This window comes from Pygocentrus nattereri, chromosome 21 (assembly GCF_015220715.1).
Source record: "Pygocentrus nattereri isolate fPygNat1 chromosome 21, fPygNat1.pri, whole genome shotgun sequence".
NCBI lineage: Eukaryota > Metazoa > Chordata > Actinopteri > Characiformes > Serrasalmidae > Pygocentrus > Pygocentrus nattereri.
In genome coordinates this window covers 6,541,896-6,785,688 of record NC_051231.1, presented here as the reverse complement: position 1 = coordinate 6,785,688, position 243,793 = coordinate 6,541,896, and the positions used below count along the sequence as shown (strand labels likewise).

The 243,793-nt window shown below is 39.5% G+C and overlaps 14 protein-coding genes and 7 pseudogenes across 16 annotated transcripts in view; 6 read left to right on the top strand and 15 right to left on the bottom strand.

Annotated features, from left to right (window-relative positions):
- The first annotated feature begins 3,723 nt into the window (after positions 1-3,723).
- LOC108431620 lies at positions 3,724-5,260 on the top strand (annotated as a pseudogene).
- A 2,487-nt stretch (positions 5,261-7,747) lies between these two features.
- LOC108431575 (transcription factor HES-5-like) lies at positions 7,748-8,223 on the bottom strand. Its single transcript, XM_037532479.1, has 3 exons — positions 8,161-8,223; positions 7,890-8,056; positions 7,748-7,790 (listed from the first exon to the last, which is right to left on the bottom strand). Exons 1-3 carry the CDS (start codon positions 8,221-8,223, stop codon positions 7,748-7,750), a joined length of 273 nt encoding a protein of 90 aa, XP_037388376.1.
- Positions 8,224-14,647: 6,424 nt separating this feature from the next.
- On the bottom strand, positions 14,648-15,841 carry LOC108431619 (annotated as a pseudogene).
- Positions 15,842-20,421: 4,580 nt separating this feature from the next.
- LOC108431576 lies at positions 20,422-21,057 on the bottom strand (annotated as a pseudogene).
- A 3,391-nt stretch (positions 21,058-24,448) lies between these two features.
- LOC108431577 lies at positions 24,449-25,044 on the bottom strand (annotated as a pseudogene).
- A 3,950-nt stretch (positions 25,045-28,994) lies between these two features.
- On the bottom strand, positions 28,995-30,688 carry LOC119261923 (annotated as a pseudogene).
- Positions 30,689-34,890: 4,202 nt separating this feature from the next.
- On the bottom strand, positions 34,891-35,488 carry LOC108431621 (annotated as a pseudogene).
- Positions 35,489-44,265: 8,777 nt separating this feature from the next.
- Positions 44,266-45,337, bottom strand: LOC108431616 (transcription factor HES-5-like). The gene is made up of 2 exons (XM_017704886.2): positions 45,234-45,337; positions 44,266-45,117 (listed from the first exon to the last, which is right to left on the bottom strand). Exons 1-2 carry the CDS (start codon positions 45,294-45,296, stop codon positions 44,689-44,691), a joined length of 492 nt encoding a protein of 163 aa, XP_017560375.1. The 5' UTR covers positions 45,297-45,337; the 3' UTR covers positions 44,266-44,688.
- A 4,099-nt stretch (positions 45,338-49,436) lies between these two features.
- On the bottom strand, positions 49,437-50,912 carry LOC108431618 (transcription factor HES-5-like). Its single transcript, XM_017704889.2, has 2 exons — positions 50,811-50,912; positions 49,437-50,702 (listed from the first exon to the last, which is right to left on the bottom strand). Exons 1-2 carry the CDS (start codon positions 50,871-50,873, stop codon positions 50,277-50,279), a joined length of 489 nt encoding a protein of 162 aa, XP_017560378.1. The 5' UTR covers positions 50,874-50,912; the 3' UTR covers positions 49,437-50,276.
- A 6,670-nt stretch (positions 50,913-57,582) lies between these two features.
- Positions 57,583-58,657, top strand: LOC108431617 (transcription factor HES-5-like). The gene is made up of 2 exons (XM_017704888.2): positions 57,583-57,684; positions 57,800-58,657. The coding sequence occupies exons 1-2, from the start codon at positions 57,622-57,624 to the stop codon at positions 58,226-58,228; spliced, it is 492 nt and encodes a 163-aa protein (XP_017560377.1). The 5' UTR covers positions 57,583-57,621; the 3' UTR covers positions 58,229-58,657.
- A 1,927-nt stretch (positions 58,658-60,584) lies between these two features.
- On the bottom strand, positions 60,585-61,386 carry LOC108431589 (transcription factor HES-5-like). The gene is made up of 2 exons (XM_017704838.1): positions 61,278-61,386; positions 60,585-61,033 (listed from the first exon to the last, which is right to left on the bottom strand). Exons 1-2 carry the CDS (start codon positions 61,323-61,325, stop codon positions 60,626-60,628), a joined length of 456 nt encoding a protein of 151 aa, XP_017560327.1. The 5' UTR covers positions 61,326-61,386; the 3' UTR covers positions 60,585-60,625.
- A 1,721-nt stretch (positions 61,387-63,107) lies between these two features.
- On the top strand, positions 63,108-64,171 carry LOC108431591 (annotated as a pseudogene).
- A 4,763-nt stretch (positions 64,172-68,934) lies between these two features.
- On the bottom strand, positions 68,935-70,004 carry LOC108431592 (transcription factor HES-5-like). The gene is made up of 2 exons (XM_017704840.2): positions 69,875-70,004; positions 68,935-69,761 (listed from the first exon to the last, which is right to left on the bottom strand). The coding sequence occupies exons 1-2, from the start codon at positions 69,935-69,937 to the stop codon at positions 69,354-69,356; spliced, it is 471 nt and encodes a 156-aa protein (XP_017560329.1). The 5' UTR covers positions 69,938-70,004; the 3' UTR covers positions 68,935-69,353.
- A 7,230-nt stretch (positions 70,005-77,234) lies between these two features.
- her2 (hairy-related 2) lies at positions 77,235-78,314 on the top strand. Its single transcript, XM_017704841.1, has 2 exons — positions 77,235-77,337; positions 77,543-78,314. The coding sequence occupies exons 1-2, from the start codon at positions 77,296-77,298 to the stop codon at positions 77,933-77,935; spliced, it is 435 nt and encodes a 144-aa protein (XP_017560330.1). The 5' UTR covers positions 77,235-77,295; the 3' UTR covers positions 77,936-78,314.
- A 3,511-nt stretch (positions 78,315-81,825) lies between these two features.
- aldh4a1 (aldehyde dehydrogenase 4 family, member A1) lies at positions 81,826-96,985 on the bottom strand. The gene is made up of 15 exons (XM_017704891.2): positions 96,792-96,985; positions 93,265-93,358; positions 93,023-93,115; positions 92,766-92,813; positions 91,553-91,708; positions 90,964-91,113; positions 89,576-89,650; positions 88,952-89,139; positions 88,687-88,760; positions 85,510-85,706; positions 85,336-85,383; positions 85,086-85,238; positions 83,513-83,634; positions 83,254-83,372; positions 81,826-82,903 (listed from the first exon to the last, which is right to left on the bottom strand). The coding sequence occupies exons 1-15, from the start codon at positions 96,830-96,832 to the stop codon at positions 82,791-82,793; spliced, it is 1,671 nt and encodes a 556-aa protein (XP_017560380.2). The 5' UTR covers positions 96,833-96,985; the 3' UTR covers positions 81,826-82,790.
- A 3,663-nt stretch (positions 96,986-100,648) lies between these two features.
- On the bottom strand, positions 100,649-156,633 carry iffo2b (intermediate filament family orphan 2b). Of its 2 annotated transcripts, none has more exons than XM_017704893.2 (9): positions 155,660-156,633; positions 118,849-118,909; positions 112,849-112,944; positions 111,030-111,194; positions 109,731-109,876; positions 109,189-109,378; positions 107,924-108,022; positions 107,453-107,577; positions 100,649-106,191 (listed from the first exon to the last, which is right to left on the bottom strand). In XM_017704893.2, exons 1-9 carry the CDS (start codon positions 156,163-156,165, stop codon positions 106,086-106,088), a joined length of 1,494 nt encoding a protein of 497 aa, XP_017560382.1. In that variant the 5' UTR covers positions 156,166-156,633; the 3' UTR covers positions 100,649-106,085. The 2 variants fall into 2 exon arrangements, with proteins under 2 accessions (XP_017560382.1, XP_017560383.1); XM_017704894.2 differs by having other exon boundaries at positions 106,086-106,191; positions 109,189-109,348; positions 155,660-156,165.
- Positions 156,634-161,793: 5,160 nt separating this feature from the next.
- Positions 161,794-168,636, top strand: mrto4 (MRT4 homolog, ribosome maturation factor). Its single transcript, XM_017704897.2, has 8 exons — positions 161,794-161,855; positions 162,291-162,349; positions 163,870-163,973; positions 164,285-164,366; positions 164,445-164,512; positions 165,579-165,730; positions 166,500-166,576; positions 168,044-168,636. Exons 1-8 carry the CDS (start codon positions 161,828-161,830, stop codon positions 168,188-168,190), a joined length of 717 nt encoding a protein of 238 aa, XP_017560386.1. The 5' UTR covers positions 161,794-161,827; the 3' UTR covers positions 168,191-168,636.
- Positions 168,567-173,297, bottom strand: LOC108431624 (aflatoxin B1 aldehyde reductase member 4-like). The gene is made up of 7 exons (XM_017704895.2): positions 172,988-173,297; positions 171,706-171,893; positions 171,170-171,274; positions 170,405-170,501; positions 170,225-170,324; positions 169,422-169,551; positions 168,567-168,891 (listed from the first exon to the last, which is right to left on the bottom strand). Exons 1-7 carry the CDS (start codon positions 173,280-173,282, stop codon positions 168,730-168,732), a joined length of 1,077 nt encoding a protein of 358 aa, XP_017560384.1. The 5' UTR covers positions 173,283-173,297; the 3' UTR covers positions 168,567-168,729.
- Positions 173,298-175,128: 1,831 nt separating this feature from the next.
- Positions 175,129-182,837, bottom strand: LOC108431625 (aflatoxin B1 aldehyde reductase member 2-like). Its single transcript, XM_017704896.2, has 7 exons — positions 182,399-182,837; positions 178,464-178,651; positions 177,783-177,887; positions 177,589-177,685; positions 177,409-177,508; positions 176,535-176,664; positions 175,129-175,568 (listed from the first exon to the last, which is right to left on the bottom strand). Exons 1-7 carry the CDS (start codon positions 182,601-182,603, stop codon positions 175,407-175,409), a joined length of 987 nt encoding a protein of 328 aa, XP_017560385.2. The 5' UTR covers positions 182,604-182,837; the 3' UTR covers positions 175,129-175,406.
- A 3,123-nt stretch (positions 182,838-185,960) lies between these two features.
- Positions 185,961-190,167, bottom strand: LOC108431578 (aflatoxin B1 aldehyde reductase member 3-like). The gene is made up of 6 exons (XM_017704827.1): positions 189,978-190,167; positions 189,261-189,448; positions 187,598-187,702; positions 187,404-187,500; positions 187,224-187,323; positions 185,961-186,189 (listed from the first exon to the last, which is right to left on the bottom strand). Exons 1-6 carry the CDS (start codon positions 190,165-190,167, stop codon positions 185,961-185,963), a joined length of 909 nt encoding a protein of 302 aa, XP_017560316.1.
- A 5,550-nt stretch (positions 190,168-195,717) lies between these two features.
- megf6b (multiple EGF-like-domains 6b) overlaps positions 195,718-243,793 on the top strand; it is a 113,343-nt gene continuing 65,267 nt past the window's right edge. Inside the window, exons 1-4 of one of the 2 annotated variants that reach the window (XR_005129283.1) lie at positions 195,718-196,054; positions 197,818-197,952; positions 199,813-199,922; positions 216,634-216,738. Coding sequence is in view for 1 of the 2 variants with exons in the window: in XM_017704899.2 (XP_017560388.1) it covers positions 195,918-196,054; positions 197,818-197,952; positions 199,813-199,922; positions 216,634-216,738 (487 nt within the window). In the remaining variant the exon portion in view is untranslated. The remainder of the gene's footprint in view (positions 196,055-197,817; positions 197,953-199,812; positions 199,923-216,633; positions 216,739-243,793) is intronic. The other variant, XM_017704899.2, reaches the window with a different exon arrangement.

Here is a 243,793-nt window from a genome sequence, read left to right as displayed (position 1 = left end):
GTCTTGTTAGTCAGTGTTCCTCTATGAAGAATTAACATATGAATAGACACACTTCTGTTATTTGGGGCTCCCTGAATGGGTAATGTGTTGAAAGCTCTGACCAGAGGAAACCAGTTACCTTCACAGCTTAATGTGCTGTCTGATTAGAAGAGCTTCAAAGATCAGCTCAGATAATGCACATTTACACTGTTCAGCGCTTCACAATCAGACCAGCGCTGACTGTCGCAGGTAGAAATACACTGCTATAATATGATTACATCAAACATAGAACATTCCCATAATTCCAAATGCAAAAAATTCTGAATGATACAATGTGACACTAAGGTGAGATTTAAATGAGCCCTCAGTGCAACTTTAAACTTTAATACTAAAACTTTAATACTGTGTTTGAAAACTTCCAGTAAAATTACAAACATCTATAATAATCTAAGATGGATTAAAACTAAAACAAGTTCATTTTAAAACCAATCAGACTTTAAACATGAAATTGGAGAAACAACAATAAAGCAAATGTGTTTCTTAAAGTGTGCAAACATATTTTAACACACATGCGTCTCTATGTAAGAGTGAAGTGAGGGTCTTTCCCTCCAGATGGTGGGTGACGTCAGACTCCGTCTACAATACAGCTCACAGTCTTTAACCAGCACTAATGATCCATTCAGCTCTCTGCAGCTTTTGTGCTCCATGTGGGAAAGAGTTTGCTACATCTGGATCCCCATCACTGACAGAACAGAGAGCACATCAATATATCTGTTATTAGTTCACAAAGGAAGGTTAGCCAATGAGATTAACAACAAGAACAAAACAAGCAACAAAAACAACAACAACAAACAAACAAACACAATGATGCACCACAAAGTATCTACTGAATGGTTTTTCTATACAAACACTATGACAGCAGAATAAAGAGCATTTGTTTGTGTATCATGTGTTTTGTTTGTCAATATTAATTAAGTGCAGTGCTATCTCTGATTTTAAAGGATCCCAGTTGAAGATAAAAAGCATTAAAAAACGATTATGGTTAACGTTCGACTCTATTTGTCATTTCAATTGCAAAACATTTTTAGCATGCACAGTTTTAAAGGTATTTTCTTCACAGGAATTTAATGACCGACAGTGAATATGAAGCTGAAAGCACAGACGTCAGAATTAATCACAATCATGCCAAATGATTATTTTATTTATTTTAAGTTAGTTATTGTCACAGTTCTGGTAAAGTGATGAATTTGAGCTTCTATAAGGATGAGATGTCCTTCACAAAAAGTGACTATTCTCAAATGATTTTTCAAGTGTATAGTAAATAGTAGTTACAAAGTACTTATTGGTGCTAAATAGAACCTTCAAAGAAGTTCTATCCATCCATCCATCCATCCATTTTCCAAGCCGCTTCTCCGTCAGGGTCACGGGTGGGGGTGCTGGAGCCTATCCCAGGAGTCATAGGGGCAGAAGGCAGGATATACCCTGGAGAGGTCGCCAGTCCATCACAGGGCAGACAGACAGACACAGACAGTCACTCGAAGAAGTTCTAAATAGAACTAAATATAATTTTCAAAGAGGTTCTGTATAGAACCATATACAACACATTCTTTATCAAACTGAAGAACAATTTTACCATCCAAAGAATCATGAAAGCATGAAATGGTTCTAAATAGAACTTATGATTCTAAATAGAACCTTTGCGTTTCCTTTAAGAGCCCTTGAAGAGCCTTTTTCTTTAAGTGTGTGGTAAAAGATAGTAATGAAGTAAGTGCTACAAAATTTTGTATGGTTTTTAATCTCCTGGTCAAACAACCCCTTTCAAAAGTGGCCTAACGAAGCTGATTTTGCAAGGCATCTTTGTAATTTAAGCACAACTTGAGCATTTTTTACCAAAGGTCAGTGGGTGGACAGCTTTCAGAAAAAAATGAGCCTGTGAATGGGCTTTCCTCAAGACCTGTTTCAGAGATTAGAGATTAGCATGTGAATAGACACACGTCCATTGTTCTCAGCCCTCTCTTTCAATGGTCAGAGTGTGGGAAAGCTCTGGAGGGAGGAATCACAGTCAAAGGTCATTAATGTCCTAAACTCCACCAGCCAATAAATATTATAGGCCCACACAGGGGAGTAGACACACTTATGGATATTAGGAGGAAATTTACTAAACAGGTTTGCTGATGTCATTAGTGTAATCACTAAATACACCTTCATTGATAATAAGGCACTGCAACATCAGTTTAAGTACAGAGTATGTTAACAAAAGCGCACTGCAATGTCGTTTGTCATTTGTTTAACCTCTTTTGCTCGTGGGTATATTTTGGTTTGACCATCTGAGTTTATACGCCCAAATTGTAAGGCAAATTATTCAGTCACTGCATGAAATGAATATAAATTTTTATTTATTTTTTTATTTTTTTTAAAGTTCCCCTCAGATTAACAGTAAATGTGTTTTATGATCACACATATTGCTATATGCTTACAATTTACTGCCGACAGCCAGGAATCTTAGATGCTCTTTGTGTTATTTTATGAAAATAGTTTTTACAGAGCAGATCACTGAAGAGACGCCGCCTGTTTATAGTTTATAATTCAGATTTGGGGAAAAATGGGTGGACTTTCAGTAGAAAAATAAAACTGCGGGTTCATCTTCTTTTAATATAAGGGTTTAAAATGACATCACCATCTATTTGACTGGAAAGAAAAGTTACAGCCTCATATGACACCCACTTTCTGAATGTAGCTCATGAAATATGAAAGTTATGAAGAATATGGAACCACCGGTGGTCTCAAGGAGTTTAAGAGATTAACCTTTTGTTGTAAATGAGATGTTTCACTGGCGTTAGAGCATGTAATATTTCACCTGATTGCTGATTGAGTAAACAGTACACTCCCATTGACAGTGTGATATCGGTAGATAAAGATATTGTACATTAAAGGGGAATTTAGAAGATTTTTTTTTTTACATTTTCTAATTAAATGTAAACAGTCATTCGAAGTGATTTGATCTGAAGTGCTTCATTCTAGAGTTAAATGCCTCTAAAAGCTACATCAGAGAAAGTTGTTCAGTGAAGTGATTACGAATACGATGCCTGAAATACTATTTTACAATAGTTTTGAGATAATGTTGAAACACATTTTTAAAAAAATCATGCAAGCATTGTAAGGCAAAATAATTAAAGTAAATATCTTATTCCTGTCAGTGCCACTGTAAAGGAAAACGTGTTGGTGACCTGAATAATTTTTTTTTTCTTGAAAACATTTTTCTGTTGCACTATATACATTGGTAACAGTTGATATGATGGTGTGTCACAATGGTTGTTAGATTAATGCAGAGTACTGCAATGATTTAATGGGCCTTTTACTTTGGGATGAATATTATTTTGTGTATAATCATTAAAATGTCCAAAAGGAATCTAAATCAATAATATATCTCATTCAAATAAAAATAATTAATTGGAATTTAATAAGCCAGTGTTAATTCCACACGTGTACTTCAATGACATATTGTTTCAGTGACATTTGGCGCCAGGAGCGCCTCTCCATCACCACCACCTGCTCCATTGAGACAAGGACTTTGTTCCCAGCTAGAAGGTCACTGAGCATGTGGCAGTTCCACACTCCTCATTGTCCATTTAAGCTCTGCCATTGGCTACAAACTGTGAGAACCTCCAACAAGCCCAAGACCCACACATTCATATGGAGATTTGGGAGTATAAATAGAGGAGACTCAGCCAGTGTAGATCAGACTCGCTCTACACAGAGAGATCTACAGCACTGAGATACAGCCATGACTCCTGCAGTAGCTTCAGCTATGACCATCTCAAAGGAGCACCTGCCTCTCAACAACAAGGTAAACTGAGAACCTGCTAAAATTAAAAAGTCACTATTGCTGTTTTACTTTATAAATGATCAGCAGTGTTTTTGGTCCAGTTCACTAACCATTGTTCTCCTTTTGTATCTGCAGCTGAGAAAGCCAGTGGTGGAGATGTGCAGAGATCGTATCAACAACAGCATCAAGAAGCTCAAGACTCTCCTGACTCCAGAGTTCCTTAACCAGCAGCCCAACTCCAAGTTGGATCTTGGAGATGAAGGTCAGCTTCCTGAGATGACAGCAGCAGAAACAGCCTGCTTTCTGCACCTGTTCAACAGCTGTCCGTCAAGGCTTCTCCAGATGTGTCCATGAGGTTCTGCATTTCCTGTCCAAAGATGAGATGAAGACACCGTCTCAGAGAAAACTGCTGAACCACTTCCAGAACCTGCAGCCATTAACAGAAGAGAAATGGAGGGAAAGTGATCTCCCTCTGCTGAGCTCCACAGACCAACTGACCAGCAGCAAAGAGAAGAGTTCAGTTCAGAGCGCCCTCTGGAGGCCCTGGTAGATGCCTTCATAATGAAAAAGACTGCAAAACAAATTATAAGTGAGCACAGAAGTCTATATTAGACTTTTGAAACACAGTTTTGTGTTTTTCTTTTTACAAAAGACTTTAAATCTTATTTCCTTTGTGTGGAAATTTTTGTACTTCAAAAAAGCTCCATTGAGTTTTCATCTTCTATGAGGATTTCATGTGAATCACATGACCTACTGAACTTTATAAGAAATAGTATCTGATGACAGATGTCTATATTAGACTGTTTATAGGATTAGGACTTTTATATTTGTATATTACATTTGTGATTTATTTTGGTGTTTTAGCCATTTTACTTCCCCTGTGGAGAGACTTTTGTTGAGACATGTAGATCTTCTATAAGGATTTTATATGAATCCCTTGAACTTCTGATGTTGACTTCAAAAAGATCTACCTTTGCCTTCTAGGAAGGAGAGATAATAATAGAGCTCCAAAATGAAGCATGCTTGATTGTAAACGTTTGATATCAGACGTCTTTCAGATTGAAAATGTGTTTACTTGCTTTAAAAAAGCAGAATGTTTTGTCTTTGTTCATACGTTTATTATTTGATGACAGTTCATGATGAATAGTTTGATATTTATGAATGTATCTGCTATTGTTTTAGTAGCACAATCCTCATTCCTCTGATTTTCTTACATTGATAAAGTTTTTCATTTTCAGAGTTTCGTTTTTTGTAAAGATGACTTCAACTTGTTAAACCTGTTTTGTCTTAGTACAATTGCTGTTCCTCTGAATGTTCTCATGTTGAGAAATTGTCTTTTGTAAAGACTAATTTATCCTGTTAACCTGTCTGTATTTTACAGAATTCTTGAGCAAATCATGTCATATTGACATAAGGCACTAAAATCTATGGAAATAAAATCTTGATTTTACTAAATTTCACAGACTTTGCATGTTTTTCTAGTTAGCATATACAAAAACGTGCTAATGTTTTGATGTATTTTATTTTTAATTATGGGTGATCTGGAAAACTAAACTTATATGTAAAATAAAAAAGTAGATCAAATTACGCAACACACAATTTCAAAGTTATGCAATAGATGTAACAGTGACCAATTCATCAAATTATCCTTGGTGAACTACAGTCCCAGTAGAATTATCAGGACTTAAAAACAGCCTGTTTGTTTTGACCCCACGTTTTACCTGAGTGCTGTAGGATCAGTAATGTGTCATTAAAACACTGAACTGGTGAGCATGAGGAACCGACACAGAACTTAAAGCCTGTTCTATTATAACCAATCACTAAAAATGCTGTGCTATGATACTTACTGCCACGCAGGAAGAACCAAACTAAATATGTCCCAGACTTTGTCATTTTTGTAATCATATGTTTTGATGTACATGTTGCTCATAGGTAGGTGATTTGGGACGTTGCGTTTTATAGGTTTTAGGGTTCCCTTCAGGATCTGCACGAATTAATTTACCCAAATGAAGTTGTTTAACTAGCCTTGGAGATGCAAATAGCCTGCCACATTATTAATCATTACGTCTTCTGTTCTTACGATGCCAAGCCCGTAACAGTCGACAAACCCTTTTTGGCGCTACGCAGAGCCATATTCAAAACATTTTGTTTAAAACCATACACAACGCATTTTCCATCAGTCTGAAGAATCATTTCACCATGCAGAGAACCGCTTAAGCATGAAATGGTTCGATGTAGAGCACATGGTTCTGAATAGAGCCATTACTTTTACTAAAGAACCCTTGAAGAAGCATCTGTAGGGTCTATTCTGTCTGGTTCCCTAGGTCAGAGGGTGGGCACTGACCCGTGTACTTTGTTTGTTGGCCAGGGACGTGTAGTGCAGTTTGTTTTTGTTTAATTTTGCAGTGTAGCTGAGTACTTTTTGTTTCAGAGTAGGTTTTGTGTGGGTGTTTTGCTCTTTTCTTTGGTGCCATCCACAGTTTGATTCTTCCAAGCATCATAGCACAGCATTTTTAGTGGTTGGTATTAATAAAATGGCTTTAAAGCTCTGTGTTTTTACACCTTTATCACCAGTTCAGTGTTTTGTTGCTGTGATCCCACAGCACCAAAATGTGTGGTTGTAACAGACATAATGTTTTTATTATTTGAATTGTGTTTTGTCAGAAATCCTGATAATTCAACTGGGATGATTGTTCACCGATAATGATTTAATGAGCCAGTCACTGTTACATCTATTATATGTTGTTTAAATTGCATGTTGCTTATTTTGATCAAATTTTTTATTTTGCAAGTTAGGTTTTCCATATCAGCCATAACCATGAGCAAAATGCATCAAAATATTTTCTCATAGTTTTTATATGCAAACTAGAAAAATATGCAAAGTCTGTGAAATTTAGTAAAATCAAGATTTTATTTCTTTGTGCCAATATATGACACTATTTGAACACAGGTTAACAGGATAAATTAGTCTTTATAAAAGACAATTTCTCAATATGAGAACATTCAGAGGAATGACAATTGTACTAAGACAAAACAGGTTTAAGTTGAAGTCGTCTTTACAAAAGACAAAATTCTGAAAATGACAGAAATCTTTATCAATGTAAGAAAATCAGAGGAATGAGGATTGTGCTACTAAAACAATAGCAAAAACATTCATTAATATTAAAATATTCATTATGAACTTTCATCAAATAATAAACATATCCACAAAGAGGATGTGTGAACTGTCTAATACAGACAAAACATTCTGCTTTTCAACAACAACAAAATGTTTGGCTAAAGTAATTTTCAATCTGAAAGGCTGATTTCACAGTCATACATGCTTCATTTTGAAGTTCTGTTGTTATGTCAGACCATCACTCTCTATCTTAGAAGGAAAAGGATCCTTTTGAAGCCAGCGGTTATCATTCATGGGATTGACATGAAATGCCCAAATAAGTAAAACTGTAAAACTTTTTTTCACAAAAAAAAATTAATACAGAGTCTAATATAGACTTTTGTGATCAGACATATTTTGTCTTTTAATCATTTTCATTCTGAAGGCATCTACCAGGGCCTCCAGAGATTGCACATGACTGAACTGAATGAAGAGTGACATTTTCATTGTCATCCATGCTTCATTGTAAAGGCCTGATATCATCTCAGACAGTGTCATCACTCGCCTTCTTAGAAGGAACGTTTGGATTCCTCTGAAGTGGACAGTTTTCAGTAATTCATGTGATTCACATGAAGATGGATACTCAGTGGAGTATTTTGAAGTACAGATTTTCCCCAACAAGGGAAATAAGCTCTAAAGTATTGTATAAAACATAATTTCAAATGTTTAATATAGTCTGATATAAACTTTCATGATTAGACAAATTTTGTTTAATGGCTATTTTCAGGGTCTGTGGACCTCAGCAGAGGGAGATCACTTTCCCTCCATTTCTCTTCTGTTGATGGCTACAGGTTCTGGAAGTGGTTCAGCATTTTTCGCTGAGACTGTGTCTTCACCTCTTCTTTTGATAGGAAGTGCAGAACCTCATGGACACATCTGGAGAAGCCTTGACTGACAGCTGTTGAACTGGTGGAGAAAGCAGGCTATTTCTGCTGCTGTTGTCTCAAGAAGCTGACCGTCATCTCCAGGATGTCTGCTTTCTCCAGTTTGGAGTTGGGCTGCTGGTTGAGGAACTCTGGAGTCAGGAGTGTCTTGAGCTGCTCGATGCTGCTGTTGATACGATCTCTGTGCATCTTCTCCACCACTGGCTTTTTCTGTCACTGTGAATCAAAGATAAAATACAATTTAATTTTCTTGAACAACAAAGAGATGTTAGGTAGAAAAAGAAGTGAATGGTTTTAGCAGGTTCTGAATTTACCTTGTTGTTGAGATGCAGGTGCTCCTTTGCGATGGCCATAGCTGAAATGACTGCAGACGTCATGGCTGTATCTCAGTGCTGTAGATCTCTCTGTGTAGAGCGAGTCTGATCTACACTGGCTGAGTCTCCTCTATTTATACTCCCAAATCTCCATATGAATGTGTGGGTCTTGGGTTTGTTGGAGGTTCTCACAGTTTGTAGCCAATGGTAGAACTTGATCAGACAATGAGGAGCTCTGTGACCTTCTAGCTGTGGACAATGTCCATATCTCAGGGGAGCAAGCAGGTTATGATGATGGAGAGTGACTGTGTGAATCTGGGAAAGTGGTGACCCTTTCAAGGGAGCAGATCTGCTGCCTGATGCTGAGATCAATGACATTAAGAAAACACCACAGTTCACACACGTGTGGAACTGATGCTGACTTATTAAATACAAATTAATCACTTTTATTGAGCAATATGTGCATAACAGTTGTGATTTTAGGTTTCTTGGGATAGCAAATATCTAAAATGACTATTCAAAATAAATCTTTTCAGATTGAAAAGTATTTAGCTAGGAAAAACTCAGCAATCTGTTTGTAGCCACTCTCATGCACAGATATAACGAGGGCTACCTCTGTATATAATACATATGACTACAAATATTCAGGACAAACTGCTTTTAGTCATTATAAAGGACAATTATAGTTCAGGCCTGTTTTCTTGTTTATTGAAAAAGTAGCAAAGACTGCTCTGATGTTGTAGATGCTTCATGTCTTGCTTCAGTCCAGTTCTCAAAGATGTGGCTTGTGTCTTAGTGTTATTAGTGAGTTCTAAGCATGCTATTAGTTAGTTGTCCACACTTTGTCCCCTTAGTGTTAAAATCTGTGGCCCAAGGTGAAGTAGGTTTGGTTAGAACATTAGATGAGACTCCACAATTGTTGTGAATGCTTCAAGATGTTGAGCATGCATGTATGTACTACTTACATAACATATGCTAAATGTAACTAAAAGAAAAATCCAGGAAATTACTTCAAGCATAATTCTTCTTCTATACGTCTACCAAGTTGGTACAAAAGAGTGGTGTAGCTAGAATTTCATTTCATTGGGGTCTGGTCACAGGTTGAGTGAAGAGAGTAACTACCAGCCAGCTTACTACCTTGCTTCACTGTTCTCTTGCAGCATCATGCAGAGACATCTAGGGTGAAGGTATGAAGACTGCAATGTTTCTGTGGTCGTTTGCATTACTGAGCTTTATTTTTTAATCATGGTCAGCTGTGCTGATTAAGTAGCTCTGTAGTCAGGTAAGTAGCTAGTAGCCTACACTAAAGCACAGCTCAGTTCCCACAACCTACAGAAACAGTTGTGCAGATAAAGGCTGTATTCACATGTTTTATATGGTGGGGAAAAAAGCATTAGGAGGCAAAACCTCAGCACCTTTGGGTTCATCTTGAGTTAATGCAAGACAAATTGAAATTTTTTTGAGGGGTTTAGAAGGTTGGCTAGGGGGCCTTCCTTCTTCTTTGTAAAAATGGTATACAAGATGGTGTAATGAATGATTATGCTAATGAGCAAAGCTGTTTAGTAAAGTTCCTCCTAATATCCATAAGTGTGTCTACTCCCCTGTGTGGGCCTGTAATATTTATTGGCTGTAGGGGTTTAGGACATTAATGACCTTTGACTGTGATTCCTCCTTCCAGAGCTTTCCCACACTCTGACCATTGTGAGAGAGGATGAAGAACAGCGGACGTGTGTCTTTTCACGTGCTAATGTGTCTTTGAAACAGATCTTTAGAAGAAACCCACTCAATGATTCATTTGTATGGACGGTCGTTTATGGGACTTTAACAAAAGACACTAAACATTATGATATCATAAAATTATTGATATACTTGGTTTAAAATTGTTCTGTAGAACCTTGTTGGTGATCTGACAAGTTTAATTTAAGTTTAATCAATTTAGATACAAATAGGTTTTGTTCTACCAGTATTGTTGGACAACCATGCCAAATATTTGGAGTACTTCAGCATTTCAGCATTTAGAGTGTAATTTAGGGGCTTCTGAGGTTCATTCCTTTTGGGCGTTGTGATGAAGGATTCTTTGCATGGTGAAATGGTTCTTAGATTGATGGAGAATGTCTTGTACATAGTTTTATATAGAACCCTTTTTGAAAATGGTCCTATGTAGCACCAAAAAGGGTTTTGCTATTTTTATGATGTCAAGCTTGTTGCAATACAAAACCTCTTGGTACTATAGAGAACCATTTTCTACAGTGGTAGACAGAAATGAAGTAAATGTACTTTGTTACTGTACTTAAGTAGTTTTTTGTGTATGTGTACTGAAGTTTTTCCATTTTGGGCAACTTTTTACTTTTCACTCCATTACATTTCAAAATCTAATATCTGACTTTTTACTCCGCTACATTTTGAGAAATCTGTCATTCCTTCTGGTTTCTGTGTGTATAAAAACGTAACATGTCAAACAAACGAAGCATGAAGCAAGAACACCAATCAGGACACAGTGGTCACTTTGTTTTGAGCTTGTTTTCACCTGTTAGACACACATCAGTGCAGCAGCGTAAAGAGTGTTTATTCCAACATAAATGATGAACTAACCTAACTTTGTGTAAATAGAGCACAATATAGAAATATGTCCACATATGCAGTCGAGACTGACGCGGCTTTTTTCTGAATTTCTACAAACACCATTTCATTTTATAGTAAATGAGTTTGGGCTGGTTTATGTTTATGAACAGACGCCTACAGATCAACATAGTAAAGGAGCTCATCTGTGATCCTGAGTTTAAAGCCAGTTTTTATTCAACTTAAACTTGGAACTAAGTTGTAAATAAATCTGAAACTGAAACTTTGCTTGTGTGTAAAAAGTGATTTCAGAGCCACTCGGTTCTCCCTGATGGAAACTGTTTACCTTCAGTGTTTTGTGCTTATGATCATTTTAATAGACGTCAGTGTCACTAATTAATGACGTTCTATTAAAAGACTGGTTTACCAAGAGAGACGCTGGAGGACTTTCACCTGAAATGAGTTCATGAAGCCAGTCTGGTTATAAAAATGATAACAGGATATCAGAGCCAGAATGACTCTTTTAGTACTTTTACTTTATACTTAAGTACATTTGAAGGTAAATACTTTAGTACTTTTTCTCAAGTTGAGGTCTAAAGGGAGGAACTTCTACTTTTACTGGAGTGATATTTTACCTTGGGTATCTCTACTTTAACTCAGGTACATGATTTGTGTTCTTCGTCCACCACTGATTTTCTAAAAGGTTTCATATGCAACACATTCTCCATCTGAAGAAGAACTTCACCATGCAAGAACCATTTTAGGATGTATAGAACTATATATAGTTCTCATGGTTTTAAATAAAACCATTGCCTTTACAAAATGAACCCCTGAAGAGTGTAGCTGTTATAAAAAAAATAGAAAAAAATCACAGGTCTATATGTTGTTGTCAGTGGAGCAATTTTTTATTTTTAAATTATTTTTTTATTTATTTATTTTATGTGCTAACTAACAAAAGATATATTGATGTGCTCTCTGTTCTGTCAGTGATGGGGCTCCAGATGCAGCAAACTCTTACCCACACTGAGTATCAGTGGAGCACAAAAGCTGCAGAGAGCTGAATGGATCATTAGTGCTGGTTAAAGACTGTGAGCTGTATTGTAGACGGAATCTGACGTAACCCACCATCTGGAGGGAAAGACCCTCGCTGGCTGAGATGTGATGTCACTTCTCACAGTACGTTTACTCTTACTTAGAGACATACAGCAAAGTCAAAGACCACCTTTTTGCTTATTTAACCTCTGGTCAAAGTGGTCAATTTTCAGTCAGAACAAAACAAGAGAAGGATATTTAACAGAAAATTACACCAAAGCCTCAGACACTAAGTATGACATCAAATCTATCAGTGGTCCACTAGATTATAGAAGTGCGCCTATACAAATGATAATTATCTCATTAGCAACTCCAATGAGTCCCTTGGGTGATTCTTCAGTTAGAGAAACATTTTATTTTAGGAAAAAGAACATTTATTTTATTGTACTTTATTCATGACATTTTCTTGATTCATGATATATGTCTCATGATATATATCGCTGCTGTTGGAGCAAAACCTTGTATCTCCATTTTTGTAGTTTTTCAGTTTTTGTCATAATTTGAAAATGCCTCATGCCCTTTACATTGTTAGTAAATTTCACGATGAATGGACCAATAGAAATGACTTTAAATTACCTGAAAAATGGTCTGGTTCCACTGACTTACATTGAAAGTAAGATAAGTTTTTTCCTTCTCCTGTAAAGTTGTTATTTTGGAGAAACTAAGTTTTGATCCGATACCTGCAAGATATACTGTATATATGCATTTGCTTTCTTGTTGTTCAATTTTTCTTTTTTGAAGCTGATGTAAAAAAAAATTGATACATTTTTGGACAGTTTGTTGGAAAATATTAAGCACAATATTTACATTTCATAGTAAAACTACAAAGTAATGGTGTTGCAGAAAAAGCACTACACTGTTGATACAGTTGTGCTATGCCGGTATAATTCTACCTGCGACAGTCAGCGCTGGTCTGATTGTGAAGCGCTGAACAGTGTAAATGTACATTATCTGAGCTCATCTTTGAAGCTCTTCTAATCAGACAGCACATTAAGCTGTGAAGGTAACTAGTTTCCTCCGGTCAGAGCTTTCAACACATTACCCATTCAGGGAGCCCCAAATAACAGAAGTGTGTATATTCAAATGTTAATTCTTTGTAGAGGAACACTGACTAACAAGACTCTGTTTTTTTTTCATGTTATTTTTCAGCATTAAAGCTATAGAAACAAAAGTGCTCTAGTTTCACTCTTCTTAAAGTTTAGAGTAGGCTTTACATCCGAGAAATGATTGAAAGTATTTGGTAAAATGTTTGCTAATATATATATATATATATATATATATATATATATATATATATATATATATATATATATATATATATATTCAGAAATTACAAATTATATATCTATATATCTATATCTATATATATATATATCTATATATATATATATATATATATATATATATATATATATATATATATATGAATCATTTGTAATTTCTGAATTCCTCAACTTGTGATGTTATTGTGTGATCTCTTTCTGTTGCCAAAAAAGACAAACAGCTTCAACTGACTCAAAATGCAGCTGCCAGAGTTCAGACTAGGAGTAAAAGAAGGGAACACATGACCCCCCATTCTTAAATCCTTACACTGGCTACCAGTCTGTTACAGGACAGACTTTACTCTGTAAATGGCTTAATCGTGCAGGCGCAGTGTATTTATCTGACATGCTGCACTGATATGAGCCCAGCAGAACTCTCAGATCATTAGGAACTAGACAGTCCTGCCTGAAGGAGAAGCAACGTTTGGCTACTATGCTGATGAAACCAGTTGACAGAGAGCTGTGGAAGCTTTGGACACTTTAAAATCCAGGCAGAAAGCAGCCTCCGCTCAGTTTAAAACACTGGAGTGCAGTCACCAATATCTTACTACGCTTGTTCTTAAATGTGTTCTTAAGAAAGGTCCTAAGAAAAAGTTTACGTCAGATTCATGACGTGCTTTTAAATCGCAGAATTGTTTGCACCTTTGTGCAAAAGAGTGTGTGTAGACTCTGTTCTTATCTACGAACAAATCCCAAATAAGAAAGCAGTGGTGAAAGTCAGAGTCTTCGTGAGAAAGGATTTAAGGGGTTTTAAGAAGACATTTCTGTTTAACAGTTGGTGAAAGAGGCCCAGTGTTATTTCCACCGCACTTTTGTCTTGTAATGGCACTTTAATATTCTAACTTTATTTTTAAATCATGTTTTAATGAAGTTTTTCATTTCTATTCTTCTCCATATTTTTTTTATTAAAATGAGTTCCCCCCGCGACCCTGAGGGAGAAGCAGCTTAGAAAATGGATGGATGGATGGATGGATGGATGGATGGATGATTTTCCATTTGTAAAGCACTTTGACTGACTGCAGTGGTTGAAACGTTTTTACCTAGATTGTTAAACATGTAATCACAACTAAAGAGCAAATTCATTCATTCTGACTGAACAATTTTATTTATAAATTTTTAATCTTTTTCTTTTTCGGACATTTTAAGCATTAATTGCCCCCAGATCCCCTAGTAAAGGCTTAGCCCACACATAAAGTGAGAACACTTGTATTCACCAAATGATCCCAGAATTCTGGTGACTGTATAGGGAGAGTTGTTTTTCTACATGTGTTTCCACAATAAATGACTCTTTTTATCACTTAAATGATGATGGAAAGTTACCATCTATTTACATTGGCTTCACTGACTTGACTGAAATGTCCCAAATCAGTCAGCTACTCTATGAGCTCTACTTATACATTTAGAAGCTAAATGAAATCAAAGTTTAAAGCATGTGAAATTGAATAAAATTAGAATTTATTTTCATAGTTTTAAATGATGTGATAATATATCACAACATTTGAATTCTGCAACATACAGAGCATAGTTTAACAATGTCATCTTCACAAAAGACGTCAGTTTACAAAAGAATAAAATCAGTGAAAACATCACATTTGAATTCTGCAAAAAAAAAAAACAGAACAGAGTATAACAAGATTTAATAAAACCATCTTTATGAAAGACATTAAAATGTAAAAGGTAATTAAATCAGTGCAGAATTAAATCTACAGAAAACTTTCTCAGTGTGAGAATATCTAGAGGAATGTTGTGCTGTGACAACAGAAGCTGAATCATTTCCATTGGAAACGTTCAAATATTCATTATTAATTATAAGCATTCAGTAATGAATGTGTTCACATAGGCAATGTGTAAAATGTCTAAAACAGACAAAAAAATTCAGACTGACTATTTTCCAGCTAAACTGAAAAGGAATGTCGGTGTTTCAGTTTCACCGTCATTTATGCTTCATTCCGAAGCTTTGACAAGCATTCTGAAGTACAAAAATTTCCCTGCAAGGAAAACAAGCTTCAAAACAGTGAATATAAAACTTTACTCCAACAGTCTAATATAGTCTAATATAGACTTCTGTGCTCACTTATGATTTGTTTTGCAGTCTTTTTCATTCTGAAGGCATCTACCAGAGCCTCCAGAGGGCGCTCTGGACTGAACTCTTCTCTTTGCTGATGGTCAGTTGGTCTGTGGAGCTCAGCAGAGGGAGATCACTTTCCCTCCATTTCTCTTCTGTTGATGGCTGCAGGTTCTGGAAGTGGTTCATCAGTTTTTTCTGAGACTGTGTCTTCACTTCTTCTTTGGACAGGAAGTGCAGAACCTCATGGACACAATTGGAGAAGCCTCGACTGACAGCTATTGAACAGGTGGAGAAAGCAGGCTGTTTCTGCTGCTGTCGTCTCAGGAAGCTGATCATCATCTCCAAGATCTAACTTGGAGTCGGGCTGCTGGTTGAGGAACTCTGGAGTCAGGAGAGTCTTGAGCTTCTTGATGCTGCTGTCGACATTATCTCTGTGCATCTTCTCCACCACTGGCTTTCTCAGCTGCAGATATAAAAGGAGAACAATGGTTAGTGAACTGGACCAAAAACACTGCTGACCATTTAAAAAGTAAAACAACATTAGTGATTTTTTAATTTTAGCAGGTTCTCAGTTTACCTTGTTGTTGAGAGGCAGGTGCTCCTTTGAGATGGTCATAGCTGAAGTGACTGCAGGAGTCATGGCTGTATCTCAGTGCTGTAGATCTCTCTGTGTAGAGCGAGTCTGATCTACACTGGCTGAGTCTCCTCTATTTATACTCCCAAATCTCCATATGAATGTGTGGGTCTTGGGCTTGTTGGAGGTTCTCACAGTTTGTAGCCAATGGCAGAGCTTGATCAGACAATGAGGAACGTCCAGCTGCCATATGCAGGGTGATCTTGTAGCAGGGGATAATGTCCATGTCTCAGGGGAGCAGTGGAGGGACTGTGTGAATCTGGGAAAGTGGTGACCCTTTCAAGAGAACAGATCTGCTGCCTGATGCTGAGATCAGCATTGTTGACAGACCACACGCCATCATCATGGTGCACACGTGGAGCTGATAGTGCTCACTTACATTCCACTATATTACTTTATTCTTATGGGTCAACATGAAAGCTATCTCATATTTTTGTCATGTTCCAGGCATATTCTACCTAGCGTTGTGTGCAAAGTTTTGTGCACCCTGGTCAAATTCCATGTTTTGTTGATTTTTCTAAGTGAGTTAATACGTAGGATTCAATGCACAACTATGAAAAATGCCATATTTAACTTTGTTCCCTGAGGTGGATGTCTGGACTTATTTTCACTTACAAAATCAATCTAATTTGATGGTGCTCAAGCTTTAAAACACTGTGTACAGTTTTGGTTCAAATGTAGCCAGTCACTCCATCAGATCTGCTTGGTGAAGTTCTCCACATGGTAAGTGTGTCCATTCTCTTGTGTATTGTCCAAATATTGAGGGTTCAGGATATTAAAGACCACAGACTGTGATTCTTCCCTCCAGAGCTTTCCCACACTCTGACCACTGAAAGAGAGGATAGTGAACAATAGAAGTGTGTCTATTCACAAGCTAATTCACCTTCAGAAGATCAGTTTTAGCCACTGAGAATGAGGGTCACGGTTGAGGAAACACTGACCTTTAATGGAAATTACTGAGCCACTGAACATTCTCAGCTTTTCTAAAATGACTAACTGATTGTGAATTTTGTTTCTCAGTTTTAACTTCTTCACTTTTTCACTGGTGTTTTTGACTGTAAGCTCATTTTGATTATCTTATAGATCTGAATACCTAAACGGTTCTTTGCATGTTGAACTGTTACATCATTCCTCTCAGTGATTAAAAACCTGAGGTACAACACTGATTCTTAAAGTTGGGACACTGTGCAAAATGGAGTGCAATGATGTGCAAATCAGTTAAATCATACATCAAATTGAAAATAGTACAAACACAACACATCATATGTTGACACTGAGAAATAGTGTTGCTTTCTGAAAAATATTTGCTCATTTTAAATTTGAGGGCAGCAACACACTTCAGAAAAGTTGGGCCAGGAGCATGTTCACCAGTGCGTTTGTAGTTTGTAACAAGTTTGTTGGACAGTTTGTTGGTGAATCAGTTGTTTGTTTACTAACTCTGTGAAACTGTGTTTTGGTGTTGTTTGAGCGCTGGAGCTCCAGAGTGAGCAGATGTTTTGTAGCTGCTGGTCAGTGTGAGTAGAGAACAGGTCTGAGTTTCCCAGGCTGAGACTTCTGTTCTGAGATCAGTGGAGTACAAAAGCTGCAGAGAGCTGAATGGATCATTAGTGCTGGTTAAAGACTGTGAGCTGTATTGTAGACGGAGTCTGACGTCACCCACCATCTGGAGGGAAAGAACCCTCACTGGCTGAGCTGTGATGTCACTGCACACTGTGTCTTCACTCTTAAATAGCACCGAGCAAAAGTCAAAGACAACCTTTTGCTTATTTAATGTTCAGTGAAAACAGCTGATTTTCAGTTTGAAAAAAAAAAAAACAGGAAATGATGTTTAACAGAAAATTACATCAAAGCCTCAGACACTAAGTATGATATCAAATCTATCAGTATTCCCCTATATTATAGAAGTGTGCCTATACAAATGATAATCATCTCATTCCATTGAGTTCCATGGGTGACTATTATTATTTTAGGAAAATAATTATTATATTTTCACAGCTAAGCTAATAATATGTGTAAATATTTTTCATTGTACTTCATTAATGACATTTTCTTACTTTTATGAGTGTACAAAAAACATCGCTCTGCTAAAGCCTGAGTAGACTGATAAATCAATGTGATGATCAGTTATTAATCTCAGTGTTACTGAGCTCTGCTAAAGCCTGAGTAGACTGATAAATCAATGTGATCAGTTATTAATCTCAGTGTTACTGAGCTCCGCTAAAGCCTGAGTAGACTAATAAATCAATATGATCAGTTATTAATCTCAGAGTTATTGAGCTCTTTTGAAGTGATGGAACTAAATAATCTCCTTAACAGTGATCGTGTTCACGGTGATAAACTTGGCATTGGTTTTGTACTGACTTATGCATGTTTTACATGGCCGTGTACATGCCATGATCACATAGCTTCCCACTTTACAGTCAAATTTGCAAGATGTTGTTATTGGCATATGGTAAATTGTTTGCATAGTTCATGCAACAACAGTGGGATTATGAGAGTAGAATCTGACTGAAGCAGGTGTTGAGAGGCAAAATAATGCTTTGGAACTGCATTTAAATACATGCTTTAAAAAAATAAACATACTAACAGCAGAGTTTTATGTGCTTTAAAAATATGTATTGTAATTATGTTCTGAATATGTTACTTTTTGTGCTTTATTGTAGTACATTACTAAAAATATGTAGGACAGTGTACTCAGTATTTATCCATTACTATTTTTTCTAAATATTCTGCCCAGCTTTTGCTACATCTGCTGTAAACATAATTACCTTCATTTAACAGCCGCTGTGGTCTCTAAATTGAGATTTTCTTGATTTCAAAACTAGGAAATCACCCTTCTGATGATGTACCATGAAGGTTGGCAAAACTTTAGCAAAACCTCAACTACTTTTAGGTGGAAAATTAGGGGGATGTTGAATAAAACATTTCAATCATCTATCAAACCAACAGGGCTGAAAGATACAATTTTGCATTACAGAATACTATATACACAACAAATAACATATTAAACTCAACATTAAGACCAGAACACTCCGGAAAATTTATAACTCAATATGTGAGATTATTTTTAGTAAGGAAGACTCGTTTTATTACTGTGTTGAGCTGCACCAGAGTAAACCAGAGTAAACCAGAGTAAAGCTGAAACAGGTGCTTCTGTTTCTAAATCAAAGTCACTGCAAGAGTCTAGAATGAAATGTTGACTCTGATTATAATAGCTGGAAAAACATTTTAGATTTCCTGGAATTTCTCCATTCCTACTCAATAATTTCATTGTGCAATCTGGCTCACTTTATTGGAATATTCTTCTCATTTCCAGATAAATAATTGCATTATTACATTATTGTATAACCACGTATTCTTTGTTTACAAATCAAAAATGATAAAAACTAATCATGGCTGTGATTTCACAGAGTCAAAGCCCCACTTCTATGAGGTAAGTGTTTATATTTAAACATAGTGATTTCCTTTCCTGGCCAGAAACATAAAGGAAAAGGGTCAACGCATGTGAAAATTAAGAAAATCAGATCACAACATTTGCTTGGAGAATTCTTCAACATAGAGAACATAGTGTAACAACTATGAAGAGTCTTTACAAAAGACTTAAAGAGTTAAAGCAGTGAAACTGAGTGAAATGACTTTTATTTACAGAGATTTTTTTGGTGTGTAATAATATATACCAACATTTGAATTCTGCAAAATGCAGTTTAACATGGCTTAACAAGGTAATCTTCACAAAAGAATAGTACTGATTTACACAATTAATTAGTGAAACGTTACAGATATCTAGAGGAATGTTGTGCAGGGACAACAGAAACTAAACCATTTCCATTGGAAATGTTCACATATTCAGTAATGAACTGCAACCATTCAGTAATGAAAGAACCCACAGAGGATGTGTAAAATATCAAATACAGAAAACAAATATTTCTATCCTGAGGAGATTCCAGCTAAACTGAAAAATCTGTAAAATTTTGCATATAAATTTCGATTATGTATGATAATATATCACTACATTTTAATTCTGTAAGACACAACAGAATTTAACAAGGTTCAACAAAGTCGCCTTTACAAAAGACCAATTCAGATTTATGAAATAATTAAATCAGTAAAAATCTACAGAAATCTTTCTCAATGTGAGAATATCTAGAGGATTGTTGTGCTGTGACAACAAAAGCTGAATCATTTCCATTGGAAATGTTCAAATATTCAGTATGAATTGTGAACAATCAGTAATGAACGTATTCACACAGAGAATGTGTAAAATATCTAATACAGATAATTATTTTTCAGAGTCATTTACAGATAAACTGAAAACTAGATCAGTGCCTCAGTCTGAAAAAGGAGTAAGTCCATGATTAACTCTGAAGGTCTGCTATCATCTCAGACGATGTCCTCACTCTCCTTCTTAGAAGGAAAATCTGGATTCTTATAAAGTTCGATAGGTCATGTGATTCACATGAAATCCTCATAGAAGATGAAAACTCAGTGGAGCATTGTGATAAACAGACATTTCCCCAAAAGGGAAAAAAGCTTTAAAAGTGATTATAAAACTTCACTCAAACAGTCTAATATAGTCTAATATAGACTTCTGTGCTCACTTATGATTTGTTTTGCAGTCTTTTTCATTCTGAAGGCATCTACCAGAGCCTCCAGAGGGCGCTCTGGACTGAACTCTTCTCTTTGCTGATGGTCAGTTGGTCTGTGGAGCTCAGCAGAGGGAGATCACTTTCCCTCCATTTCTCTTCTGTTGATGGCTGCAGGTTCTGGAAGTGGTTCATCAGTTTTTTCTAAGACTGTGTCTTCATCTCTTCTTTGGACAGGAAGTGCAGAATCTGGACCCATCTGGAGAAGCTTCGACTGACAGCTGTTGAACTGGTCGAGAAAGCAGGCTGTTTCTGCTGCTGTCGTTTCAGGAGGCTGAGTGTCATCTCCAGGATGTCTGCTTTCTCCAGCTTGGAGTCGGGCTGCTGGTTCAGGAAAGTCAAGCTGCTCGATGCTACTGTTGATATGATCTCTGCGCATCTTCTCCACCGCTGGCTTTCTCAGCTGCAGATACAAAAAGAGAACATATTTAGTGAACTGGACTAAAAACACTGCTGATCATTTATAAAGTAAAACAACAATAGTGATTTTTTCATTTTAGGAGGGTGTCAGTTTACCTTGTTGTTGAGAGGCAGGTGCTCCTTTGAGATGGTCATAGCTGAGGCTGCTGCAGGAGTCATGGCTGTATCTTAGTGCTGTAGATCTCTCTGTGTAGAGCAAGTCTGATCTACACTGGCTGAGTCTCCTCTATATATACTCCCAAATCTCCATATGAATGTGTGGGTCTTGGGCTTGTTGGAGGTTCTCACAGTTTGTAGCCAATGGTAGAGCTTGATCAGACAATGAGGAACGTCCAGCTGCCATATGCAGGGTGATCTTGTAGCAGGGGGTAATACTCATGTCTCAGGGGAGCAGGTGGAGGGACTGTGTGAAATAGGGGGAAATTGTTGACCCTTTCAAAAAAACAGATCTGCTACCTGATGCTGAGATTGGCGTCACTGACAGACCACACGCCATCATAGTCATCGTGTGGCACTGATAGTGCTCACATATATTCCACTATATCGCTTCATTCTTATGCGTTATCAAGACATTTAATAGATGAGCTTTTCTTATTTACTTATAGTCACAGCTCTGTCATGGTCCAGACAAACATGCAAAGGTTTGGGGACGCTGGTCAAATTCCATGTTTTGGTGACTGTCAAAGTGACATGTCATCTACAGAGAAAAGTTTAGTGCAGAAATGACTGTTTATTAGCTGATTGTAGCATGTTAGAGAAAATAGATCAATAGATAGAAAGACCTCACATCTAATTTGACTGAGGGTGTTCAAACCTTTTCATAGCACTTTATGTATTTTTGGTCCTAATGTAGCCAGTTACTCCATCAGATCTGCTTGGTGAGGTCCTCCACATGGTAAGTGTGTCCATTCTCTTGTGTATTGTCCAAATATTGAGGGTTCAGGATATTAAAGACCACAGACTGTGATTCTTCCCTCCAGAGCTTTCCCACACTCTGACCACTGAAAGAGAGGATAGTGAACAATAGAAGTGTGTCTATTCACAAGCTAATTCACCTTCAGAAGATCAGTTTTAGCCACTGAGAATGAGGGTCACGGTTGAGGAAACACTGACCTTTAATGGAAATTACTGAGCCACTGAACATTCTCAGCTTTTCTGAAATGACTAACTGATTGTGAATTTTGTTTCTCAGTTTTAACTTCTTCACTTTTTCTCTGGTGTTTTTGACCATAAGCTCATTTTGATTATCTTATAGATCTGAATACCTAAACGGTTCTTTGCATGTTGAACTGTTACATTATTCCTCTCAGTGATTAAAAACCTGAGGTACAACACTGATTCTTAAAGTTGGGACACTGTGCAAAATGGAGTGCAATGATGTGCAAATCAGTTAAATCATACATTAAATTGAAAATAGTACAAACACAACACTTGATATGTTGACACTGAGAAATAGTGTTGCTTTCTGAAAAATATTTGCTCATTTTAAATTTGAGGGCAGCAACACACTTCAGAAAAGTTGGGCCAGGAGCATGTTCACCAGTGCGTTTGTAGTTTGTAACAAGCTTGTTGGACAGTTTGTTGGTGAATCAGTTGTTTGTTTACTAACTCGGTGAAACTGTGTGTTGATGTTGTTTGAACGCTGGAGCTCCAGAGTGAGCAGATGTTTTGTAGCTGTTGGTCAGTGTGAGTAGAGAGCAGGTCTGAGTTTCCCAGGCTGAGACTTCTGTTCTGAGATCAGTGGAGTACAAAAGCTGCAGAGAGCTGAATGGATCATTAGTGCTGGTTAAAGACTGTGAGCTGTATTGTAGATGGAGTCTGACGTCCCCCACCATCTGGAGGGAAAGACCCTCACTTCACTCTTACATAGAGACGCATGTGTGTTAAAATATGTTTGCACACTTTAAGAAACACATTTGCTTTATTGTTGTTTCCCCAATTTCATGTTTAAAGTCTGATTGGTTTTAAAATGGACTTGTTTTACTTTTAATCCATCTTAGATTATTATAGATGTTTGTAATTTTACTGGAAGTTTTCAAACACAATATTAAAGTTTTAGTATTAAAGTTTCAAGTTGCACTGAGGGCTCATTTAAATCTCACCTTAGAGTCACATTGTATCATTCAGAATTTTTTGCATTTGGAATTATGGGAATGTTCTATGTTTGATGTAATCATATTATAGCAGTGTATTTCTACCTGCGACAGTCAGCGCTGGTCTGATTGTGAAGCGCTGAACAGTGTAAATGTGCATTATCTGAGCTGATCTTTGAAGCTCTTCTAATCAGACAGCACATTAAGCTGTGAAGGTAACTGGTTTCCTCTGGTCAGAGCTTTCAACACATTACCCATTCAGGGAGCCCCAAATAACAGAAGTGTGTCTATTCATATGTTAATTCTTCATAGAGGAACACTGACTAACAAGACTCTGGTTTGTTTAAGTTTGTCATTCAACTTCTTTACTGCAAAGGTGATATATATATCTCCCTGTAGAAGTATGTCCAGACCCTTCTAGTGAAGGATTAGCCTCCCATCCACAGACCCCAAGTCGCACTCCTGGCATCCACCAAATGACCCCAGAATCCTGGTGACCATAAGAGCACATTTAATTAATAATGATGGAAAGTTCATTGACTTTACTGACTAAATCAGCAGAACTACTGTATGAACTGTATTTATACTTTTAAAGGCTAAGCGAAATGAAACTTCAATGCATTTGACATTTCATAAAATAAGTTTTTTATTTTTATAAATTTCTTTAATTTGTGATAACATATCACAACGTTTGAGTTCTGCAGGACAGAGCATAGTTTAACATGGTTTAACAATGTCGTCTTCACAAAAGACAAATACATCAATTTACTAAATAATAAAAGAAGTGAGAATATCAGTGAATATATCACAACACTTGGATTCTGCAAGACGCAGATCATAGTTTAGCAGGATTTAACAAAGACGTCTTTGCAAAAGACAAATACATCAATTTCTAGAAGAATTAAATTAGTGTAGAAATAAAGCTACAGAAATCTTTCTCAATATGAGAAAATCTACAGGAAGTACAACAAATGACAGTTATTTCTACTGGAAATATTCAAATATTCAGTATGAACTGGAGCCATCCAGTAAAGAATGTATCCACACAGATGATGTGTAAAACCTATAATATCGACAAATATTTTTCAGACTGAGTCGTTTCCAGCTAAACTGAGAACCATGTCGATGTTTCAGTCAGAAAGAAGAGAAACAGAGTTTCACAGTCATCCATGTTTCACTATAAAGGTCTGATATCATCTTAGACGATGTCATCACTCTTCTTCTTAGAAGGAAAACCTGGATTCTTATAAAGTTCAGTAGGTCATGTGATTCACATGAAATCTTCATAGAAGATGAAAACTCAGTGGAGCATTTCAGATTACAAAAATCATCTGCAAGGGAAATAAACTTTAAACAGTCTTTTGGCAGAAGTAACCTACAAAACTGTGCTTCAAAAGTCTAATATAGACTTCTGTGCTCACTTATGATTTGTTTTGCAGTCTTTTTCATTCTGAAGGCATCTACCAGGGCCTCCAGAGGGCGCTTTGGACTGAACTCTTCTCTTTGCTGATGGTCAGGTGGTCTGTGGAGCTCAGCAGAGGGAGATCACTTTCCCTCCATTTCTCTTCTGTTGATGGCTGCAGGTTCTGGAAGTGGTTCGGCAGTTTTCTCTGAGACTGTGTCTTCATCTCTTCTTTGCACAGGAAGTGCAGAACCTCATGGACACATCTCGAGAAGCCTTGACTGACAGCTTTTGAACTGGTGGAGAAAGCAAGCTGTTTCTGCTGCTGTCATCTCAGGAAGCTGACCTTCATCTCCAGGATGTCTGCTGGTCGGGCTGCTGGTTGAGGAAGTCTGGAGTCAGGAGAATCTTGAGCTGCTCGATGCTGCTGTTGATACGATCTCTGCACATCTTCTCCACCACTGGCTTTCTCAGCTGCAGATACAAAAGGAGAACAATGGTTAGTGAACTGGACCAAAAACACTGCTGATCATTTATAAAGTAAAACAGCAATAGTGACTTTTTAATTTTAGCAGGTTCTCAGTTTACCTTGTTGTTGAGAGGCAGGTGCTCCTTTGAGATGGTCATAGCTGAAGGTACTGCAGGAGTCATGGCTGTATCTCAGTGCTGTAGATCTCTCTGTGTACAGCAAGTCTGATCTACACTGGCGGAGTCTCCTCTATTTATACTCCCAAATCTCCATTTGAATGTGTGGGTCTTGGGCTTGTTGGATGTTCTCACAGTTTGTAGCCAATGGTAGAGCTTGGTCAGACAATGAGGAACGTCCAGCTGTCCAGCTGCCATATGCAGGGTGATCTTGCAGCAGGGGAGCAGGTGAAGGGGTGGGAGTGACGGAGAGGGACTGTGTGAATCTGGGAAAGTGGTGACCCTTTAAAGAGAGCAGATCTGCGTCCTGATGCTGAGATCACTGTCACTGACAGAGCACACGCCATCATCATGGTGCACACGTGTGGCGCTGATGGTGCTCACTTACATTCCACCACATCACTTTATTCTCATGCATCATTGACACCTTTGCTATATCAGCTTTTCTTGTTTTGTTATCTCACAGTTCTGTCAAAAGTTTGGGCACCCTGGTCAAATCCCACGGTTCAGTGTTTTCTAAGTAATAATTAATGAACACCCTTTACAGAGAATAATTTAGTTTTTAGTGTAAAATTTTGCAACAGAATCAGAAGAAAAACTCCAGATTTGAGTTCGTTCTCTAAGGATGTTGTGTTTACTTTTTTTCACATACAAAATCAACCTCACATCTAATTTGACTGAGGGTGCTCAAACTTTTTCATAGCACTTTATGTATTTTTGGTCCAAATGTAGCCAGTTACTCCTTCAGATCTGCTTGGTGAGGTTCTCCACATGGTAAGTGTGTCCATTCTCTTGTGTATTGTCCAAATATTGAGGGTTCAGGATATTAAAGACCACAGACTGTGATTCTTCCCTCCAGAGCTTTCCCACACTCTGACCACTGAAAGAGAGGATAGTGAACAATAGAAGTGTGTCTATTCACAAGCTAATTCACCTTCAGAAGATCAGTTTTAGCCACTGAGAATGAGGGTCACGGTTGAGGAAACACTGACCTTTAATGGAAATTACTGAGCCACTGAACATTCTCAGCTTTTCTGAAATGACTAACTGATTGTGAATTTTTTGCTCTGTACGAATATTTTTACTTTTTACTATGACTTTTTATATCTTTTGTCTTTATCTCATATAGATAAGCTTATATGGATCTGAATACCGAAACAGTTCTTTGCTTTTTCCATGGTAAATTGTCCTTCTCAACCAAAAAACATTGCAAAATCTGTTTATCAATCAACCGATCAATCCAACAGCCAATCAATGAATCAATTTATCAAATTTTACTACTACTACTGCTACTAGCGCTTAGAAAATGAGTGTGTGTGTGTGTGAGTGTTTGTGTGAGTGTTTGTGTACTACTACTACTACTACTACTACTACTACTACTACTACTACTAATAATAATAATAATAATAATAATGATAATAATTACCAATTGTAAATCAAACAACTGCAAACACCTTTTTCTTTTTATTATTAATAATGAAATGAAGTTCCTCATTCATGTGTTTCAGCTTTCTCCACCAATATCATGTTATGTGAAATGCATTTGAAGCCTGTTCTCATGTTAGTTTTGCGTGTTTGTCTCAGATGGTTTGTTGATAAATGAGTTGTTTGTTTACTAACTTGGTGAAACTGTGTGTTGATGTTGTTTGAGCGCTGGAGCTCCAGAGTGAGCAGATGTTTTGTAGCTGTTGGTCAGTGTGAGTAGAGAGCAGGTCTGAGTTTCCCAGGCTGAGATTTCTGTTCTGAGATCAGTGGAGTACAAAAGCTGCAGAGAGCTGAATGGATCATTAGTGCTGGTTAAAGACTGTGAGCTGTATTGTAGACGGAGTCTGACGTCACCCACCATCTGGAGGGAAAGACCCTCACTGGCTGAGCTGTGATGTCACTGCTAACAGTATGTTCACTCGTAAACGCACGGGGAATGTCAAAGAACAGTTTTTTTGTTTATTTCATTTCCTGCCAAAACGGCAAAGTACAAGAAAACAGCAAAGTAGGGCATCAATTATCCAAAGTCTAATATTGAGTCTATCAATATTAAGTTGGTCCACTCTCCGCAGCACATATTCTCACCAGAATAAAGTGGCGTAGCTCAACTCAGGTTTCTTTGGAAATTTCATTTCAGTCATTCATTTCCTTTAATTGGAGTTTTAAACTTTAACTGACAGCCAGATCATGATTTACTTGTGAGAGCTCTTTCGCAACACAGCTGTGTACTTTTTTTTTGACAACTGTTGCAAGACCCCCGACATTTTGTCCCATCATTTTTTAAATGTTACCCCTTTAACCCCAACGTCATCCCCAGCACCAATGCTTGGGTAGATTTTTACTTTTAAAAATATTTTACAAAAATATAAATTTTTTAGAAACAAAATAATAAAAATAATACAATTAAAAAAACATTTCAATTTTAAAATCTCTGCTTCAGAATTTCTTATAAAAACTTCAAAAAATGCATTTCAAGTTCATATCATTTATATATAATACTGCCCAAAAGCTTTAGACAGTCTGGACTGGTTGGTCTTACAGGGACTCCCAATAGCTGAGTGCTGTAACAGGGACATCACTAGAGATTTATGGACAGGTGGGCTAAGCCTTTACTAAGGGGGTCTGGGGGCACGCTCTTCCAGGAAGATGTTTTGATGGCCTTAAAATGTCTGTTCAGTAAGAACTTTTAGAGCAGCAACAGGAGGAAAGATGAGCAGCAAAAGTCGAGTGAAAGTAAAAAGTCGCCCCAAAATGGAAATACTTCAGTACATAGTCACAAAAAGCCACTTAAGTACAGTAACAAATTACATTTACTTCATTGCTGTCCACCACTGCAAGTAGTGTACAACCAATGTACCCTAGCGAATGTGGGATAACCATAATGCACTGCGTTGGTTGGTTTGTAGATTCATGAGCAACTTCTCTGAAGAGGATTACAGCTACAACGGCAGTGTCTCCACAGTTGTCTCTTCAGACCTGTTACAGATGTAAGTGAGCTTTTCTGATGTGTACAGTCAGACTCAGTGGTTATAGCTGACTGGAGGAATAACATTTATAGTGTTTATGCAATAAACAATGATCTTAATGATGTCAGCAAGAGTCAATCTCAGTCAGGCTGAAGGCCTCAAAGGCTCCAAAGTGGTCACCTTTCAGCCCATTCTACAATGATGGACATGCTCAGTTATTAAACTGCATTATTCATGAGTCTAATGATTAGAAAGCTAGTCAGACAGCACTGTGGAGGTAAACTAAAACACATGCATGTATTTAACTGTAAAAAGTTGTTAGCGTTATAAATGAGCATGGCTGAATCATTTTCTATAGTTAATTCATCTTATTATTGCAAAGCCTATTCCATAATGTAGCTAATATAGCTGGTGATGACTGACTCTCAGTTTCACTGAGTGAGTTGGCCAGAAATGTGGCCGAGCTTCATTCTAGGATGGCGCTGGCTACCACTGGAGACCCTTTGGTCAAAGCCCCACATCCAAGAGGTTAATATGTTTATCTGAATGTACTTGTCTTGCATCCCTGGCCAGAAAGTGAGGAGTAAAGAAAAGGTCAGTGCAAGAAAAAATGAAGAAAACTGGATTTTTATTTTCATATTTCTCGTTTAATTTGTGGTAATATATCACAACACTTGCTTGAAGAATTCTGCAAGACAAAGTTTAACATCTGTAAGTTGTCTTTACAAAAGACAAATTTTTATATATTCAAAAGAATGAAAACGTGATATTTCACTCGGATTAATGATAACATATCACAATGTTTGAATTCTGTGAGATACAGAACAGAGTTTAACATGGTCGTCTTTAAAAGAGACAAATTCAGATTTACAAAAGAATTCAGAGAAAAACTACAGAAATATTTCTCAATATGAGAATATCTAGAGGAATGTTGTGCTGTGACAACATAATCACAGTTATTTCCATTGGAAATGTTCAGATATTCAGTATGAACTGCTACCATTCAATAAAGGATGTGTCCACACAGAGGATGTGTAAAACATCTAATACAGATAATTATTTTTCAGACTGTCGTTTCCAGCTAAACTGAAAACCCATTGTTTCTAAAAAAAACAGTGTGACAGCTTCATAATCAGCCACGCTTCATTGTGAAGGTCTTATAACATCTCACTGTCATCACTCTCCTTCATAGAAGGACAATTTGGATACTTATAAAGTCGGCACTTTTCAGTAGGTCATGTGATTCACATGAAATCCTCATAGAAAATGAAAACTCAATGGAGCTTTTTGAAGTACAAAAAATTTCCACACAAGGGAAATAAGATTTAAAGTCTTTTGTAAAAAGAAAAACACAAAACAGTGCTTTAAAAGTCTAATATAGACTTCTGTGCTCACTTATAATTTGTTTTGCAGTCTTTTTCATTCTGAAGGCATCTACCAGGGCCTCCAGAGGGCGCTCTGGACTGAACTCTTCTCTTTGCTGCTGGTCAGTTGGTCTGTGGAGCTCAGCAGAGGGAGATCACTTTCCCTCCATTTCTCTTCTGTTGATGGCTGCAGGTTCTGGAAGTGGTTCGGCAGTTTTCTCTGAGACTGTGTCTTCATCTCTTCTTTGCACAGGAAGTGCAGAACCTCATGGACACATCTCAAGAAGCCTTGACTGACAGCTTTTGAACTGGTGGAGATAGCAGGCTGTTTCTGCTGCTGTCGTCTCAGGAAGTTGACCGTCATCTCCACGATGTCTGCTTTCTCCAACTTGGAGTCGGGATGCTGGTTGAGGAACTCTGGAGTCAGGAGAATCTTGAGCTGCTCGATGCTGCTGTTGATACGGTCTCAGCACATCTTCTCCACCACTGGCTTTCTCAGCTGCAGATACAAAAAGAGAACAATGGTTAGTGAACTGGACCAAAAAAACTGCTGATCATTTATAAAGTAAAACAACATTAGTGATTTTTTAATTTTTGCAGGTTCTCAGTTTACCTTGTTGTTGAGAGGCAGGTGCTCCTTTGAGATGGTCATAGCTGAAGGTACTGCAGGAGTCATGGCTGTATCTCAGTGCTGTAGATCTCTCTGTGTAGAGTGAGTCTGATCTACACTGGCTGAGTCTCCTCTATTTATACTCCCAAATCTCCATATGAATGTGTGGGTCTTGGGCTTGTTGGAGGTTCTCACAGTTTGTAGCCAATGGTAGAGCTTGATCAGACAATGAGGAACGTCCAGCTGCCATATGCAGGGTGATCTTGCAGCAGGGTAGCAGGTGGAGGGGTGGGAGTGATGGAGAGGGACTGTGTGAATCTGGGAAAGTGGTGACCCTTTAAAGAGAGCAGATCTGCGTCCTGATGCTGAGATGTCTGTCACTGACAGAGCACACGCCATCATCATGGTGCACACGTGTGGCGCTGATGGTGCTCACTTACATTCCACCACATCACTTTATTCTCATGCATCATTGACACCTTTGCTATATCAGCTTTTCTTGTTTTGTTATCTCACAGTTCTGTCAAAAGTTTGGGCACCCTGGTCAAATCCCACGGTTCAGTGTTTTCTAAGTAATAATTAATGAACACCCTTTACAGAGAATAATTTAGTTTTTAGTGTAAAATTTTGCAACAGAATCAGAAGAAAAACTCCAGATTTGAGTTCGTTCTCTAAGGATGTTGTGTTTACTTTTTTTCACATACAAAATCAACCTCACATCTAATTTGACTGAGGGTGCTCAAACTTTTTCATAGCACTTTATGTATTTTTGGTCCAAATGTAGCCAGTTACTCCTTCAGATCTGCTTGGTGAGGTTCTCCACATGGTAAGTGTGTCCATTCTCTTGTGTATTGTCCAAATATTGAGGGTTCAGGATATTAAAGACCACAGACTGTGATTCTTCCCTCCAGAGCTTTCCCACACTCTGACCACTGAAAGAGAGGATAGTGAACAATAGAAGTGTGTCTATTCACAAGCTAATTCACCTTCAGAAGATCAGTTTTAGCCACTGAGAATGAGGGTCACGGTTGAGGAAACACTGACCTTTAATGGAAATTACTGAGTCACTGAACATTCTCAGCTTTTCTGAAATGACTAACTGATTGTGAATTTTTTGCTCTGTAAAAAATGTATTTTGTATGGCATCATACAGGGTTCTACTACTGTCTTAGACCCTTTCCAGGTACAGATTAGACCCCTTTTTAATAAGGTTCTTACTATTTTATCAGTCTTTGTCAATCAATCAGTCTATCAAACAAATGTGCTACTACTACTAATAATAATAATTACTATTTATAAATTATATTTTTCATATGTTAGTTTTGCGCATTTGTCTCAGATGGTTTGTTGATAAATGAGTTGTTTGTTTACTAACTTGGTGAAACTGTGTGTTGATGTTGTTTGAGCGCTGGAGCTCCAGAGTGAGCAGATGTTTTGTAGCTGTTGGTCAGTGTGAGTAGAGAGCAGGTCTGAGTTTCCCAGGCTGAGATTTCTGTTCTGAGATCAGTGGAGTACAAAAGCTGCAGAGAGCTGAATGGATCATTAGTGCTGGTTAAAGACTGTGAGCTGTATTGTAGACGGAGTCTGATGTCACCCACCATCTGGAGGGAAAGACCCTCACTGGCTGAGCTGTGATGTCACTGCTAACAGTATGTTCACTCGTAAACACACAGGGAATGTCAAAGAACAGTTTTTTTGTTTATTTCATTTCCTGCCAAAACAGCAAAGTAGGGCATCAACATTATGCCTCGGTGTCTATCAATATTAAGTTGGTCCACTCTCCGCAGCACATATTCTCACCAGAATAAAGTGGCGTAGTGGACATGACCAGCTCAACTTGGGATTCTTTGGAAAAGTGAAAGCGATCATAGCTTTAGCTCTTCATTTGAGTCATTAATTTTCTTTAATTGGAGTTTTAAACTTTAACTGACAGCCAGATCATGATTTAGTTGTGAGAGCTCTTTTGCAACACAGCTGTGTACTTTTTTGCCAACTGTTGCAAGAACATAGTTGTTTAAGCTTAGCTGATAGAAACTAAATAATTAAAATAATAAAAAAAAACATTTCAATTTTAAAATCTCTGCTTCAGAATTTCTTATAAAAACTTCAAAAAATGCACTTCAAGTTCATATCATTTATATATAATACTGCCCAAAAGCTTTAGACAGTCTGGACTGGTTGGTCTTACAGGGACTCCCAATAGCTGAGTGCTGTAACAGGGACATCACTAGAGATTTATGGACAGGTGGGCTAAGCCTTTACTAAGGGGGTCTGGGGGCACGCTCTTCCAGGAAGATGTTTTGATGGCTTCAAAATGTCAGTTCAGTAAGATCTTTTAGAGCAGCAACAGGAGGAAAAATGATCAACAAATGGTCATTTGGTCATGTTGGCACACAGAGCACCTGTCTCTTCATAGTGCATTAAGCAGAGACCTTTGATGAAGGTCTCTTAAAAGCTTCATTTGTCCACCTACTCAGATCAAACATGTTTTAAACTCAAGTAATGTTATCTCCTCTCTCTAAGATCAGCTGCACCTCCTAAATATGTTATTCAAATGCACAGGTCATAGATTGGTACAGTCTCTGTTTGTGCAGTCAGAGAGTGTGATTATGTTCTGACGTTGTTCTTACGTGTTACTTAGTCTAAATGGTTGTAGGGACATTTAACAGCACAAAAGTTACATTTTCTCAGTCATTTTTTCTTATTTAGTCTCACAAATGAGGTTATATTAAGGGAATAACATCTACAAATTCATCCATTTTAACTAATTTTAACTAAAACTTAAACAACACTGACACATTCAGCTTCTTCCTCTCCTTCTTCTTGTCTGTGTTTAATAACATGTTGTTTTTATTAAACTGCCATCTCTCAACTACCATCTACAGAGATATTAAACTGTGTTATGATCAACATAACGCCACTATTAGCTGTATGTAGTAAAGCAGCTTATATCTAATACTAATGTGACTGTTTGAAATTCTTTATAGAAATATGGAAATAAATAATCTATGAAGTGTTGGGTGAATTTACCATGACAAAGCTACTATGATGCAGACTGAACACAGTGTGATTGGTGAGATTCGGAAACTGAGCCCTATTCACTACATAGTGCACTGTTTTGGGGTTCTACCATTTTGTAGTGGTGTCTAAAAACATAGTGCAGAAGATTCAGTGCACTCAGACAATCCCACCATGAACCACAACAAGTAGTGTACACCCAATGTACACCAGCAAATATGGAATACCCATAATGCACTGTGTTGGTTAGTTTGGAGATTTATGAGCAACTTCTCTGAAGATGATTGCAGCTACAATGGCAGTGTCTCCACAGTCGACTCTTCAGACCTGTTACAGATGTAAGGAAGCTCTTGTGGTGTGTAAAATCAGGGGACCATTTCAGACCTGGCATCCGTCCTCAAAGACCGTGTCCCTTGTGCATCTTGGTGACATCAGCAAGAGTCAATCTCAGTCAGGCTGAAAGCCTCAAAGGTTCCTGAATGGCCACCTTTCAGCCCATTCTACAATGATGGACATGCTCAGTTATTAAACTGCATTATTCATGAGTCTAATGATTAGAAAGCTAGTCAGACAGCACTGTGGAGGTAAACTAAAACACATGCATGTATTTAAGATAAGATAATCCTTTATTAGTCCCACAGCGGGGAAATTCACAGTTTTACAGCAGCAGAGTAATAGAAGTAAAGCACCCAGTAATAGAAATGGGGAACAGCATAAACATTGCAAACATTATAAATAATAAAAGTTAAAGTTAAATCTCTAGACAATTTACAACAAAATAAGAATAGAAAGTTGTTAGCGTTATAAATGAGCATGGCTGAATCATTTTCTATATTTAATTAATCTTATTATTGCAAAGCCTATTCCATAATGTAGCTAATATAGCTGGTGATGACTGACTCTCAGTTTCACTGAGTGAGTTGGCCAGAAATGTGGCCGAGCTTCATTCTAGGATGGCGCTGGCTACCACTGGAGACCCTTTGGTCAAAGCCCCACATCCAAGAGGTTAATATGTTTATCTGAATGTACTTGTCTTGCATCCCTGGCCAGAAAGTGAGGAGTAAAGAAAAGGTCAGTGCAAGAAAAAATGAAGAAAACTGGATTTTTATTTTCATATTTCTCGTTTAATTTGTGGTAATATATCACAACACTTGCTTGAAGAATTCTGCAAGACAAAGTTTAACATCTGTAAGTTGTCTTTACAAAAGACAAATTTTTATATATTCAAAAGAATGAAAACGTGATATTTCACTCGGATTAATGATAACATATCACAATGTTTGAATTCTGTGAGATACAGAACAGAGTTTAACATGGTCGTCTTTAAAAGAGACAAATTCAGATTTACAAAAGAATTAAATCAGAGAAAAACTACAGAAATATTTCTCAATATAAGAATATCTAGAGGAATGTTGTGCTGTGACAACATAATCACAGTTATTTCCATTGGAAATGTTCAGATATTCAGTATGAACTGCTACCATTCAATAAAGGATGTGTCCACACAGATGTGTAAAACATCTAATACAGACAATTATTTTTCAGACTGTCATTTCCAGCTAAACTTAAAACCCATTGTTTCTAAAAAAAACAGTGTGACAGCTTCATAGTCATCCACGCTTCATTGTGAAGGTCTTATAACATCTCAATGTCATCACTCTCCTTCATAGAAGGACAATTTGGATACTTATAAATAAGCACTTTTCAGTAGGTCATGTGATTCACATGAAATCCTCATAGAAGATAAAAACTCAATGGAGCTTTTTGAAGTACAAAAAATTTCCACACAAGGGAAATAAGATTTAAAGTCTTTTGTAAAAAGAAAAACACAAAACAGTGCTTCAAAAGTCTAATATAGACTTCTGTGCTCACTTAATTTGTTTTGCAGTCTTTTTCATTCTGAAGGCATCTACCAGGGCCTCCTGAGGGCGCTCTGGACTGAACTCTTCTCTTTCCTGATGGTCAGTTGGTCTGTGGAGCTCAGCAGAGGGAGATCACTTTCCCTGCGTTTCTCTTCTGTTGATGGCTGCAGGTTCTGGAAGTGGTTCAGCAGTTTTCTCTGAGACTGTGTCTTCACCTCTTCTTTGGACAGGAATTGCAGAACCTCATGGACACATCTGGAGAAGCTTTGACTGACAGCTGTTGAATTGGTGGAGATAGCAGGCTGTTTCTGCTGCTGTCATCTCAGGAAGCTGATCGTCATCTCCACGATGTCTGCTTTCTCCAACTTGGAGTCGGGCTGCTGGTTGAGGAACTCTGGAGTCAGGGGAGTCTTGAGCTGCTCAATGCTGCTGTTTATACGATCTCTGCGCATCTTCTCCACCACTGGCTTTCTCAGCTGCAGATACAAAAGGAGAACAATGGTTAGTGAACTGGACTCAGAACATTGCTGATCATTAAAACAACAATAGTGATTTTTTAATTTTAGCAGGTTCTCAGTTTACCTTGTTGTTGAGAGGCAGGTGCTCCTTTGAGATGGCCATAGCTGAGGCTACTGCAGGAGTCATGGCTGTATCTCAGTGCTGTAGATCTCTCTGTGTAGATCGAGTCTGATCTACACTGGCTGAGTCTCCTCTATTTATACTCCCAAATCTCCATATGAATGTGTGGGTCTTGGGCTTGTTGGAGGTTCTCACAGTTTGTAGCCAATGGTAGAGCTTGATCAGACAATGAGGAATGTGGGGCTGCCATATGTTGGGTAATTTTCTCGCTGGGGGACAATGTTCATGTCTGAGGGGAGCAGGTGGAGGGATGGGAGTGATGGAGAGGGACTGTGTGAATCTGGGAAAGCAGTGACCCTTTAAAGAGAGCAGATCTGCTTCCTGATCAATGTCATTGACAAAGCACATCATCTTAAATCAACTCAAATCATATATTTTCCCTGCTCTATCGTACCTGCTCAGGTGATGAACAAGCTCTTCCTGAGATGATTTGTGGTATTTCAGAACTATGGTTGGAAAACAGCTGGCTGGACCAGTGATTTTTAACCCCTGAGTCATGGTGGCAATGTTATTAGTCAGTTCTATTAACTGCAAAACTTACTTATAATATTATATAATGTATATACTCAAAAACGATGGCTCTTGAAGGGTTTACTAAAGACAGTGGTTGTATATAGAACCATAAACACATTATTACCAACATAAGACACAAAGCAAGCTGTGAATTTTTCCTGTGATTACCGTATGTGCAAAAAGTTTCAGAACTCTTGGAATTTTCTGGAGTTCTGCATGAACTGCCTCTAAAATATGAAATATTTTCATATAATGTATTTTTATGTCACAATAATAAACAAAGAGCTTTTTAATGTAACTCATACACTCTGATTTACATTACTACATTTAAAGTGAAATTATTTAACCAACCAAGTCATTGAACAGAACACCTCGTATCTCCAAAACATTACAGGAGAAGGGAAAAACATACTTTACTTTTAATGTAAGTCAATGGAAGCAGACTTTTATCTAAATCATTTTGGGCTTCTTGTTGTGCTTGTTTCACATTATGTCATATATTATTATATTGCGTGTATAACATACATTTTCTACATTAGCCCTGGATTGTAGACAGAAATAACACTTCTATGTTGAGAAATTGTCTTTATTAAAGAAGAACCTTATTTTTTAGAAGAACCATAGGAGAACCATCTTTTTAAGAAGAGTAGAACTTTAAAAACTTGTATGTTCTCAGTGTGACTGTCTTCTGTGCTGAGATCAGTGGAGTATGAAGCTGCAGAGAGCTGAATTAATCATTGCATTTTAGAGTCTGACATTGCTCACCATCTGGAGGGAAAGGTCCTCACTGGCTGATGTGATGTCACTGCTCACAATATTTAACTCTGATGAGGGTTATAGTGTTGCACTACAGCAGGGGTATCCAACGCTGGACATCATGCACCTTAATATGGAGTTCCAACCATGACAAGGAACTATATATATATATATATATATATATATATATATATATATATATATATATATATATATATATATATATATATCGCTGCTGGTGGAACAAAACCTTGTATCTCCATTTGTGTCTTTTTTTTTGTTTTTGACATAGTTTGAAAATGTCTGTTGGCCTTTACACTGTGTGAAATTTTTATGATGGATGGACAAAAAGAAACAGATCAAAATGACTTAGAAACAAGTCTGGTTCCACTGACTTACATTAAAAGTATGTTTTTGCACCTCCTGTAAATTTACAAGGTTTTGCTCCGACAGCAACAATATATATCTCTCGGAAGAAAGCCTTGTATCTCTATTTTTGTCATTTTTTCATAATTTCAAAGGACCTGTTGTTCTTTACATTGTCTGTAAATTTCATGATGAATGGACCAAAAGAAACGGCCCAAAATGACTTGGAAATCAGTCTGGTTCCATTAATTTACATTAAAACTACAGTAGGTTTTTTTTCCTTCTCCTGTAAAGTTACCATTTTGGAGATACAAGGTTTTCACCCGACAACAGTGACATATACTGTATATATATATATGTCACCCGACAACAGTGACATATATATATATATATATATATATATATATATATATATATATATATATATATATATATATATATATATATATATATATATATATAAATTCATCATTCATTATTCATTATGTGAGAATTATCAGTTGAATAGTGTTAAGTTTTGAGGAGAAGAATCAGATGTTCACAGGTTAAACCTCCTGAATGTCCAAATGCCTAAATGTTCTATGAAGGAAAAACACAGAAAGGAAAACACTTGTCCTGAATTAAGAAATGGCACATTCCTGCAGTTATACAGGAAATTAAATACTCTCACATGAGCATGTATTAATCATCAATGGGCATGATGATCATGTCATGTCATGCGTTTAAATCTACTTTCCTTTAGCTTAGCATTATGTACAACTAAACAAGACCTTAAACATAAGGTCACATTTTACACAGTGAAGAAAAGACTTTGTGGTAATTGTTACTTGATAGAAAAGTTCTTGTGGTCTTGTGGAAATCAGAACATGGAGCATTCTTAGAACATTATAGGAACTGTTTATAGTTACTGGCAACATGTGCTGAGCAAAGCTTACTTTCTTAGAACAACAGAAAGTAACTGACTGTTGCATGTGATGTTTTTTGGATTCGTTCTCAACTGTTTTGTCTTTTGCGTTAGTGTAAGTGAGGCCCTTTGTGGTTCTGCTGGTTTGAAACTTAAGAAAGCTGTCATTCAGGGATGTGCTTTGGTCTGTGCCAGTGCAGAGGAGATCAGCTGAGACTCCACCGGTTGTGACGTCTACGTCCACAATTTTAGACAGCTCCTCGGTTTTCTCCTCAGAATTCTCCAGACTGTGTGCTTTCAGTTTTACCCTGTGAAACTAATTCCCTCTGATAATTCCACAACCTCTGGAGCTGAATTAGCCCTCATTTACAGTGTAGCCAAGCCAATACTGAAATCAGGGGCTGAAGAAGTAGGAGTGGTGGACAAATCTGACTGTAAACATACCAAAGCAAAACAAAATCATTGGAATCAGAAAGAACTATGGAGCCCCGCTGGTGACATCCTGTATAAATGAAAATAATGCATGGCCACAACTTAGTAAGGTGTGGGAATGAGATGATTAATTTGTGGCCACGACTTAGCAAGGCATGGGAATGAGATAATTAAGTCGTGGCCATGACTTAGTAAAGCGTGGGAGCGAGATCCTAATGCGTGGCCACAACTTAGTAAGCTGTGTTCTCATTCCCACAACTTAATAAGTTGTGGCCACGCATTAAGATCTTGTTCCCATGCGTTAATAAGGTATGGCCATGCATTATTTTTTGTTTATATGTGATGTCACCAGCAGGGCTCTGAAAAGAACTGATAAAATTGTAAAAAAAAAAAAAAAGAAAGAAAGAAAAAAAAGCACAATAAATAATAATAAAAAAAACAGTACAATAAGACAAACTTTGGTTCTAATAAAGTATATTATAATAATAAATTTGAAAAAAATAAAATGGCAAATTGGTAAAAAATAAACTAAAAACAGATCAAAAACTAGGATGAAATAAAACTGCTGCAGACTAAATGTTCAGGTGACTGCCTTCACATCCGTGTTGCAGGTGAATTCCATCTTGTTGGTGAGACATTTTGCAGTTGCTGTTGTGTCAGATGTGGGAAACATTGTCACTCCAGCTAAAGTGAACGTTAATAGTTTGTGGTAATTATAGTTCCTTCCAGTCAGTCTCATCACTGAGAAGAGCACTTTCAGACAAACCAACCACTGAGTGGCTTTTCAAGAGCTGCTTCAAAGACACATTAGCATGTGAATAGACACACGTCCACTGTTCTTCATCCTCTCTCACAATGGTCAGAGTGTGGGAAAGTTCTGGAGGGAGGAATTACCGTCAAAGGTCATTAATGTCCTAAACCCCACCAGCCAATAAATAGTATGGGCCCACTCAGGGGAGTAGACACACTTATGGATATTAGGAGGAAAGTGCTTTTTTCCTGCTGTCATTTGCTCATTCATACTGCTGTGGGCAAGAAGAAGGTTCACAAGGGAATAGGCACACTTCTGGATGTTTAGGTGCGGGACATAAGGGTGGAGCATTGACAAAAGTTTGTCCCATATGAGGATCATCATGAACGGTGCAGAGGGATCAGTGAACAGTCTTGGGAAGATCAAAGGAGTGACTGGAGTAAAAGAGTTACTCAATATTGTTGGATATTGGAATTAAACATGATTGATTAATACACTACTGGCCATTCAAAGTGTTTCCATCACTTTACTGCTTATTTTAGGCCACACCTACATTAAAATGCTACCCTGTATTCTGGGTTATTCCAATTATTATAGACTGTTGTTGTTGTTGTTGTTGTTGTTGTTTACCCATTGTGTTGAGAATTTCCCCATTGTGGGACTAATAAAGGACTATCTTATTATTATTATTATTATTATTATTATTATTATGCTCTTTCAAATGTATGTTGTTTCAGACGTCTGTTGTATTTGATTCAAATTCTTTCATGTTTTTCAAATATTTTTATTTTTTGTAGATTCAGTACAGATACAAATAAAAAGAAAAATGCAAAAAAAAAATGCTGTCGCTGTGTTGGAACCTTTATTTATAGAGCATAAATGTATCCAAGGGCCCATACCCCATTCCCCCATCCAAACAGCCCACAGTCAGAAACTAAGCTGTGGAAAATGCTCAGGTAACGATGAATTATGAGTTTTAGATACATAAAGTTATAATTTGTATTTAGTGGGAAAAAAAAGTTAAATGCTAGAAGGATGAGGGATATTGGCCCTTTAAAGTTGTGTGGACTCCAGGCTTTATATTTTTACCTTTTCTGGTAAATAATTAACTTGAATAAATTCAACTTTTTTAATTTTTAAAAAATGTACATATTTGCCTTAACATATAGACTTTAAAACTCATTAAAGGTAAACAAATGCACAAATTCTGCATCTTTAACGGTGTATTTACATTGTTTGCATCTTAAAGGGCTAAAGTGTACTCGGACCATATCTTCTTTCTGGCAGTGTGTAATCCTGGGGGGGAAGAAGGCAGGATTTCACAGTGAAGGATCATTTCTCCTGTTGAATGGACTTGACTTTGTATGTTGTCAGATTAACCAGTTCCTCCTTTATAAAATAAACTTTTAACTTAACATAAACCCATTTACACAAGTCAAGAGCGCCCTCTAGAGGCCCTGGACAAATCCAGCAGAATCTGGCAGACTGGCCAACAGAAGTCTAACTCCAGCATGTTATAGTGAGAACTGCATCTTTCCATCCTTTCACCTCTCAAGGGATTTGTCTGGTCTGAGCATCATGAACAGCAGAAAGCCAATTTTATTTAATGCACTGTGTTACAGGTTATAAGCCAAGCTGGCCTAAGTTTTTGAAGTTCACCTTTATAATGGACCTGTGTTATATGAGTATATAAACAGCACTGAGACTTATACTTGTCTTGTCAGTGAATATATTAAAATATTTAAAATGTATACTTTGAGTTATATTGAAAGTAAATCGAGGAAAACAACTGTCTCAAAAGTTTAATTCACTTGAGCGGTAATTAAGTTCTGAAAGGGATGCTCTTCCATCACTTCAGTTTACAGTAAGTTTTGTTTGTTTTGTCATTGCCACCACATCCAAATTTCTCTGCACGTTAAGTAATATGGTCACCACATATCTGTAAATATAGATATGCTATTTTTTACATCAAAAATATATACAATGATGGACAGTTCGTCAACTTTAAATGTCTTTTTTTTTGTTACTAAGATAAAACATTCTGCATTGCACAGAACTCTAAGCACTGAGAAAGGACAAAAACATTTGCAGTTGTGTGCCAAAGTTTTGTTTATTTGTTGATTTTCCAAGTAAAAACAAGTTAATGCGCCCTCCACACAGACTGTGGAAAAGCTATGACCATTTAACATTGTGTGATTTCTTTTTTCTAACATGTTCAACTTGGCAAATAAATTAGAAAATGTGCACTAATTTTCATGTTCTTCCCCTGTAGAGTTCAGCTGAACAGAACCAGATATTAAATGATAATTACTTCAGTAAATTCTGTTGTTGATTATACTTTGCCCTGCGATGGACTGGTGACCTGTCCAGGGTGTATCCTGCCTTCCGCCCGAAGACTGCTGGGATAGGATCCGGCATCCCCCCGCAACCCTGACGGAGAAGCGGCTTAGAAAATGAATGAATGAATGAATGAATGAATGAATGAATTATACTTTGAAGCATTGAAATGGGAAATGTATAATCTACATATGTGTGTGTGTGTGTGTGATGTGTGATGTGTGATGTGTGTGATGTGTGTCTGTGTGTGTAACTGTGTGTAAGTGTTTGTGTGTGTGTGTATGTCTGTGTGTAACTGTGTGTGTGTGTGTGTGTGTGTGTGTGTGTGTGTGTGTGTAACTGTGTGGTTAATGGTAGTTAGCAGTCAACATGGGCACCCTGTCATGCTAATCACTCCTAAATGCTGCTTATTTTATTTTCACTTTATAAAGATGCATTTATTTTAAACACTAATAAAATAAAAATGGCTTCAAACTGAAGTTTTAATGAAAACATTTCGATTTAAACAATCACTGAGCTTTCCCTCGGCTCTATATTGTATAAATTGATATGTTTTTACTGCATTAATATCAGCTTAATGGGGAATATGATCACTGTGCTTCCCACTTCAGCCCTGTAACAAAGTCATTTTTGGAGATTATAGTCTTAAAACGTTTAATTTAGTAGGTTATGTTAGCCAAAGTGCCAATTTGGTGATGAGATCCATTACTTAAAATGAAATTACGAAAAAAGATTGAACAGTTATTTGGTTTAGACAGAAAAAACCTCTCAAGGCTTTGAAGTACCATATATATATATATATATATATATATATATATATATATGTATAAGAATGAAAAGTTCAAAAAGTGTTTCATGAATTCAGTTCAGGCTTTTTAATGCCATGAATCTCCCCTCAGAATTGGCAATGGCACTGTAAAAAAGTGCTGTGTACTTCAGAAATAACCATCCCATAAAAAGATGTTTTATCAAGGGTTCTTTAATAAAGACAATGGCTCCATATAGAACAATGAACACTCAAAAAAAACCACGTTTGAATGCTTACATTTTTTTTTTCATGATAAAATGGTTCTTCAGATTGATGGAGAATGTCTGTTTTGATGTAGAACACTCAAAGAACTTTTTGTGTGATTAAATGGTTCTTTACATGATGAAACAGTTCTTTAGATTGATGGAGAAGTTGTAAATGGTTCTATATGGCACCAATGGTTCTTCTATTGTTACAAGCCTGACATCATAATATATCATGTTATAGAGAATCATTTACAACTTCTCCATCACTCTAAAGAACTGTTTCATCATGTAAAGAATCATTTAATCATGCAAAAAGTTCTTTGAGTGTTCATGGTTCTATAGGGAACCATTGTCTTTACTAAAGCCCTTGAAGAACCATGTTTTTAAGAGACTGATTTGACTTCATGCTCTGAAGGTTAAGAACTTCAATACATGGTCAAAAACACCCAAGAAAAAAGCACATTTGAACTAGTTTTGAGGCCTAAACTCAACTCTAAAACTGAACTAAACTGACAGTGCTGTGTATTTCAGTGGAGCGCTGGCAGATCTGAGTCGCACTGCTGCTTTCACTCTTTGTGTTTTCTCTCTTCATTAGACGACAAATATTGCCCAGATTGCCCCAGGGAGTGATTGGCTCCCCAGGGACCATTAGCATCTGAATGGACACACTTTTATTGTTTGTTCCAAATTCTCTGAATGCAAAGGAGTGTGGGAAACCTCTGGAAACAGGAATCGCAGCCGAGCATCATTAGCATTATAAAAACACCATCCAGCCTCAGAACCGGAGTATTTGGGCACCAAGGGATGTGGAGGAATATAAATATTTGTGGATTTAATAATAAACTGCATACATACTGTACCAAATACAAAGTGGAAAAGCTATAGATTCAGTCTTAAGCCTAAGAACTGAATGGCATTTCATTCTACAGTTGTGTGCAAAAGTTTAGGCGCCCCTGGCCAAATGATGCAAAAGTAAGTGAACGCATCCTCTACACACTCCTGCACCTTTGAATGCGCTATTAATGTTTATTTGTTAAATTTAACATAATGGGGGGAGGGCGGCACGGTGGCGTGGTGGGTAGCGCTGTCGCCTCACAGCGAGGAGGGCCTGGGTTCGATTCCCTGGCCGGGCGACCGGGGTCCTCTCTGTGTGGAGTTTGCATGTTCTCCCTGTGTCTGCGTGGGTTTCCTCCGGGTTCTCCGGTTTCCTCCCACAGTCCAAAGACATGCAGTCAGGCCAATTGGACGTGCTAAATTGCCCCTAGGTGTGAGTGTGTGAGTGACTGTCTGTGTCTGTCTGTCTGCCCTGCGATGGACTGGCGACCCATCCAGGGTGTATCCTGCCTTCCGCCCGAAGACTGCTGGGATAGGCTCCAGCATCCACCCACGACCCTGACGGAGAAGCGGCTTAGAAAATGGATGGATGGATGGATGGATGGATGGATGTATAATGGGGGGAAAAAATAAACAAAACATAAAATGTGGCCTGTGCGAAGGTTTCAGCACATTTTATATTTTACTCTTTTTAATGGTCCCTGTATTGTATGTATGTGTTATTTTCACATTCAAATTAACCTACATCAACAAAACATGTCATTTGACCAGAGGTATTCATTTGCATAAGTAGATAAATCATTTTCAAGAATGAGACCATGGCCAGCATTGGCCTTCTCTAAATGTGCTTTCTAGTAAGGGACTGACAATGAGACAGACATTTCATTGATTGTTTTATTTCGCCATGTCGTGATTACAATACATTCAATGAATATTTTTGTTTCATCACTAAAACACTCAATGCCTTCACAGAAGGACGCATTATTATTCACTATAAAGTGAAGCGGGCATCAGAACGTCAGTATGACATTAATAGTCACAAATAAACACAAGCCTTTATGAAAGGTAAATGTTAATTTCTTCTCTGAAGAAGTGAGCATGTTTTCACAAAACAGGTAGTACGGTTCTGCATTTGTGGTAGAAACAATGTGAAGCACATAATAGATCAGAACAACTTATCATAAGTTAAGGACATGAGTAAACTTTACCCAACAAAAAAAACTATTCATAATTATCAACTCTCACATGAGACCAATGTGGTCAACAGTGTTCAATAGAGATAAGGTCCAGACTGTAGGACTACCAGGGCCTCCAGAGGCTGCTCTTCACTGGATTCTCTTTTGTGCTCATGGTCTGCTGATCTGGGCACCTCGTTTGCGGTAGGACAAGTTTTCTATTGCTCTTGTCTGTTGATGGCTGCAGGTTCTGGAAGTGGTTCAGCAGTTTTCTCTGAGACTGTGTCTTCACCTCATCTTTGGACAGGAAGTTCACAATCTCATGGATACATCTGGAGAAGCCTTGACTGACAGCTGTTGAACTGGTGGAGAAAGCAGGCTGTTTCTGCTGCTGTCTTCTCAGGAAGCTGACCGTCATCTCCAGGATGTCTGCTTTCTCCAACTTGGAGTCGGGCTGCTGGTTGAGGAACTCTGGAGTCAGGAGTGTCTTGAGCTGCTCGATGCTGCTGTTGATACGATCTCTGCGCATCTTCTCCACCACTGGCTTTCTCAGCTGCAGATACAAAAAGGAGAACAATGGTTAGTGAACTGGACCAAAAGCATAACTCATCATTCATAAAGTAGGTAAAAATGGTCATTTGTTTTCATTTTAATTGTCTCCCAATTTACCTTGTTGTTAAGAGCCAGGTGCTCCTTTGAGATGGTCATAGCTGAAGCTACTGCAGGAGTCATGGCTGTATCTCAGTGCTGTAGATCTCTCTGTGTAGAGCGAGTCTGATCTACACTGGCTGAGTCTCCTCTATTTATACTCCCAAATCTCCATATGAATGTGTGGGTCTTGGGCTTGTTGGAGGTTCTCACAGTTTGTAGCCAATGGGAGAGCTCAAATAGACAATGAGGAATGTGAGGCTGCCACATGCTCAGTGATCTTCTAGCTGAGGACAATGTCCATGTCTCAGGGGAGCAGGTGGAGGGGTGGGGGTGATGGAGAGGGACTGTGTGAATCTGGGAAAGTGGTGACCCTTTAAAGAGAGCAGATCTGTACCTTGATGCTGAAATCAGTGTCATTGACAGAGCACACGTCTATCATCGCGGTGCACACGTGTGGAGCACACCTAAATTCTTGAATTATGTTGTCAATTTCAATTAGGGAATCATTTTTGAGCCAATAATAAAGGCTTATTTCACAAAATGAGTTTGGAAAGTTTATTTATTTAATGCATAAACACTGAGCACACTTCTAAAGACAATCTGTAACTCGTATTATATATAACAGAAATTTGACCCTAATATAACAGTTTCCAACTGTTGCGATCCAGTGTTTCAATTATGTGAAACATTTTATTATTGTTTATAGTATTACTCTCATTTGAGCTGATATTTATGTAGTGACAAATGGACCAATACATTTTTATTGAAGAGATATTGTTACATTAATGTACATTAATAGTACAGATTGCATATCGGTATCAATAACAAAAATGCTAGATTGGACATTGGAGGGAATTCAAACCACTCTACTTTTAGATGTTTATTATCTTTTAAAAAAATTTACAGGCTCATTTTAAATGGTTAATGGTTAATCGTTTCAGTATCAGTATCAGTAGTGGAAAATAAAATGTGGTATCATGCCATCTCTACCACAAAATTAAGAATGTTCTTGCTTTGTCTTGGAAAGCGACTGTTTTGAAGATCTAAGTTTCCACCAGTGATTCATCTAAGTCACATACTGTACACGTCTCAGTTTCATAGTGTATCCCAAAGGTAGCAGGTCCTAAAGCAGCAGTCCAGATGTAACAGATGTGTCTTGTGTCTTGTCTTTGTCGGTCAGTGTGAGTAGAGAGCGTGCCTGAGTTTCCCACACTGAGTCCTCTGTGCTGAGATCAATAGAGGACAAAAGCTCCAGAGTGCTGAATAGACTGTTAGAGATGTCTAAAGACTGTGTTGCATTGTTGACAGAGCCTGACATCACTAACCATCTGGAGGGAAAACGGCTTAACTTGTTGCTAGAATTACACCAGTGTTATTTCACCCCTTTGAAATGGTGCAGTTTCCTGTTTCGACCATATGTGAACATTATTTTCATTAATCTTACCACTTTGATTTAAAAAGACATAGGATACCATGTTTACCACAAAGTACCAGCGCTGCATTTGGGATGAATTCACCTTTATCTTCATACGATAAATATGAGCTCATCAGATTCGTGTATTTGGATGTCTTAGGTGGCACGTCATGACGAGACATGCCAGCCAAAGAACGGTCTGCCTTTTTGTGTTTCTGTCTCTTACTCAAACGCCTGGGGGGCTGGTGGAGCTTAGGATGCTAATGACATTAAGAACTGTGATTCTGCTCTCCCGAGCTTTCCCACACTCTGGCCATTGAGAGCGAGCGCTTGACAAAAGAAGTGTGCCCATTCAAATGTTAATTATTCTGTGGGCGAGCAGTTCCCAACAAGCTTGTTGAAAAGTTGCTGGTTATGCATGGGGTAAACACTGAAAATGAGGCAATGTTTGAAGAATTCTCGTAGATTTTTGTTAAAGGATTTTCTCACAGACCTCCAACTGAAGGCTTAATTCATTACTACACCTCTAAAAACAATCTACATTCTTAATAATCGTTATACACCAGATTTTTCTTTTTCAATCAAAGTGTGAAGTACAGTAAGTTAACCATAATTTCATCCAATATTCAAAGACTTACATTTTCAATGAGGAAATTGGCCACAGATTTTTTCTGGTTTGACAAAAATAGCTTAAATTGGTGTCAGGCCATGATGAGGCACTGCCTAGTCAAATAATATTTGAAATTTTTAATAACCCTTATGTTTCCTGTCTTTGACATGAATCAAATTTGGAATTTTAAAAAACAGGCAAAAATTCTGAAATTCTGATTTCTCTAAAAAAAAAAGTACAAGTTACTCATATTATTGTAATTTGACTAGTTTTCAATTTGGTCAACTCTCATGAAGCGATAAAAGTTCAATAAGAACATTGGATACAGTAGCCAAACAGTTTGACCAAAAATTTGTTTTCAGATTTGTGCTCAGTGAAGCTGCAGCCCTTCAAATCCCACTTATATTACATACTAAGGCTCATTATTCACTCACTACAGGGACTTCAGTACAAACTGGCTGAGCCTTTCTTAGGTTATAGAAGTGTGTAATAAAACTTTGGGCCTGCCGGTGGGACCTGGCCATTTAAAGAGTTAAGAACCGCTGTGGTGAAGCAAATTTAAAAGTTCTAGCAGGAGCATAAATGTGTTAATGATACAGTATATAGGATATTTAGTATCACTTCACAAGGCTACGTCACACTTACATAAGCCCTTCATTGCCACTAATAAAGACCTACATAAGCATTTTTAAACATGTATTCCAATAAGCATGATCTGTCATAAATGTTGCATTTATCAGCTTTGTGTCAAGTGGACATAATATGTATCTCAGGCAACACAGATATTTCTCTTTCTGACCTTAAGTTGTCGTAACTCTTGGGCAAAATGACATTGATGTTGTAACTTGATGTATGGCACAGTGAAATAGCGCTGATAAAATGACATAGCCTGCCAAGTCAAGACAAAACTGAGATTTTTCTGTTTAGGTACAGTGATCATTTTACCATTTATATAAGATTTAAGCCATGCCACATCATCAGCATTATGTCACTGTGTGAGATTCAAGGTCAGTTGTTATAACATGCTATGTCCATCCATCCATCCATTTTCTAAGCCGCTTCTCCGTCAGGGTCATTTCACCCAAAAAAGTCTCATGACAACCCAATGTGAGAAAAAAGCGCCACCTGACCCAGATGTTTTGTCAACGTGACATCAAAGTTGCTCAAAAGAGGCTTTATGACAGACGATGCTTATTGGAAGAAGCCTTTATAAATGTTTGTGTAGGTCTGTGTCAGTGGTCATGAAGAGCCTATCTATGTGAACACTGCCCTACAGGAATGCGTTACCATCATTTCTCATTGCAATGGTAATGTGTGGTACTGAATTTTGGATTAGAGACTGTGCCCCTCCTCCTGACCCCTGGTCACTAAACTCCATTGTCCTTGAGGGCTCTGTGAGTTTCCCACAAACTCTTCATTCACCGCCTTCAATTAAACAACAACACAAGTGTGTCTGGTTTGCTTATGGCTTCTAGTTCCACTGTTCTCCATTCAGATCAGGGAAGGCTTTTGGTCACTTTAAGTGATCATTAATAATTGAAAGGTATACTTTATAAGAACATTGATCAAATTATACATTAATACCTGGTTACAGCCAATAAAAGGTAAACACCCACAAATTTGTATTCAAAATTTTATTTAGTTGTTTTTGGGATCCAGTTCTTGTTTTGCTATTTCCAAAGTGATTCAATGTATGGAATTGATACATGCTCTGCTTTACGACTATATGGTGAAAATAGTAGGAAGCAATAAATCAGTACACGCAGTTGTATGCAAAAGTTTGAACACCCTTTGTCAAATGACATTTTTTTATTTTAAAATTATTTTTATTTATAAGCTTAACATATTGGAAGAAATAAAATATAAAATGTGTCATTAATTTTGCACCCCCACCCCCCACCCCCAATACGTTAAATTCAGCAACTGATCAGTAATAGTGTATTAAGGTGTGGAGAATTGTGTTCTCTGTAGAGGATGTGTTAACTTGATTTTATGCATAAGTATACAAAACTATACTTTTGCCCATTATATCAGATTTTTAGACCTTTTTATTACCTTAAACAGTATTCATGATTTTTCATAAAGCTTTTAATGCTAGAGCACTACTATTGTTTGTATCAGAAATCATTTTTCTACCTTCCACAGTAAGTCTGTGTTTTGGTTCCATGACATAACAAAGTTCACAAGACAATAGAGATTCTTTTCATATGTTTTATTCTGTTGTTACCAGAGGCAACAAAGCGATTGAGTGATAACATATCACAACAGTTGCTTGAAGGATTCTTCAAGACATGTGGCACTTATAACAGAGCAGAGTTTCAACAGCTTTAACAGTCTTTACAAAAGACACAAGTCCACCAGGTGAAATCTGCCAAATGCAGATACAGCATTTCTCGAAAGAAAACAGCAAGTGATTACAAAACATCTAAACAGATACTGTTAATGCCAGAATGTGTTACACAAACAACAATAAAATATACATAAAAATAAACCTTCATTAAGGTATAAATTTGTAATTATAATCCAACAGATGCACTTATAAAGCACAAACATTAATTCCACTCACAAGTCTCAAAAATAAATGAGAAAGAATAAATCAACAGTGTTTATCGTGTCAATAAACTGTCAATGGTCAAAAATGACATTTCAAAGAAACTGAAATGTGGGAGATAAGGATCAATGATCCTCTCTTAATGAGACAACTTTCATAGAAGGCATTAAATTAGCATACTTCAAACATTATGTAATACGTTTCTAAACGCAGTCCTTAAAATTGGACCAAACCTGGGCAAAACATGCTCAAATATTTTGTAAAATCAGGCTGATTCAGAAGTAAAGTCTAACACAGACTTGACACTTGAGACCTAAGAAGTTAAAGGGTCTTCCAAAGTATTTTACAATACAATCAAAGTTTCCTAAAATGGAAAACAGCACCTACAAGTTCAACTTCATGAAAAAAAATCATGTGTTGATCATGTCTAATATAGACTTTGGAGGGTTGGGAAGTGTAGGTCTTTCACTTTCTGGTTTCCAGACACTACCAGGGCCTCCAGAGGGCACTCTTGGCTGAACACTTCCCACTCATGGTCAGTTGATCTGTGGAGCTCAGCAGAGGGAGATCACTTTCCCTCCGTTTCTCTTCTGTTGATGGCTGCAGGTTCTGGAAGTGGTTCAGCAGTTTTCTCTGAGACTGTGTCTTCACCTCATCTTTGGACAGGAAGTGCACAACCTCACTGATACATCTGGAGAAGCCTTGACTGACAGCTGTTGAAATGGTGGAGATAGCAGGCTGTTTCTGCTGCTGTCTTCTCAGGAAGCTGATCGTCATCTCCAGGATGTCTGCTTTCTCCAGCTTGGAGTCGGGCTGCTGGTTGAGGAACTCTGGAGTCAGGAGAGTCTTGAGCTGCTCGATGCTGCTGTTGATACGATCTCTGCGCATCTTCTCCACCACTGGCTTTCTCAGCTGCAGATACAGAAGGAGAACAGTGGTTAGTGAACTGGACCAAAAGCATCATTCATAAAGTAGGTAAAAATGGTCATTTGTTTTCATTTTAATTGTCTCCCAATTTACCTTGTTGTTGAGAGGCAGGTGCTCCTTTGAGATGGTCATAGCTGAGGCTACTGCAGGAGTCATGGCTGTATCTCAGTGCTGTAGATCTCGCTGTAGAGCGAGTCTGATCTACACTGGCTGAGTCTCCTCTATTTATACTCCCAAATCTCCATATGAATGTGTGGGTCTTGGGCTTGTTGGAGGTTCTCACAGTTTGTAGCCAATGGGAGAGCTTGTTCAGACAATGAGGAATGCGGGGCTGCCACATGCTTAGTGATCTTCTTGCTCAAGACAATGTCTGTGTCTCAGGGGAGCAGGTGGTGGGGTTGGGGGTGATGATGAAGGGCTCAGAACGATGCGTGGATCTGGGAAAGTGGTGACCCTTTAAGGAGAGCAGATCTGCTGACTGATCAATGTTACTAACAGAGCACATGCCCATAATATCACTGCACACATGTGAGGGATGTATCAAATAACAGTGTAGAATCCTTAGGTTATCATGGCTTTTGGCCTTAGAGTTCATCTGAAACCAGAACCATCCAGGATTTATATTCATAAAAGTTTACATGAAACATTACTAAGTATATTTATGAAATGAATATTTCAGAATAAATAAAAATAAAATAACTATGAAATAATTATAATTGAGAAATGTTAATATAATGTATAACATATGATATGATATAAACGTTGTCCATGTAATTCTGTGTTAATTGCTGTGTCTTGTTAGCTTTAAAGTGATTTATTTAAGCAGGTTACTCAACAAGTTTGGAAACACGCAGCCTTAATTCAGAGTTAATACTCTCAAGTGCAGCAGAATTGATGGTGTTTTGTAGCTGTTGGTCAGTGTGAGTAGAGAGTGTGTCTGAGTTTCCCACACTGAGTCCTCTGTTCTGAGATCAGTGGAGTATAAAAGCTGCAGAGAGCTGAATGGATCATTAGTGCTGGCTCAGGAGTTGTATTGTTAACAACTTCACATCACTCACGATTTGGAGGGAAAGATACTTATTGGCTGAAGCTCTACCAGTTCAGACAGTGGGGTCCAAAAGCCTGGACACATTAGTTTGTGCAGACACCTCTAAAGAGTTGATCAAATTTACCTGCAAGCCATTCGAACATGAGCTCTAGTGGAAGAGATAAAACTGAAAATCAAGCTGACCTTTTTGATATAAAGGCCTTGATATGTTCAGCTTGAATTTGAATAGTGACCTCGAAATAATAGAGAATCCTAAATATTTGTTATGGTCTTTTTTCCAAATTCTAAAACATATAGTTTATTTCCAGGTTTAAATGAAGAAAATTAAGAATTCAATGTGGTCTCAGACCTTTGCACCTCACTATATGTCTACGTTATTTTTATTTCTCTGTTTGTATTCATTCATACCATCCCAGAGTTTATAACTGTCATTTTAATCATTACTTTAGATACACTTAAGCTCACATTGTAGCTCTAAACATCAGAATCTAACCACCAAAACTTAATTTTAGATGTTTTATTTAAACATTCCAAAATATTCTGGAAACAACAAGAAATGATAAATAATATAATACACAACTTTTGTAACATGAAGCAATTTTAGAAATTCTTTTAATAATTTTTTTATTATTTTCAATATGTGCAAAATATAGTCTTTAACAAATTGTTTACATCACAACACTGACATAATGAGCAGTAAAGCTGTGACTCTGCTGTCCTAAGCTTTCCCACACTCTGCCCACTGAAAAGGCTTTGACTGATCAATGGAAGTGTGCCTTCTTAAATGCTAATCACCTCTACACACAGCTGGTCAACACACCCTCTGGGGTGAAAGCTTTTCAGATAACCATCGCTGACCTGCTTCAACAGTCTCATGCATACAGCCTTTCCCAGCTAACGTTAACCTGGGTGCACTAACAAGTCAGTCAGCGTTTATCACATTAGTCAGCTTCCATTAGTAAGAACGTATAGTTTAAGAAGAGGTACAACACACTGTGTAGAGAACTAATTAAACACCTTCAATGAACTTCAATATGCTAATTCATCAACTAAAGAAAGAATTCAGTCAATTAAAATAAACTGCTGAATTGCTGATGAAATACTGATGTGTGTGGTTTCAGATTCATGGAAGACTGGAATAACTGTTACATTATAGATGCAGTGTAGAATTATAAATTGTAATATATATATATATATATATATATATATATATATATATATATATTGTAATATAAGAGTTTTTTCCTCAAATGTTTAGATTTTGGAATATATTCACAATATTACAATATATTCCAATTTCCTATATTACTTCCCAATTGTACTATCTTGCATTAGACTGAATAATGTAAACAGCAATCTGTAAATAAAGCTCAAGTTCATTTGTAGTATTTTATTTGTGGTAAATAAAAAACTTTTATTTACTATCCTAAATGGACCTAAACGTGTCATGTGACTGTTTTTATGCTATCTTGATAATGGTACCATGGTTGTAAGTCTGAAAAAATGAAATATATTGTCTTCAGGTACTTTTCCACCAAGCATAAGCTTTAAAAATGGTTTTGGGCCAAAACCCTATTTATCTTAAAACTGTGTCTCAGGCATCAGCAATTATAACAATTTAATATAATGACTTTCTGTGAATCCTTAGAGGCAAAACGTAGGACGTCTGGTTCCTATCACCACCACTGTAAACAATTCTGACTCAGAATTTCTGTACCTTTGGAAGAATTTCTCACCAAACCTGGAATTTTGCAGAATTTTTTGATACATTGATGGAATCCCTATTTAAGATGATGATGCCTGAGGGAGGACTTAAGGTCTTCAATGCTAACAAGGCTGGATTTTTAAGTACAGCTGTTATCCTGACTCATATTTTCTCACCAAAACCAGATATCAACACTATTTCTCAGGACTCATAAGACATGTTTCCTCAGATGGCTAAGCAAGAGCACTGCTTTCCAGAATTGATGGTACAACTGGTTTAGAAAAAGTCCTCATCCTTTGAAAAGATTTCTCTTGATAACCAACAAAGTATTTTTTTCATTCTTTGCTTTATCACTTTAAGGGTGCCAATAATTCTGGAAGACGGTGTGCATGTGTGAATATTCACCTGCAGTGCATCTGTAGCTGACAAGACAAGACAAGATGGACATTTCGTGTGAATAGATGTGAAATAATGTTTATTTCATAAGGGAAAATGTATACATTACACATTAAACTGATTCAAAACAAAAATCAGCAAGTCAAGTCTCAATAAAATGATACATTGTATCTTTAAGGATTAATCAAACATTTTATAGGGTGAGCCATCACGTCCTCCAGCAGACGTCATGCTCATTGTTTCATTATTTCAACGATATCTGTAACAATAGCATCTCTCAATGAGAGGAAAACAGAGATCTACATTTTTAAAGTAAATGCATAAATTGCATCAAGTTCACTGCAATGCTTCCACAAGACTGCGTACCCTCATGGAGCACATTTGCATTCAATCATCTCCAAAACCTGCAGCGTCCATCGTGAAAGTGCCAGAAAGGTGCCATCCAAGGCAGAGGTAGTTCAGAGGTAGCTTTCTCAAGAGCACGCAAGAGAACTTCCTCATCACAGCTCTCACTTTAAATGCTCACTGTTGGCAACACAGTGGTGCCACGTCTTCTGTTGGGGATGGAAAGAGTCGTAGAATATCACGGGCGCACCTCGAGTAACCGCTGGGAAAGACCACAGTTTTTTTCATGGTGAAGAAGGAAACTGTCTTCTCCAGAAGATCTGAAGTGGGGATCCCGTTATGGAGATGTTCTTCAAGGGTTGACTTCAGTTTCTCCACTTTGCTGAAGCACTTCCTCTCCAAGCTGTGGAGTTTACACCTGGAGGAAGAGAAGAATATACATCAGTGTCCTGCACACAAACATACAATGCAAAATTTCTTATTTCCCAGATGTAAAGATGGTATCTATTTTAAAGTACCTGGCATACTGGATGTTGTCCTGAGGAGCAAGGTCCATATAGGCAGGCATGTTTGATGCTGTTTGCTTTTGCTTTCAAGTGAAAAAAGACAAGATGCTTCCTCCTGAGGCCTTGAAGCTGAGTTCGGTTGTTCTTGCTCCTCTTTTGTTGGGTTAAATTTGAATCTGGCTAATATCTTCTCAACCAGCCCATATTTATATCAAGCTCCATCCAAGCTCAGCCAATCAGAGACAGAGCGCACAAAACAATAGTCTGGTCATAGTTCTCCAGTCACTGGGACTCTAACGGGACACTTCACTGGGCAGGTGGGATGTTCTCTTCCCTGCCATCTGGCAATGGGGTCAGCCGTTCCACTGTGGGAAAATGACTGGGGGCATGAACATTCAGGATTTACCAGGTTCCCACACTATGATCAATAATGAGAGTTCAGAGTTTGATATATATATATATATATATATATATATATATATATATATGCACTAGGAGGTAATGCGAAAACAATTAAAATTTATTTTATTTTAAAACTGTAAATAACTAACAAATTTTAAATTTAAATCTGACCAACTATGTTATGGAAGAACCAAAATGAATTTGAAATATTTTCATAAAATTAACGTCCAAAATGCCTTGTATTTCAACAGTGGTGATTAAATTAAAAATAAAGGCAGAAATCAAAATATAAGTACGTAAATATGTAGCTGCTATAATTTAAAAACCTATTGTTGTTCCACACATACCTGAGATATTGAATACAGCATGTTAAAATACTTTTTGGTATTGAGTTTATAGTATTTAAATCTATACCACAGAACTTAGTATTGTATACAAAAGCACAAGTGATTCAAAGCTCTTAGCAAAAAGGGTTCTATACAGTACCAAAGTCTTTGACTTGTAACAACAGGGGAATTTTTGGTGTGACATTTTAAAAAAAGTTTCTTTACTCATATACAACAGGTTTTCCATCATGGAGAAGAACCATTTAACAATGCGGACCATTATATGACCTTTGCCTTTACTAAAGAACCTTTGAAGAACCATATTTTAATTTGTTGTAAGTAATAAGGGCTTAGGATAGGCCCAGCGCTAATACTAAAAAACAGCCTTTTACTATCCATGTTTCATTCAATGAGGAAAACATTTCTTATGCTCCATGTGCTTCATATGGTCATGTTTTCTCTGCTGTTTTCATTGTAAAATGATTTCATTTTTTTAGGAAAAGAAGGTGGCACAGGTTCTTTAAGCGACCCTGTAAGGGAGTTAATTTTGAAAAGAAAGACTTGAGCATAAATAATCTTTTGAAAATCTTAACCTCTTATTCTCCAGGGCATATTTTGGTTTGTCCATCTGAATTTACATGACCAAATCATAAGGCAAATTATTCAGTGACTGCATGAAATAGATGTAAATTTTTATTATTATTATTATTTTTTCTGTCAAATTAACTGAAAATATGCTTTATGATCTACATGTTGCTATATGCAATTTACTGCTGAAAGACAAAAATCTCAGATGCTCTTTGTATTATTTCATAAAAATAATTTTTACAGAGGACAAGGAACACTGAAGAGACGCCATCTGTTTATAGTTTACAGCCCAGATTTGTTGAAAAACGGGTCGACTTTCAGTAGAAAAATAAAACTGCGAGTTCAGCTTCTTTTATTATAAGGGTTTAAATTGACATCACCATCTATTTGACTGGAAAGAAGCCTCATACGACGCCCACCTTCTGAATGTAGCTCATGAAATATGAAAGTTATGAAAAACATGACGAAATATGTTTTGGAACTACAAGTGGTCCCAAGGAGAGCCTTCCCATTGCAAAAAAGGTTCTATATCACAATCTTTTAAAATATGGTTCTTTAATGGTTCTTCACTAAAAATGTTTGGTTTTTCCATGGCTTCGTACAGTAAACCCTTTCTGGCACAGTCATTTTTAAGGCCATGTTTAAAAATCATCAAATCAGAGAATCTCTGTTGGAGTAGATGAGCAGTAATAACAGTTTGTTTGAGGCAAGTCCTTCACTGCGGTAGCTGGACATTCCTGTGAGAGCAGACACACTTCTATTGTTTGGCTGAATTAATGTGATGAATACAGAAGTGTGGGAAGCCGTGTGTCTCTGTGGCTCCCAGCTCTAGGCAGAGGGGTGGGTGATGGGGGCATTCTCAGCTTACCACTGGTGGACAGCTGTGCCTGTGTTCATGCATGCATGCCAGAAATCTAAGCCTGGGAACAGAACAGGTAACATATGGCGACCTCTGGACTAGATAATATTATTTATAGTGTGGTCTTTGGAAGCGTTTTCTTTGTATGTTGCGTTCTCCTTAAATGAATTCAATTACTTCATAATCTAAAATAAAGAGTATGACATGACGATAGCTTATGTAAGAGAATTCGGCTTTGTTGTTTCAGTTATATCCGTTCATTTTACCTGAATGTTAATTATCATACACAGATAAAGAAATCTTCAATTCTCTGCTTTTATAGCAATTCGAAACAGGTGATAAGCGTCACAGCTGGAGCTTACTCATAAAATCTAGAACTTGGTGGCACGTGCATACAGTTATCACGATCGTTTGATCAACCATTAACCTTGAACATTAGGCAGGTCACCACTTTCCCAGATTCACCCAGTCCCTCTCCATCACCCCACCCCTCCACCTGCTCCCCTGAGACACAGACATTGTCCCTGGTTAAAAGATCTGAGCATGTGGCAGCTCCACACTCCTCATTGTCTATTCGAGCTCTCCCATTGGCTACAAACTGTGAGAACCTCTAACAAACCCAAGACCCACACATTCATATGGAGATTTGGGAGTATAAATAGAGGAGACTCAGCCAGTGTAGATCAGACTCGCTCTACACAGAGAGATCTACAGCACTGAGATACAGCCATGACTCCTGCAGTAGCCTCAGCAATGACCATCTCAAAGGAGCACCTGCCTCTCAACAATAAGGTAAATTGGGAGACAATTAAAATGAAAACAAATGACCATTTTTACCTACTTTATGAATGATGAGTTATGCTTTTGGTCCAGTTCACTAACCATTGTTCTCTTTTTGTATCTGCAGCTGAGAAAGCCAGTGGTGGAGAAGATGCGCAGAGATCGTATCAACAGCAGCATCGAGCAGCTCAAGACTCTCCTGACTCCAGAGTTCCTCAACCAGCAGCCCGACTCCAAGCTGGAGAAAGCAGACATCCTGGAGATGACGGTCAGCTTCCTGAGAAGACAGCAGCAGAAACAGCCTGCTATCTCCACCAGTTCAACAGCTGTCAGTCAAGGCTTCTCCAGATGTGTCCATGAGGTTGTGCACTTCCTGTCCAAAGATGAGATGAAGACACAGTCTCAGAGAAAACTGCTGAACCACTTCCAGAACCTGCAGCCATCAACAGAAGAGAAATGGAGGGAAAGTGATCTCCCTCTGCTGAGCTCCACAGACCAACAGGCCATCAGGAAAGAGAAGAGTTCAGTTCAGAGCGCCCTCTGGAGGCCCTGGTAGAAGTGTAGAAGTAGAGAGACCATGTATGGACTTTGCTTCAAGTTCTGCATGAGCAGAACTATAACTCAGTTACTGAATGTTTTATTATTGTGTTATGGCAATAAGCTTACACCTTTCAGTTTTGAGAAAGCTCACGAAAATTTTAAGGCGTTTTCTTTTTTAAAGATTTTCTAATGAAAAATATAAATGCTTTATTGTTTGAAAGCAATTTACATTTCTGTTTTAGGAAATTATGCCATCCCTCTCATTTCTGGGAATCCCATTTATGTTCAAAAAGTACTTGTACTTTATGCTGGAATCATTTACTCTAGGAGTCAAGATTCTTTTAATTGACCTTCAGTATGAAGATGCTTATAATGTCTTCCACTATGTGGTTCTTCTTTTTGATGCCCATTCACAATGAATAATCTGTAAAGAGGAAATATGTGATTTTCTATGAAATTATATATATATATATATATATATATATATATATATATATATATATATATATATATATATATATATATATATATATATATATATATATATATGGGAAAGACACAAATGAAATCAATTGACTTCAAATGTTATAGACGACATTGCATCAGTGTCTATGTGTACTGCATTGTTTTGCACTGCTGCTCAGTTTATATAAACTCAAATTGAGTTTTCAAATACTAGATGATATTGTGTCAGTGTCCTGGTGTGTGCTGCATTGTTTGCACTGATGTTCTGTAAAACAATGCTTAATGTCTCACATTTGAGACACAATAAATCATTTATCTCGACTCTTTTGTAAAGCCTTTCACTGGACTCTGCATTGCAATAACACCAATTAGATCAGGCATCCAAACATAATATCAACATTGTGAACCGAGAAATAGTGCCATGTTGTCATGTAGATAAGACTAAGATAAATTAAAACATCTTAAGGCAAATTTTAGACATAAATACAGGAAATGTTTAATAAGTGACATCAGTTGCAACAGAGCACAGATAAAGATAAATGCTTGAATTCAATGGGGTTTGCACTATACACACACCTTTACAAAAGGCAGCTACTAGAAAAGGAGCATCACTTCACAATTTGCCATACATTGTGCACACCACATAAACTGGATCAAATCCAGTACACATGCAAATGACAAAAAATGACAGAGCAGGAAACCATGAAAAAGAAACCGTTAATGAGGAATTCCACCAATTTTGCAACATTACTGCACAATTCAATAATTCAGCCACTGAGTAGTTGAGTTTGGTGTGAAATGGTTTACTGTACTTGAAAAACTTATCGATTTTCTTTAAAATGTTTGTGATAGGAACCAGGAGTGGCGATATCTACAACACAAATACAGCCATTTTATTCACTATCCAAAATGATCAACTCATCTACATATCACTGTTTGAAAAAAACATTGTATCTCCAAATCAGTAACTTTACAGGAGTCAATGGAACCAGAACCGTGTTAGAACATGTGCATACACCCCTCCACCACAGTTGCATTTAGAAAAAACTACACTTTCAGCCTCCTCAAAATGATCATAAAACAATGCCTCAGGCATCAGACAACGCAATCGCAAGCTTTTAGGGGTACTGGTTAAGGGGGTCCTGATTTTTTACATTTTCTGCTAAATTCAGTCATTGAGGTGTAAACGGTCATTCATTTTGAGTGGTTTGATATGAAATGTTTCACTGCAGAGAAACTACAATGGCAGCTTACTACTTTCTATTGGTAGTGATAGCAACCAGGAGTCGCAACAACTGCCATTTAACTACTATCCAGAACCAAAATAAAATAAAACTACTATCCAGAATCAAAGTAAAATAGCAGTAAATATAGAAAAATACATTTTCTTTGGGGACTATGTTGCCTCACAATGCATATACACCTAAAAGTACCACCCCGCCATGTAAAAATGTATGTTTTAGGCCAAATACTTACACAAAGCTTTAGTCAAACAACGTCTCTGACACCAGGGAACATATTCATAACCATATAATGTAGTATCCTTCTGTGAAGGAGGTTTTGGAGGCATTATACGCATCGGTCGTCTGGTTCCCATCACCACCACTGTGAATAATTTCATAAGTTTCTACATAACAGAGCATTTTGCACCAAATCACTCTGAACGTCTTTTACATCTTAACCATTAATTATTATATTTAATAACTTTGAAAAATCTGTGGAATCTCCCTTTAATCCTTCAGACCTCTGGTTCCCATCAGCACTACTGTAATCAATTCTATCTCAGTTAGTTTTTCTAAAACCCCTTTAAATAATTTTAAAGTCTTAATGCTTGGCTAATGCAGAAATTTGGTGCTGGGGGGGGGGGGGGGGGGGGGGGGGTAAACGTGGAATTCCCCTTTAAAAGACATAGTTTGATAAATACCCAGATAAGTCCCAGAATACAGCCTCAGTTGTTTGTCCAGGGTCTCCACAGCGCAGCTGTGGGCCTCGAGGCGGCCGGTTTTGTTGACCTGTGGTTCAGCTGACCGCGCCGCGCTGTCAGTCTTGACCTCTGGCGGACGTAGAAACGCTGGACGGCCTCCGTGGCTTTGGGCTGAAGGCGCGCGTGCAGAGTCACGTGGCGCAGGGTTTCTTGTAAACAGTGGGAGAAGCCGCGCGCGTAGTTTGAATTTGCGCGGGAAAACGCTTTGTGCCTCAGAAAGCTCACCGCGATCTCTAAAACGGCGGCTTTGTCGAGTCTGAAATCGCCGTTTTCCTCACGCGTTTGCGTGGCTGGGTGGAAAAGAGCCCTCATCTGCTCGATGCTGCCGTTAATCCGGTCTCTCCGGCTTTTCTCCACGAGGACTTTGCGAAACTGAGAGCAAAAATAAGAGAAATGTCGTTATATTGATGTAAAGTTGCACTATATTGAGTTAAAATGCGAAGCTGAAGTCAGCGTCTTACTAGTCTCGAAATTGTCCCGTTCCACCTTAAAGCGCCAGAATGTAACTGCTGAACTGCACCGTTTAAGGTGGAACGGGACAATTTCAAGAAGCGTAGGAAGCCAACCTTAACCTCGTAGCCAAAATGAGCAAAGAAACTGCTGTTACTGTACTCACTCTTCTGTTTTCCGTGGTTAAGCTCACGTTTTCTCCGCCTGGAGCCATTTCGCTCTGCTTTTTAACATGTACGAACGAAACTAAATTCCTTGTTACCAAAACAACGATGTGAACGATGCAACGATAGCCGCTAGGCTATTTATACCTGAGGTAACAGCTACAAACAGACGACTCCGGGCCCTTTTCCCACGCTGACTGACGGATGGGGCTAATTAAAGGGGGAACAAAAACAGCGCTCTGCACTTCAGTTTGTCTTCAAACATGGGGCTACTTCCTCTCCCACTGTGGGAAAACAGGGCCACGGGCCACTAAAAGTGTGCCCAACACCTGCTCAGACGTCCTGTTGTGCTGACAAGACTGTCAAGTTTGTGGGAGGCCATAAAGCCCAGTAGCCACGCTTCAGAGACGCTCTTTGATCCTAGAGAAAGCTGTAATGCTGTGGCCGAGGCTTTGAAAACTGACCTGCGCTCTTTCCCAGACTCAAGTGTCTCCCTCAGTCTGTCGTGGGTTTTACGACCACTGAAGTCCAGCACGGTACATGCCGTGTCCTAATGGTATTTGGGTATCTAACACACTTCAAAAGGATTGTTCTTCAAGGGTTCTTTAGCACAGACAACGGTTCTATGTGGAACCACGATTTCTGCATATCAGTTCAGGCTTAAATATCTCTCTGCGTGGAGAAATCATGAATTCAGATACGTGGAGAATATCACGTTAATGGTACTAAATGGTTCGGTTTACCACAACACATTCATCCATCAATCCGAAGAACCGTTCACTCTTAAAAATATGGTTCTTCAAGGGTTGTTTAGTGAAGACTGGTTCTGTGTAGGAACCATGAACGCTCAAAGAACTGTGTGCATGCTTAAAGCGTTCTATGCATCCTAAAATGGTACTTCAGATTAATGGCACCATAAGAGGTTCTACGGTTACAATGTAAAGCTTGTACTTTTTTGGTGCTGTAAACCTAAACAAAACATTCTCCATCAGTCTGAAGAAACATCTTACACATAAGCGTGCAATGGTTCTTTGAGCATACATTGTTCTATAAACAACTCTATAAAGAACCGTCCTTTTTAAGAGGGTTTCACCATGCGAAGAACCGTGTAAGCCAGCACATGGCTCTAAATAACAGTCATCATTCTCAGAAGAACCATTGCTTTTATTAAAAACCCTTTAAGAACACTCTTAAGTGTGTATCTTACACTCTTACGCAATGTTAACTTAGATGACTCTTCTTTACATGATAGGACAGTTGAGTGTGTCGTTGTTCTGTGAAGGTAGTCCATTACTGAATTGATAAAGTTGATGAATGATAAAGATTAAGATTAAGATGTCAGTAATCTAACATTGGAAGTGGTTTTCCTCTCTTCAGCCATCTGAATTTTAGAAGCTGTATATATCTCTTATCAATCAATATGTACTGAGTTGCTCAAAGTATACCGAAGATATTATTCTGTTAATACATGGCAGTAGATATTTTTCTAAAATGAGCCCAAATAAATAATTGCCTTTAAAAAATTCTCAAAGACTTTTTGCCAGGCTTTTGTCATTGGTCTTTCTAGTGAACAAAAGTAATAGTGATAAAAAAAAAACAACAACAAAAAAAAGTCTTTTTCCTGCTTAAGTCTATAAATTAAAAGCACATCTTTATTAAACTCAAAAAATTGATAGACGCTGACGCACATGATCTGACAGATAACTGATCGGCCTGGCGCCACAGAAATAACCAAGTATTGAATTTCTAGCAGAAAGGTGAATGGTGATTTGTGGAGGACGCCTCACCCCCCTGGCCCCGGAGTGTGGGAAACCTAATCCTGCCTGGGACTCATGCCTTTTGTGATGATAATGAGCTCCTATAAATACTGGAGAGGGCTCCTCACTCTAGACCACATCTGACTGACTCTCCTCGGTGAAGCACAGCCTCTCTCTCCTGAAAGAATGGCTCCTACTTACCTATCAACTTCTGACTACTCAAATCTTTCCAACAAGGAAAAGCATAGAGTAAGTATCTGCTTCATATATCAATGCTGTATATCACTGTCTATCACATATAGTAGCATTTCATGCGTGATGAATCTGGACGAATGTTAAGAGAACGTCTCTTTTATTCAACAGCTAAGGAAACCAGTTGTGGAGAAAATGCGTCGGGATCGCATCAACAACTGCATCGAGCAGCTCAAGGTGATGCTGGAGAAACAATTCCACCAGCAAGACCCCAATACCAAGCTGGAGAAAGCTGACATTCTGGAGATGACCGTGGTGTTCCTGAAGCAGCAGCTGCAGCCCCAGATCTCAGCACCTCTGAAAGCCCACCATGACGGCTACTCTCAATACTGGAGCGAGACCGTGAACTTCCTTTCAGCCAACTCCAAGCTGGACGTGACACCTCAGCATTTCAACCGCGGCCAAGAAGCCCAGAGAGCGGCGAAGGATCTCCACGTGTCTCCGGTCGCCTTCCAGCCCAGCCAAGTTTCAGTCAAGCAAGAAACCAGCACCAACAGAGCTGTGTGGAGGCCTTGGTAGAGATCCTGAACCTAGAGACTTTCTCATGTTCCCCAGATGGTAGTTGTGCCATCACTGAGTAGGAAGCACATTTTCCATTCCAATTGTTCTGATTTTTTCTCATGTTGAGTTTCAGAATCAGAATCAGTGTTGTACTGTGTGCCCTATGGGCAAAGTTTATCAACTAAGAGCTTGAAATCTTCTTCAGTGTGAAGAGCTAAAGGTCTCGTGATCTGTTATTGAACTCTAGTAGAGTTTATGGTGAAACAGTTTAGTTTTATTTCTTTATTTAATATAAGCTTATGTGTTACCTTTTATAAAGGATTGTATTGTGATTTTCTTATATTATTAACTCCTGAATATAAATAAATACTATGGATTTAAATATACTCACTGTGCTGCATTGATCTCATTCTGAATCTGCACTGACTTTTATTGTACTTTGATGGTTGTTTCATAGTGGTTCTTACATGCAACACATGCAGTTAAAAGCAGTCAGGTTGTTCATGTTTGTAGTGAATGGAAAATCATGTACAATCATATTTGTAGGTTTTTCATGGTGAAATTCTTGCCACATTCCAGACAAGATTAACACATTAAATTAATCCGATTACATCACTGTTTTCATGGCAAATTTCAATGTCAGCTACACCCTTAAAAAGAGGTTCTTCATAGGTTCTGTAGTAAAGGTAACAGTTATATATAGAATCATAAAACATTTGAACATTTAAATGATTCCCTATTAAAATGTTTCCACTATTGTAACAAGACAACCTTTTTGGTGCTGTATAGAACGCTTCTTTCTAAGTGTGTATGGCCAATGACTGCTCCCTCTTCTAAAGAACACTTAAGGCTTTAAAAAAAGGGTAATTTAGGAGTGATGCCGTGGAAGAATCACTTGATTCCCTGAAGAACAGTTCAACAGATGGTTCTTTAAAGAATCATTTGTGTCAATGACATGCATGACTCTCTATTTAAAGTTTAACAAACCCCTACATAATGCAGGTTCTGTGTCTTTACCATAAAGGAAATGTTCTATTTATACATTAAAAAATACTAGAACCATAAACCCAAGCCAGGAACCATTCAGTAACCTTATTTTTAAGAGTGTGTTGAAGGGTGCATATTTTACAGGGCCATGTTGCAAAAAAGGATGCATTTATTTGATCATTTACTTATTTATCTAACAACTAATGCCATCTTGTTCCATTTTCTTTCTGGCAGGAGTTCACAGATCCCAAAATAAAAGTAGTAAAATAAGTGAATCAAAAAAAACTCCACCCCCTGGTTTCTGTCCTCCCTACACAAATTCATACGTGTGCTTCTGTTTGTCACCTCACGAGACCAAAGGACACACGTGAAGGAAGCATGAGCCCGCGTGAGAAAGTGTGTGGAGTTGGGGGGGTGGGGGGTCAGGGGGAGGGGGTTAATGTCCCTGTTTGTACGCCAAACCCCTGATAATAGGCACTGTGTGCTGTCAGCTCTAGTTTCATCAGACAGCTGGTGAGCTGGATGGAAGCAGGGCCGTGCTGTGGGTCCAGCTTCTCGCAGGATTTCCCACACTCCTCACCGAGTCTCCCCTTTCAGCGCACACACAAAGGAAGTGTGCCGCGCTAAATTATCCATTAGGCATGGGGGTGTGAATTCTGACCCTTCTCCTCCACTGCCCCGCACCCATGGCTGTCCCCCAGGAGCGAGCTATGTGCTTGTTTTTAAGATTAAGTGACCCTTATTAGTCCCATAACTGGGAAATTTCACCTCTGTATTGAACCCATCCATGCAGTGAAACTTGCACACACACACACACACACACACACACACACACTAGGGGGCAGTAAGCACACTTGCCCAGAGCGTTGGGCAGCCCTGTCCGCAGAGCCCGCAGAGTGCCCCCAAAATCAACTTGTTGAAGACCTGTGTTTATGTGGATGGAGTTTATGAGTAGTGTGGTCAGGTCTGGGTCCACTGAAACTGTTTTGGCAATGTGAGAGTGAAAGAATATTGCACAGTTTCAAGGATTCTGCATGTGTAACAAGTGTATTACTATTGTCAGAAGAAAACCTCGCATCTCCAAAATGGTCACTTTACAGAAGAAGGAAAAACATACTTTACCTTTAATGTAAGTCAATGGAACCAGACTTTTTTGGGTCATTCTTTTAGCCCATTCACAAAATTTACATACCATGTAACAACAGATAGTTTCAAATTATGTTATGTTATAAACAATAAAAGTGCGAAGTGCAGTAGACCGTCGTAAGTTTGAACACTACAGGTCCTGCCGTTTTTGATGATTTTCTAAGTGGAAATCAGTTACCCCATCCTCTACAGAGGACACACTTCTATGTATTTGCTGTGTTTTACATATTGTGAAAAAACTTAAACATAAAATCTAAAACTTTTGCGCAGGCCACATGTTATTTATTTTCCAGCACATAAACAGTAATTGTGCATTAAAATGTGTAGTACCCTGTTTTATATACATAATGATAAATGTATCGATATAAATGATTCAAAATTGCATGGAGATATTGTTATAGTAATGTACAGTAAAGTTAAGAATGACAGGGTGGAAGGTTTTATTAGGACAGCGATGTTATACTGGACAATATTAGGCGCATTAAGAACAATATTGGAGTAGGCAGAGTTTGTAGTACTTATAAATGTCTTCATTCTCCACTATCATGGCTATATGTGTTTTATGTTCATGCTCTATAGTGAAACGCTTGCAGAATGGAAATCTGCTGGTGTCATACTTCAGTATCTGTTGATGTGATAGGTGGTAAATGGTGTGAGGCTGAGAGCACCGGCACACTTTTCACACCGTCACACATCTGTGGGTGTTTTACAACAGTCAGTCTTTGGTCTCACAGGACGTCAGCCAGCAGGATTAGAGCGTAGACACCAACCACACAGCTAGAAAGGGTGAGTTTAGTGATTCTATAGTTCTATTTATAGATTCAATAGTGACATCATTTGGTACAGAGTAAAGTAGAAATAAGGTAATGAGTAATGAGTTTACTTTTTTTCAGGAAGTAACAAATAAATAAATACGTTTTTTTTAAGTATATACATTTCGTATTAAGTGATTTAACATCCTCATGTACAGTACATCTAATCTATATTTTTATGTGAGCTCTAGGCAGCTGCCTAGCTTTGTCTAGTTTGTTATGTTTTTTTCCCCAATAAATTATAAACAAGTTATGTCAGGAAAGAAGCAGAAAGCACACATTTTAGAGAATCTAAATCTAAAAGATCTTTTTTACCCTTTATTTTAGGAGACTCACTTTTAGTTTTTTAAAGAAACCAGGGATATTTTCCCACACCTCCAAAGTTCAGTCTTAGGTGTTGGTTGTATTGTCTACTCCTCACAATCCAACTAATCCCAAACACATTCAGTGATGTTGAGGTCTGGACTGTGGGGTGGTCAGTCCATTGTTCTGAGAACACCAGCAGCTTCTTTGCTTGATTTGCAAATGGTTTTCTTTGGGTTTTTTTCTTTTCTCATCAACAGCTTTCAATCATTTTTTAAACTGGATTATCTTTTTTATTAATCACCTTACAAATATCCCAAGAAAAATGAACAACTTGTGCAATATGGTAATTCTCAACTATACATACGTAAATATATATATATATATGTGTGTGTGTGTGTGTGTATATATCGCTGCTGTCAGAACAAAACCTCATATCTCCAAAATGACAGCTTTACAGGAGAAGGAAAAAGCATACTTTACTTTTAATGTAAGTCAATGGAACCAGAATTTTTTCCAAGTAATTTTGGGCTGTTTCTTTTTTAATCCATTCATCTTATATATATATATACACTGTTGTCAGAAGAAAACCTTGTATCTCCATTTTTGACATTTTTCAGACCTGATACCATTTACATTGTGTGTAAATTTCATGATGAATGAACTAAAAGAAATCACCTGGAAAAAGTCTGGCTCCGCTGACTTACATTAAAAGTAAAGTAGGTTTTTTCCTTCTCCTGTAAAGTTACCATGTTGGACATAAGAGGCTTTCTTCCAACAACAGTGATAGCAGAAACAACAAGAACAAAACAAAGGCTTGCAGCCCCATTATAAGCAACGTAGCTTTCCCACATACGTCCTCTCTCAAGTCACTGACACACTTTTCTCACTGTCACACATGTAGGAGTGAACAGTTTTACACAACCGCATTTACAGTATACGGCATGTGCCTGTGCTGTATTTACTATTGTGGGAAGCCTTTGGTCTCACTGGGTGTCAGGCTGTCAGGTAGTTGCAGTAGGAGATGGCACACCTCTCTCTCTCTCTCTCTCTCTCTCTCTCTCTCTCTCCCCCACACACACCCTCCCACCGACCCCCACTGGGAGACACACTCCCCTTCCTGGAATCCCCCTCCTCCTCTCCTCCAGCTCAGGTTTGCCCCCAGGCTCCATCCATTGATGTTATCAAGTGTTACAGGCAGGCCTGTCATTGGATGAGGAGTGTGGGAAAGCAGCGAGTGCCTCAGCCCCATGCTGTTAGAAGCAGTCAAATGCATTGTAAACGGAGCATCGTCTGGGTGCGCAATCAGTCTTTATTGTCAAAAGATGTTTACAGGTACAGGGCTTATAGCTTAGCCCTAAATAACAGGTGTCTATATTAATGCGAGACTGGATAGGGGCACAGCCCACACATGCAATTTAATTACATCAAACATGAGATTAAGCATTACTGTAATTAGGTGGCCAAACTGGTGGTGGAACTTTAAAACACCAAATTAATAAAATATCAGTGCTCAGCACTGGCGCATCATTTGGTCAGATATCTGTCTTAAAAACAAATAATGAGCATTTTTTATGCAGTTTTGTGACCCATTCTTGTTTGTTACTGTATGTCTAGCTTTTGGTTTAAAAATATGTTGTTTTATTGGGAAGAAGCTCCCCGAACTACTTTGAAAGATAGACTGAATTCATCTTAAGTTATGGTATTATAAGTTAATATCAATCTCAGCAACTGAATGTTCTCATGCAAGCCATGTAATTGCATAATATGAAAGTTTATGTGTGTGTTTATGCAAGAGAGTCTCTATATCTGAAGATCTGAAACGTGCATTCTGGAGATGGTGGTGGAAAGCATTGCTTATTATGCGATACTTGTGATAGATTGAAGAGAGAAGTCATTCATTCATTTCACAAGCAGTGATCTTTATTCATCAACAATGACAGACACACAGTGTCCACTATACATTTTGTTCCACAAACATATCAAGATGAGAACATGTCTCAAATGCCAAAATCAGTGATTTCTATAACATAATCCTTCAATCAGCTTCAAAATGCTTAGATTCTAAGCAGAATCAGAACCGAGGTTCTATAAAGCAAACCTTACTTGACACAGCAAGCAATCTTTGAGCTAACGTAAACTTTTATCTTCTAATTCTTCTTCAATATGAAGAATCTGAAGATTAGGAGCTTCATAAATAAAAGCATAGTTCTTTCACATTCCATATCGAAAGTCTTTGGAAATAATACATTTCCTACACCATAAGAGATGGCACAACTACCATCTGGTAAACATGAGAAAGTCTCTGGGTTCAGGGTCTCTACCAAGGCCTCCACACAGCTCTGTTGGTGCTGGTTTCTTGCTTGACTGAAACCTGGCTGGGCTGGAAGGCGACCGGAGACACGTGGAGATCTTTTGCCGCTCTCTGGGCTTCTTGGCCGTGGTTGAGATGCTGAAGCGCCACATCCAGCTTGGAGTTGGCTGAAAGGAAGTTCATGGTCTCCTGCCAGCACTGAGAGTAGCCGTCATGGTGGGCTTTCAGAGGTGCTGAGATCTGGGGCTGCAGCTGCTGCTTCAGGAAGACCACGGTCATCTCCAGAATGTCAGCTTTTTCCAGCTTGGTGTTGGGGTCTTGCTGATGGAATTGTTTCTCCAGCATCACCTTGAGCTGCTCGATGCAGTTGTTGATGCGATCCCGACGCATTTTCTCCACAACTGGTTTCCTTAGCTGTTGAATAAAAGAGAAAGTCTGTTAGCAATGCCTTTAGCTTGATCATGCTATTTTAAAGAAGCAAAGCAATGATAAAAAAAAGTTGAATATGAAGCTGTAGAGATACGTACTTTATGTTTTTCCTTGTTGGAAAGCTTAGAGTAGTCAGAAGCAGGCAGGTAAGTAGGAGCCATTCTTTCAGAAGAGAGAGGCTGTGCTTCACCGATGAGAGTCAGTCAGATGTGGTCTAGAGTGAGGAGCCCTCTCCAGTATTTATAGGAGCTCATTTGCATTACAAAAGGCATGAGTCCCAGGCAGGATTAGGTTTCCCACACTCGGGGGCCAGGGGGGTGAGGCGTCCTCTACAATAGAAGAAGCATCAATTATTTCATGGTTAACTGGCCTCATGGCCCCAGAAGAGGGAATGGTCTTCCAGCTATCAATGCCACTGGCTGAACACAGGGCAGGTTGTTAGACTTTTATTACCTGGGAACCTTGCCGCTGGCTGATAAACCGTCTGCAGATGGGGACCATGAGGGTTTGATCATTTCCCTAAAGCCCACTGACATAAAGATAAAACAGTACGTCCCTTATCTGGTACAAACACATTTTCAAATTTCACAGCTGTCTTAGTTAGGTGATTGATAATTATTGGCTTTAAATGATAAGCAACACCTTTTTGTTTTATTATGCATGAGGACAACCAACAAATTCAACTATATTCAAAAGCTGCTGTGGTGAGAAGGCCATGTCTCCAAAATCATAAATGTATGTCAATGTAAACAGATTTCCCAAGTAATTTCAGACAATTTCCTTTAGTGCATTTGTCACAAAATGTTAACACAACATAAAGAACTGGCAGTTTCAAATGTAAAAAAGTAAAAATGCATAAATTGACAACAAAAACTACTCATCCGGAGGAATGCGTTCACTGTGAATGTCAATTAAGCACAATTATCCCGTGCCCTCGAGGACGGCACACTTCTATTGTTCTGGGCAGCCTCCCTCCGCCAGGGAATTTTGGGTTATAAATGGACAGATAGTGTGGGAAAGCCAGGCAGGATCCTGCTCACACGTCCTCGAGTCAATAGAGCCGAGCCCCTCCTCTGTTCCCTCTACAAACACCCTTTGAACCCGCTGCTCAGATCAGAGGCACCGCTGGGCCGTGGGACGCGTGCACGTTCTCACCGGACTTCTCCCACATCACCTGCTCCCTGCCGCCAAATCCACTAACCCCCATCAACCCCCCCTCCACTTATTCCACTAAGCAGACATGTGCTCCAACATCTGCAGTGCTGACGAGGTGAACGTGAACTTCTTTTCGGTGTCAAAGTTGCAGGTTCTCATAGTTACCAAAGGTTCTCCATATGTTAAGGCATAACTTCATTGAACTATCACGATGAAGACACCTATTAAGCACAGGTTGTTCATTTTTAATTCACAAAATAGCTTCCAATAGTGAATGACATCAATTTTTTCAAGAATAAGTGTGTACACATAGATTTGCTTTCTGTATACATCATAAATACACACTCCAGATTAATAACTAATTCATTCTGCAGTTTAAAGGGTTAAGTTTATTTGTAATTAATACCTTACAGTTACTCCCTTATTGTCATCTAAGACATCTAAATGCATGACATTGTGCTAAACAACGCTGACCAATGGTCAGGAGGCTAAGAAAAGCATATTTAGCATATTGTTAGCATGCCGAAGCCCATAAACACCATATGTTCCATATGTTCGGTGTCATTTTGGAGGGAAAACTTGGCCACTTTCTTTGGCTCTTCTCAAGCAAGACATTTCTAAGCGGTGAGTCACAAATGACAGACGACGCTGGTAAAAGAATGAGTGCATTCCACTGCAGACCTTCTCTCCATTCAGAAAAGAAAAGAAAAGCCAAGGCCTCATAATACACCAGGCATGCACAGATATGTAGTGTCTCCATGGCTGTGTGCCCAGCTGCCCGAGTATCTAAGCATGGCCAAAGCGGCCCTCTCCAGCGAGGAATGTGTGAGAGTTTCGTCCTCAGTGTGTTTCCCACACTTCGGCCCCATTCAGCGGCCGGCCCCACCCTGCTGCCACTGATCCAGCGGGGCCTCATTATGCCTTGGCCTCAATAGACCATCTGGACCTCTAGTTGAACACAAAAAAAGCCTCACTCTCTCCCACACACCTTAGGGGGGCTACAGGTAGACTCCTGTTGACAGAACCCACCATCCAGGTGCAGGAACGCATGACCACACACATAAACACCTGGAGGCATGTGTACCGGCCAGCCTTACTGCACCTGCCAATGCAAATGACCATACAGGTAACTAAATGAGCTACAGGCCTGTAATTCACCTGCTGTATGTTAGATTAAGTGTAAGACAGCTGTTTACAACTCTATATAAAACAGTAGCATATTGAAAATGTGTAGGTTCTGCTTATGTTTAGACACACACTCACCGGCCACTTTATTAGGTACAAAGTAGTAAAAGGTTGGACCTTCTTTTGCCTTCAGAACTGTCTTAATTCTTCATGGCAGACTTTCAACAAGGTGTTGGAAACACTCCTCAGAGATTTTGGTTGGTTATTTGAGTTCCTGTTGCCTTTCTATCATCTCAAACCAGTCTGCCCATTCTCTTCTGACCTCTCACATCAACAAGGCATTTTCATCCACACAACTGACCGCTCACTGGATATTTCCTCTTTTTCGGACCGTTCTCTGTAAACCCTAGAGATGGTTATGCGTGAAAATCCCAGCAGATCAGCAGTTTCTGAAATACTCAGACCAGCCCGTCTGGCACCAACAACCACGCCACGTTCAAAGTCATTTAAATCCCCTTTTCTTCCCCATTCTGATGCTCGGTCTGCACTTCAGCAAGTTGTCTTGACCACCTCTACGTGCCTAAATGCATTGAGTTGTGGCCGTGTGATTGGCTGATTAGCTTCTTGTGTTAACAAGCAACTGAACAGGTGTACCTAATAAAGTGGCCAGTGAGTGTATACTGACAATATACGACAATAAAGTTCACTTTCATAGGGAATAACAATATATTTCACTCTAAAAGCCAAGATGTGATGTTGGTGGTTCAGCATGTACTTCTAACAGATTTTTTTTGTTTTATTTATCTAAATAAATCTATAAAAAAGGCCGCACAAGAATATGTATAATTCAGATTATACATACATCAAATGAGCTAAGAATATATTTCACATTCATAGAGAACAGCAAATTGAGGTAATGTAAAGGGTCTCAAGGATACAGTTATCATTATACACCTGGTTCTACATAGATTTTCTCTGTAAATCTGCAAGTCACCCTTCATGTTTAACGTGGAACGTTAGGGGAACTCCACTGATTTTTCAAAAATTCTACGTATTTAAATGGTTGAGATGTAAACAAAGTCATTTGAGCGGTTTGGTGTGACAGGCTCTGTTGTAAAAAAACCTGCTGAGTCAAAATTGTTCACTGTGGTGCTGATAGGAATCTATCTATCTATCTATCTATCTATCTATCTATCTATCTATCTATCTATCTATCTATCTATCTATCTATCTATCTATTTATCTATCTATCTATCTATCTATCTATCTATCTACCGATCTAATCTACATCCACCTCTAAATGCTCTCTCACATAAAGTTATGACATGAAATGTTTAGGTGTATGCTTCTTCATGTCTGATACATTGTTTTAGGATAGTTTTATGATAAATTGTTGGTTTAAAATGTATTTTGATCCAGTTATTTTAACCGATTTGTGGCAGAGGCATTTGTGCAGGGCACAGTGAGACAAAATAGTCCCCAAAGAAGACTTTTTTTGCCATCATCAACATTATATATAAAAATTCAGATGGCAGGTTTTGACATACAGCTTTTTTGACACACTGCCACACACCTGCAGCTGACATAATTATTGACATAATTTGAATATACCTGTTAGCCTTTACATTGTGTGTGAATTTCATGATGAATGGACCAAAAAAAAAAAGTCCAATATGACCTGGAAAAACGTCTGGTTCCATTGACCTCCATTCAAAGTAAAGTCGGTTTTTTCCTTCTCCTGTAAAGTTCCCGTTTTGGAGATACAAGGTTTTTTTCCATCAACAGCCATGTATTTTATAAAATACACACAACATATAACAATCTTTTAAAATGTGAAAACTCATCATGCGTAGCTTGTGGATAGTCAGTATAACGGACACTGCCCAAAGTACTCTTTCATTCAGACTCGTCTCTCTTTTCTTTCTTTTTGTAGGACCTGTAACACACATTTTCAATGTCACATCAAGTTGTAAAAACAGCTTTAGACCTTATATCTGTCGTAATGTGAAGCCCTAAGACGTGTCTTGTAGGTAGAGTTAGCATAATGTAGATTTATTTCAACAGATTCTTTTTTCTGGGCTTTTCTTTCAGGTCTTCGGGCCTTTTTCCCTCCTGTCAATGGCCACCAACGTGCTGGCAAGTGCCGACGCACAGGGGGCGGGTCTCTAATGGGGCAGGAGGTATGCAACAATGCCACAGTTTCGTGCTCTAAGTGGCTTTTCATGGCTCGCCTGAATGCCGGGTCATGTGGTCCAGGAATGCCATTGAGGGTCCCCTCAGATTCCCCTCCAGCAGCAGGAGGTCAGGGGTTTCCCAGGTCCACTGCTGATGGAGTGTGCAGGGCCAGTTCACACTGAGCATAACGCCCAGCATCTGCCCCTCTCTCTCTGCCCCTCTCTCTCTGTGTGGGTGAGAGAGCGTGAGGCCAGTAAAAGTCTGTTTTGCAGTGAGGCAGCAGTGCATTGTGCCTTTACAACTTACTTTTGGCGGGAGCTGGAAGTAAGTGTGGGAAAGGATTTGGGGTTAAACCCCTCCAAACCTACCCGCTCACACACACACACACACACACGTGCTGTGTAGTGTTTCATTAAAATGATCCAACAACAAATTTGTGAAGTTTTTTTTCTGACTCTAGTTAATCAATTCTAAATATCAGGTTCGTCAGTTGTTGCCTTCACAGTTTGAATGATGACTGGTGATGTATTCCTTTCAAATGGAACCAGAAATCATTGTTTCAATTGGCTGCTTTTAGAGAAAACGCATTAAATGTAAAGCTATTTTGCTAAGAGTCTATTAGGCTGCTCATAAGCCTAAAGATGAAGATAAATAGGTTGTTTTTATCTTCAACAGTCTATATAAATAAGACCAAAACTTAAATAACAGACAGATAGGATATATTATGATGCTGGAAGATATATCGTCTATTCTCATATGCCATAACACTGACAGTGTGATGTTCCCCAGGTTAGATTTGACATAAACGCTTATACTGGCAACATATTTGATAGATAACCAGCATTATATCTGAAATATAATGCCCATAAGATAGCATAATGCCATTTTAACAGATTTTTATCTATATTTGTAGACTTTTACTGGGTGCTTCGAGAAAATGAATACACGTTCAGGCGTTTTCTGTGTGATTAGCATTTCCCAAATTGTATATTGTTCCTTTTTGTGTCAAAACAAGTAACAGGCTTGTAGTTTTGGTACTGAGTAGTATGGAGCCCTGCTGGTGACATCCTGTATAAATAAAAATAATGTGTGACCACGACTTAGTAAGGTGTGGGAACGAGCTAATTATGCCGTGGCCATGCCTTAGTAAAGCGTCAGAACAAGATCCTATTGCATGGCCACGACTCAGTAAGCCGTGATCTAGTTCCCACGCCCACGAATTAATCATCTCATTCCAAGCCTCACTAAGTCGTGGCCATGCATTAAGATCTTGTGGGCACGCCTTATTTTTATTTATACAGGATGTCACCAGCAGGGCTCTGTACAGTAGTGACATTCAGGTATGGGTTCATCAGCTTTGTTAATGCTGACTTGTGTCATCTTAAAATGACATTTCTATGTTTCTTTTGTATAATAATATACTCAAAAATCGTTTAACTTAATGACGTTATGTCATATGAATGTTACATGAGTTGTAAAGAAGCTATAGAACGTCACAAAATGATCACAAATATTAAACGACAGTACAGTCTATTTACTTCTGTTGTCGGAAAAAAACTTTTTTTGATGCTTTTCAGTTTTTGACATAATTTTGAAAATACGTGTTACCCTTTACATCGTGTGTGAATTTCATGATGAAAGGACTAAAAGAAAAAAAGAAAGGAAAGTCGAAAATGACTTGGAAAAGCGTCTGGTTCCATTGACCTCCATTCAAAGTAAAGTCGGTTTTTTCCTTCTCCTGTAAAGTCGCCATAAGAACTTAATCCAACGCACATTTCCCTTCAGTCACACTGAGGACAGTCGGGGCTCAACTGTTGATGGAATAAACTAACATTTCAGTACAATCTCTTCGCATTTCTATTTCAATCAGCTGAAATGTCCTTTTATTGATTTTTGTCCATCTTACATGACCTAAAGGCAGCACGGTCCACTTATTCATAGTCAACATGTTTTCAATTAGTCAAACAGCCCCGTTGGTTCATTCTTTGACGGTATATTCTCTTTAATTTCTATGTTTTTAGTTTGTAATCGCAAAAATGAAAACGCCCCCCCCCCCCCCCCCCCCCCCCCCCCCCCGCCCTCTGTCCTTTTCGCTGATCTGCTGACAGCAGTTTTCCCGCGCACAGGAGCCAGCTGTGCTTTTGAGCTGTGGTTCATCGTCTTCAAACACAAAAACACAAAGCCTGGAGTCTGTGTTTCGCCAACTTTCCCACCGCAGCACTTCAATAGAAGGCCAATAGAAGCGTGCCGCTCTCATTACCACATTAGTGCCGTCCACTTCCCCTCAGGGCCCATTCAATAATGATTAACAGCATGATTCGCCCAGAGGGCTGTGCTGCCCTGCCCCTACATCTCTCACACATCTGCTACTGTACGGATTACAAGGACTCACAGTGTGACAGCATCATGTACAGTCTGATAAAATGCATTGAAACGCCTGCAAGCGCCACACAACGGTACCGTACTAATCATCACAATATCTGTGACCATAGATTGACCACATACCAGTCAAACAGTAAAAACATAACCATTCAGTCTTAGACTGTGTAGCCTATTAGACCAATGCTCGCTTAAACTATTATATAATAAATAGGCTAAACAGACATCCTTAGGTTTCGTTGAGTGATCTTTATATCATACCGAAACACACTACAGATCAACTTTCCCGCCGTTTTCGGAAGACAAAATGCCTTGAAATGATGTCGCGGGTCATAATGCAGTCAGTTATTTCACGGGTTTGTCTTCATTTGTCCAAAACAGAGGTCGCGCTCCAATGTGCGCACTTGTGTTCTACCTAGAACGCGTAGCTAGGGCGTAGAACAGGGGCCGCCGCGCACTAGCTAGGCATCCTAGTTAGGACACAAGCATACAAATTGGAACGAAGCCAGTGACGAAGCGCTGCCCAATCGAAGCGCTGTATTGTCGCCGCGGCGTCCCTGATTGGTTGCCGGGTGAGAGAAAGTCACGCGCAAAGCAGCAGTCCCGCGAAAACGGGCTGTTTAAAAGGGAGAAGTTGAGCGCGTGAAGCACAACAAGCAGACGAGAAACGTCAACGGTCGCAGAAATGGCTTCCAGCGAGTTTCAGCGGAGGACCGACAAAGTCAAAGTGAGTATTTCGGTTGTTGAAAACGTTTCTGTCTGTACGAGGCTGAACTCAGTTTCTTGTTCGAGTTGCGAACAAGAACTGCTTGTTCGGAAATTCGAGCGAGAAGCTAATTTCAGCCGCGTTTTGAACATCGTTAGCCTTCAGTTTCATCGCTGTTTTTGGCGTTGTCTGACCCAAGTGTCATCTTTTGCTGTTTTTCCTTCAGTTGAGGAAACCAGCGGTGGAGAAAAAGCGCAGGGACCGCATCAACAGCAGCATCGAGCAGCTCAAGATGCTTCTGAAAGACGAGCTGAAGGCCAGGCAGCCAAGCTCCAAGCTCGAAAAGGCTGATGTCCTGGAGATGGCCGTGGCCTACCTGAAAAGCAAGACCGCTGAACAGAGCTACGCCGACGGCTTCGCCCGCTGCTTGGAGGAGACCGCCCGGTTCCTCTCGGCTCATAACCAGCTCACAACAGACAAACCGGCTGTAAAGAAACCTGTTGATCCACCACAGAAGCCCCAAGCAAGAGTAAAGAGTGTCTCTGGTGGTAAGAAGTCCATCTCCAGTGTACCCAAATGCCCAGGGACCACCAGCACACAGCTTTGGAGACCCTGGTGATGCTCCTCACCTTTTGGAGAGTCCTGTTTTAAAGACTTCTCTTATTTACACAAGAGAGAACTTGGTGGCTCCTTAGCCGTGGTGGTGCTCTCTTGTGCAGTAGAGCGGTTATGTTTCTTAATGTGACGTATAAACGCAGACAGCAGCTGTTTTCCATAAAGAATGGACGACCCCGTATCTGGACCCCAACGCACATATGATTACCACACTTCACCTGAGTGACGTGTTTCTTTACATATGGTGAAAATGAGGCGTGTGGCCTCCTGTCTATATTTCTATGAAACGTCTTTGTAACCTTCGGAGGAATTTGATCCATCATGTTGATGGGATGGTTGAAGTATGTCTTTTGTTAGACAAATAAAAGTAATGTACACTTTTACTGATGACTTTTTTTTTTTTTTTTTTTTTTTTTTATCCATCATATTAGCCTAACTATATGAGTATGAGGGATGTGATGACTCTTGGTCAACCAAGATATTTCATAAATTGGCCATCTCGGCATGATCAATTTAATGAGGCAAAAACTGGCACTTATTTACAGTCTAAACCTCCGGTTATCCTACATGTGTTGTTGTTAACAGTATAAACAGTGGTAAGTCTGGAAAACGTGATTTCTCTGGGGCCAATGTTGCCCCACAATGCCATACATGGACCAGCCCACCATGAATGGCTTTTAAAAAAACACATTTTAGGCCAAATCTTTGCTGCAAAACATTCGTAAAACAATGTCTTGGATGTCATTCAGCAGATTCATGGTCATATAATGTAGCAACTTTCTGCTAAGGCGCTTTTAGAGGCATTAAACTCTTCAGATGTCTGGTTCCTATCACCACCACTGTAAGCAGTTCTGACTTTCACACCAAACCGCTTTGAATGACTTTGTTTACATTTTAAACATTAATTATACAGAGATTTAGAAAAATTAACGGAAATTCCCTTTAAGTCTTTCCATTCTGAATATTTTCCGTAGCACATTCCGATGCTCGAAGCCATGACCTCACATTTCTCACATACCTCAGTTGCTCTATAGCGTGAGTGTGAATTATTCACGCTTTGATTGTTTTCAGTTATGGCTGGTCTTGCACTGAGGCCCTATTGAGAGGCCTGTGTTCCCACAGTGACGCACCGAACAGCTGATCCAGTCCCCCCCACAGTGTGCTTTCCCAGGCCAGCACAAAGAGCAATGCTGTCTGGGTTTACAGCGTGTTAAAGAGTGTCCCAGAAGCATGAGGGGTGTCACTCGCCTGCACTGTGGGGACTTCAATCGTAGTCATTTTGAGACACTCAAAAGTGGCTGAGAGCTCAGGTGACCGTCTGCTGTGTACTGGCAGAGTGATGGTGTGATGTCACAACTGAAATAAGCCAGGCTGCATAATAAAAACAGGCTTTCCATGCACGTTTTAAAGCACAACGTATGTTCATTTTCTGAAAAAAATAAAGTGGCCTGTGCAAAAGTTATGGCACATTTTATATTCACCTTTATATTTTACAGGATTTCAAACCCTGACGAAAAGTAATTGTGCGCTAAAATTTGCAGAAAAATTGTGTTCTCTGTAGAGGATGCGCTCACTCATCTTCACTTAGAAAATATCCAAACTATTGCATACGACTGCTTAAATAACTCAGACAGAAAACTGCCGGTGCTGGTGGGAACGCGTCTGCTCCGCTTAAGCGTAGGTTAATGATGGGCCGTAAGCTGTTAGGATGGCCATGACAAAGGAGACGAGGTTTAAGTTTGCTCTCAGGGCCACTTCAGAGTGAGAGGAAGTGTGTCTGCAAACAACGACACTAAAGTGCTGAGAAAGTGTGCTACCACTTCTGATCTGACTCCAGCCAGTGAACTGTGACGTGAGCAGGATGGACAGCAATGACCAGCAGGTGGTGGATCACCATCTGTCTAATCGGAACTGTCACCTGTAATTAGAAATTTACATTTATGGCATTTGGCTGACGCTCTTGTCCAGAGCAACTTACAATTTGATCATTTTACACAGGTAGGCCAAGGTGGTGTTAGGAGTCTTGCCCAAGGACTCTTTGGTGTAGTGTAGTGTGTTTGCCCAGGTGGGGACTGAACCCCAGTCTACAGTGTGGAAGGCAGAGGTGTTACCCACTCCACTAACCAACCACACAGAAATGCTGTCTAACTGTTACTAGCCTGTCAATACTAATACTAATACTACAACTAATAATAATAATAACCATAATAATGATAACATACAAAAAAGTGCAGCTCAAAGTGTTTCACAATGAAATAAAACAGCAAAATAATGTACCTAAAAGAGTAAATAGCAAATAAAAACAATTTAAAGGAGTGTTTCATAAAATTGGTCATAGTAAACAAATATAAATACGAGCAACTCAACTTTGAAATATAAAGAAATTGGAAATGAACTAATGAGTGAAAAATCTGAAGAATATAATGAATATTATTTAAAATAAAAACACAAAGCTAATGCTAAGCTAAGCAGAAACATTTTCCTATTTTCAATATTTAATAAAGCAGCACTTTAGGAACACAAACTAATTAACGAATTAATATGTACAGCTCATTAACGAGCTGCACATGAGACTAAGCAGGCCTCCGTGATCTGACTGGACCAGAATCCAGCAGTGTTTCATGTCATGGTCAGTGCGGATGTGCTATCACATGATGTGCTGTTATGAGGGGCTAATATACAACAGCATGCCTCGAGTGGTGACCGCTGGGAAAGTGTGCCCTTATCCTAATAGACCAGATGTCTCCGGTGGGCAAGTGTCTGCACTACATTGTGTCCAAAAGTTTATGGACACCTGCTCGTCCAATGTTTCTCCTGAAATCGGGTGCGTTAATAGGGAGTTTGCCCTGCTTTGCTGCAGTGACAGTGTCTTCTGTGAAGACTTTACACTGGATGTTGAAGCTGTGAGGATTTGATTGCATTCAGCCCCAAGAGCATTAGTGAGGTTAGTTACTGATGTTGAATGATGAACTCTGGATCACTCCAACTCATCCCAAAGGTACTGGATGGAGCCACAGTAGCCACTGCTCCACAGCCTAATGCTGGGGATGACCATAGGCTCACGTGCTCCATAGCATCCTATTCAATTAGCAATGCTTTTCTATTGATATATATTTTTTAATACCACTGTATTACTATACATATTATTATAACTGTACATGTAAGTTTCTCACTGTCATAACTATAAAGCTTATAAAATGGTGTCATAGTAGATCCTGGGTAATTTATATTAGGTGCTGAATAGAAATCCTTACTTGCCTTTATTGGAAATCACCTCAGCCTAATGCTTGCTGCAAAGACTGTAGGCCTTTGAGGCCAAGAAGCAGCAAAGCAACCCCCTAAAAGACTGTGGACATGATGGTGGGCTTCAGACACATTTCCTCTCCTCCCTATCACCAGCCAGAACATCAATGGCTCTGTACCTTCCACTGTGGAGACACTCATGTTCCTGGTCATCACCATCTCTATGGGCCCGAAGGGGGAGAAGAACCCAGTCTCCATGGTCAAGAGAGTGCAGCAAACTACCGTCTTATTCTTCCTAACATTTTTATTTTATATGTCCCTTATTTTATCTTTAACCCTACAGTCCATATAGTAGAGCCAGCAGTTTAGATATTAAACCTGTTATGCACTTGTGTGTCCACCAGGTGGCAGCATCTGACATGTAAAGTGGCACCTGAAGTGCCTGAAATGCACATTTTTGTCATGCACTGTAAAAAGTGGTTCATCAGATCAAAAAGTTTTATTCAACCCAAATACATACTTTAAATGAATGATTCTTTCAATGTAGTTTTTTTAAGATTAATAAAACGCATTATTTCCACATTAAGTAATTCTTTGGTAGGTCGAAAGAGCCCATTTTTACAGTGTGTGTAATTAATGTCAAAGACAAACTACCGTTTAACCCCATCCCTTTATTCAGGCACAACAGAAGTCCACACTGCACTGTTTTTAAGGTTTTTGCACTTATAACCTTACGGTTGATACTGCATTGAGATTTGTGCATCAGCACTGAGCTGGAAAAAGTTCATTCAGAAAATCATGAAAATGATGTCATTTCAAGCTACTTGTCATATACTTGAGACTCCATTATTGCCAGTCTGTGCATCAGCAGGAGAGTGAATTACAGTGAATTAACCGGGTCAACCAAGCCAAACAATATGAACTAAACATAAGCTAAACATTAAGAACATCAAAAACAAGTGCTGTTGTTTACTGTTTTTGACATTGATATTTATATATATTTTTATTGATATTTTTAGTTAGTATTTATTTATCTATTGTTGAGCGCAGCAGGTAAATCAGACCAAACCTGAGGTAAAAATCTAAACCATTTCATAATGTAATAAATGGAAATATATTACTACCACTGTAACGAATACACTGATAGATACTGTTTGTCAAATAGGCAGAAAACACCTCCAGAAAGAAAGCTCATTTGAAAGATTGCTACCATTGATCTGATAAAAGACACAAGACAGAAATATTCAGTGCAATTCCAATCCTCAGTCTTCCTCTTGATAGTCCTCCTGGACAGTCTGGTCAACCACTGGCTGTAATGAAAGTCTGCTAAAACATTCACATATTGAAGAGCTGTAGTCATGTAGTAGATGTCGGTAATTTTTCCAGGAACAGTAGCTTTCCATGCTTGCCTAGTCAGCCTCAGGTATCGCCACAAGGCAGCACTGTTTCACCAGCCATGGTTTTATGAACATTCCAGGAGACATCATGATAGTTTTCTTTAGAAGACCACTGAAGATAAACGTTAAATCAAGCAGGAACAATAACAATTCTGGATTTCAGTCATTATTAGTACATAGAAGAGGATTCAGGGCTGTGCTGTGGACGTAAGAGTTCTCTCAACCCATGTAGGGATATTTCCACTCTGTGAGTGGGACATGGGTCTCCTTGACGACCTGTGGTGATGTCCACCTGAGGATGTAGTGTGGTCCTCCAGGCTTGTCATTGGTACCTGAACAGATATCAGAAATATTGATACAAAGCGATGGTGCAAGCAACAAACAAATGCACACAAATGTAAACCAGTCAGCATCGTGTAAGCTGCAAGTTGGAAACCACTTAACCAAGGCTTTTCATATTACTCAGTGGCTCTACGCAGTTTGGGCCAAGTCTGTGATTAAGGCATGCAGTTTGCATGATGCTAATTGGAGTCCATAGACTTCCATTACATGATAGCTACATTAACCATTCAGCTATACTGTACAAGAGCAAACAAAAATCTTTGACCTCATTTGGGTCAAAATGTTGCTTTAACACTAAGGAAATATCAAATGTGTTAAGGTCATCGTTAGAAATACTCACCTGATGCTCTGGAACCCCCAAACGGCTGCTGGGCCACAACGGAGCCTGTCGATTTGTCATTGACATAATAATTTCCTGCTGCATTTCTCAACAATTTTGCAGCCTCAGCCACGACGGCCCTGAAACAAGTCAATCCAGTAATTGGCAACTAATACAAAGATTCAATTAGCATACAATTACATACAATTAGCAAAGGTAACACTTTGGCAGTAAAGGGGGGCCAACATGAAGTTTTTAAAGTTAGAAAGTGTTCACTCACTTATCTTGAGAAAAGACAGCCCCAGTCAGAGCATATGGAGATGTGCTGTCAATTAACTCCAGTACTTTCTTGTAGTCATTCTCAGGATATACATAAACTGTCAGAACGGGTCCAAAGATCTCCTAAAAAAAGGACACAAAACATGACCACTTACCACAGGAATGAAGCCCTGTTGGAGCTGGACTGGTTTTAACTGAGAACATTTAAGTCATTACTGATTCTGTGGCTTTAATCATGTCCACAACACGGCTCATGCCAAAACAATGAATGTACAATGGTTACCAACTATAAAAAAACAAAAAAATAAATAAACAGAACACTGAGAAAATATTCAGAAATATATCAGCAGTATTTACTCAAAATTAATATGATAAGTTACCAGAAAATGTCTAAAATGTTGATTTTGCGTTGATGTTTGATTGATTCACATGGGATAAGAAATCTCTGCAGAAATTCCATAGATGGGAATGTCTACTCGATTCATACATCGTCATTGCACCAAAAAACGAATAGCCTTAGCTACTCACAAGTAGAAAAACGTATTAATACTCAATATAATTTCTCTTTTCCTAACCATCTACCTCACTAGCTGTCTTAGCGAATGCAATGTGTCATCCATGCGGCCACTAACTGGGAAGTTTACAGCCCACCATCAAAATAATCATGTTTTGTTGATTATTTTTCCCATAATATTCTGAATTTGAATGTTTGGCATCATACGGTCTTGACACATCCTGAGGTAGATCAATAATTATCGTCTTGAATTAAGACCAAGGAAATACAAGTAAATGCTTCTTTGGGTGATTGAAGGTTAATTTCCACAAAATTTAAGCTTTGATATGTGCACAAAATCATTCAGAGTGGTTTGAGGGGAAATCCGCTGCTCCAAAGAGATTTACCAAGTCAAAATTATTTACAACAGTGAATAGAAGTACATGTCACATGTAACAGAGGCACATGAAGGGTGTAGTAAGAAAAAGTAGCACCCAAAAAGAACATATTTCATCACTATTTTATCACTACCAACTTCAAGGCAAGCTTAGGTTCACTGATTGGTCTGGACAGTAAATATGATGGACATATTTTGGTTAAAGATATTACAAACTCCGGATCCCACCACGGTAAAGAAATTAAAGTGTCTCTACAATGCATCAATTCACATCAAACCACTCTGAATAAAATAGTTCACATCACAAAAATTCAATTATGTGGACACAAGTGCACCTTAATCTCTGACTAATGTCTGTCCTGTACAGCTGACAGAGGGAAATGGGGATGAACAGAGATCATGGAGTTGTGATTCAAGTGTTAAATGCAGTTAAATAGCTGAGATTGGCTTGTACTAACAAACCAAAGTCCATCATACGCTCGTCTGTTAATGTTTGTGTGTGCACTCAGTGAAAAATTTTAAGACCCCTGAACTCTATTTAGTTGTCTTAAGAGTTACTATTCATCAACTACCATAAAACTAATATGCTGAAGTAGGGGCCCACTTGCAGTTACAGAAGTTAAAATAAAACGAACAGTACCGTTACAGCATAGTTCAATACAGCATAATCACCACAAACTTTACCTCATTCATTATTTTATCCTGTGGATCTTTGGTTTCAATAATCGTGGGCTCCACATAGTATCCCTTTTTATCGTCACAATTTCCGCCAGCGATCACAGTCAGACTGGGGGAAGCCTTGGCGTGGCTAAGCCAGCCCTTTATCCTGGCAAAGGACTTAGAGAACAGAAGCAACAACAAAATTAGTCCAACTTCATGAAAGGGACCAGTAATCAGAGCAAATATTGAAGCATTATCAGAAGCCTTTTCTCACCTTGTCATCAATAACTGCGGAGAAGAACGTCCCAAAATCCTCAACCGGCTGCAAGATGAAAGACAAATGTTGCGCTTGCTTGTACTAAATAGTCATTATAGAACATCTGGCCCTGGTCTGCTGTATCACTAGGCAGAAGAAAACAAGTAACAAAAGGAAAGCAGCTTCACTCACGTCTCCCAGTTTAATCTGTTTGTGTATGGCCAGGAGGTCCTGTTTGATCTGAGGCCAGAGTGAGTCCGGGACGTACATCCTGGAGCAGGCCGAGCACTTCTGCCCACCGTACTCAAATGCCGAGCGGATCGTGCCCGTCACCACACTGTGAACGTCTGCAGACTTATGCACAAAATGGAAGTTCTTGCCACCGCATTCTGAAAAGGGTACACAATTAAAAACGGGTTAACCTTCTAAACTGCCAAGGCCTGCATGCATCTAATTCCTCTCTTACTTACACATGCGCTTCATAGTAGTTACTACGTCATTTATGTTTGGGTTTCCCTGGTGAAATGATGAGCTTTATTGCTTTTCTACGTGAAAATAACAACACATCCTCTACAGAGAATACACTTCTGCTCATTTTAAAGGACTGAGATTGCTGTTTATTCATTGAACTTGAACTCAACATAACGGGGGAAAGTATGTTCACATTTATTTTTATATTGTACATTTTATTTTTTTCCAATATAAAACTAAGCAAATAAATAAAAGCATTTATTTAAATTTGTTCCCTGTACAGAATGTGTTCTCTTATTATTATTTTCTCTTAAAAAAAAAAAAAAAAAAAAAAACACAACAAAACATGTCATTTGACCATAGCTATTCAACATTCCCATACAACTGTATACTATACTAAAGAACCCTTTTTGAGGTTGACAGTTACTGAATGCCAAGTCTTAAAATGAACCTTAATCCTACAGTTCAACCCCTAAAATTCCCCTAAAAAAATAAGTTATTTTTATCAGGGATGCAAGATCGGTAATTGTGCAATTAATTACTTTCATTTGGTGAAATCTGTGCTGTAATTTTAAGATGTGAATACTGTGAGGCAGGTAAGTGCACTCATACTGTACTGCACATTGCTCTAAAATGTCACAGCACAATTAGATGCATGCAATTATAGCCATATAAAAGTATATATGGCATATTTATAATGACTCTTTGTGCTAATAGCCAGTTGCTTCCTACTTTTGATGCATTGCTTTATTTGATAATGTATATTAAAAAGGTAACAAATGTTCTGTTTAATGATTTAAAATGCCAATGTGACCCAACACAGAGCATATAATGTTATTTACGTTGAAACTTTGTTAGAAATCAGATTTGGAAATCAGCCATAAAAAATAATAAGAAAAATAACACAAACAGGCGGAGATGTTCTTAAATTATAGTACTGTGTAATAAAAAAGGGGTTTAAATGTTTCAAAAATATCCATTTGAGCTCAGAAACACAGTATAACATAACCAATTTATGATGAGCAGAAATTTAGACTGTATACAGTGCTGTGAAAAAGTATTTGCCCCTTCCCAATTTCTTCTATTTTTGCTTGTCACACCTGAATGTTTCATATCATCAAACTACTTTTTATATTAGAAGTTATTTATTTTTATATTAGAAGTTATTACTTATTACAAGTAAACAAAACATGCCGTTTTTAAACAGTGATTTCACTTTTTGAAGGAAAAATGTTGTTCAGACCTGCCTGCCCTTATGTGAAAAAGTAACCATTAGCCCCCTTAGCTACTTAATCAACCAGTTAACCAAATTCAATTGACTGTTGGGCTTAATTTCATAAGCCACACTCAGGCATGATTGCTGCCAGACCTGCTGAATCTAAACATCACTTAAACAGAACCTGTCTGGCAATGTGAAGCAGACTAAACGGTCTCAAAAAGCAGCTCATGATGGCATGTTCAAAAGAGATTCAAATACAAATGCAAAACAAAGTCGTTACATCTACCAGTCTGGAAAGTTACAAAGCCATTGCTAAGGTTCTGGGACTCCAGTGGACCACAGTGAGAGCCATTATCTACAAACGGAGAAAACTTTGAACAGTGGTGAGCCTTCCCAGCAGTGGTTGGCCTACCCGAAATTCACCAAGAGCGCATCGATGACTCATCCAGGAGGTTGCAAAAGTACCCAGATGAACATCAGATAGGTACTTTTGTACCCAGATGTTTGGTATAGTGTAGTACCCAGATGGTTGGTATAGTGTAGTGGGTAACATCTCTGCCTTCTACACTGTAGACTGGGGTTCAATTCCCACCTTGGCAAACACCCTACACTATACCAATAAGAGTCCTTGGGCAAGATTCCTAACACCACCTCTGCCTAAATAATCAAATCGTAAGTCGCTCTAGATAAGAGAGTCAGCCAAATGCCTTACATGTAAATGTAAATGTAAAGAACTTCAGGACTCAACTGCCTGATTCCACAATAAGAAAAACAGTGGACAAAAATGGCACCCATGAGAGAGCTGCAAGGCGCAAACCGCTCCTGACCAAAATTAAACACAAAGCTTTGTCCAGCATTTGCCCTAAAATATCTAAGTGACCGTTAAAGTCTTTTGGGATAATATTCCATGGACTGATGAGACTGATGAGCTTTTTGGAAGGCATGTTTCCCATTACATCTGGCATAAAGCTCATACTGCTTTCCACCATAAGAACATCATACCAACAGTCAAACATGTTGGTTGTAGTGTGATGGTCTGGGGTTATTTTGCTTCTGCATGATTTGGATGACTTGTCATAAGTAATGGAAACATGAGCTGTGCTGTCTATCAGAAAATGAATGAAAATGTCCATCAGAGAAAGTCTGCTCATCAGTTTGTGGAATAAAGCTTGAGCGCAGCTGGGTTATGCAGCAGGACAATGATCCAAAGCACACAAGTAAATCCACCTCTGAATGGCTCAAAAGAAACAAAATGAAGGTTTTGGAGTGGATGAGTCAAAGTCCTTACTTGAACTACATTGTGATGCTGTGGCAAGACCTTAAAATGCTTGAAAACCTTCCAAGGAGCCAAATTAAAACAATTCTGCAAAGAAGAGTCGGGTAAAAAAAAAAACTCCACAGTGATTTAAAAGACTCATCGCAAGTTATCACAATTGTTTGATTGCAGTTGTTACTACTAAGGGTGCCACAACCAGTTATTAGGTTTATGGGGAGTGATTTTGGTTTTGACCAAATCTTTATCTTCAACAAATGGAATAAACATTTAAAACTGCATTTTATGCTCATTTCTGTTGTCTTTATATTATATTAAAATTAGTTGGATGATCTGAAACTGGTGAGGGGCAAATACACCGATAGCACTGTAGGTGGGTGTGTGCAGACAAAGTGAAATCACTGACCTCCTGCCACACGAGGGAAGTTTCTGTAGATATCAAGATTCTGTGCCACCTGTTTCCACAGACGCTTAAATGTTCTGTGGATAAGATACACAAAGCCATAATAAATTACAGCTTTAACATCACACCTCCCAGCTGTCAACACTGTCTCCACATGCACAGACTGGAGAAAACCTCAGTGTCAGCTAACGCAACATCTTAAACCGAATTTAATGGTTGTAGAGGTCTAAGGGACTTAGACTTCAACAGAAAAAAAGAGGGGTCATACGGGACACTGCCGGTGAAGTTGATTCCAGCCAAATGCTCAGAGGAGGTGACAGTGTCTCCAAAAACTGGACCATCAGCTGGAACAAACTGGATGATGTTGGGCGGTAGGCCAGACTCACGCAGGATCTTGTAGACTGCATAGCTAGCAGACATGGCAGTGTCACTGGGTTTCCACAGCACCACGTTACCCTGATAACACACATTTATTCATTTTTAATTTAAAAACTAAACAATAATTTCTGACTTCATTATTGACACAACATAATGCACTGAATGTAGTGATACAAACGCATATAGTCTAGAATGTTAGAACAGATGATAATTCATCTCAGGCTATTATATATACAGAAAATCCTGTTTTACTGATCCTGTTTTATTTATTTATTTTTAAAAAAAGGCAAAGCATGTGCTGCACAAGTCAGTGTGTATTATTTTTCCATATTCCACTATTGTGTGAATTGTTCCTACAAAACAGTTCAAATTTACTAAGAATTTTAAACCGTGACAAAATAATTTAATCCCTTCCAATCCTAGTGAAAATTAAGATTTCATGATGCACTAAATTCCTAAAGAATCATTATTGGCACCTTGGTCTTAAGATAAAGATATAATCACAGCAACTCACCATTAGTGTTGGCGTGCCAGCCAGGTTTCCACCAATAGCAGTGAAGTTGAACGGCGCAACAGCAGCTACAAAGCCCTACAAGGGAATAAGATAAACATGGAGATAAAGCAGACAATACAGCTAGATAAATGCAGCTTAACATGCTATAGCTACAGCAGGCCTCCATTCACACACATGGAGCTGCTGGCTTTTCAGCTGTAACTTAAACCCCCTTAGTCAGAAGGCCCCCCCACCTCTCACTTAGCTGTTATGAATTTTCCGGAGTGCTATAGACACTAAAATAGCACTGCACCGATTTGTGTGTCTAATGGAGCAGTTTCAGTGATCTGAGCCTAAAGAAATGACCCTTTCCTTTGCATATAATGCCGTGTAGCTGCTTGTGTAAAGGTCATACAAAAGGAACAGAAAGAAAAATAAGTCTAATTTACAGTTTTACCCTTGTCTTAAAAGTAGTCACTGGGCAAAGAAATGTTTGATGTTCAAAGTCTGCTTCTTTAATTTTGCACTGGAGCTACAAAGCTAGCACAGCCAACAAGTAATCAAAGGTCAAATCCCAAAAGCCAACCAATTAGCACCGTGCAACTACATTTCGTAATAACTAAATACCTGCTTCAAACTGTGCCAAGTTATATAATCTCTGATGGTCTGCTTGTGCGTTCTTAGCCTCATGGGGCCACATGTGATCTTAAGAGAACTTGTTAAACTTTGGTACCTCTGAATTCCTCTAGTACAATTTTGACAACAATGATTAACCAAATGAACTTTTTTTCTCTTGCAATATAAAACACATACAATATTTCCTCAGCATGTTACACACATCTGCAAGCTCAAAGCGAATTTTTGGGGGAACCTTTCAGCCACACTAACTGGCTCGTTGACACTGTTGACATAAGTATAACATCCCTCCCTACTTTGAGCTCAGTTAGCATTGGATCATTTTAAAAATTTCACATTCAGTTTGTTCCCACCAAAACACATCTGCATACCCATCCACAAATAGCTCAGAATTTGTTCTGAGATCATTCTGGCCCATCTTGTAGCTTAAATTTAGCTTTTTATAGAAGTCAGCATGTCTTAAAAATATCAGAAACCACTTCTATTCTATTTGAGATTACTTAACAAATCACTGCGATTCAAGGTATGATGACTTAGGTGTGCAGTCTACACAATGCTAAACGGCTAGAAAAAGCTCCCATTACTTGTTAGCTACATTAGCTGTGCACCACCAATAGAAAACTAATAAAGCAAACTTTAGACACAAAATATGTCTTGGCTAATCCGCTTTGTTGTACAGCTTGTTAAGGTCACTTCTGCTGCGTCCTATTCCATTAATTTAACACCCTACACCCAAGAGCACATCACCGCAGGACCACAAGGAGGGAGCGCACCTCCAGCCCACGGTACAGCATTGTGTTGGTGCTGCCATCGCTGTCCAGCGGCTGCTGCTGCTCCAGCTCAATCGCATGCTTCGCATTGAACCTGAAGAAGTCAATGAGCTCTGCTGCAGCATCAATCTCAGCCTGCACCACAGTTTTACCCTGAGGGAGACGGCACGTGAATAAACATTACAAATGAAAACACAGGCAGCAATTTCATTCAATGCAAATCACATGATCATGTCAAAAGCTCGGGAACATCTTTCATACTTCTTACATTTTTATGTTTTATTTTTACTGTTTTTTAAAGTGATGTAAGAGAAATGCTTGAGAGGTTTTGCCAACATAAAACAGCTGTTTGCTAATCCTCAAAAAACTCTGCACTGAGCATTTCCCTTACCATTTTATTTAAAGGCTTTGCTGATTACATTTATTATGGTTTAGATTACAATTTTCTGGGTTTTAAATGAGATACAGTCCCCAAATACTAAACAGAGAAACAAATATCAATGTAACAAATGAATGCTTGAGTATTTAAACTACTCGGGCTGGCCTTAGCTTAACGGCTGTGTGATTTTTACAGTGCAGCGTAAAGCACTACCTGGCCGATCATCGTCTTTGCCAGAACTTCTGCTCTCTTCGGTCCACTGATTGCATCAGCAGCCTTGAAGAGGATCTGGGCTCTATCTGCCACAGGTTTCAGGTCCCATTCTCTCCTCGCTGCTACAGAGGCCAGAATGGCTTTGTTTAGAAGCTCCTGTGAACAGACAAACAGAGCAAACTGTCCAACGCCTGGCAGCATTTTAAAACAAATGGAACGTAGGATACAGCGTCATTTCTATAAGTGGTGAGGTTAAAGCACATAACATCATTCTGGATATTTAAGGTAGGGGTGAGGGATACGACAATATCGTTATCATGATAAATCGTGTCACAATAAGCTTTTGTGCTGTTATCAACAGGTCAAGTGTGAATCCGGTGGTTGGGGTCCCTGAAAGAATAACTGGTCCTGCTTAACTGGATGTGGCACAACGCAGTACATCTAACTCTGTAAATGTATGTAGCTTTTTTTTAAAAAATAAAACATTTTTCACACCAAGTTAAACTAATAAGGACAAAAAAAAGTGAAATGAGCACATGCATTTTAGTGCCGTCTTTCATATCAAGTAAAGTCAGAGCTTCATTGTCATGGTTGCAGTTGAAGCAAATGTGCAATATGAGAAGCAACATTAAAAAAAAAAAAAAACATTTTTATAGTTAAGAAAAAAGGTTTAAGAAATGTGGCACACCATAGCTGAAAGGATGGGGAATGGTGGCAAGTACCTTATTACAACATAACAATGGTTTAGAGCTTTTTTTTTCTGTTTATCTAGATGTATCATGGTGTTTTCATACGAAAACCTCATCTGAAAACTATCATAAAACAATGTTTCATTTACAACCGTTTCAAGTAATAACTTTCTGAGAGCTTCTAGAGGCCTTAAACTCTTGAGAGGTCTGGTTCCCATCACCACCACCGTGAACACGTCAGTTAATACTCTAGAATGAAGCATTTCGATTCAAATCACTACTTTGTTTACTTGTTAACAGTATAATTATGCACAATTTAAGAAGGGGTGGAATTCTGTTGCACTGTGTTTTGGTCCAACTTATCATATCTCACAAAAACAAAACATTGTCATATGTCCATATTTTAACATAGTTATATGTGTCGTGAAAATGTGTTAAAAGTACTGATATTTTCATTTTTGCCATTTCGTCCACTCCTACCTTAAGGTCATTCATTCAGTACAGGTTTAAAAGAGTTTCCTTACCTTATCAGCATAACAGAACTTGGCCACTTTGTGTGAGTGGTTGAAGGGCTGTAAATAAGAGAGGCATAACAGTTGTGTTATCACTGTCCTGATAATGCACTGTTAGGGGCTACTGTTCTAACACTGCAGGTCCTTTTCATTACACAGAGAACACAATATGTATTTCACACTATTTCAACTAATTCAGTGCTTTAATAATGAACTATGCACTGGGCAATGGTTTCATTCCTTCTTCAGATAAGTAGGCGGGAACTCACAGACAGCTGGTATCTGATATCTTTGGTCCATACTTGTTCGTCTCCGATCACACATGGAATCTCCTCTGTCTTTCCTTTTAGGTCTTGGAGGGCCTGGAAAACCAGTGCAAACCTTTATTATAATGCATTACAGTGTCTTTAGCCATGAGAATCTGCAAAGGTATTTACTTTCTTGTACAAACAGACCAAATAAGTAAATACATATTGGATCTGTATGCGTTTTGTGTGAAGATAATGGTCACCTTCTCCAGCTCTGCTCGCTCTTTACTCCCCTCTTTGAACCCCAAGATGGGCTCATTCTTAACCTCCACAGCTGCATAAGGGAAGGTTTTGAACCTGTGGAGCGAATCAGCACTGTTTATTTTGCTATTGAATCCTCTCACATTTCCAAGTTTCTTCAAGGATGATTCAGAATGAGGAAACAAAAAAAGTACTCAAGCACATTATAGATTACTGTGGCTATGATATTTTCAATTAATTTTTTGGATTTCACTCTTTTCACCATGAAAAGATCTTTCTCTTAGTGGGTGGAATGGCATTTCTGGGTTTATCGTAGGCCAACCTGCAGTGAAGAAACTTTGCACAATCCAATGGATCAAAGGCCACAGGTCCAATAACCTACATTTCTTTTTGGGGGTGGACCAGGGGTGGGTGACGGGGTGGACCAGGGGTGGGTGACGGGGTGGACCAGGGGAGGGTGGGGGGTGGACCAGGGGTGGGTGACGGGGTGGACCAGGGGAGGGTGGGGAGGGGGTGGACCAAGGGAGGGTGAGGGGTGGGGGGTATAGGTGCGGTAATGCCACAGTAATACTTTTCATTCCACCCAGTCCAATTCAAGGTCACTTCTGTTTACAGATTACCCAGCTCTCCTACTATCCAGCAGAGAGACACTCCAAATCAGTGTACTAAATATCAAAAACTAAGGGTGGGCAAAATGCTGAAAATATTATATTACAGTACTTTAAGATGATTTTACAATACATATCACAATATTTTGACACACTGAAACAACGCACTACTAAAATCTGCCGTCCAAAATAACTACAATATTTTATTCAAGTCCAATTAAACAGGCCTAATTATGTTTTCTTTACAATGAAACATCTAACTAGTCAGAGTTTATTAAGCACTAACAATGTCCACAATATACTCAAAGAATAACAGCGTTTATAACAATAATCAAATTTATCACAATAACGTTAAAGTATTATTATGTTGTCCACCTCTAATGATGATCATACATTTATAAATCTGAAACATATCTAGGTTAATCATAAGATAAAAAATTATCTTTATAGCAGACTCCGGCCACTGGACCATTTTTATTAGCGTTATTATCTTTGTCATGTTCATAACATTATTTGATCTTTAATGAGAATTTTTTAAACACAAAATCAGTTACCTATTTAAAAAACATCAATTAGATAAAATGCTTGATCAAAAGTAAGAGGGTACCAACTATTTTGCACAATGAGTCATGTATCACTATGCTACGGTAGTTTGGCACCAGTGTAGCCAGAGTACAGACTGCAGATGCCACTTCTAGAGCAAAAATCTGCCAATACCAAACTTGGCCAATTCCAATCATGTATCCATTGAATAACCTATACGTGGGCAGGAGCTACTTACACCAAGCGGCATCATTTACATTTTACATTTATGGCATTTGGCGCTCTTATGCAGAATGACTTACAGCTTGATCATTTTACACAGGTAGGTGAAGGCAGTGTTAGGAGTCTTGCCCAAGGACTCTTATTGGTTTAGTGTAGGGTGCTGACCCAGATGGGGATTGAACCCCAGTCTACAGCATAGAAGGCAGAGGTGATACTCACTACACTAACCAACCACACAGACTTCTTTAGTTTAAGGCCCTCACTGAGGATAGTGATGTTACATATACGGACTGTACAGACTGAGGAGTGAATGGTACAATTTTGAAACCTGCTTAGTGTTTCCATGATAGACCTTCCTAGTACTTCTTAGCTCATGCAGCATCTGTCTGCAGAGGAAGTGAGGTTTGCACTGTTTTGCCCCAGACGCCCTCAGTTTAAGAACTGCTTACTTACACTACTTATCACTGATGAAATGCTTTCAAGTAGATATAAAGGAACCTATGCCTGGTTCCATTTTATTCTCTCTCTCTCACACACACACACACACACACACACACACACACACACACACACACACACACACACACACACACACATTCTTCTCCTTCTGGGTTTCAGGGGATGCTGGAGCCTATCCTACTGGTCATCGGGTGGAAGGCAGGACCATTTTAGTCATTGACAGTTAATTGCTTTTTAAAAATATTTCAGCAGGGGACAGATATTTCAATGCGATTATTGATAATGTTTTTATTTTACTATGGAAGAACAGAATATGTAGGTGTAGAAGTTGAATATCTGCATCAGCCGACAATTCCCATTTTAATGCATCCCTAGTTTTACAGTCTGTAACAGTTTCTGAAAAACCAAATTCCCCCACTTTTTTGGAATGAAAGAATTAGACATAGTTTGTAAATTGTTAAAGTCTCAAAATATACAGTTCACTCTCCAGTTCATATATGGAAACTAAGCTGCAAAAAGTGCCCATTTTAAATTCACTACTTTTGTGAGGTCATGAAAAACCAAAGCATTTACATCCATCCACCTACTCAGTCTACTGTACTTTAGCTCCACCCATTCATGAATTATGCATTACACAGAGCAGCTAATCAAAACAGAGATCATTTGCATATATCAGTCTTAAAGGTACAACAGCAAACAGCATGTTTAATTCTTAGGGATAAAGAGAGGTTGGAAAAAGGCCAAAATGTAACAAATGGAGCCTTTAAGTCTGGGCCCTGGTCCATTTTAGTCAAGTTGGGTGTTGATTTTAACTTACTTTTACTTCTACTAGAGTCATTATCTCAGTGATAATGTGAGTAACTATAGCTTTACTTCTATTAGAGTCATTATCTCAGTGATAATGTAACTACACATTTACTTCACAGTGGTTATAGACTACCCTCTCTGACAGTAATATTTCACATTTCTAAGACTTGTAGCCTAATTTTTGACTTCTATCCTCATTTTTAAGACTTGTAAAAGGGCACAGCAGGTCTAGTAGTTCTGTGACTCTAACGTGACATTAGCCAGCACTTGTAGCTTCGGGAGCACTGAATGAATGGAAAGGAACGGCGTGCTTGAAGAAGGCGGCAACAGTTTCTAGTAATTTCCGCGAACCTCTTCTTGCGTATCGGCTCGTGAAACGAACTAAGAGGCAGATGCGCCGTATAAACAGCAAACAGCTGTCACAGTTTCTGTTTCTGGAACTAGCTATCAAACTAGCTGAGGTGTGGAAGGTCGACTTCTTTAAATTACCGTTATATAACTCAGCAGAGACGACGCTTAAGCTGGCTTCCTATTCACCAGCTTCTTGTTGAAAATTTCCCGTTCCACCTTAAACGGTGCAGTTGTTTCATTCACGTACTAAAGCGGCAGAATGTAACTGCTGCTCCATTTAAGGTGGAACGGGGAAATTCGAACAAGAAGCTTCAGTTCCGCAGAGCAGAACTCTTCAAACGCCCAGTTATCCGCTTGTGTGGTTCCGAAGTGGTCTGAACGTTTGCGAAACTGCACAGGAGATCGCTAGCAAGCGTTTTCACTTCATTGTTGACTCCAAAAGCCGAGTATCGTCGTTACAACGGCACTCTGCACTGACAGAAGCTACAAGGAGAGAAGTCGTGTGCGCGTCCATGTGAAACTACATTAGTGTTACATACCCCCTCCAAGACTGACCCAGCGCCGCCCTCACTCGCAGCATGTCTCGACAGGCAACAGAAAGGTGGGAAACTAACTCAACAAACGTATGTCAGCAAAACAAAAGACCCGTTTGATGCGAAACGACCAACTATAAACTTACACAGGAGCCTCCGTATGTGAAGCAAACCCACTAACAGCAACTGCCTGATAGAGATACCATCCACGGCATTCAAATGTCTGAACCATTACGTTTTGAACGGGGGTGGACTGCGTTAGTGAAGATGTTCTTCTTCACTGTTTAATGCCATGTTATTACATAAACGTTTGTTAGGGATATTATACTCATAAATATACAGTATTTGGTATTAAAACGCGTACACTTAGCGTGCAGTGGATATATTCGCTGAAATAAAATGTTGTCCCAACCTTGCCGTAGCTGAGTAGATCGTTCCAGAAGGCGAGTCTCTGACTGGCCAATCAGCGTGGAAGGCGTTTTTGCTTAGCCAATCACACGGCCGTAATTTCTGACACGAAAAGTCTATTTATACAGCGTGAAGTGATCCGTCATCGTGGTCTATTTACTAAAACGCTGGACGACTGGGGTTCATTTCTTTTAATATTTCATTTGCTTTATAAAGTTATAAAGAGCCATTCTCATGATAAACAGCGCTGGTTGTTTCTTCAAATCGACACGTAGGCACAGCCACCTGTGACAGACGGTGGAGAACAGCCAAAATCTACCATCAAGGGTTGTTGCGTAATTGACGTAATGACTCAAGTAAAGGCAGCATAGCAAATAAACTACTTTAAAAGAAAGTATCAGGTTAAACACTATTCAAGTAGAGAGATGCATGTATAAATGTAATGGAACTTTTATTATATACACTATAATGTAATACAATGTATGTAAGTATCTAGACACCCCTTGCAATGAGTGAATTCAGCTGTTTTAAGGTGCACACACTGCTGACACAGGTTCAACTGTGAGCACTGTGTGTATAATCTCCATAGGTTAAAGTCAAGTATTGTGAAAACAAATGAAAGCTCTGGAGAAGCTGCACATGAACCCTAAGATCACTTTACTCAATGCCAAGCATTGCCCAAAGCAGTGGAACTGCATTTTATGGAGTGATGCAGCTCCATCGAACATCTATGACATGAGCTGGAGTGATCCAGAACTAAACAACCGACATCAGTACCTGACCTCACTAATGCTCTTGTGGCTGGATGCAATCAAATCCTTGCAGCAATGTTCCAACATCTAGTGTAAAGCCTTTACAGAAGAGCAGAGGCAGTTAGTGCAGCGAACTGGGGACAAACCCCTGTTAAGACCTTTGATTTAAGAAGAGACACTGGATGAGCAGGTGTCTACAAACCTTTGGACATATAGAGTGTGTTAAGTATCTGTCACCATAGAATCAAGTTCAAGTTCAAGTTCAAAGTGTTTATTGTCATTTGCACAGAGGAAACAGGTTTCCTTATATACAATGAAAAGCTTACTATGCTCCTCGCTAAGAATGCCAAATATAACATTAAAAATACAAAAGAGTATATATACAAGCATATATATTGATCAAGAAATAACGCAATGTATAAATTACAGTGGTATGGATGGATAGTGCTGTGCCTTGCCGGGAACATGATTATCTGCAGCAGAAATGAGTGGTAAAGTGCAATAGTGCAATAGTAAACGTGCTACAGTAAAGTGACAGTAGGTGCAGGTTATTCCTGAGGAAAGAGTTCTTTACCAGTGGGAAACACATCACACGTCTGACCCTAAGTCTGGCAGACCGAAGTGTGAATAGTTATTTCTGGTTCAGAACTCTGATTGCGGTGGGGAAGAAGGAGTTCTTTAGTCTGGAGGTCTTGTACATCATGCTCCTATACCTCCAGCCTGAGGGCAGAGGTTTGAACAGTCTGTGCTGGGGGTGGGTGGGGTCTTTGATGATGGAGGCAGCCTTCCTTTGGGATGACCGTATTGAAGGCTGAGCTGTAGCCAACAAAGAGTATCCTGATGTAGGAGTCTTTGTTTTCCAGGTGGGAGAGGGAGTAGTGAAGGGCAGCAGCGACTGCGTCCGAGGTGGATCTGTTGTGACGGTAGGCGTTCTGCAGGGGGTCCAGCGTGTCCGGTATGCTGTCTTGGATGTGGGCCAGCACCACTCTCTCAAAGCACTTCATAATGATTGGAGTGAGTGCTACTGGTCTGTAGCCATTCAGGCTGGTGGGGGGAGGGCTCTTCTTAGGAATGGGGACAATGACTGTCCTTTTGTAGCAGGTGGGAACAATGCTCTGGCTGAGAGAGAGACTTGTAGAATCTGAAGTTTGTTAGGTGCTGGTCATGTAGTCACAGGCTACAAGTAGAGAAAAGTGATGTGAACAACAGCAAAGCAGTTTTAAAAAGGAGCTACTAAATGTGAACAACTGAAATAAAACAGTGAAAAGATTCCTTTCCACATATACTCCATTATAAGTATATAACGAATACTATTTTAAAAAATCAAAATTGAATTTAAGTGCATGTTACTGAGCAAAAGTAAAAAGTATTCTAAAAAATATTCTAGTTGTACTTTTATTTTATTGTTACATTTTGTTCTTTTTGATTAGAAACAAAACCTAAATTTTGAATTGGAAAATTGTCCAATCAGGATTTTTCTTTCTGTGGTATCTGGGTAGACACAGCTAAGCGAGCTCTCCCAGTGGTTAGGCCTTCAGGAACTGGACAGAAGGCCTTTAGCTTAAATGCCAACATAATTAGGAAGTGACATAAAATACATACTGATTCAAGTAGAATAGCCTAGCAAATAAACTATTTTAAAAAATAATCCAATCAAACATTCTTTAAGTACTGAGTTGCATGTATAAATGCAATGGAACTTCTTAGTATATACACTTTGTGTACAAAAGTATCTAGACACTTCTTTTAATTAATGAATTCGTCCATCCATCCATTTTCTAAGCCGCTTCTCTGTCAGGGGGTGCTGGAGCCTATCCCAGCGGTCATCGGGCAGAAGGCAGGATACACCCCGGACAGGTCGCCAGTCCATTGCAGGGCAGACAGACAGTCACTCACACATTCACACCCAGGGGCAATTTAGCATGTCCACTTGGTCTGACTGTATGTCTTTGGACTGTGGGAGGAAACCTACGCAGACAACATGCAAACTCCACACAGAGAGGACCCCAGTCACCCGGCCGGGGACTCGAACCCAGGCCCTCCTCGCTGTGAGGTGACGGTGCTACCCACCACACCACCGTTACATTGTTTCTTAGAAACAAAATCAAAATCTTGAAAAGGAAAATTGTCCAATCAGGATTTTTCTTTCTGTGGTATCTGGGTAGACACAGCTAAGCGAGCTCTCCCAGTGGTTAGGCCTTCAGGAACTGGACAGAAGGCCTTACACTTACCAACGTAGTTCAACTACCAACATAATTAGCAAGTGAAAGTGGAATCAACTAATCACGTTTCCAATAAAAGGGACCGATTTTATGGAAAAAAAAGATCATTTTAGTCCTTCTCGAAGTCCCATATATGTCATTGACTGTGAATATAAGTGGTAGCCTAGCCAGGTTTCAGCCAGATGTTAGCAATGGAAAACAATTGCGGCAGCTCTATTACAGGACTTTCTAAATTACAAGTGTCTGTAATTAATCTAGGATGAATTAAAAAATATTACTATACACTACCATTACTCTGGGGCTAACATTCTACTAGAAATCAAGTTGGGCTGTTAGTAGAAATTAGCATTGTCATAGAGGCAATTTCTTGTTTTTGACTGTGTCTTGACATTTATGGTCAGAATGGAAGATTAGCTTTAGTCACAGTGTTTCACTGTTTACAAGCAATAAGAAATCCCCTTTAACAAAACAAAACAAGATAGAAATTAATAATTTTTTATTATTTTTTTTTACCCCAGCACCAATCACATTCATCATTTTGAAACATCTGTACATACAACCCGCACGCCAAAAGTATCTGAATCTTTAACAAATATTTTGACAATGGCCAAAAAAGAGCACATTTTCAAATATACATGTGCATTTCAAGACACTAAAAAAGAAAGAAAATCATTATGAGCATTTAGAACATCATTTACACTGGAAGACATTCTACCAAAGAAGCTTATGGCTGTGCTGCAAATGTTGAAATTAATGTAATGAAATGTTAAACATAATTCCCATTACTGGAAAAGTATGCAAAACAAATCCCTGTTTGCATGAACAGTATTTCTATTATTACACTAACAGGGTCTGCCAGACTAGGCCCAATCAGAGCTCTATCCAGATTGTTTAATGCTTGATGCATAATGACTTCTGACTTAGTATTTGTTCTAAACAGTCCACAAACAAAAGGTCATACATACCAGAAGACATGTTATGCAGTGCAGTGAGGCAATAATAGACTGTAAAGTTTGTTCTGTAAAGCAATGACAAAAACACAGTCTAACAGAATGAAGGAAAGCTCAAACAAAGATCCGTTAGATGGCTGGATTACATACATAAAGAAAAGGGTATTTGTAGGTGAGGCTCTGCATGACCATTATACTGAGTGAGTGAGGTATCATGATAGGGCCTAAGTTTTAAATGGTAGAGTATGTGATGTTAAGGAGTAAAAGTAAAGATCTCGTGAAAATATTACAGATAGTTTGATTAGGGGTGCACCAATATGGGGATTTTGGGCCGATGCCGATACCTGATGTCTTCCACGTATGTATCTGTTGATGATGCTAAAATATACTGCTGTAGTCAGAAGAAAAATATCTCCAAAATAGTAACTTTACACGAGAAGGAAAAAAACCTACTTTGCTTTTAATGTAAGTCAATGGAACCAGACTTTTTTTCCAAGTCATTTTGGGCCGTTTCTTTTAGTCTATTCATCATGACATTTACACACAATGTAAAGCGCGACAGTTTTTTTCATATTATGCCAAAAACTGAAAAAAGTCAAAAATGGAGGTACAAGGTTTTCTTCTGACACCAACGATATGCATTTGTAAAATGTGGTAAATGTGACTAAATCCTATATCTGCTTGGATCTGCAATGCAGAGAAATGTGAAATTTATTTGTAGAGTGCAGTAAAATGCAATGAAGCGAACAAAACCCTCTAATTTTAGTGCAGTAATCTGAATAATCTCAATAAAAGCTTCATCAAATATTAGTTCAAATCAAAGCATCAATCCAATATGATTCTGATATCATCGTGCACCTCTAATCTGATCCTTTCCTAGACTTTCATGTTCTGTACAAGTAACTTTTATTAGCCATCCCTTTACATTTATAGTCCGTACATTCCAATCCCAGTTATAGTACATCCATATAAATACATATAGACTCAACTAGTGAGTCCCATCCAAAGAACACATATAACTCAATCTCCACAATAAAAAGCATTCCAAACCTGTGCTCTGAGGTCCAGTGCTAACATCTTCATAATCTTTCCTAAATGCTTTTAAAGTATTTATGACCACCCAGGGGTCTTACGGAGTCTAACGGGTAGTTAGACTGGACAAACTTGCTGGCGGCTCTTTCACATTTCACTTTCACTGCAATGATTAAATACATCCATTATGCTGCAACCCACAGCTCACGCTACCTTGTGCTGAGTCATTACATGAAAAGATCTTTAATAAGTACAAAGTCTCTCTAATAGATCTTAAAACAACTCAGAAACAAAATACAGACAGTCTGATTTGTGTGATTGGGTCTGTTTCAAATGAAACACTGTCAGTGTTTTAGGCTAAAAGGCAATTCTGTTAGTGCATGTTTCATTTTCCAGAGAAAAGCATCACAATCAAAACCTGCTTACCCTGAACGTTATAAAAAAGGGAACTTTACAAAATTCTCAAGCAGGTCATCGATCTCGGATACACCGGGAAAGCCCATATAGATCTTTATACAGCATTATAATCAAAGTGGATTCGTTTTGAAGGGGTTACAGGTTTGAAGAGTCACTGATTGTGAATGTATGCAGCTGTTTTGTGCAACTTTTTTCAAACCAGTTTAGTTATTTAAGAGGAATTCACCAGATTTTTTAAAAATTTTGCCTAAATAATGAATTAAAATGTAAATATGGTCATTCAGAGTGGTTTAATGTGAAATTTTCTGCTCTGGAGAAACTTACCAAATCAGAATTTTTCACAGTGGAAATGATGGGAACCAGACATTTGAAGAGTTTAATGCCTCTAAAAGCTTCCTTAATGACAGCTTCAAGATACAGTTTTGGCCTAAAATGTAAAGGCCATTTATGGAAGAACATGCAGGGCAATTTAAGGCAAAATCACCAAAAACCCCCAGATATTTTTGGTTAACCACTGTTTTACATATAAAACTGTTCATTCTGGATAGGAAATATAATGATTACATCTGTGCTGTAGACATCAATGGAAATTGATCATTTTCACATCAAACCACTCTGAATGACTGTTTACATCCCAACCAGTAAATCATGCAAAAATTCTGAAAAAAGGGAATTCCCTTTTAAGGTTACATGGACTCATCATCTATAACATGTTCAAAGTCATTAAAAAAACAAAAAACAAAATCAAAAACAAGATTTATATGAGTAAATACAAAATAAGAAACAAATAAACAGCATAACAATTCCCAAAATACAAAGCAAGAGGAATTACAAACAGCAAGATAAACAGAAAGGCCACTCAGGTGTGACAAGAAAAATTATAACGGCTATTTTAAGCCAAGTCACATAGTTGGAACAGTGAATCTTTATGGAGCAGTGACCCCTGCTGGCCAAATGAGAGCTGTGGTAAGATCATGTTGGCGTATGCTGTGTTGTAGTTTTGCTGTAGATTTGCTGGTCTGATGACGAATGAAACCAAAGAAATCATGATGAATATATCTGCAGTCATGTATACTGGCAATCCATAACAACGACTGTAACCCATGTCCATTTTACAATCAAAATTCCTACCTGAAATCATTTACAGCTGCTCAAAACACAACAAGGGCAGCTTCGTTATTGTAGAAGTCCTCAAAAACAATACGACAAAAACAAAAATAACTGAGAAAAAATGATCAGCGCTTTCACGTAGAGTGCAGTTTTCTAAAAAGCAATGCGAATACAATAAGGCCATCAAAAAAAGTCCCGTCAGAAGTTCAGGCACATAGCTCTGTGGAATTTGTAATTTCGATTTAAAATACTGGATGTGGAAACCGGAACGGTCTGAACGTGTTAGCAGAGTGCTCTTGAAAAAAGGCGGGAATCCATCGCTCCACAACTTCCCCTTTTGGGCTTGTAAACACAGCAGGCCTTGCCGTTTTCTGTCCACAGCGGAACAGGTACGACAGTGAGCAACACCGTATGACAGAGAGAGACAAGTCTGCCCAGCAAACAAAGGCAAATAACGATACAGACAACAAACATCGGTCCTGAAATAAGGCTACCCGATTGCATAGAACTGAGATATAGCATGAGCTGTGCTACGTTCCACGCACGCCACTGGGCTTCCATCAGTGATGACAGGCTGCAGGAGGACAATAAAGCTGTCACACAACCCCTCCGAGTATTATTCGCACTGTGCAATTATTGCTTATTACAACACACAAAGGGTGGGAAAAGGGAAATTATGGTGTACCTCCTCATTAAGTTATTGTGAATACAAGTACATTTAAGTACAAATAAAAAATACAAAAATGTCATAAAATAACTGGCAAACTTTTGGTAACTTTACCAAGTTAGTTCTCAAGCCATATCAGTCTTACTGGTATTTAAACTCTGGCTTGTGTTCACACTTAACCCTTTCCTGTCTTGAGATCTGGGAAAATTGTAGTGTGTATTCAACTCCCAACAATTCCCATCATGTGGGACCAAAACTGTCAAAAAGTGGTTGCTATAGTGTGCTGTTGTCTGCTTGCCGTGCTGTGTAGACTGGAGTTCAATCACCTGTCTGGGCAAGAACCCGACGCTATGTCAATAACAGTCCTTGGACAAGACTTTTAACACTTTCTTCGACTGTTCCTCGGACTGTCTTTCAAATACCATAAAGCTAAGTTTGTGGAATCTCTTGGCCCATCATATCACCAACCAGCACATTAACTGATATCATGGGGAAACAGTACAGCAAGCAAGCAATAGTGGTAAATATATCAGTGACACTTCAGTCACTGTATCACAACGCCAATATCTAAACAAAATCTAATGTAAAATGAAGTAATTTTCCAAGTCATTTTGAGCCGTTTCAGTTGGTCCGGTAAAGTTGTGAAATTTGTGAAACACAATGCAAAGGGCAACTAGACTTCTCAAACAGAAAGAAAAGAAAAAACGACAAAAGTGGAGATGCAACTTTTTTGCATGATCATCAACATTATGCTGCTTTTAAGGGCTCTTTGTTTTACACTAGGAGGCGCCACTTTGAAGTCAGATGATTCAGTTTGTTATGCAGTTATTTTTGACGCAACACAAACTGGCAGAGTTCGGATGTCAGCACCATTTTCATCATGACCAAGAAGAGAAACGAACAGTCTGCCATGGAAAGCAATCTAATACCACTGTACAAATACAGTAGATGGTAATATTAAAGTAAATTTCAACCCAGTTAATTTCTGTTGACTGCTAGCTAATATTAACAACATGAACATGCAACAGAGAACAGGTTCCTCTTCAAAGACAACTACTACCCAATTTGTTTTTGATAGCAGCAATAATGTCTGTAAATGACATTATCTTAAAGCCTTCCTCTAATTATAGGCAGAGCCTGAATGCACAATAATTAGCCTTTTCCCACCCTGGATGTGAAGTAATGATCAAAATAAACACCATATGAAAAAAGGTGAATTGTACAAAATGCAGAAAATACAGCCTGGCATCTTTTCCTAATGAATATTCAAACACATGCTGGATATTCAGACGAATGGCTCTTTATGTGTTATATTCCCTGTAAAATGCTGTCGTTTCTTGCTACAGATATTGATCGTCTCTTAGTGAATTTGGCTTGATATATTTTTGGCTAGTCTATGGTGACACTGCTGTGAATGATGATTGTGATTGGTTAGGTTGGTTTGATTGATGGGTACCCTATGAGGTAAGCGTGGAGCCTCAGCAGACGGAGGAAGAAAGCACAGCCGTGACGCTGCGTGACCCTTTCAAAAAATACGCTAAATGAGCACAGGAACAGCCCTCTTCACGTTTCATCCCCCCAAAGAAATGGAGACTTTTTTAAAGCACCTACAGTATTCTCAGAAATGGGATCTGTCCCACAGTGCTCCTTTGGACTGCTCAGAATCACTGGCCGAATGCTGAGTGGCCCTGGAGCTGACTGGAGCTCAGTGAGGGGAGGGGTGGGGCCAAGCTCGGCCGATATCAGCTGATTGGCCCCTCTGTGTCTCCGTCCTTGTCCGACTCATCCTGAATCTCATCAGTGTTCCCTGAGTCACTGCTCGCCACTGAGCTGAAGGACGGAGAGTTCCTGTGATGAAAGAAAATAAAAACAGTGTGTGGTCAGTATGAGGATGAACCAACTACAGCTACAGCATTGTTTTAGGGAATGCTCACCCCCCCCCCCCCCCCCCCCCCCCCCCCCCCCCCCCCACACACACACACACACACACACACACACACACACACACACACACACACACACACACACACACTAACAGCAGGCCATGTAGGATGAGAACAGAGTGATGGGACACAGCACCCCATGGGTTCAGCCCAACACCACATGTGTGAAGTCACTGCAAATGTGTTATTTTATGTTCTTTACAGAAAATGATCAAAGGCCAAGGAATCTGAAGTTGAAATAATAACAAATTGCATTAATTCTTCTCTTAGTAAACATTGAAAATGGGTTCCACAGACCACAACACCACACAAGGGTTAAAGGGGCAATCTCACCAAACATCTGCTGTAACAAGCCTATTTGCATTCAACAGAGGTGCTGTAGTAATCTCTAGAGAAAGATTGAATGATGAAAAACTTGGACATTGGGAACTTGGGAATTTTGAAGGTAAGAGGAACTTTTGGAAAACTACAATTGCTTTTGGGCTGATACTTGAGGGTGGGCTGTATTTGAAGGGTTTCGTTGCAATAAACATTACAGACTATTGCAAGATTTCTTTTAATAATATACATTGCTGGGAGTGGGTTTTATGCACACATGAAGCATAAATGTTCTACTATGATTTATACTAAATTTGTTAGAGAAACAAAAAATGTTAAATGCTGTTATTCTCATCAAAAAAGTTATTAATGGATACACAGTTTTTGGAATAAAATACTTCATTTATTATCGGTGGCTAGCAGTCAGAATTTACTTATTGCAGTGGGGTGGTTGCCAAAGGTTGTATGACATATTTGCATCATGCATGCTGGGTATTGTAGTGAGAGACCATTAAATGGAAGCACAAAAAGGACACAATATCATGAACTCTGTCAAACTGATGAGGCTGAGAGATGCAACGCTAAGCTACAGAATGTAGCATAGCATGACCAAAAAACATAATAACTTTGGTCTGAGGTCAGAAAGCCCCTTTAACAGAACACAAACCCTAATGTGGCTAACAGTGAATAAAAGCTGATAGGAGTCAGGATTTTTTCAGAATTTGATCCATTTTGGAGTAAGGAGATTGTTTTTTTCACCAAACTACTAATTTAATAGCCATATTACTCCTCATCAACAGACTGCATAGAAGACATGTTCATAATGTCATGCAGGAGTGGGTCAGTACCTGCCCCCCTTGATCATTCTCCTGCATGTCTCCATCTGCACGTCCAGCCCTCTCTTCATACTGCACATCTCCATGTACTCATGCAGATGCCTGTTCATATCACTCTTAGCTGTAGCCAGCTCCATCTGCAGGGAGAAGAAAGGTAAGCAGGGCATGAAAGAGCTAATAAAATAGGATACCAGAGGCAGGTGCCAGCTGTTGAAAGTACAACAAACCAACCAGACACATTCATCTGCCTCACAAATCAAAGTCGTACGCCAGGAAAGACAAATTTTATTTCCTCCCCTAGGCGTATATGAAAGATGTTTGGCAGATGTTCCCAACCGTTTCAGATAAAATAGTAATTAATTTCCAAGAAAAGCAACAGCTAAACCTCCAGGGATACAGAAAAAAATACATTTACAGTGTGCCTTCATAAGACTTTTTAAGAAAGCGCTAGACAGACAGATAAAAAAAGGCAGACTTATTAACCTCAATCTGGCCAATAGTTGCCTGATACTCCTGCTCTCTGGCCTTGAAAAGAGACTCAGTCTCGTCGATAAGGCTGCCCAGACTGCCTTCCTGTGAAACCTGGAAAAACATAGACAGTGAGTTTGAGTGAACCCGGTAAATACATAGAAGCTGTGCACTAAAATTTGAAGAAAAACTGCATATTTAAGTGTGTCTGAAATGACTGAAATGAATATGTACAGTGATCTCAGTGTCATATTGGTACTGTCCTTATGGAAGAAAAATATATATGCTCATATACACTCATCAGCCACTTTATTAGGTAATAAAAGGTTGGACCCCCTTTTGCCTTCAGAACTGCCTTAATTCTTCGTGGCAGACTTTCAACAAGGTGTTGGAAACGTTCCTCAGAGGTTTTGGTAGGTTATTTGAGTTACTATTGCCTTTCTATCATCTGGAACCAGTCTGCCCTTTCTCCTCTGACCTCTCACATGAACAAGGCATTTTCGTCCACACAACTGGCGCTCACTGGATACTTTCGCTTTTTTGGACCGGTTTCTGTAAATCCTAGAGATGGTTGTGTGTGTACCTAATAAAGTGGCCGGTGAGTGTATTTGCTCATATTAAAAAGGTAAAAAAAAAAAGAAACATATTAAAATATACATGCTAAATATATTTAACTGTGCCCATTCTGAAATAAATACATACAAATACATGTACATATAGAAGAAATAAGTCTTTAAAGTTTACATATATGTCAAATATGGAAACTTATTGCAGGCTTGACATGTATGTTGAAAAAAACACAGAAATATACTTCATTTGCACATGGCTGGCACATAATTGCTCAAAAATGGACAGCATTGGACAGATTTTATTTTTTTTTTCAATCATTATTTGATGATGTTATTGTATTCCAGAGGAGCAAAACTTTTAGGATGTTGGGATAGGAATTTATTGCATTTTTAACCCTAAATACATCAATACGTCAATATGACATATATGACATACGTCAATTTAGGCAGACGTAGGCATAATTTCTATATTTTTCATATATGTTTATGTATCCGCATCGGTATCAGCAGATATGTACATGAAAAATATCAGAAACTGGCTTTGAACCAAACTATAGAAACAAACTCTGGATACCAAACATGTCTTGGCTGATCGGCTACAGTTGGGGTAAGGAGAAAAATTGTGTAATGTTTTTTTTCCTCAGATAATACTTTAAAAACAAGCATTAAGTCCTTTAATAGTCCTGTGATGGTTCTGGGATGCAAACTGACCGCTTCCTGGCTGCCTCCGTTGCAGTCTGGGCCATTGGCTGTGTTGTTGATGGAGAAGGGCACGTTGTAGTTGGTGAAGTCTTCCCATAGCAGCAACGTTTCTTCGTTCTCTTCCCATGTCAAACTGTCGCAGTCGTCGTCTATGTCAAAAGTCTCCCGCCTGGCAACAAATGAGTTATCTGAGCAATGTCTGCAATGTGGGGAAGAGAAGGAAAAGGAGGAAAGAAGAGCAGGACGTGAAGACACACAGCGAAGACTGCCACAGAATAGAGAAAAGATGTGGAAGAATTCAAGCAAGAGGACAAAGACATGCACATGCACAGACTGCAGGATTTAATCCAGAGACATAGTTCTGCTGCGAGTTTTACCTTAACACAGGCAAAAAACAGCATGTCAGCCCGCACCTGCAAGCTTCCAGCACTTAATAATTCCACTTTTCACCACTTGGTGGGGTCAGAGGACATACTATAAGCCACACTGTAATTCTGTCCCTAAGCTGTTAGCTCATGGACACTGCGCTTTGTGACGCACTTGCCACTTACAGTTGATTGAGCATCCTCTTCATCTCGTCTGTAATGTTGAGAGATCCAGGCACTTCTTCCTCTGAGGTGCTGGGATCTGCATCCATTTCGGAGCTTTCCTCATCTGACACAACCTTCTTCTCCTTCCTCCTGCAGGCCACAGCCCCCTGGGAGCACACACGTGCAGAAAAGGCCAGCATCAGGCATTGGGCAAAAACAACAGGGACACATGGAAAAATTAAAATTCAGAACCACAATCACAGCTCTGTTATACATCTCCAATATCATTAACACATTAAACTCCTATGACCAGGCCGAGACTCCTATTGCAGTTATAAAATAACTACAGTTTGGGAAAAGGACTATACTTGAAGCTCCTCCCCTTTCCAATGTAACACCCTACACATTTTAATCTATGCCTTCAAACTAACATCAGACTGGACTAAGGTCACGGAAATATAACAGTAAAATGTACATGACCCCACCTTTTCATGTCCCATCACCATTCATTTCTTGCAGTACTAAATGCCATTATTGGATGCCCTAACCACTTTATGAAAAGCCCCTGTAGGTTAGATTTATTGGTGTATTTCAGCCTCACACACGCAATGTGAAAACCTTGTGTGGAAAGTGGGAATAGTGCTGTTTCAGCAGCTCTCTCCCTCCCTGTGTGTTCTCTCTGTGTTATGCGTCAGTTTATATTTTAATGTCAAAGCTGGGCTGGGTTCTTGTTGTGCTGCTTCTGTGTGTTCTTGCATACTTCTCGACTACAATATATATCCAAAAGTATCCAGATAGTGAACCCAGCTATTTTTCACACATTGCTGACACAGGTGTTCAACTGCACACACAGCTTGTAAAATCTCCATAAAAAAGCACTGCAGAAAAGTGCTAGAATGGGACACTGGTGCAGCTGCACATGAGCCGAAGGTCACCATGTCCATGTGCCAAGCGTTGGCTAAAGGCGTAGAAAGCATCACTGGGTTGGACAGTGGAGAGTCAGAACTGCATTGGGATGGAACACCACCCAAAACCTTTGCTATGAGTTGGAGTGGTGTTCCAAAACTAATCATCCAACATCAGTACCTGACCTCACTAATGCATTTGTTGCTCAGTCAAATACTAGTCAAATCCAACATCTAGTGTAAAGTCTTTCCAGAAGAACAGAGGGTGTTACTGCAGCAAAGGATGACAAATCTTCCATTAATATCTATCTTAGTACCTGCTATAAATTTCAAGAGAAACGTTTGTGGTCAGGCGTGTACAAACTTTAGGAGATCTAGAGTATTTGATGCGTGTGAGCTTGTGTGTGACACGTACCGCTGGGGCCCTGGATGGACTGACGTTGAACATTTTAGACATGTCTTCTGAGTTTCTCTGCTGTGCCACGTCACAGAGTTTTGCTGTGATGTCGATCCTCCTGCAGATGTCCATGTCTACTTTCATGGCTTTCTCCTGGATCTTGGAGTCCAGTTCAGACATTTGCTACAAAATGAATCAAGGTGCCTCAGCATCAAAAAAGGTGGTCTATCCATACTGCCTACACTGGACAAGCAGCAGAGCAAGAAATGCAGTATTTTCAGAGAGCTACAAATAGAAGCTGTGTTTACTATATTTTATATTTTTACTCCATGCAAGTGAGTAAAGGTTGCAAACAGATGGTTCCAGTTCTCACTCACATGCCTGGAAGCCATCCATTCATTTTTCTTGACCAAAACAACGACATATAAGACAACGCTCAACCAGAACGAATTCTGTTAGGTTTCCACCTTTTTACTTCACATCACCACATTAAAATAAACAAACTAAACTGGCAATTTTTCTCTCACAGACATTCCGTATGGGTTCCACACCAGGCAGGTTAGTCTGGGAAGAAAGAGCAGCCATACTGTCTCTTACTTTCAGGTCGAGGAACTTCCTCTGGTTTTCTGTGGTTTTAGAGCGAGAACTGAGACGCCAGCCACCCTTTTGATAAAAATTGTTAACGACTTAGAATAAGATCTCATAATCCTCTTAAGTCTTATGATTACAAATGACCTGGAGATACATGTAAAAAGTATGAAAAATAATTGTTAAATGTTATCATTTGTCTTATTACAAAGAACAGCACAACCTATCACTCTCCTCCTAGGCAACAAATCAGATCACAATTATTGAGGGTGGGCCGACATCATATTAAACCCTATGGATTAAGTAAGGGATGTTACTCAAGTTCATATGCGTGTGAAGGCAGGCGAGCTAATACTTTTGGCAACATAGTGTATCTAAGTTGTAAATATGTAATAGTTTTTTAAATAGTTTTTCACTGTGGGACTGCAGTTGGAACAAATTTGGTAGAACGGCCTCAGTTGTCTATAAAGCAATGTAAAGGCTTTGTATAATGCTAGGAAGGCAATTGGCTATCTAGCTAGCAATATAATGCAAATGGGGCAAGAGGCCCAGTGGCTTCATGGTTAAAATGTTTGCCTCTTGGTGTCATGGCTGAGGATTCAAGCCTGTCTGAGCTCTGCTGACCACAACAAACTATGGGAGGGTGTAGAAGTACATGGGCCAAGGCGAGTAGCAGGTTCAAGGAGTCAACAAATCTTTCTAGCTTCACCTTGTAACTGCTAGAGCTCCAGTTTACCAGTTGGCTCTTTAAATGCAACATATGTAGGCCATGTAATGTAACAGTGATTAAGTTTCATTCACTGTTGAACAAGTTAAAGAAGGTTCCTGAACAACCACAGTGCAAGACGAGTCAATGGAAATCCACAGGAAACTTGGATAAACTGTTTACTCATTCCTTAACAACCAGGTCAGTAGTGATGCAGTGCAGAGGTCTTTCAGGATATGATCTTTGAGATGAATGCAATGAATAGTTAGTACTGGCACATGGCTTCTCTGTTTTATAGTGCTGGTGGCGAAAAGCGCTGAAATAAAGAAGGCTCTACAACCTAGAAATGTTTTGCTGTTGGATAAGGTGGCTGATTACATAAATGTTTGTAAATGTAGCTGAAATCACTTGTGCAACATTCTGGGTTCACTAGCGCATCTGATCCACAGTCCACGTCTTGGACCGGTTAGACCTTTCAGACTTGTGCTGTAACACAAGTACAGGTAATATGACCAGAGGGAGTAATGTAGAATATGCACTCACATCACTCATGAGGCTCTTGAAGACGACCAGCTCTGCCTTTAATCTCTCCACTTTGTTCTTCAGCTCTTCCTGAACAGCCTCTGACTCCTGCACAGTCTGAGAACACAAAACACAAGCTTGATAAGACACGGCTGCCTCACAGCATTCAAAAGATAGATCTGAGAAGAAGATCAGCTGATGCTTTTAGGCAGAGACAAAACAATTCTGCCTCTGATGTAATTATGTCTTTAATTAATGTCTTCACAAACCTCAAAGGAAAAGAACATGATCAAATAGGGGTGGGCGATTCAGCCAAAATATCACAGCATCACAATACTTCAAGACACGATAGTTTATCTGAGGTTTGATAAGTTGGAACAGACAAAAAGCTCTAGTATTTGCCACATTTAAAAGAATGTTATAAACAATTATGAATACAGTGACTTTTATTCAACATTTCACATACTGTACTGCACTGAATCCAATCAAACATCTAATTATGATCTCCTTTCAATTAAGTGTGTGTATATACAGTACTGTCCGAAGGTCTTAGGCACCCAAGACACATTTTCAAAATCTATTTATTTGTGTAGTTTGTGTTTAATTGCTGAGAAAAGTGTTAATATCTTAATAAACAAAATTTATAGAATATTAATTGTGATTAAAAAAAAAAAAAAAAAAAAAAAAAATATATATATATATATATATATATATATATATATATATATATATATATATATATATATACATATGTGTGTGTGTGTGTGTGTATAATAAATAGTGATTTTACGGATGTTAGTGTGTTTGTTTAACCACTTTCAAACCTGTGCTCGAGGAAGCCCAGTATTATATGTAGCAACTCCTGGTCTGACCAATCAGTGCTTCAGTAAATTGAGCTCATGATGTAATTGATGATATTAACAAGATTCTGTTGCAGCTGTGAAGGTGTCAAGGAAAAATATGAACCCAATAAATTCTTTTTACTTTTTATTGTTTCTATGTTTATTTGAATTATGAATATGACTTTATTCTAATGTATATTTTGATAAGCTCACTGCTGTGGTAAATTGTTTAAAATTTTTCTTAGATGTGTGTATTAGGTTTAGATATTCCTGATATGCTCAGAAAAGCGTATTGTCACATAATGTATCGCAGGTACAATACATATCGCCCAGCCCTTCTAACAAAACTAAAAAACTTGTTGATTTGTGTCACAAATTGCTATTTTAAGCAAGCAAATGTTTGGCCAGAGTAAGAATACAAGGTAACATTTCTCAAATAAACATTTCCAATATAAAAAGGAACTATTTAAGTTTAAAGACACATTTGAACACATTTGTTCAGAAACTGCCACTCTATCCAAGAACCACATCAGCAGATCAGGACAAAATCATGCACAGTTCTGAAGTTCTGAATGTGGATATATTTTACTATGCCAGACGTGGCTTTAGTATCGCTATTTCCTTTACAAACATTGGATGAGTTACCCGATTTAACATGCAAGCATCTGTAACACTAAACCACATTATGTACAGGTTATGCATGTACAGGTTCATGGAAACTAACACAGAATACACATTTATTTTTATTGCGTACTACCACAACTATGGCTCTTTACATTTTTGGATAACAGACAGTTGAACCACGTTGCCTTCATAACACTGATGAATCTAAGGTGTCGGCCCATGATCTCAGTATGTAGTCCATAACAGTCAAAAGAGGAGTGGATGCAGGTTAGTGTGGCTCAGAGCAGAGTGTAAAAGGCTCTGTGGAGTTTAGGGCTCTTCTGGGAACGGCCTCCGCTCTGCTTTTTTGCTGATCCATAATCCCGTACAAACAGAGACGCAGCTGCTTATTGATTTTCAGCCGCATCGCAGTAGACTGCAAGCACTGGCTCTTAACACCTGCAGGCTTTCTGTGAGATGATGCTGAGCTTTGACCTCACACATGTACAGTATCAGTCTGGACACACCGACCGATGAAGGGGTTTCCTTTATATTTTTAGGGATGCATAATATACCGGTGTGCAACATATTATTTGCTGATAAAAGTAAAAACCTAATTATCACTATCAGCTCAATACTGTAATTCTGGCTGATAAACACAACTGATTACTTGGCATCCCTTTCTATGCACTGAAGAATGTGCTCACTGGCTCATTTCCATTGTTCTAGACCCCACAGTGGCCTCTGCTGGCTACTCAGACTTTCACTGTAATGGCCATGCAATGTGAGGATCTTTTTTGGGGGGGTATTAGGGCTTTAATCAACATATTTCAATTGTGGATTTGCTACAAGTAGTGCTACACATTTATACACCCCTTTAACAATGAATGCTCCAAAAAAGGCCAAAAATGTGCATATTCAAAAATAACTACTGTAGTTTATTTTAGACATGGAGTCAGATGCTGACCTAGATAGCAGTGATGACATGATGATAAGTGTAATACACATTTTGTTTTTTTTTTATCTTTGTTTAAATATCTGTTTTTATAGTTATTTGTAATTGTTTTCTTTAATGCAAAGCTAATTTCATGTTCTTGCTAACAAAGCTCATACAGAGCGACAGAAAGCTCAAAGCTCTTTTATTATCTGCGATGTTTATTATCTGCGATGGACTGGCGGCCTGTCCAGGGGGTATACTGTCTTCCGCCCAATGACCGCTGGGATAGGCTCCAGCACCCCCGCGACCCTGAGGGAGAAGTGGCTTAGAAAATGATTGTGTGTATGTGTGTGTGTGTATGTGTGTGTGTGTATGTGTGTGTGTGTGGTTTATTATCAAAGCAAAAACCAAAATGATTACTGGATGCTCAGTCTTTTTAAGCTGGTTGTTTGCTTGTTTTACTGCCTTATCTGTGTTTATGTTTCATGGCTTTAGTTGAATGTGTTTTGTGACTAAGCACTTTTCAGTGTTGGCTTATGATTTTTGTTTTTGCCTATGTGAGAAGCACTGTCTATTTTATTATTAAAGTCAACCTGCCCAGGGACTGCAGATGAAAAGTAGCCTTTTGGTTGAATCTGGCACAGTCAGATGGTGAAATAATGACCACTGACATATGCTGCCCCTGAGCTGCCCCATGATATATACAGTAAACATAACTTCAATAAACTAACATAAATCTTGTTCAGGACTGTTGGCTCAGCGAGGTGTTCCAGTGTTTGTTACGAAACTAAAGAAGTGACTGAGAATGCTTTTGGCTTCTCTTTAAATATCGCTCATTTCATCACTTACTGTTGTGAAGATAAGAGGTCTGCTAAAAAATGTAAAACAGCTGTGTACAAAAATAAACACCCCTGGTCAATTTACATTTTTGGTTGATTTTCTAGGTGAAACTAAGTTAACACATCCTCTACAGAAAACAGAAAAAAATAGTGCAGTGTTGAACGTTTTAGAGAGTAATAAAACCTAAAATACAAATTGTGCCATTACTTTTACCCAGGCCACATTTTATGTTCTAATTTTTCCCCAATATACTGAATTCTATAGAACATATGTAGAAACTTATTTTCATGTAGAAAATCAGCAAAACAAGTCATTTGACCAGGGGTGCCCAAACTTTTGCATGAGCATGTTAATAAAGTAACATAGGGCATAAGACAATATATACCACTAAGATAATTAATGTAAATGATAAGTTTATGATGTTGTTGTCAGCTACAATTAGGTGTTTATTATTGGTATCTGCACAGAAATTCCACATTGGTGCATCTATTATTTTTAGTTTTTTTTTTTAACATTTTACAATGTTTTTAACATTTTTAACAGTGAACACATTTTGAACATTTTGAAAACAAGAGTTAAACAAATCCAGATCTTGAAGCCAGCAGTCCTCTGCTTTAATGCGACTTTGCTCACTCTTGGCATTCTCTCAAGCAGCTTCAAGAGGAGCCACAAGAGATGTTCTTTTTACAGTGTTGAAGAAGATAATCATATGCTGAGACCTTGTTGGTTGCTGATAACTACTTGTTGGGGGCATTTAAAAAATCCCATATAAAAGCTTTGTTTTGAAAGTAAATTCACACATATGCACCAAATTTACTGCTTAAATTTATCTTGGAAAACATGTACTCAGTTTATATACTGTGTAATTAGACCTCATATCTGTGGCCTCAGCATTAATAAACAACTCTGGGGGTGTTAGTGCTATGGTCAGTTCGTTTATATGATGGGTCAAGCGTAGAAAGAACGAATGCTGCAGCTGGGGCACTGATGTTCATCCTCTATTTAAGTAACCCAGGTCAGCGATATGTTTGCCACAGTTGGATACGAAGCTTGGAAGCTTTGGTCCAGGCTGTCTGTATGTACACAGAATTAGATTTCAGAATGTTTGGGATGTTTTTTGGGCAATAGCTTGGAATAAGACTGATCCTGTGATGGATAAAGTGCTTTTCATCTACTTAAAGTGATACGTTGGCCTAAAAATCTCATTCAATTCCAAATGTAGCCAATCAGCTAAAATGTATTTGGTGCTTGTTTGCTTGTTTGGCTGCCACGAGGCCAATGTAGCTAAGAAGCAATAGAAGCTGATAGGACCAGTTAGCACTGTGCAAACACTACCTACTATACCTACTACTATAACATACTATTATCAATAAAAGTGGACAAAGGTATGTTACATAGCTAAAAACAGTTTTAGGAAGCAGCAATTTAAGCCTAAAAAGCAAGTCTACTGGAGATTATTAACTACAACCAGCTATAAGCTTCCATTACTTGTTAGCTACATTATCCTCGTCGCTCCAGCGTAAACTATAGCAAACACCAACATGTCTTAAGCATACAGGGAAAATTGCACACATTGTATATTTATAACTGTAGAATTCTGAGACATTTCTGTAGACACTATTATTAAAGCACATCTATGTTTTCTTTAGTTTATAACTGGTTTAATTCAATCCATTATGATCAAGGAAACACACAGTCATTTAATTTCCAATCAAAATAGCCATTAAAAACAAGTTTTCTGTGTCAAAGGAAAAAAACTGGATAATTTAACAGGAAGTTACACAAAGGTCCTCCAACACTAAGTATATCCAATCTGTTCATATTTAATTTGTCCACTCTTTACTTTTGTGCACCCACTGCCACTTCATGACTCACTGACTTCATGTCCCCTTTCCCAGAGACACTAACATTCACATTAACAACTACTCAAACACATCTTAGCTGCCTCACACATTTCTGTCTCATTTGCATCTAAAACAGCTTCAGAAGAGATTTATGAGGAGAGTAGATATAGGACACTCCACCTGCATAAGGAAGGACAAAATCAAAGAAAAACAGGAGCATTCCTAAAACATACAGAAATTGGAATTATATCAACCGGGCAAGGCCTGGTAGACACCAACACCGTCCCCATCAGATAAACATGACTCAAGCTCCACTCTTGCTTCAGATCTAAAACCTTCCTCAGGTGTTTCTGTCCATCCTTCGACTGTGAGAGGACTCAACTCAACACTATGGGGCTGAAAGGACATGCAGCTGTCAAGAAGGTCTTACTAAGAAAAGGTCACAGACAAAAAAAGACAATTTACACTAGAACACAAAGATATCTGAGATGTGGGATAAGGTTTCATGGACCAAGGAGTTGTGTAGTTAAGATTATGTGGCTTGTCAAAATAAAGGAAGCTGTAATAACATATAATATTATATTTAATTGCTGAGGCATCTGTGAAATTGACTGTTTTCTGCTTTACTGATGCTAAAAAATAACTTGTACTAATGTTCGTTTTTGCCTGGAAATTAAACAAAGAGTGATCTCTGTCTTTTATATATTACCATATATGTAATAAAGGTGAGCAGTTCAAATTCAGATATCATGAAATATCACAGAGAAGGCTTTTTTGAAGTTTTTTTCACTTTGTAATGATATTAGTATGACGCAGAATATAATCAACACGATCTATTCCCCTTGAACTCCTTTATAACAGAGTGCCGCATTTAATGGGTCTCAAGTTATGTCACAGCAGGAGGGCCAGACAGCTCAGTGTGTGTGTGTCTGTGTGTGTGTGAAGGTGAGATCACCTCCTGTAGCGTCTCCACCATCGACTCCATCTGCTCTCGTCTGGACAGCTCCTCTTCCCATCTGCAACACAGGGGACACACCTCAGATGAGTGTGTGCACAGATTACTCAGAACAGGTGTGTGTGTGTGTGTGTGTGTGTGTTTAAATGAAGACTAGCCCAGAAATGTTCTTAATCTAGTAGAGAGGCATGTGTTACTAATAATGCAGTCATCATTAACACACCCGTCAGGAGGATTATTCCTCCCGGTTTCAATTCCCAACATTGACCTGCCTTTACAATCGAACACGAAATATCTTCAGAATCTTTATCTTTGTTCCTATTAATCGATTAAAACCTGCCCCAGAGCAGGCAAAGTGCATGCATGTTCGTGCCAGTCACATTAAAATGGATCAGGATTCTGTGTGCTACTGTGTCTATCACTCTATAAAAGAAGCTACATGCTGCCTTTGTTTTTGGATGCACTGCAATCGCTTCAGGGCTTGCGTGCACATATTCAGAACGCAATGACATTGCTATGGAAACTTTTGTTTTTCATCATCTTTGTTTCATCAGAGTAACAAGGAAAGGCAGGACTGCTACAATAAAATGGCTGTTTGTCACAAAAACACAAATATCTGTGAATATTTTGAGCTTTATCAGATTTTGTGCTTTACAAATCAAAATACATGCGACGAAAGCATTGAGAAATCATGTTATCAAAGGAGAAGAGTAGATTTAAGGAAAATTCGGATTTTGGTACAACAGTAGTGATGGGAACCCGGGGTCATGAGGTCTATAATGCAATTATAGCATTGTAAATAGTACTTTTTGCCTGTTTACTATTCAAAATGACAGGTGAGTCCACCTATGCCTATGAGTTTTTATGTTTGTGTTATATGTTGATAATGGTAACAAAAAATACTATAATAATGGAATTCCCCTTTGAAAAATAAAATTGGCTGCTGAAAGGGTTAAAATGCTCCAGGTTTAAATGGCTCTGGCTGTGATGCATAGGCGTCTGCAGTCTGTGCATCAGCCCACAGGGTGTCTGGGGCAGGACAGCAGTGTAACCTAATCCAGACGCAGCAGGGCAGTGCCGGGTCAGGAGGTTTATACATGCACGGAGCTGCAGGGAGGATTCAGCACTAATATGAATGGAAAGCTGTTACAGTGGTGAGAGAAACAGAATCCGTCCATTCGGAATGTGCTAGATCAATGAAGTGTTCTATCTCTAGAACCAAGACAGCCCATTTCAGTTAGTTACTTAAAAGCATTCATCCACTAATATAAAACCATACCAGTACATTTTAATAAGTTATTTTTAGGCCACAATGACATTAGTATAATGCTGAAAAAATCAATAAATCATTTAAAGGCCTAGATTCCCCTAAAGCCCCTTCTGTACTGCAGCCGTTGCAAGTTTTAGATTTTATTACAAAGATCTTGGAATCTTTAATTCTAACAACACACATTTCAATAATATATTAATTAATTCTCAGTCACAGTTTAAAGAAAATGGGAAATTATGATAAAAATCATTTGCAAATTTTCAATATCACATTTGTGTTCATTAGTAGAGTGGTTTAATTGTGCGTATGCTGTTGTTTTGCGATAAAACAATCATCCTTTACATTTTTTGTCACATTTTTGCATTTTTTTACATCAAAAATGGTGCAGACTCAAATCTGTTAGTGCAGAATGTAAATCAACTACCAGTGCATTTGACTGTGTAACTAACTACGTTATTACATAATTACCTAATTATTTTTAAAATAATATGTAAATTGAATGTAGAGCAAAATAACAACTAGAGCAGAGATATTCAAATTCAATATCACAGTATTTTCAAATTAAATCACAATATCACAGTATCTGATGAGATATTAATGCTGCGAATCTGTGCTCTAAAATAATGTCTTACAAAGCTGACATCTTGTTTTGATTGGACTGATTTGTTCTGTTTTCTCACAGTACTGTTAATGTTAGCCAGACAAAAAGCATATTTCAGAGTGGTTTGATGTGAAATGCATTGTTTTAGATGAGCTTATTCAATCAGAACTGTTCACAGCGGTGGTGATAGGAACCAGATGTCTGGAGGAGAGGAGTTTAACGCCTCTAAAGATTTTCTCACGGAATGTTATTGCTTGAAATGGCTGTAAATGCACTGCCTGATGTCTGAAAATGTGTTTTACAAAAGTTTTGAGATGAAATTTTGACTTTTTAATTATTCAATGGTGGGGAGGTACTTGCAGGGCATTTATAGGCAAAAACGCACCAAGAGAAAACTTTTTTTTCCAGATTTACCAAAATTGTATTATTATCAACATTACATATAAAACTCAGAAGACATGTAGATTCAGTTTAGCCACAAATCGGCTATATTTGCAACACAGACATGGCGACCCCTGGTTCCTATCATTGCCACTGTAAACAAATCTGAGTCTGTCATTTTCTCTGCAATTAACCATTCCACATCAAACCCATCTGAATGACCTTGCTTACATCTCAACAACTGTAAATTACGCAAAACTTTTGAAAAAGCCATTGTGTCACAGGTATAATGTATAATAATATAACAGATCTGTCTTTCATATTGCTAATATACCAGAAAAGCAGTTTCACGGTATGTCAATATCACAGTATACAGGCATCACCCAGCCCTACATGACACGTTTAAGGTTTAATAAAGTCATCAAGCCTAATTGTTGCACATGGTTTTGCACATGCAGACACTTCTGTTTCCACAGTTGCCCAGAAGTTGTGCAATCAAACGTACTGAAAGCTCACAAAGAGAGGTTTATACAAATCTCATTGGCAGATTTACATCACCAGAGCCTTTAACATATGCCTTTGAAATTCTAATGCAGTAATAAAAAGGGAATCCTGGGAACTCAAGAGTGTTACTACAGACAAGAAAGAGCAAAAAAAATAAAATACTGCAATGCAGTCTAAAGACAACGTGTGCCCCTGCTACCTGCACGATTCCATGGCATACAAGCACACTGAAGCTTAAACTGATAAACGGGTCACTAATCGAACCTGTGGACATAAATGCCGATTGGGCTTAAAAGCCACAGGATGCCACTTCCACAGCTCTCAAATCAAATCAGTTTTGAGGGATGACTCTGGGTTGCTATGGCAACCCTGACGGGGCAACACAAAAATAGCTTGCGACCGCACATCTACCTCACCATCACACTTGCTGGCCTGCGTCTCCAAGCGGCCTCTGGCTGTTACCATGGGGCCCAGACAGTAAATAGCGTCATGGCTAACGCACTGACCCCCAAAACTCAGCGGCAAAAACATGAAGAGTACAGATGGGTTCTATGATGTCAGCATGCTAATAAGGCGCTGCTCTCTGTTTACTGTCTCGTCTGAGTTACTGTTATCGGTCTACACACACACACACACACACACATACCCCGGCACCCATCAAGGGCCCACTCAACCAAAACAAAACACTGCTGGGAGTTCTGTGATTCAAATGATGCCAATGACAAGATGTTAAAAAAGGAGTTTTCTTTACTTTCTTTTTACTATTTATCTCTTCTAAAGTGAGATTTTCCCTTATCTCAAATGTATTTGACCAAGACAAGTTTGGCATATAAAGTTTATTTATATTTGCACTGAAGCTATTAGGCCTAAATAATTAAAACCTATAACCACCAATTAGCATCGAGTGAACTGCATGCTATCATCCCACAACTGCTTCAAACTGTTGAGTTACTAAAGGCCCCATATCCTAAATTTGTCTTCTATTGTATTTTTCACCCTGATGTCCACTTATATGCTTTCTGTGGGTTCATGTACCAAAACCAGTCATTATTCGTTTTTACATAACAATTTTAAAACCTCTTAGAATTAAACACACTGTTTTTGTTACTGTGCCTTTAAGACTGATATACATTAATGAGGCCTGTTCTGAATGGCTGCTCTGTATTGTGTCTCATTCTAAAATCAGTCTGGACTGAAACACGTCTTATAACTTCAGTGTGACTGGGCGAAGCTGAATTGCTGTGGGTGGGATACAGGCAGACATATGTTATTATGCTTGTTTTTGTGACATCACAGAAAAAAATGTTTAAAACTGGGCTGTTTCTGCAGCTTAGTTCCCATTTAAGGACTGGGTGAATGGTATGTTTTAAACTTTAACCGTGTTAACAAACTACATCAAACTTCTTTAAAAAAGCAAAGGAAAAGGCCCTTTAAGTAAACTCAAATAGACTTGCTTATGTGGTTTCTGACACTGTATGGCATGCTGTAAAAAGCATGTCATTCAGTCTTCAAAATGACTGCAACATCTGTTCTTAGTTATGCAAAATGGGCCATATGTTATCAAAAATATAAGTCACAATATGCTTTTCTGAGTGTGTGTATTTTTAGCACTTCTACAACACAACTTTATGTGTCATAAAAAATTAGCAGTATGATTTTATGGCCATTTTTGCAAGACATTCCAACCTCTCTTTACCCCTTTCAGTTAAATGGGTTGTTTTTGTTACTGTGCCTTTAAGACTGCTACATGTAAACAAACTCTGTTTTAATTGTTAAGTGACCATTATTAGTCCCAGAGTGGGGAAATTTCACCTCCGCATTTCACCCATCTGTGAAGTGAAACACCACATACACAGTGAGCACACACAGTAGGGGGCAGTGAGCACACTAGCCTGGAGCGGTGGGCAGCCCAATCCGCAGCGCCCTCGGAGCAATTGGGGGTTAGGTGCCTTGCTCAAGAACACCTCAGCCATGTACTGTCAGCACTGGAGATCAAACCGATGACCTTCCGGTCACAGGGCCGGTTCCCTAAGCTCCAGCCCATGATTGGCTGCCCTGTACTGTGCCTTATTCAAAAAACTTGTCCAGGCTAAAATAAAGCTTATAACTTCACCGCTGAAGGGGCAGGGCCAAACTGTAATAGGCTGAATGGGCAGTAATATGTAAATTCACTAGTGCTTTGTGACATCACAACCATCATGAAGGCAGCTTAGTTTCCACATATGGACTATATGGACTGAGGGGTGAATGGTATGCTTTGAATCTCTAATAATGTTTACATAAATACATTAAACTCTGATAAAAAAAACAAGGATTTTTAAATGATTTTTATGATATAGACCCTTTAAATGCATTTCTTATTAGTTGTTTGATTTTGCTTTCTTTTGGTTTATTATTATTTTGCTCACAAACAGCCAGAACATCTTTTATGATACTAATGGTTTTTGCAGCCTTTTCAAAATGTCAGTACTGGTTTGCTGCTGCATTCAGTCCAATTTAATTGCTTTAAAAAAAAGTGTGCCTTTAAGTATTGTAAAGTCATATCTATGCCATATTGCCCACCTTTAATCTACACTGCTACATTTTTCACTCGAACAGGTTTCTGGTAGCTTCTTCCACTTCTACATCTTTATTTAATCGAGTCATGCCAGTGTTACTGATCTTAAAATGGCATTTCTGGCTGCTTTTCTTATATAGGGCTGTCAGTGAGTAGCCTGTGGTCTCTGAGGCTGCTGCTGTGATTGAAGTTTGGTGCTCAAAGTGCTGGCTCTGCTTCTCTGCCTGTGTTCAAAACACACTGCTGCAGCGTGCTGAGCTCCAGAGGTCACTGAAGTTCACGGCTGCATCACTTCCTCTGCAGATACAGCCAATCACACCACAAGAAACCTTTCACGAGCCTGTCACTTCCTCTGAGGATGCAAACTGATGTCATCACCAACCCAGGATGGCACATGGACATCATATTATAAATAGGGGCTAGCTTTTATGTGAAATGCCAAGTCATGCTATTATACGGAACAGTCTACTGCTGATAATGTTAAGTACCAACTGCCTAATCCTTTCAAATTGAATTTAAAGGAAAATGCACTTAAAATGTAAGCGTAACCAGCCCTTACAAGCTTTAATTCAGCTTTTTGCAACACTGGTAGCTGACATTCTTGGCTTAAGCTAACAATGTTGCTGTATCCCTTTATTACATTATGTATCGCTCAGTGAATGAGTAAAATTTCAGATGCCATCAATGGAAGAAATAGCCCTTTTGCAGACCTATGACCACATTTCGCTACCCAAACAGTAGCAAATAAAAGATTCCTGATACCTCATTACATAGCTGATCAGCCAAATCAGGTGTGGTGTTTAAGGGTTCCTTCTTTATTTTTCTCATGGAGCCTGGAGGCTAATGTGGCAAAAAAGTAACAGAAGCTCACCCTGGAATAATCTGAAATAGAGTTTCTTGGTGAAATATAGTCATATGTGGTTTTGTGATACAATATACTGTTCTCTATAAAAACATACAAAAGCATTGACAAAATTAAGGCTTCAATGAGTGTCAGTGAGTGAAGCTTCATGAAGGCTCCTGTGATGCTGGTGAAGATGAAACTGAAACCTTCAGGAGTGAATGGCGTTCATAGTCATGATAGCTGGGCTCATCATCAAGAATATGTTCGAGCTCAACGTAAAAAGGGCGCGGTCACTTATTTGGTTTGTGTCTTCAGATTCTGTGAACTTTGCTTTCAGACTTTAAACGTTCTTTGATGCTGCAGCCTCGCTCTCCTGCGGCCGTGTTTCGGAGGGTTTTGGATAAATCTCTCCTAATTTCTGTACAAAAACATCAGCCTAAAGTTTCATTATGTCTCAGCAGCACGAAATTATGATGAATGTCAAGTTGACTGGCGTAAAAGTTGTGTGAATTCCGATCTGGCTGTTGAGATGATTTACATTAAGATATGCGGAGCATATTTACAGTACAAACCTTTTCAGTGAACTATGAGGGAAAAAAAACCCTAAACAGTCATTCATTAATCGTAATCAAGGTAAATATTCAATTAATTGTGATACTGATTTGAGGCCATATCGCCCAGCACTATTCTGACTGCACCTCTGGAGTAATGTACTGCCCAGTGGTGACCATTCAGCAGTGACTGACTGTTCTGTTTGGGAGGAGTAAAGATTGGGCTTTGAAGAACTAAACACATTTCCACTTGGCTCCACAGTTGTGTCTGCAATGTGCTTCAAACCACCTCTTGAAGTGGTCTGAGTGACTGGACTGGTCAGTCCCTAATGTGTCTTGGTACAATTGGCTCTTTCAGGATCAGACAGCAATCTGTTTACTCAAAGACACAAGTGTAAAGAAAGTGGCTAAATGTAAACAGGCCTATATAGTGACCTACTAAACTGTCAACTATTTTAGCCATGATGTAAATCTGGTGTGAGATCAGTGATGCACTGACAGGCTTAAGAATCATGTTAAGTTCACCTGAAGGTCGCACCAGTCTTGTAATTTAGACAGAACTGGGTGACGCAGTTCAGTAAATCCTCCAGCTCATCTCATGTGCTAAGTGTCTGGAATGACAACATACCCCGAACTAGAGGCAAGTACATTGGAAAAATATTCAATGCTCAGCCGTTGCACTGCTTATAAGGAATGCTGGACTGCTTTTCCCTTTTGTCCGAGTTGCAAGTATAGACCACGAGTCACCTTACAAGGCCTTAGAGCAACTGATGAGGCTCACAGGGTGACCAAGAAATTCCAAAGCCATCTGGCTTCTTATGTCTGATTATTTAGAGTAAGTCTGGTCATGGGATGCTAAGCTTTACTCCTTCATTCTGTTGTGCTTGTTCAAACAGTAAATGAATGAATTACCTAAAGCTTATTTAGGTTCAATCCAGTGAGGCTGTTCTCACCTGTCTCTCAGTAGGCAATACAATCACGTTAACTAAAAGACGTCCAAACACCACCAACCCTTCAAATTCACAGTTAGCTCAAGTGATAACAAAAGCATATTGTTATTTCTGTTGTTACTTATCAGACCTCACTGTAAAAAGTAGAGAAATTCCTTGAAAATGTGAATTCAAAGTTTTCAGTCAATACTGCATTTATGTTCTTAAGTGGAAAAAACAAAACAAAAAACAAATATATATATATATATATATATATATATATATATATATATATACATACATATATATATATATATATATATATATATATATATATATATATATCCATGGAGCCTATCCCAGCAGTCTTCGGGCGGGAGGCAGGATACACCCTGGACAGGTCGCCAGTCCACCGCAGGGCAGATATATATATATATATATATATATATATATATATATATATATGTTCTCAAATACATGTATAAAAGTATTCGAATATATTTTGTACAACTTGTGTCTCATAATTAGTAGGATACTGTCAATAAAAATTATGAAATACTACATGTGTCCAAGATCATGAACATTGATGCAGAACATTCTACAATGAATAAGCTGTGAATTATCATAAAAGTAGTACCCATATTTCAAAGGTTAACATTCACAGTAACTTCTTGATCACAGATATTATAACATTGAATAAAACATCTAAACATACATTTTACTAAACTATTATTATTAAAAGTAGTATTATTCAAATTTTTTGATATTAATATTTAATATTAAAAGTCATTGCTGTATATACATCAATAAAATTAGTTAACACAGCAAATTATTCCAAACTTCTGAACGGCAGTGCAAGTCAAAATTAAATGGAACTCTGTATGTATACAACTATGTAATTAATGTTTGCAACAAAAAACAGAAATGACATTAATAACTCTAGATTTCCACATATCAACCGTGTTCTCTTTTTCAAAAGCAGAACACACCTTCATGGCCTGGATTCTAAGCAAACCACGGGGGTATGCTGAGGATATCCTCATGAATATGCTAATATTGACAGAGATGTTTGCATAAATGAAGAAGCCTTTTTCATAACCAATAATTTCCATTCACAGTAACAGGAAGTTTTCTGTAATTGTCTGCAGATGTCACTGTTTTTTGTTTAAGGCATGTTCTTGAAACTATTTTTCATTTTCTTAGAAAACGGATCTCATATTCAAGCTAAGAAAATCTGTGAGCAAAAAAGGTTGTTTGTCAGGGACAATCCAAACCAGTCTGTTGGGAGAAAGGCATCTCTTTTATTAAAAAATCAATGAGCAAAAGATATGAAATCAGAAACACACTGCCGCAGGAAATCAGCAATTCCTTTATGGTTCGTATTGGAGATCAATGTACGATCTACAGACAAGCCACACTCCCTCTATACACACACACACACACACACCACTGTGACCCCGATCACACTCATAAATCTCTCTCTCTCTCCCTGTCATATATACACACTTGCACAACCAAACGTCCTTGCCAAACACATACAAGCATGACTCCCCAGTACATACGCATAACATACAGCGATGCGGTGATTAATTGGATTCTACCTGTCCTGATCCAACACTCATCCTCCAGCATCGCTCCTATGCATCTTTATAACAGGCTTTGAGACACAGCTATATTTTACACAGATCACACTGTTCTCTACAATTAGGCTTCTATACTGCTTACCGCTTCCATCGTAGGCCCTTTTCACATTTCTGTGTTTTTTTGCTGGACGTTCCTGTGACAGGGTCACACTGCTTCTGCTAAAGCAACAATAACAACAATGGCCAAGTCTAAGAATAAGAGCTTGAAGCAACTTTACTTTAGTTTTGACAGCTTCTCAACTGACAATGAGCAAAAAAACAGGCTGCAATCAGGAGGGAAGACGGGATGTATACGGAGGGGAAGTACCTTTGTGTTAGCATTTCATCACTGCTAACATTACACTGAAGGCAGTTTGCACTTTAATCTTGGTGCTGCTCTCAGCCGCTTTCAGTGGAATAGTTTTCATTCTCCCTCCAAAGCACAAAAATGGATACCATAGGCAGTTTTTGAGGTAAGAGCGTCCAGCTATTCAGGTTCCTTACTAACTGTAGCTTTTAGTTTGCAGTCCTCCTCATCTGATGAGTCATTTCTATCATTTGATTAATCTGTTCTCTCCATGACCTCTTGAAGGCAGGTACTACAGTTATGTGGCCGCAATAAGATATTCAGACTTCCCCTGAGTAACGTTAGCTCTCACTATTTGATTGATTGACTAACTGGACAATTACACCTTCTGCTGTTTCCTATTAGCCGTCAATCAGGATTTCATCTGTTCGACAACAAAGTCCTTAATATGGAAAGTCTGTCCACTCAGCTGCAATTTTGTGTCCCCAGTCAGTTATTTCCAGTCATATAGGACCAGGTTTCTATCTACTTGAATGGGGAGAGAACTATAAACATTAAAAACACAGTTTGCCTCAAACAGCCCACCACAATATATTTTTCAGGTTGTTCCAGCTATGCATGCATCTCCAAAATAAGAGTGATATTTTCCCGCTTACACATTTACAAACAAGGCTTTGATGAAAGGGGCAGCCACCATGTTGAGCATTATGAACTTCTTCTCATTCATTTTTGAAGTGAACTGTCTCCTCCTCCTTTTACGTCTCTGGTGATGAGCAATTTCTCCTTTTTTGGTGTGACAATGCAACAGAATCCTTATGATCCCCTGTGCCTATTGTACTGTATGTAATCTGTCAGCATGATTGTATTGTATGAACATTACAGAGCATTTTAGATGCGCTTTCGTTTTTAAGTAAATGACCTGTCAACTTGACGTTGTGGATGGCTAACTGACTGTGTTATAGGACTGTTATAGGAGCTGGGAGCAGCGAAACTCCATCCCCATTTATTCTGCGCACAGGCCTTTATTGGGCTCAGTATTGATTAGGCAGAATGCAGGCAAACTGATGGAATCCTTTCCGTCCACAGTGGCGACACATGCGGGGTGTTAATGAGAGCTGGATGTGGGGTAAAGTCCCCTGCTATGCTGCTGGGTCTGTCTAGGCGGAACAGGCAACAGCTCAAGGTCAGGCCCAATCACATTCATCGTCATCTTGGTTTACTCCTCCATGTTCTGTGCTCCCTTCTTCCCCTTGTCTATGTCTATTCATTTCTTAGTTCTCGCTCTACCTCTCCCTCCCTCTTTCTCAATCTCTCCTACTCCCTTTCCTCATTGTGTTGCTCCTGGCTCTGTTTTCTGCATTCTTTATTGATGGAAGGAGTGACTGGTAGGAACACAATGTAGGTTTATCGTCAGTAAAAGAGGTTAAGATGTTCTCTGCCCAAAGCCATATTTTCAACTTTAGTTTCAGTGTGGTCCTTATAATAAAAAAGGGAAATTGAGGCATAATTCCATAAGCCATCGCACAGAACTTGATTTACGTTCACAAATGTGACCATTATACAAAAAACGACATTTTACTGGAAGCCTCTTGAGCCTAAAAAAAACCCTGCAATCTAAGCAGCCTATATATAGTCTGCATGAATAGAAAATGTGTAAATTATAACATAACATACATTACGATATTATACTACAGGGGTCACATTCATGCAGTATTTGGACAATGACCAATTTTGTTGGGTTGTCTTTTTGCTTTTTTTTGTGCTGCTCTGTAATGAAAAATGCCTCTAGTTTGAAGATATTTACAACTATATTGGGTGGACAAAGAAACATCTCCATCCCCGTCCACCCAAACACACACACACACACACACACACACACACACACACACACACACACACACACACACACACACACATACAATGTAAGCAAGAATGGATTTAGCCTCTGAAATTTAAAAAACCTTGTTGCTTTCTTCCACTAGGAGCCCTACTCACCCCAACTCAGGTCATGGCACCACCTCCACCATGTCTCACAGATAAAAATCAGCCACAACTGTGCGTCACTCTAGTCTTCTTATCCTCATGTAATCTACACAGATCTTTGTCCTAGAATATCACTATCTTTTTATTTACTTTCTGACAAAATCTGACCTCACCCTTTTTATGGACCTCCTCTATACGTTAATCTTCTGACAGATAAATACCTGCATCCTGGAGATTGTGTAGCAGCTGTTTTGCTTATGGTCAACCTCACCTGTGCATTCTTGCTTCTAAACAATGTACCAAATTGTTTACACACCTGTTTTTGGTATTGATTCATCCTGATTGTCTGGTCTCATGATGGCCTGCTTTACTCCCACTGAGACTTCTGTGGTTTTTAAACAGCAGCAGAATTGCTGCATCTAGAGTTAATATTAGATTTCTTTTTAGCTAATATGCATGAACCAATAGTCCAGCAACATACATTTGGTCCTGAAACTATATATATATATATATATATATACATATGACTATGTAAAAAAAAGGCTACAGTTCCTACCTAGAGTTACTTCCAGACAGTTACACCCTCAAATTACAGCTGTCATGTCTGCACCTTACTGCCATAGTCACTGTTTCATTTAGAATCCAGTGCTCTTAAATACACAGCCAAAGTAATCACTGTCACTTAGAGTCTGCAGTGCATGTGAGCAACACAAGAAACAATACACTAAGCAGAGAAGTGATTCATTCAGCCGATTCCCAGGACTCTCCTTCCTGGCGAAGTGAACCACAAGTCATAAATAAAGCACTTCAAATAGAACAGGCGAAAATAGCCTGCGCCTCCAAAAGTATCAAACACTTTTACCAGAGTGGACGGCTGATGGGCTCATGAGGTTTGTGTGCAAATATGTGGAGGGAAATGCTTTGTACTGAAGTGTAAAATGTGGAAGATAAAACAAGCTAATAGCCTTTTCATGCTGTGATGTGTTAAAGCTGCAAAATGATCTTATGTATGCATGATTTATATATTTCTGTAAAACTTTCACAAGTCATGGCACAATACGTTAATTAAAATCACAATGTTGGCAGAAGTCAGTACAACTGGATTTCATATATATTACGCTCAACACACTAGTCAGATGCTCTCAGACAAAAGTAAAAGAGTTGACAACAGTGTTTTCCAAAAACATAGAGAGAGTAAACAATGCATTAGTTTGAACGGAAGAGTAATAAAAAAAACAGATCCAGGTAAAACAACATAACAAACAATTCAACCGCACAAAACAAAACTAAAAAAGAAAAAGTATAAAAGACAGAGTAGAGAAAATCAAACCACCTTTGGAGCCACAACATTTTATGCCCATTTGACCATCTTGGCTATAAATCCATCTCAGTATGTGATAATGTACTAGTATAGGCTAACAAATCTAAAATAAATGAAAACGCAGACTTACTTTTCTCTCTTTTAAGCTTTAGCTCAGCTATAGCTACTTTTCTCGCATCTCCAGCAGGAAACAGTTTCTTGTAAATTGTCTCTCAACGTTCAACATTTTACGAGGCTGAAGTCGCATCTCATTCACCAGCTTCTCGTTCGAATTTTCCTGTTCCACCTTAAATGCCGCCTGAGCTGCCAGAATGTAAATGCTGCACCACTTAAGGTTGAACGGGAAATTTTGAACGAAAAACTGCTTTCAACTTCACAGGTTTTTAGTGTTTGATAGTTTCTCATTGCAGATTAAACATATCAGGAAACCAGCTGGAGTGATTCGTGCGAATAAATCGATTTGTCTCTGAATTACGGATGTTCGTCTTAAATCTTTCTCTTTGCTGTTTTGTTAACTACTGACTAGGAGAGATTACTGTCGTTGCTATGGTGACTAGCAGTCTGAGTGCCAACCTTCAGGTTAAAGGGTGAATTAGCAGTTAACTCAAGCGTTTAAAACCATTTGGTGTTAAATCTGTGTTGAACGATCAGCAGAGCTTTATTTTACTGCAAGGGAGGATTATTATTATTTTATTTTTACCTACAAATCTGATTCTGCTCTGGAGCCTCCAACAGGGCAGTAAAAGAGCTGCATGTGTTGCCGACCCTGCCGTAGACTCAACAGAGCTATCAGGTAATACAGAGCGTGGAGTATCACAAGCCATGTCGTTGATGGGAGGTGTGACAATTTAGTCCCAAAATCATCACAAGTCAAACGAGAAAACAAAAAATTGCACTTTAAAAAAAGACAAAATTAAGGTGTTCATATAGCATAACAAAAAACACTTGTCTTCTCTACAAGAAATAGTGATAATCAGCCATTACTGCAATACATGTTATTAACCCAGGCCCACAGATTAGCACTACTTTATATTCGCAACACACCGACAGAGTGTGTGAATAATTAGTCAGTATTTTGGGACACAGTAGCTAAGCTATGGGTCATGGAAACTGACTAAAATCAAAATCCTTAAATCCTAAAATCGAAAGAGCCACTATAAGACACAGGCTGATCTATGCATCTCTGAAGTGGATTAGTTTGGTTCAACCCTACAGCAGAGACTACAAGAAACCCGTAATCATTCTATGGCTTTGATTAATTCATCCATCCCTCATACGAAGAAATGCCACAGTGATGCTCTTGTTCTACATCTGTAGACTTTCATGTGTCTGCAGGTCTGTGTACAAAAGCAAGGCCATTCACGCCTGAGGATGTTCTAGACAAAGTACAAATAGCTTAATCCAAGTACAACAGAGAGAGTGAAGTGAACACAAACCACAAAACACGAACAAGAAGTTTAAAAGGAGTGAGGCTTACATGGCGGCCCTTTTCTCAGCAACGGCTTCTTGATCAGCTACACATCTTTTCAGACTCATAGCGCTGGGCTGTCTTCTCACAGTGGAAGGATGGACAGAAGCACCTGAAGAATGTTTCAGATCTGAAGCAGCTTGATTTTCTTCCTCTCTCTAAGATGAAAGCTTTAAGTGCTGTTTATCTGATGGACACAGTTTTAGTGTCTACCAGGTTGTTATGAGTCCCATTTTCTCTGTATCTAGCTACAGTTCTGGAAACTGCTTCCTCGTGCAAGTGGATTATTTTACATCAAATCTTGTCAGAAACATCTCCTGAAAAATGAATACCTATGTCAGCAGAACACGTTATGGTTACACTGAGTATGTTTACATGCACTTAATAATCAGATAACTGCAGAAAATCAGATTTTGTCAGTAATCCAATCAATTTACATGCACTTGAGTAATCGGACCATGGTGAAATTCCGGGTCTACATGAGTCAGACAGAAATGGGATTTCTGCTTTGCAACCAGCCAAAAAACGTAACGTAAAACTTGAACTTCATGCTGCTGTTTTTTTTTTTTTTTTAAACATCAAGTGACTTTACCTGAAAATACAAACAAAAGTCTGGACTCAGACGTTGTCCTATGCAGACCTGGACCTACAACCGATAAACTAAGAGAATTATACCTACTAGGCCACTTCAGTTTACAGTGTATGGCACTGAATCTACTGCAAGTCAGACATTATGATGTTCTGGACCTTTGCTTGAGGATATTTTCTCTAACTGGATCTTATTGAATTTTAATTAAATACCCCTGATGTAGAAGACGGAGAATACTTAAATCCTTTATTTCATGTTTGGTTTCAGCGCCGCTCCAAAAGTGTTTCACTCCATCTCGGCTCGTTTGTTCTTGTGCATGTGCAGACTGAAAAATTCGAAAGAAATCAGAGTAAGAGCCTACATGCACTGAGAAATCTTATTACTTAGCTCAAATCCAGCTCTCTTTATCAGATTTCCTAATCAGATTTCTAGATCAGAGTGTGGTGTTTACAAGACCATTTGAATAATCGGATCATCTTATTGAGAGCATGCAAACTCTCACTGTATGTTGTATACTTTAAATTCAAAAGGTAAAACAGTAGCTCTACAAATCTACAAATGTGACGCACTCGATATCACAGTCCATATGTGCCCAAACAAGAGTTTAGGTCATATTACTGTGAAATGTATATAAAGTATGTGAAAAATATATTTCATGGTTGCATAAAAAAGCATCAGCTTTTCTCTTTACAGCAAACATGGTTCTGAGTAAACAGTGACTCAGATTCTTTCGCACCTTGAAAAGTCATAACACTTCTACCGCTGAGAGGAAAGCTGATGGGCTCATGAGGTTTAGGTGCAAATATGTAGGGGGAAATTCTTTACACAGAAGTGTAAGAGATTAAAGATTAAACTAAAACTAACAGACACTTTATGCTGTCATGTGCAACATTAAAGTTAAGCATCATAATCTGGTTTATACAATAGTTTCATATGTAATCACATGATGCATTAATAACAAAAAAGGCTGAGAAAACCTGCAGCATAGGTGGCTCTGTATAAAAAAGTGACTCAGAATTCTGGGGCGAGACAGAAATGGGCTGATTCCTCCTTTCTCCTCAACTCTAAACAGCTGACACTGGCTTTAATTACATCATCCAGGTGGTTACCATGCATTAGTAATAGTTAATGTGAGTTACTCAACAACCTGCAAGAATATATCTGCCCTGTGAGGAAACGATGGTAGGTCCTCCACTGTTGGACAGCGTATGTGAGCCGGATGAGGTGCAGCCATTTTATTAGAAAGACCCTAATCTGCCCTCCACCCACCCTGCCTCACCCACAATGCCACTGAGTTTACACCTCATTTACTCTGTACAAACTCATTATCTCATCCCTCAACAGCCTGACAGGCACAAACCTACCGTCCTGTTCGCCCTCGGGCTGTTAGCTGTCATCCTAAAACCCTTATAGAGTGGCACACCCTGCAAGATGATGCGCCCACCTCTAAGAGGTGCTTTAACAAACAGGCGTGACCGGGTGTTGTCACACAGCCAAGATCAAAAACCTTTTTCCAGGTAATTGTCTATAACTGCAGCCAAAAATCAGCCAAACCCTAAGATTTTCCTTTGTGCTGGTAATGTGAAATGATGTGCTTGGAGCAATATATAAAAAACCATCGTAAAACAAGGGTGGGGAATATGATTTAACAGTAGGTGTAATTCTTATTAACTCGCAGATTGGAAAGGTGGACCACAAGACTTGTCTCGACTCATACGTCCACAGGAATGAATCAAAGAACAACAATATGAACTTCACTGAAAGGAACGTCAACAAGAAGATGGCGATGATGAGTGTTTCTCTACGAATGTCTGGGTTGTTTTGTACCAACTTGCTTCTCCATATCTTTTGGGTGCGATTCCTGAATCATCTTCAAAGAAGAGCAAAGCCATTCAAGAGACGTTCCCGTACAGACAGATAATGCATCCAAACACAAAAGAGTCTTTTCAATCATTCATGACCTTCAGGAAAGCCATCGTGGAAGCAAGGCAGGATGTTGATGTTTAGCTAGGGTCTTCAAAGTCCCCTTTTTCAACCATGCCTGTCAATGCCACTGGGTAATGTTTGTTCTGCAGAAGTTCTTTGTGTTCCTCTATAGGTGACCTCAAAAGAGGTAGAGTAAATTCACTGGATATTTACTCACTGCAGTGAAAATGGGCTTCAATGCACTGTGAGAAAAATAATGCTGAGAAAATGAAAAATAAAAAATCCTCTAAAGGTGAATTGAAGGACAGAAGCCTCTGAACTATAGTATGTGTTGTAGCTACAGTGCTGTTTGGACACACAGACTTACTCATTGGTTAATTGCAGAACTTTTTGCAAAAGCTGTTGTTATAAGCCAAACATCTTCACAGGCTCGGACTTGACAAAGGTTGGGCAAAAGGTGTGGCACACTATTAGAGAAAGTGAGCTAGTATATGATGCCATGCTTATGGAGGCTACAGACATAATTACTGTAATAATCTTTACTGTATCCAAGCAACAGCATATGATATGAAGTATGCTTCTCTTTGTGTTTGTGTATAATGCCCAAATGACTGTTAAAAGCAAACTGGCTTTCAATATTTAAAAGAACAGTCAAAAATCATGTAGTACTGGAAAAATAGTGCTGGGCAATATGACAACATTATCATTATCGTGATAAATTTCATTACAATATGTCACAATATGACATGGATATCATTAGTACTTTTTAAAAACCACCTTTCAACTCCATGTCTGATTACAAATAGAGCATCATCAGATAAATAAGTAATCAGATTCACAGTTCTTGATAATATTTTAAATATGGTACTACTTCTTCTGTTCTAAGATGCCAGAAAAAATAAACATTGTGACACAAAATGTATTACAAATTTTTTTTTGCCATTTAGCCACCTCTATGTGCAATGGTTCTGGTGGTGATAAGAACCAGGGGTCCCAGAGTTTATAACACAAATACATATTTGTTATCATCCAAATACTACACACTTGTAATACTGAAAGAGTAAAATACTGGTGGCTCTTAAAATGACACATTTTAGCTGAAGCTTTAACTTAAAACGATCATACAACAGTGTCTCAGGGAACATGTGCATAACCATTTCTTGTAATAACATCCTTTTAAACACAAACTCTTCAGACGTCTGGTTCCTATAACCACCACTGTGAACGATTCTGACATAATACATTTCGCTGTAATGGCTTATTTTACACCAAAGCGCTCTTAATTATCTTATACATATCTTCTAGTTTACATTCATGTCCACAAATGTTGTTAATCAGTCAAGACACGTTTCTGCATCAAGTTAAGTGATCACAAATAGACTACACAAAAAGTACACTGCACAGCTAAAAAAAGAGGAGTAGCAGCAACCAGGAAACCTGAATTCTGTGCATTTTATAGATAACCGTATGTCAAAGTGTCAGAAAAGTGTCAGAAACCACATAAGCAAGTCTGTTTAGGATTACTTCACAACTTGCTATGACTTGAGACAAATGTGTGATGACTTAGGCATGCAATTTGCACAATGCTTAAGTGCCGGCTATAAGCTTCCAGTACTAGCCTTTCCACAAATCAGCCCCCTCTGCCTCTCCTATCTCTGTTCTTTCACCTCAGTCTGTGTCAGTACACAGTATGACAGCCTCCAGCTTGTATGCGCCAGGATGCTGAGTTCAAACACTGTTTGTAAATCTTCAAGTAATGCGCCGCACCTGACAGGCCACTGATGGGACAGGCCTACTGTCGTCATGGTAATACCCAGCAAACTGCCAGGATGGACATCAGCCAGCCTGGCAGGGAGCGGTGATTCTTAATCAGAGAGTGGCGAAGACTCTACGTCATCCCCTTTTTCTCTCCTTGTGTCTCTCTGTCTTTCTTTCTCTATACAGCTCATTTATAATTGTATCCATTGCCATAAAATCCATCTGCATTATTATTCCAGCACTTAATGAAATGTGACCAAATGCAGTTTGCACAATGCTAATTGGTGTCTATAGGCTTCCATTACTTGTTAGCCACAGGAGTCTCAGAGCTTGGGGGCTGCCAACACTAACAGTCGATACAGGCAGTGGTCATAACAGAGACGAGTAGAATATGCCTTGTTGATGAGAATGGACAGACTGGTTCCAGATGATAGAAAGGCAACAGTAACTCAAATAACCAACCAAAATCTCTGAGGAACATTTCCAACACCTTGTTGAAAGTGTGCCATGAAGAATTAAGACAGTTCTGAAGGCAAAAGGGGGTCCAACCTTTTACTAGCAAGGTGTACCTAATATTGTGGCCGGTGAGTGTAAATGTAAGTATGTTTATAAAATATGTATATGACATGGGTTATACAGTGGTTATATATAGTGGTTATATACAGTGGTGATGTATGTGCAAGCTGTGCCTTATTACTTCACACACACAGGTTGTGTCTGCAAACATGTATTTGTGAGCATCTCCAAGCAGAGTGAGATTTTAGTCTGCTCTTTGTTCTCTGCTCCTCCTTCTGCCGTGCTGTGGCCACCTCTGCTGCGATTGTTCAGAGGAAAGACTGCATCACCTGATCAGTGTGTGACAGTGTAGTGGGAGCTGGAATTAAAGCTGCTCAGCGTATGTTAAAATTCTGGTCAAACTGCAAATTCTGCCATACTGAATTACTGAATAAAGGCACATCTTAGCAACACACACAGGAAATTATATACGAGAAAAACAGCTCAGAAATGCAGAGAATCAGGAAGCAACACGTCTCAAATTGTAAAGTTAATGTGTGGGGTATGTACTGTATGTCTCATCACTGTCAGAAAAACACCTTGCAACTTTATAGGAGCAGCAAAACATTGTCTTATTCTTTCATGTTAGTTATTGTAATAAAATTCTATTCTAATTTATTCTTAATTTAATGAGATTTTGGCCCATTTCTATATTTAATTGCTGCATAAATTTATATAAAATTTTCACAAAATCTTCATAGTATGCAAGAAACAAACTACAAAAGTGGAGATAAACTGTTCCAACAATTTGAGAGCTAACAAGTCCAGAACAAGTCGCAGAAGAAAATGATAAGTGGGTGGAGCCAGGGTGGAACTGGGACCTGTGTGGGCCAATCCCCAATCCCAAATCCCAAACGGTCTAAGCGTTGTCCTATCATTAGGAGATCGCGAGATTGATCCCTGGTGTGCTACAGCCGTCCATAGCCGGGAGTCCTAGAGAGCACAATTGGCCTCGCTCTCTCTGGGTGGATAGGATGGCCCCCCTTCTCCTCCCATCACTCAATATGATGCTAGTCAGTGCAGGCGTCTGTTAGCTGACATAACAGATCTGGCGGTTGGCGCTTTCATCCGAATGCGTTCGGCTGTCCCGTGATGTTCAAAAAGAAGCGCTGGTTTCACAGGTCTCAGAGGAAGCCTGTGCTTGCCTTCACCCTCCCCAAATTAAGTCCACATGTAACCCCCTCTAGCAGAGACAACACAACGACAGAAGTAAACAAATTTTATGTTTGGCCAAGTCATTCCTTAAATAGTCTCCTGATCCTTTTCTTTTGAATATCTGAAGATTAAAGCCTCATTGGTATGTTTATTTTCAGTATATGGATAAATATACATCACACTCCTGTTGCTGTGGTAGTATTTCAAATGTACAGCATAAGACCTTTAGAACTCTTATCCAGAGCAACTTACAATTTTAATTATTTTACACAGGTAGGCGAAGGTGGTGTTAGGAGTCTTGCCCAATGACTCTTATTGGCATAGTGTAGGGTGCTTGTCCAGGTGGGGGATTGAACCCCAATCTACAGTGTAGAAGGTAGAGGTGTTACCCACTACACTACACCAACCACCTTTTAGAAGCCTTGCAGCGTTCACTAACGTGAAGAGACTGAAGACATCGATATCCTTTCACAGTGGCTTCATACGAAGCATATTCTGGTACCACTTGATACTGAAAGAGTTTGAAATATGATATTCCACATGCTTTCAGAGGCAAGTGTTGCACTGCTTTTGTGCTGTAAGCTTGAGAACATGCCATAACACCAATTCCTGTTTTAAATGTCATACAGCACTGCCTGCTGTTCAGCTAAAAGGGATCAAACGATGACGCCATGCCTTCATTGGCCAGATCTTTCAGCTCAAAAGCACAGTAAGCTGTGAAGACCAAAAACATACTTGTTTTCAGGAGTTGCACACAATTAGAAACAAGGAATTGTTAGGTTCTTGGTTTCTCACACTTTGCAGCTTATTCAGCTCTTAAAGTATATCCTAAGTTCTTCTAAGCCCAACATAAAAGAAAGTTCAAGGGCCCATTTCATGGAAAACCATTTTTAGCTTCGCTTGGCTTTTTTACATCGTTTATTTTTTAATAAAAAGTTTTGGTGTAGTATATAAACCCTGTTATAATTTCTAAACATGCCACTGACTCTCCTGTGCATACAGTTATATATGAAAACAAAGCTGCAGAAACAGGGCTGCTTTGAAATGACTGTTTTGTCACATCACAGAAACCAACACATTTACATACATAGGCCTCCTCATCCTACAGCAGTTTAGTGCTGCCTACTCATGCTATACTGAAAAGGAGTGTCTCAGACTGGAGTGCTTTTTCTGATGAACCAATCAGAACAGAGCTCATTTACATATATCAGAATAAAATTCATAGTAACAAAAATAGCCTGCTTAATTGTTTGGAATAAACAGAGGTTGGAAATGTGTCACTTAAAAAATGAACTATGATTGTTTTCTGGGGGAAAAAAAAAATAAATGTCACATGTAGAAAAAATAAAAAAGAAACATGTCGCTGGTGTTGGAAGAAAACCTCGTATCTCCATTTTTGAGTTTTTTCATTTTTGACATGATGTGAAAATGCCTGTTGCCCTTTACATTGTGTGCAAATTTCATGATGATTGGACCAAAAGAAATGACCCAAAATGACTTGGAAAAAATTCTGGTTCCATTGACTTACATTAAAAAAGCAAAGTATGTTTTTTCCTTCTCCTGTAAAGTTACCATGTTGGAGATACAAGGTTTTCTTCCAACAATATAGGATATGGACCATCTAGACGCGGTTGTAGTTTGGGATCTTAACACTTGATGACTGAAAGGAAATTGTGACATGCCTACATAAAGAAATATCCTCACACAAATTACTGAAACTTGAAACTTAAAATAGGATGATAGTGAATTTCAGCTCCAATGCTGATAATAAAGCTCTGTCATGCCCTGGCTGCTGTAATATCTCGGCTATAATGAAGAATTAATGAACAATAGAGGAAACTGAGGTCTATGGAGGCCACTTCGTGAAGGCCTCACCTTTCCCTCACACGGCTGATATATAAGCTGTGGGTCTGTGTGCTAAACAAAGCTGTCTGCAGAACACTCATTAAATATTAGCATACTAATAATGGCATGCTAATGCTGCTACAACACTAATGCTGTAATAAAGACAGGGAACCTCTATAAATACACCAACTATATAACAGGAGCTATATGGGACAGCTCAGGGTCCTATAGGCCGTAACAAAAAGCAGGATAAGAAAGAGAGAGAGAGTGGATCAGCACTAACTAAGGCAGCCTATAGCTTCTTGCTAAAAAGCTGGTCCTCTGGGTTTAGAGCTGACAGGGCACAGACTCTGCCCAGCCTCCACTGCCTGCTAATGTTACTACACAAGCACATACAGCAGGGTGTCTAAAACACACTTCTTAAAAAGATGGTTAAGTAAAAAAATCAACTTTACCCCGTCCCAATCGCAGCTGATTAGCCAGGACACGCCTGCTTCTTTAGCTTTGCACTGGAGCTTTGAGGCTAATGTAGCTAACAAGTAATGGAAGCTTATACTCAACAATTAACATCATACAAACTGCATTTCTAAATCATGACACACACCATGTCTTAAACCACATCGAGGTGTTAAGTAATCTCAGCTAAACTTCAGTGGTTTCTGACACTAGACACGTTTACATGCAGCCTAATAATCTGTTAATAATCCGACTAATAGCTCAATCGGAATAGAACACGTCCATGTAAACACCTTAATCGGAATAGTCCAGTCCGACTGAGGCCATTCGGAATACAATTTCTATCCGATTGAATGAGGTGGGTAAACCTCTAAATAATCCGTTGAATAGAAGAAGAATAGGCATGGTCTGCAGAGGAGACGAAGTTCATGCTCTGATCTTTAAAAGACGGCGGTGGGACGACGTCTTCCTCTCAGCCTTCTTTAATAAGTACACATGAAGGGTGTTTTCCTGAGTCTGACATCAGTTTAAAGCAATTAAAAACACAAGCACTGCTCACTGCTGCTCATCTCACTCTGACTGGACCTCACATGATGTTCGCTGTCATGGTAACATTTACTCTACATGGTTCTCCACGCATGTGCGTCATTTTGCATCAGATTACTTGTAGTGAGCATGCAAACGAAGATTGTCCATCAGATTGTTGGACAGAGTGAGCATATAAACACCTCAGTCTGAATCTGTAATCTGATTGTATTCAATCGGATTGGCAAAAATCTTTTTTTTACACAGCCAGTGTATGTCATTCTATAAAAATGGACAAACGTATGATGCACAGCTAAAAGCAGCGGTAGCCGTCGTCTTGAAGCCTGAACGCTGGATTTTTGTAGATGGGCATGTCATACAGTATCAGAAACCACATAAATGAGTTTCTTTCCGATTAACTGTGGTTTAGGTCATGTATATGGTGAGTTTGCACAATGCTAATTGGTAGGTACAAGTTTTCAATACTTGTTAGCTATATTATCCTCCACTAGGCCTATGCTGGTAACACAGAGCAGAAAAGACAAGATCCTCTTCTTGGGGTGAACATTTAGAAAATAACTGTGGGGTTGGGAATTTCTTTGCTTTACCTTTTCGTCTGGTAAATTTGTGACGGTTCCTAACACTGAAGCGGACTTGAAAATTCTAAGTAACTACAGCTAAGTAAACGTTTTTGTGTTTTAATAAATACTTGATTTTATTTGTGTACAACTGTCTTTGGGCAAGCTGTGTTTGTCAGTCATGCACTGGCTAGCATTTTTTTTTGTTTAGTTTTGCTCACAACTACCTAAAATTTTCAAGACTAAAACAGGCACATTTGGTAAAGTTTCCGTAGAGTTTTGATTGTTTTCATAGTGAAAAAATGGAATGTAAGGATAGTCTAGTATCTTGCAATGTTTTGCATTAAATAAAACAATAAATAAATGCCAGTAAATTAGTTTTTTACCAGCACTGGGGGCTGTTAGCATTACACAATCAAAGTCTTATAAGCCCAAAATACTCTTAAAAAAAATAGGTACTCTTTCTGTCATCTTAATATCTGTCTAAGTTTTGCCATTGCGATGGGAGTATGGTCACAATGACCAAGCTTAAGCAGAGTTCAAAATAGCATCCAGTGGCTACTACTTTAAAGGGAACTGTTCTTCGATACATGAGTATTACGCTTTAATTTTACTTTTTGTTCATGTAGTTATGGTGTCCATATAAATGGTAATAATCTATAAGTCCACTGGGCAGCAAAATGTTTCTGCAATACTTTATCCAGTCTTAATGTTTCTCAAGGGAGGCGGCTAGCTACCGGCCACTAATCAGGCCTTTCATCTTTAAAATGTTGCTGGCGGGATCAAAGCCTCCAGAAGTTCCTTCTCAGTGCGCTGCTCACATTGATCCGGAGAAATGAGCTAAATTCTGCTGCACTTCAATTATTCATAGAGTAGAAAGTGTTTTGCAGGTCTGAAGGAAGAGCAGCTGGAATGGTAGCTGCCCTTTTGAATAACTCTGAGCATTTCCAGACACAACTATTGTCCTAATAATTTATGATTTACATTGTTGAAAACTATTTTCAAGCCTTTATTTAAAAATATGAAACAGACCCTTTGTGTTACATCCAACTGGGACCTTGTTTCATCGATTTACCATTTACATAGTCAAAATGATAACGTTACAACATTTAACGGTGAAAACTGAACATGAAGATTTTCACTGAATATGTCTGGCCACACCTGTGGCTTCGCCGGACTATAGCCTTTGACAGCACATAGTCTTTTGTATTTAGCAACATTTAAATGTGGCTATCAACATTTAAATAAAATCGAACTTCACGTTAAAGGAATGATTTACTGAAAACTTTACACTCAGATCTGATGTTTTCAGGGCCGTGTGGACACAAATCTGATCTTTGCAAATTTGACCTGAGTCACTTTCATTCAGTCCTAGACTGGATGCGTATCTGATTCGTGGCCATGTGACCTTAATGTGACGCTCAGATCAGATTTCATGTGCTTTTATTCCACTGCGCATGCAGCATCATTCAGCGTTACCATGACAACAGCGCCAAACAGAAGTTAAAGCCTGTAAACGGTGGAAAAACTAAACATTTCATCCTTTTTTCACCTTCGTCTCCCTCTAATAATGAAGCTAAGAGCTGATCAGAGTTAATGATCTTCACAGCGAGGCTCGTTCTGCTCGTTAGTTTGTGCTGTTTGTTCTCTATTGCTATTACCGATACTGTATTAAAGTGCCAGTATTAGGGCCTATTGTTTAATCTAAAATAAATCTTTACATGCTTAAAAAAGTAGTTATCACAATAACGATAACATATTGTTATATCACCTACTCTTAGTTATGCTGTGGCTTGGTTGCTTAGGAGACACCAGGGTTATATTAGGGTTACAGTGTGAGGGAATACTATCTACCCCCCACTCTGCATATGGCTCCATTCCATAGCCACTAGACTGGCCCTATATAATGACAGGGAGCATTTCTCAGGACAGCAGCGCATGCCTCTGAGCTCAAAGTGATCAATATATACATGTGCCACTGACCTGACTGCAGTTTTCAGTACATTCTCTCTTCCTAACACACACACACACACACACACACACATATATACTGTGCAAACTTACAGCCACTATGCTGAGTGGGCAATGGCTCTACATCGCATCAATCTCTCTCCTCTATAAAGGCTCTGGGTCATGCTGACTGCAGCAGTGGACAGATGAAGGACTCTGTCAGTGAACTGCACACTGATTCATATGACTGTATGCACAGGCCAATCAATCCATCAGCAAGGGTGTAAGTAGTGGGGAATACAATTTTCCTAAACGTGGCAGACAGCAGTTTGACTCCCCTCATATACCAATGAGAGTCCTTGGGCAAGACTCCCAACACTATATTTGTCCTCTTCTGTAACTCAATTAAAAACCTGTAACTCGCTCAGGATAAGAGTGTCTGCCAATGCATAAATGTAAACCTTTCACCTTTATATGATTTGATTACAACAATTTAGGAAGCACAATCAACTTTAACGCTATACAAAAATATGTGATATGTGACAGCACAGAGTTATGTGCATGCTATACACTCAAAATTAATAAAGATGCACCTATACTATTTATTCCCTACCAAGAAGGGAAACAAACCTCTCTAATTTAAAAGCTTAAGTCCTGACATTCATATGGTTCCACTTTTTAAATATTTTATTTTGTGATGTGATGCATTTATGACATTCAATTGACACCCACTACTACTGCCTCAGAAAGAAGGAAAAAGACGCAGTAGAAGAAGAAATGGATTCACTCAGCAGTAAAAACAACAGTTATCATTTTTCTTTTAGCAAATGGAAACCACAACAGAGTATGTATTAACAAAATATTCATGGTTTTAAACTATATACACTCACTGGCCACTTTATTAGGTACACCTTGCTAGTAAAAGGTTGGACCTTCTTTTGCCTTCAGAACTGCCTTAATTCTTCATGGCAGACTTTCAACGAGGTGTTGGAAACACTCCTCAGAGATTTTGGTTGGTTATTTGAGTTCCTGTTGCCTTTCTATCATCTCAACCCAGTCTGCCCATTCTCTTCTGACCTCTCACATCAACAAGGCATTTTCGTCCACGCAACTGTTGCTCACTGGATATTTCCTCTTTTTCTGACCGTTCTCTGTAAACCCTAGAGATGGTTGTGCGTGAAAATCCCAGCAGATCAGCAGTTTCTGAAATACTCAGACCAGCCCGTCTGGCACCAACAACCACGCCACGTTCAAAGTCAGTTACATCACCTTTCTTCTCCATTCTGATGCTTGTTGTCAGTTGTCTTGACCACCTCTACATACCTAAATGCATTGAGTTGTGGCCGTGTGATTGGCTATTTGAGTTAACAAACAATTGAACAAGTGTACCTAAAAAAAGTGGCTGGTGAGTGTGTATATATATATATATGTATATATATATATGTGTATATATATATATATATATATATATATATATATATATATATATATATATATATATATCGCTGTTGTCAGAAGAAAACCTCATATCTGCAAAATTAGAACTTTACAGGAGAAAGAAAAAACCTACTGTAGTTTTAATGCAGTCAAAGGCAGACATCTTTCCAATTCATTTTGGGCCGTTTCTTTTGCTCCATTCATCATGAAATTTACATACAATGTAAAGGACAACAGGTCCTTTGAAGTTATGTCAAAAACTGAAAAATGGAGATACAAGGTTTTCTTTTCTTCCGACAACAGTGAGATTTTATCATGAATAGATCAAAAGAAACGCCCCAAAAAAGTCAGGTTCCAGTGATTTACATTAAAAGTATGGTTTCTCCTTTTCCTGTAAAGTTGCCATTTTGGAGATGGTTTTCTTCTGACGACGTGACATATACATATATATATATATATATATATAAACACACACACACAGTGGGGAAATCACCAACAGTGATGGATACCAGCCCCCCAGCACCAGAGTTCAATGCTGCTGCTCTACAGCTTCAAAAAAGACATAGCAGTGTTTGGTGGGAAAAGCACAAGGTCAGAGGAATCAATAATCTGTCTGGGATGCGTGAGTTTGGATGCGTGCAATTATGCGTGCAATTATTCTGCCTGGATTGTCACATGCTACTTTATCCACAATTAAGTGTTGCTGCTACTGAACATATAGATAACTGGCGACACATCACTTCATTCTGTACATAATCTAATCAAGCACGTTCTGCAAGAAATCATTAAATCGTTACATGTCAATCCAAGTACAATATAACAGTTGCTAAACTGGAAAACTAACAACCCGGCCAACTGAAAGCCGCAGAAAAACAACACGGTGAGGAATGCTGTTTTGCTTGGAACAGATCTTTTGTTTTGAAAGCAATTTTTGTTCTGTTCGTTAATCCTAGATTTCTGTCCTCCTAAAAGGAGATTAAGGGGAATAAACAAGGTGGAGCTCGGGGTTGCCATCTGCTACAGGCCTAAACGTGCCTCAAAGCTGTCAACTAAATAACCATTTAGACTACCTTATAACTTCTATGTCAGTCAAGCTGAAACACAATAGGCCATCAATCTTTAAGAGAAACGTGTTTTGCAATGTGTGCATTAAACCGTCTTTGTTTCTTGCTGTTTTCCCATTTGTCGGTGAAAACATGGCATTTGTAGTTCTGAGCCGGATCATTCTGTTATGAGAATATTATGTTATGTTGACATTTCATTGTGCTTTAAGGAACTTAAGGCAAGAATTTACTCATGCATGCATAAGTGTGTGTGTGTGTGTGTGTGTGTGTGTGTGTGTGTGTGTGTGCATGATTTCATTTCAATAGAAAAGGGACCATAAATTCCCCGCTATTCCCTTTAGCCTTTATAATAGGCTGTAGAGGAGAGAGAAACAGTGAAAGCAAATGAAAGTTCGCCAGAGCCCCTTTAGTAGAAAGCCATCAATTCTGTGACTCTGAAAAACAGCACTGAGCTTTCTTATTGCTTGCATAACTTAGCAGAAAGCAACCTACAATACTTTGATTATTGTGAGCCTGAAACCACATTGGGTTTGCGCAAGATGCGTGCAAGAATTTTGGCGAAAACAAAACCCGGCAGTTTTTTGTTTCTTCATTTGAATTTCAACTCTCCAACTGCCATTAAATTCATAAAACGTATTAAGGTCAGAGCATATTACAGCTTGAATGAAATCATATTAGAAGTCATTAAAATAATAGCCAGTCATGCATGCACACTGATGCTCTGCTTTACTGGGCTTATTGAAGACCACAGGACCTGACATCTCTTGAGTTTTCCTCCCCAAGCAAAAGCTGGCAAGCCAAAAGCTTTAAGAAATGACTGGAGGAGATCCATCTTCGGCTATGTGTCTATACTTGTGAGGATTTAATCAGTCACTGGAGCAGAATGCTGCCGGGAGCCACAGCCAGGTCAAAATGAATTTCAAGCAGAAGCCTGACCACATAGAGAGATGATGAGGGGTGGGGTAGAAAAAAAGGGAAGAAACCAAAGAGATGGGGATCGAGACTGGCTACTTGACTTTTTCTACTGTTCCATTGCAAAGCAAACGCTTAGAAAGGTTTCAAAATAACATCCAGTAGCTATAGGATTCATGGCACCTTGTTCCACAATTGGTTATTACATATTCATTCACTAATCCTTCATCTAATTATGGAGTTCAGAGTTTCCCCTAAGATAACAATTTGTGGATGGGCCACTTAATAATCATGGTTACCATCTCGCTATAATCTTATCAACAGTCAAGAGTTCAACATGAACTTTTTCTTCAACAGTTTCTGCAATACTTAAAGTCTTAAAGGTTCCTGAGGAGGTGGGTAGCTACAGGCTGCTTATCAGGCCTTTCATCTTTAAAGTTCTGGCAGTGAGATCAAAGCCTCCGAATGTTCCTTCTAGTGCTTACACTGATCCAAAGCAATGAGCTAAACTATGTTGCAGTACTATTGTACATTGAAAGGCATAGAATAGCATGTCCATTATTCAACATGATCTCATATATGAGAGTAAATATGAGTGCGTTTGCATGCATTTAATAATCTGAACATAACTGGATTTCTGCACTTTTCTAAATTAATTATTCAAATGTATGTAAGCAGCACGCTCTGATTTCTCAGTCTAGAAATCTGATTAAGAACAGCTGCCAAATGGATTTCAGCTCATTAATTGGATTTCTCAGCGCATGTAAATTCTTACTCAGATTTTTTTCTAATTTCTCAGTCTGTGCATGTGTGAAAAAAGACCACGGTACCAGAAATAAGCAACTACAGTGTATAACACTGTATAACACTCCTAGAGCGAAGCTGACACCAACTACAGATGCCTGACAAATTGAGGATTTAAATATTTAAACATTCAACTTCTAGATGATGTATGCTCATACTTTCAGGCAAAGTGGCATGATTTTAAAAAAAAAACACCTGTGGCATTCAGTTTGAGTTTTGAGGCCCAATCCCTGTTCTTATTTTCACCCATACCCCTTGTTTTTGAGTGTCTCCTTGCCCCTTGGAACTGAGTTACAAGGGGTAGTGGTTGAAATCTTCTCATATGAAATGGAACAACCCTCTAATAAAGAAGAACAATGCTTCATTAACAGCTACTAGCGCTGCTCTGTAGGCGACCCTGCCAGTCTGCAGTGACAGCAGAGGAGGGAAAAGTTCAGCTCCTCACTTCTGGGCTTTAGTTCAACGGAAACGACATTAAGATGATACATGATTTTTAACAAAGAAAACACTCACATTTGTGGCTTTCTTCAGTTGCTCTCACAGCCATCTCGCGGGATTTTCCTTTTTCTCCTCATCCCACACTCCGTTTGGAATGTGCCTCTAAAAATATCTGTTTGAAGGGCTATGTAGCCCAAACACTTCGCCCTACCCCTCCATCGCAACAAAAATCTGGACACCCTACCCCTAGACGTGGACACACAGAAACAGAGATCTAAGGGCTAATTGGCAGGGACGAGGGGTGAAATGGGATTGGGCCTGAGTTACATTAACGTCCCGTCTTATTTAGTGAGTCTGATTACTGCCGACTCAAGTCACCCAGAGTCTCCCTGTTATTTGATTACTAAGTGCGGGTAAGGCAATCTATGTCTAGTTACTTGGGAAATGAAAAAAAGAGGAGCACTACAACACTGGATGCTGAGGAGGTCTTGTCATCTTACACAAGGTCTAGTCAGAGAAATATAAAGTGTTTCTGGACCTCGAAAACATCGGCTAGAGTAGTTAGCCTTGTTAGTGAAGAAGCCACACTACATCTACCTTCTCAATCATGTCAATACCCAATAGCAATACCCAAACAGTCATTTCAGTCCTTGAACACTAGCACCTTGAACGGTTCACTGAGTACTGAGTACCTGTGCACATGCCTACTCATTACCTAAGAAAAGTAAGTATTCATTCAGTAACTTGGTTGAACTACTATATAAAACACAAGTGCACTGAGCAAATAGTGAAATGATGGAAAAACATTACAACATGACAACATAAACAGTGTTTAAGGGTATTTACAGAATCCCTACAACTAAAATTTTATGTATCTCGTACGCTTACCATGTCAACACAGACTGTTTATAGAAATAGAAAAACTTAAACTTTTGACCATTTTTGACATTTAACAACATTTTAATACCTCCTGAACCATCTTTAATTACAGCAAAATACCCTTCACCTAATGAAACATGCTAAATTAAACACAGATGCTGCTCTAAACTAAATTGCTTTCAGAAAGCAGAGGAATTTGATTCGTTCTGCCAATTTCCCAGCATAAAACCACCATGTTGAAAACATGCAGCTCATGCTGCATCTCACAACATGGCAACATCTTAGTGGAGCCATATACGGAGGTGAAGAAATACAGGAACAGCGTATACAGGGTGTGTGTTATCATTATGTAAGTTAATATATATAAATATTTAACAAGTGATGTATCACAGAAAGACAGAAAATCACTAAATCAACCGAATGACCAGATAAAGATAAACAAATGTTAAACCTACTGTGTTTTTCTTTTTTAAATAATAACCTAAAATGCTTTTAATAATTATGTAAAAAAATTTCTCGCTAGCATATTCAAATACTAACCATTACCAAAAAGTTTAAAAGCATAAATCTAGTCCACATAGCACAGCTATATAAAGTTTCCATTTACCATTTTTATCATAGGATCACACATGACGCTTGCTTGGGTTTACGCACCAAAAACATTTCTGATTGATTTTTGCACGACTATTTTCTTATCGTGAATCTTTTTCGCTCTTTTTGCTAATGTGCTTGTGTGACATTTATATCATGGCTGTCCAAAGAAAACCATGCACCTCCGTTTTTGTTGATTTTTATTTTTTTTACATATCCTGTAAAGTTACTATTTTGGAGATGTTTTTCTCTGGACAGCGACGAGACGATATGTAAAAGAGCTCTGTTCTGATTGGCTGTCTAAAAACAGTTTAGGCAGAAACATTCCTTATAACTTCAACATTAGGCTATGTTTACAGAGCAGGTAAAAGTGGCCCAAATCTGATTTTCTCACCAAATCCGATTTTTTTGTCTGGCTGTTCACATGTGACCTGTATGCAGCATTAATCTGAAGAGATCATCTCCTAAACTGACCCGCATGTGCAAAAGGACAATGCTTCGCATGACTCATCCAGAGGCAAACAACCATGAGTGCCAGCGAACGCCTGTCACTCCCGGAGGTTTCATTTTCATCTTCGCCAGCAGCACAGGAGCCACCATGAAGTTCCAATGGTTGACAGCTGTTCACAGTAAAAAGGGCATGTTATTCGGCCATGGCCACTTCTTTGGTCCTCGGATTCTTTAACGTTTTTCTTGACGCTGCAGCCTCAGTCTCCTCCGGCCGCCTTTGTCCGTTTTGTTCGAAACCTCTTTGAACAGGGCACGGTTGCGATAAGTATCTTCTAATTTTATGGTACAGAAACATCAGCCTTATGGGTCTCAGCAGCACGAAATTATGACGAATGTCGAGCTGGACTGACGTAAAAGTTGCATGAATTCCGATCTGGCTGTTCACACCGAGTCGCATTACCGCAGATCGAGTATGGATCAGACTTCAGTCCCACATATGAAAGCATCTTTTGAGGTATAAATGCAGTAATCTGAAGAGGCAGGTACATGCAAGGGTTCTAGCTTTTGCCATCACAAAAATGAATTTAAAGTAGGCTGTTTTTGCAGCCAACTTTCTACATATGGACTTTAACACTGGGGTTGGACACATATTAAAACTTTGGTTTGTGCAGTACATCCAAATCTTTTGTCATAAAAAAGCTAGGAAACTGCAGTTTTGCACAATTTTAGTCATTTAATTATACTACAAGGGATGGTAGACATTGATACACCCACATCAGTCAGTGGTTGTATGAGTAACCCGATTACTCACTGGCTGAGAAGTGCTCACTGAGTGCTAACCAGGATATGGCACACGCATGGAAAAATCCAGTGTGGTCAAAACAGCACAAGGGTTTCTTCCTTCCCTCCTTCAGGCCTGGCTCTTTGTCTTTTTGGGCAGTATGGCTGCATTCACTCGTGAGTCAGCACATGCCTAGAAGAAGAGGCAGCAGGGGCAGCTCCATAACGGCAGCACGGAACAGTTGCTGTTTCACACGCTACCCCCTCCCCACCCCCACCCACGCTGACAGCTCTGCACACTCTTGTGTGGTCATTCCAGCATGCATTAGTAATAGTCCCCGACATCCAAATGAAATGCCATTCATAAGGGTTCTATATAAGGTCACTTCAGGACAGCCACAGATTAAATGCCACACAATGAAGCATCTTATGCCTTTGCAGCTGCTCTCAGATCAGGGATATGTGTATCCCTGGAATGCCTGAAGCGTGCTGTAGTTACACTGGTTAAAGAGATCATTTGGCTGAAGACAATCACCCTGCAAGGAGATGTTTTATTCATGTCTGCTGTTCTTCATACTGCAGCAATTTACTAACAGTGTCTGATAGCCTTAAAGGTGAGCACAGCATTAATTTGTGTTCCAGTGTGAATAAAGCACACACACACACACACACACACACACGCACATATATATATATATATTAATATAAAAATTATATTGGGCTGAGGTCAGGCCAGTCACGTTCTTCCACACCAAAGTTGCTCATCCATGTCTTTATGGACCTGCTTTGTGCACTGGTGCACAGTCATGTTGGAACAGGAAGTGGCCGCCCCCAAACTGTTCCCACAAATTGGGAGCATGAAATTGTCCAAAATCTCTTGGTGCTGAAGCACTAAGAGTTCCTTTCACTGGAACTAAGGGGCCGAGCCCAACTCCTGAAAAACAACCCCACACCATAATCCCCCCTCCACCAAACTTTACACTCGGCACAATGCAGTCAGACAAGTACCGTCTCCTGGCAACCACCAAACCCAGACTCGTCCTTTGGATTGCCAGAGAACATGTCTCCACTGCTCTAGAGTCCAGTGGCGTCTCTTTACACCACTGCATTCAGCACTTTCTACCCTGTTCTTGAGCTGATCTGAAGGTCATGTAAAGTTTTGAGGTCCGTAGCGATTGACTCTGCAGAAAGTTGGCGAGCTCTGTGCATTATGCTCCTCAGCATCCACTGACCCCGCTCTGTCATTTTATGTGGACGACCACTTTGTGGCTGAGTTGCTGTCGTTCCCAATTGCTTCCACTTCATTATAATACCACTGACAGTTGACTGTGGAATATTTAGTAGTGAGGAAATTTCACGACTGGACTTGTTGCACAGGCGGCATCCGATCACAGTACCACGCTGGAATTCACTGAGCTCCTGAGAGCGACCCATTCGTTCACTAATGTCTGTAGAAGCAGTCTGCAGGCCTGGGGGCTTGGTTTTATACACCTGTGGCCATGGAAGTGATTGGAACATCCAAATTCAATGGTTTGGATGGGTGAGTGAATACTTTTGGCAATATAGTGTATATATTTATTTGTGTGTGTGTGTGTGTAGCATCAGGCATAACATTATATTTACCTCCTTGTTTCTACACCGTAGAACAGTGCAGTATATCCTTTATATCAGCCACAATGTCAAACTAACCAGCAAGCAGGGTGGCCTTAATAGGGTGGCCAATTAAATTAGGTGGTTATAAGAGGGGACTGTGATTGTGGTCCAAGCAGGTGGATAATGAACTAGAGCTGGAACTGTGTGCTGTTTTGGTTCCTGTTTGGGTCACTTCTTGGTTTTAAACATGCAGGTTTGCCCAAAGTGCACCTAAATGCATTTGGTAGGCACAAGGAAGGTGTGCCCGATAAACCGGCAACTCCGTGTACACTTAGCAGTTCTGTGGGGCAAGTTGTGCATGAATATGGCAAATGAATCTTAAAAGGCTGTCTTCTCGTAAAGAAAGAGAGAAAACACAGATAAAGTGATGCAGATGACAAGATTAGTGTGTGGAAGACCACATTCCTTTCAGACGACTTCAAACACCTGTAGGGATCACTGAGTAGAGTTTGATCAAGCACCTATATATTGCACAATCTCAGCTCATTAGATGGGAAAGGCTTTGCAGCAGCATCTACAGGCAGCTCCCCCTAGGAAATAAACAAGTGAGCACAAATAGAGATGTTTACTTCTCATCTGCTTACAGGTCTGGCGCAAGGAGCTGATGTTTTGGGGAAACGCAAAACTGCACAACATAGGAGGCTTCAATAAAAACGTACACTGGGAAACATTACTGCTATAATTGAGATGAAAAAGCTAGCAGTTGGTTAACAAAACACTAAGTCCCTTCTGTGTGGAACAGCAGCCAAAGTCATATTTTGAGAGATCATTCAATTGGGGAAACACATCTGTTTGGGAAAGTCAAAAAACACCTCTGCTTTCATCTGTGCTCCTACTAATAAGCTACTAAATATACTGAATATGTGATGTTGCAGTGTTTCAGGGTTGTCAGACTATGGAACTATGACACACTTATAATTTCCCAGCTCAGAGCCGTGTTCAACCCATCAGTTAATGATCACAACATCACATTGTAGAGCAAGGAAACCTCCAAACTGTGCCGGAGTCCAGCCCTGCAGGACGGAAGTTGGGGTCCCCTGCTGTGGGCCATGAATTAATTATGCTGCTCCAAAAGCCTTCTATAGCCCTTACCCATCAAAGCATGCTCTTCAGGGTTACTTTCAAAAGCCCCATTCCTTTGGGTTTCACTCCAAGAAATCTGGTCATTTTTGCTGTCCTGCTGCCAAGATATTCCACTGCAATGAATCAGTCTCAAAACAATCGAGCTGTGGCTTTAGACACAGGGCAGTTAGAAGTCGCAGGCCTGGCCTGCCATGCTTGAGCAACGTTAAGGACAGGCAGGTTTAATGAGCGGATTGTCAATGAATAAACACTGAGTGAGTCAGTATGCGTGGATATGAACTTCTGAAATTAGACTTTCAGTTCAAGCTGCTGTTTCAAGGTCCCAGGGCTGGACTGGGACATTCACTTAGGCTGAGACATTCACTTAAGTCCAACCCATGCAGCACACATACACACATACACACATATACACACACATATTGTCTTCCTTCATAAGTAGCCAAGTTCCAGGTGTCTGACTCTCACACTATGGATTCATACAAGTTCAAAAGATTGGAAACATCTGATTAAACAAGCCTGCTTCTGAAATCAAGAGCGTTAATAGTTTGTCTTTACTTTGCTGCAGTAACAGCCCTTACTCGTCTGAAAGGAGACACTGGAACATCGCTTAAGTGCGGAGCATAAGTGAGGTGAGATACTGATGTTGGATGATCTGGAGAAACATGACTCCAGCTCATCCCAAATGTACTAGATAGTGCTCTATCACTCCAATTCCACTGCTCCACAGTCCAATGCTGGGGGGCTTTAGACCCCTCTAGCTGAATGAAGCTTGGCATGGGCATCGTGAACTTAGGCTCATGTGTGGCTGCTCCAGGCCTTCCCATTATGCTTTTCTATGGAGATTATACTTATTATGTGCTCAGCAATAGGCACATCATTTAAGGGGAGTCTGGACCCTTTTAGACACACAGTGTACATACATATTTATATCTATAGTTATATACAGATATAAAGGTGGTATAAATATATATATATAGCAAGAAGCCCACCTATAAAGTATGACAGTAATGCCACAAGTCACGTTAAACTCTCCAGACATACTCACTTTCTCTTGTACTCGTCCCTCTCTCTCTTCACTTTGGCCAGTACGTTGTACAGGGCTCGGAGCTCTGGCGTTATGGTGTCAATCTGCACCCCGACTCCGTCCGGGTGGGTCCAGGACACACCGGGCCCGTGAACGGTCTGTACGCGCTCTCCGGACCTCCACACGTGCGTGAAGCTCCAAATAGTGCCGGGCAGCCGGGACTCCTGCGGAGAGTCTGTCTGCACCGCGACGTCTCGGGCGAACAGGCTGTGGTACCTGGCCCGCTCGGCGGCTTGCTGCAGCTGGCTCTCCAGCAGCTTGTTCCGCCGCTCCAACTCGTGGACTTTGGCGAGGAAGCAGCGGAAGCGCAGGTTCAGCGTCTTCAGGACGTGGATGTTGGAGCCCAGGTCGTTCCTCAAGGCGGCCGCTGGAGGTCCGGGACTGCCGCCCGTGGCGCCGCCGCCGTGTAGGGCCGAGAGCATCGCGGCGGCCGACGGCAGACCGTCCCCGAACAGCAGCGAGTTCATTGCGTCTCTGGAAGCCAGTACCGCCGCTGCGGCTCGTTAGCCGTTATTTGCTAGCTAAAGCAGGCGGTCCAAACCCTCCGCTTAACGGTCGTCTCTCCGCACCGCGTCTAAAACATCTAAAACACCCCGAAAACCGAGTGAAAGAGCGACGGCGAGTGCGTCCACCATCACTATGAGTATTTTCCCTTATCTTTTCAGCGTTACTAATCCCGTTTCTCTGGAAATATGCGCAGACATCAGCTCACCAGAGCCAGCGGTGGCGGTTCGTCTTCTCCCCTGTCAGCTCGACTTCTCCCTCAGGAGCTCCTTCATCCTCGCTCCGCACGTAAAAGAGACGTGAGCCGTTTTTTAAAAAGTTTTACTTCAGCTTTTAAACTTAAAAGTCCCGTTTGTATATAAGCAGTTCACAGCCGCTTGAAAGCGGTCGGTACCCGGTCTAACCGCGCGGCGCACGAGAGCCGGTTTAAATCCAACTGCTAACGGATCGAGTTACAGCGGCGCTGAAGCGCAGTAACCGCATCGAGGGCCCCGCCCCCCCAGGCACAGAGAGGAGTCTGACTGCAGGGCTTCAGGACCCGCCCACCACAGCACACGCCCGCCACAAACCACGCCCACTACAGTTTAATCATCTCAACATCAGCAAGAAAACGTGTTTAAAATTACTTCCTTTAACAGGGTAAATGTCTGATTATTATTATTATGATATGCCCCCATACTTATTTACTGTTTATTTACCTCTCTTGTTTGTGTGTTATGTTAGATTCATTCACTGCTGTTAATTTACCTATTTAGTGTAGTAGTGATGTACGCTGTAGAGGTGTGTGTTATGATTGTTATGAATAATTGCATCAATAAAAAAAAATAACCTGTTTAAATACACATGTACCCAATTTTTCATTCATATAAGTGGGATTTTAAAAAAGCTCTCATAATTTCACAAGTAAGACAGCTAAAAATCTGGGAAAGTACATCAAAAGCCCCCCCCAAAATTTCCATGTCAGTCACTGACATGTAAGTAAAGTCATTTAGAGTGGTTTGATGTGAAGTGGTTCACTGTAGAGAAGCTATCACATTAATTCACAGTGGTTGTGATAGGAACCAGACGTCATGATTTTACAACATAAATACAGCCATTTTATTTACTGTCAAACTATACAAAGCCACCCGTGAACCTTCATAGGTTTTTCTATGTAATGTTGATACGTAATGTAATTGGTAATTAGTGGTAAATCTGAAAATAAAGTTTTCTTTGGGGGCTGATTCACCTTACAGTGCACTACAGGATCTTCTTCACCATTAATGGATTAAAAAAGTCAGATTTAGATTCTCAGCCAAAACTACAACTATTGTAAAATAATGTTTCACACATCAAACAGCATATTCATAACCATTTAATGTAATAACTTTCGGTGAGGGAGTTTTCAGAGGCATTTAACTCTTCAGACGTCTGGTTCCTATTAACATCAATGTGAGCAACTGATAAACTAAGTTTGTCAAAAATAGCATTTCATAACAAGCCAATCAGAATAGCCTTGTTGCATCCTACCCATTTACTCATGTAGAAACAAAAAGTGGAATTCCCCTTTAAGAAAAACATTGGCATGTTTACCTTTTGTGTTAATGAATCCATCAACTAAACAAACAACCAAGCGAATAAATACAATAAATATACGTGTGATATTCAAACCTAATTCACAACCAGACTCTCCCACCACAAAAGACATTCCCATTCCATCTAAAAGTACACAGATTAACATATCGTAAGAAGGTGGATTCAGTTTTCTCAGCTTGCTTCTTGGTGGATTTCATCATCTATTTGTACAGATAAATTAAGGCAAAATAAATCACATCAACTCATCTGAAGGTTAGCATTTCACTGCATGGTGTTGCCATAAAGCAACAAGGACTTTCTCTTCATTTTTTAGCCTGACTACAATGTTTAAGTCATTTATTTCTGGTTTTGGGATCTAAAGGCTCCATGTGTAATGTGGTGGACTTCAATCTGATCCTGTTCCGTCCTGTTGCAGCCTGCTTTTCTTTTGTCATACATAGATCATATAATGAGCCCTGGAATCTAAAGCGTTCTCTAGCTTAATGTCTGGATGGATAGACAGACAGACAGACAGACAGACAGACAGACAGACTGATTGATTGATTGATTGATTGATTGATTGATTGATTGATTGATTGATTGATTGATTGATTGATTGATTGATTGATTGATTGATTGATAGATAGGCAGGCAGGGAGATAGATAGATAGATAGATAGATAGATAGATAGATAGATAGATAGATAGATAGATAGATAGATAGATAGATAGATAGGCAGGCAGGCAGGCATGCAGATAGATAGATAGATAGATAGATAGATAGATAGATAGATAGATAGATAGATAGATAGATAGATAGATAGATAGATAGATAGACTGTATAGTATAGATAGATAGATAGATAGATAGATAGATAGATAGATAGATAGATAGATAGATAGATAGATAGGCAGGCAGGCAGGCATGCAGATAGATAGATAGATAGATAGATAGATAGATAGATAGATAGATAGATAGATAGATAGATAGATACAATAAAAGTATATTAGCATATAAGACAGATTTGTTGTATTTCTATGAGAGCAGGTGTTGCACTAAGTGGTATGAGGTTGTTACAACACAATGAATATAGGCATAACTATGAATATGAGCAGTGTTTACAGTCTAAAGTGCACAGTGAAAGTGTCATTACAGTAGCAGGTTATAATATATTGCACAGTGTGTATTAACAGGAGAGGTGATACAGTGGTGAGGTTCAGCTCAGTTCAGACAGCAGATCAGCGCCGTCTCCGCAGTAAGGAGGCTCATTGTAGAGCCGAATAGCAGTGGGTAAGAAAGATCTCACACTTCTGACACTGAATGTGCTTCACTGTTTATCCAGTGTAGCATGCAGGGATGTGAGGTGTTGGTCCAAGATAGCCAACAGCGTGTTGAGTGTCCAAAGTATAGCTTAATATTTATAACATCGATCTCATAATAAAATATTTGAACTCAATTTATAGGAAGATACAAAGTCTTTATCTTTAATAGAACTAGTTTACATGCTGAGATTTATATAAAATTTATATAAAATAATGTAATGGGAGTAAATGAATACAGTGCCATAGTACACTGACCTTTTCACAACTTGTTTACATTTCATGTTGATGTTTTTAATTAATATAATTACTTTCATACCTTTCTGTAGCCTAAGACATTTATGCCTGAATGCCTGATGCTTTTTCAAGCTGAATGAATGGCAACGCTCTGGTTTACTCTCATTATATGAATGCAGATTGCAGTTCCATTGTTACAAGCTAAAATCTAACATGAACTGAATTTCCAATAGAAAGTGACACAAACACACATTATGATGGATCTGAGCTACAATGGGGAAGCTAATTTGACCTGACACATAGAGGGGAAGTTACAAGAGCTTAAAAACGATAAATATTTATAGTGCAAGCACCTATTTCACTGAAAAAACGTCATCTAGACTGGGAAACACACTCAAAGGTCCATACTATACATGCACAGAGTGCAGTATTGATGCAACTCAATCAACTTAAACTGAACATCTTGATTATGCATGTATAGAAAAGCTGATCCAGAACTAATCGTCCAACATCATGATATATGAATTCAGAACCACCAGCCAACTGTGTTTGCACACTGTGTGAAATTAGACCTCCGCATTTAACCCATCCATGCAGTGAAACACCCACGTACGTGCACACTAGTGAACACACACACACTAGGGGCCAGTGAGCACACTTGCCCAGTGCAGTGGGCACGGTGCCTGGGGAGCAATTGGGGATTAAGGGCACTTCAGTCATTGACTGTCAGCCGAGGGGATCAAACTGGCTACCTTCTGGTCACAGGGCCGGCCGTGTTCCCTAACCTCTAGTAATGCTCAAGTGGCTGAATGCAATCAAATCTTCACAGCAATGTTCCAACATCTAGTGTAAAGCCTTCACAGAAGAGTGGAGGCTATTACAGCAGCAAAGTGGGGAGAAATCCCTTATCAATACCGTTGATTTCAGAAGAAATGCTGGACAGGTAAGTGTCTACAAACCCCTGGACATGTAACTCTATATAGCTCTGTTCAGTCCTTTAATCCATTTGTCAGGAATAACTGGATCCTAAAGAAAAGCCGTCTACAGCTCGGATGAACGTTCATTATTGCTATTGATAAGACATTGATAACATGATAATGTTGACAATATTATATAACGTTATAGTCTGACCCGACGCATTGGTGCAATACAGCTTAATTAGCCTTTATATCTCTACCGATGTGTAAAAGTCGTTACACACTTTAAAAACATGCCCAGTCTTGAGGCCCAATAGAATAATATTTGTTAGGGTACAGGCATCTCCGTACCTGCAAGGGAAACACACCTAATGTGAACATGTTACATAACCATCCTGTGTTATGAGCTGGTTTTTTGCAAAGTTGGCCAGATTAAATGATCCTCACATTTACTTAGAGGAAATGTACATTTTGAAAAGCTTACAGGGCAAAAATATCTCTTGCTTTGAGGCAAAAAACTGCTGTGCATCAATTCTGGTTATATAACAAACCTGACGAGCTGAACGCTATTATTCTGAACAGTGTGTGCATTATTACTGTTGTCATTATTATTAAAATTTTGGGGGTATTTTGTTTAGATGAGGCTGCAATGCTTCAGGCAATACATTATATTTCCAAAAGTAGACAAAACTTGAATAACCTCCATTTAACAGCTTTAAATGCTGCACTGTGAAACAGATGCACATGAAGAGGTTTAAGGCCTGTCCACCCCACCCCACCCCCTGCATTGGAAAGGTGTAGAAAAGAGTAGAAGCTGTTACTACAGAAAAATAGGGGGAAATCCCCATTAATCTCCTTGATGTTAGAGGAAATACTGGATGGGCAGATGTCTACAAGCCTTTACATCAGACACTGGAGTTTCTAAACACTGTGTCCACTCACTGTCCACTCTATTAGACACTCCTACCTCGTCAGTCTGCCTTGCAGACGTAGAGTCAGAGACGACAGCTCATCTGCTGCTGCACAGTTTGTGTTGGTCATCCTCTAGTCCTTCATCAGTGGTCACAGGACGCTGCCCGCAGGACGCTGTTGGATATTTTCGGTTGGTGGACTATTCTCAGTTAAACTCCAGCAGCACTGCTGTGTCTGATCCACTCAGACCAGCACAACACACACTAACACACCACCACCATGTCAGTGTCACTGCAGTGTTGAGAATGATCCACCACCCAAACAGTACCTGCTCTGTGAGGGTCCCTGAGGGTCCTGACCACTGAAGAACAGGGTAACAGAGTATCAGAGAAACAGATGGACTACAGTCTGTAACTGTAGAACTACAAAGTGCAGCTATACAGTAAGTGGAGCTGATAAAATGGACAATGAGCATAGAAACAAGGAGGTGGTCATAATGTTATGCCTGATCGGTGTGTAGTGTGATTTCACTAAAATCGAAACTCCGATTACTTGAATACTATCGCGCCATCTGTCGGTGAAGAACTGTAACTGTCGCCGGTTTTCTTTCTGCAGCCGGTAGGCGGCAGTATATGTTTTTCTCATTGTTGCTATCTTAAAGAAGAAGAGGCGGACAACGTGAGGACCATGCCGAAATCAAAGCGGGATAAGAAAGGTGATTAAATGCTTCTTAAATGTATATTTACATCTTTATTTTTCCACTTTGAGTCTGTCATGTTTCTGTAGAGCTCACTAACTTCACCAGGCGACGGACTTGCTTGGCTAGCGGCTGAAGCTAAAAGGCTGGAACTGTATTAGTGCATGTGACCGGCTGCTGAGCTGGTTTAGTATATTTGGCTGATTAATATTTTCTGACATTTCAGTGTCTTGGCTGACAGTTACCTCTCGGACTGGAAATGACCTCCCTTTATCTGCTATTCCAACTCTTTCCTTCCTTTACTAGCTTTGCTGTAACCTTATAAGAAGGCAGCCACGCGTTGGCTGTGCAGCTCGTGCTGGTAGTTTGTCGTGTGAACGTCTAATGTGCTGATTATGTGTGTATTACTATGAATTATGGCTGCTTTTTACACGTTCCCTTCTCTGTCTGTAGTGTCCTTGACAAAAACAGCCAAGAAGGGGTTGGAGGCAAAGCAGAACTTGATCGAGGAGGTCAGTGTCTTCTGGTATTTCTCGCTGCCAGTTACGTTTAAAGGTGTATTCTTATCTAAAAGTAGCGTTTATGGTTTTGTCATGTAATATAGTATTGTGTGGTGTATCATTGCCCCCCAGCCTCGTCAGTGTAGCAGAATTCATTATTTTGTACTGTTTTTATGTTTCTGTCCAGTAGTTTTGTTTTACTACAATACCCATCATGCATTACGCGAACACAGTCAATTTGACTGCGTCTGGTCCAGAGGCTAATCTGTTGTGTAGGCCAGCATTAGCGCCTCAGTTGGTCGTTCTTTGTTGAAGGTAGCAGTAATTATTCAGTCAAGGTACATCATTGGTTGTATAGTGTAGTGGTTAACACCTCTGCTTTATATGCTGTAGACTGGGGTTCAGTCCCCCACCAGGGCAAGCAGCCTACATTATACCAAGGATTAAGATTAAGAGACCCTTATTAGTCCCACAATGGGGAAATTTCACCTCCGCATTTAACCCATCCGTGAAGTGAAACGCCATACACTATAGTGAGCACACACACACTAGGGGGCAGTGAGCACACTTGCCCGGAGCGGTGGGCAGCCCAATCCGCATCGCCCAGGGAGCAGTTGGGGGTTAGGTGTCTTGCTCAAGGACACCTCAGTCATGTGCTGTCGGCTCTGGGGATCGAACTGGCGACCTTCCAGTCATGAGGCTGGTTCTCTAACCTCCAGCCCTTGGCAAGACTCCTAACACTGCCTTGGCCTACCTGTATAAAATACTGAAATTGTTAGTGGCTCTGGATAAGAGCGTGTGCCAAATGCCGTTAATGTAATGTACATCATCACAAAGGATTTTTTAAAGCAGGAAATCTTTGCAAATGTTTGTTTTCAATGACATTTTGCAGCTTAGTTTCCGTAAATGGACTCAATGGACAGGGGAGCAAACAAGGCTTTCAAATTTTAACAAAAAAAAGCAAGGATAATTTGTTTTTAATGATTTGGACCCTTCACTTATTTCAAGATATTTTAACTTGTTTAAAACCATTTTATTAAGTGAAATAATCTGCCAATGCATTTCACATTATAAAATGACTAAGATAAAATAAACAGTAAACATTATAATTCAGTAAATTCAGCACAACCTTAAATAACAGCTATGTTAGAATATTTAGTTATGTTTTCAGGAGGCATGGTGAGTGAGATCCTCCTGGTGTGGGTTTCCTCTTTTTCAGTGCTGCTTACAAAAGCAGCTGGGGTACTAATAGTGCATAATTCACACAATCATTCTGACGTTTAGCCACAGAACTAGAGGCTAATAAATCTGTCTGTTGTGCAAGCCAGCATTTGTGATGTAGCTTCAGTTGCAGATTTAGCTTCAGAGCTTACTTCCATATCATATTACGTCGTCAGAAGTGAGTTTTTCTGGTTTTAAATAAAGAAATCACAACAAATGTAGGTTAGCAATGGTGACGCTTTTCATTTTGGCCAGAGCGTTCCGTAAAGTACCACTTCTAACTCACTTGCTCCTTGTCTCCCTCCACCCAGCTTAGAAAATGTGTAGACATGTACCGGTACGTGTTCATCTTCTCTGTGGACAACATGAGGAACAGCAAACTTAAAGATGTCAGAGCAGCATGGAAGCACAGTCGGTGAGACATACTGAACACACAGTTGGGATAGTGTAGTGGTTAACACCTCTGCCTTCTACTCTGTAGACTGGGGTTCAATCCCCACCTGGGCAAACACCCTACACTACACCAATAAGAGTCCTTGGGCAAGACTCCTAACACTGCCTTGGTCTACCTATGTAAAAATGATCAAATTGTAAGTCGCTCTGGTTAAGAGCGTCAGCCAAATGCCATAAATGTAAATGTAAAATGTAAATGTCTGATTAGCTGGTACTGTGTTGATGTTGCTGTTCAGTTCTAATGGCTAACATAAAATTTCTTTTGTGTTCAAGTTTCTTTTTCGGCAAGAATAAAGTGATGATGATCGCGCTTGGAAAAGGACCAACAGATGAGTACAAGGATAATTTGCACAAGGTATGTTCATTTGACTTGGCAGAAAGGTTTGAGGTTGTTGGGTAGAACTTGGGTAATTCGTTTTTGTCTGCCTTATAGGTCAGCAAGTACCTGAGAGGAGAAGTGGGCGTCTTGTTCACAAACAAAACCAAGGAGGAGGTTCAAGAGTAAGTGCAAGTGTAAAAGAGAAGCACTAATATAGTTTTTACATTCCAGGACGACCTCACATATTTGCCAGTCCGGGTACCATAACCAACCAAAATTCACGATTCTGTATTTGTGTGTTTGTAATGCTGTGACTGTGTGAGTACTCAGATTCAGATTCCTTTATTGATCCCAGGGGGAAATTGCAGTTACCCTACTGTTATTGTTAATAATCGACTGCGTATTTTGATGATTAAATGTGTAGTCGGTGTGTGTTTTTAAACACATGTTATTAGAGTATTTGTAGGCTATTTTTAGGTAATTGTTAATGCCATATGCCGGCTTCCTCTTGAACTGTTCAGTCTGGAACTAGTTTAGCAAAACCTTTTGCTTGATACACACATTTTATTTCATTAAAATTAAATTTTTAATCATTACATTTTTTTAGTTAGTTAGGGCTCTTGGCTCCCAAGTAGCTCACCCTGCTATGATTTATAGTTTATATTGCAATATAGCTTTGCTGTTATTGGCTACCTTGCGTTGTGCTTCATTCAAAAGGCGGTCCAGGCTGAAACACTCCTTACAGCTTCAGCATGAACGGCCAGGGCTAATGTAACAGATATTTGTAAGAATGAATAATTTAAATGAAAACGGTTGCAATATCACCTATATTAATATATCTAATTGTACTTTAATGGGGCCCTTGGTCCTTGCCTAGTGCAAAGACCACTCCTAAGTGAGATCCTGCTGGTGTGGGTTCCCTGTTTTTCAGTGATGCTCACAAAAACAACTGGAATAATATTGGCACTCTTTTCAGAGAATTTGCTGAACACCCTGTTTATCACTGTAACTGATTCAATGAGTGTAAATTCTAATCTTTTTATTTATTTATTTATTTTAAGTTTTTTTTGTAAACTCTAGATATTTGTATGCATCTGAGGTGTGTTATTCCTGTCCACATGAAATGGATATGCTAAAACTGGGTACTGCTAACATACTATAAAAAAATACATGTAACTGATCTTTGTACCTAGTGCATCATATTTATATAATAAACATATTAATATTAAATGTTTTTATTTCCTGTAGATATTTTAACAGTTTCCAAGAGACTGATTACGCGCGGGCTGGTAATACTGCACAGATGGCGGTGACGCTGGACGAAGGGCCGCTAGAACAGTTCACACATTCTATGGAGCCTCAGCTCAGACAGTTAGGGCTCCCCACAGCTCTCAAAAAAGGTAATGTAGCTTTGGAGGAGAAATTTCGTATTTTAAGATCAAATTAAGTGACCCAAAGTTTTTATGATTCAGCCAGAAATGAAGTTTTCTATTTAACCTAAATGTATTTGATCAGCCAAGACATTGGGTGTCATGCACCACGCAGACTGTACGCCTAAATCAACAACTTGTCGTAAATGATGTCGAGTAGTTTATTAATCTAAAAAAGCGCATGTGGTTTGTGAGACTATATGACTTACTGTTATCTATAAAAAGTTCAATTCAGGCTTCAGTGTGGTTGTTACTGCTGCGTATTAGCTATGTGATACTGAACATAAGAAAATATATATTTCTGAAATTGTCTCAGGGGAAAGAAAGCATCTATCAATACTGTATTAATGAAGGACCATTGCTTATTTAATGTTTTCTCCTGAATCCCCTTCAGAACAAAAGAGACTAACATCAGCATTTCATTGTGAGGCGTTCTGCCACTGAATGAGAACAGCATGAGACTGTTTTCTACTCTGATAAAGATTTATGAAATGAGTATAAGAAAGACAAGTCAAACGTAAAATCTGTGAGAGAATATTTTCATCAGTTATTCCTCAAGAGCTGAACTTTAGAAATAGGAGAACTCTGTCACATATTTGAAAAAGGACTAGCATATCTAGGAGAAGTGAAAGATAAAGATATAGATTCTTTGCTCTGGGTGGGATGATCGTCTACGTTTGGAGTAAGGAAGGGGAAATGGTGTGAATTTGATTGTTTGACCGAGTAAATCTGTCTGCAGGAGTGGTGACGCTGTTACAGGATTATGAAGTGTGCAAAGAGGGAGACACGCTCAGTCCTGAACAAGCTCGTATTCTGGTAAGTTGGATGGAGCGAATCTTGGCTTCAGTGTTTTAGAATAAGAAATGTGTTGTAATCCAGACAAGAGCCAGTTTTCCAATGGCCAGTGATGAAGGGACTGTGTTAAAATTATTTCACTTTGTGAATAACAATGTCATACAGAATATGTGTATAGCAAATTGACTTTCATTGACTTTTCTATTGCTTACTGATGAGGATGTATAAAAAAAAAAAAGACAGAATATGCTGATATTTTGTAACAGGGTTCACATTTTTTTTGTGTACAGTGGAATTCCAGGACTTTTCCATGACGTTAAATGAAATTTCCATGCCAAGTATTAAACACGATGCTTAGCGATTTATCATTTGTACTGATCTATTGTGACTGATATCAGTTTCCAGTTTTGGTGATATCTGTATATCTATATATCTGATGGATAATGAACATTTTTACTTTACTTATGGAATGCAAGCCCTGAAACCCTGTGCATTTAGTTTTGATTCCTCATTCTCATGTGCAAACATGTCCATTCCAATTTTTCATTTTTTGCCTCCGTTGAGGTCAGTGTACACATTTCCACAATAAGAGACTGGGCAAGAACGGGATCCATGGGAGTCACGGGATCCATGGGAGTCACAGGACCCAAACCACTGCTAAGCAAAAATAACACAAAGGTTCATCTACCATCTCCTAAAAAACATCTAGGTGACCCCTAAAAGACTTTTCAGATAATATTTCTGTGGACTGCTGAGGGTCCTGTTACATCTGGAGTAAAGCTAACTTTGCATTCCACCATAAGAACATCATACCAACAGTGAAGCACGGTGGTGGTAGTGTGACAGTCTGGGGCTACTTTGCTCGTCATAATTGATGGAACCATGAGTTCTGCTGTTTATTAGAACGTCCTGCAGTAGAATGTCTGCCCATCAGTTTGTGATCAAGGCGCTCAGGCGCAGTAGGACAATAATCCAAAGCAAATGATTCAAAAGAAACAGAATCAAGGTTTTGTGGCAGAGTCATCAAGTTCCTGACTTGAATCCTGCTGAGATGCTGTGGTAAGATCAGGTTATAATGTGGCCGAATTAAAACAAAGTTGCTAAGAAGAGTGTATCAGAAATCCTCCACGGTCATGTAAAATGCTGAGTGCAAGTTATTACAAACATTTGATTGCAGTTGTTACTGCTGGGGATGGCACAACCAGTTATTAGGTTTCGGGGCAATTACTTTTTCACATGGGCGATACAGGTTTTGAATAAATCTTTATCATCAATAAATGGAATTTATTCATTGCAGCTTTTCCAACTACTGAGTTTAACACGTCCTTCTCATGTAAAAACCTTTTTATTGTAAAACAACCTTGCCTTACTTCTTTATGTATGTTTGATTTTTTTATCACTATGAACAGTTAAGTGGTGGATGTCTTTTAGTTAGGGGTCTTTTACAGCAAATGGAGCTTTTACAACTTCTGTATTCATTTATTTCAGAAACTCTTTGGCTTCGAAATGGCTGAATTCAAAGTGACCATAAAATGCATGTGGAACTCTGATACAGGAGACTTTGTGACGTTGGCCGGAGAAGAGGAGGACAACCAGCAAAAAGATGAGGAAGAGGAGGAGGAGGATGATGAGTGAAGTGAATAAAGTAAAGGACTAAGTGGGAAATGGATTTTTCTCTCAGAACTTGTGCAGAGACATTTGAAATACGTTTTATTTTTGTGTGTATTTGTCTCCGTATGTAAGGTCCAGACTCACCATGAACAATGTTGTACATCACGGTGTTGTACGGTTTGTTTTGTGATCTTTCCCCTAAATACTTTGTTTAAACTGTTGTGTGGTGTTCGCTAACCCCAGAAATGCTCAGTTGTCACACCATTACAATATAATTTTTAATTTTTTTTTTTTTTTTTTTTTTTAAATAAGAACTGATTCACAAAGTTGAGCCTTCTAAGCCTGAAGTAATTGGTTTACAGTGTGGTTTGCAGTGTTCAGCTTGCATTGACAGTAGTGGTGCTGGAATCAACAAATGAACAATTATGCATTTAATCTTTAGTTTTGTGAACAGAAGTTTCTTATGAAAAGATCTTTTGGAAAAATAAAATTATTGTAAAAATGATTGTTTACAAGTCAGATTAAAGGTGTCATCCACCAGTGTCTACCAATACAGTCAGTGTCTAACGGAAATAGTTGGGGCACTCGTGGGCCACCAGGTCCCAGCCATCCTTGAATGCATCCACGACCTCCTGCTTCAGAGGGCCGCCTTCAGCTGCTGCCATGTTCTCCTGAAGCTGCTCCATGGTGGACATGCCAATGATGACCCCATCTCCAAGGTCACCCTGAAAGTACCAAGAAAATGAAATGCTGAGAAGAAACAACACAGTGAATGATGCAAGGAGCACATGATTATTTCATTAGTGGCTGGATTTTCCCTGTGATTTTACACTGATGAGTGAAGGAGGTATATATACACGATGGCAGAGTTAATTAGCAGCGAGCTTAAGTAGGTTAAGAAGGTGAATTTCAGCTGTTGCTGCAGGTTGATAATGTCCAAAATTCTACTTTTTTTTTTTTTCCAAAATACAACACAAACCGTAAGTCAGCTGTTATAGTATTATATACACATTATAACAAGATATATGAATTCTAAGAAAATCGCATTGTGTAATCTCCCTAAACAAGCATTGCCCCAATAGAATGGGATGCTCTGAAAAAGCTGCACGAGTCCAAGGTCTCCATGCCCAATGCCACGCGTTGGCTGAACAGGTATAAAACTCCCTAGCACTGGGCTGTCCAGGAAAGCTTGGGTAACCCAAAGCTGACACCAGACCAGATGCAGACAGGCCTTTTAGGATTGAGGAACTCCTACCTTCAGCTGAGAGTGGTGATACATCCAGCGTATGGCGGCTGATGTTAGCGTTGGCTTCTGTGACCCATAAGCTGCTTCAAGAGCCTTAAGAATGCCATCTATGGCATGGAAATGGCTTTCCTTCCAGTACCTAAAACAGTCACAGATGAAAAATACTAGATTTATTTACTTATTTATGCTTTTGGACCTGATTTCATAGAACACCTTTAACATAGATATTTATACCCCCATCAGTGGCATCTCTTTCTCTCTAATTCGCCCGTTTTGGAGTCACAGATGGATGTTGAGAGCAGTGTTTGCAAAGACCCTGGACAAGATTTCACACTAAGATTCATTCCACTGTCCCAGCTAGAACACACTGTATTGCAGCTCATGATTGAAGACTTTTTCAGGAAACAAGCTCTTAAGTATCAAGGCAAATGCACCTAAAAATTTAGTTTACCATTTTTCCTCTAACCCGAAATGTAGCCAATCAGCCAACATGTGTCCCAAGATTTTCTCTTCAGCTTTGCACTGAGATTATGATGCTAATAGGAGTTTATAACCATCAGTTAGCAACTCTAAAACACGGTTATCTAAAAAAAAAAGGGCTTTTCAGGCTTCAAGATGGCTGCTACTTTAGCTATACCATGTACCTTTGCTCATTTTCATAGGTGAACGAGTCTGCATGATGCTAACTGGTACGTGTTTTCTACATTGGCCTCATAGCTCCAGCACAAAATTAAGGAAGCAAATGTTCCTTAAATATGAAAAAAATTTTATGACTGCAACTAGAATCCACCAAGAACAAGCTTTATTATTACCTGTCTCTGTAGGCAGCAGCCCATTTATTTCCAAAGAAGCGTCCTGCAGGTTGACTACTGTCTTTGTCTTCATAGTGGTACTTCCCAGTCAGCAGACCTCCTGCATGGATAAAACAGTCAAGCTTACGTCAAAATCTGGGACACTAAAGGTCACAATAAAAGATATGAACAGTGATGTACCTGCGAGCGGATTGTACGCATAGAAACGGATGCCGAAGTGTCGCAAGCATGGAATGAGTTCTGTCTCCACTTGTCGTGTGGTGGCATTGTACATGCCCTTTAAAATCAGATCACAAACTGAGCTTTAGGCTCTGTGTGGAATACACAGGCAAAGAATACAGACGTTTATATATATACACACACACACACACACCACTTTATTAGGTACTATTAGGTATATTAGGTTCAGTTGCTTGTTAACACAAATAGCTAAGCAGCCAATCACACGGCCACAACTCAATGCATTTAGGCATGTAGAGGTGGTCAAGACAACTTGCTGAAGTGCAGACCGAGCATCAGAACGGGGAAGAAAGGGGATTTAAGGGACTTTGAACGTGGCGTGGTTGTTGGTGCCAGACGGGCTGGTCTGAGTATTTCAGAAACTGCTGATCTGCTGGGATTTTCACGCACAACCATCTCTAGGGTTTACAGAGAACGGTCTGAAAAAGAGGAAATATCCAGTGAGCGGTCAGTTGTGTGGACGATGCCTTGTTGATGTGAGAGGTCAGAGGAGAATGGGCAGACTGGTTCCAGATGATAGAAAGGCAACAGGAACTCAAATAACCAACCAAAATCTCTGAGGAACATTTCCAACACCTTGTTGAAAGTTTGCCACGAAGAATTAAGGTGGTTCAGTTGGGGTCCAACCTTTTACTAGCATGGTGTACCTTATAAAGTGGCCAGTGAGTGTGATATATATATATATATGCGCTTCTTCACGTTCACCTGATAGACTGTGGGAAGCACCCAGTTGTTGTGTTTGCAGATGCAGTAGATTTCAGCCACTTCCCAGGAGGCATAGTTGGACAAGCCCAGTTCTTTGAACTTTCCCTGATGATACAAAATCGTGTAAGTTGGATATACGATCTAAAAGGTCTATAAAACAAACAAAATTTTAAACAGTGGGATGATTATGCCAGTAGGACCACAGCAGGGCACCAAACTCAGATCTGGAAAATCTAGTGATCTAGTGAGCTTTTCCTCTTCGAAAGCCCCATTAAACAGTCATACAGGTTTTCTGTGAAAGTCTGGGGGAATTATACAGACACTTCATCCCCTATGAGTTGCCTATTATAGCCCAACAAACTGTAGCAATTCTCCTGCCATTCAAAAAAGCAGGTTGCCTGTTAAGATGTGAGCAAGTCTCACATTCAAGCTGACTCACAACAGTCATGAAGCAAATAAACAATCGTGGGCAGGTGTTGGTTTACGATACTTTAGTAAAGGCCCTGATAAGATGTGATAATCTGGGTTGCCTCTACCTCTTTGTGGAGCTCATTGCAGGTCTGGAGTGTATCTTGAACAGGGTTCTCATGGTCAGGAGCGTGCAGGTAAAAGATGTCCACGCTCTGGGTCTGAAGCCTCTTCAGAGAGGTTTCTAGCTGAGAGCGCACACTTTCTGGCTTCAGTGTCTTGCCTTCCCAAGGGTTCGCTTTGGTGGCAATTGTAACTGGGAAATGAAAACAAAGAAAAAATAAATACAACAAAAGACATTAACACCTGACTTATTAAATTATTTACTTTCAATATCATTTAATCTTCTAGGTTTGCAGCATTTTTAACACACTCTTTGAAGTTGATGATGACTGACTGCACCGCACATGTTGGTCATCATGTTGGCCATCACATTTGACAGTGAAGGCTGAAGTCCAGCACAGTTGGGTGATTTCAGTGCTCAAGCACACCTGACACAACTTTTAAAGTCAAAATGAAAGCATCTGGAAACATGCCTGCTCGCCTCCTACATAACAGTGTGAAATAAGTCGAATCAAGTCAAGTCAAAGTCTGTTTATACAGCGCTTTTTACAAGAGGCGTTGTCGCAAAGCAGCGTTACAGAAAAATCCAGGTCCGAGCCCCATGAGCGTCGCCAGTGGTGACAGTGGCAAGGAAGAAAGCAAGAGGAAGAAACCTTGAGAGGAACCAAGTCTCAAAAGGTGTTGGAGTAATGTACATGGAAGCCAAAAAGCTGATTTTATTACTGGGTTGATGTGTATTTATTAGCTAACCGTCATGACTTCTTGATCAAAGGGAGATTTCCAATAGCTGCATGACTTCTTTGCATAATGACTGCTGGTTATTGCACTATGAGAATATTGATGAAAACACAGAAAGAGGGCCACATTCTGAACTGTGTCAATCAGATGAGGCTGATCAACACTATGCTGCACTAAAAAAATATAACATAACATGACAAGCACCACAGATGCTGGCCTTAGGCTGGAGCGCCCCTTTAATTAAGTTCAGTTGGTGTACTGGAGCAGGAAAGTCACCACACTGTGCTGGACTCTGACCCTCCAGGCCTCAAATGAATGATCCCTGTGCAAAGCAACAGTTCAATGCACACGATCTGGTAAATTTGCAGAAGTTCTAAAGCTCATCTGAGGACAGTGGTAGTAGGACACTTAGGAAAGACCTATGGTCACATCCTGGCCCAATTCCAAGTGGGCTAAGAAGTACGTGTAAGGTGGGCAACTGAGTTTCAGCTACTCATACCCTTGTAGTCCTCACAGGTTACATCTACAGTGTTGCAGGAGCTGCTATACCTGTCTTGGGAAGTTGCATGCCTCCTATTATTGCCTCTGCCTGTCCGCCTGTGTACATGAGGGCAGTGTCCAGCTCATGATGACCGCGCTCCAGAAACGCCTGGACCATTCTGCCGCTCAGGTCCGCGTCCGCGCGCCCCCCGAACGCCATCGACCCCAAAAGAGTAGCTGGGATCTTTGACTGTCCAGTTTGACTCGAAGCCATTCTGACAGGCTGCGCACTGTGTGAGCGTATAAGGCCGGTGGTCAGTCCGTGCTGAGCGGCGCGCAGGCCTGTTCTCACCGCACTCAGCATAGCGAGTCGGCTGTGCTGTAGAAGAGGGCTAAGAACGGAAACGCAGCCTGACCTAAGGAACCGTCTAAAAAGGTCTGATATCGATGGAAACGAAAAAGGGGCAGAACGCTTGGAGGAAACGCTATTGGCTTACTTTTGGAGTGGACTTTTGACCATTCATAGGATTGGTCTGTTTTCCCGAAAAATACACCCCCCCTTCTGAGCGCTATATTGAAGCAACGTCGCTAGAAAAACTAACACACTATCCCATTCTGTTACTGTCCCTGATTTCACATGTTGTTCTTCTTCTAGCCACACGATGTCAGCAAAACACGAATAATCTAATAACTGTAGCGCTTTATTTCTTCTCGAGTTCGGAAGAATCCAATGCCTCTGCCTTAATATGCGTTTCAGAAAGAGATAAAAGGACATTTCAGTATTGTGCAGAATAAATGCATAACTCATTTCGTGTATATTGCACATTCTGTACACATTTCCATCCGACTGATTCCCTTGACTTTTTCATAGCTTACTGATCAGGATAGAATCGGTTTATACTGGGTATTTTTTGTAATTCTTGTAGTTGTAATTCATCAACAGGTTATCATAATTAAACTAGGAGAGATTCTAGTCTCAAAGTAAATAAAGGGGTGTGTTCGGAGCCCTGATGATGACATCCTGTATAAATAAAAATAATGTGTGGCCACGACTTAGTAAGGCATGGGAATGAGATTATTAAATCGTGGTCATGACTTAGTAAGGCGTGGGAATGACATCATGGCTGATGATTAAGTCATGGCCACGCTTTACTAAGTTGTGGCCACAACTTAATCATCTCATTCTCACACCTTACTAAATCGTGGTCATGCATTATCTTTATTTGTACAGGATGTCACCAGCAGGTACTGAGCCCCGCCTTATTAACACATGGGAAGGCCACGCCTTATTAACACATGGGAACAAGGTCCTAATGCATGGCCACGACTTAGTAAGCCAGGATGTCATTCCCACACTTTACTAAGTCATGGCCATGCATTAGGATCTCGTTTCCATGTTTCACTAAGTCGTGGCCACGCATTGTTTTTATTTATACAGGATGTCACCAGCGGGGCTCTGTAAGTGGGGCTCTGTAAGCGGGGCTCTGTAAGCGGGGCTCCGTAAGCGGGGCTCCGTAAGTGGGGCTCCGTAAGCAGGGCTCCGTAAGCAGGGCTCCGTAAGCAGGGCTCCGTAAGCAGGGCTCCGTAGGTGTTTGTCTTTTAGGGGTCCTTTAAAGCAGATGAAGCATTCACAACTTCTGTGTCCATTTATTTCAGAAAATCTTGCATGAATGGACAAAATTCAAAGTGACCATAAAGCGTATGTGGAACTCTTGAGCCAGGAGAGTAGAAGATGTTTGCGGGTGATGAAGAGGACAGCCAGGAAAAAGATGATGATGATGAAGAGGAGGATGGAGGGGGTGAAAAAAGTAGAGAACTAAGTAGGCAATGGACTTTTTTCTCAAACATCTTATCCACAGCTTGTGAGCCCCGGACTCACTATGACCCAACACATTTATCTGTGTTGTACAGTTTCTACTTCTGAATATACCTTGTTATTTTAACCTCAGACATTCACTGTTTACATAAATTAGTTAAGATACATACCCGTGAAAGGATATAGATTATGTCCCATAAACAAATTAGATTTTTTTTTTTACAGAATATTTTTGCTTTATTTCTTCTTACACCATGCAATGCTTTATATGTCTTACACCTGAGGATAACAGTTCTTCGGCTTTATTGTCTCTGTGAGGCCTGTGACATGTTCCTTGTGAAGGATGATGTGACTTGAGAGGACTTATTTTGGCCAATTTCCAATCTATCTAACACCAGTTTACCATTTGCATTTATTACAGATGATAGATAACCTTTACAAAAAAATCTTCACATAGTGATACAAGATAAAAGCTGATCCACAAAGATTTCTAAGCCTAAGGTATTTGGGTAGGAGTGTGTTTTGGGGTTTACCGCTGTCAAATTTAAGTATTAAATACATGTATGTATATTATTTTCTGCATTCATTTCTATAAATTTACTAAACTTTCCATGAGATCTTTTGGAAAAATAAAATGATTGTAGAAGTTAAATCATTAATTATAGTCAGTGTCTAACGGAAGTAGTTGGGGCACTCGTGGGCCACCAGGTCCCAGCCATGCTTGAATGCTTCCACGACCTCCTGCTTCAGAGGGCCGCCTTCAACTGCTGCCAAGTTCTCCTGAAGCTGCTCCATGGTGGACATTCCAATGAGGACCCCATCTCCAAGATCACCCTGAAAGTACCAGAGTGAGCTTAGAACCAGGAAACACTCAAGATACAAATAATACCTTAAGTCATTCGAGAAAAACATGATTATGAAAAACACTGAAGGTCCATGTATGAAAACATCTTACTCTCTGATTTTACGGCTGATTTTTTTAATATACACTGCCAACAGTAATATATCAGCTTTTGCCAGTAAGCAATACAAAACTGCACATTAAATTAAAATATATTAAAGTGTCAGGCGCCCATTCTGATGACTGATTGTTTATAGAGGTTATTATATTGCATGCACATAGTTTGTTTCCAACTCTGTGAAAAGTTTCAGCCAGAGCAGAATAAATTGAGTAGTGGTTCTTAGTGGTTCTCTAAGATTATGGAGCACCCTGCAATACCTTTGGCATCTTATGACATTTCTTCTGAAATTAAGGGGATTATTAGGGCTGTCACTATTACTTTTTTGAAAAATTAAATCCCGTATATTTTCAGTGAATAAGCTATGTGATTATTTTGTGATTAGAATGATAATCTTGCTTTTCAAGATTATCCCAAGACAACACCAAAGGTACTGGATGGAGCTCCATCATTCCAGAGAACACGGTTCTACTGCTCCACAGCTCAATGCTTCGGGGGTTTAGCCCTCTAGCCGATGTTGGCATTGAGCATTGTGACCTTCAATTCATTTACAGCTGCTCCAAAGTGTCCCATTCTAATGGAAATGCTTTTCAATGGATATTACATGTCAGCAATCGGTGTTCCTTAAAGTATAGCTGTATTCACTAAACTGAAGGGCTGTTTGGATGCTCTTGGACACGTACTGTTCTGTACTGTGATTTTATACCCATTATTTCAATTCATCAAGCAATTTATTGTCTTAAGGCCAATCCTTTATGGCTGGCAACCCTAAGCTGACACCAGATCAGGTCAGTTGGGATCATCGATGCAGACAGGTCTTTTAAGACTGAGGAACTCCTACCTTCAGCTGAGAGTGGTGATACATCCAACGTATGGCGGCTGATGCTAGCGTTGGCTTCTGTGAACCATAAGCTGCTTCAAGAGCCTTGAGAATGTAATCTATGGCATGGAAATGGCTTTCCTTCCAGTACCTAAAACAGTAATAGAGTGCCAAAGACTTTCACTTACTCATGTTTTTGAACCCCATTCCATAGACGACCTTCATCATAAACACTTGTATACCAGTTGCATCTTTTTCCATTCGCTGATGCATACTGAAAACAGTGCTTACAATAAAGACCTTGGACAAAATCGCACACCAAGATATGTGTCCCTCAACCTAATCCTTCCAGGCCCTTAATCATTAATACATTCATTCCACTGTTCCTGCTAGAACATACTCTATTGCAGCCAATAGTTGCTGATGATTAAGGACTTGAAGTATTTAAAAATTTGTTCTCCTCTTACCCAAAATGTAGCCAATTAGCGTGTTATGTCCCTAGTTTGCTACTTTAGCTTTGCACTAGAGTAATGAGGCTATCAGGAGTTTCCAACCAAAAGTTCCAACCACTGTACAACCTTGTTATCTATAAAAACAGGCTTTTCAGGGTTGAAGACAGCTGCTACTAAACTGTCTTCAGCTATAAAACGTACTTTTTGCCCATTTCCAGAGGTAAACAGTATGTCATACACTGCCAAAACCCACATAAGCAAGTCTGTTTGACACAGTTTGAGAAAGGTTTGTATGATGCTAACAGGAACCTGCTATCTACATTAGCAAGGAATCAAAATTTGGACACCAAACTAGTCACTTTCAAAGTGAGATGAAGTATAAAAACTCAAGACTAAAAACCTTATGATGGCAGCTGGATTACACTGTGAACAAGCATAATTACCTGTCTCTGTATACTGCAGCCCAATGAGTTCCAAAGAAGCGTCCTTCAACTTGATTCCCATCTTTGACCTCATAATTATGCTTCCCAGTGAGCAGACCTCCTGCACAGATGAAACAGTCCAGGTTTCTTCAAAAACTGGGACATGAAAGGTCAGAATAAAAGACAGGAACAGTGCCGTACCTGCGAGCGGATTGTACGCGTAAAAACGGATGCCGAAGTGTCGCAAGCATGGAATGAGTTCTGTCTCCACTTGTCGTGTGGTGGCATTGTACATGCCCTTTAAAATCAGATCACAGATCAAAAACTGAGCTTTAGGCTCCGTGTGAAATACACAGGCAAAGAATACGGACTTATATACGCTTCTTCACTTTCACCTGATAGACTGTGGGAAGCACCCAGTTGCTATGTTTGCAGATGGAGTAGATTTCAGCCACTTCCCAGGAGGCATAGTTGGATAAACCCAGTTCCTTGAACTTTCCCTGATAATACAAAATAATAATAGGTATATATTCTCAACGGTCTGTAAAAATTAAACAAAATTTCAAACAGTGAAATGTATTGTAATTTGAGTAACAACAAGGTCTATAACTTGAATGACGGTTATGTTGTCTTTGTACAGTTTTCAATTAAGTATAGGGTTTAATTGATTTGCACATCATTGCATTTTGTTTTTTATTTACAATTTTCACATTGCCCAACTTTTTTGGAAACAGGATGGCCAGGGTTGTTAAATCTATCTGCCTTCTGCTCTTGGTCCTGCATTCTTCCCTACAAGGCCTAAACAGAGATGAAGCCACCAATGAACAGCTGGCAACCAGTCTTTGCCTGCGCCTCCATCAGGGGACTCTCATCCTGGGCGGAGTTGAGAGGGGTCCCAATCGTTGACATCTGTGCCACAGCTACCTGGTCTACGTTCCGCACCTTTTCTCGATGTTGTAATGTCAATATTGCAGCATCATCAGTCCAGCTGCCCTGTCTCACGCCACTGCATGCAGCTACATGATACTTTAGTAAAAGCCTTGATAAGATAATGTGATGAGCTAAGTTGCCTCTACCTCTTTGTGGAGCTCATTGCAGGCCTGGAGTGTATCTTGAACAGGGTTCTCATGGTCAGGAGCGTGCAGGTAAAAGATGTCCACGCTCTGGGTCTGATGCCTCTTCAGAGAGGTTTCTAGCTGAGAGCGCACACTTTCTGGCTTCAGTGTCTTGCCTTCCCAAGGGTTCGCTTTGGTGGCAATTCTAACTGGGAAATGAAGACATAAAAAATAAACACATTAAAAGACATTTTACAAAACAATTTGCTTATTTGCATCCTGAGGGAGAAACGGCTTAGAGAATGGATGGATGGATGGATGGAATTTGCTTATTTAATCATTTAGATTTCAATTTGGTTCAAATGCTTAGTTTTGCAGCATTTTTAACCCTTGTGTGGTGCTGATGTTGTTACTCAGTGGTCTGGTGGACCACACTACTGGTCTTTAAATCAATAACAATTTATGTAAAAATACCAGATGTTTAAAATATCACAAGCAGCCAGTGTTGGATTCTCCTATAGCAGCTATAGCCAGTCAGCAGCCTGTCCATGTTGTTCACCCTCATGACCCTCATCCTCACACACACACATTCAAACACATATACACACAATAACAGCAGGCCATATAGGAGGAGAACAGAGTGAAGGACACAGCACCGCCACACTCCTGGCAGGTTCAGCCCAACACATGTGCAATATAAATGTGGGGGGGGTGAACAGAGTGAAGGCACTGAAAATGACCCCAACACCACACAAATATTTGTACTCTAATATTTTATACGAATGCTGTTTGCCATCTGGTGTTAATTTTGTCAGTCTTGGTTCCTCTCAAGGTTTCTTCCTGCTGCTCTTAGGGAGTTTTCCTTGCCACTCAAACCTGGATTTTCCGGTAAAGCTGCTTTGACTATATTAATACATTTTGACTTGACTTGACTTGACTTGACTTGACTTGACTTGACTTGACTTGACTTGACTTGACAAGGACTAATACAGCACGACTCTGACTGCATCACACATGTTGGTCATCAGGTTGGCTATCAAATTCGGCACACCAGCACAGTTAAGCATCTCTGAGCTCGAGCACAACAGATTCAACTTTTAAAGGGGCACTGCAGCCAAAACAAAAAAATGAAGCTTCATCTGCTGTACACATGTCTGCTCCGCTCCTACAGTGGTGAAAAGCCTCTAGCATGAGAATTTTTGGTTTAAAAACTAAACAATGTCTGATGATCCATTTTGAAGGTGGGAAGAGTTTTTGGAAAACAGCAACTGCTTTTGCAAAGACCCTTGAGAGTGGGCTGTTAGAAATGTTTTTCCCCCACTAGCTGGCTGATGCAAAGGGAAGCCAAATAACCACTAGGAAACCGAATATCTATGTTTATTACACAGCAGTCATGATTTCTTTTTAACAATAATGTATTTATGCAGTGAATGCTGGATATTTTACAGTAAGAAAAGGATACAAATTTCTGAATATACGACCGCCTACATGTCTGGCCGGTCACTGAAGTACGACTGACTGTCAAGCCCTCCTGCTACCAACTTCAAACCAACTGATCACACCCCGGCTACCACCACCTACCTTGGACCAACTGCCCACCCTACACTGATGTTTTCATAGACTCCTAGCTATTACTACTACTAATACCACTGCTATTAATATTAGTAGTATAATCACTTGTAGGTAGTTTGACCAGAGAATGGGTCCCCCTTTGTGAGCCTGGTTCCTCCCAAGGTTCCCAAGGGAGTTTTTCCTTGCCACTGTCGCCCCTGGCTTGCTCACCTGGGGTTTTTTACACTCTCGTTAACTTTGTCTTTTCTGGAATTCTGTGAAGCTGCTTTGTGACATCATCCGTTGTAAAAAGCACTACAAATAAATTTGATTTGATCTGATCAAGAAAAGAGCTAGAGTGAGGAAGGAGACCATTAACAGCTGTCATTAAATCCAGATTTCTTCTACAGAATCTGTTCTCCATTTCAGCAATGGCTCTGTCTAAAATTTCCAGAAGGGACCTCCTCAAAGACTGACTTGGTGTATGGGATGAGCCAGCAGGTCTGTGCCCTACAGTGGAAAGTACCAAGCTGTCAGTCAACTGTGTGTTCATAGTCCTTTTCCGTTTTGAAGGTGGACTCTCTGACATAGCTAGATCATTCAGGGAATCATCAGTACATAAATCTTTTAAAGCTCTTAAAGATGCACTGATTACCTCCCCGGGCCTACAGAGGTCTACAGAACTGGCTTGCAAGATTGAATTGGCCGGCTTCAAAATGGCAAGAACTTTCAAAAGGAACTTTCCTCTTTCAAAGAAATAATGTTTTCTCATCTGCACTAAGAGCCCCGATGCCCATAAATCCACAGGTGCACCAGAAACTTCAGACACATCAGACAGAACTTTTAAAACGACATCTTCATTCTGATTTCATTTAGCATCTCTTTGTATATTTTGCATTCTGAGGAATATGTTTTGCTCTATCTGCCAATTTGGGGTCCTTGGACAAAGTATATTCAAAAAGCATGATGAAAAGACCAGCTGATATGTGGTATTTTTGACTTGACTGCGGGGTCCCACGAAAAGGCAGTTCATTTACAGCCAAACACTGTACCACATCCCCTATGCTTCGAACATAGTAGCGTTTTTTTCTCTGTCTGGGTTGGACCTAGTAGACCAGTGAGTGTCTCCGCTTGACTCTCTCTGTTTCTTTTCTGCCCACATAGCCGTAGCTCTTACATGACTCTGACTGGATGCTTCTGGAAGCCTTTATCACTCTCCAGTGCTGCTTTCCAGTTTGTAAATCCGTGCTTGGTGAATGAAATTCTATCATTTTTGCCCCAAATATACGGCACAGAAAGCAAAAACATACATCAGTTCTTAAGGAATACTCAAGCCATGGCCTGGATCGATACTATGGGAGGCAAATGCAGCCAAAAGAGAAATGAAAATGAAAACAATAAAATGTAAATCCAACCCTTTTTTTGCCATTTCTTTTTCCAAACACCTGAGCAAATATCCTGCCAAAATTAAAAATGAAATGAAATACCATACCTATATTTGCAATTTCATTTTTCACATGAGCATAAGCCGTTTGTGACAAAAATAAAAATAAATTGAAAACAGCTATTTGTCGTGATGGTGTTTTTTCTCGGACGGCTGAGGATGTCCTAAAATGTACCCCATAGCCTCGCCTAATGCTAATTAACATACATTTGCCTGCTGGTCAGTTTGAAAAAGAAAATGAAAAGTGGGAAATGAAAAGTGAATCTCCAGCATTTGGTGCTGATGTTCGTTTTCATTTTCCTTTTCACTCTGACAGTTAAAGCACGTCAGCGCTGAAAACTGAATCACAGACGGTCACGTTGCTGTTGATTTATTCATTGTGCAGTTTTGTCAGATTTGCAGCCGATCGCTATGAAAAAGAAATAAGAAAGTAAACTTTGCAATTTGATTTTAGTTTTGACACGTATTCTGCGTTTCATGAAGAAAAGCCAAAGACAAAGTGAAGCTTGTGTTTTCTTTTGTCTGTTAGCGTTTTCATTTTCGATTTGGCCGTGAAAAAACAGAATAACGACTAAAATAAAATGACAAATCTGCATTTTCAATTTATTTTTATTTTTGTCACGAGCTCATGTGAAAAATGAAATTGCAAATGAAGGCATTTCATTTCATTTTCAACTTGACCATTTTTGTTTTAGTCTTGAGTGGCCCTTTAGTTATTAGGTTGAGTTGGTGTATTTGAACAGGGTGGGCTGGACTCATGATCCCTGGTCATACAATCTGGTCTTTTTTCATAAGTTCTAAAGTTCATCTGAGGACACTGCTTGCAGGACACTCGGGGAAGACCTGTGGTCATCCTGGCCCAATTCCAAGTGGACTAAGAGGTACATGTGGTGTAAGGTGAAGCAGTCCATACTCTCAGTCCTCACAGGTTACATCTACAGTGTTGCAGGAGCTGCTATACCTGTCTTGGGAAGTTGCATGCCTCCTATTATTGTCTCTGACCGTCCGTCTGCGTACATGAAGGCAGTGTCCAGCTCATGATGACCGCGCTCCAGAAACGCCTGGACCATTCTGCCGCTCACGTCCGCTTCAGCGCGCACCCCGAATGCATTCGACCCCAAAAGAGTAGCGGGGACTTTGGTCCGTCCGGCTTGGCAGGACGACATGCTGTCTGAGAGCAGTGTTGCCGACTCCTCAGTAAAGAAAGAAGCTATTGGCTGTCTTTAAAATCGCTAGAAGTCGCGAAATTACGCCATCGTCAAATTTGCAAAATAGTCCATTTGTCCATAGATGGGTCTGAAAAGTCACTAAATGGGTCTGAAAAGTCGCTAAGTGGGCAACTCTTGCTCAGACCTGCTGACCTGTAAAAGAGGGCAAAGGACGGAAAGCAAGGAACCGTCTAAAAAGGTCAGCTGTCGATGGAAACGTCTCCAGAATTCTTTCACAATATTTCAGTACCGGGAGACTTTTAATATAAAAGTCCAGCACTTTCTGTTTCACTGCAAGTCAATACGGCAAATGAAACATGAGTACACAGAAAAGTGGTGGATGTTTTTAGGAGTCCTTTAAAGCAGATTAAAAAACGCTATGGTGAAGCAGTACTGCTGGAAAAACCAGCGTACTGTGCCGTAATATTACTATCCCTCAGTTCGCATGCTGTTCTTCTTTTAGCCACACGATGTCAGCAAAACACACCCGCAATCTAAACCGCTTATCGTCATGGGTCTCGGAGGTTCTGGAGCCTGTCCCAGCACTCATTGGGGAGAATACAGGAATCGCCCTGGGCAGGTCAGCAGTATATCATAGGGCAGTTACACATACACTCACACCTAGGGGCAGTTTAGCATCTCCTTTTCCTGACTGCATGTCTTTGGGCTGTGGGAGAAAAACAGTATGACGGCGTTTTAGGGCCACCGCTCATAAAAATAAAAATAGTAGACTTCGAGAATAAAGTCGTAACATTTCAAGAAAAAAGTCATATTTCCAAAGGCTGAAACAGCTGATCAGGAAAATGTGTTTATCTAGAATAAAGAACCAGACGGACTCGGAGGAAACTGTGTTGTTGAACGAGAATCTCAGGCAGGGTTGTCTACACAGCTGTCGGGGCTACAGAGGGCATGAAGTTTCACGGACACTAAGAATGATAATCAAAATGAACGATCCACAAAGAGACATGAGTAAGTGGAACTCCGGGGCCAGTACAGCAACCAAGACCCCAACGGGTTATGGCAGCCCCCCTTCAGTTAGCCCACGAATTTATGCTCAAAGTCTACTTTTTTTTAACAGTGGCCCTAAAACAACATCATAAACCAGAGCACCAAAGTCTCTTGTATTAGATTTTTATTCCTGTCCACACTGAAAGAACGTTGGTTGCCTAGCCAGGGAATTGAACCCAGGCAACCCCTAGCCCAATTGCTGTGAGGCAGCAATACTACTCATAATGCCACCGGGCCACCCTGCAAAATACAAATCAAAATAATCTTATGAGTGAAGCTGTAGTTTCTTCTCTAGTTTGACCAAAAGAATCCATAACATACCTTTGCTTTTCACATGTTTTAGCAAGCGATGAAAGAAAATTTCAGTTTTGTGTAGAATAAATATCCTATTCATTTTGTGTGTATTGCACATTCTGTACACATTTTCGTCAGGTTTTGCAGCTTACTGATTAGGATAGAAATGAATAGAATACTCGGAGAATTCATTAACATGTAACACAGGTTTTTGTCATTTTAATAGTTCTAATTAATGAATTGGTTATAAATCTTCATGAAATGGGGTTGCATTTCTCAGTCAACATACGTAGTCATATAATATTTCATAATTAAACTAATTAAAAACTAATGAAACCTCCCCAGTCCTCCACTTCTGATTTTTTTTTGTGTAGGAGAGTCACATGATAAATTGTCATGTGACACTGAATGTATGCAAGTTATTGTATAAGATTTTTTCCCTGTCAGAAATGTTTCCATTATAGTTCTTTTGCAACATTTAAATACCAGGAAACAGTTTAATATAAAAGTCTCTCCTGTTGGAAGCAGCTCTTGCACCAGCACATTTTCTTTCAAGCCAGTACAGAAAATAAAAAATAAGCAAGTAAATGAATTAAAACATGCACTAGCAAAAGGAGAGTGGAGGATGTATTTAGGAGTCTTTAAAGCAGATGGATCATTTACAGAAACCCCTCTGCTCAGTTATTGCAAAAACTCTTTGAAATGGCCAAATTCAAAGTGATCATGAAGTGTATGTGGAACTTTGAGTCTGGAGACTTTGGGATGTTTGCAGGTGATGAAGAGGACAACCAGCAAAAAGATGATGATGAAGAGAAGACGGGCTAAGATAGGAGTGAATAAATGTTGAGGACTAAGCGGGCAATGGCATTTTCTCTTGGATATTTTACCCCAATATGTGGGCTCCAGTTTGTGTTTCTTCACCTAAATGTACCTTGTTAAAACTGGTGTGTGGTGTTCACTAACCACGTTCGCCAGTCTCAGACATGCTGTTTTCTGAGTTTCTATGCATGAATTAGTTAACATACATACCTGTGAAGAGACGTAGATTATGTTGCTAGCTGTTAGTCTAAAGCCTTGCCTTCTGTTTGGTGTGGCTATAATGCAGAATAATGAAGAGCAAATGAAAAATACTAATAATGTACATCCATTTGGTTGGGGCTACTGGTCAAGGCGACGCCCCTGGTGTTCAGTTTTGTTTCTGAGCCCGTCCAAGTCTGATGTATATTTTGATTTGTCATGATGCATCAGCTATTTTATATGTAGATTGATACATTTACATATAATTTGCATAACATTATGGCTCCTTTGACCAAGTCTGTTAGGTGGGAAAGATTGAGCCTCTCCTGCTCTCACCCCCATCACTTTCTCTTTCTCTCTCTCCACTTTTAGAGTTTAGTCTGCTGATTTCTTTCTTTAAGCTTTTGTCTTGGTTAAGCCTGGGTGTGAGGTTATGTGTGTTTTTGTGAACATGTAAAATATTTCTATCTCTTTTTCTATTTTAACTATTTTTAATTTTATCCATTCTTATAATTATGCTTCATTTTCATGTTCCTGTAATCCTGTAAAACATTTTCTCATTCAATTTGATGATACATTGCAAAGTCAAAGAAACAATGAAGTGCTGTTTTTCACACGTTTCTACATTTTATTTCAGCCACGCTGTGCTATATTACCTAAAACCAGTTTACCATTTGTGTTAATTACAGGTGACCATTACAAAATCATCCTTACAGTCTGTTTCACAGTGATTTTTAAGCCTAAAGTAATTGGTTTACAGGGTGTTTTGTGCTTTAGCTCTGATGAATGTAAGGAATTTAAATGAATGTTTATGGTTACATGCACTACAGTGTGCACATAATGTTCAGATTGTCAGTAACAGCAGTGGAATCAACAGTAAATGATCAGTTATGCATGTAGTCATTTAAAATAAGTTTGTCCATCTGATTACAGATTCTTATAAAATGACACAACTTTCTACTAGATCTTGTGGTAAAATGAAAATTGTGGATGTGCTCATTTAAAAGCCAGAGTAAATGAGTCGTCCTTAAATGCAGTCGGTATTAAGCGGAAGTAGTTGGGGCACTCGTGGGCCACCAGGTCCCAGCCATGCTTGAACGCATCCACGACCTCCTGCTTCAGAGGGCCTTCTTCAGCTGCTGCCAAGTTCTCCTGAAGCTGCTTCATGGTGGACATTCCAATGATGACCCCATCACCAAGATCACCCTGAAAGTACCAGAGTGAGCTTAGAACCAGGAAACACTCAAGATACAAATAATACCTTAAATCATTTGAGAAAAACATGATTATGGGAAAAGGTGTTGCTTCATGTGTGAGAACGTCCTGCTGTCTGAATCCTACAGCTGGATTTTTATCTACACTCTAAACACTATTCTAGATATAATGCAATAGAATACAATACATTAGATTAAAATATAGGCACTAATTAATAAATTGTTAAATTATATTTAAATATATCCAATTAGTGAATTTAGCCATTTTTAGCTGCACACATTGCTTATAGTGGCATTTAATTGCATTCACGTAGCCATCTCCATAGAAAAAGCCATAGAATGGGATGCTCCAGAGCAGCCGCACACAAGCCTAGGATCACCATGCCCAGTGCCAAGTTTCAGCCAGAGGGGTATAAAGCATCATTCATCAACATCATTCTGTAGAGCACCTTTAACGTAGAACCCCTCATCACAGAGGAATGATGAGAACAGGCACTGGGCAAAATGAGCTATTTCACACCAAGAGATATTGTAGGTCCCTCAGTCTTTCATTTCAGCTCCATGTATTAATTAGTACATTCATTCCACTGTTCCAGCTACACTGTATTACAGCTACTGTAAATGCTGATGATTCGGGTCTTTTTTAGGAAGTAGTCTTTCAAATATGCTCAGCCAAACCTTTATTGAAGCAGCCTCCTTCTTAGACAATCAGGCAACACATATTTAGTGTCCAGATTTGCTTCTTTAGTTTTGCCCTGGAGCTGAGTGACTAAACACCAGTTAGCAACTCTGACTATGACATTCTGTTATCTGTTATCAAATGGGCATTTCCGGCTATAAAACGGCTGCTGATACTGTACAATGGCTGTACATGTTCATAGATAACTGTAACAAACTACTTAAGCAAGTTTCTTTTAGATTAGTTGGCCTCAAAACCAGTGCATAACTAAGCAACATAATTTGACATTTCCTGAGATAATTGTGAACACTGGAGTATAAAAACTTCTAGCTACTGGACTACACTGAGAGCAAGCTTTATTATTACCTGTGTCTGTAGATAGCAGCCACCTTAGATCCAAAGAAGCATCCTGCAGGTTGTTTCCCATCTTTGTCCTCATAATGATAGTGCCCAGTGAGCAGACCACCTGCACAGATAAAACACTCAAGCTTACATCAAAAACTGTGACACTAAAGGTCACAATAAAAGACGTGAACAGTGTCGTACCTGCGAGCAGATTGAACCCATAGAAACGGATGCCGAAGTCTCGCAAGCATGGAAACAGTTCTGTTTCCACTTGTCGTGTGGTGGCATTGTACATGCGCTTTAAAATCAGATAACAGATCAAAAACTGAGCTTTAGGCTCCGTGTGAAATACACAGGCAAAGAATACGGACTTATATACGCTTCTTCACTTTCACCTGATAGACTGTGGGAAGCACCCAGTTGTTATGTTTGCAGATGGAGTAGATTTCAGCCACTTCCCAGGAGGCATAGTTAGATAAGCCCAGTTCCGTGAACTTTCCCTGATGATATAAAATGTTAAAAGTTGGATATACGTTCTGAAGGAACTTGAAAAGTGAAACAAAATTCAAAGATGACAATGTTGGTAATCCCACATCTTAAACTCTTAATCCAGGAGGGCTTCTTTCCTTTTTTAATGCCCTACTGAAACTGGATTACTTACACTGGAAATGAACAACAAAAAGATATGTGACTTAAATCCAGTGTTGAATGTGCAATGTGCAAATGTGCAAAGTCTGACTAATAAATGTGGAATAAATGGAAATCTGCTGAAGCCGGAGATCCCTCAGCAAGACCAGTTCTAATCCTCAAGCTAATGCAACAAAAGGCACAGGTGTACAGCATGTTGTCATTGTTATTGAAGTGGGATGGTTGAAATTACAATTTGCCTTATTTTTATGTAGTTTTTAGTGTAGTTAGTTACTTTTAAGATTGCATTACTTTTCATCTGCACAGGAGGAATCTGCATTAATGTTGAGATTCAGCTTTAGTGTTGTTTTTATTATTATAGTGAATATTTAGTCAGAAACACAAAATGATTCTGAACTGAACTCCTTCCAAAGGGTTTCACCAGTTCATCAGTGTTAAGTTAGTGTAACATTAAATTCGGCTGAGTTAAGTTTCAACCTTTGTGTTACGTGTCACGTGTGTCTAGCTTTAAAAGCAAGGTGCCAGAGTTTATCATCAGCCCTGAGCATCGTGTGATTTGGCTCACTTGTTTGGTTTCTGACTTGCTGTTGTCTTGTCTCTCTTAGCCCTTTGCTAGCTTTAGCCCTTTGCTAGCTTTAGCCCTTTGCTAGCTTTATCCTCTGCTTGCTAGCTTTAGCTTTATTAGCATCTGTTAGCTGTTGTTGTTTGTCTGAGTGTACTGGCTTTGAAGTCTCTCAAACTAGTGCTTTTCTCCTGGGAGGAAGGGCAGGTGTACGATCATCTGAACACACTAGATTAGAGGCAGGTACCACTCCCCGTATGTTTTAGTAGCTTAGCATAGGGTGGTAGTTAGAGCGGTTTAGCTCTTATTTTAGATCTGTTTTGTTTATTTCTTTCCTTTGGTACTGTGTGTCATCCCCTCCTGGGTAGATTGCCCAGCTTGCCAGTACCCCATAACAACTTTCATAACACCCTGTTATTTGTAACTTAACTTGATTGTTTGTGTTATTTATTTGTTTGTATAATTAAAGGGTTAAAACAGCTGCTTTATACTGTTTATAGCTGCTCTGTACCCCTTTATTTTGCTCCTCCATCCTTTAGTTACTTTCCCTCTCTCCTCCTACACCTGAGGCTACGGTTGGGACGTAACACTTTAATAAGACTAATATCTGAGTATTTAAGGTTTGACAAAAAAGTAATGCATCCACTTTCATGCACCGAAAACAAAAACGGAAGTTTTTTTCTTGGTGATAATGTTAAGTGTTAGTTCTTCTGAGGTTTAGATGTCAGTAAATCTCAGACTCAAAACCGTAATAATACAGTAAGAGTCAAAAAGCAACACACAGCTTGTTGGCAGGTGTAGGTATATGATACTTTAGTAAAGGCCTTGATATAACAAGTTGCCTCTACCTCTTTGTAGAGCTCATTGCAGGCCTGGAGTGTGTCCTGAATAGGGGTCTGGTGGTCAGAAAAGTGTAGGTAAAAGATGTCCACTCTCTGGGTCCGAAGCCTCTTCAGAGAGGTTTCCAGCTGAAAGCGCAAACTTTCTGGATTCAGTGAATTGCCTTCCAGTGGATTTGCTTTGGTGGCAATTTTAACTGGGAAACAAGGATTAAAAACATGCATACATAAATAATGAAATTAAATGTTAGAATTGGCCTCTGGTTCCATTTGATTGTCTAGTTTTGCAGCAGTTTAATCACATCATGACTATGAAGTTAACAGAGGAGGAAGTACAGGAGTCTGATTGATGCTAGTTTTGAGGGCCTCTTTAATTGTTAGGTTTAGTTGCTTTATTTGTGCAAGAAAATCACTGAAACAGCACTAAATTGTGCTGGACTCTTTCCAGAACTGGAATTAATGTGCTATGATGAACAATAGTTTAATGCACAGAGTGCGTCCGATTGGGCAATTTTACCCAAGTTCTAAAAAGGCTATCTGAGGACCATTCTTGCAGCAAACTCAAGAAAGACCTTTGATTCTCCTGGCCCAATTCCAAAGCCACGCTAGAAGTACATGTATTGTTAAGGTCACTGGAAAGTGGACAACTAAATGAAGAGAAGCAATCAACATGTTTCTAATAGATTACATCATGAGTCTTGCAGGGACTGCTATCAAAGGCCATACCTGTCTTGGGAAGTTGCATGCCTCCTATTATTGTCTCTGACTGTCCACCTGTGTATATGAAGGCAGTGTCCAGCTCATGGTGACCACGCTCCAAAAACAACTGGACCATTTTGCTGCTCAGGTCTGCATCTACACTCCCTCCAAACGTCATTGACCCCAAAACTGATAAAAACAAAAAAGGGCAGAGCATTTGGGGGACACGCCCTTAGTTAACTTTTCATAGATCTAGGCATTCATAGATTTGGACTGTTCTTCCAAAAAAAACGCCTACAACACCATGTGGTTTGTTCTGTGAAGTAACCAGCATATGTTGTATTTTGGATGCTTGTGTGCTGGGAGACCAGCTAAACCAGCAACAGACCAGCATAGACCAACATGGGAGCTGTTTTTGTCAGCAGAGAAAGGTTTATTTTATCATGTTTATTTGAAATATCTGATTTCACATACCAGCATATGCTGTGTTTTAAATCCTGGTGTGCTGGTCAGCAGCAATGGAAGTGATTACGTGGATCACCAACAAAAACAGCATATTTTGTGTTTTGGTTGCTGGTATGCTGGTCAACCATCATGACCATGCTGGGTGTCCAGCTAAGCCAGCATGGACCAGCTGAGACCAGGTACTGTTTTTCTCCAGCAGGGATGTTGTTCTGCTTTTAGCCACATGATGTCAGCAAAATTCAAATAGTCTTATTACTGACGCGCTTTCTGGTACACACTGTGGTTTGTTCTCGAGTTTGACCAGGATTTAGAGTTCAGATAACAACTGAACATAAATGTAGGGAAAAACGAGCAGATTTCCCTTAGATATTCTTGCTGTTTCTTTTATGTGTCTTTAATGTTTAGCATGTAGATTTCCACAACTCACTCAGACCAATAGACTGACTAAAATCAGGAAAATCTAGACAATGTAATCGAGTAAAATGTAAAATTATAAACTCTTCTAAGCAAAAATAATGATGTGTGAGACTTAATGTGTTCCCATGAAGTATTTGGATGCGGTAAACTTTAATTAAGGGCTTTAAATCAGTTCATAAATGCTTTACAAAATGATATTTGTTTCACAGAAAAGCACTTTCAGCCCAACATCAACCGGCTTAGATACTCTTTGTGTGGAGAAACTGGAGAAGCATTCAACAAGACTGGATCGATCTCTATTCTAAAATGGGACCAAAACCCAAAGTGAATCTGAGTGACAGGTCAGCTTCTAAAACCCTTTGCAATTACTCAGTTCTTTTGTCAGTGCATGTACAGAAGAGTGTTTTCTCTTATGTCTGTCTGAGTGCTGCAGTTTTTACAATGTCAGATTTACACTACTTCTGATTTTCTCCATTTTTACTCTATTTGCAGTTTATTGTGTTATTGTAGAGGGGGGGCATAAGGTAATGTCTGTGGTGGGTTGAAGGCTAAAAAGGCAAAGCTGCATACCAATAAAGGAGGTAGCTGGGCTTCCTATCAAGTTGAGTGAGTCATATGATCATATAATTGAGTTTTTGTGTAATAAATATTAGTTCAGTGACGAATGCATGGTGTCTGGGTTGTAGTTTGTTGTTTTGGTAACTTCAAACTGTATGTTTTCTTAGTAGAAGTACTAAAAATCTACTAAAAGAAAAATAAGCTACAAAAGAATGGATTTATTCTCTAACTTTATAGTTTCAAAATGCTTGTACAGAGATACTTAGCTGTGGTTACAATGATAAAAAAGATGGATTTTGAGAGGAAAAAGTCCATATATTAAACGTAATCCAGTCACAAGCTAGTGAATAGTTGTTGAAACTCTTTGACTTCACTTCTTAATATGTTGTGACTATGCCTCACTATGAAGGCTGTTGTCTGACCTCCAATCCACAAAGTTTTGATATGGAACCAAACATTAGCTCCCAAACACACCTGCTTCAGGTAAACCATCCACCATTATCCTGGACACATGCAGGCCTAAGGGTGGCAGGATTTGGTTCTCTATATCAAGGACATGCTGCAAAATCGTAATTCACAGCAGAGCAGTGAGGTGGAAGGTGAAGAAAAACATGAACACTTGTTTAATTTATAATTGTGTTCCATTATAACTGAGAACATGCCGATGGTTGAACAGCATTGGCGTGAATCGGAGATGCTCAGCTGAACTGGGACTCGGCTCTGGCCGTCACAGAATGGAGTGTGAGTTCTGCTCAATGTCAAAGAAATAGTTCCCAGCGTCTGTGAGCTGGAGCCGAGTTGCAGGTGGGTCAAGCAGCAAGCCAATAGTAAAAACAAGCCTCCTCCAGTCAAACATGGTTTAACAAACAACAGTCCAGATCTAAACCCCTCTGAGAGAAGGTAGCAGAGTTTCAGAGCTTGAGGAAGTTTTCCCACAGCAGTCTGAGTGAACGATGACATTAGGAAGTGTTTAAAGGAGACAAGGTGCTCAAGGTGACATAACTCATCAAACTAAGGACATAATTAGTTTCTGCATGGCTTAAACTAATATGAATTTGTGTTAGGTGGGCAAATGGGTTCCCATTTTATCTATGTTTAGCTGCAGATAATATTCTATGTCAAAATAAGGCCAAAGAGCAAACTAGTTACATGTCTTTACAGTTTAAGGCCTGAAATTCATTGTTTTTGCAATATTATCCTTTGCAATGCTGATGTCACAGAATACAAATGACCAAATAATGATTTGAAACCTAAATTATTAAATAAGCTAATTGTTTTTTTAAACTGTCTTTTAATGTATTTATTTTTTATATCTTTTATATCTTGCCAGTTTTTCTTTTTTCTCAAAACACTCCATTTGGAGAGCCATGTAGCCCTAATACTTCGTCCTACCCCTCTATCTCAGCAAAAATTGGGACACCTTACCCCTAGACGTGAACAAAAACAGAGGGCTAAGGGCTAAGTGGTAGGTGCAAGGGGTGAAATTGGGCCCAAATTTAAACATTGGTCCAAATTATTAAACGATTACCTGTTAATTGTCCACCATTATTGATTTACCAGTGTCTTTCTAATCTTTCGCAAGGCATATTCCAATATAAAGCAATATAATCAAAAAGTACTTTCTCCTTATCACGCAGCACTACTGTAGACAGCAATGTTAGGTAAGAAAAGCATAAATCACCCAGCTCCCTGTATGTGAGGTGAGTGCTTTTTTATTAGCCACTTAAAGTCCATGCTCCTTGGCTTGCCAAAATAAGCTCTCATAAATATTGATCGTCGTAAGTAGATGTTTATCACTCTTGCCAGTAAAAACTTTAGAGTGAAAACTGCTGACAGATCATGAAAATTTTAAAGAATAGTGAGTTTCTATTTGAGATTTACCTTGAATGTTCCGCCACTCCATATCTTTTGAGATATGTGTGGTTCATTTTTCAATAATTGTTGTAATAAATGATCTGCGTACCCTGAAGAATTTTAATGATCAATTAGATCACAATTTGACCATCATTCATTTAAAAACCTTCCCATATGTGTTTCCACATAATGTGCATGCCTGCAGCCCCACACCCCCCCTTCCCAAATGTCTTAAAATACCAGTAGATGTTTTTGTAGGTGCATTTTAGCTTGCTGATTGTGTGCTAACCGTGGAAAGAGGTGTTGAACCTTGACTGACAATGACCCTTGATATTTGAACCACTGAATGCTTTGCATGCTTCTCTGCCCAGCTTATGGCTCTGTAGCATTTGTAGCCTGGTGTGTAACCTGCACTGCCAATAGATCATTTGGGTGAGATATCTTCTTTCACACATTTTGCAAAGTGAAAGTCTCTTCTAGTGAGCAAGCTTGAAAGAATACATGCCTATACAGCCATTAAGTTAACACGTGTACTTCACTTGGTTGAAATAAGCTGCAGATGTTTATTTTCTCTTTAGTACTGTCCTTTTCAAACATGTGAGCAGCATGTTAATATTTAATGAGCTGACTCTGATTTGTTCAGATTTAGAGTAGAGGAAACACTTAAATACCAAACAGATGAATAGATATGAATGGAGAAGTAACTAGATGGATATTTTAGCATGTTCAGTTCATTAGAAAGTAACTTCAGTTTGACTCTGCTGAAAGGGGCCCCTGCCAATAAAACCACCCTAGCAACCCCACTGATATTTGACCTCTGAAGTTTGGTCAATTTCTGATGTGATATTTGATCTCTGAGGTGATGTTTGGTCATTTTCTGGGGTGACATTTGGCCTTTGATGCGATATTTGGGTTGTGTCCAAAACCTCATGCTACCATACTAAATACTATGTCAAAAATAGTACACCACCAATAAAAGTCCATTCATTAGTGTAGTATGTATGGTATAGCAGTGTGTGGTTTGGGCACAGCTCTGGTAATTTTCTGAGGTGATATGAGTCTCAAATTTGCTGTGTGAGGTCTGGTTTTGGTCATTTCTGTGAAGTCCCTGCTGGAAAAACCAGCATAGAGCAGCATTGCTGGTCTCCACCAAAGCCAGCATATGTTGTGTTTTGACACTGGTATGCTGGTCAACCAGCATGACCATGCTGGGGTGACCAGCTAAAACCAGCAAGAAATGCATGCTGGTCTGAGCTGTTTTCCTCAGCAGTGGTGATGTGTAATCGTGTACGTTTGTCCTGTTTATTTAAGTTGATGTTTACTTGTGCATCTCTCAGAGTATCGGTTCACTTTAAGGTGTGTAGAGTCTGTAATGTAGTGGTCTGTTTTTTTTTTCTCCTGTTTTTGTCCAGGAGGTAGTGTTTTGCCATTTTCTGAGGTAAAATTTTGTCATTTTCTGAGAGCATATTTTGTAATTTTCTGAGGTGATATTTGGTTTGTCTCTGAGGTGAAATTAGGTCATTTTCTGGGATAATATTTGGTCATTTTCAGAGGTGAAATTTTGTCTTTGGTGTCAGTTTTTTTAGGTGACTGGTCTCTGAGGTGGTATTTGATCATTTCTTGAGGTGATATTTGGTCTCTGAGGTGAAGTTTTGTCAGTTATTGAGATGATTGGTCTCCAAGGTGATATTTGGTAATTTTCTGAGGTGATGTTTGGTCTCTGAGGTGATATTTGGTCATTTTCTGAGGTGATGTTTGGTCTCTGAGGTGATATTTGGTCATTTTCTGAGGTGATGTTTGGTCTCTGAGGTGATATTTGGTCATTTTCTGAGGTGATATTTAGTCTTCAGGGTGATATTTTGTTAGTTTTTGAGGTGGCTGGTGTTTGTGGTCATATTTGGTCAGTCATTGAGATGATTGATTTCTAATGCAATGATTGGTCATTTTCTGAGGTGATATTTGGTATTTGGGGCCATATTTTGTCGGTTTATGAGGTGACTGGTCTCTGAGGTGTTATTTGATCGTTTTCTAGGTGATATTTGGTGTTTGGGGCGGTATTTTGTCAGTTTTTTGAGGTGACTGGTCTCTGAGGTGATATTTGATCGTTTTCTAGGTGATATTTGCTGTTTGGGGCGGTATTTTGTCAGTTTATGAGGTGGCTGGTCTCTGAGGTGATATTTGATCGTTTTCTAGGTGATATTTGCTGTTTGGGGCGGTATTTTGTCAGTTTTTTTAGGTGACTGGTCTCTGAGGTGATATTTGATCGTTTTCTAGGTGATATTTGCTGTTTGGGGCGGTATTTTGTCAGTTTTTTGAGGTGGCTGGTCTCTGAGGTGATATTTGATCGTTTTCTAGGTGATATTTGGTGTTTGGGGCGGTATTTTGTCAGTTTTTTGAGGTGGCTGGTCTCTGAGGTGATACTTCGTCAGTTATTGAGATGATTGATCACTGAGGTGATGTTAATCGAGTCTCCGAGGTGAGTTCGAGTGGTGGGTGTCTGTTAGGTGTTATTTGGTACTCTGTGTGTTTGGGACTTGGCCCCCTCCCCATCTCTCTCTTCACTCTTGAATTCCGCTCTCCACTCCTCAGCTCTTTCCACACTGTCTTGGGACGCTACACCATGGAGCTAAATCCTTTTCTCTTTTAGACATTGTAATTTTTTTCTGTTGCATAATGAACTTTGTTAGTGTCGTTCCTTGCCGTTCCCATCGATTCCAGAGGATGGATTTTATCCTTACACCTTTACTAATTATACTAATTAAAGGAATTTGCGCAACATCTCGCTATGGAAGGGATCTCATGCCTTACATGTGAGTATTCGTCTTTATCTCTTGCTGTAATTGTAACTAAGTTAGCTAAAAGTGTGCTGTGTATATTTTAGTAGTATCCATATACTCTGAGCATTAACTTGTTTGACATGCTCACTAAAGGTGCCCTTACCAGTTAACGGTGCGTCAGTAATGCGGCTTCAAATGTGAGCTAATCTGACAGAGTAAAGCACGAATTAGCCCATATCTGAGGTAACTTCGCCAATAAACGTGCTTACCAGTCGGTTTTGACTGCATTTATTTGATATAAATGCAATTAAGGCTGCGAGGTCTGTCTTCTGATTCCAATTTTCCGTTCCACCTTAAATGGTACAGCAGTTGCGCTCTGGCGCTGGTGCTTAGACTGTAACCGCTGCACCATTTAAGGTGGAACGGGAAAATCGAATAAGACGCCAGTACCATGTGCTTATGTGATGTAGCGTTATCAGACGGGCTGCACATGGATAAAATCGGTAGCTCAATCAACGCTTTTGCTGCCCTTCAGGTTCATTTTGTAGAAATACTTCATTTATATCAGGCAGATTCAAAGCACCACTTTATTCAGTGTAGCTTAGACTTGCTAATGAGAGAGAAAAATAGCGTGATAGAGTCTGAGGAGCCAAAGTAAGAACCCACATATGACAATTCAGCGTGGCCACATCACCCCAGTTTAACGGAATAACGTCAAAAGTGTACATTAAGGTGGAATCTGAGGTTTTAAGTGCGTCCTTGATATGGGGAGTAAATGGACATGTGAGTGAAGCATCTTATTCTGGCGTGACTATATCGTTAACATGAATGTCTCTAGTTCAGTTGAAGGGGACTTAGTTATTATCTGCATAATTCAGTCATTAAGATGTAAATCAAATTCACAGTGGTTTGATGTGAAATGTGCCATTCTAGAGATTTCTTTACAGTGGTGATGATGGGAATGAGGAGTTGCGGTGTCTACAATGCAGATACAGCCAGTTCATTTCATATCCAAACCCAGCAGTGAACCTACACCTGTCTCAGGGGTTTTGATGTGTGATGTTGATAATGGAAAAGTACATTTGCTTTAGGCAGTATTTTGCCTTACAACAGCTTACATGTACCTTTCCACCTTAATTGTGTTTTAAAGATACGTTTAAAGCCAAAATCTTATCTAAACATCTCATAAAACAAAGTTTCAGACATCAGGTAACATTAATAGTGATGTCATGCAGTAAAAGTTAAGGTAACACTGTGGCTTTTTCAGGCTTACGCTTATCTGCTGCATCTGTAGCGAACAGCCAGTTACAGCAGAAACAGTTTCTCAATGCTTAGAAAAGAACAGAAAGGACACACAAATGACCGTGAATGGGCACTGGCTTTTATTGCAAGTGTGTTTACAGTTAACACGTTTTTTATGTGTTACAGAGGTGACAGATGGGTTAAAAAGTGTTCAGTGCTTCTTTAACTGCACCTTTACCTTTGAATTGCTGTCTTTTTGGTTCCTGAAGCCATCTGATTATAGATTTTATCCAACAGGAGATGATGAATCATTCACTCCATAAGTTTAAATCAGTAAAAAAAATCCAGACTGTAAATCTTCAGTGCCATTTACGTTTGTGGCAGGTAGGATCTTGCAGACTGTTGTCATCCTCAGGGTACATTTTGACTGACTCATATAAAAAGGTGCTCAGATGTAACAAGAGTGAAGGATCAACACAAACTCTTCGTGACTGATTGTGACTCATCGATCCCGTAAGCAACCCTCTCTCTCAGACACTGTCTGTTCGTGGCAGGCCGAACGTGTGCACGGAGCGGGAGGTGAAGCTGGTGGCTCAAACGCAGCCCTGTGTCCAGGCCTTCACCCGTATGGTCAAAGTTTGGAAGCAAGGATGTCAGGGACAGACCTGGTGTATGGGCTATGAGAGGAGGTGAGACCATCAATCACTTGTTTCAGAGAATTACATTACATTACAATTATGTCAGAGAATTACAAAAATCACAAATCAGCAGAAATCAAGACTGTGGACATAATTCTGTGCTTTAAGGGTTAATGTCAAATGTATTATTCAGTAACAAAAAGTCTCATTTTTTGGAAAATGTGTCCAGCCTTTGACTCACTGAAACCAGAATACCCTTCATTCGCATTGGGGGACTGACTCACCTTCTGGCTGAGCACTTTCATCTTGACTTGAATGATCTTGTCATCTACATGAGAAGCAGCTTTTAAAGTGATAGTTAGACAAAAAAAAAAATCAAATGAACAAGTTTTCCTCATTTTTTATGCCAAATGTAGTCAGCCATCACGTTTGGAGTTCAACTTTGTTTTACTTTAGTTTTTTGTGCTGGAGCTTTGAGTCTACTTTAGCTAACAAGTAATACAAACCTATTTCCTACCAGCATTTGTGCAAACAACATGCTTAGATCATTGCAGACTTACCTCAAATGACATAGAGCTAGTAAAATAAACTTGCTCATGTGGTTTCTGACACTGTATGCCACACTGTTATTCATGGAAGAGGAACATTTATGTTACATAGCTAGAAAGAGTATTAGTGACCTTAAAACCTGAATTTTATCTGTAATTTTTCCCAATATTGTCCCTATTGCTACTGTAGGAACAAACATTCTCCCGAAAAATAATTTCCAGGAGAAGGAAAAATGTTCTTAACTTTTAATGGAAGTAAATACATAGTTTTTAAAGTAATTTGGATCATTTCTTTTGGTCCATTCATCGTGAAATCTTTACACAACATAAAGGGGAAAGCTGGTCACTTCAAATGAGGTCAAAATATGAAAAATGGAGATACAAGGTTTTGTCCCGACACCAGCGTCATGTATGCTGAACAACTGCATTTAGAGTAAGGAGACCATTTTTTTAAAAAATCAGATTTTTAGCCAAGACTTTGCTTTAAAAATCCCTCTGGATGCTCCCAGACTGTAGAGTCAAGAGTTGGCATGCACAGTGACAGTATAGTGCTAGGCTTTGGAGATACAGATAGATTCAAATAATCCACTCAAAGCTACATTCTGTATCCTCCATCACTCCTTTGTTCATCTGTCCTTTGTAATCAGTGCCTTTAAGACCTTCCTTATGGCCTCAAAGTGCAAGGTGTAGCCACGGTCTTCCAGAAAGCTGCAATTTGACAGGCATCTCCAGTAGATCCAAGCATAGCCGAAAGGCAGGAGCCTTGAGCTCCCCCTCCGTCCCCGTGACCCCCCACTCCCTCCCCTGCTCAGGGAAGTTCCTCGGTGCCTTGCACAGGCCCGCTTTCTCTGTGTACTTAGCATACTAGCAAGCTAAGCCCTGCTTTTAGAAGCCACCAGGCCTGCAATTAGAACCTATAAACAAAGAGATGTGAGCATGGTGTAATGTAGCAAGGCTCCAAGGGCTCCAAACTACAGGGCCAGCAACTCTGGCTTTAATGCAGGCCTGGGTCCCATGCTTTGAGAAAGCAACATAAAAGGGTGCAGGGCAAAAGACGCTTTGCTGATTATACACTGTTTGTGTTTTGTGCCTTTTACACATCGAGGCTTATCCACAAACATTAGTCATGGCCCAAGTCTCTCACTTGCTGTCTAACCACAAACAGGACCTGAGGCAAGTGTTGAAGTCCCGTTTACACACTGAGCCCATAATCAGCTCCGAGAAAGGGCCTCAAAAGACTGAAAGCTGATGACTGAGGCACAGGGGTTGAGAGTGAGTCTTAATGGTGCATGATAAAGGGATAAAGAGGCTGTGTTAATGTGATTAGTGGAATATGCTAAAGCATATCTGCCTTTTGTTGCAGGACGGCTTACTATACAGCCTACAGACAGGTGTATCGGCAGGACTACCAGACTGTGCACAAGTGTTGCCCGGGATGGTCACAGCTCAATGGGGAAGCTGGGTGTCTGTATCGTAAGTACTGTGTTGTTTTATAATTGTGTCCAACTTCTTTTCACACTGTTGTTGTATATAAATATGTCCCCTGACTAGATTACAGGTCTTTTTCTCCACAAAAGCCTTGTCTTTTATTTGTATAATGCTGGGGGTTATTATTGTAATTTTTATTACTGTAACACTCAGACAGGGTAGTGAGATGCAAATGCAGAGAATCTTTAATGCACAAAAATCCACAGAGCAAAAATCGGAGTACACACAGGCAAAGAGTCAAAAAAAACCCAGGAAAGACCAAAATACAGACACTGAGAGTGTCAATAGGTTGAGAGTCCAGGTTATAAAGGGTGGCTGATGAGCAGATTGTAGGCAGGTGTGTGAGTGTGGGAGGAGTCAGCTTCTCAATGTTCCGGAGAAGCTGATCTCTGAATGAAGGAAAGGCCAGTAGATGTGACAATCATTATTATTTGATCATTTCAGTTTGTCCCCAATACTGTGCAAAAGTACAATTTATTCATTTTTCAGTGCAAAAGTTTCAGGGGAAAAATCTGAAAACAGAACAAAAAAAATTAAAAGCACCAATTTTTCAATTTTCAGTATTTTGTGTGTCCGCTCTTTGCCTTGATCACAGCTTCTGTTCTTTCCAGGAGACTTTTATTTTTTCAAAGTAAAGAATGACAGACAAATAATGTATTGATAGATTTGATATTATGCTCAATATTGCAGACGTTTGCGCACATTTCTGTCAAATATATTGCTGCTGTCCAAAAAAAAAAAAAATTTATTTGCTGTATTTTACATTGTGTGGCAATTTTGTGATGAATGGACCGATAGAAATCCTCCAAAATTGCTGGGAACAAAATCTTTTTACGTTAACTTACGTTGAAATTGATGAACGTTGTTTGATGTCTCCTGTAAAGTTGCCATTTCTGAGATACTTGTTTTTTTTCGGACAGAAACAGTATGATTACTTCTGTTTTCTGATGTTTAATTGCCACATTGACTGAAAATGAAACAAACAAATTGGTTATCTCTGACTTTTGCGCAGTACTGTATGTGTAAAATACGAGTAGAACCTTTTCTATACAAAATCAGTGAACAAAGTGATGGATCTCAGGGCTTATTAAATAGAGATTACCTTCTCAAACAAAAGCTATACAAACTGCTTTAATAATAAAGACTATATGTGGTGACCAGAGAGGGTTTAAAAAGTGTTTCTTAAGGCAGTTAATATGAAATCTACTTCACCATTTTCCTTAGTAGAGCCCTACCAATAATAAGAAATAAAATAAAGTCTGGGAGAAGGGACCAAGGGGTTCTTTCCTTTGACATCTGAAAGGCCTTTATGTCTGGGCCATAAAGTGTCCAGTTGTGCTAAGCGTTACAAACAACTGAACCACTCAAAGAAACTACTCATGCACGGCATTGTGTTCTTTTACAGCTCCTACAAAACCACTATGGAATTAGGAACTTGTAAAATGCTTAGTGTCAGACTTGCTGTAATCCCCTTGATGTGCTGCCGCTGCATTGTTCTTTGTTCTAGTCAGTGTCTATATAGTGATTTCCTATTACGCTGCATTGGTGTTTCTGACTGAAGCTTAAGCTGTGGAACTTCCTCAGGTATGTTTACAGTGACCTTGACCAAAAACGTATCAAACAGATTGAGGAAAAATCTCAAGCAAGCTAGTTAAAACGAATAAACATTTGCTTGAGCAAGCAGCCAGAAAAATACAGTAAAGAGCCACCATCTAAAAAAACTGATAAAAATGTAAACAATCACTTCTGTCCTGGTGTACACTGCAGCATCTAATTTTGACCTGGTTTAATGAGTTTATAGCATGACGTCTTAAAATATGGGCTCAAAAGGACTGTAATGGATTAGAATGAGCAGCTATTGGGACACTCTGTCTAGCATCTTCTTATTTGAGAAGCTGAGTAAAGGTTTGAGTTGTGCTGTACATTCTAATAATACATGATGTCTGAATTGTCCTCTCTAAGCACCGAGCATTTTAGAGTCTCATCCCTCCTCCTGTTTGGCTTGGGTGGGAAAATTTTACAGGTCCACTAGCTTGCATTGTCCTGGTAACAAGAGAGCAGAACCCAAACAGCTTGGCAGCCAGAGGCCCTGGCTCATCTCCTTGTATGAGTTTAGCCCTGCTAGTGGACCAGGCTGGAATCCTTTGATAGGATTTAACAGTGGTTGAGCTCTTTGGCCATAGCCTGCATACCTCAGACAGTGCCCCTTGATGAAGAGAAGCATCCTCATCCTCAGCATTGGCAGGTCTACCCTGCTGTCCTAGCTACAGGGCTCAGCTGATGCTTTTTGAAGGCATCTTTGGCGCAAGAGGAGAAATCCGAACTAAATCCTTTGACCCACAGCAGAGCTTGACATATTTATCAGAACTCTACATGCCAGTTTTGTTGACATTCAAACATTGTTTCTTGTATTGGTTTTAGAATTTATCTTAAGAGTTTTAAGAAATTTCATCTAACTCATCACCTTTGTCCTGCATTTTCCCCAGGTTTAATTTTTCTTCTCCTTACTTTTTTATTTCTTGGGCAGTCATGGGCTGGAGATTAGGGAACCAGCCCTGTGACCAGAAGGTTGCCGGTTCGATCCCCAGAGCCGACAGTATGTGACTAAAGTGCCCTTGAGCAAGGCACCTAACCCCAAACTGCTCCCTGACCACTGTAGATAGGGCTGCCCACCACTCTGGACAAGTGTGCTCACTGCCCCCTAGTGTGTGTGTGTTCACTAGTGTGTATGTAATGTTTCACTGCACGAATGGGTTAGACAGCAGAGGTCAAATTTCCCTGTTGTGGGACTAATAATGGTCACTTAATCTAATAGGTACATAATGTAAGCTGTTTTTGTTGAAATTGAAAGGTGTGGCTGGGGAAAGGGAGGTCTGGGCCTCATTGCTTAGGATGCTGCCCCCGCGACCCGAACCCCGGAGAAGCGGAAGATAATGGATGGATGGATGGATGGATGAAAGGTGTGGCATTACTGAGTCGTAAGGTGTCCTGCGGGTCACGTTGAAACACTGAAGTATGAATTTGAAATTCAGAGGAGTTGGGTTGAAATTTCACAGGACTTTTTTAGACCATGTTGAGCTTTTACATAGTAACATCACACGCACAGGCTCTAAAAGAACATCTGGGTCAAATGCAGAATCCACATTACGCTGATGAAGGATGAGGACAATAGTAGATAATTTGCTGACACACAACATTACAGAATGTTACCACGTTTCCACTAGAGAGTCTCCAAATCTCCAAAACTTAGTGTGACTTAAAGCAGAGTCATTCATGTTGTTGGCAATGAGGTCAAAAGAAAACAATGCATTATGTAGCCGAAAGTTTATTGAAACTAAAATCTTTAAGGAATGTCAAGTTTTATTTATGGTGATGGTCGGGTTTTGGTTGGATTTGGACAGAATTTTGTCCAGCTACAGCTACAGTGCTGTGCGTCGAGTTGGGTCGGATTCAAGGACAATGTATTCAGGTTCGGAACTAAATTCCTTGCCCAAATTAAACTGCACAAAGTATCAAAAGATAAACGCTTAGACAGAACTTCAATTTTGTAAATAATTCAAACAAAAATCGCCCCCGTAATGCTACAGCCATTCATGGCTAGGAGTCCAAGAGAGCACAGTTGGCCTCACTCTTTGGGTGTATAGGATGGCCCCCCTTCTGCCCCATCACTCAGCACTAATGCAAGCCAGTGCAGGCGTCTGTTAGCTGGCGTGACAGTTCTAGTGGTTGGTGCTTTCCTCCGAGTGTATTCGGCTGTCCAGTGATGTTGCGGTCTTGGAGGAAGCCTGTCTTAGCCTTCAACCTCTTAGCGCTGGTGGTATCTTGTGACTGGGGGGAGTCCTTACTATTAGAATTGAATACGACTAAATTGAGTTTTGTAGTGATAAAAAAGAAACTGAATTAATAAAAAAACACATGTTAATTATAATGTAAAGAAATGAATTAAAATTGTGCGATTTAATGAACATTTGGTGTTTAGACTGTGATGCTTGTTATTAAGTTTAATGTTGGTATCTATATCAAAACTGTTGTACCATGACAGCGCTAGCCCGAATAAGATCTAGCTGTAAAAAGTTATACTCTTCATCATTGGCATCCACAGGTCTACTACTGGAACGAACGTCCCTTCTTAGAATAGTAGCTTAAAATGCAATATAAACACAGCTAGATTCCCCTGCTATATCCTGGGCAATGCCTGGGCCAAAGATCTTTTCGTTGTACTCCAAGACTGACAGAAGGCTTGCAGCAGTTGATCCCCCAGGTTGTGATTTTCACCGGAGTTTCATTACCGGAGCTAACACTATCCTCAAAGGCTTCTTTGTCCATCAGCGAAGGTTACACTGCTCATTATACTGCCAAGAATTAGGCCGCCTGCTCAACCCAGCGCGGGTTTGTTTTTAAACTCACTAAAAAAAGTCTGTCGACACACATTCCTGCGCGTTGCTTAACGTCTCCATCCTAAGTCTCCAGGTTTAGTTTTTCCTCTCTGTGACAATATCTGTTCTCTTTAAGCGGCGCTGCCAGTGGACGTTGGGGCTTTTATCTTCGTAACTCAAGACCCGGGAGCACTCGGCAAAATGTGGACAAGCTAATCACTCTTTTCTCTAAGCCACTGAACAAGGATAAAGAAGGAAGAAAGGCTCAAACCACCATCCAACCCCACTGCCTGCACAACTAGCGACCCTCTATCCACTCAGCATTTCATTCATTACGATTCAGTTTGGAGGCTTGAATGTAACTTCCACAAGAAAAGATCAGGCTCTTGGAGAAGCTATAAGACCTAGAAGCAGCAATAAGACCTGTGGAAAGGGAGGCCACAGAGAGCTATAGGTTGTGTCTGTAGATTTCAAAGGTTGTCTCCAGGGTGCTGCTTATCCCCCTGTGATAGATCTGACTTCAAGTATGGCAGGGACAAAGAGAGGATGCAATCATGAGGATTTACTCCACCTCACTCCTCTAAAAACCAGGCTACGCAAATGTGCCTAATTACAGTCATTATTTGGCTGTTGATGGTGATGAAAAAAAGGTATTAGGACATTTAAGACCTTACAGAGATAAAAGGAGAAAAAGGAAGACTGTTTCTTTCTCTCGCGGTTTCTCAAGCTCGTTTATGATTTCCCTTTTTTCTTTGTCCCCTGTTAACTCATTAAAATGCTCCAGCAGAGCAGTCGGGTCATTTGCATGTCCACATTGGCTGTAGTGTAATTGCAGCACACGTTCAGAACGGAATTCAAATCTCTTTTGATTGGTTTCATCAGAAAAAAACAATAAAAGGCCACTGAAGTGTGAAGTACATTCCCCATCATGTGTTTGCCGCTCAAAATGGTAGTTTATGACAAAAACCAAACAAAATCAGGGGATTTTCAACTTTGTTTTGACCTTGGTGTTTACTAGGGCTGTCAAATGATTAAAACCATTAATTGCAAATCGAAATCCAGTTCCTTTGTGCAGTTAATTGTGATCATATTTGCTGACATGTGACCCCAAAGAGAGATTTTTTTTTGCTATTAGAAAAGGTTTTTGTTATAGCTACACTGTAAAAAAAGGTTTTAAGGTCAGTGTCCATTTTTTAAGGTTAAATGCACGTAAATAAGCCACACATATACTATACATAACAGTGCTGTTAACTATTTGACAGAGAAGAATGTAAATGTACAAAAACAAATTATTGTATTTCACAGACGTTTGTGTTTATTTTAGTGGTGGTAACCGTCATTATTGTGATAAAATACTGTATGTCAGAATAACTGTTTGAATTAGTGACACTATTAAATTACACCAAAAGGCAGAATTTCTAATAGAAATAACTAGAATTTTACACATTCTTCCATAATTCAGGACAAAATGTACGTTTCTTGTTAACAGGTTTTGTCTGGCTCTCCTGCTGCCAGACTTTTTACCAGATTTTTTAATACAGCGTATGTAAGTTGATAACAAGCTTTATCAGAATGTATTTACTACATTCAGTAACTCAATAATATGATTTTGGTCATGTGAGTGCAGGGTTCGCATGAACCTAAACCCAGAAAATCACATGAATATGGGGTTAACATGAAAATAGGGTCAATGTAGGGTCCAGTGAAATCAACAGCAGCAGCGTTTTCCAACTTCTCCTTCATGGTACCTCCTCGCTCTCAGCGCTATGTTTAGTTTGAAAGGGAACTGTAACTTTCCACTTTGTTTGTTTTATTAGTTTCTCTACTGCAAGTACTGTCCAGTGTAGTCAGAAAAATGACTGGTATTCCTGGCATCATAGTACAGTTGATAGTTCATTACGCCAGCCTGTCACTGACACAAATACTCTTTACACATTAAAATAAATGCAGCAAAAAAATAGAGAAATGACATTATACTGTGAGAGGGACCTTTCCCTCAGTGCACTGAACTCCTATACTTTGCAGCTAAGCAAAGGGTATATTCAGCTTTCCAAAGTTAGAGAACTTAAAACTTTAATCTGTGACTTACAGAGAGATCCAGACTTCCCTTAGTGAGTTTAATTACCTGAGGAGGTGGGACCATCTGATGCTGTTTGCTGTATTTTAGAAGAGGGGGCCTTTGCACATTCCTAAGTGAAAACATGATTTGATGCATAGAAAAGAAATTTGTTGTCTATTTTGCCAGACTTAGCCAGAATGGTAAGCACTAAACTGAGGTCTGAATGACTATTTCGCCTATCCTCTCAGTGTTCTCTCTGCTTAGTCTGCTTCCTTCTTTAAAGTGATAGTTCGGCAAAAAATAGTAGAATAAAAGGCCAAAATAAACCACTTTTTGTCTAAACTTTCTAGAGTTAAGTCTGTTCTCTCAGATCCATTAGATACCAGAGCCAAAGCCAGATGTCGCTTTACACAGGATTAGCAGAACCACTTGTGAAAAGTCAAACAGACAAAAGAGAGCAGGATGTCCAGCATGAAAACCTTCACAGTACCCAAAACTCCGTTCCCAGTTCTACTTTAAGTACCTAATAAAACAAACCTGGAAATGCACGCAAATGGCCCTTTTGGCTAGCACGCTTTCACGTTCCCTGCAGAACAAGTTCCCCTGTCTCGCAAGTGCACCAGTTGGCTAAATGACTACTTGACTCTCCTTGTCTGAGTGCCCTTAAGGCGTCTCAAAGATGCTTTTGAAGACTTCCTTCCCCGTTTCCATTCTTTTCTTCCTCAAGAGCCTCTTTCTAGGAGACCACAATGGCTGAGAAGTTACAAAGCCTGACCGGCGAATCAGAAGTGAATTACAGGCAGTAACTCTGATTGAGAGTGACAGGGCAGATTGAAATGCTGCTGAGCACTGAACCAATGTCTCCAGCGCTCTCGTTCGTCGTTCTCGTTAATCGGTGGATGGGAACGGTTCCTTTGTTTGGGCAGAAATCCACGTGGTTGCAGGAGCTGGAATGGGACAGTCTGGTGGGCTTCAGTGGGTGGTCTTTGGGTCTGGAGGGGCCATATCCTTATGGCCAACAATGGCAGTGGTCACAAAGGCTACATGACTATTGATTTCTCTCAGTGTTAGACATAACACTCTAATGACCCATTGTTTCAGGGTCTGTTCTGTGGGTTTTTACTGCGTTCACAGATGAGCACCCTTTTCAATACGACACACAGCACGTTAATGTTTGAGAGACATTTAGCTAATTGCAAATGCCGAAACGGACAACGGTCGCATACTTGTGACTTTTTAGGAGAATACTGTGATTTTCTTAAGCTTTATTCAAGCTGAGTTAGTTTAACGTAGAGGAGGTGCTGTAATATGAGTAACTCCCAACAGGTTCTATGATTTTACTCCAGCATGAATCTGTAATGGCCATAGTTTTTGAAGTCTGCTATAATTCAGCGGTTAATTTCTATAATTGTGGAACTGGACTTTCTTTGGTCATAGCAGTTCTGTTCAAAATGACCTCAACGGCCACTGGGAGGTAAACAACAATGAAAAACATATGAAAAATGGAGCTTGCCTTGCAACAGCACATTGATCCTAAATTTCAAAGCCAGACTTTAGGAGCTTAACCCTATTCTGTGTGGTAGAAACTGGGAGTTAACTTTTGTAGATTGTTCATTTAGACTTTAATTTTAATCTTAATGCTGACTGGAATGTCACATTACATTATCGGACCTCTGGGAAAACTAGTGCGGTTCAAATAGTGTGTTAAGCCAAGTGTACACCGTGTGATTTTAAGCCTGATTTGGTCAGAGCCGAATGAATTTCATGATCGGGGCAAATTTTGGCTTCATAGGCCGTCGTTTGCCATGCAGTGTGAGAGGGGAAACAATGACCGATTAACTGCCCAAACGAGCTCCAATTGAACAGTCGTAAGGTCTGATGGATTTCTGACGTTAGAAATTTTGGTTGCTTGTCTCAGAGCGTGAGCAGCCTCACAAACCAATTTCTCGCAACCAAAACCACACACAATCACAGCCACTGCTCCTGCAAATTTGCAGTACCAGCGTCTGTATATGATGCTGCTCAAGTTGAATTGAGAGGTATAAATAAATACAGTGGTTTTTGTCCTTGTAGAGCTGCCTATGTGGCACAAGTCAGCTAAGCTGCTGTAGCAGTTTGTCAGTTTGTCAACGGCCCCCTACTTCCTATGTAGTGCACCAAGTTCTGGCTTCTACACCAAAACAGTGTTTGTCCAGTATGGAACTGGGCACACATGGCTGAATCTCTGAAGGCTATTTATTAGACATGCGATGCACTTTATGGGTGCAGTAGCCACTATTTTAATATGTGGTGCACTATGTAGGGAGCAGGGGACAATTTGAGATTCAGCCATCAGGACATGGAGGCGCAGCATGTTGTTTTGATTGAAACAGCTGTATTGTAGATAGAGTATGTAAGGGCTGCGTTTCACATGCAGTGTGAGCACCCATGTTGCGTCATGTGAGTCGGTACAGCGTGAGCAGATAAATCGCAGGCTTTGGCTGTACACGATGGGCGATTCAAACGTAGTGTGAATCACTAAAGAACAAAATCGCACAGTGGCTTTAGACACCTTTTTATAAGGGTAAAGGAAATATATGTTAACATGATAATGATTAGAACAAAGGCAGTGTGGTGAACTGTGTTGGGTGGTTTCCTCCTGAAACATCATACCCAAATGATTCAGGGTTGAAGCTGTTATTTAAGCTAAGGGCTAACTATTTTGAGGAATCCAAGATGTAAAAGCTATTTTCAATCATCTGTAATATTTCTCTGATACCTTGGATTTACTTTTCTTCTGCGGTGTTAAAATGATTGATTAAAGCATAGGATTGGTTGGGCGGAGAAATGGCCTTTATAGCATGTATTTACTTTTTACCTATTCAGCTCTGTCTTTGGAGGCCTGAAGAAGACTTTTACTGCAAGCGTATCCATAGCAGCCAGTGATTTGCTTAGTTGTGACCTCTCTTTTGTCTGATCTGTGGGGTTGTGTTTCACTGCTGGCGTACAGCATCCCTTTGTTTGGCCATGGTGTACGCATCCAGCATAACAACATCACAGCCAAAGGTCTCTTTTTCACTTCTATATGTATTTTTTCTAAGGGACTTTCCCTTCAGTGCATTCCTGGCCTCCTATACTTTGCAGCCAAGCAAAGGGTGTATTCAGCTTTCCAAAGTTGTAGAACTTAAAACTTTAATCTGTGATTTACAGAGAGGTCCAAACTGGTTTTTCCCTTTGTGAGTTTAATTACCTGAAGAGGTTGGACCGTCTGATGCTGTTTACCATATTTTAGATTTTTCCACATTCCTACACAAAAACATGATTTGTTGCATTGAACAGAACGTTCTTGTCTATGATGCAAGACTTAGCAAGTATTATAAGCACTAAATCAGGGTCTGAATGACTATTTTGCCTATCGTCTCAGTGATGTCTCTGCTTAGTCTGCTTCCTTCTTTAAAGTGATAGTCCCCCTTACCCTAAAGACAAAATGCAAATTAAAACAGAAAGAAGGGATTTTTAAATATGTTTTGACCTGTATTTAAATATTCAAGATATTTAATATTTTACCTTGTCATTATATTTTGTAAATAAAATGATGCCTGCAACATATAGAAGTTGAGACTAATGAGACTAGTAATGTTGTAAAATGTTCAAAGACATCTTAAACAGGAGACAATATCATCCTTTAATATAAATTGTATAATAATGTATACTAATATTATATAACAGTATTATGTAATGTATTAAGAAATTTGCATAAAGTGAGCATACATGTAAGACCTAGTCTTTTTTTTTTTATCAAAGATGGGTCGAGTGTGGCCACTTTGACAAAAAGTGTCAGTGCATCACTGAATAATCCAACAGTTTATGAACAATGTTCTACAATTAGCGATCGCAAGGGTTTTAGGTGTTTTACGATCATGATCAAGAATCCGGAGAGATCTGTGTGCATAAAGGGCAAGACTGAAACCACAAAAGAATGCATGTGACAAGCTTGTCAGTTACAGATGTGCCCACAATTGCAAGTTAAAAATTTACTATGCGCAGTGGAAGTCATATGTCAGCACTGTCCAGAAACGCTGCCGACTTCTTTGGGCTTGAGCTTATCTGAAGATGATAGATGTTGGATGTGTTCTTCTCCAGCAGAAGAAGAAAAGGACCTTCCAAATTTTTACCAGCAAGTTCACAAGCCTGAATCTGTAATGGTCTTAGAGTACATTAGTGCCTCTGAGTAACTTGCACACTTCTAAAGGCGTCATTAATGCTAATAGATATAAACACATTTTGAAGCAACACATGCTGCCTTTTAGACAATTAGTGTATGTTGCATAAGAAAAGAACGTCAGATATTATTTGTGTACTGTTTTCAATTTAATGCAGGGTTTTCTAATCACTGCTTCCTCTTTTTATTTAGCATTTTACATACTGCCCATTTTTGGATTTGATGCTTACATTAAACTCACTGTATTGTAGATAGAGTGTATGTAGGGGCTGCGTTTCACATGCAGTGTGAGCACATATGTCGTGACATGTGAGTTGGACCGAGTGTTTTGGTACAGTGTGAGCAGATAAATCGCAGACTTTGGTCGAACACTACTGGCGATTCAAATGTACAGTGTGAATTAACAAAAGAACAAGATGTCTAAAATCGCACAGTGTCTGCCTGGCTTTAGACACCATTTTTATAAGAGTAAAGGAAATATATGTTAACATAATAATGAGTTAAAAAAAGGCAGTGCGGTGAACTGTGTTGGGTGGTTTCCTCCTGAAACATCATACCCAACTGTCTTGTTCTCCGGCAGAAGAAGAAGAAAAGGACCTTCCAGATTGTTACCAGTGTAAAGTTCACAAGCCAGGATTTTCTAACCACTGCTTTCTCTTTTTTTGCATTTTTTGGATTTGAGTTATGTACATTAGACTCAATGAAAAACTAAACAATTAAACTATGAGCACATGGCCTAGCAGATCAGCTACATTTGTGGTAAGGGGAATATATCAGTTCTGTCACTTGTTTTACAAAAATAGGCTTGAAAGTGACACCATGTTTCCACAAGCCCCTCAGAGAGCCACTGACCCTTCTTGGGTCAGAGGACACTTCTGATACATTCAGTCAAGGTGTTTTTGATGAGAGAGAGAGAGAGAGAGAGAGAGAGAGAGAGAGAGAGAGAGAATTCACACAACCTGATGGAACCATGCCCCCAATGCGTGCAGTAAATCATTTCAAGGCAGATTATCCAGTGACATCGAGCAGGGGGCTCAAGAATGTGCTGGTCAGCTGCCAGAAACCTCCATGTTTCCTACCTCATGTGCAGGGATAGATGGACAAACTTTAGATTTCCCACCCTTCCTTTACTGCAGTGGGGTGGGAGGTGGGGGGTGTCTGGTCTTTCTGTCTGAAGCTGAAGCCCAGGGCTGATTCTCAGCACAGGAAAGATGGGACGGCTAGTTAAGGACACTTGCAGCTGCGGGTGATGTCATGGTACTGTTGATTTTGAGACAATTAAACTCAAACAGTATTATCTAGATCCAGTCCACAGGTTTTTTTTGCATTGCTAGTGTTGTCCTTAAATTGTACCTTATGTCAGAAGTTTAAGAAGTTAAGTTTAATATCTCTTATAACTCTTCAAAGTGGTTTTATACCTATGAGCTTGTTTTGGTTTGCAATAACTTAACATATTGTTTTCCTCTAAGTTAACCAGCTTAATATTACAAATGTTGGTATTCAGATGTTTACCCACTTTTGGGTCACCATCCAGAAGATCTTCAATATGAGCTTTCAGTGATAGTTTGGAAAATAAAACTGTCAAATGAATATTTGTCCTCAAATGACTGCCAGGCATTGTGATCTAGAGAAGTAAGTCTCCTAGCTGCAGTCTTAAAAGACACTATTCTGCTTAATTGAAATGAATTTCATTTAATTTAATCTAAAGCTTTATTGCATGATCATTATCATAACTCCATCAGATTTCGTCCCGAAAGAGTGCCTGAGGTTGAGGCTGGGCTGCGCTGTAGTGTAATTGGACTGGGAAATTTGCTGGGCTGTTTAGCCTATGAGGTCCAGAGTTCGGCAGGTGTTTGAGCTGTTATCGGTGATGAAGATGGGATACGACTGACACGTGCAATGTTTTAAATCCACTGATATGGAACTGTCTCATCATTTTAGCGTGTTTGTGCTGAAGTTGTTGTCCTTAACTGTGGAATTTTTTAGATTCCAAGCTTTCCGTGTGTTTCCTTTGTCTTCTTTGGCAGTGCTAGCTGGATGTAATGACTTCGTGCTTATCTGTTCTTCCTATCACGCTTGAGCAGGACTGCAGGACACAAAAGGAAATCTCATATTTAAATACTTTTATACGGTTGGAAGCGCAAAACTATTTCCATTCAGCTGCGTTCATTTGCTACACTGTTCACTGACACAAAGACGAACTGAGATAATTAGGAATTTTCCAGTAATAAACAGATGGGTCACAAATTAAAGGATAGACCAACATGAAACGTCTTAGTAAGGTGCTCGGCCACTACAAATTGCCAAAACAGCTTCAGCGTGCCTTGGAATGGGATCTGGTGACTGTGTTGACCTGACCATATGGTTTACATCATTTTGATACTCATCAGATCATTAAGTGACCCCTCATTCCGTGGCGGCATTGTCAGAATGTTTTAATAATAGGACAAGGGTGACCAGTCAGACTATAAACACTACACTGATTTGCAGTGACCCTTCTCTCTGATGGGACCAGTGGACCCAAGTTTTGTCAGCAAAATCCCCCCCACAGCATAACAGAGGCATTGTACCCTCTCTCGGTGGGGGTCAAGCATTCATACCTATACCATTCTCTTTTTCACCTTGTGAAGAATGACTCATCTGACCATATCACTTTTTCCATATCTCTGTAGCCCATGGTCTGAGGGTTTGGCACCACTGAACTCCTCTGTTTTTTCCTTACATATAGCACTAGTTCATGAATATCACAGACATTGAATGTGTGCTTTCAACCACAATTTCCAACCCCAGGCCTAATAATGCTCAGTTTGTAATGAAACATGTAGCCAGTCAGTGTTCTTTAAGTACTGACGACATCCATGATACACTCGAAAAAGCATACTGTGGCTTAATTTACCATTATAATGAAAAAAGTTCGTCGTACTGACCACCACTATTCTCCACTCGTTTATTCAGGTCTTCTCCGTGAAGCAAAGCTAAAGCGGACTGGGGCCGTTTTGTTTTCACAATGCACAAATTAATCGAACCACAAAACAACTACAAACGAATTGAACTCGAGAGGTGGTCTTGGTTTGGTTCGTTTTTGAGGCCGTGTAGAGGGTCTGAGTTTGTTTGGTGTGTTCACATATGCAAAAGAAACCATGACTCAGCGGTCTGAGTCCACTTCAGGCGTTGAAACGGCTCAAGTGTGAAAACGGCCTTAATGCTACCAAAAAAGTCAAACTCTGAAATGTGTTTTCAGCTCTGACTTTGAACCAGTTTGGTAGAGTGATCTTCTGCCATGTCAGTCTGGCAAAGGTCAATAAGGTGATATTTGACTAGCAGTGTGTTATAAAGCCATTTTCATTGGCACAAGCACCTGGGACACGTACAGGCTAACAGAGTCATTTAGTGTGGGTGGTGCAAGTTTATGGAATGTGACATCTCAATGGTGCATATTTTGCCCAAGAGGTACAGAATATCCACTGAACTAAGTGTTCATTTGTGCCTTCGTGGTTACAGCGCACATGTTAAGACAGAAAGAATGCTTAGCTTGGGGCCCTCAGTGAGTCTGGCTGTAATACTTGCTTACTAATGACATCCTTTTAGCTTCTGTTCTCTTTGTTTCATCTCAGTCAACATGGAGCTCTTTACCTTTGTGTAGAATTATTTTTTATGTTGTTTATTTTGTGTACACACTTTGTAGTTAATTGTAATCTAGACTTTTCCATGTTTGTGCTAGTTATCCTCTAGCCTCCTTGTGTCAAACACGAGCCCTGCAGGCCAGATCAGGCCCGAGACACAGTCCTATCCAGCCCACAAAAGTATTTTAATTTTCTGTTAATATTAGCCAGTTTACAATGTAGTGCACTACAGTCCCCAGCATGCACTGCAATGTAATGTGCGCTCAGACTCTCCTACCCCAAAAATGGTCTATGGGCAGCGGTTACACCTCAATTCTACACAGTTCTACACAATTCTATGCCAGCTCAGCTGCTTAGAAATTGAGCCCAAGCATCAATGAACTTGCAGCAAAGAAAGGATTCCAGATTCACACTTGGGCCGTTTCAGTGTCTGAAGTGGACTCAGACCGCTAAGTCATGGTTTCTTTTGCAAATGTGAACACACCAAATGAACTCAGACCTCAGTTCAGTTCGTTTGTAATTCGTTTTGTGGTTCGATTACTTTGTGCATTGTGAAAACAAAACAGCTTTAGCTTAGCTTTATGATGAAAACCTCGAGGTTTAGTGCACACACAGCCACAGTCTTCAGCAGGTAAAACAGACCAAGGGTCATTTATAAGGTTCTACTCAGGATACAGTCTGTCCGTGATCTGAGACAGACAGCAGCGCTGACTGATCGCATTAATAAGATGCGAGAGTTTGTGTGATTTTACTGTGTTAAAGGCTCGAGCTGGGCATGCAATGCAATTATTAGCTGCTTTCACACTGACCGCTGAATGAATGAAAATTCGTCGTGTGGAGCTTCAGTGAGGAGCACGGCCGAAAACGGAGCCCACCACGGCAGACCCCCACGATGCACTTTGGCCAGTTGTTTCAGTGCGGCCAATAGGAGAGCAGCAGGCGAGTCTGGTGGTTCTTCTCGTCACCTGATAGGTCAGATTTATCAGAGAATGCTGCCCACCTGGCAAACGCTGTCCACACCGTGAGTGCTGTGAAAAGGCTCTGAGTTCTAATGGAGTTGTGGTCTGAACAAAACCCAAAGGACCCCAAAGGACCAGATCCCAGATCTGATCCCAAAGGACCAGAAAGAAAACTTGCATTGTGAACACAAAAAGATCATTTGCAGTTGGTTCCCTTTTACGTTCACTTTAACAGAACTCAGTTTGGTTCTTTTAAAACTATTAGTTCGTTTTAAAACTATTAGAGGTGGTCTTAGTTCAGTTCGCTTTTTGGGGCCCTTTAGAGGGGTCTGGGTTTGTTTGGCGTGTTCACATATGCAAAAGAAACCATGACTTGGTGGTCTGAGTCCACTTCAAACGAATTACACAGCAAAATATACAGTCAGTAATTGTAAACCTACAAAGTCCATCTATATGCCAGACATTCCATATAAAATGACCAATAATGGGCTAATAAAGTGGCAAGTCAGTGTTTAGTAAGTAATGAAACAGATGCTCACCTTTGATTGCTACACTTCAATTAGGAAGTCAAAATAACTAAAGAAATTAGACATTCCTGTCTATCTAAGCCCCAAATGAGTTACAGTGGATCAAGTTTCTGCGCATGAGCATGACATAGTTTGTACGCTCTGGTCAGGGTAAACCCTGGAGTGCCCCACCTGAGAGTGATCTGCAGGACAAAGTACTGTATATACTGTATAATGCAGCATTTACTTACCTTAAAGTCAGTTAAGTACATGTTATTGATTCTTCAGGAGATTCTTAGGAGATTTGATTAGTTTAAGTTCAAAAATGATTAAAGGATACAGACATAGTGGGACTCCTAAGGACCATGCAATACCTGGTAGACCACCAAACCTGTGCCCAGTAGATATAATCCTTCTGGGTCACAGGGGGAGCTGAAGCCTATCCCAGCAGTCATTGGGTGGAAAGCAGGATACACCCTGGACAGGTCACCAGTCCATCGCAGGGCTGTCCAAAGAATAGATACTGTAAATACAGAAAAAAATGTGATGTTACATTTAGTTGTTTAGGCTTCTGTGTACTTTTTCGGTTAAATAGACATTGTCTGCCTTTTTTGTTGAAGCTGAGAAATTCGTAACTTGTTCTTAATCACTGTTTTGACTGGAAATTTAAATGAAGGATGGCCTCTGACTTTTGCACAGTACTGTATGATTAGGAGGTTTTAGTGTTTGAGATCCTAATCATATGAAGAGCAAGCTTGAAGCTGTGGATCCTCGAGGTGCAGTACTGCGGAGGCCTGATGTTTTCTGATGAAGCGGACAGACATCAAGAGCCTGACTGTGTCAAGTGTGGACAGGTTGATGATAACGCAGTGAGGGAATGAGGCCCAAGCGGCTGACACAGGACATGATTGCGTCATGTGACAGCTGCCAGGTGTTTTCTCATCGTTGGTATCTGTATGTTCTTTCTCGTAGCGGTCTGCAGCTATGGTGTCTGTTTCAATGGAGGCCAATGCAGAGAAGGATCTTCACAGCTTTGTGACTGCCCTGCTGGCTTCAATGGACCCAGCTGTCAGTATGGTGAGTAGATTCCGTGTATGTTTACATACAGCGTGTTGATACAGTCCATCATGAAATCTCAAATTTCACCATGATGCTATTATTTTGGTTATAATTCTTTTTATAAATTCATTGAATATATGAACATGACTAGAAAAACCATTTACACAGCACTGCTGTAACGCCACAGAACTGATCAGACGCTCACGGATAAGGTTAGAAGAAAAGGCTTTACTAATTAACGCGGGATCCAAGCTTGTGGTCAAAAAACAGGCGTGGGTCAACTCCAAAACAATCCAATACAAAAGAATAATCATACTAAACAGGCAAACAAGACGAAAAGAGGCAAAAACAAAAATCCAGAAAAGACAGTTCACAAAACAATACAAGAAAAAAACCCTCGGTAGCTCAGGAGACTGAAGCCACAACTCGCAGTATCCTGACTAAAGCCTGGGCTTTAAATACTAACTACTCTTAGTCAAATGGTCATTAGTTAGTCATGACAAACGAAACAGGTGCCACTGGTCAGTACTCTGGAGAAGTTTCAGTTTCATCTTTGCCAGTGTCACAGGAGCCATCCTGAAGCTTCATTGACTGACCGCTGGGCTCATCACCCAGAACGTGTTCAAGCTCGATGTAAGAGAGCATGTTATTCTGCCACGGTCACGAATAAGGGGTTCTGACGCTCCGGCTTTGTTCTCCTACAACCGTTTCTTTCCAAATCTCTTCCAACACAGAGCGGTTGAGATGACAACTTTCACATTTTTTGCCACGGAAGCATCAGCCCAAATGTTTGAGGTCTCAGCAGCACAAATTGATGATGAATATCGAGTGGGATTGACATAAAAGTCTGAATTCTGATCTGAGTCGCATTGCCGCATATCGGATACGTATCAGATTCCAGTACCATATATAAAAGCGTCTCGAATTGGATTTCAAATTCAAAACGTCAGATTCAGTGTGTTTGTCTGTTCGCAGACTCACGTGTGTCACATATGAACAATAAGAGTGGATTTGGGCCACTTTCACCTGCTCTGTGAACAAAGCCTAAGTTGTGCAGTTGTGCAGTTGTGTAAGGAAAGGCTTGTTATTTGAAGCTGTGCTGTGGAAAGACTGGAGACTCACACTGACTCTCAACATAACTCTTCTTACTAGCTTTGCCTGGCGATCTGATTTTAGAGATTCATGAAGATGAAAGATTCATTTAAAGAGGAAAGTTCTGATTGTTGAAGCGAGGCTTCAGCATCTTCTGTAATAACTTTATTAGCTCTGACATTTGAATCAGAAAAGAGAATACAATGTATCCGCACAGTATCTTGGCACATCCTTGCTTGTATTGATGTAACTGGCCTGGACTGCGCTTCCTTGTGAGTGAGTTTGAGTTTCCTCCTGTCTGCTGTTGGTCTTTTGTTGCCAAGTGGTGGAAAGCTAAGAATGTTATCTCTTGCAATTGTGGAACAGAAGCCAGTTCAGCAGCGTGCTAGTAATGGAGGATGATGTTGCTTTTGTGATAGCCACACACGACAGGAAATTCCTGAAAGACACCCTCCCCCCAGAATAGTCAATACATTCTATTACTTGTCTAAAGACACTGTACTTGACATGCAGAATAGGCTATTATTTGCTTACTACATGCAGCCTGTCGCTGTAAGGGACATTTCTCTTAATAATCAGCAGCAACACTGCCTGCTGATTATTACTTTGCGATTGCTTTATTGGCCAAAATCAATATAACTTTACCACTTGTGCAGAACAATGTGGAATAATAAACTGCCTTTGTTAAATACAGCAGACAGTGAAATATAGTTTAAAACAGACTTTTGTTATTATTATTAGTAGTAGTAGTATTATTATTAATATAATTATTGTCATTAGGCGATTAGGAGGTTGCCGGTTTGATCCCCTGAGCTAACAGTACATGACTGAGGTGCCCTTGAGCAGAGCACCTAACCCCCAACTGCTCCCTGGGCGCTGCGGATAGGACTGTACACCGCTCCGTACAAGTGTGCTCCCTGCCCCCTAGTGTGTGTGTGTTCACCAGTGTGTATGTGGTGTTTCACTGCACTGATGGGTTAGATGGCGGAGGTCAAGTTTCCCTGTTGTAGGCTTAAAAAAGTATCACTTAACTTATTGTAGTATTGTTGTTGTGATTATTGATTAATTGATTAGATAGATAGATAGATAGATAGATAGATAGATAGATAGATAGATAGATAGATAGATGTGTACATGTGTACATGTGTATATTTACCCATAATACTATATATATATATACACGGTATGTTACGTACTGTTCTGTTCTAGTAGTATTTTGGATATTTTACCGTCAAAACAGTGAAAAAGTTTGTGATATAAATTTGAGCTCCTGTCACTCATCCCTACAGAAAGCTTAGTTTGCTGCTGGTTAACTGTATAAAGTCTCTCAGAAGGCAGTGAATGGATTGCTGCAGAGACAGACGTGTGAAGTAGGTGTTGAAATTAAAGCCCTACAGTAGTCACGTTTGATGTGTGAGGGACTTCCTGAGCTGGCAGGGTGTCTGAGAGGCTCCTGTGGAGTAATGGGCAGAGGAGAGAGGCAGGCAGACAGCTTTATCAGGCCCTCTGCATGGAAGATAAAGGCATTTAATTTTTAGAAGAGGCCCCGTCTTACTGAAAGCAGTGATGTAAGACTTCACGTTTGCAGGATTTTTGCAGAAAGTAGTTCTGCAAAAAATTCATTTTATACATTTTTACAATTTGAAAAATTTTGTCATTCAGCCAAGACAGATTTGGTGTTACTTAGTTTTGCACTAGAGCTACAAGGCTGATGTAGCAAGCAAGTAAGAAACTTTTACTGTGCAAATGGCTTGTTAAAAAAAATCCCAAATATACTTACATATCGCTGTTGTCAGGGCAAAACCTTGTATCTCCATTTTTGTCATTTGATTTTCAGTTTTTGACATAATTTGAAAACTTCTGTTGCTCTTTACACAGTTTGTAAGTTTCATGATGAATGGGCCAAAAGAAACAGCCCAAAATTGCTTGGAAATAAGTCTGGTTCCTTTGACTTACTTTAAAAGTAAGGTACGTTTTTTCCTTCACCTGTAAAGTTATCATTTGGACATAAAGTTTTCTTCCGACAGCAGCGATAAGCTGTTTTGTTACACTGTGTGAACAAGGGCACAAATTGTGAACATATGTTTTCGCTGAACTATTTCTTTCATTTTCTTAACAGTGGGCATTGCCAAACAGAACGGTGTGCACTGCAAGTAAATGGTTAACTTGTTAAGACTCCAGCTCTTCCCTCTTGTATGGACCAAAAGGCACTAAAGCTTAAATTAAGACCATTCGTAAGTGTCCACATGGGGTCGGCCCCCTGCCTCTAACATGTCCATCCATGCATTTGAAGTCGTAAAGGAAACGTCAGCTCCACATGGCTTTTCTCCACCATGTCAAGACCTGCTGTCATTGTCTAGCCTTTTGACTGATCATAGCTCTAAATGGTGGAGGCCTTTTGCGTAAGGTCTTGCCCTCTAGCCTTTGGAAAGTAATTAGCTTATGAATAGTGTGCTGTTATATTACCTTCTGACTGACACCAAGCGGTTCACCCTCTTCTGACCATGGAGTGTGATTGGTTCAGCATCACTGCTGAGGATTTCTCATTGGTTGTGATCATGTTTAGTGGTGGAGTTAGACTCATAGACCCATTGTGGTAGTTGTGCAGAGCAGTAGGTAGCCTGGACTTTGAACAACTAGTGAAAAGACATGAAATGGACCAAACTGATTGGGGACAATGGGGTCAAGTGAGGTAATGACCTTTAAGGGAAAAATATAGAAAGTGTCTATATGCTGTTCAAAGTGAAGTCATTTGAAATAGAGCCCTCTTTTGGGATGACTGTCTATCAACTGTGATTATTTGTCTAGCTGAGCTGTTATGTCTTCTGCCTTTTTCTTTCACTTAGACCCATCATAGGGCCGCCATAGTCAAAGGTATGTCTGTGTATCTTATTTAATGGAGCGACAAAACAACAGAAGCCATGTTGCCCCCTTCATTGCACAAGCCTCGTCAACTGGCGATCTGAATGTAGATCCGGCAAAAGTATTTCAGTGGACTGATTCTGTAGCAAAGCTGTTTAGAAAAAAGGTGGTATGTCAGCAACATGAACATGAACTAACGCAGCTTCTATAGCAGTCCTGTGTTGCAGGTTATCCAGTCATATGCATTTATGGAAATTACTGCCAAAAGCAGCTCATTTTGACAGCAATCTCAGCTTTAAGAATCACATTAGTGATGTTTGTCTCCAAAGTCTGTGACTTTCCTTTGGCCGCTCACTGTGAAAAACTCATTCATGCCCTTGTGGTAACAAATTATTGGTATGCGCCGTTTTTTAGTTTGCTTTAGAGCTCTGTTACTAATTCACAGCGAGTCCAGAATGCCACAGTCCTGAAGCGTTGGAACATCAGAGACCGTATAACGCATATTTTTAAAACCTCTCATTGGTTACCTTTGTAATTCAATTTTTACAAACTATCCCAACTTTTCTGGAAATAGGCAACAAAAAATGTTGTTTTTATTTTAGAACAGAGACTGGCTATAGGAGTACAGATCAGGCCCAAAAGGGAATAATTAAATTATTAAATACATTCGGATGAATAGAATAAACCCAGCTCATGCTGAGGTGTGCACCAGAGTGCTCGTCCATTTCCTGACAGTGCAAGTGCTTGAAAGGCTGATTAAGAATGGCCTTCAGCATTTTTTATTTTAAGTAAATTTTATTTTTCATTTATTTTTATTATTTATTATTTCATTTATTTATTTTTATTTTGTCTTATGAAAATACAGGTTTTATTATTCTGTGGACAAATGTTTTTTAAATGTTAGCTTTTATTCTTTCAAAAATACTGTTTTTTTTACAAACAGTAGGCAATTACCCTACAATCTTAGAATGTTTATTAGATTATAAACGTACATTGAATAAATCAGGTTTATCAAAATACATCTGTATTGTATTAGTTGCCTGAATGAATCATTGATTAAGCATGGAAAGGTGACCGTTATTGCCATTCTAATATGTTACAGAGGCTTTTGATGTAACTGGACCTTCACAGATTCGAGCTGAATAGTCCTGTTACAGAGCACTAAAGAGTGTGTTTTATAAAGAAACAAAGTGTCAACAATATCATTGTCATCTACTGTGACAGTTAATTATGGCAGCTCTATTGGGATCAGAGTGCAGGGCCTGTGTTTCTTCCTCTATTTTCCAGGCATGACTCTTTGGATGCAAGCATTAGGGCATTTGTAACGGGGAGCGAGGAGGCGGACGCACATGTGGAGATAAGCGAGACTTATTAAGGGCAAATCCAGGGTCATAGTCGAAATGGTCCAGGGTCAATGAGCCAACACTGATAGATCGGGGACCAGACATAACATAAACTAGAATCAAACAAACACCAGTACAACCAACACAGCATATAACACCAACAACACAGAGATTCAAACAAAGACCAGTCAAGACAAGGGGCAAACACAGGGCTTATAAAACAGGGATAACGAGGGACAGGTGAAAACAATCAGGGGCGGAGTCAACAAACAAGGGGGCTGAACCAAAACAAATGCACATGGAAGACCAAAACAAAAAGCACATGGAGTGGGAGGAGCCAACCGTGACAGCATTTACTGAATCGCTGATGTTCTGTAATTTAGCTTAGTAGTCACTGTTTTCTAATAGTGTGCAGATTTCTCCTTGCAAGGCTGATGGTAGCAGAGGAAATGCTTTATACTGAACATTAGCAGCTGTTACCCTTGAAATACTTTGTACTGAAATACTGTGATGCTTATTTCTGATCCATCTATTTAAGCAGCAGCTGATTTACTAATGGAGACCATACAATCAGACAAACTCTCTAACTGTCGTCCCGTAGATCCGATCATTCATCCTTGATTATTTCAATACTCTTTCAATACTCACATGTCACATGTCACCCACATGCAGCAGTTTCTGAGGTGCATGTCTGTCTACAGTGTCCTCAGAGAATCCTGGAAAAATCCTCCTCTGCACAACCTGTTTCAGCCTATGAACTCATCTGACTCTGAATCCGAGCACCGTGCAGCTGTCTGGAGACGTTCGGCATCATAAAACAATTTTTCTGCTCTGCGATTTGAGGAACACTGAAGACTTTTAAGTCGTCTTCCTTAGTGATGAACAGCAGATTAAACTTTTGCAAGATGTTGTTTTGCAAGTTTTGTTAAACTGTAACTGTGAATCACTCAAATTTGTCTTAAACGCATTTCATCAGATCTCAGCACAAACTCCAACACACAATATGGCGCAACATGGTTGCCAATTTTTTTGTCAGAGGAAAAAAACTCATAATAGAGAACGACAGATGACAAAGATCCATGAACAAGTCATTTTCGGTCAGTTAGGATGTCATGGAAGCGTTCGTATATAATAATACACTGTTGCTAATAGCTGTTACTGCATTCCTGGGTGGTATATTTACCCATAATGGCGTACCATGTGGCAGCAGGTGATGACATCTGACATATTCATGTGGTTTTAGCACGTAATGAAGCCGGGAAAGAAGGATGGAGTTGGCACGCCATGAAGGATCTCTCGCTGAGCCTTGTGCTCTTGGCTAAACCCCTATCACATTCCCCTGTGGCTAACAGTCAACTGCTTCTCCTTGTACTCTCTGTATGACTTATCATCACTAAGTAAGTGGTACCCTGCGAAAGAAGAGGGCTTTTCAGAGATCTTTGAGCCCCAACAGGCATTTTAATCCAATTCAACATCTGGGATTAGTAAAAGAGTAATGTCTACTGCTCAGAAAAAAGGCATAGGATTAGAGTTTACTCGCATTTAGGAGCTACAAAAGCTGTTCAAATGAACCTTAAAATTGGAGCATGCTGCAGTAAAATCACTTTATTGACAGACATTTTGTGTTGATGTAAACATTTTTAACTACTTTTTAAACTCTTCAATATGCCACTTTCTTATTTCAGGTTTTGTCTAACCAGCCAACTCCATTTGGGGGGGGGGTATGTTGTGCTGGGCGATATGACTTCAAATCACTTTCACAATTAATTGAATATTTTACCTTGATTATGATTAATGAATGATTATTTTGCTTTTGATTTTTTGTTTGTTTGTTTTCCCCCCACAAGCTTTGTACTGTAAATATGCATTTCTTAATGTAATCGTCTCAACAGCCAGGAATTCACGCAACTTTTACGCCAGTCCATTCGTCATAATTTTGCACTGCTGAGACCTCATAAACGTTTCTGTACAAAAATTAGAAGAGACTTATCCAGACGTATCCAAACCCTCTGAAGAGATTTCGAAAGAAATGTCCGAACACGGCCGCAGGAGAGCAAGGCTGCAGTCTGAAAGCAAAGTTTAAAGAACCTGAGGACACGAACCAAAGAAGTGACCGCACCCTTTTTACAGTGAGCTCGACCACATTCTGGGCGTTGAGCTCAGCTGTCAGTGAGTGAAGCTTCATGATGGCTTCTGTGATGCTGGCGAAGATGAAGCTGAACCTCTGGGAGCGACTGCCGTTCGTTCATAGTCATGATTGTTTACCCCTGGATGAGCCGCGTGAAGCAACGTGACCCATTGTTCTTTTTCGTATGTGGGTTAGTTTAGGAGCTGATCTGTTCAGACTGATGTCCCATACAGATCACATTTAAAAGATGGTCAGTCAGCCAAGTAAAAATGTTGGATTTGGTGAGAAAATCAGATTTGGGCCACTTTTACCTGCTGTGTGAATGTAGCCTTATCTTCCACGTCGCGGAGTCACGTGATGACATGTGGTAGTACGTTTTTAAGGGGACAGTACATGAACACACAGAGTGGGGAAAGGATTAACAGAATTAAAAAAAATCTAAATAACTGAAATTTGCAAGATTACATCGGTTAATGGTTCTGAATGTCGGTTATGATTGCTCTTCGATTAATCGCCCAGCCCTAGTTCTGTGTACAGTTATTGCTACATGTACAATTCTTGTGTACTTACATACTTGCATTTTACATTCTAGTTTAACTGCGTTTTGTCAAAAAGCACCGAGCTTACTGCAAACGATATCTGGGATTGCAAATGTTACAAGAGGTTGTTGGGTCGCTGGTTGAAATGTGAATTGGTAAGCTCCTAACGCTCAACATGGCATCTGCTTCAAGTCAAGAGTCAAGTCAAGAGGTTTTTATTGTCATTCCATCTACGTACTAGTACACAGTGGAGTGAAAATACGTTCCTCCAGGAACAACACGGTGTAACAAGGAACAGAAAGCATGTGCAGATGTAGTGTGCAAACAAAAAATTAAGCTAGAAACAGTAAAATAAACACGATAAATTAAACAGACATTAGACACAGTAAACAGACAGGTCAGTCCAGCACTGACACAGCACTCATTTCTGGACAGGAGGTAGTGAGAAAAAGGTGCAGAGATATTTAACATGCTGTGATCTAGGAGCCAAATTTGTGAAGAAAGTCCTGCCCCTGAAGTAAAATAGCCAGTCTGCTTGCTGGTTACTGTTTCCCGACGTGGAGATCTGTGCGAGCACAGTTCTACAAACTATTTATGAGGTTTTTGTCAGATCTCATCAGTGATTTCAAATGTTTTTGAAATGGCAATTTGTCCTTTAGAGTATTTTACATTTACATTTACAGCATTTAACAGACGCTCTTATCCAGAGTGGCTTACAAGAAGTGCTTTGTCTGTCTAGAGAAAGTATCTTTGCTAGTTACCAACAGGTTAGAGAGAAAGACGGTCCTGAGCTCAGATACTGCTAGAAACACAGAGTCACTGTAGATACAGAGAGAAAAGGAACAGAGTTTAACACGGAACTCTGTGCCATTCAGTGCAATGCAATACAATAAAATACAATACAATAAACTACAATACACAGTGCAATACAATAAGATAGAAGTGCAGCTTATAATTCAATTTTGGTGTCTCCCCATTCAAAGAGAGAAGCCTAGTCTTGTATAGTTGGGAATAACTGCCTGGCACCATTGCAAACATGGCCTCTGAGTAAACAGACTGCAATAAGTTTTGTGGACAAAATCTGTTTGCATCACTTCAAGGACAGAGCACATAACCAAGCATTGAAACCGGTTTGGTCTAATACCAGTCTTTTAGATCAGACAGGGACAACACTAGTTGGAAAATGATACAGTATATTGATTAGACAGAGAAAGTGTTCAGTATAAAGATGAGCATCTTTAGAGTAAAGCCTGACTTGGATTTGTAACGGTTGTGTTTATGTTCTTGTGGAACAGAGTGTATCAAAGCTCCCTTTTCATAGTCGAATAGTTGTAGTTCTTTCATTTAAGGGAAGTGATTTCTGGACCATGAATGCATGTGCTTAGCTGGAGGTCAAGAAAGTGCCAAGCTACTTAATAGCCTCAAGGAGAGTTTCTTGACTAACTGGACAGCATTGTTATACCTCAGTCATGTGTGCCTGACATGCTCTCCAAAGAACTTTCAATACCGTTCCTCCCCTTAATCGTATATTATTTATATCCTTTTGGCTAGGGCTTATGTCAACCTATCTCAAGTCCTCGTTTCAGGATAAATTCCTGCAAAAAGAAAGGTTTTGTTTGTGTTAAGATTCCAGAGATAGTTCCCTGCAAATCCAAGCTAGGCATACAGTGTAGCATTGTTAGCACCTAATGGACAAGTGAAATACCAAAGAAACCACAGAGTATATTAAAAGACAGGTGACTCCACTTTGCCCGTAGTCTTAGTCTTGATGTTGTTGCCCATATTGGGTTGTCCACTTTTATCATTTGTTGCAACCAGCATTGCAGTGGTGGTCTAACGAAAGGGATGTCGAGGCAGGATGTTTGCCCTGAGCAGGTTTATAAGGGGTGATCTAATTCTCGTGATTATCTTAACAGGCGTGGGCCAATACAGAAGCAGGCAGGTATATATAAGGAGGGTCTATGATTGCAAACCAAGAAACAAAGCAAGGGTGAAAAGCACAGGAAACCGAGAACAAAGAAGCAGTTCAGTTTAGAAAACCGCAACCTGTAAACAGCAAAACAAGAGGTATAAATATTCGAGTTATTGAGTCCAGAACTGGCTGCAGAGGTGTTCGATCATTAGCGGCCGCAGCCAGGATGGAGGTGGAGCTGGTGTGAACCAATCCAAACTGTGAGAGACCAGGTGTTGAGTGCTTTTACATGCACTTATTAATCCGATCATAATCAGATTTCTGTAGTTATCTGATTATTAAAATGGTCATGTTAACACCATTCAGAAATCCGATTAAGAAATCTGATAGAGCTGGATTTTAGCTCAGTAATCAGGTTTCTTGGTGCATGTAAACTCTTATTCTGATTTCTGTCGGATTTCTCAGTCTGCGCATGCGCGAGATCAGACGGTGGATGTCATGAGATTCAGTAAAACACTTTTGGAGCGGCGCTAAAACCAAACACGAAATAACAGAGTTAAATATTCTTCATCTTCTAGATGATGTATGTTCATCATAAATTTGTACAGTGTTCCATGTTTAAGTCACGAATTCCTGTGTGAGTTTTTTGGCTGGTTGCAAAGCAGAAATCGAATTACTGTCCGACTCATGTAGAGCTGGAGTTTCATATTAACAGATTACTGACAAAATCTGATTTTTGGCTGTTATCAGATGATTAAGTGCATGTAAACACAGTCATTATCTCATGATGGTAACTGGTCATTTATCTGTTTTATTGTAATAAAGTTTGGTATGAAGAATAGAATCTCATTCATTCATATAATTGTGGAAAATTATATATTTGATAGAACTACATAATTACAAATGCAGACTAACTAGCTTTTTTTCTGAAGTTTAGGCTGTTATATCTGTATTTGCCGGCTGTAGGTCAAAACTGAAGTTAATCCACCTGTGATTTTGACCTCAGCTGAAGTTTTAAATGGAGATGTGCATGTAGCCTCCCATGTCGTACTGGGGCTTCAGAGTGTTCTTTGGAGAGCCTTCATCCAAAGACTACAGCTCTGAATCGCTCCTTTGTAAATGTGAGCTAGCCTCTTTCAATAATATCATTATTCCTGCTTTTTAATTCACACCAAACAGTTTGACCCTGGTCAGTCAGAACTATGTCCGGGGCCAGAGGTGGACAGAGGTCAGAAAGCTGCTCAAACTGGCATTTCAGAAGATCAGAAGGTGACGCAGTATGGTGGATATCCTTGGAGGTCCTGCTCTGTTGAATGCAGTAGTGTTGAAGCTGTGCCAGAGGCCCTGAGTGATTGAGTGGATCGCATGCCCAGTGGGACCACTTTATGTTAGGTCAGCAGGGTCATTATGTGAAGGCTTCACCAGTGAGACACTAAAAACTTTAGCCCTTTTCCAAAAACTGTCACCCCAAGTGGTTAGTAGCATGCCACAATACTAGTGTGATGTCAGTTTGAACTGCTTTACTGCATTACAGCAATGGTATGGCCAAAGAAACAAATTTACAAAATCTTTGCTTTATCTCAAATGGAAGAGTTCAGCAAGGCTATGTCTGGTGTCCAAAGTGGTGTCCAAGCCATGTTTGGTGTCTAGAAGCATATAGCTGAATATCTAAGGTCAGAATAATTTATTGTTTTTATATATATTTTTTTTTTGCTGTCGGACTGCAGTTTGAAAGTAAAATGGTCCATATCTTTGTGTGATTGTTAGGGAGTGAAGAATATTATAAGAAACTAAATGTCCAGAAGGGATAGCTCTCGTAAGAAAGAAAGACCACAGAGTTTGGAGTTTGAAGTCTTTTATTATCCCCAATTCAGGAGTACAACTATCATGATTGGCCCCTCCCAGTCCTCCATGTGCTTTTGTTTACCTTTTGGTCTTGTCCATGTGCTTCCTTTTTTGATTCTTCCCTGTTCTGCCCCCTTGTTTCTAGACCCTTCCCCTGATTGTTCTCACCTGTGTCTTGTTAACACTCATGTTAACCACCTGTGTCTTGTTAACCCTGTTCTAGTATTTAAGCCCTGTGTTTTTCCCTAGTTTGCTGGCCTTTGTATTGTATAGTGTCGTATCTTCTGGCCTCCATTGTATTTCCTGTTTTTTTCTGTCCCTCGTTCTCTCTGTGTTGGCTCTTTGACCCTGGACTGTTTAGACCCTGAGTATGGATTTGCCCCTAATAAATCTCACGTCTCTCAGCATATCCGTCCGCCTCATCATCACTCCCCCACATGACAACAACACCATTTCTGTGATCTTCTTTAGTAAACCACCCCAGACTAGTACTTCAGTTTCTTTTTCTTTGTTCTGAAATGATTTCAAAGTTCAGTGATTAAAGCCTACTGCGACAGATGTTAGATTACTACAGCTAAAGGCTGCTCTTCCATTACAAACCAGCTTGCCTCTGCTGCATACCGTTATATCAATAATTGTATCTGTGCTGGATTTGGGATCTGAAGTTAGTGCATGCATATGTTTAAAAATTATCAGTTTTACTTTTGTCAAAAATTGCATGTGGTATGAACACCTGCCACAACAGCTGAGCACTAGGAAGCCAAAGCTATCCTGCCTGTTACATCCTAGTGCTTATATCATCCAAATTAAGTGATATGTAAGTTTGGCTAGGCGGGCTGCCTGTTTAATGATGGGGTACTTCTGAACTGCATAGTGCATTTATGGTTAAGGGGAAAATGTATTAGATATTTGTCCACACAGTCATTTTAAGATGTGTGCTTTCCTAAAGAATCAAAGATATTTTCCCCTGTTTTTCATATAAAAGTGAAGTACCTTTTCTGCTCTATCCAGAAAGCAGTAGGTCTGCTTTATGTCATTGGATTTGAAACATATGGATAGGATTTAAAAGGAAATATGTGGGTGTAAATGCTTTTAGAGTGACCTAAGAGGATGAAGCAAGATAAATATATTAAAGGAAAGACAGAAAAAAGGACTATATTGAGATTAGCTCATTCATCTGGTTTTTCATGTATTTGAATAAAATCCAGTTGAGTCCATCTTTCTCAGCTTCTGCTAGTCATTTGTTCAGTTCTTCTCCAGGATTTGATGAGACAGTATTGCTCTTAGTTTTCTGGAGTTGGGTAAAGTTCCTTCCAGGAGCTGATGACAGCATTCAGGTCTCTGCTGTTTTGGAGAGAGATGTCGGGAGGAAAGGAATAACTGGATTAGACAAGGGGTCTCCAGAGAGTTCCTTGTAGCCATTCAGTCAAGAATTCAAGTCACACAATACAGACAAAAAGAGTTCACTGCTGACATGTTTTTGTTGCTAGCCAGTTAGTGCTGAGCTGGTTTCATGAAAGGCTGCTGTATATTTCTGAGATATTATGGTGCTGTAAGATATTCTCAGAGGATACAACACTTTCCCTGGAGCTTTGCAGGGACTCCCTGGACGATTTGAGGCTTTATCTCTCCAGCTGGCCTGCATCCTGCTCATTCTGTCATTCCTTGGTCATGGTCCCAAGCTGCTTCCAATAAAATCAGCCATTGTGCTCGCAACAGGTCAGTTCAGAATAGCGTGACAGCTGAGGTGAGCCAGGCAGGAGTGACCAGTTCTTGGGCAAAGACAACAGTGAAGGAATTATCTTAACTGATTTAAGATGCTGATAAGTAAAGGTGAGGGTGAGTGTGCACTGTAAAATGGAAAGGTCTTCTTATGAAATCTAATAGACTGAGCTAATTTCAAAGATATCATAAAATGTGTGATGTAGACACATATTACCACACACACTGATTTAACTCTGGATCCACGTCAGTGTGTATCAGAAATCATAACGCATTTTTCTTCTGTATCCTGATGTATTTCTGAGTGGGACGCAGTATCAGTGTTGTATTTTGGCTCGATGACAGAGGGGAGTGTAACGTGATGTTATTGGTTGATAGTTTTCCCTGCATGGTGTTTAAAAACAACATCCAAAGATGACAGTTATCATAAAAAACATCAGGCTCTTCTTGGAACAGTCTTTGACTGGTATGTTGCGTGGACCCCATGGCCTACCCTTAATAAACTAAATTGCTTGGCGGTGTTTGTTTATCTTGTATTTGTTTTTACTGTAGTATTTTTAACAGCATTTCCTACGATAATCATAAGCAATTCCAATAACTTATACTCAGTGTCAACCGGTACCTGACCTCACTAATGCTTTCGTGGCTGAATGCAGTTAAATCCTTCCAGCAGTGTTCCAACATGTAGTGCAGTGGTCTTCCACCCTAATCCTGGAGAGCTGCCTTGGTAGGTTCCAGATTGTATCCAGGACGATGCCTCGCCCCTTACTTAACTCTAAAACATTTGATCCAGCCAATCAGAGACTTGAGAAGAGACTAATTAGCTGGAGCAGGTGCGACAGATTGTGGTTTGAACCAGCTGCTGTAGGAAGATGAACTCTCCAGGAACAATCAGTGAAAAAGTCAGTCAAGCAAGTTTGGAGACCACTGATCTAAGGTATATAGAAGTAAAGTACATGCAGAAATAAAGTATCTTTTCTGGTCTGTTCAGAGGGAAGTAGCTCTGTTTTATGTCACTGGATTTCAAACGTATGGACAGGATTTAAAAGGAATGATGGTTGTGAGGAGTGAATGCTTTCAAAATGACCTAAGAAGAAAAAAAGCAAGACTGTATTAAAGGAAAGACAGAAAAAGGGCTGTATTATGATGGGCTCATTTACCTTGTTTCTTCTTTTTCCCAGAGGCTGTGAATAAAGGAATGGAGGGACAAACTCCAGTTAATACCCTTGATTTCAGACGAAACATTGGACCAGCAGGGTTACTGAGCCATCCTTTTTAAAGAACTTCAATAGAATCCATGGTGTTCACTGCCTTTTTTAATATGACAGGGTTTGTATTCACGTTGCTGCTGATTGGGTAGCACCTCTGATGCCAGGGATTTAAGAGAAAACCTAGCTCAAAGCTCATTGCACTCTGTTTCAAACCATTTCAATGAAACGTCATTCAACCCGGAAACCACAGCAAAACAGTGCGCAATGAGACTGAATGCGCTCCAGGTTTCTACGAACCTTGGATGTGTAGTGTATGCAAACGTTTGAACATCCCTGGTTATTCTACATGTTTTGCTGATTTTCTGTGTATAAATATGTTAACGCCCTCTACAGAGAAGACAATAAAACATGGCATTCGAGAGCACAGTTTCTTTTTATTTCCAGAGTTTACCAAATAAAACCTAAAATGTTTTATATGTTCAATTGAGAAAATCAACAGTAATTGTTCTTTGAAAGGTGCAACTCTGTAGAGCAGCTTATTTTCATTGAAGAAATCAGCAGAACATGTAACTTGGCCAAGGGCTAGAAGTTTTGCATACAGTCTTGTACCATATATCTCAAATATTTACCAAATATGTACATGTTTGTGTGCATCCTTTAGCTGCTCTGTCTCCGTATCCATCTGTACGAAAATAGCAAAGCATAATAAGGGCAAGATCTCTTAAGCTCAGTCGTGTGAGCATTTTTCCCACATTAAAGAGAGGCGTGCGGGTGAATGTGTTGGTGCTGGTGGTGTGAAATTAGACGTTGGAAGCCCTGTAATGAGGGTTGTTATTACAGGGTGTTGGATCGGTCTGGAGCCGTACTAGATGAAAATGCCACTTGTTCCAGTTGTGTGTGGCACGAGAGTGTTCAGGTGGATGAGAGGAAAGCAGGAGACTTGTAACTTGTGGTGTAAATGTTAAGCTATAGGGCGAAATGTATGTGTAATAATCTTGAAGCTCACTTATATTTAATTGCAGTTCTTTAGCGAACAATCCAGTGCATCGTCAAATCTTATGAGTCACTATTATTAGATTTAGTTTGATCGTTTTGGTACAGTTTGGATGTACTGTTAATATTATCATTAATATTTGGGCTTTGACCCAGTTTTCTCTCCTATTTTTGCGCAAATCCTAGCTAGACCTCCCTAACTGTTGAGTGATATAAGTGGTTGCTTAGATGCTCATGGCCACCAGGGGCCCCCTCTCGATTTCTGGGTTTTTACTGTACCCTTGTGTTGTCTAAGATGCTTGAGTGAGGAGGAAAAAAGCAAGTGATCAATCAAAATCTGGTACTGCAAAATAGAAAAGAAAAAGAGAAGGCAAGGAGAAAAAGTTTAAACATAAAGGAAGGTTGTTTTTTTATATTTTATAAGTGGATGTTAACCTTATGCTATTTGTTTTGGCTTCAGCTTGCACAACAAGTCGATCTGTCTGACGAAACGGCTGTTCAGCTTGGCTTCGGTTTCTAACGGTAACAGTTAGAAGCACACTGTCTCCACTGCCACCAGGATCAGATCAAACTAGGCTTAAAGTTAACTGCTTTAACTGTTTTTGCGTCGTAAGACAGACCTCTGTATCAAGAATCCTGCGAAGTTCATCTGTAGTTCAAATTCTTTATTTTTTATAATTCGAACCCCAACCCCAACATCCAATCATCAGTGATACACAGTTAGCTAGTTATAAATGTATGTAATTTGGTAGCAGTTGTTGTTATTAGTTAGCTTTTAATTTTCCTGGACATTAGATGAAAAAATTCTGCTTAAGGCCTTCAAAAGGCGAGAGGCGACCCTGTGCTGACAGTGCTACCAGGGGGACAAAGGCTAGCACATACTTACTCTGAGATGTGAAGCACCACCACATCTTTTCAGCCTGCAAGGAACAGGTTATTGGACAGCTCAGTGTGTTTGGAGGAGAATGCAAACTGACAAATCTGTTATGTAGGCCAACAGATACAAGAGCTGGCATAAGTCAACGTTATAATAACTCAATCGGACATTCAAATGTGTCAAAAAATAAGTACTTTTCAGCTTTGTCTCTTGTGAGGGAGGGCAGGTAGGGGTTCAGGGGTTGGATTTCAGAAGGCTTGTGTTGCCATATTTGTCTATAACCCACATGTTCTTCATTGACATGTTCATTGAGTCCATGCAGTCAGTCATCAAGCAGTCAAGGCCAGCCTGATGTGGCCTCCTATGCAGTCACATCTGCATTGGTGGGATCTAATATAAAAGTATGCTTCAGTATAAAACTAGGCTGAATTCATGTTTGACATACAGGTCTTTTCCTTAACTCACAATCTACCCTTCTTGCACCTTGCTGCATTGTGGAATGTGGTAGAAGGGTTGAATTGGGAGGAGGAGGATGAGGTGGAGACCATTTTTGGCCTGTTTTACACTGTGAAAGTTAAATGTTTATACACAGAACCTGATAGGAGCCAGCAGATGTAAACTATTATTGTCGAGCTTCATCGGGTCAATTGTCAAGAGTTGCATTAAGACGGTTATGACTTGCTTTCATCTTGGTTTACAGTTAAGGCGTCACAAACTAGTAAAACCAATTTATGGTCAAGATACCCACAGTGAGCAATTCTCTTAAACACTTGGGAAACTTTGGTAAGCAGTTAAAGAAACTCTTAGAAGTCCAGTGTAATGATTGTCATTTTGTTAAACTATTTAAGCACAATTATGTAATTACATATATAATTAGACAGTTCTATAATGAGATGCATCCACACTGGGTTTGCATTCTGTATCACCAGTTTAAAATCTGTCAATTAGTATGCGATGCCATTCTCCTAATTATTGTTTCCAGATGTTTCTCATTCTTCGTCAGTGTATTTAAAAGCCCTTCTCCTAGTCCTTGAGTAGCATTGCATGGCTTGTTTGTTTCCCTCGCCAGATTTCTTTTGTGTTGGACAAACATTCTCTTCGCTCACTCATGTTTTTTGAAACGCTCATGAAAACTCCAATAAACAGACTTCACATATGTGACCAGCTCCATTTATTCAAACCAGTTTAATTCCATTTTAGCACTGGTCACAATTCAGGGCTTAAGGAATGCATGTAGACATGCAATAACTTTAATATACTTTGGGGTTCTGCATTCCATTGTTATACATTTGTGCTTCTTTTCTTTCTGCACATTTGCTTTGTGGGACTTCTGTAAGCCCCTTTTAGGCTAGAACTGTCCCACATGAATTAAAAATATTGCTAGGAGACTTTGCGGTTGTTGCAATTACTCCAAAGGAATGGATTCACTGTGAACTGCGATATAAAAATAATGATGTTATTGAAATGTCTGTTAATGTCTTCAAATGCAAGTCTTTAAAGTAGAACTGCCAAACTAGTATTCAACCCATTGTGGCTAAGAATGTAAAACCCATTTGGGACGCTGTGCAAAATGTAAAAAAAACAGAATATGATGATGTGCAAATCAGTAAACCCTATATTTAATTGAAAGTAGTACAAAGACAACATATCATATGTTGAAACTGAAAATTTTTATTATTTTAAAAAATAATTTATGTTGTTTTGAATTTGATGCCAACAGCACTTTTCAAAAACGCTGGGAATGGAGAGACCAATTGCTGTAATTTTGGAAGTGAAATGTTTTCCCCTTTTTGCTTAACATGGGATTTCAGCTACTCAGCAGTTCAGGGGACTCCTTTGTTGTATTTTCTTGTTTCATTGTGTGACAGATCTGGACAGCAGGCAGGCCAGTTTAGCACCCCAGACTCTTGCCTTTAGCCATGTTGTTGTAATACATGCAGAATGTGGTTTGGCATCAGCTTGCTGAACTAAACAAGGCCTTTCCTGTAGCTCCAAAACCTGTATGTATAGCTCAACAATAATGATGCCCTCACAGATGTTCAAGTCACAGATTCCATTTGCACTAACACACCCCTATACCATCACGAATACTGGCTTTTGAACTGTGTACTGATTACAAACTGGATGGTCCCTCTCCTCTTTAGCCAAAAAGAATTTCTAATTTTGATTTGTTGGACCACAGGACACTTTTCCACTTGCCTCATTCCATCTTAAATGAGCTCAGGCCCAGAGAAGGTGGCAGCGTTTCTGGGTCCTGTTTATATATGCTTTCTTCTTTGCATGGTAGAGTTTTAAATTGCATTTGTGGATGCAGTAACGATCTGTGTTCACAGACAGTGGTTTTCTGAAATGTTGACCCCATGCAGTGATTTCCACTACAGAATCATGTCTGTTTTTAAAGCAGTGCCGCCTGAAAGCCTGAAGATCACAGCCAGTTAGTGTAATGGTGTATTTCTTCAGATTGTCTGAATCTTTGAATGATATCATGTACAGTATATGATGAAATCCCCAAGTTCTTTGCTATTTTCCATTGAGAGACATTTGCCCACGCAGTCTTTCACAGAGTGGTGAACCCCTCCCAGTCTTTACTTCTGAAAGACCCAGCCTCTCTGAGGTGCTCTTTTTATACCCAATCATGTTGCTCACTTGTTGCCAATTAAACCTAATTAGTTGTGAGGTGCTCCGCTAAGTGTTTTTTAGCATTACCAGTCTTTTGTTGCCCCTGTTCTGCCTTTTTTCAAATGTGTTGCTGGCAGCACATTCAGCTTTAACATTTGATATACTACTTTCAATTAAATATAGGGTTTAAATGACTTGGACATCATTGCATTCTGTTTTTATTTACATTTTGCACAGCATCCCAATGTTTTTGGAAACAGGGTTGTATACCACCACTAGCTCAGCTGTAGCACATCCAGTAAAGCCTCATAGCATTATCAATGCGGTGGTAATGAGATCAAAAAAACTACTAATAAAGGTTCCTGCATTAAATACTGCTACAACGATGACGCATGTTCATGTTTGTCTGATTATATTACATAGATTTTTAGGTTTTAGGTTTTCTTAGTAAAGTATCTTTGATATTTTTAGTTTGTTATTGTTTGCTATATGTCCAGAGGTTGTTGGAACATTGCTGTGAGGATATAATTGCCTTCAGCCACACAAGCATTAGAGGTCAGGCCACTCTGTCATCCCAAATGTGCTGGATGGAGCGTCATCACTCCAAAGAACAGTTCTGATGCTCCCCAGCTCAGTCCTGCCAGGCTTTATACTACTCTAGCTGACGCTTCACAGTGATCTTACACTCATGTGTGGCTGCTCCAGAGCATCTCATTCTGTTGGCAATGCTTTTGGAGATGCTGTGTGTGCACAAGCGATCAGCTGAGTCAGCACTGAATGCACCTTAAAGTGACTGAATTAACAAATTAGAATGGAGTGTCTGGATACTTTTGGATATACACTCACCAGCCACTTTATTAGGTAGGTGTTCAATTGCTTGTTAACACAAGAAGCTAATCAGCCAATCACACGGCTGCAACTCAGTGCATTTAGGCATGTAGAGGTGGTCAAGACAACTTGCTGAAGTGCTGACCGAGCATCAGAACGGGGAAGAAAGGGGATTTTAAGGGACTTTGAACGTGGCGTGGTTGTTGGTGCCAGACGAGCTGGTCTGAGTATTTCAGAAACTGCTGATCTACTGGGATTTTCATGCTCAACCATCTCTAGGGTTTACAGAGAACGGTCAGAAAAAGACTAGATATCCAGTGAGCGGTCAGTTGTGTGGATGAAAATGCCTTGTTGATGTGAGAGGTCAGAGGAGAACGGGCAGACTGGTTCCAGATGATAGAAAGGCAACAGGAACTCAAATGACCAACCAAAATCTCTGAGGAATGTTTCCAACACCTTGTAGAAGGTTTGCCACAAAGAATTAAGGCAGTTCTGAAGGTAAAAAGGGGTCCAACCTTTTACCTAATAAAGTGGCCGGTGAGTGTGCAGTGGAGGTGCAGAAGACTTTGGGTTTTAGGATGCCCGGCTGGGAAAGTGAACACTTGTCACAGTTTTGTTTTACTTTTGAAAGATATGGAAGAACATCATGTGAAATGTTGTAAAATGTTCATGGTTCTGGACGTTTGAGCAGCCGATACCTCGGGATCTTTAATGACATGTTAGTGAATTCAGACCTATTTAACCCCTCTTTCAAAAATGACAATGCCTGCTGAAGTGTGTGTCCGTGCACATGTGTTTGAATGGCCCTTTCCAGACAAAATGGAGAACCATTTGAATATCGCCTTAATTTGCATTCAGGATTCGTAATCTCAGGGTGCATAATTTCAGCTGGAAAAAAATCCACCTTTAAATAGACTGGATCATTCACATTCCTATCACATTTTTCTGCATTGTGCTGCTGGGAATTAGTCAGTTATTTAAAAGCTTGTTAGGGTGCAGTGTTCCATGACCCAGCAAATGTTCTGCAGATGAGACGCCCGGAGCGGGACAATAGAGGGCGAAGGGGGAATTGGGGCGCACTCAGCCTTAGTGCTCCTAGAGTTGCCTTGCCAAAGCTTTCTCACACTCTTTTACATGAGCTCTTCTCCTCAGACTGCTGTGTTGGGTTTCTGCCTCTTTTCCCTTTTTGGATTTTTCCTTTGTGTGTGTGTTTTGTGTTTACTGTCCATCACTTTTCTTCTTTTACAAAGTTTGGTTAAATACATTAATAATTTGATGAAATTTAAATTCACAGTTTCCCCCCCTTACTCCAAATCTAGCCAATCAGCCAAGTCATATTTGGTGTCTTTAGTTTTGAGGCTGAAGTAATAGGCGTTACTCACCACAAATTGCATGCCTAAACCATCACTCATTTGCCTGAGACTGTTTTAATTTGTCCCAGTGGAAAATATTAGACATGTCTGTGTGGTACAAAAAAAAGTATTGTGTTTAAAATCCAGGAAGGTTTGAATAAATTAAAAAAAAACGAACAGGATAGAAATATAATAAAACATTGCCTAAAAATCACTTCCTATGTGATCAGTCCTATGTGAAAAATGGCTGGACATGGTCCGGCTTTTCTGGTGAGCATACATGATTGACATCCCTCCACGACTGTCAGTCTGCTACAACACTGAAGCAGAGCTAAAGAGAGCAGCACAAACAGCGAGAAATGGGTAAAATAGGGTCTACATGTGTAAATGTGTTCATGGGTCACTAAAACATTAACCAGCGTTTAGATGGCAACATTTTTAAGAAGAAAAGGTTCTTGTTCAGTTTATGGCAGGATGTGCATCCTGGGAATGTGGACATTGTAAAGTAAATTCCAAAACGGATGAATAGCTTAACAGCTCAGTTGTGCTTTCTGGTTTAGCTTTCGCTTGGTTGTTAGCTTTTGCTTAAAACGTTTCTTCGTCTTCAACACAGTGAGACCGTGGGTGTCGCAGCTCCTGTCAGCCTCGTGATTGGTGAGGATACTGCTTACTTACACGTAACCTAAGATTAGGACTGCCCAGTTTACATGGAAGAAGAATTTTGGTGAAACACGTTTTGGGGGTGTTGGAAAGTTATTCACAGGACAAGCTTTGTTCAAGTCCAAGATTAACCTGCTTAGAAAGAAAAGACAGATTTGGGTTCCCTGTAAAAATGGACAAATGCCTGGACAGAATTCAAGTTTAAGATGAATGCTGCACCATTTTTAGTTATCTTTATAGATAACAGTATGTCAAGCAGTGTTAGAAGCCATATAAGCATGTCTTTTTAAGATGATTTAGCATTGGTGCGGTTTGAGACGGGTATGGCTTTTCTTGGTCCATTTTCCTGGCCAATTTTCAGTCCTTTAAGTTGCATGTTCTTCACCCTTGTTGATTTTGACAGGCCATGGCTATTGTCTTAGCGATGAGATCATCATAACCCTTCAAAGAAGCATCACCTTTTGACAAGAATGCGTCCAGCTTCTCAAGATAAGAAAAGGAATTCCTGCTAATGTCATTCTGAAGTGTCAATCTCATTTTTACATTGGGGCAAATCTGGGGCTCCTGTTTCCTGGCCAGTTTCCCTCTCTTTGTTGCGCTTCTTCCTGTTCTGATATTTCAAAGTCCAAGAAACGCAGAGGCGTTACAGCAGGCAGCCCAAGTGCTGAAAGCCTGCAGTCAGAATCGAGAGTTTTAACGAGAATTCTGCCTGTGTGCTCTCGGGCCCTCCTGCCTAGCACCTTAATCTCTCTTAATTACACTGCTTTACCTACTCAGCCTGGAGTAGCTCATTAGGCTCCATACCATCTCTGCTGTGAGTAAAGGTCCTTCCTGGCTTTGCTGAGGTGCCAGGCTTCAAGTACATCAGGGGGTGAAATCTGACAGTCGTTTGCAAACACAATTACAGAATAATCTAAAGCTCGTCTCCTACTGTCTAAGCTTTGGCCTCTTGCTTCAGTTTTTTTCTGCTTCCTTGGAGCTGCAAAAATCCGGCATTGTCCGTTTGGTATCTGCTGTTTTGTATCTGTGTGCTCTTCGCTTTGGAGATGCAATGGTTTTCAATCTGGATATTTAAGCAGCCCTTATATCAGAATCTTTCAAGTCTGTTTACATCCGGGTGAAGTTTTGTCAGTGCACATGTGTTTGAGATCAGAGAAAATCCAAAATTTGCATTTAAAGATTTAGAGCTGTAAAACTCTGACATTGTCCTTTACTGTGTTGGTGTGTCTATTTTGTGTTCATGTAATCTACATAGCAGGAATGGGACAGTATGGAAGTTTGCTGTCATGACCAATCATGTTTTTGCTCATCACAAGTGTGTTAAACAATGCAGAAAATGGGTCAAAAGGAACTAAAATCATAATTTTCTTAATATTGCCTAAAACAAGCAGGATTTTCAAACATCATTTCTAGAAAAGGTGACAGAAAAAAAGTACAAAGACAAGATGTTTAATGATGTACCTTATCAACAGAAGCGGTTCAAGACTAGGAACACTGGAACTCGCTCAAAGGCTGAAAACCACAACCGAATGCCCGTGACCTTCGATCCTTCATACGGCCAAGAACCAGCATGCTTCTGTGATGGGTATCACTGCGTGGGCTCAGGAACACTTCGTTAAACCTTTGTCAATAAACACATCCAGAAATAAAAGTTAAGACTGTGCACAGAGAAGCCGTATGCCAACTAGGTCCAGATATGCTGGTGACCTCTCTGGGCTCAAGCTCGTCTGAAATGGACTGATGCTCAGTGGAAACGTGTGTTTTGTGGTCTGACGAGTCAAACGTTCAGATTTTATAGAAATAAATGCCATCATGTTCTACGGGCCAAAGACAAAAAGGATCTAGATTACTAGATATGTTATTGACATGCTGATGATGCTGTTGCCTCTTCTGCCTTGATCAGGTGCCCACTGCTTCTGGATTGACCACCACTGAGCTTCTTGCTGTACAACGCTGTACAATCCTCACCCTCAGATGCTGCTGCTGCTAATGATAAAGTAACCAGTGTCAACCAGAGCAGGATGGGTTCCCCTTCTGAGTCTTGGTTCCTCTCAAGGTTTCTTCCTCCTGCTCTCCCCACTGTCGCCACTGGCAACGCTCACGGGGGCTTAGACCTGGATTTTTCTTTTCTTTTCTTTCAGTCATACTGATTGTTCTGTAAAGCTGCTTTGTGACAACACCTGTTGTAAAAAGTGCTATATAAATAGTGCTTTTGCCCAGCTGCTCCCCGGGCACTGTGGATAGGGCTGCCCACCGCTCCGGACCAGTGTGCTCGCTGCCCCCTAGTGTATGTGTGCTCACTAGTGTGTATGTGATGTTTCACTTCACGGATGGGTTGAATGCAGAGGTGGTAGAAGTTTCCCCGTTTGTGGGATTAAAAAGTGTCACTTAACTTAAATAAACTTTGCTTGCATTCTACGTAAAGTTCTAAAGCCAGTGGGGTGTGTTAATGTCCATGGCATGGATAATTTGGACGTCAGTGAAGGTGCCATTAACACCGGAAGATACACATTTTGGAGCAAGATATACTGCCTTCTAGACAATGTCTTTTTCGGGCATGTCCATGCTTATTTCAACAAAGCAACGGTGTCCAGCACAAGATAGAAAAGTATGGCTCTGTAAATGTGGTAGCTAGACTGACCTGCCTTTAGTCCAGACCTGTCTCCCATTAAAAACCTGTGACATATTACGAAACACAGAATACAGTAAGGAAGTAGAACAGCTGAAGATTTGTGTTACAATAGAATTTCTGTTTCAAAACTAGTTCAATTTATGTTTTCAGTTCGCAAAAGATTAAATGTTGCTAAAAGAAAAGGTGACGTAGCTCACTGGCTACGAGCTGTTTTGTAACGTTATCAACAAACATCAAATTTGTAAGGAGTGTTTTTTTGTAAATGCCTTTCAATCAAATTTGAAATGAGTTTACAAAAATAAAGACAAAGGAAAAATACAAAAACAAATCATAAGGTGAAATATGTTTTGTACTGTTTTTATTGTAGTACATTTAAATCATTGTTTTCTGTTTTTATTAAGATTTCACGTGCTGTCACAACTGTTTTGGAATTGAGGTTTGTAAATAACAAGGCCACTACAGCAGTAATTTACTTCCATTTATCAGAATGATTTACATACTAATATCCCAGAGGGAGTGCTGTACCATCAGATATTGGCACTGGTGTGCTGTGTAAAGCTATGGTTTGGAGACTGTGGATCTGTCTAAAAGACAGGAGGCTGAGCTGGAGGTGGCAGAGATGAAGATGCTGAGATTTTTGTTGGGAGTGACAAGGATGGACGAGATTAGAAATGAGCAGATCAGAGGTAGACAGTGAAGGTGGAGCAGTTTGGAGATAAAGCCAGAGAGGCCAGGTTGAGATGGTTTGGACATGTGTTGAGGAGGAATAGTGGATATATTGGGCAAAGAATGTTGGAGATGGAGCTGCCGGGTAGAAGGAGAAGAGGTAGACCTCAGAGAAGGTTTATGGATGTAGTGAAGGTGGACATGGAGATGGTTGGTGTAAAAGTAGAGGAGGCAGTAGATAGGGCAAGATGGAGGAAGATGATCCCTTAAAGGGAGCAGCCGAAAGAAGAAGAAGAAGAAGAAGTGTGCTGTGTAAAGCTGGGATGAGGCCAAAATTTTATTGTTGGTATTTATTTTGAGCTTTTGTAACAATGATAATGCAAAAAATTGATTGATAAGGAAGTTGATTTCAGCAAAGACACATAGTTTCATTGAACAGTCTATTTACTTGTGGGCATTTGTTATCAGAGTGCATGTAACTGTTAAAATAAAATCGAAAAGGTATGGTATTGATGGCTTCTGGCCATGTGGAAGCTTTGTTTTTGTCTGGACGTCAACGTATCTTATCAAAGCTCTGAAAAGATTAGAACTTTCAAACATGAGACCTCAGAGAAAAGCAGCACTGAGACGTGTGAGTGAGGAGTTTCTCTTGGTAGCTGAGCTCTTCCACATTATTTCCATTGTGTTGGAACTGATGTGATGGGTTTTATATCGTGATATATCATTAAAATGGGTAATCATCCCATTCCTACTGCACTTACATGGTCATCCGTCTTACTTACTGTCATCGCTACATGAGGGAGGATTTCTGTTCTGAAGAGACGTGAATCAGATCAAAAATAGCTGTGACCTCAGGAGGTATTTTCTGAGCTTAGGTCTCCATGTGGTGAATTCACCAGCGCTGCTGATCGTTTTGCCCCGTTAGCGACCCTCAAAAGGCAGATGTGAACTTTCTGGTGGGTTCATTGTAAGAGACACGTCTGTGTTTGCCATGACCGCAGTTCGAAGCCGTTCGGCTCGACAAGAATGAAGTGGTTTGCAGTATCTTCTGTTTGGCAGTGCGATGTGCTGACCAACCCTAATTTCCTACATGTTTGACTTGTTTGCTGACCATGCCTGCTTTGGTGATTACAGTGCTTTTGGGCTGGGTTTGACAGTTATTAGATCAAAGCCAGTAGAACCTGAGCCAACACATGGTCATGCTCCACTGCCTCAGTGTACACACTACAGCCTTAATCTTCCCACCCTGTCACCTTTTCCTCCCGTCATTTATTAGTAGCCCTGTACCACACACTCTCAGAAATAAAGGCATGAAACTCTCACTGGGCAGTTCCCCTCTTGTTTCTGGGGTGGGTCCCTCAAAGGTACATCTCAGTACCTTTAGCCAGGGAACATTACTCAACCATAATCCACTGAAATCATATTCTCTAAGTTGTACTGACTCCACACACCTCATTTCAATTCAGAAATTATTGGACAGATACATTGACTCTGTGTTTTGGGTACACCTAGTTTTTTGAAGAAACATGTTTTCTTTCACTCTTTGCAATAACTTAACATATTAAAGATGTTCCAGGTTCAATTTAAAGAGAACAAATTATACATGTAAATACCTCACCAAAGGCCCACTCTGCTAATCCCCTTGTTCACCTTTGAGTCAAGAAGTTCTGATTCACTTACGAAGCAGTCCTGGTGCCACTTTAGGGAACTTCATCAGTTTTTTAGTTGTTGTCATAATTACACTGAAATTAGCAAATGAAAAAAGCTCTGATGGCCATGAGGCAGGTTAGCT

Coding starts and splice junctions, on each gene's coding strand:
- LOC108431575 (XM_037532479.1), bottom strand. CDS start 8,223: ATGACGTCTGCAGTCATTTCAGCTATGGCCATCGCAAAGGAGCACCTG. Junction 8,057..8,160: donor ACCTGCATCTCAACAACAAG/GTAAATTCAGAA, acceptor TCACAGTGACAG/AAAAAGCCAGTGGTGGAGAA. Junction 7,791..7,889: donor TTGAGACAACAGCAGCAGAA/ATAGCCTGCTTT, acceptor AGAGGTGAAGAC/ACAGTCTCAGCGAAAAATGC.
- LOC108431616 (XM_017704886.2), bottom strand. CDS start 45,296: ATGACTCCTGCAGTAGCTTCAGCTATGACCATCTCAAAGGAGCACCTG. Junction 45,118..45,233: donor ACCTGGCTCTTAACAACAAG/GTAAATTGGGAG, acceptor TTGTATCTGCAG/CTGAGAAAGCCAGTGGTGGA.
- LOC108431618 (XM_017704889.2), bottom strand. CDS start 50,873: ATGACTCCTGCAGTAGCCTCAGCTATGACCATCTCAAAGGAGCACCTG. Junction 50,703..50,810: donor ACCTGCCTCTCAACAACAAG/GTAAATTGGGAG, acceptor CTGTATCTGCAG/CTGAGAAAGCCAGTGGTGGA.
- LOC108431617 (XM_017704888.2), top strand. CDS start 57,622: ATGACTCCTGCAGTAGCCTCAGCAATGACCATCTCAAAGGAGCACCTG. Junction 57,685..57,799: donor ACCTGCCTCTCAACAATAAG/GTAAATTGGGAG, acceptor TTGTATCTGCAG/CTGAGAAAGCCAGTGGTGGA.
- LOC108431589 (XM_017704838.1), bottom strand. CDS start 61,325: ATGGCTCCAGGCGGAGAAAACGTGAGCTTAACCACGGAAAACAGAAGA. Junction 61,034..61,277: donor TAACCACGGAAAACAGAAGA/GTGAGTACAGTA, acceptor TTTTGCTCTCAG/TTTCGCAAAGTCCTCGTGGA.
- LOC108431592 (XM_017704840.2), bottom strand. CDS start 69,937: ATGGCTCCTACTTACCTGCCTGCTTCTGACTACTCTAAGCTTTCCAAC. Junction 69,762..69,874: donor CCAACAAGGAAAAACATAAA/GTACGTATCTCT, acceptor TTTATTCAACAG/CTAAGGAAACCAGTTGTGGA.
- her2 (XM_017704841.1), top strand. CDS start 77,296: ATGGCTTCCAGCGAGTTTCAGCGGAGGACCGACAAAGTCAAA. Junction 77,338..77,542: donor GGAGGACCGACAAAGTCAAA/GTGAGTATTTCG, acceptor TTTTTCCTTCAG/TTGAGGAAACCAGCGGTGGA.
- aldh4a1 (XM_017704891.2), bottom strand. CDS start 96,832: ATGCTGCGAGTGAGGGCGGCGCTGGGTCAGTCTTGGAGGGG. Junction 92,814..93,022: donor ATATCAGATACCAGCTGTCT/GTGAGTTCCCGC, acceptor TCTTATTTACAG/CCCTTCAACCACTCACACAA. Junction 85,239..85,335: donor CCGCAGTTATTGATGACAAG/GTGAGAAAAGGC, acceptor CTGTTCTCTAAG/TCCTTTGCCAGGATAAAGGG.
- iffo2b (XM_017704893.2), bottom strand. CDS start 156,165: ATGAACTCGCTGCTGTTCGGGGACGGTCTGCCGTCGGCCGCCGCGATG. Junction 111,195..112,848: donor TCAAGAGCCTCATGAGTGAT/GTGAGTGCATAT, acceptor TTCATTTTGTAG/CAAATGTCTGAACTGGACTC. Junction 108,023..109,188: donor ACGGAGGCAGCCAGGAAGCG/GTCAGTTTGCAT, acceptor ATGTTTTTCCAG/GTTTCACAGGAAGGCAGTCT.
- mrto4 (XM_017704897.2), top strand. CDS start 161,828: ATGCCGAAATCAAAGCGGGATAAGAAAG. Junction 164,513..165,578: donor ACCAAGGAGGAGGTTCAAGA/GTAAGTGCAAGT, acceptor TATTTCCTGTAG/ATATTTTAACAGTTTCCAAG. Junction 166,577..168,043: donor CTGAACAAGCTCGTATTCTG/GTAAGTTGGATG, acceptor CATTTATTTCAG/AAACTCTTTGGCTTCGAAAT.
- LOC108431624 (XM_017704895.2), bottom strand. CDS start 173,282: ATGCTGAGTGCGGTGAGAACAGGCCTGCGCGCCGCTCAGCACGGACTG. Junction 171,275..171,705: donor GCAATGAGCTCCACAAAGAG/GTAGAGGCAACC, acceptor TTGTATCATCAG/GGAAAGTTCAAAGAACTGGG. Junction 168,892..169,421: donor ATCACCACTCTCAGCTGAAG/GTAGGAGTTCCT, acceptor TGGTACTTTCAG/GGTGACCTTGGAGATGGGGT.
- LOC108431625 (XM_017704896.2), bottom strand. CDS start 182,603: ATGTCGTCCTGCCAAGCCGGACGGACCAAAGTCCCCGCTACTCTTTTG. Junction 176,665..177,408: donor GCTGCAGTATACAGAGACAG/GTAATTATGCTT, acceptor TTACTGTTTTAG/GTACTGGAAGGAAAGCCATT. Junction 175,569..176,534: donor ATCACCACTCTCAGCTGAAG/GTAGGAGTTCCT, acceptor TGGTACTTTCAG/GGTGATCTTGGAGATGGGGT.
- LOC108431578 (XM_017704827.1), bottom strand. CDS start 190,167: ATGCTCTGCCCTTTTTTGTTTTTATCAGTTTTGGGGTCAATGACGTTT. Junction 187,501..187,597: donor TGCTTCCCACAGTCTATCAG/GTGAAAGTGAAG, acceptor CTGATTTTAAAG/CGCATGTACAATGCCACCAC. Junction 187,324..187,403: donor TGGGTTCAATCTGCTCGCAG/GTACGACACTGT, acceptor TTATCTGTGCAG/GTGGTCTGCTCACTGGGCAC.